General features: G+C 38.5%; 2 protein-coding genes and 1 pseudogene across 7 annotated transcripts; 2 read left to right on the top strand and 1 right to left on the bottom strand.

Annotated features, from left to right (window-relative positions):
• Positions 1 to 69973: 69973 nt before the first annotated feature.
• LOC118728548 lies at positions 69974 to 70633 on the top strand (annotated as a pseudogene).
• Positions 70634 to 78015: 7382 nt separating this feature from the next.
• EEA1 (early endosome antigen 1) lies at positions 78016 to 213073 on the top strand. Of its 4 annotated transcripts, XM_036455146.2 has the most exons (30): positions 78018 to 78301; positions 108358 to 108450; positions 114415 to 114540; positions 120188 to 120315; positions 124694 to 124748; positions 124864 to 124929; positions 130780 to 130819; positions 131682 to 131795; positions 132412 to 132533; positions 133577 to 133732; positions 139924 to 140040; positions 155491 to 155829; positions 165619 to 165768; positions 166232 to 166351; positions 171153 to 171356; positions 174145 to 174345; positions 175317 to 175430; positions 179672 to 179827; positions 182260 to 182399; positions 187833 to 188163; positions 189745 to 189846; positions 192727 to 192921; positions 196287 to 196469; positions 204346 to 204531; positions 205961 to 206092; positions 207307 to 207492; positions 208415 to 208653; positions 209074 to 209194; positions 209813 to 209911; positions 210916 to 213073. In XM_036455146.2, the coding sequence occupies exons 1-30, from the start codon at positions 78278 to 78280 to the stop codon at positions 211036 to 211038; spliced, it is 4362 nt and encodes a 1453-aa protein (XP_036311039.1). In that variant the 5' UTR covers positions 78018 to 78277; the 3' UTR covers positions 211039 to 213073. The 4 variants fall into 4 exon arrangements, with proteins under 4 accessions (XP_045444290.1, XP_036311039.1, XP_045444289.1 ...); XM_045588333.1 differs by lacking the exon at positions 174145 to 174345; XM_036455149.2 differs by lacking the exon at positions 114415 to 114540 and having other exon boundaries at positions 78019 to 78301.
• Positions 213074 to 215427: 2354 nt separating this feature from the next.
• On the bottom strand, positions 215428 to 270936 carry PLEKHG7 (pleckstrin homology and RhoGEF domain containing G7). Of its 3 annotated transcripts, XM_045588332.1 has the most exons (17): positions 270319 to 270936; positions 267041 to 267071; positions 261766 to 261782; positions 254185 to 254342; positions 250577 to 250617; positions 245525 to 245620; positions 244683 to 244826; positions 242607 to 242702; positions 241940 to 242041; positions 238611 to 238724; positions 232122 to 232296; positions 230547 to 230662; positions 230111 to 230204; positions 224504 to 224583; positions 221932 to 222085; positions 218596 to 218693; positions 215428 to 217576 (listed from the first exon to the last, which is right to left on the bottom strand). In XM_045588332.1, the coding sequence occupies exons 1-17, from the start codon at positions 270804 to 270806 to the stop codon at positions 217469 to 217471; spliced, it is 2112 nt and encodes a 703-aa protein (XP_045444288.1). In that variant the 5' UTR covers positions 270807 to 270936; the 3' UTR covers positions 215428 to 217468. The 3 variants fall into 3 exon arrangements, with proteins under 3 accessions (XP_045444288.1, XP_036311043.2, XP_036311044.2); XM_036455150.2 differs by lacking the exons at positions 261766 to 261782; positions 267041 to 267071; positions 270319 to 270936 and adding an exon at positions 261933 to 262138 and having other exon boundaries at positions 245525 to 245623; positions 254185 to 254312; XM_036455151.2 differs by lacking the exons at positions 261766 to 261782; positions 267041 to 267071; positions 270319 to 270936 and adding an exon at positions 261933 to 262137 and having other exon boundaries at positions 254185 to 254312.
• Between the last annotated feature and the right edge of the window lie 17422 nt (positions 270937 to 288358).

Genomic DNA, 288358 nt, shown 5'->3' with positions numbered 1-288358 from the left:
GAAGAAGAAAAAACGGGGGGGGGGCGGAAGCTACCATCAAAAGACAAAAACAAAAAACAAAAACATGGCCATGGTTCAAGGTCAAGCCCAGGCTTTTTTATTTGGTCATCAGACCCTTTTAATCCATTCTCTACCTATCATCTCTTCCATGTTATCTCATCACTCCCCATCTCGCATTTCATAGTTTCACAGCAAGTTATAGGTTCCATTCTTTCTCTCTACATACCAAGTGCATCTTCTAGCCTGTGCTTGTGCTCAGAAGTGTTCTCTGATCACCCTGTCTGTCCATTATGGCTCCATGTGACTCTTCTTCCTACTTCCTCCACCAGGAAGCCTTCTCTGATGCATCTGACTGGCCCCTCCCCTCATAACACATTACACTAGAGTTCTGGTTCTTCCTGTTGACTTTGTTCTTCAGGCCCATTGCATTGCATGCATGGCTTTTAGAAGGCTTTTCTCATGATGAATAAGCCCTTGGCTTCACCCAATCACTCACCTTCTGTCCCGGGGCTCATCATTCTCGTTGCAGTTAAGTTCCCTTCATTTTCAGAATTGCTGAAACTCTTGCTCTGTGTATTAAGTGCCTCTTCATATTGCTGTTTATTTCACTTTTTATAAGTTAGGCCCTTCCCATAAAACTAAGTATTTGGGAGAAAGACAATAGCTTATACATCTTTTTATTCCAATAACTTTAATGCCCAGCACATTGAGGTACTTAACAAATAGTTGTCAGTGATAAAAATGCTGATTTCTGCCTTCACTCTGGTTTCTGTCCTCCACCCACCAAATCCCACTCATCCTCAAGGTCTTCCTTTCCCATGGGTTCCTGCAGTGTTTACTGCTTGTATTTTTCTGTGAAACAGCTATTTAGTCACTGTAGTTTACTTTTATTTGACTGCTCTATTTGTGTCTAAATTGTTGTTGTTTTTTAAACAAAATTGGGGCTCTGCCTCATCTTCTTTTGTGACACTCCCCCTCCCACTTCCTTTGTTACCCTCATCAGATTGAGGGTGAGCAGGAAAGAAAATGATTAAAAAAAAAAAAAAAGCAAGTAAATGTTCTGTGTATACATATGTTTGAAAGAATATGATGTGTGGGTCTGGTTGGTTTGGTAGTGATAATGCAAAGCTGAAAGGGCTTTCTATAGAACTGTAGTTAGTTAAAGATTAGTTGCTTAAATAATTGTTTTACTCATTAATAAAAATACTGAATGCTTTAGAAAAATGGAATTAAATTGATCAAAAGAAAGACAAAATACTAGTTTGGCTAGAGAGGGCAGTGATATATGGTAGGCAGAGCTATGGCTTTGATAGTAAGGGATCTGGAGTCCATGCCTTGCTCCTCATTCACCGTGGGACTCAGACAAGTAGTATAATATTTCAAACCTGTTTCCTCCCTTTTTTGCAGGACTAAGAGTACCTTCTATCACATATGATTTTTATAACAATTAAATGAGCTAATGCACTCAGATAATGCATGTAGAATTCAAGGCCTAGGTCAAATTAGCTACTAATGATGATGATAAGGACTCACGGTAGGATAAGGATGAAAGAGATCAAAGGGATGAATTACTGTTGGTTGGTAATTAAGGAGGCAGGAGGCTTTTCATGGGGCATAAGAAAGGGTATGAATGAGACTGGGGGACAATGGAGGAAAAAGATGAATTAAGTTGTGAAGAGCTGCCTACTTAAGGAACAAGTACATAGAAAGAGAAAAATTAAGGAGAGTGAGATCTAGAAATGTAAAGGTGGGTGTTAAGAGATGGACCACCGGAGCCAATTTGATTAAGCATGCTAGAATTTATTACAGATTCGAATCCGGGCTCAAACCTTGGCTGACGCAGCAGCCGGCAAACACCCAGGTGAGAGCCCCCATGGAGGGGCAGTCCCTCCAGAGCGCTCACACAAAAACAAAGACAAACACACACCTACCGCGGCCAGTCAGGCTCTCCGGACTGGGGTCCCTCATGGTCCTGGCTGGGGATACCAGACGAATTCGTGATCCCCAAGGACCACCAGGGAGCCGAGTCCGATGCAATAAACAAAAGAGCCATCTCCATGCTAGCATGGGCTGTCCCACTCACGCCGGCAGCATGGCGGAAAAGAGCGAATATCGCCCAGTCCAGGGGTTTTACTCAGGTCGGTGGTGATGTCACTGCCTCAGCTAACCCCGATTGGCCCCTCAGGACAAAGAACTGGCCAATCAGCTAGCTGTTCCTAAATCCTAAAGACTAAATTCTAAAGACTTGGGACAGCCCGGAGGGTTCGTTCCCAGTCACACCCTGCCGAACATTGGAATGTGGCCCTATCTTGCCCATAATACAAAAGCAGAACTAAAGGTTATCTATAGTTTCTACCCCTGAAGCTACTGAGTCAGTGGGAGTCAATCTCCTGTAACTACCCTATTGTTTAAGCAAGTAATCAAAGGTCGAAGTCAGATAACAAGGTTAAAATTCAAACAGCAGTTTTTACCCAAGTATGATTGCTACCATATTTCAGTGGGAATTTTTAGAAAGGAGTATAAAGAGAAAGGGAAGAAACAAAAAACTAGTATGAAAAACATCTGAAATACCCTGAACCAAATTGCCACTGGTTCATAAAATATTGAGGATGCTTTGTCCAACAGGTGAAAACCAGCTGATCCACTGTGAGGTAATCCAGCGTGGACAGTGACTCACTTTGCTATGGAGACTATAGTCCAAGAGGCAGAGGAACAGAAGAGATCTCAAGTGATTTAATGTCATTTGACTCTGCCCTCTTACCTTAAAATCTATGTTCTGTGTATAGTTCTAGTCCAGCACCCAAAAAAATACCATGTGGACTACACCCAAATTCTTTATGTCCAAAAACAGTTCATTATCATTCTCCCAAAAATCTTTGTCACTCCCACCTTATTTCCTTGGTTAATGCTGCTAATTCTCCTAAACCTTACATTAGAAAAGTTCTCTCCATCTTCTGTTGCTTCTCTCTCACATTTGACAGTTAATTGTCTTTGCAGTAACTTGTATTCATCTTCCTTTTCCTTCTCACTGCAAATGCTGTAGTCCAGGCCCTCACTTGTCTAGAATTTCAGAGCTGGAAAAGACTTCATTTTACAGAGGCTCAGAGTGGTTAAGTGAGTTGCACAAAACCACATAGGTAGTCAGTGGGCTAGTCAGACAAATAAGATGAGCTCATGGATCAATCCATTTTTCTTTTAATTCTTGATGGTTGAGGTACATAAAGATATCCACACAGCAAAACAGAGCAGGTAGACCCCAGGGCAAGCTCAGAACCTATCTCCAGGGCATGCTTATGACTTTAACTTGTATCTCTCAGCGAATGACTGCCAAATCTACCTTCCATCCCAAATCTGTTCCTAAACTGAGTTTCACATTTCCTGTAGCCTGCTGGACATCTTTAATCAAATGCCCTGCCAACACCTAAAACTCAATTTGTCTTAGTGGAAATCCCTCATTTTTCTCCTCCCCACTCAGAAAGGCAATGAATTCAGAATTGGGATTGAGATTTTAATCTTGTTTCTGCTATTTACTCAATTAAGCCCACGAAACCTGGGTTTCTTCAGCTGTAATTTGGAAATATCTTAATAGGACTTAATAGAATTGTTGGGTAAGAGACATAATAATCATATTAAGCACTTTAGCATAGTCTCCATCATACAGTAATTATATTAGCAAAATCTCCTGATGAGGAAGTGCAACATTATCTTCAACTCTTCTTTCTTCCTCCCAAATCCAATCAGTTGCTGAGCCTGGAAGACTCTATCTACCCTTGTAGTGCCATTGCATTCAGCCACTCCCTCCTCTATTCTTACTGCCAGATGGAAGAGAGCCTTGGCTGACAATTGATGGATCCATAAGTAATCATACCTTGACTGCCACAAAAATAACTTTCTTCTTCTCCACCCAGTTTCTCCCCCTGCCCCCACCTCTCCCTCCCCTAGTCAGCTCGGGAAGGACCTGTGCTGCACAGGTGGAAGTCATATGGATTGTACATCATTTGAATGGCTCACCGTGTAGCACAGTAATGTTCTCTGCGTGTGATTAAATGAGTCAGGCCAACCTTTCCTCTAGTTTTCTCCCATTGCAGCACTAACATTCACATCTAATTTGCTGCCTTATGTAACACAAACTTGTTTCAGCCCAAGATAGATAAAAAGGAACACCACTGGGGAAAACAGTTAGCTAAACCTACGTTGCTTTGCCCAACCTCACATTATATGTCAATGATTTCATGATAGTTCGTGTCTTTGCAGGGAAGCTGCCAGGGTCTGAGACATAAAGAATTAAAAAAACTCTGCAGACAGTGGAGTACAGTTTCTTGAATCCCTGCAACTCAGTTTTCCACAAATGTGCGAATAGGGGAAATTCTCAGGGATCAGCAACTATGCCCGTATGCTGGCAGCACAGACATAGCTGATGTGAACAATTCCAAGCTGCAAGCAGTTTCCCCAGTGAAAACAATGAGAGCTGGATCACAGCGTTAAACAGCTGGCAAGGAATGTTAGAGATAACTTAATCTACCCTTTGTTTTGGACACAACCCTGCTCTAGACTATTTTGAATAGATAAAAGGCTATTTTAATGACTCTTCATCAGTAACTGCCTTCAAAAATCCCTGCCCTCCAAATTAGGGAGTAATTCATTTTGTCTGGAGCAGACAGTATAGTTGCCTAACCAACAGCATTTGCTTATTTTCTCCCTACAGTAAAGAACCCATTGGAGAGGTTGCCATCCATTTCCTGTGGGTCTCAGGATTAAATTCTAATCAATCTGAGCTTGCCAGTGATTGGTTTGGCAGGTGACCCAGTTCTGCACAATAAAATATAATGAGAGGTCAGCTAGAGGGAGCTTCTGGAAAAAGTTGTAAAAGAAGAGTTATAAAACAAGAACAAAACAAAAACAGTCCTGAGTGTTGGCTGGACATGATGCTTGGAGCTCTGGGAGCTCCCTTGCACTCATGAAGGGAGCCATCTGAGGACAAGGCCGTTTAGTTAGTAATGATGGCAGAGCAGAGATATGGAAAGAATATGGGTCTTTGATAATATTATTGAACTATTGAATCAATGAATCTGGAAACAACGTATCATCACAGGATTTCTTGCTGTATGAGGTAGTCAATATTCCTTATTGCTTATAATGGTGGCTTTTTGTCCAGAATTTTGCTGGAGACTGACATTCAAGTTTCCATATACAGATAAAAGTCATTTCAGAGTCTGGAACAACATTCACTTGCCAGCATCTAGAAAAAGAAATACTGATCAGTAAAGTAGGGACTTCTTTGGATTCTGTAACACCAAGTGTGCCAAGCTAAAAGTATTTCTTTTTGTAAAGAACAAGTAGAAATCAGACAAAGGCATGGAAATTAAATATTTGATTTCAGCAAACATCAGATTAAATTGCTTATAATATTTTAGTCAAGATGAGAAAATATTGAGGAGAAGAAACAGATGTTGAAGAAAGATAAGATGCTTAAGAAAGACAAGACTAGTTAGCTGGCAGATTATGGAATTTTAAAGGTACTATGTTAGGTAACAAACAGGTGATGGTACTGGTAAGTACGTAGCATGAAAGATGTTGATAAGTACAAATGGTGGGGCATACTAAAGATGGACAGTGTATTGAGAATCAGGTGCAAATTATAATTGGAAACCCAGGCAGGTAAGAGTTGGCACCACAGAAAAATTGAAATGTTTTAGGCTTTCATTTTTGTATTGGAGTTTAATGGGGGAGGTGGGTGTCCTCATATGGGGATTTAGGAGAAATAGATGAAAAGATAGCAAGTTTAGCTACTTTTTAAAAATGGAAGCACTCTAATAATAGAATAACAGGGATTAGAAAGCAGGTCTTGAGGCAGTAATTTAAGAACGGGCCACATGGCAGAAGCCTAGTTGTTGCACCTTGGATGAGGGCCAGTATTTTACTAGAAGGAAACATGACCCAATGCTGAGTTCTCCAGTTTTGGTCTGGAGATTTCAATTTCTAGGATTGTTCTAGAAATGATGGGGAGGCCAAGCCCATAGATGGAAGTTAAGTAGCCTCAACTATAGAGAGAACAGAGATACAAAGACAGGGAATCAGAAAGTGCCTTACCCAAACATTGTTATTAATCAATAGACATATATCAACTTTGTGGAAAATCTCTTAATTATTTTTCTGAAACCTTTGTCCACGACTCTGACCTATTCAGATATTTTTATTATGAACATAATGAAAACAAAGAAGATCTCAAAATCAAACATGTAGGCCACAGAAAGTTGAAAAAAGTACTAATGTGTCAGACTCAATCATCAAAAAATTGACTGTAATTATACCTACATCTGGTTAGCAGCTCCTAATGTGGCTTTCTCCAACTTTACAATAAAAATACTTATGGAGTCAAAAATATATTGAAAAATTATAATATGGTATCTTGGGACTATATACAAGGACTGGCACATTGTATTTCGGAGAAATTTCTATGAATTACAAGCCAGGAGAAAGTCATTAAAGGAGGGAAGTGGTAAATCTCATGTGCTCATGTGCGGAGCCAACCTGCTGAGAAGGGTTTGTTCCTCCTCTGCTTTTTGGCTCTGGATCAGAAGCCTCAGATCAATTCCAACTGGAAGTAGACCATTGCCCATCTTTTGCTATGCATGTGTGTGTGTGTGTGTTAGAGTTCTAATTTTTATCCTCCATCTGGTGAGCCAATTTTCTCCACATTATTTCCACATAGCTTACCTTCTCCCTACTAAGTTTTGATGATACCTCTTTCTCAGATCAAGATACAGGAGTCTATTTCTGGATTCTAGTTATTCCACTGTTTTATTGTGCGACTACCAAATTACTATTTTTAAATTACATTGGTTTTATAATATGTTTTAATATATGGTAGGGGAATTCCTGTTCCCCTTAGACTCTTTTCTTTTTCTTTTTTTCTAAAATATAAAAACAAACAAATAAAAAAACATTCTTATCATGTAAACTGAGCAAATACTCCTTAACTAGAATTTTGGTAGGAATTATATTAATATAAAATTATAGATTACTTTGGAGAAAATTAGAATCTTTACAATTGTTAGGTTGTTCCACATGAGCATGCCTTATTTTCCATTTATTTCTTATTTATTTTTTTTGGGGGGGGGGGTATTTTAAAACTGCTTTTTTAAAAAAAATATTTATTATTGAGATTATTATAGATGTCTTTCTTTTCCCCCACCCCATTACTCTTCTTCACCTGGTTCTTGCCCCGCCACAGGGCTTTGTCACCCTGTTGTCTGTGTCTATAGGTAATGTATATATGCATGTAAGATCTTTGTTTAATCTCTTCCTGTTCCCCCACCACTCTTGCCTCTGAGAATCATCAGTCTGTCCTATTTCCATGCCTTTAATTCCATTTTATTCACCAGTTTATAATGTTCATTAGGTTTCTTATTTATTTTGATTTTTAAATTCAATTGTTGATAGGTATGCATTTGTTGCCATTTTGTTGTTCATATTTTTTATTTTTCTTCTTCTTCCTCTTTTTAAAGAAAACCCTTCAACATCTATCCTATATAATAAATAGGTAATATGCAAATTGACCCTCACACCTCATGTCACAAGATGAAGATAGCTGCCCCCACATCATCACAAGATGGGCGCCCCCCACATTATCACAAAATGGCCATCCCCACATGTCACAAGATGGCTGTCAGGGGAGGGCAGTTAGGGGTGATCAGGCCTGCAGGGGAAGGCAGTTGGAATGATTGGGCCACTAGGGGAGCAGTTAGGTGTCAATCAGGCCAGCAGGGGAGTAGTTAGGGATAATCAGGTAGCCAGGCAGGTGAGTGGTTAGGAGATAGCAGTCCCAGATTGTGAGAGGGATGTCTGACTGCCGGTTTAGACCTGATTCCACAGGGATTGGGCCTAAACTGGAGGTCGGACATCTCCCAAGGAGTTCCAGATTAGAGAGTGCAGGCTGGGCTGAGGCAACACCCTCCACCTCCCTTCTCCCTCCCCTCCCCACTCCCCCTTTAGTAAAAGGTTATATAAAAGGCTAAGCGACCAACCTTCCATCTGTCCAATTGACTGGCCAGTACATATGACATGTACAAGCAATTTAAAATAAATGTTGACCCCTACAAGAAAAATTTTCCCATCAAATTTTTTAATATTATTATTCATTTGGGAATGTCATATCATAAATTAAAATTGAAAGTAGGTGCAATCATCATGATACTGAGAAATCAAAATAGTAAATGGGGTCTTTGTAATGATACTAGATTTATTATCAAATGATTGTGAGCTCTAGGGAGTGCAGGAGGCAGCCAATCAATGATTCTGTCTCATCATTGATGTTCCTCTCTCTCTCTCTCTCTCTCTCTCTCTCTCTCTCTCTCTCTCTGTCTCTCTCCCCCTTCCTCTCTGAAATCAATAAAAATATATATTTAGAAAAGAAAATCCTGAATTGTCATAGGAGCTACTATAATTTTCAGGGCAGAGTTATTAAAGATGTCTTCATAAATTTACTATGTGAAGTTTTCAAATTTACTCACACACTTTATCAAGTTCTCAAGGACATTTCTAGAGTAATCTCATCACTTACAGAGCATTAATTCTGAAACCTGCTGACTAGAGATAATAGAGCTATTATATAATATTTAATAGTTCAAAATGTGAAGCTAATATTTTTCTGAAAATACCAAAGAAGTTAGTATATAAAAATGTCAACTCTGATCAGAAAAAATGGCTTTGAATTCTGTCTATTTCTTTTATTCTTCTTTTAAGAGTTCTATATTTTGTATCAGGGATGGACTGAATAAATAATATCATTTGTTATGAGGAAAAAAAAAAAAAAAAAGATTGTGAGCTAACATAATCAAAGCTGAAGTATTAATGGGATCTGCAGAAGGAGAGGTTGTTCTGATTCCAAGAATTGATTTCTCCCTATCTAACACTGGCCTCACATTTAAATTAATTTTAAGACAGTTTCCCATGATGTTAGCATTTATGATGACTATTAATAAATCACAAAGACAGACTCTTGACAGAATAGGAATATTCCTACCTGAACCTGTTTTTGGACATGAACAGTTGTATGTTGCTTTCTCTTGAGTTAGAAGAGCGTGTGATGTTAAAGTTATAAATACTTCATCACAAGGGAAATTAGTCAAGTACTCTGAAAGTGTTTTTACTCTTAATGTGGTATACAGGGAGATATTGGAATAAGTTTAATCAATTTATCAGTCATTGTTTTTGTTTTTATATCATGTTGTTATTGTTTATTTATTAATCAATTTATATATTATTTCATATATACTTTACTGATTTTCTTTCATCTGTGACAATTCTATTACAGAGAAAGGGTGAATAGCAATATTAAAATAATTTCTAGTTTAATTTTAGAAATTGGGGTGGGGGGTGTCCCTCAGCCTAGCCTGCACCCTCTCTAATCTGGGATCCCTCAAGGGATTTTAGGCAACTGGGCTGATCAAGGCAAGGTACCAGCCCCATTATATGCTGCAGCCACTGCCAGCCACTCAAGCTGCCAAGGTGTTTTCATCAATATGGACTCTAGTCCCTTCACTGTGAAAAAATGACAACTTTCTTTAGGCATTTTCAAGATGTATCTTTCATAGGATATGACATTTTTCTTTTTCTTTCTTTCTTTTTTTTTTTTTTTTTTTAATACTCGACTGAGGATATGTTTCCATTGATTTTTAGAGAGTGTGGAAGAGAGAGGGAGAGGCAGAGAGAAACATCAATGTGAGAAAGACACTTTGATTGGTTGCCTTCTGCAGGAGCTGGGCCCGGCCAAGGAGGAGCCTGTAACCTAGGTACATGCCCTTAACCAGAATCAAACCCGAACCCAGCAAAGGTAGGATAAGACATTTCTTATCCCCTCCGAGTAGAGGACCTTCATTTTTAACTCCAGGAGTGTGGCGGAAAAACCTTAGATCGCCTTCTTGGATTCTTATAACCCAAGTTACTACAAACACTACAAGTGGTGGCCTACAGGGAGCTTAGCAAATGAGCTGTCAGAAAAGGTATTTACTGACAAACTGGTTTGGCTCAGTGAATAGACTAAGGGCTTGCAGACTGAATGGTCTCAGGTTTGATTCCTGTTAATGGCATGTACCTTGGTTGGAGGCACATCCCCAGTGGGGAGTGTGCAGGAGGCAGCTAGTTGATGTTTCTCATTGATATTTCCAACTTCCTATCCTTCTCCCCTCTTCTCTGTAAAAAAAAAAAAAAATCAATAATAAAAAAAAAATATATATATATATATATTTAAAAAGCTGTTTCCTCTGCAGCTCATGCAACACCTGCATTGTGTCCACTGGGCTGGAGGCGTGTCCCTGCTACCCAGTGGTGGCCCTGGGGTCTCGGCACACCCCAGAGGCCAGCACCCTGTGGAGGGTGCTGGGCTGGGGGTGTGGACTCAAACAGCCACTCGGTACCAGAGCTCCTGCAAGTTGCTGGGGGCGGGGTGGAAACATCCCTGTCGCCCAATGTCCCCGAGGCCAGCAGCCAGCCTCACCATGGGCACCAGGCTGGGGGGCATGCAGGGACCCCTGGGTTGCACACAGCAGTGGCCACTGGAATCTCCACACACCCCAGAGGCTGGTAGCCATCCCCCCATCAAGGGTGCTGGGCTGGGGGCATCGAGGCAAACCACCACTTGGTGCTGCAGTATTCACAAGCAGCCGGGGGCAGGGCAGGAACATCCCCGAGTTGCTATGGTGATGCAGGGATGTTCCCACCCCGCCCCCAGCCACTTGGTGCCTGCACCCATAGGCTTGGAGTGGCCAAGGGGCATTCTGGGACTCCTACCACTCAGGTCCTAAGCGCAGGCCTATAATCTAGGAGCAGCCTGGGTCCAGAGGATGTTCTCAGGACCCAGGCTGCTCAGCGCTGTGGGCATAGCAAAGGTACAGTCAATTAGCATTTTTCTCTTTTATTAGTGTAGATATTATATATATATATATATTATTTTGACATGTAATTTCTGGCAGTAATATAATTACCAAATTAATTAAAATATTTCTTTTAATTAATTCAATGTGCACAAATCCATGCACCAGGCCACTAGTTTCATATAATACTGGTTTGGTGGTGATGAACTCCTTTAGCTTTTTCCAATCTGTGAAACTTTTTATCTGACTTTCAATTCTAAATGACAGCTTTGCTGGATAGAGTAATCTTGGTTGTAAGTTCTTGCTGTTCATCACTTTGAATATTTCTTGCCACTCCCTTCTGGCTTGCATAGTTTCTGTTGAGAAATCAGCTGACAGTCATATGGACATTTCCTTGTAGGTAACTAACTGCTTTTCCTTGCTGCTTTTAAGATTCTCTCTCTCTCTCTCTCTCTCTCTCTCTCTCTCTCTCTCTCTCTCTCTCTCTCTCTCTCTCTCTCTCTCTCTCTCTCTTTCTCTTTTAGCTCCTGAGATTTTAATTTTGATAGTGTGGTCCTCTTTGGGCTCCTCTTATTTGGGACTCTGTGCTTCCTGGACTTGTAAGTCTATTTCTTTCATAGGTAGGGAAAGTTTTCTATCATCATTTCTTCAAATAGGTTTTCAGTATCTTGATCTCTCTTCTTCTTCTGGCACCCCTATAATGTGAATGTTGGTATGCTTGAAGTTGTCCCAGAAGCTTCTTACACTATCTTCATATTTTTGGATTCTTATTTATTTTTGCTCTTCTGGTTGGGTGTTTTTTGCTTCCACATATTTCAAATGGTTGATATGAGTCTCAGAATCTTCTAATCTACTGTTGAATCCCTGTATATTATTCTTTATTTCAGTCCATGTATGCTTAATTTCTGACTTGTCTCTCCCCCCCCCCCCCTTTTTTTTGCATTCTCCCTAAAATTTTTGGATTTTTGGAAGTGTCACTAAGTCCCTTGGAGGTTTCTTAAAGATTCTTGAGTAATCTTATAACAGTGGTTTTGAATTCTATAACCAGTAGTTTGCTTTCTTCCATTACTTTCATTTGTGACATGTTTCTTTGTCTCTGCATTTTGACCACTTCCTTGTGTTTATTTCTATGTACTGGGTAGAGCTTCTATGTCTCCTTGAGTTGGTAGGCTGGCCTTGTGTGGTAGGTGTCCTATAGAGCCAAGTGGCTCAACCATCCAATCACTTGAGCTGGGAACTCTAGGTGCCTATCCTGGTGCTGGAGCTCAGAGGAAGAGAGACCTTGTAAGTTCAGTTCATGGTGCCAGCCTTTTAAGAGGAACAGCTGGGTTTCCAGCAGCCTCTGTGTCACTGAGCCCCAATTTGCTCTGGTTTTTCCAACCCATAGTTATGGGAATTTCTCTTCCCAGCTCTGGGACCCTGAGGTGGGTTTTTGGTATGGGGCTGAACCCCTTGTCCCTCACAAGCGGCCTCTGCAGGGATGATCTCCCTCCTGATTAACAAAGTGGCCATGTGGCTGCCAGACCAGCCCTTTCCTCACCTCTACATCTCCTACCAGTCTCAGTGTGCTTTCTTCTTTATATCTTATATCTATATAGTTATAGGATTTCCATTCAGCTAGCTTTCTGGAAGTTTTGAATGATGGTTGTTCTATATTTTAGTTGTCAATTTTAATATGGTTGTGGGAGGCAGCAAGTATAGGCACTTACCTTCACCATCATCTTGGTTCCTTTGCTCTCTCTCAATTTATTATTTAACTAATTCAGTACTATACTACTCAAAAGTGTGGTCCATGGACCAGCTAGCCCATGAGCTCACTTGGGAGGTTTTGAAATGCCTACTCTTAGTCATCACCCCCAAAGTGCTGAATCTGCTTTTTAAACAAGATCCCCGTATAATCTGCATGTACTTTAAAGTTGGAAAAATACTAGTTTAGTAGAATTTTAAAGATTTGTCTTGAGATTTTATGCATACTTATTAGATTAATTCCTAGCTTAGTAGAGTTGTCCCTCACTATCTGAGTGGTGTTCCAGATCAACACTCCAAGGATGCTAAAGTCCCTTATATAACATCTATAATAATAAAAGCATAATATGCAAATCAACGAAATGGCCAAACAGCAGAACGACTGTCCAGACGACCATACTATGACATGCACTGGCACCAGGCCAACCAAGACAGGTGCTATGCGATTGGTCAGGGGGCCCCACCATCGCCCTACAATTGCCCTGCAGAGGGAGGCCCAGGCAATCAGCTGCAGGGGGGTCAATTGGGAGGGCTCCATGATCACCCAAAGAGGAAGGCCCAGACCACCCTCTGCGGGGCAATGAATCACAGAGCCCTGGCCAGGTGGGCAGGGCCGCCATCTATGGGGTGATCAATCACAGGGAGTGGGCCTAAGCCAGCAGGTGGACATTCCCCAAGAGTGCCCGGATTATGAGAGAGTGCAGGCCGGGTTGAGGGACCGCTCTCCCCCAGTGCAGAATTTTGTGATCGGGCTCTAGTGTAGTAATATTCGCATATAACCTGCACACATCTTCCCTTATAATTTAAATAATCTCTAGATTACTTATAATACCTCATACAATGTAAATGCTATGTAAATACTTGTTTTGTATGGTTTAGGGAACAATGACAAGAAAAAACAAGTCTGTGCATGTTCAGTACAGAAGCAACCATCATAGGCCTACATAGTACACATCAGCCACAATGAATATTTTTGATACAAGATTGATTGTATCCGCTGTTGCAGAACTCACTGACATGGAAGGCTGACTCTACAGTAAGAAAGGTATCCAGATCCTTTGCTGAACTTCATTAACAATTCAAAATAGTTTTCCTATCAAATTTCTTTTGAATTTTCTTTGAATACTTACATCAACTGTAAAAAATGACAGCTGAGCGCCTGGTTCTCTTCCCTTCCCATCTTTATACTTCTTCCTTTCTCTTGATTTATTTTATTGGCTAAGATTTTCAGTATCACCTGAGAAGAAAGGGGGAGAAAAGATAGCCTGGTTTCATTCTCAACTTAAAGAAAATGCTTCTAATATTTCTTTAATAAATATAAAATCTTCTGCTGAGTTTTAGTGGATATACTCATCGGATTATGAAACTTTTTCTCTACTCCTAGTTTTTAAAACACCTTTCCAAAAGTTCACAATTAATTGAAATGTAATTTTCTGCAGTTAGAAGAGAAAAATCATGATTTTTGTCTTTTGGTCCATTAATATGAATAAAACATGTAGCTTTTTATACTAATTAAATTATAGGAGTAAAAGTGCAGCTGAACTTAATTTTTCTGAAAAAGTAATTTGTTCTCATTTTCTGCTTTTTTAATCAAAAGAACATGAGCCTAGGCAGACACATAAACTTCTTTGGGAGATAAATTGCTCTTGTTTGTGACCTTTATAAATATTTGGAATAAAGAAATGAATACAACTGTTGCTTTTCCCCACATTTTGTTTGTTTAATAACCTAGATGAATTTTTAAACTGATTTATAGAAATGAATGCCCTCACCATCCCTCACATTCAGCTATTTCTCATTTTTAAATTATATTTTTACTGAGAAAGGGAGAGGTAGAGATAGAAACATCAATGATGAGAGAAAAATCATTGGTCAGCTGCCTCCTTCATGCCACCTACTGGGTATTGAGCCTGCAGCACAGGTATGTGCCTGGACCAGGAAAACAGTGACCTCCTGGTTCATAGGTCAGCACTCAACCACTGAGCCACATTGGCCAGGCACATTCAGCTATTTCCATGGCATGACAAGGCAGTTACCTGTGGTTGAGGTCAAGTCCTCTTGTTCTTTGAGTCAAAAGAGGATGCTCTTAACTTCAACTACCTTCTCTGGATAGCTGTGGCACAGAAGGCCCAGGCACACACTTTTAATACACTGCTCCTATAAGATCTTTTCTTTACAGCCAAAACTTCTGATTAATAAAGCCCAGTGTGGTTTACAGTTGTGTATGGAGTAGACTAAGGCTTTCACTCCAAAGCCACTCCATTGCTGATGTGTAACAGACCAGGCCAGGATTGTCTATTCTCTTGATGCCGAACAGCTGAGCAAGGCTCTTGGAAGTCAGGCACCTTGGGATTCTTCTCTGTTAACTGATTATAACTCCTCTATTTCTAGCTTATGAATGTCTTTCAAGAATCTATTGAAAGCTCTTTCCAGAAAAGAAAAAAAAGAAAGGAAAAGACAAGACAAGACAAGACAAGACAAGACAAGACAAGACAAGACAAGACAAGACAACACATTGTTTCCAGAAGTTCACAGCCCTGGAAAAGTCATGGTCTGTGTAGGGGTCTGTGGGCTCTAAGTTAAAATCCCTGAGAAAGAGCCAGAATGAAGAAAAGGCTGGAAGCACCACATTAGGATTGACTTTTAATTTTAGCAGAGCGACTCACTCAAAGGATGTGCTGATTTTCTTGACAGTTTCAAGTTTTTAGGCAAACAGTTCAGGTAACAAACAGTTAAACTGAGCACCAGCTTGCCAGGAATTTTGTGTAGAGTTGCACATACCTTATCAGGCCTTCAAGCCATTAGAGACATTGTGCTAACAGCCCCAAACTTCCATAACCTTTTCCAGATTTACTTTTGTACAGCACTAAAAAAAAAAAAAAAAAAAGAGATCATGAAATACTCCTAGAAGACTGAAGAAGGACTGTGGACAACATTCAGAGGCTTCCCAAAACTGGGCATGGATTTTAACTTTGGTATCCTGGGATATGCCCATATTCATTCATCTGCTCACTTATTTAGTTATCCATTTACCAAATACTTAGTTGATATCACCGTAAATCCAACAAGGCCTACTAATGATGAATTTTCATCTTCTTCTTTGCCAAAAGCATATAATAAAAAATATCTTTTGGAGTAAAGAAAAGCTAAAAGGAAATGAATATTATGTTCATTTAATTGCCACAGCATGCATCTTCTTTCAGAAAGTGGGCAAGCACTGCAGCAGAGAGCAGCATGGATGGTCTGCATGTCTGGTGTGATGTGGTGGGGAGAGTAAAATAACAATGATGTAGTGATTTTACAACTTATCCAAATCTTAGATATTGAACACTTGCATAAATTTTAAACTAAGCCAAGAACTATACAAAGGGAAAAAGGCACATTTATATATATTTTAGAGAAAAGATAGGAGTGCCAAAACATACACTCTAAATTAGATTTTAATAAATCAAATCCATTTGTTGTTTCAAATACATGAAATAATTAAAACCATTGAATGGGATATCCTATTATTTATAACATAATGATTTACTATACTTTTAATTAATTTCAGAACATATGATTATTTTCTTTGGGCTCTGAAGAGTTTTTCCACCTGGGATCCAGAAAAAAAAGCATGGCTAGATACCACCATTGATTACTTAATAGAAAATCCCAGCAAGGTACAAATCTGGCCCTTACTTTGATTTAATCTTTTTTTGTTTGGCTGCTTTAAGATTAAAATTATAAACAATTTTTGTTTATTTTTTTCTTTTTATTGAATGTATTCTGGAGACACTGTTAAAAAGATTATACAGGTTTCAGATGCACAATTCTATAGCACATTACCTATACACTATATTGTGTGTTCACTAGCCCAAATTAAGTCTCCCTCTCCTGCTCTCCCAAAACACTAATTTGAAAGAATATATGCACCCCTATGTTCATTGCAACATTATTTACAAGTAGAGACCCAGTGCACAAATTTGTGGTTGGTTGGTGCTCCACCTGAGGCAGGGGTGGGGCCGACTGGGGGAGGGTTCCAAGAGGTTGACCAGCAGGCCCCAACTCCTGGTGGAGAGAACAATTTGCAAATAAGCCTTTTATTATATAGGATATCCAAGATTTGAAAGCAACCCAAGAGTCTGTCAGTAGATGAATGGATAAAAAAGTTGTGGTACATTTACACAATGGAATACTACTTGGCCATAAAACTACATATAGTTTTTGAGTTAAGATTAACTTTTCTTTTTTCTTTTCATTTTGGAAACCTTTTAGTAACAGCTTTTTCAGGGTTAAAGTGTGAAGGAATTTGGGAAACAATGGATCTTTTTCTCATACTCTTTGGAATCTTTAAAAATGTAAATAGATATTATAGTCCACTTATGGTATTCATTGCTACCAGTTACTAAAATGTAATACTGTTTTTTGTTGAATTTATGCAACCATAAAAAGTACCATCAAATATATTTTTATATAAAAGTGTAGATTAGATGTGACATGTAGATCACAACAACACAACATAGTATTTTCTCAGACCTGCTTCGTCCAATACTGTAGCCAATACTGTGTGTGGCTATTGAGTGCTTTGCATACAGTGTTGGGAAGGAAAAAATTGTCCTCTACCCTCTTAGGTTCAGTAACTGGGGTCCTGCAAAATAAACTAACGAAAGACAGATTAACAGGAGAAAGGGCACAAAAATCTTGTTTCTATGTATGTGCACAGAAATTTACAAAAAGGAAGTGAAGCTGAAAGAAGCAGTTCAAGCCCAGGGCTTAAATGCCCTTTTAACAAAGGAAAGGGGTTTGAGCTTCCAAGGAGGCTAAATCATGGGCCCTGACTAGGAAATATCTGGGGAACTGTTGAGGCCTGTTGTGTACATGCCTGGGACTCCAATGATGAGTTGCTCTTGGCTTCCTGGTACAGGGAAAGGGGCACCTTCACAAACGTGTGCCCTTCTTTTAGGCGGTTAAGGGAAAAACAGAGAATTCCCGAATCTGTTGATTCTGCATTTTCTTCAATTTAAAATAATCCAATGCCAAAATGCCGTATTTTGGGGTGGCATATCCTGATCCCCTTCAATAGCAAGCCTGAATTTGAGATGTGCTGCATAAAATACACACCACATTTTGAAGACTTGGTATGAACAAAAGAGAATATAAAATATCTCCTTAATAATTTTTATGTTGATTACCAGCTGCAATTATAATATTTTATATACTAGAATAAATGAACTGTATTATTAGATTAATTTAACCTGTTTATCTACTTCCCTGTCCTCCTCTTCCACCCCTCACCCTGGGCGTGACTATCACAACATTTGAAATGATATGTGGCTCGCATTGTAATTACTATGACATAGTTGCTGTCTAGGACATTAAGTAAATGATGCAAGTTGAGCGTAAATTCAGTTTTAGTAGAGTGGCTTTCATTGCCAGGTGGATGGCAGATGTTAACAAACTGACTAGAATGACAGCAATTTCAACTCAAAAGTGATTTAAACCATGGGAAGACCTCTTGGGATGCTCAGAAAAGTGGAAAGCATTTTTGTTGTTGTGTTTGTTGTTTTATACTTTCAAAGATATATGGGGAGTCTATTTGGGGTGACACTATTCATGTCTACTTCAAAGTCAGCCATCAATTCTTTAGAATGCAATATAAGGACAGCAAATTCTGAGTTGAATAGTAGAGATGAGATCAAGTTAAACAGGAGGAGGATCTGATGAAATGAAAAGTTAACTTAAGATCATTCCCTGGTGGCCAACATTCATCCAAAACATATGACCATTTATGCAAGCATAATGTAGCAAACATCATCTCCGAGGTCACATCAACCTGATACAGAGTGAGGGTGCAAGATGATGGCAATTAAAAGAAAAAATGTTATTTCACACCAGCCCCATCAGCTGATTCCTGGAACTTTTCTGAGTTTTTCTCAAGGCTCAATATGGTCATGAGGATGGCTATGAGACAAAGAGGCCTTTTTTGTTCTCTCTCTCTCTCTCTCCCTCCCTCTCTCTCTCTCTCTCTCTCTCTTTCTCTCTCTCTCTCTCTCTCTCTCTCTCTTTCTCTCTCTCTCGTTAATGCTCACAAGGATACATTTTCTATTGATTTTCAGAGAAAGTGGAGGTGAGGGAGGGAAAGAGAGAGAGAGAAACATTGATATGAGAGAAATGCATTGACTCTCTCATGCACCCCAACGCGGGATGGAGAGTGAAGCCACAAACCAGGAACATGCCCTTGACTGGAAATCAAATCTGCAATCCTTTGATACAAGGGCTGGCACTCTAACTGAGGCATCCATCTTATATAAAAACTGCTGTTTTAAATTTTAACCCTGCTATTTTGGCTTCTGTAAATGCTTGCTTGCTTACTTAAATAATAAGGAAATAAGACCACTCCCTGTCTCAGAGGCCATAAACCTTCCCCAAATGAAGTTATCAGTGTTGGCATCAGGCCAAGCCTTTGGTTGATGTCTCAAAGCCCCAGCACATAGGCCCTTTAAGAACTTGCAAAGGAACCAGAAAAATCCTTATTTGGGAGACAAAGAAGGTAAAAACATATAAATACCAGAAACTTCCTGTGTGACTTCGCCCAGAATTTGAGAGACATTTTCCACTGGGCCCACGTGTAATAATAATGATGATGATGATGATGATGATGATGATACTATCTAATAGAAGTGTAATATGAAAATTGACCATACCTCTGCTACACCCTCAAGCCATGCCCATAGCCAATCAGGAGCAAGTATGCAAATAACCAATATGGCTGTAGCCACAGAGAGCAGGCAGGAGGCTTGGGTTTTCCCAGCAATGGAAGAAGCCAAGCCTTTCACCTGCACTTGCCAGCCCAGGCCTCTACTCAATGCTACAAAGTTTCAATGATAGAAGATAAATAAATTCCAACAAAAAATGGTGGCAGCCATGAAGCTGGAGAGAGTAGGAGGCTCCTGGTGATGGAGAAAAACAAGCTTTCCATCTGCCCTGGCTGGCCTAAGCCTTCGCTTAAGGCTACAAAGTTTCAATTATAGAAGGTAAATAAACCCCAACAGAAATGGCTACCACCATGGAGTGAGCAGAAGGCTTGGCTCCGCTCCAGGCTACAAAGTTTCAATTTATAAATAAACCCCAGATACTAGAGTCTCCACTTGGGTCACCAGAGGGCATGGCTGGCCACAAGTCCCTCGCTTAGACCATCCCATGCCCCAAGGGAACCCCCACCCTGATCCAGGACACCTTCAGGGCAAACCAGCCAGCCCCCACTCATGCAACAGGCTTCTATCCTATCTGATAAAAGAGTAATATGCAGATTTACTATAGCTCCAACCCTCAAGATGGCTGCCCCCATGTGGTCAAAGATCCTGTCTCCATGTGGACACAAGATGGCCAGCAGAGGAGGGCAGTTGGGAGGGACCAGGCCTGCAAGGGAGGGCAGTTTTGGGTGATCAGGCCAGCAGGGGAGGGCAGTTAGAGGTGACCAGGCCTGCAGGGGAGGGTAGTTAAGAGCAAACAGGCTGGTAGGGGAGCAGTTAGACATCAATCAGGCTGGCAGGGGAGTGGTTAGGAGGTGATCAGGCTGGAAAGCAGAAGCGGTTAGGGGCAATCAGGAAGGCAGGCAGGCGGGCAGTTGGGAGCCAGCAGTCCTAGATTGTAAGAGGGATGACCGACTGTTATTTCACACCAGCCCCATCAGCTGATTCCTGGAACTTTTCTGAGTTTTTCTCAAGGCTCAATATGGTCATGAGGATGGCTATGAGACAAAGAGGTCTTTTTTTGTTCTCTTTAGACCTGATTCCAGATTGGAGAGGGTACAGGCTGGGCTGAGGGACACCCCCCCAACACCACCCCATGCATGAATTTTGTGCACTGAGCCTCTAGTAATAATAGTAATAATAATAATAATAATAATAATAATAATAAATGTAACCCCATCTCTCTAAGTGTTGTTTGGTTCTTCTCCAGTTTTCTGTAATATAACCACTGATAAACACCAGCCCAGGCCCATGTTTTCTCTTATGTCCTCCATTTTGAAATAGCTTTCAGTCATTCCCAGGGCCTTTTGGAACCAGAGACCACCACACCTATGACCTGCCAATTCTCCACCTGCTTCCTTGGCATTAGTGGACCTGATGTCACTCCTCACAGTACTGTCTTCAGAAAAGCATGCCAGCCTCTGTGCCCAGAGCCAGCCATTCTGAGTTTTTGCAATGCCTGTCCTTCTCCGCAGGAAGCCAGGACCTTGGAGCTTCTTTGCTTTCCTTTCCTGTGGGGAAGATCGACCTTGGACTTGACCAGCTTGGGCCTGGACAGCAAGCCTGATTCCACTCTCAGCCTTTGTCTTTTGTGATTGTGTTTGGACAATGTTGAATTTTAGATGAAGGTTAAGAAAGACCCTCATCCTTCTGGGTCCTGAAACAGGGCTTACCACCAGAAGCCGCCCCTCCCTCTATGACTTGCACCAGACTCTCAAAGCTTGTTCACCTATGAGAAGGCCAGACCCAGGCTCTTCCAAGTCCCATTCTTTGGCTCATAAATGATTAATTGAACTTCTTGTCCCCACTGATCAATCAGAACAATGTATTTGTCTTTTAAACTTTGGTTAAGCTTTCTCCTTATGCCAGGTGCATGAACTCTGGTGCACTCTCAGCAGGAGCCAGCATGCAGCCCCTCCTTGAAGGTCCCTCCTTACACAGGATAAGCTCAGGGTGAAACATTCTCTGATACGCTCTCGCTCTCCTGGTGTGCCACCCTGACCTCCCACTTCCCACACCCAGTTCTTGTTTACTCTTCTCCCCACAAAAGGAAAACACTCTTTGACTCGGACTCTTGAGGTACTTGCGGACCTTATAGTCAGAGCTTTCTCTCTACTGCACTAGGTCCTTTCTCCTCGCCTTGCAATAATCCTTAGGAATCGCCCCTTCCCTACTAAGCCTGGATTTATTTTTCATGTGACAGTTTTACAGGCAGAGGAAGGGGATCTCAGAGGGGTTCCTTAGTTTTGCCCCCTTCAGAAAACTGTGTTAACTTGACTTTATGTCATACTAAGCTGAGTCACTGTGGTGTGATCTAGAAAAGGATTTTGCTGGGTTGGCATACATTAACAGGGCTTCATCGATGTAACCCATCCACAGCATGTGTCCGTACCTAACAATGGTGTGGCCAGGAAATCCTGGGATCGGGCAGCACGGGTCTGTCTGTCCCCTGCCACAGCTGTGCAGCATTGGTCTTCCAGAGACCTTTATTTCCACCCCTTTCCAAACAGCAGTTTGTGGGCTGCATTTAGCCCCAAATTTCCTTTATTTGGTTCACATAATATTGAAAACAATTATTTTCATTAGTTACCACTATTTTTCCCCCCCCTTTAAATCAGGAGACTTCAAATAAATCTTCTAGTCTTTCTTGACAAATCGGGTCTGGAAACATGGTTTGCACCCTGCATAGGTCAACTAGTCTTCATAACCCTTACCTCCCCTCACTTACTGTCTGGCCAGTGGCCTTTAACTGTTAACTTCGATAAGGCACGAAGCTAACAATTGAGTTGTTTTGTTAATGTAAGATTAGATGTAAAGAGGCTCCCAGAAGACCTCTCCCTCTTCGCTTGCTGACATTAAGGCTTGTGAATTTACATAGACTATTAATCACTTAAATAGGTTTTGTACTTTGAATACATGGCTAATGGTTAAAAATAACAATGAAAGAAAAGTTAGAAGTGCATCTGAGATGAAGCAAGTCCTTAGGAGAAAAGAAACTGACTTTGGAATCTTGAAAATTTGTGTGAAAGATAAAAACTTTTTTAAGATTAACATCCAAGACCATAGGTGTGTCTTCCAACTGAATTATTTAATCAATGAGATAGCTCATTGCAAAATAAATGTTTTCTCCTACACTGTTCTAAAAAGAAACAGTCGATTGATTTTACAATTAAATGGAGGGAGTTGGCCCTTTGATTTTGGATACTCATACCTTGCCCTTTATTAATCTGGTCTAAAGTTTAGCCATTGGACATTGAAGTGACCAATCCGCCTCACAGATTTTTTGAGTCTAACTTTTCCTTGAAAATTGAAAGCACATCTGACCACTGAAATAAGTAGGGTTAGGATTCTCTGCCTTGAGATTGGCTCTGAACCCTTAAAGCTGCCTCAACTGTTGTTCTTCCTGGGGGCTCAGTTTTCACAAGAGCTCTCGCAGGTTGCATTTCCTCTCCTACACATGCCTTTGCAGATCCAAATCAGAAGAGGCTTCTCTCCCCTACAGGCTTGGTTGTGATTCCCACTAAGCCTAATGTGACCAACCAGGTATTTCAAACTTTGCAGGTGGCTTTACTCCCTGCCCCCCTTCCCCCACTCCTCCCAGTCCTTGCTGAACACTGAAAACCAGGGCCAGTTTCAAGAATGCTGAGATCAGCGGATGGTTTGGCTCAGCGGATAGAGCCTCTTGGACTGAAGGGTCCCAGATTCAGTTCTGGTCAAGGGCACATGCCTGGGTTTGGGGCTCGAACCCCAGTAAGGGGTGTGCACAAGGCAGTAGATCAATGATTCTCTCGCATCATGGATGTTTCTATCTCTCTCTCCCTCTCCCTTTCTCTCTGAAATCAACAAAAATATATTTTTTAAAAATAAGAATGCTGAGTTCAGTTAGACAGCAGTGAGAAGAGTTCTCCCTTATTTACAGAATCTGCGGCTTCTCACACCAGGACTCAAAGTCTCCACTGCCTCGCAGGGAGCACAGGGTGGAATGTGGCAGAGGCTTGCCAGCCTCTCCTTCAGGACTTGCAACTTCTCCCACCTTCAAGAATCTTCTTACAGCCTAGAATTTGAAAAATGATGCCACTTCTTTTCCTCAGGGGAGATCTTTGAACGCTTCTGGCATTTTTCCAGGTTGCTTTTATATTTTCTTAATTTTGGAATTGAAACAAAATGTGGCCCATTTAAACATCTCATTAGCTGTTACTAAGCTGTTTCCCTGCTTGTTTTGTAAAAACTCTTTCCTGGTCCCAGAGAAGGTTTAGGGATTTATTTATTTATTTATTTATTTATTTATTTATTTATTTATTGAAGTGAACTAGCACCCTCTATAGGCCAACGTTGTTATGAGTCTGAGAAACTACATTTTATGTGGAGTGTTAAATCTCTAATGCCAGTGCCTTAAGGCAAAAACTGTACCTCAAATTTACTACCGGTACCCGTGAAAATCCCTGAAATTGTCAGGCAGAATAAAAGCCAAGATTAGCTGCTTTTGTTTCTCCGTTGATTTGGCAGTTGTGTCAGTTTATCTGGAGCAGTGGGACTTCAATAAGAGAAGGAAGATTAAGTTAAATAAAGACTAGTCTTTCTCAGCCCCTCTTTTTGTTTCTTCTTCCTGCCCCCTTACTTTGAGAAGGGGGTCTTCTTCTATTTCCATACAATATATTCGTTCAACATTATTACACGTTCCAACCACCAGTATAGGTTCTAACACAGAGATACCCCTGCTTTTATGAAGCATATATTCTAAAGGGGAGATAAAGAAGATTAACATCTAGATTTTGAAGAGCTTCTTTTTACAGAGAGTGGTAAGTACTCTGAGAATTATAAAACAGAAGAGTGGCCTGGAGAATGATCGGGACAGTGTGGCAACCTGTTTTAAATAAAGTAGTCATGGAGGGCCTCCAGGAGAAGGCGACTTTGAACAGAGATTTAGATGAGGAGACAGGTTACCAACTATAGAAAGAGGAGTTAATAAACTGTTCTTCAGACACGTGGCTCGTGTCCAGAAGTTTTAGTTTATTGAATTTCTTCCTCTGGTTTGTTGTATAACTTTCATTTAGCTTAACATATTGTTGGTAACCTTAAACAGATTGTTCTTACTTATTTTTAAATCATAGTATGAAGTTAATAATTCTGAACTGTTCTTATCTGCAGGAAGTAAGGGATGACAAGATGAGCATGCTGTTTCAGGTAAAACTTTGGGGTGACAAAGCAAATCTTCCTTCTACTGTCACTCAGCCCTATCCTGGGAGCACTTTCTACCCTACTATTCTTCTCCGAGGAGGCTCTTCTAGGACAGGGTAAGAGTGCTGTTCTGATCCTGAAAAACCCAGGAAATCAGAGAAGTAGCAAAACTGCAAGTGCGTTCCAAAGTGTATCTTTCCAACAGTGATGAACAGAACTCCCAGAAGAGTGAGAATAAAGACCCAGACCCAGGAAGAAAAGCAGCAAAAAGAAGAGAAAGTATTTGGTAGAGGAGGGGGGAGTGAAACTATCACATTGAGCATCGAACCTAAAAAGAACTAGGATACTATTTCATTCATTCATCCAAATATCTATTGGATGCTTGTAACATGCCACTCACTGTGATCCACATTGGGGAGATCACAATGAGCAACACTTAATTCTGAAGTTAAGATTTAGGGGCAGTTCATGCAAAACACTGTCACGTCCATCAGGATAGTGATGCTACAGTCCTCAATCCTACATCCTCTGCCAGTAAGGCTGCTGGTAGGCTGCCTGGGCTCTCTTAGTTTCAGTTATACCCTAATTTAGACACCAGTTCCCTTCTTCTTCCACCAAGCATTGGCAGACAGAGAAAGCAGTGTAATGCTTGACAGCACAGGCTTTGGAACCCAACGTTCTTTGTTTCAAGTTCTGACTGCCACTTAAAACTTCTCATCTTAACAGTGGTGATTAAAAACAACTTCTTTGAAGGGCTTTCATTCTGATAAATGAAACAATTTTGTACAGCACTGTGCTAACAATCTGGCACAGATTGAGGGTGGTGGGCTCAAAGATATTCATGCCCGAACCCCTGGGACTTGTGAATGTTACAATATATGGCAAAAGCATATTTCACATGCTATTAGATTAAGGACCTTGAGATAAGGAGATTATCTGGGGCTATCTAGGTGTGTCCCAAATGTAATCACAGTGGAGGGAGATCTAACTACAAAAGAGTCAGGCAGAAGGCATTATGATACTGGAAACAGAGAAAGACTGGAAGGTAATCCTACCAAATAAAAGAGTAATATGCAAAATAATCATCACTCCCGCTATACCCACCAGCCACGCCCACCAGCCACACACACCATTCAATCAGAGTGAATATGCAAATAAACCCAACCAAGATGGCTACAGCCATAGAGAGCAGGAAGGAGGCTTGGGTTTCCCAGGCAATGGAGGAAGCCAAGCTTTCTGCTTGCCCTTGCCAGCCTAAGCCTCCATTCAAGGCTACAAAGTTTCAATTAAAGAAGCTAAACAAATCCAAACAGAAATGGTGGCAGCCACTGAGCTGGAAAGAGCAGAGGCTAGGGTTGCCCCTGGCAATGGAAGAAGCAAAGCTTTCTGCACACGCTGACCGGTTCAGGCCTCCACTCCAGGCTACAAAGTTTCAATTATAGAAGATACACAAACCCCAACAGAAATGGCTGCCACCATGGAGCTAGCAGGAGGCTTGGCTCCACTCCAGGCAACAAAGTTTCAATTGTAGAAGGTAAATAAATTCCAGATACCACTTGGGTGGCTGGGAGGGCATGGCTGGCCTGCAAACCACCACAGGCCCCTCGCTCAGGGCATCCCAGCCCCAAGGGAACCCCACTCTGATCTGGGACACCCTTCAGGGCAAACTAGCTGGTCCCCACCCATGCACCAGGCCTCTATCCTATCTAATAAAAGTAATATGTGGATTGACCATCACTCCAACACACAAGATGGCTGCCTCCAAGTGGTCAAAGATCCTGCCCTTATGTGGACACAAGATGGCCAGCAGGGGAGGGCAGTTGGGAGGCACCAGACCTGCAAGGGAGGGCAGTTGGAGGTGATTAAGCCTGCAGGGGAAGGCAGTTAGGGGTGACCAGGCCAGCAGAGTAGGAAAGTTGGGGACAAACAGGCTGGCAGGGGAGCAATTAGACATTAATCAGGCTGGCAGGGGAGTGGTTAGGAGGTGATCAGGCTGGCAGGCAGAAGTAGTTAGGAGCAATCAGGAAGGCAGACATGTGAGTAGTTGGGAGCCAGCAGTCCTGGATTCTGAGAGGGATGTCTGACTGTCCGTTTAGGCCAGATCAGTGGGATTAGGCCAAAACAGGCAGATATCCCTCAAGGTGTCCCAGATTGGAGAGGGTGCAGGCTGGGCTGAGGGACACCCCCCCAACCTGCACCCTCTAGTATGCTAATAACTTTGGCTAATAACTATTATGCTAATACTAGAGGCCCTGTGCACCTCTTTCATGCACAGGGCCTCTAGTATGCTAATAACTTTGAAGATGGAGGAAGGGGCTTTATGCCAAAGAATGCAAGGCATGCAGCTATAGAAGCTGGGCAAGGCTTAGAAAAAAATTTTCCCTTGAAGTTTTCAGAAGAAACCAGCTCTACCAGCATCTTGATTTTAGCACAATAAAATTGATTCAGACTTCTGGCTACAAAATAAATTCCTGTTGATTTAAGTCCCTAAATTTGTGTTATTTGTGCTATAACTTGTTTACTTGTTATAATTTGTTTACATGCTATAATTTGTTATAGCATAAATAAGAAACTAATACAGGAAATAATCAATAAATAGTAGCTATTTGGTAAGTGCCTACATTAGATAAACATGGCACAATGAAAATTTTAGTAACTGCAATTTTTTGAGAACTTACTATGGTCTATGTTATAAGTAACCTATTCTAAATGCTCTACATTACTTAAGCCATTTAATCCTCACAACAACCCTGAATTAGGTATTATTATTGTGCCCATCCCATTTTTTAAGGTCCAGTGTATCCATTTTTTCCTCTCTGAAGCATATTTTAGTGTCATTTGTAAAAACTATTTACCTAACCTAAGGTAACAAACACTTTATTCTATGTTTTCTTCTAGACATCTTATAGTTTTACATTAAAATTTATTAACCATTTTGAGATAATTTTGGCATAAAGTGTGAGATAAGGGTCAAGGTATTTTTTTCATACAGAAGTATGAAACATCATTTGTTTAAAAGACTACTCCTCCACTGAATTGTCTTTTCAGATTTGGAATTAATAATCAATGTACTGTATATCCTAAGAAACCTGAAATACCAATTAGAAAGAATGTATGCACCGCTATGTTCATAGCGGCACAACTTATAATAGCTAAAATCTGAAAACAGTCCAAGTGCTCATCAGTAGATGAGTGGATAAAAAAAGATCTGTGGTACATTTATACCATGGAATACTATACAGCAGTAAAACAGAAGGATCTCTTACCCTTTGAGAAAGCATGGAGGGACCAGGCGAGTATTATGTTAAGCAAAATAAGTCAATCAGGGAAAGACAAGTATCACATGATCTCACTCATATGTGGAATCTAATGAACAAAATAGATCCAGAGACATAGAAGCATGGAACACTCTGTTGAATTTCAGAGGGAAGGTGGGGGGTAGGTGGGAAGAGATCAATCAAAGAATTTGTGTGCTTACTAGTATATGCATAACCCATGAACACAGACAATAGGATGGTGAAGGCCTGGGGCAGAGGGGGGCAGGGGCAGGATAGAAGGGATTACTAAGGGGAAAGGGGGGATATATGTAACACTCTCAACAATAAATGTATTTTTTTTTTAAATCAGTGGACTTTATTTGTGGGGTCTATTTTTGAACCCCTATTGTGTTGCATTGCTCTGTATGTTTTAGCATTTCATTATTACCACACTGTCTTCATTATTGTAGCTATCAGGTTTGAAATCAGATAGTATAAATCCTCCAACTTTTTCCCTCTAACATTTTCCTGAATATTCTGGTTCCTTTGCCTTTGCTTTCTGGATTATACATTTTAATGTAAAACTGTAAAATATCTAGAAGAAAACAGCACAAAATGTTTGTTACTTTGTGTTAGAAATAAGGTGGGCCCCCCAAATCAGGGTCCTGGTAGTACACAAAGCACCCCCAGGAGCCAGGCAGACGCCTTTGCTCCTGTGGGAGGGTGCACACCCACATGGCCTGGGAGCACGCTGAGTGGCAGTCCGATAGGGCTTTTATTTCTGATGCGCATGGTCTCTCCCTCACTCTTGGCTGGAAGAGCTTAGGCTCCCAGTTTTGTGCAATAGGCTAATTTAAAGGAAGGAGTTGACCTTTGCCATTTCAAAATGGTGACTGCCTAAACTCTCTTCTTTGACAGGAAAGATTACTTGTTTATTCTCAGGTAAAGAGTTTTTATATATGACACTAAAATATGCTTCAGAGAAGAAATAATTGATACACTGGACTTCAAAAAATGGGGTGGGGATAATAATAGTACCTAATTCAGGGTTTTTTCTAGTACAGATACTACACACAAAAAAAATGTTCTCCAGAGATTTTCAGAGGGATTCTGTTGTATGTATAGAGCACCCTTTTTAACACATGAAGAAGCTGAGGCATGAGGGGTTAAGTCATCTACCCAAGATTACACTGCTACAACCTTGACGGGGCTGGGGTATGACTACAAGCAGTCCAGCTCCTTAATCTCTGCTCCTAATTCCTCTCCTTACTGCCCCAACTTGTCGCATGTTGAGATACACCACATGGATCCCATAAAAGAAGAAAACTTATCAATTGGGGACCACAATGGTAGTGATGGGGAGAGGGAGTTGGTGGCCTGGGTAAGAATATTTGTAGTTTGAGTGGGTGGTCTTTTCAGATCGTCAGAGCTCACAGATTTCTCTGCCTGTGCAGAGTGGATCCTGTTGCTCACAGCACTGTGTCCAAGCAAGGAAATGGGTTTTGTTTTATGAACGTCGGATGCTGTTTCTCTTTTCCATTTAGTAGTTATACTCAGGGTAATGAACACCGAGGGGAAAAAATCCTGGTTAGATTTATAATTAAAAGAGGTCTTGTGTTTAAGGAATTAGGCAGGAGATTGAAAATGCCATTTCCTCCTGGCTGATTGCACAGAGTGATCTGTGGGCAGCCTGGCACACCTGGTGGGGGAGGGCACACTCTGCTCGCCTCTCCAAACCACCTTCCTCATGGTATAGCTAGTCCTGGGACGGGGGACTGAGGCTGTGTTTCAAAGAGAAGCCAGAGAGAAACACAGGCTAGCCGTGGGGGAGGAATGAGAAACAAAATATTTGGCAGACCAAATCCGTTCTTCAAGGGCTTGCTACCATGTTCAGAGTTGCCTATTACAGTCAAAAGACAAAATGATGCCCAAAGAGAAATGGCTTCTGAAGAGATACAATCACAGCACAAATACTTGACACAAGGCAGGTGATCAGTAAATTGTTAATGAAGAAATATAAAGAGCAATTGTATTCAGAAACAGTAACTGAATTTTGTCATGATAGTGGGTCTCAATTTCTTAATGGTACTGTGAAGTTGCCTTTTGAGTTATGAAGTAAGTGGTTGATGTGTGTGGTGGGAGGCAAAAGCTGCCTGTAAGGCCCCAGTTCTTTAAGGCCTTAGGGTTTTCTTTTCTATGCTGGAAGACACATAGTTTGAGAGATCATTCTTTCTTGAACTCTGGTCTCAGTTCATACAACTCTGAAGAGCTACTTACTCTCCCCCTCTAGGCCTCGCTGTCTAGCCTGCTTCTGACATACTGCATTCCGGTGGCTGTCACCAGCCTTTTCTATGTGGTTGCTTCAGCCTCCCAGCTCTGTTGCTTCCACAGCTAAGAGGCATTTTTCACACCCGGGCGCAGATAGCCTGAAGCTCCCTTAGTGGCTGCCTGAAGGGGCTGTAATATGACTCAGAAATGTAGGAGAGTAGCCACACCTCAAGGGATGAGCTGGACTAGAGATACAAGAGTATCAGAAATTGCTGCCAGGTAAATTGCTCAGCTCGCCTACCAGGGCAGAGCTCTAACTGCTTGTCTGCACTGCCTTCACCTGGTAGCTTGTTAGAAATGTACTCAGCTGTGAAATCAAATCTGTATTTTTAAATATATTTTATTGATTTCAGAGAAGAAGGAAGAGGAAGAGATAGAAACATCAATGATGAAAGAGAATCTATGATCAGCTGCCTTCTGCACGCCCCACAATGGGGATTGATACTGCAACCTGGGCATATGCTCTGACCAGGAATTGAACCATGACCTTCTGGCTCATAGTTCAACGTTCAATCACTGAGCCATGCTGGCCAGACTCAAATCTGTATTTTGACAGGGAGATTCATATGCACATTAACTTGGAAAAGACAGCTGATCAACAAACAAAACAAGCACCTACACATATTATAGTCAAACTACTGAAAACCAAGGCTAAAGAAAAATCTCTAAGGCAGCCAGAGAAAGGACATCTGGAACAGAGAACTACAGCAGTATTCTTATCAGAATAGAGGGACATCGTCCATGTACCAAAAGAACAAAAACTATAAAAAATACCTTTCCAAAATAAACACTTTTACCAACAAACAAAAATTAAGAAAATGAATGATAAGTGTCTTGGAAAAGTTAAAGGAATGTCTTCAGACAGAAGCAATGTTATATCAGATAGGAACTTGTATCTGCACAGAGAATGGTAGAAGTGAAAGTAAATACAAAATTCTTTTTTTTTTTTTTAATTCTGTGTTCTCTAAAAAGACAGGTGATTTACTAAAGCAGAAACAGTGTGAGTGTAGTATGTATAGGTAGCACATGTGAGGTAAAATGTGGCCCAGCAGCACCAAAGATGGCAGGCAGCACTGGCTGTACACCTCTCACCTTACAGTGAACAACATGCTGAGACATCATTTGTTCCTCACTTGGTGCAAAAACATTTATGTTTTACATCCACATTTTATCCTATTAGTGTGGGTGCCAAGTAGCGTTACTTGACACTATAAGAAACTATTTGGATCATAAAATAAACAGCATCTCTTATTTATAAAGCGACCACTAAAATGATCCAGAATATGTTCATATTAATGTTTTTTACATTATTATTGAGATGAAAGCACCTCACTAGAAAAAACATTAAAAAGTCTGTTGTGGGGACCTGACTTTATGATGTGTTATACAGACTTCATCATTCTTCGTGATAGCTCATTGGGGATCAGATTCAGCCTCAACAAATGTGTAATAAATGCCATGAGCTTCAAACACTTACATGCAAGGACACGAATGGAACATTCACACAAAAGGAAGTGCAAATGGTCAGTAAGCATGGGGAAATGTGTTCAATGCCAGTAAGATCAAAGATGTCTAAATGTATCAGTCGTGATGGTCTGGGTAATGTTATAGTAACACTCAACTCCAAGTCTCAGTGGCTTAAAACCACAAAGGTTTATTTTTTGGTCATCTCTGTCATAGCTTAGTGGAAGGCTTTGTTCCATGGAATTGTTAACGTGGCATATTCATGTTAACCAATTATGTGACCCAGGCCACTTTCTGGAATAGTGCTGGTAACCAATATCCAAACTGAATGAGAGCTCTGTAGAGTCTTCCACTGGAGATGACTCAGCCCAGAGTGGTACCTATCATTTCTATTCACGTCAAAGGCCATGAATTTCAATCCTATTTATTATTTTCTTGGGAGGTGGAAAGTAAAAAATATTATAAAAATATACTTTATTGATTTTTTTTACAGAGAGGAAGAGACAGAGAGAAAGAATTAGAAACACTGATGAGAGAGAAATATCCATCAGCTGCCTCCTGCACACCCACTACTGGGGATGTGCCCGCAATTAAGGTACATGCCTTTGAGCGGAATTGAACCTTGGACCCTTGAATCCACAGGCCGACACTCTATCCACTGAGCCAAACCAGTTAGGGCAGAAAAAAATATTTAGTGGGCAGCGGTAAAGACTAGAACATATAATAAAAACAATAATAAGGTATTAATTTTCAGCTATTAGATTGGCAACTTTATAAAGAGAAATTAAATCTTTCTCAGCAAGTGTGTAGAAACAAGTTTTCTTATGCACCAGAAATAAAAGTTTGTAGATAATTTCTTGGGGCAGCTTGGTTTGTACAAAATGGGCCACATGCTGACCTGACAAGCTCAGGGGAGGCCTGTGTGGCGATCTTGCAAACTCAGAGACTGAATGTAACCACAAAGGATGGTCTGAAATTAAACTCTAACTAGTTGTGATGGGCAGTTGCATCCTAGGCTGGTATCTTCACTGACAAGGTCAACCTTTACCTTAACTGAGCCTATCTGTCTTTTTGCCATCTATGATAACATACCCTTGAAATGTCTGCGTAACTTGTAACTTCCCTTTTTCTGGAGCCCCTGGGGTACAACCAAATGTGCTGGGTGCCAGGACAGATATCACAAATTCCTTCATTATCATATTAATTGTTCCTGCACCCACCTAAGTATGTGTCCATCATTTTACATTTTATCCAGTCTCAGGAGTTTCCCACTGCTTTGCTTTATCCTACCTCTTCAATCCATCACCAATGAATTTCATGTAACCCACCTACATCCCTCCTTTGACTGCAATGTATAAATACAAATGTAACCTGCCATTCTCCGGAGCATTATCTCAATTCGTTGAGGTTCTACTTCCTAGCATATATCGACAGTTTGGCTCAAATAAACTCACAAAACTTCCTTACAGGTTTTAATGTTGTTTTTGTTTGTTTGTTTGTTTGTTTGTTTTTTGTTTGCATCAACATTGGCAATACACAAACTCATGTGCATGTACACACACACACACACACACACACACACACACACACACACAGTGCATATACTTTGCCAGACAATTTCACCTCTAGGAATTTGACCTAAAGAGAGATTGTCACAACTGTGAAAAGATACGATTACACAAACATTCACTGCAACATAATGCATAACAGTGGAAAAGGGGAACAATACATAAATGCAACAGCAGAGTAATGGCTGAATAGTTTATGTTACAGCTACTTGATCAAATACATGGATCCATTACAATTATGCTCACAAAGAATTCATAGCTGAGTAATATCTTCATTTTGAATGGTATGCAACAAAGCAGCCTCTACACATTCCTTTCTCAAAGCAGTACAGCATGACTGGTGATGCAGCAATCTTTTTTTCCCTAAGATATATTATGAAAACACTTTGAGTTTGTAAATGATTTGTTCCAAGTGACAACAAAGAATAACATTTCCTGCAGGAACAGTGCTCCTTGCTGCACTCTGCAAGTTCTCCCTCATCTCCCTTCAGTGATCACAGCTCCTTCAGCAGAGGCTGAATATCTATCTACTACTAGGGACCCCAGTCGGGGCTGGCCTCCCCTGGGTGACCCCTGTGCTATTTTATAGCTTAACTGTTCAGAATCTCCATAAACTATGCTAGAAACAGGATTGTGGGTGTTGTCAGAGCGGCTTCCGTTTTCCTGGAGATTCACTTATGCTCAGGACTGGGAGAGAGATGGAAGTACTGATGCCATTCCCAGAGCCTCATGGGTTCTGCTCTCTAGTGATTAGCAGAGCACCCTATTCTTTTCACTTGGGTTCTTCCTTTCCTCCCTTCCTCCCTTCCTCCCTCCTTCTTTTCTTTCTTTCCTTCCATCTTTTCTTGTTTCCTTGAAAGAAACATTTATTAAGCAGTTTTAAAGTTCAGTGTGCTGTGCCCAGTACTGAGAACACCACAATGAACAAGATACTCTCCCTGTCCCTATGGAGCATTCTATCCATTGGGAAAAAGAGGCAATTACAATGTATCCCTGTAGTGGACACCTCAGAGATGTTCCAAAGGGCCCCTACCTCCTTGTATTCACACCTTTGTGCAATTCTCTATCCTGAGCATTGGCTAGACTTAGTGACTTGTTCTAACAAATAGAATATGGCAGAACAATCTCTCTATATAAAAGACTAAGCAACCATTCAACCATTCAACTGTTTGACCATTCAACCAATAGCTATGATGCACACTGACCACCAGGGGGCAGAGGCTCCTAGTGATAGGTTACCTTGCTGCTGGGGTTTGGCCGATTGGGACAAGGTGAGATGGGCCAGACACATCCTAGAGCCCTCCTACTGTCCCTCCCCAGTCCTGATCATGCACCGGTGGGGGATCCTCAGCCTGGCCTGCACCTTCTCACAATCTGAGACCCCTCAGGGGGATGTTGGAGAGCTGCAGGCCAGGCCAAAGGACCCTACTCATGCACGAATCCATGCACTGAGCCTCTAGAATTAGATAATGAGACTCTGGCTTTAGTCATGGGTCCCTGCCACCACCTCTCTCTCCCTTCTGCTCTGGCGGAAATAAGCTACCATGTGCTTCATCCTATGCTGCACTATTAGTGTCATTTGGCAGAAATAGAAGGTAATTGTAAAAATAATAACAAGAAAAGCAGAACAGTGCTATTAGAGCCTTACAGAACAAGATTGTCCATTGAAAATTCTGAATCTAGGACCTCTTTATCCCTTCTCTCTGTGTCACTCTTAAGAAGTGAGGTGATAACTTATTATCAAACTGAATTTTCCTCTTTGATGTGATCAAAATATGATTTAAAGGAATTTTAAAAATAATTGTATGATTCTATTTTAGTTACTGCTGTTGTCCAAGTACTACTAACATTCATCTCTTATTCATGAAGCATTTTGAAAACACTGCTATTTACTAATACCCTAAGACCCTCAGCCACAAATATGGGTTAATACTTCTTAGCCAGGCAAAGCTGTTTTTTAAAGCCAGACTTAAGGCAGTGGTTCTACACCTGGGTGTATGGCACAGTGGTGGTTCATGAATTCTCAGGAAGTGTTACCAGACTTTGATGAATCTATAAAATTGATTTTCCCCTCCAGCTGAGGACACATATGTGTGTGTGAGTGATAGAAGGCTCTGCAGAGTGAGTTGGCAATGTCTCTCCCACTCTCCACACCTAAGAAACATCACCTCTCCATGAGAACAGCAAACTGGGACACTTGTCAGGGCTATAACCACTCAAATGTTACACAGCAATAAAGAGGGCCCAGTGAATGGCACAATAACTCTAGAATTTCCAAATTTGCTTTTTCAAGACCATCATTCACCTTTTAATAGAGCTTTTGAACATGTTGTCCAAACTTCCAGAATTAAAAAATGTGCCTAATCTTTCCACTTTAGAGTGAAGACCACAAACCCTAAAGTGTGAAAAATGTCATAGTCCTGGAGGCAGAATCCTTCCACTAGCAACCAAGTCAGATTTCAGCATTCTTCAATAAGGGTTTTTTTTTTGTGCTTTTATGGGAACACATATTTCTTACTCATTTCCTCTCTCAAAGCAATACAGCATGACTAGTGACTTGTGGAGATAAAATTCTCTCTGAAATTCTTCATCCTGACATGCAATGACCTTTTTTTCCTCTCTCAGATATATTATGAAAACACTTCGATTTTGTCAATGATGTATTCCAAATGACAACAAAGAATAACATTTCCTGTTCATTTTTCTTAGAATTTTGGGATCTGCCTGATATATTTCCAGACAAATGGGATCAAACAGTATAGTCAAGCCATGGAAATGCAGAGGTGGGGAAAGAGGAGTACATGGCAGCCTTTGGGGGTATAGTTTTGTGCATAAAACCAGAAGAAGGTATGGGATGAGGGAATTGTTATTATTTCTCCTCCAGTGCAGAACTGGGCCATGTAGTGAGCTTGGCAGAAAATCACTTGCTTCTTCATTCTGTTATGTTTCACAGGACTTTCTGTCCACATCGCCGCCTTAGTGAATGCCCTATTTTGTAATCAAAATGCCACAGTAGTTACACATATCCAAATGAGAAGAAATCTGCTGACCTAAAAATATGAAAATCCACTCAGAGGTCGAAGTTGATTCTTTTCTCATTTAAATTGCAAAATGCCAAGCACCCTCCAAATGATTTTAAATAAGTACCTAACTTGAATTGAAATGTTTGAGTTTAGGACAGGAAAAAAATAAAAAGAAGTAATGAGAAGAGAGGGGCTAGGCAGGAATCAAATAGCACTTCCTCTCTTAAGATTTGTAACCTATCCATCACCATTTTCTTGTCTCTGAGAAGGAGCTTTTACAGAAACAAACATTTTATTTGCTTAAAAGTTCAAATCAATATCAATTATATTTAATTGGAACATGAATAATTGAGGAAAAAGGATAGATTGTCATAGAAGGTCAGTCTCAGGCCATGCAGGACCTCGGTGATTGGCTATCTGGGAGGAGGTGGAGGCTGAATCTAGGCTTGGCAACATGATATGGCTCTGACCCCCCAGAACACTGGCTGATGGTCCAAGTCAATGTTCAGAGGGAGGAATAAATGATGCAATTGCACCCAATGCTGATATCTAAGCGGGCCTATTTTACAAGTGGTGCATATTAGCAAAAGTCTCTGTAGACAGGTGATGCTTCAAATTAGCAGGGAACTAATGTTACTACTTATTTAAAATACTTATTTAAAATCATTTGGATGATGCTTGGCATTTTGCAATTTAAATGAGAAAATAATCAACTTCGACCTCTGAATGGATTTTCATATTTCAGGTCAGCAGATTTCTTCTCATTTGGATATGTGCAACCATTATGCTTTCAAATGGTTCACATTTTATAGTGTAACCCTAGCCAGCAACCTGAAGGTCCTCAGGAAGAGAAATGCTAAGACTTGCCTGTGCTCCAGCAGAGCAGAACTGGGCTCTATTTCTTAGAGAAATTGAGGCAGAAGTTCAATCACATAACTAGACCCCACAGAGAGATTTAGGAAAGCGTTATAACTCAGTGATCCCACCAGATATTATAGACAAAAACAACAACTTCCAGAACTCACCCTCTTGCAAAAAGTGGGCCTCAGTGTTGCCAAATTAAAAGGTAGGTGCTGACATGTTAGCAAACTGAGCAACTTTGCCATGCCAAGTAGGATCAGCAATCCTCATTGAGGGTGTGCTCTGGTGGTGGCCTTACAACATTTTATGAAAAGGAAGTATAAAAGAATTTATAGAATCCCAGATGCCAAAAAATGAAAGATGGCCAACCTCATGGCAACCGGGGAAATGCACATTAAAATCACAGTTGGCACCATTTCACACTCATTAGGTGAATACAAGAATGTTACCGCAGCACATAAAGTCAGAATTACCTAAACATTCATCAATAGGATAGGTATTTGATTTAGTCACAAAGATTTATGGTAATTTAACTTCTATATTATATTATGCAATGGAATGCTATAAAAATACTATGGAAAATGAACATGGGCTAATAGAGAAAATTGAAGGCACATTCATGAAATACTTAAGTAACGTATTTCTAGAACAACACAAGCTTAAGTTGCAGAGTATATCTAAATATTTAAGTTAATTTGGTAAAGCATTTTGTTTCTTCTTCTAACATAACCCTCTCCAGCTTATACTGCACGTTTTTATTTAGATGTCTGATATAACAGTAAGTTCTTTGAAGGCAGGAACCACCAAGCAGATGCCTTAACAGAATTGGTGCTGAGTAATTTTAATTGAATGAATTATTAAGTGAATAAAGAATTAGAGACATAATTGAGTCAGTTGTTTAACTGTCACCATTTGGACCAAAGTCAAGGCCCTCATTGTTAAACCTGCTTTTCCTCTGTCCATCCTTGCTTTTTTCTGGAACTCCTTCCTTCCCTTCTTACAGACTTAGTGGATGAGTCAGGGCAAGTTGGAAGAAAGATGATCTGACCCCATAGCTCACTCTCCATCTGTACTTTTTATCTCAGCTTGGACTGTTTGGAACTACCTTGAGAACAATCAGGTATCTTTGAGGTGACTTTGGGAATACATGGTATTTTTCTATGATATGTACTCGTGTGTGTGAATATATTTCATATGCATAGGCATAAATACCAGCATGGACTGAATGTTGAGTTTTCCCTTACCATATCTCCCTTAGTCTTAGGGATACTCTGAGGGCTCACACACAGAAAAGTAAATGAAACAAACACTGTGGTTGCTCTCAGAGCACTTTGATGGGCCTTCAACTATGAGAGGCATTTCAGGATGAACCTAGAATAGTCCCAAAGACTAGCATGTGCCAGGAGGGACTGAGACCTTTAAAAATTCTAAAGTAGATAATAACGAAAATAATGTTCAAAGTGTTTTTGAAGTAGAAGAAACAAGAAAAAGTCAGACCCATTGCCAAAAGAACATGATGCAATGTTAACAGATGGCGCAGACAAAATGGGAAAACCTCACTATCATTTTGCTTTGATTTTCAAAAACAACATTTCCCAAAGTGGGTTCCACAAAATGTTGTTCTAGAATAGGTTTTGTAAGAAGAGTTGCATGACCAGTTACTTTTGGAAAATATTGGGAAAATACACAGAGTTCTTTATTACAGGATTTTTCCTTTGCTTTAAGATGCTACATTGTTCTTTAAAACCCACTCAGACTTATGTTCTAATTGACACTTAAATTTTTTTATTTTATTGTTGACATTACTATAGATATCTCCCATTTTATCACTTTTTGCTTAACTCTACCCAACCACTGCCCCTCTCCATGCTATTTTGTGTCAATGGGTTATGCATATATGCATTTATGTTCTTTGGTTAATCTCTTCCTGTCCCTTGTCCCACCCCCCAACCCCCCTAGTTCTGTTATTCTATTCCATTCATTCATACCTCTGGACCTCTTTGGTTCTTTAGATTCTACTTACAAGTGAGATGACATTTTTTTTATCTCATGGAAGCATCTCATGGGACTGGTGTTCTTTGAAACACAGTTTGGAAAACATTCTTTAAAAGCAAAAATGATCTAAAGAATATGTAGAATAAATAGGGCAAAGATGAAACTTCTTAAGTCTCTTCTGGCATGGTTCAGTGTCATTGAGGTCCAATCAACAGTCATGTACATGCCCAGGTTGAAGGCTGGATCCCCAGTGTGGGGCGTGCAGGAGAAAGCTGACCAATGATTCTCTCACCATTGATGTTTTTCTCTTTCTCCCTCTCCCTTTCCCCCTGAAAAAAAAAATTAAAAAAATTAAAAAAAAATATATATATATATTAATTATATATACATAAAACTTCATTAAGAAACTAGTTTGTCTTTGAGGGAAAGAAACTATTTTTAAGGATATCAACTGTTTTAGCCCAGAAAGTACATTTCAACTACTATAATCCATTTTTTTATGTTTCTTTTTTTTTAAATAAATCTTTATTGTTCATATTATTACAAAAGTTCCTCATTTTTCCCCCTTTACCAGGTTCCCACCCCACCCTCTGCCCTTTCTCCACCCCCCATTGTCCTCATCCATAGGTGCACAGTTTATGTTCAGTCTCTTCCCACACTCCCCTCTCCTCTTTTCCCTGAGAATCATCAGCCACTCCCCTTCCATACCTCTGATTCTATTATAATCCATTTTTATAATTTATTATAATCTACTATAATCCATTTTGAGAAGTAAAAGAAAATGTTTAAAATCCCATTAGATTGGAAATAAGCAAGTAACATATCCAGAGAAAGGTTTTAAAAACTTGACACCTTAATGTAATAACATTTAGAGCTAAAATAGATTTCTTTTCCATTGTGATTCTTTTATTGCAAGTGAGAGAAACCAACATTGACAATTTTAAGGAAAAAGTGGATATATAACTGGATAACCAATGGGTCCAGGCAGCCTGTCACTACTTGAGCCAATTAAGCAGAGAGAGGGTTGAATCATATATGAGTGTTTATTCCCATAATGCTAGAGAGCAGCAGGTCATCCACAAAAAAAAAAATAAAAAAATCTGTTCTGCAAACCCCCATAAGCCAGCTGCCTATATTGGGTAGGACAGAGTACATGGGGACAAGTAGGAATTACAGGCATGGGGAAGTAGGCTGTGGTGGGACTCCATTGTTTGGGCAACAATTTTGTTAATATTTCCATGTTATTAGGCAGTTCTTGAATGAGAATGGACCACATTCCAAGGTTGACTCCCAGGTCCTGGAGGCTACAACTCCCAGCCAGGCTGGAATGTTCTTTCTTTAATTAAAACAGGGCAATCAAATTTAACAGAGAATGATTAATATTTCTTATAACTATAGCTAGTCCCCAATATTCTATTTCTCCCCCCCCCCCCCCCCCCACACACACACAACAGATACACTGGTGGGACTTTTAGTGAAAAGAAAAACGAGAGACTAGGGACTCAGGCTTGAAATGAGGGCAAAAACCAGGGAACCTGAGACCACTAGTCTCCAATACACGCTATCTTTCTTAATTGCCAAGGCTGAAGTGAAATCCTTTAAACATTCATCTCCTCTATCAATTACTTTTTTGCGAGTTTAAGTCCCAGGAGAGAAAGTCCAGTTGTAAGGCAAAAGAGGGGAACGTGGAGCTTGGGAATGAGGAAGGTATTAATAACTTGCCAGTGGGGGGAAGAGATGGGGAGGTAATAAAGGGAAGCAGAAAGGGAAAGGCTTTGGCCCAGGAGGGAGAGCATATTGGGCCTTCTAAGGGGTTAAGGGTAGAGAGTTTAAGAGAGGGGAAGATCTCAATAGCTACTCAGCAACTTCTCAGGTGTGTCCTTTTGGGCCTAGGTCTCCACTGATCAATCTGTCAATGCCAGGGCTGGGGGTGGGGGTGGGGGGGAGGATCATTATCCAATGCAGCTGGTCCTGAGGGCAGCCTTGGTGTTGCTTGTGTGGTTTCTCTGCTTTTCTGAGCATGGGGCTGAAATACAACTGAGGTCTAAATGTTATCTCTAGGCAGCAAAGGTCTGGGGATGCAAACCACCATGACCAATCAATATGCTAGGAGAAGAAAGGTCACTCTGGGGACAATTGTCCTTTGCTAGGCACCCAGGGCTTTCCTCCCTGGTGACCTTCTGTGCCTAGCCCATCATTTTTGCTCTGCTCATGAATGTGTAACTGACTACCATAGGGGAAGATGATGGAAAGGGAAAATGAATGCAGAATGCCTGAATATCAATCAACTCCCACCATGTGTTTCCTAAGAACAAGCTATATCAAATTAATTTAAATGTGTGAGTTCAGTAAAACTTTGAAATGACATAAAAGAACTGTGTCATTGATTCATTGTTTAATTCATCCATTTATTTGTAAATCTTCAATGGGTAGCAAAGTAACATAAGATACCATGGTACACAAATCACATTAGTCTCTTGCTTAAACCCTTCAGAGGATGAAATATAAAAAATCTTAGGATGAAATAGAAAATCTCTAATGTGGCCTCCAAGGTTCCATAGTACCTAGACCCCTTGACCCTTCTCCTCCATCATCCCTTGCCCCACCCATTCCAGCCCCAGTGGCCCCAGGCATCCCATACATTATGCTTCTGATGGCATTCTGCTGATCAAGCCTGAATAACCTGAATAACTCTTAGTCATCGAGGGTGGGTCACAAGTTAAATGGTTTCTCAGAGAACTCTTGCTAAACCCCCAGTCTCATTATTTCTCTCCTGTTTTCTGGCCCCTGGGTTTCTCTCTTCATAGAAAATGTTTGCAATTTTTTGCTGAGACTGGTTTGGCTCAGTGGATAGAGCCTCAGTCTGTGGACTGAAAGGTCCTGGGTTCAATTCCGGTTAAGGGCATGTACCTTGGTTGCAGCGCACATCCCCAGTAGGGGGTGTGCAGGAGGCAGCTGATCGATGATTCTCTCTCATCGATGTTTCTAACTCTCTATCCCTTCTCTCACTCTCTGTAAAAAATCAATAATATATATATATATATATATATATTTTTTTTTTTTTAAATGTTTGCAATTTTCTGTTTTTCCTATTGGTTTGTGTATTGACTCTTCCTCAGAAGATAGCATACCTCCCAATCCAATGACAACACCTAATTTTCCCAATTCTAAGTGTAATGACTAACATAGACCTTGACCAGTGTTGGAAAACAAGAAATACTGTTAAATGAGGAGTCAGAAATGAATTAAGCACTCTATTATATGGAGTCTGTTTTCTAGGGACAAGAAATTATGATGGTCATTAGAAGGTTAGGGGAGGTACCAAAGAAACATCCTGAAGGAAAGGGCAAGTTCACGACATCTCCCTTCATGTCCCTCTGGTTTTTCTCGAAGAGGGTGGAATGAGGGGTGGATGACGTCACCAGGTAGCAAATACACAAAAGAGGGAGAAGGGGGGGAAGTGTGAAGAATGGGCCTCCTCAGGTGAGCACCACAGGATGAGGCCTGTGACTCCTTCTGCAGCATCTGCGTCCCAGATGTGGATGAATACACAATAATTATGAAGTTGGCATATGACAAGATTTGGGAATAATGACTAATGTACTGTCTAAGATTCTATTTTACCAAGTTTGCTTTAAACGTACAAACTACATTATATTCTTTAATGGAACATTTGTTTTCCATTAATTAGTAGCTTCTTTGTGTTTAAATATATTTGTAACTTAATTCAAATGACTTGGAAAATGAGGTTTTTAAGAGAACAAATCAATGACTTTATATTCTAAAACGTTAAATATGTCACAAAATTAATTCATGATGCCAGAGTTAGAAACAAAAACATAAAAACCAAACATTAACTTTTCTTTTTCAAACTCATGTGCTTTGAGCTGTTTAGTTATTACCATAACATGATTTTTAAAATTAAACTCTCACTTTTCTTTTATTTGCACAATTAGGCTTAAATTCAATGTTTTACAACACCATGAAAAAACCCATTAGCCAATTTACGCTTATTTAGTTGTTTAAAATGAGGTAATAAAACCAATTTTCTTTTCCTCTCTCCTCCCTCCCTTCTTTCTTCCTTCCCTTCCCATAGACATTTTCTGAGATTCTAGCACTAGCCTATGGCTCTGCTAGGTGCATACATTTTTAATATATATAATTTTTAGATTCAGGTTTTATTTAGTAAGCTACATCCAGAGTAAGCTTAACCTGACTCAATTGACCCCATTTGAGAACACATTCAGAATCATCTCAGACATTTTTAAATTCCTTATTTCAGCCCAATATGATGTAACAGAGTTAGCCTCCACACCTCCGCCCCTGCCATTTATCCATAGATAATGATTCACTATTATTCAGTTCTTGGTTACTTTATTGTTAGCTCCTACTTTGAGAGCAAAATAAAAATGTACTCAGCTGACCCTTTAGTGTAGGGGTGTCGAACTCAATCAGAGAAGGGGCCAAAATCTAAAATCCAGCCTAAATCGCGGGCCGAATGGTTTACTGAACAGTCATAAACTGTCATTGTGATGGAAACGCAGCGGAGTGCAGTGATGACAGCGCGGTGCAGGCCACATTGCAAGGCCTGGCGGGACGGATTTGGCCCGCAGGCCTTGTGTTTGACACATGTGCTTTAGTGAGTCAGGAAGCCTTCTTTTTATTTTCTGATTCTAGTTCTAGTTAAGGCTGGAATAAGCAGTTCTCCACCCAGAAGTTATAATTATATCTATTAATTTACAAAACAGACATAGACCATAACCCATCAATTAAAATAGTTATAGGTTGTATCTAATATAACATGAGGGTCAAACAAGTACATAGTTCTACATATGACACATTAAACAAAACTGGATGCATTTAACATACCTGACCTATCACTGTGGACCTCTTTGACTTTTACTATACTTAGAAATGTTTTCCTTTTCTTGCTTTGTTCTTATTGGTATTTAGTAGACTGCCCAGGTCTGTGTGAGTAAGGAAAGAGGCAAGAATTTGTTAGCACTGTGCATATTTACCAACATTCCACTGATACATGAAAAAGTGTCCTGGAAAGTACTATTTTTTACAAAATATATTTTTATTGATTTCATAGAGATAATGACAGGGAGAGAGATAGTAACATCAATGATGAGAGAGAATCATTGACCAACTGCCTTTTGCTCTCCTCCTTTTGTGGATTGAACCCACAACCCAGGCCTGTGCCCTGACTGGGAATCCAACTGTGACCTCTTGGTTCATAGGTCAAAGATCAACCACTGAGCCACACTGGCTAGACCTGGAGAGTTCTATTTAAATGGAAGTTCCTTTAATTCATTTATTTTAAAATTAACTAGGAAATTCTGTATGTTTAGCAGAATTACTTTATAAAGTGAAGTCGAAAGCAAATCTAAGAGACTATTGTGGGTGTCGATTGGGATTTTCCTGTTGGTAAGAATTGAAGATACAGCCTCGGAGGTATAGACAAGGAGGGAGAAGCAGCCCCATATTTTAAAGAAGGGCCCTCAGCAAGTGCACAGACTCTACTATTAAATAACATCCAGGCCCACCAGCCATCACTGCCAACAGTCTAGCAGAGAGGGTCAGAGATTCATTTGGGCAAGATGCTTTTTAGAGGCATTTCGCAAGAGGATAGAGCATAGTGGCATTTTCCCCTGTTCTGCGTGAGCCACTGCTCCTCACATGGAGCTATGGGAAGAGGGGCAATGAAAGAATCCCTTTGAATTGGGAGTGTTAGCCATAGGGGATGCGGGATTTTCATTCCCTGGCCAGATGCTTGCTGGGCTGAAGGAATGTGTACACCTACTCTGTGCTACTACAGACGTGGAAGACAATCCAGTTTTGGGGAGAACGTAACAAGGGTCCCTGGAGTTTGAGGGGTATAATAAAATCTGCAGAATAGAGGCTGGCTGGAGCTATCCCTCATTGCTGGGCAAGATCAGAGGGTTGCAAGTTACACTTCCACCACTTGTCTGAATGAGAGTGTACAACACTTTCCATTGACCCAGAAGGACATCGTGGAGACTGTCTGCCAAATGGAATTAAAATAAGAGAGAGGGGGGAGAAGGGAGATTTGAAATAGATGAGAAATTAAAATTTAATTTAGACTATACAGAAATTTTCCATAGTTAAAAATGAGATTCTTTTCTCATCTGAGAGTAACCCCAAAGGTTTGAAATGTCTTTGGAAGCAGAGAAGGGATACCTGCTTGCTTGAAGGCAGTGGTGAAAATGAAGTTGTTGTTTTTTTTTAATTTAATAAATCTTTATTGTTCAAATTATCACAGTTGTTCCCCTTTCCCCCCCACCCCCATAGCTCCCTTCCACCTGGTTCCCTTACCAACCCCCACCCTCCACCCCACTGTCCTCATCCATAGGTGTAGGATTTTTAAAAAAATATATTTTATTGATTTTTTTACAGAGAGGAAGGGAGAGGGATAGAGAGTTAGAAACATTGATGAGAGAGAATCATTGATCAGCTGCCTCTTGCACACCCCCCACCGGGGATGTGCCTGCAACCAAGGTACATGCCCTTGACTGGAATCGAACCCGGGACCTTTCAGTTTGCACTGAGCCAAACCGGTTTTGGCAGGTGTAGGATTTTTGTCCAGTTTCTTCCTGCACCCCCAACAGCCTTTTCTCCCTGAGAGTTGTCAGTCCACTCTCTTTCTATGCCCTGAATTCTATTATATTAACCAGTCTATTCTGTTCATCAGATTTTTAATTCACTTGATTTTTAGATTCACTTGTTGATAGATATGTATTTGTTGTTCATAATTTTTATCTTTACTTTTTTTTGTGTGTGTGTTTTTTTAAAATATATTTTAATGATTTTTTACAGAGAGGAAGAGAGAGGGATAGAGAGTTAGAAACATCGATGAGAGAGAATCATCCATCAGCTGCCTCTTGCACACCCCCTCCTGGGGATGTGCCTGCAACCAAGGTACATGCCCTTGACCGGAATCGAACCCGGGACCTTTCAGTCTGCAGTCAGACGCTCTATCCATTGAGCCAAACCTGTTTCAGCTATCTTTACGTTTTTCATCTTCTTCCTCTTCTTAGAGAATACCTTTCAGCTTTTCATATAATACTGGTTTGGTGTTGATGAACTCCTTTAGCTTTTTCTTATCTGTGAAGCTCTTTAGCTGACCTTTAATTCTGAATGTCAGCTTGGCTGGGTAGAATACTCTTGGTTGTAGGTTCATGCCATTTATCACTTTGACTATTTCTTGCAGCTCCCGTCTGGTCTGCATAGTTTCTGTTGAGAAATCAGCTGACAATCATATGGGTGCTTGCTTATAGGTAATTAACTGTTTTTCTCTTGCTGCTTTTAATATTCTCTCTGTCTTTTGCCCTTGGCATTTTAATTATGATGTGTCTTGGTGTGGTCCTCTTTGGATTCCTTTTGTTTGTGGTTCTGTGCACTTTCTGGACATGTAAGTCTAATTCTTTCACCAGATGGGGGAAGTTTTCTGTCATTATTTCTTCAAATAGGTTTTCAGTATCTTACTCTCTCTCTTTTTCTGGCACTCCCATAATTCTGATGTTGGTATGCTTGAAGTTGTCCCAGAGACTTCTTATACTGTCTTCACATTTTGGGATTCTTTTTTCTTTTAGCTTTTCCAGTTGAGTGATTTTTGCTTCTTTGTATTTCAAATCTTTGACTTGATTCTTGTGTTCCTCTAGTTTGCTGTTGGGTGTCTGTATAATATTTCTTATCTCAGTCAGTGTATGTTTAATTTCTAGTTAGTCCTTCTCCATATCATCTAGGGTCTCTCTCATATCCTTGAGGATCTCGCTAAATTTATTGGCCTTTTCTAGGAAATTCTTGAAAAACCTTATAACTGTAATTTTGAACTCTATCTCCAGTAATTTGTTTTCCTCATTTATTTCATTTGTGATCTGTTTCCTTGTCTCCACATTTTCACTGTTTCCTTGAGTTGGTAGGGTAGCTTTGTGTGCTAGGTGTCCTATATGGGCCAGTGGCTCAGCCTCCCCAGTTATCTGAGGTGGACACTCTTGGTGCATTCTGTTGTGGACTGTGTGTACAGCCTTGTTATAGTTAAGTCTTGATTGTTGTTGGTATCAGTGGGAGGAGTTGACCTCCAGACCAATTGTATGTGAGGATCAGCTGTATCTATGCTGGGAGACAGACTTATTTCATTAGACTTGGAAAATTGCAAAAGCCTCTGTGCTCAGCTTGGATGGGGTAGAGTTTCAGGGTTGAGCCTACAGCCTTGGCTTCCCATCAGCCCTGCCCTATGAGATTCCTGGGTCTCAGTGTCACTCAGTGTCCCTCAGTACTCTCTGCAAGCACCTTTGAGAGAAAGGTGCCCTTACATGCTGCCAGATAGTATAGTCCTTCCCCCAATGAATCTGGATTCCCAGATTCTCGGCTGGAACTGGGGTTCAGTGCAGTCAGAACTGGGGTTCAGTGCAGTTCAGAGCTTTTGTCTTCTTCCCACTAGGGTAATCCAGTGGCACAGTCAACAGTCCTCTGATTTTCCTTGTGGTTTTCTCTTTCCTTCTAGTTGTAGAATTTCCTGTGGTTCTAGAGGATGTTCATTTTGTCTTTTAGTTGTAGTCTTGAAATTGTTGTGAGAGGCTGCAGTTCAGGCATTTACCTATGCTGCCATCTTGGTTTCTCTCTTCAAAATGCAGGGGGTTTTTTTGTTTGTTTGTTTTTTAGTTATAATCACCAATTCAGCACATTGAATAAACCAATTATACAATTTATTTAAAAAGTAAAGTATTTTACCACCTATGGAGTATTTCTGCCAAAACATTATTTTTTCAAACCTGAATTTAATCAAGTCTCTTTCTCTCTTTTTAAATGTTTTTTTTTTTTAATTGATTTCAGAGAGGAAGGGAGATAGAGAGATAGAAACATCAATGATGAGAAAGAATCATTGATAGGCTGCCTCCTGCATGGCCTCTACTGGAGGTCAAGGCCACAACCCAGTATGTGCCCTTGACTGGAATCAAATCTGGTACCCTTCATTCTGCAAGCTGGCACTCTATCCACTGAGCCAAACCAGCTAGGGCTAATCAAGTCTCTTGAACTAACCACTAGCTCACAGGAAAGATAGGAGATGGAAAACCTATTAATGCCACCAGGAGGATGCTGTCAGCCAAACAGAATGTTAGAAATTCCCCAGGACAAAGGACTCTTTTTTTCTTCAACAAACATATGCCATAGAGTAGGGGTGTCGAACTCAATCAGAGAAGGGGCCAAAATCTAAAATCCAGCCTAAATCGCAGGCCGAATGGTTTACTGAACAGTCATAAACTGTCATTGTGATGGAAACGCAGCGGAGTGCAGTGATGACAGCGCGGTGCGGGCCACATTGCAAGGCCTGGCGGGACGGATTTGGCCCACGGGCCTTGTGTTTGACACATGTGCCATAGAGGAAAAACTGGGGATAACTGTCATAACTTCAAAGAAACTAAGAAAATATCTGATATATGTAATGTTTGCATTATGTTTTAATTTTTATTTGAACAAAAAGTAGAAGATTTTTTGAGACAACCAGGGAAAGCTGAACTTAGAATATCAAACATATTAAGGAATTATTAACTTGGGAAGTTTGATGTTATCTTTTTTCTTTTAAGTTCTCATGCACTAGAGAAATACACTGAGGAATTTATAGGTAAGGAGATATGATTTCTGGGGTTTGTTTTTAAATACTCTTGGCCAAAATAATAAAAAATAAATATAAGTTTTTTAAAATAAGATCTCCATGATAAAAAAAAAGAAGTGTAAATTTAGAGAAAGAATTTATGAAGAAAGAGTGATAAAATGAGAATAATTGTTGAATCTAGGTGATGGATACATGAGGCTTTATTATACTATTTTTTCTATTTTTACATGTGTAAAATTTTCATAATACATTGTTAACAATTAAAAACGTAATTAAAATCTATTTAAATAGCAAATATTTTAATTTTTGTTATGAAAGGTGGGATAACATAATGGTGATGAGTTCAAATGCTGAAATTAAACTTGGTTTTGAATGCCGGCTACAATTATTATAAGTTATGTAACCTTAGGCAAGACACTTAGCTTTATAAGTTCCATTTTCCCATATGAAAATGAGAATAATAAAAATGCCTATTAGTGTTGCCACAAGGACTTACTGCGATAATATGTGTAGACTATTAACAAAGCACACAGTTGCTTCAAACATTAGAGTAATAAGTATTGTCTTTAAGTAGGCACAAGCAAGTGCAAGTATTAGCCTAGACTGATTTAATTTTCACTTCTCTCTCTGTTTCTGTTTTAAGCTGCTATCTTTGATGCTATAGTTGTTACCTTAACTCTGAGAGCTGTAATGCAAAAGTGAAGATGTGCTTAGGCAGCAATGCTCAGAGGTGGAGAACCAGTTTTATATTTTCTCACCTTAAAATGTATCCAGACTCTACCTTTGATCAATTAGAGTTCTATGATAGCAAGTCACTCAAACCAATTATGAACAACTTAAAAAAAAAAGAATATATTACAAAGTCCAAGGAAAATCTGGATCTGGAGCGGTAGATGAAGGGCAAAATGAAGAATTAGAAAAACTCTAGACATCTAAGTAGCAGGATGAATGAACTTAAACTATTTGAAGTCTCTGTATCACTTCTCTCAACATTTCAGTTTCAGAAAGAGAGTCTGAGTGGCCCAGTTTGGGTCACATGCCCATCCTTTGGTTGGGTGGAGATGTGAATTGGTTTCTTCTAATGATAGTTTTGATGAGACTAACTCCAAAGATGAAGAGATTGTTATCTCTGTCAGAATACTAGTTTTCCTTCTTCTCTAATAATAGGGTTTTAGGTTGTCAAATATCTGCCCAGATAAAGAATGTATTTCCCAGCCTCCCTAGAAGCTCTATATGGCCATAAGCTATAAGGAGAATTAGTATGTGACATGTCTATGTTCTGTACTTAATAGAATTGTATGTATACTCATCTAGACTCCTTATCCTCTTCTTATGGCTGGGAGAAGGCTAAATTTCTCTCTCTCTCTCTCTCTCTCTCTCTCTCTCTCTCTCTCTCTCTCTCTCTCTTTCTCTCCCCCCCCCCCCCATATACACTATTCTTTTTATACTACAAGTCTTAGAAATATTAAGTAACTTGCTAGCTTTTCTGTATTTATATAGGTGGCATATCTGATATTTAAGTGATTCAGAAACTCCTCATTCTTAACCATTGTGCATTCCTAATGCATACATACAATATTAATTCAACATAAAATATTAGGCACTAAGTTAGAAAAGATAAGTACAATAGTGAACAGTCCCTTGCCTTTGGATAGCTGATAGGCCAGAGGGAAATAGAAATAGTAGGCAATGATAACATAAGGCCATGCATTGTCTAAAAGAGACACACCTAAAACCAGCAGGGTAATGAAGCTGCCTTGTATTGGTTCTTACCAGCTTGTAGAAGTTTACTGTTATAGCAGCATTATTCATTGCTAGAGGCCTGGTGCATGAATTCACACACAGGTGGGGTCCAGCAGGGTGGCCTGCAGGGATCTGGTCCCAGCTCATGCCCCCTGGCTCACAGCCCCAGCTCCTATCCCCAGCCTTGCAGCCCCACAGCCTTGCAGCACCACAGCCCTGCAGCCCTGCCTGGCACCCCACTATGGCCTGGTGCCGCCCCTCACCTGCTCCACCATCCCACCTGCAGGATGACTGATCAGAGCTGGGATCCCCACCAGCTCCCTCAGCACCTGGCAGCCTTGCAGCGGCTTAGCCTTCCACCGCTGCCAATGGGCGCCACCTGTGGGGCTATCAGCAGGGCGATAGGGCCCCCCCCCCCCCTTGCACCCACTTTAGCCTGGTGCTGTCCACTCACCATCCCATCATAGTCCTACTCTTAGAGGAGCCAATCTGGGCCAGCAGAGCCTCCGCTGCTGCCCTGATGCCACAGTCATCTTGCCAACACCTGCCATTTTCTGGGCCATCCCCAGTGGTCTTTGCACATCATAGCGAGCAGTCAAACTCCTAGTCCAACAACTTCCCGAGGGGACAATTTGAATATTAGGCTTTTATTATATAGGAGAGCCACAAAGTGGAAACAACCTAATGCCCATCAACTGATAAATGAATTAATAAATGTGATCTATCCATACAATGGATTATTATTCAATAATAAAGAAAAATGAAATATTGATAAACACTACAATATATATATATGTATGGACCTTAGAAAAGATGTTCTAAGTAAAAGAAAACAGTCATAAAAAAACATAAATTGTATGCCATATATAGGACATGTCTAGAAGAAGTAAACCTATAAAGATAGAAAATAAATTGGTGGTAGCCTATAAGGACTGAGGCAGGCCATGGTTGGAGTTAGTGGCTATTAATGAGTCTTTTTAGAGGGTGACAATATTTTAAAATTGGTCATGATGATGATTGTTGCATAAATATTGACTATGTTAAAACTATTGAATGGTACATTTAAGTGAGTGAATTATATGGTAAATGAATTATATCTCAATAAAGTTATTTAATAAATAAATGGCATGAACATCTTGCAACTTTGCATTCAATGACATATGTTGGTGGGAGTAGGGTTGCCAGATTTAGCAAGTAAAAATACAAGAAAACCAGTTATATTTGACTTTCATATAAACAGCAAATACCTTTAAATGTGTGCATTCTATGAAATATTTGGGACATATTTATACTAAAAATTTCCCCGTTTATCTGCAATTTAGATTTAACTGTGCATCCTGTATTTTATTGGGCAATACTAGGTAGAAGTATTCACACAACAGAAATCAGTAAGTTTTATAAATCAGATCTGCCTCTCAGGAGCTCCCCAGAGAGCTTGTTATTAAACATTTTCCAGCACACCAATGTATAAAGCATTAAACAAAAGAGAAAGACTAAAAGTCAAAGGGTATAAAAAGATATACTACTTATCAAACACTAACCAAAATAAAGGTGGTAGAACTATATCCATATCAGACAAAATAGACTTTAAAAAATTACTGTAATAAGGATAAAAACATTAAGAGAAGATTCACTTCATCAGGATTTAAAATTTTGAAGTTATATGGGCTTTATGGTACAATTTAAAAAAATATAAACTAAACTTGCCAGAACTATAAAGACAATCCATAAATCTACCACCAATAATGATTTCTCAGAAAGAGAAATAAACACACAATCCCACTTACTATTGCAACAAAAAGATTAAAATACTTAGGAATAAACTTAACCAAGGAAGCAAAAGACCTGTACTTGGAAAACTTCAGGACATTGAAAAAAGTGATAGAAGATATAAACAAGTGGAAGAACATACTATGTTCATGGACTGGTAGAATCAACATCATTAAAATGTCCATACTACCTAAGACAATCTACAGATTCAATTCAATCTCTATTAAAATACCAATGGCATATTTCACAGAACTAGAAAAAATACTCCAAAAATTTATATGGATTAAAAAATGGCCCCGAATGACTGCAGCAATTTTGAGAAATAAAAACATTGGAGGAATCATAATACCAGATTTCAAGTTATACTACAAAGCCACCATAATCAAAACAGCCTGGTACTGGCACAAGTACGGGCATGTAGATCAATGGAACAAAACAAAGAACATAGAAATCTACCAAAGCCATTATGCTTAATTAATATTTGATAAAGGAAGCAAGAGCATACAAATGGAATCAAGAAAGTCTCTTCAATAAGTGGGGTTGGGCCGAAACCGGTTTGGCTCAGTGGTAGAGCGTCGGTCTGCGGACTGAAAGGTCCCACCCAGGTTCAATTCTGGTCAGGGGCATGTACGTTTGTTGTGGACACATCTAAGGTAGGGGGTGTGCAAGAGGCAGCTGGTCAACTGGTCAGTGTTTCTCTCAACGATGTTTCTATTGTAGTTCTCTATCTCTCCCTTCCTCTCTGTAAAAAATCAATTAAAAAAAAAAGTGTTGTTGGAAAAATTGGACAAATACATGCGAAAAAATGAAACTAGACCACCAACTAACATCATATACAAGAATAAACTCAAAATGGATAAAAGACTTAAATGTAAGTCATGAAACCATAAAAATCCTAGAAGAAACCATAGGCAGCAAAATCTCAGACATCTCTTGTAGAAATAGGATATATATATATATATAAAGTTTCCTTTCCTAGGGCAAAGGAAACTAAGGAGAAAATAAACAAATGGACTACATCAAAATAAAAAGCTTCCGCACAGCAAGAGAAACCATCAACAAGATAAAAAGAGAGCCCACTCTATGGGAGAACATATTTTGCAATGATGCATCTGATAAAGGGTTAATATAAAAAATATATAAGGAACTCATACAACTTAACAAAAGGAAGACAAACAATCAAATTTAAAAAAATGGACAAAGGACCTAAATAGACACTTCTCTAAAGAGGACATTCAGATGTCCAAGAGTCATATGAATAAATACTCAATATCACTAATCATCCAAGAGATGTAAATCAAAATAAGTTAGTATGTTAAAATGGTCTCATGCATACAAGGAAACTCACCAGGACCAAATAATTTTATAGGGAGTTATACACATTTTCAAGGATTAGAAAATGGGGAGAATCACTCCCTGACTCATTTTCTTAAGTTGGATATAATGATGATAACAAAACCAGACAGATTCAGTATAAGAAATGCAATTCATAAGCCCTCTCTCTTATGAACATAGATGCCAAAATATTGGCAAACAGAATACCATCTATCCTATATAATAAAAATATAATATACAAATTGACCAAACAGTGGAATGACTGGTCGCTATGATACGCACTGAACACCAGGGGGCAGATGCTCAACATAGGAGTGAGGGGCCCCAGACTACAAGAGCCCTGGATTGCAAGAGGGATGTCTGACTGCCAGCTATAAGCCAGAAGGCGGACATCCTATGAGAGGTCCTGGCCAGTGAGAGGGCACAGTCTGGGCTGAGGGATCCTCCCTCCCCCAGATTCGTGCACTGGGCCTCTACTATATACAGTATATAAAAGCCTAAGTGGCTATCCAAACATTCAACGGTTCAACTGGTAGCTAAGATATGCACTAACCACCATGGGGCAGACCCTGAATGCACAGGCATAGAAACATGGAACAGACTGGTGAATCTCAGAGGGAAAGGGGAGAGGGGGGAGGGTGGGAAGAGATTAACCAAAGGTGTTATATATTTACTAGAGGCCCAGTGCATGGATTTGTGCACTAGTGGAATCCCTCAGCCTGGCCTGCGGGGATTGGGCTGATACTGGCAATCTGACATCCCCTCAGAGGTCCCGGATTGCAAGAGGGCACAGGTCAGGCTGAGGGATCCTAGTAATACATAGAAGAGAACATTTATCTTTGCAAAATTGAGTTGATTATAAGGATTCAGGATTGGTTCAGCATTAGAAAATCAATAGTGTGATTCACTACATCAAGATATTAAAGGCAATATGATCACCTCAACAGATAATAATAATAATAAAAAAATCAATACATTCAGCAGCAATTCATGGTTTAAAAAGCAATCTTAGCCAAAACTGGTTTGGCTCAATGAATAGAGCGTTGGCTTGGGGACTGAAAGGTCCCGGGTTCGATTCCGGTCAAGGGCATGTACCTTGGTTGCGGGCATATCCCCAGTAGGGGATGTGCAAGAGGCAGCTGATCAATGACTCTCTCTCATCGATGTTTCTAACTATCTATCTCCCTCCCTTCTTCTCTGTACAAAATCAATAAAATATATTAAAAAAAATAAAAAGCTATCTTAACCTGATAACAAGAACCTGGAAAAAATTCATAGAACAAAACAACATATTTTAATAGTGACATGTTAAAGTCGTACTTTTAAAATCAGGAATAAATCAAAATACTTGATATCGCTGCTTCTACATAACATTCCAAAGGAAGTATCAGAAAACACAATTCTATATATTAATTTATAATTATAAATAAAATAGAGTTTAACAGGATCATTATATTTATTTAAATAAATCTTTATTGTTCATATTATTACAAATGTTCCTCTTTTTTTTCCCCTCCATTGCTCCCCTCCACTAGGTTCCCACTCCCCCCTCTGTCCTTTCCCTACTCCCCATTGTCCTCATCCATAGGTGCACAGTTTTTGTTCAGGCTCTTCCCGCACCCTCCACTCCCCATTTCCCCTAGAATAGTCAGTCCACTCCCCGTTCATACCTCTGATTCTATTATATTCAACAGTTAATATTGTTCATCAGGTTTTTTAATTCCCTTGGCTTTTAGTTTCACTTGTTGATAGTTACGTATTTGTTGATCATAATTTTTATCTTTATCTTCTTCCTTTTCCTAAAGAACCCCTTTCAGCAATTCATATAATTCTGGTTTGTCGGTGATGAACTCTTTTAGTTTTTTTTTTTATTTGTGAAGCTCTTTATCTGGCCTTTGATTCTGAGTGATAGCTTTGCTGGGTAGAGTATTTTTGGCTGTAGGTTCTTGCTATTCATCACCTTGAATATTTCTTGCCTCCCATCTGGCCTGCATGGTTTCTGTTGAGAAATCAGCTGACAATCATATGGGTGCTCCTTTATAGGTAACTACCTGCTTTGCTCTTGCTGCTTTTAATATTCTCTCTTTGTGTTTTGCTCTTGGAATTTTAATTATGATGTGTCTTGTTGTGGTCCTCTTTGGATTCCTTTTGTTTGGGGTTCTGTGCACTTCCTGGACTTGTAAGTCTATTTCTTTCCCCAGGTGGGGGAAGTTTTCTGTCACTATTTCTTCCAATATTCTTTCGATATCTTGCTCTTTCTCATCTTCTGAGACCCCCATAATTCTGATGTTGGTTCGTTTGAAGTTGTCCCAGAGGATTCTTACATTATCTTCAACTTTCTAGATTCTCTTATCTTCTTGCTTCTGTGGAGGAGAGTCCTCTGGCTCTTTGTGTTCCAAATCTTTGACTTGATTTTTGCGATCTTCCATTCTGTTTTTAGGACTCTGTATAATATTTTTTATTTCACACAATGTATTCTTTATTTCTATTGTAGTTGATCCCTTTTCATATCCTCATAGGTCTCGTTTATTTCATTGGCCTTTTCTAAGAAATTCTTGAAAAACCTTATAAGTGTGGTTTTGAACTCTATATCCAGTCACTTCTTGTCCTCCATTTCTTTTGTTTGTGATCTGTTTCCTTGTCTTGGCATTTTCACAGCTTCCCTGAGTTGGTAGGGTGGTTTTGTGTGCTAAAGTGTCCTATATGGTTCAGTGAGTCAGCCTCTCAGTTACCAGAGGTGGACAGTCTTGGTGTAGCCCTTTGTGGGCTGTGTGTGCAGTCTTGTTAAGCCTTGCTTGTGTTGGTATCAATGGGAAGCGTTGATCTCCAAACCAATTGGCTATGCGGATCAGAAGTGTCTCAGCTCGGAGGGTTTCTGTACTCTGCTTGAATGGGGCGGAGTCTCGGGGTGGCACAGCGAAGCTTTGGTGAAACCCGCACAATTGGTTGCAGGTGCGTGCACCTCTTTGGTATAGGTGCAGACAAGCTTTGGATTCCCGCCTGTCACTCCTTAGGAGAGTCCTATTCGCTGCGAATGAGAAAGCTAGCCACTGGAAGGGTTTCTGTGCTCCGCTTGATTGGGGCAGAGTCTCGGGTGGTGCAGACAAGCTTTATTCAGCCCCTCCCTACGAGGGTCTGGTTTCTGAGTCCTGCAGTAATGGACGCTGGCTTCACCCACCTCGGAGAGATCTCTGCCCACTGCCTGACAGTCTGGCCTCTCCCTGTCTGGGGCCATCTATCAGAGCAATAGGGTGGTTCTGTTTTCCTCCTGAACAAGCAAGCCAGCCGCGCGTTAGCTGTCTGCCCTCTCAGCAAGCAGGGAGTAAGCCAGTAGCGAACTCAGCCCGCCCTCTACGTGCTCTGCAAGCAAGCCAGCAGCAAAGTCTGGTGGCTGCCTTTTTGCGCGCACAGTTCTCTGTACCTTCACAGTTCCTGAGGTTCAGCTTGCCTTCTCTCTTCTTCCCAGATGGTAGAGCCTCCTCTCAGCCAGTTGTCTGGCACTGCAGGGCAATGTTTCCCCTGTTTTTCAGTTCTAAATTCAAATTTGCTGTGGTAGGCTGCATTGGGGTGTCCACCCTATGCCGCCATCTTGGTTTCTCCTCTCAGGATCATTATATTTAAGACCAAATATAAAAGAGTAATTAAATTTTGATACAGCAGTTATAATCAGAAAACACAACCAAATGTATCTAGGAATAAGTTTAACCAAAGATGTGTAAGACCTTTTTGTAGTAAAGTGTAAGACTTTACTGAATGGGATTAAGGAGGCTTGAAATAAATGAAGAGAGAAATAATGTTTATGAATTGGAGGATTCAATAATTTGAAGATTTAGTTCTTACCAATTTCTATTAAAATCTCAACAGGATTTACTTTTAAGGAATTAGTTAAAATATTTCTAACATTTATATTAAGAGCAAAGGGCCAAACAAAGCTGGACTAAATAACAATCTGATATTAAGACTTACTACAAAGCTATAGTGATTAAGATAATGTGTAACTGTCAAGAGACAGAAAAATAGGCCAATATAATAGAATGGAAAACCACCTACTCAAATGATATATATGTTTATGTAAAACCTATCTGATAGTGCTGGAAATGCATAGCAGTGGGAGAAAGTAGGAACTATTTAATAAATGGTACAGGTACAACTGGTTATCACTATAGAAAACAAAATTAAAATTGGATTTCTAGTTTATACCACACAGAAAATCAATTTCAGATGGATTAAAGTATAAAGTTTAAAAGACAAAGGCTTACAACTTTATAATATCTTCATGACATCAGCATTGAAAAGGATTTCTCAAACACATTAAGGAAAATATTAACATACTTAAATGCAGTAAAATTAAGATATTTATTTAAAAATAGAGTGAAATGACAGCCACAATCTGGGAGAAGATATCAGTAAAACTGAGCCAAACCGGTTTTGGCCAGGTGTGTATATCTTAAACTCCAGCAATCCAAGTAGAAGTGGAAATTATGAAGACCATGCAGTTATAGAGAGTGAAAGGTTATGACAGTGTTTTTATTTAAAAAAACAAACAAACAAAAAAACAGTGTTGAAAGATAGTCTGAGGCATATTAAAAATTGTATGCAAAAATCCATTTGAATCTGACAATGTCAAACCAGGAGTGGTTAGGCAGAACTCCACCCACAGAAGCCAGGAGAAAGAATTTTGCAGAGACAGGGCAGAAGAAGGAGAGAAAGGTAATTATTTGATTGGCTTAAGCATTTCCCTTACTTGGAAAAGTGTTGTTGACTGTTTGTGATTGATTGTCCTTAAGTTTTGATTTCTTAAACCTTGAGACATTTCAGGCTTAAATTACCTTTAGCTTAGGGAGGCTGCAAAGTCTATGGCTACTTCATCGATGGCCTCCTTGTTTAATTAAACTAACAATAGATAAATCAAACATTTCAACTCCTAGAATAATATTGCCTGCTTTACTGCTGTTTTATAACATTCCACTAGTCACTCAAATATTTGGAATCATTAACTGTACAGGCTTCAAATTTTGGCTCAACTACTTTTTGGTTTGGGCAAGTTATTTAATCTCTAAACCTCAGTGCTCTCTATCTCAGGATTATTATGAGGAATAAATGAAATATTGTGGGTAAAAAGTTCCAAATAGTGTTAGCAAGTGCAAAATACATATTAACTACAAGGTTTCTATTTAATTATTTTGTCTTTGCAATGAAAGTTATAAAAGACAAGGTAATTTAGAGCAATTTCATATATTGTAAATTACTTTAAAAACAATATGCAATGTTTAATAAAATAATATTTCTCAATATTGAAAAAATTTACTTAGTGGAGCTCCTTTCAAATCAGATGGATTCTTATCCACCAAGACAGTCCTGTATCTTATTTTAATTTAATTTTTATTTATAACCACAAGTGAATTTTGTTTTCTAATCAAACCTAAGTCTCAATAAATACTACTTCTTCTGCATGGAGAAGAAACTTCCTAAGCTAACTGTTGCTTGAGTAAATGATTAACAATACAAAAAAAAATCTGGTAAATATTGATCGAGTTGGCTTCAATTGGAACTATCAGATTTATCAGATTACTTGTGGTTTTTTTGTGTGTGTTTTTTTGTGTGGCAGAAATCATTTGCTTTATTTCTTTTTATCTTTTGTATTAATACAGAAACATTTCACATTCATTGGATAGTGCCTTATATAGGAAGAACGCTCTACAGACTTGCTGCTGCCCTAAGAGCTTAACTTTTTAAGAAAGAATAAATGCTCTTCCTCTCAGAAGATAAAGTGAAATGTGAATTGTGAAAAACTGTGCACAGTTAATAAATTGATGTTTTACTTTAAATTTTGTTTAAAGAGAAAGGTAAGAAAAAGAAATATTTCCTATGCATAAGACTCAGTGTTATATTATTCATTAGGTACTGTTGTGGTAGGCCTTGGACCTTTTCTGTTAACTAGTAGAATTAAAGATCATATGATGTTGGGGTAAGCGGATTTTATCTTGTGATTTAGGATGCTGGTTCCATTGTGGGTGTAATTATACAAAGCTAAGAATCCAGGAAATAATTGCCAGAGGAGTTAGAAATAAGATTTTATATGAAAGTGCCCACATCAGTCCTGAAAAAACACACACAAGAGCAACAGAGTCCAGAACATAGAAATCCAAACACAACTCACTGAAATCAGAGAGGACAAAGATGATATCAACTGTGTAGAACATTGTATGTACCATAAGGAGGCTTTCAAATCAAATAAATGAGTTATGCGTAAGTTGTTTATATATCTTACCTAATAATAGATAAACATATAAATTGACCATACCTCTGCTATACCCACAGCCAATCAGAATGAGTATGCAAATTAACCCAACAAAGATGGTGGTTAATTTGCATTCTCAGGCGCCTAGTGGCCTGGGTCCCGGGAACTTTCTCAGTACCCAGGTCACTCCGAGGTAGGCATGTGGGCCCTGACCAACCTGGGAAGGGACTGAGCTAGGGGATCCTGGGCAGGGCCCAGCCTGTGATCAGAGCCGAGGGAGCCCCTGTCCAGGCCCCAAACTTTGGCCAGAGGCTTTACACCTTGGCAGGGGCAGAGCTGGCAATCAGAGGTGATAAGCGATTGGTGTGAACTACAGAGGAAACACCTTTTCTGACCGCTCATTGGCTAAGCCCCCTGTATGCCACTGGTAATATTCTTAGTAACTTAGGTAATAAGAATCCAAAAAGGTGATCTAGGATTTTTCCACCACACTCCTGGAGAAAAAACTGAAGGTCCACTGAAAGAGGGCTAAGAAATGTCATATCCTTCCCTAGCCAGTTTGGCTCAGTGGATAGAGCCTTGGCCTGCCGACAGCAGGGTCCGGGTTTGATTCTGATCAAGGGCATGTACCCAGGTTGCAGTTTCCCCCCTGGCTGGGGCCCAGGTCAGGGCTCATGCAGGAGGCAAATTATCAAAGTGTCCCTCTCACATTGATGTTTCTGCCTCTCCCCTTCTTTTCCACATTCTAAAAATCAATGGAAACAACCTCAGGTGAGGAAAGAAAGAAAGAAAGAAAGAAAAAGAGAGAGAGAGAGAGAGAGAGAGAGAGAGAGAGAGAGAGAGAGAGAGAGAGAGAGGAAGAAGAAGAAGAAGAAGAAGAAGAAGAAGAAGAAGAAGAAGAAGAAGAAGAAAGAAAGAAAGAAAGAAAGAAAGAAAGAAAGAAAGAAAGAAAGAAAGAAAGAAAGAAGAGAAAGAAAAAAAAGAAAAGAAAGGTCATATTCTATGAAAGACACATCTTGAAAATGCCTAAAGAAAGTTGTCATTTTTTCATGGTGAAGGGACTGGAGTCTGTGTTGATGACACTTTGGTGGCCGCAGTGACTGGCAGTGGTTGCAGCAGTGGGGTGATGAGGCTGGTGCCTTCCCCTGATCAGCCCAGTTGCCTCCCACAGAGAGAGGCCAGACTCTAGCCTCAGCCATCAGAAGGACATCCCCTTAGGGCTCCCAGTATGTGAGAGGGGGCAGGCTGGGCTGAGGGACACCCCTCTAGTGCACAGATTTCATGCACTGGGCCCCTAGTGTGTGTGTGTGTGTGTGTGTGTGTGTGTATATATATATATATATATATATATATATATATATATATAAAACTAAATTTCTGACAAATAAAGTTGTCTAGTTTAGAATCTTGATAGAAACAGAAACAAAAGTCTTCCACTAAAAATTACCAAAGCCTTGTCATAAAAAAGTTTAGGATATAAATTTTTATTTTTTTTTATACATATTCCTATAGGTGCCTGACAGAGCAAGTATATTCAATTGAGGTTTCATAGCAGAATTCCCTGATAAAGCATAAGCATAATATACAAATATATTTTTAATGAAAATATAAATGTAATGGTCTTTTTTAGTACTTTTTAACATTTTTTGATATCTCATCTCATATAGGGTGCTAATCTTCCTGACACTGTTATTAAAATTATAATATATAGATATTCATTAAAAATTTGACCTCAAGGGAAATTTAATCTGTACTTTGCAGGCCTTATTTTGACCCTTAGTACAGTCAAATCTTATCAAGAAAGTTCTAATGTAATGTACAAAATGATACCCAAATTTTCAATCCCTTCCTTTTTACAGGAAAAGGAGACTTTGTTGACATAATTAAGTTACAGACCTTAAGAAAGGGCAATTACCCAAGATGGTCCATGTTTAGCCAATATAATCATATGAGCCCTTAAAACTGTATTCATATGGAGTCTGAGAGATGCCGCAGAAAGAGAAGTCAGAGAGATTCAAACTGTGAGAAGGACATTTCTGCTGTTACTGAGATTACTTGTTTTTATAAGTAAATCCACTTTTCCCAAACGTTAGCAGTTAATAATTTTCAAAAAAAGAGAAATAAGCCAAAATATTTTAAATACAATAAAATGAAACAAAACACAAAAAGATATGGTTTTCTTTAAACTCTTGGTACAGTTATTCAAACTAACTTACTAATCAGGGGCAGCAAATAATACATATGCTTTAAAGAGAGAGAGGGGGGAAGAGAGAGAGCGAGAAAGAGAAAGAGAGAATTTTTAGAAAGAAAAGTATTTCTACACAGTGTTGAGGAGAAAGAAAATTTCCCCTACTCTCCTAGGTAAGGTTCTTCTCACTGGTTAAATAATCAATTGACATGAGACAGATTTATAAGAAATAATAGCCAAGTTGAATTACGTATGAATATATGGGAAGACCACATACATGAGGGACAGAAAGTTAAAATAAGGAGAGTGGCATTTTGAAGTAAGGATGAGGTAAGACACATCAGTGTTTCAGAAGAGAGGAAGGTCACTTGTAGGATAAGAAGAGCAGATGTTCAGCGATTAGATGTTTGCCCTGTGCTATAGACAGGTTATAAAAAGTTATCTCTCCTACTATGGGCAAAGCCGAAAATTTTAATTAAGGGAGAAGTCAAAGTTTCCTATGAGCCTGCAGGGTCTCAATTGCTTTCAGCTCAAAATAATTCATATGCCAAAGTGGCACATCTTGAGGAGGCTTGTTCTGAACCCATTCAATGTCTTGATCTTTCTAAGTGTCTTCAACTATACAAGTCAGAACAGACATATTCCTTCATTCTATTCTGCCTCATGGTATTTAAATTCACCAAGATTATCAAAATTGACAGAAATATTAATTTACCTAACAATTCTGTTAACTTACCAACTTTACTTCACTAAGTTGATTATATGCTATATTATAACTTTTTTAGTATATAAAATGATTTAAAGATGATTTTTATAATTTATTTTTTATTACAAGCCTAAATTATTTATTATTAGCTTTAAATGTCATCCCACAATCATGTAATTCAATGTTAACATATATAGAATATTTTATACTGTATTATTTAGGGAATGAGAACAATTAAAAAGTCTGTACATATTCAGTACAGATGCACCCCACCACAGGCCTAACTACATAATATATGTCAGCAACAACATAACATTTTTTTGAATATTTTTTCAGTTCAAATTTGTTTGTTTTTTCCTTTTCATTCATCCTCCAACCCACTCCCTTTTAGAAACCATCAGCTTGCTCTTGGTATTTATGGTTCTATTTTTGTTTGTTCACTTGAAGTTTTTTGTTGTCGTTTTGTTTTTAGATTCCACATGTAAGTGAAATCACATGGTATTTATCTTCCTCTGCCTGACTTATTTCACTTAGCAGAGTACTCATAAGTTCATCCATGTTGTCGCTAATGATAAGATTTCACTCTTAAAAAAATGTTTTTAGTGATTTTTAGAGGGAGAGGAAGGGAGAGGGAGATAGAGATAAAAATATCAACAATGAGAGAATCATTGATTGGCTGCTTCCTCCATGTCCCTACTGGGGATCAATCCTGAAACCGGGGTCATGTGTCCTGACAGAATTGAACCAGTGACCTCTTAGCTCATGGATCGACCACTGAGCAAGACTAACCAGACAAGACTTTATTCTTTTTTATAAAATTTTTAAAAATTAATTTGAGAGAGAGGATGGGGGTGCAGAGAGAGCAAAACACCAATATAAGAGAGAAACATGGATTGTTTGCCTTCCATACGGGCCCTGGGGATCAAATCTTCAACTTGGCTATGCCCTGATCAGGAATTGAACCCATGACTTTTTAGAGCACATGTGTCAAACACAAGGCCCACGGGCCAAATCCGTCCCGCCAGGCCTTGCAATGTGGCCCGCACCGCGCTTTCATCACTGCACTCCGCTGCGTTTCCATCACAATGACAGTTTATGACTGTTCAGTAAACCATTCGGCCCGCAATTTAGGCTGGATTTTAGATTTTGGCCCCTTCTCTGATTGAGTTCGACACCCCTATTTTAGAGCATGGGACGATGCTCCAACCAACTGAACCACACCGGCCAGGGCTTCATTCTTTTTTATTGCTGAGTAATATTCTATTGTACTTCCATGTACATGTGTGTGTGTGTTTATGTATCACATTTTCTTTATCCATCTATTGGTGGAACACCTATGTTGCTTCCATATCTTGACCATCTATAATAATAAAAACATAACATGCTAGTTAAACTGGAGGTCCTTCCAGATGTTCTTCCAGACTATCTTCCAGACGAAACTGGCGGCGGGGACCGAGCCCCTTGCACGAATTTTGTGCATTGGGCCTCTAGTTATAAATAACGAGGCAAAGAACATAGGAGTGCAAATATCTCTTTGAATTAGTGTTTTTATTTTCTTCTGGTAAATACCCAGCAGTAGTATTTCCAGGTTTTATGGCAGATCTGTTTTTTAATTTTTCTAGGAATTTACATGCTGTTTTCCATTGTGGCTGCATCAATTTATCATCTCTCCAACAGTGCATGAGGGTTCCCTTTTCTTTACATTCTCACCAAATTTATTAGTTTTTTGATGACAGCTATTCTTAAAGGTGTGAAGTGGTATCTCATTGTGGTTTTGATTTGCATATCTTTGATGATTAATGATTTTGAGTATCTTTTTATATGTCTGTTGACCATCTGTATGTCCTCTGGAGAAATGTCTTTTCAGGTCCTCTGCTCATTTTTATATCAGAGTGTTTGTTTTTTATATGTTAAGCTGTATGTGTTCCTTATATTAATTCCTTTAAAGATGTATCATTGACGAATATCTTCTCTGATTCAAATAGGTTGCCTTTTCCTTTTTCTGATAGTTTCTTTTGGTGTTGAGAAACTTTTTAGTTTGATGTAGTCCCAATTGTTAATTTTTTCTTGTTTCCCTTGTTCAAGGAGACATATCCAAAAAAAAAAAAAATACTGCTAAGATAAATGTCAAATAATTTACTGCCTATGTTTTCTTCTAGAGGTTTTATTGTTTCAGGTCTTACATTTTAAGTCTTTAATCCATTTGAATTTATTTTTGCAAGTACTATAAGAAAGGGGTCCAACTTAATTTTTTTAACATGTATCCAGTTTTCCCTATACCACTTATTGAAGAGACTGTTTTTACCTCATTATTATAGATTAGTTGAGTATAAAAGCAAGGGTTTATTTCTGGGCTCTCTATTCTATTCCATTGATAAATATATATATATATCAATGGAATAGAATATTATATATATTAGAGGTCCAGTGCACAAAATTTGTGCATATGGGGGGGGGCGGGTGTTCCTCTGCCAAACCTGCAACCTCTCTAATCTGGGACCCCTTGAGGGATCTCTGAAAGCCTGCTTAGTGTTTAAACAGACAGTTGGATACCCATCTCACAATCCAGAATTGCTAGCTTCCAACCATTCGCCTACCTACCTGCCTGCCTGATTGCCCCTAACCACTCCCCTGCCAGCCTGATCGACTCCTAACTGCTCTCCTCTCGGTCTGATTGCCCCCAACTGCCCTCCCCTGCAGGCCTGGTCCCTCCCAACTGCCCTCCCCTGCAGGCCTAATCACTCCCAACTGCCCTCTCTTGTAGGCCTGGTCCCTCTCAACTGCCCTCCACCTGCTGTCCATCTTGTGGCAGCTATCTTGTGTTCACATGGGGGCAGCCATCTTTAACCACGTGGGGGTGGCCATCTTTTGTGTGTTGGAGTGATGGACAATTTGCATATTACCTCTTTATTATATAAGATATATATATATATATATATATATATATATATATATATATATCTGTTTTAATTATGGTAGTTTTGTAGTTTAGTTTGAAATCAGGGAGCATGATACAACCCACTTTGTTCTTTCTCAAGGTTTTTTTGTTTGTTTTTTTTTTTTTGGCTTTGTGGGGTCCTTTATAGTTCCATATAAATTTTAGGATTAATTGTTTTAGTTTGCCGAAGAATGTCATTGGTACTTTAATAGGGGTTGCATCAAATCTGTATATTGTTTTAGGTAGTAAAGAAATTTTTTTCTTAATTTCTTGTTCTGATGGTTCATTATTGGTGTACAGAAATACAACATATTTCTGTATATTGATTTTACATCCAACTACTTTACTGAATTCATTATTTCTAATTGTTTTTCTTGGTAAAGTCTTTTGGGTTTTCTATATACTATAGCAGTGGTCAGCAAACTGTGGCTCGCGAGCCACATGTGGCTCTTTGGCCCTTTGAGTGTGGCTCTTCCACAAAATATCACGTGTGGGCTCATACATACAGTGCAATTGAAACTACATGGCCCATGCATAGAAGTCAGTTTTCGGCTCTCAAAAGAAATTTCAATCGTTGTACTGTTGATATTTGGCTTTGTTGACTAGTGAGTTTGCCGACCACTGTACTATAGCATCATGTCATCTTCAAAAAGTGCCAATTTTACTTATTTTTTATTTGGATGCCTTTTATGTCTTTTCTTTTCTTTTTTTAAATACATTTTATTGATTTTTTACAGAGAGGAAGAGAGAGGGGAGAGAGTTAGGAACATCGATGAGAGAAAAACATCGATCAGCTGCCTCCTGCACACCCCCTACTGGGAATATGCCCACAACCAAGGTACATGCCCTTGACCAGAATCGAACCTGGGACCTTTCCGTCCACAGGCTGACGCTCTATCCACTGAGCCAAACCAATTTTGGCTTATATCTTTTCTTATATGATTACTGGTTCCTATACCTTCCAATACTATGTTAAATAGAAGTGATAGTGGACATCCTTATAATAGCTTGTTGCGTAATCTACCCTTCTAAACTAGTGGCTAAGACACCTTGTAAGGCAGATTAACAAAAGAAGAACTAATAGAAGTATACTAACTAACACATGTAACTCACATATACATAGGAGATGCACAGAGAAAAATGAGTAACTCCTCCATGTGGCTTAAGTCACCAGTTTACCTTAGACTAAAGACAAGTGAAAGAAAGGTGTGTGTGGGTGTGGTGTTGTGGAGAGGGAAGGTTACCAGAAAAAATACCATAATCAAGAATGAACTTTATTATTCTGATTTAAGTTGGTACCTCCTCCATTGATAATGTCCTGTGATTTAGTCATGTTCCTCTTCCATAGAGAAAATGAAATACCCTTATAGATGCAAGTTTCCTTTATATAAACAAATGTTCCTTACAACAGGATAACTTCTATTCTTGTTTTCAGAACTTTCCTTGTATTTGCTGTTTCTCAGTATAATTAGCTCAAAGGAATTTGTGCCAAAGAGACATATTTTGGGGTGACATATTCTGCTACCTGTCATAACAAAATTGCCAATCTGAATTTCAAATGAATCAGGCAAGTTAATTATTTTTTTGAAGGTTACACTATTACCAGAAAGGGACTGGGCTCTGAGTGAGTGTGCTTCAGCTGGCCTGTAGTGTGTGGTTAGTGATTACATGCAGGAAAGATTCCACAACACAAGTGCAAGTGATTTTGAGACACTTATTAAAGATGAGGACAGTGAAACAAGGACATGGGATAGAAAAAGCAACAAGAGAGAGACAGTAGGTGTGACTGCTTTGGCTCTCTAAAAACATTATGGGAAAGAAGTGAGCTGAGGTGGGGCTGCTGTCAGTACTGGAGAGTTAGAGATAAGAGGGCCTTGGGAACAGGTTCAAGGGATTAGCCTGGGATGAGCTGCCACTACCCACTGCTCCCCTAGTTGTAAGTCTCGTGGGGTCCCATAGAGTTTAGGAGGAGCATGCCTGGGGTGGGGGGAGAGGAGGATGGAAAAGGCACTGGCATGTTCCCAGGAAGGAGAGCATGTGCTGGGTCCTTCATCTTGAGGGGTTTTAAAGATTGGGAATTTAGAGGTCGTCCCAGGGAAGGATCTCAATAGAATATTCGTCAGATTTTCCAGGTCTATCCTTTCTCAGTCATGGTTTCCTCTGATGGGTCAGCACCAGGGTAGGGGGTCATTAATTATCTCAGCTGGTCCTGGCATTGCTAGACTGGTTTTGCTGCTTTCCTGGGCCTGGAGCTGAAATACAACTGAGGCCTAGATGTTATCTGTAGGAAGGACAGGTCAGGGTATAATTTAAACCACATGACCGGCAATATGCCAGGGGAGGAAAAGCCATCCTGGGGGTGAGGTCTGGTGCCAGTTTTTCCCATTGCTAGGCACAGGGGCCTTTCCACCCTGGTGACCTTCTGTATTTGGCTGTAAATTACTCAGCCAGTTGTTCATCTATATATCAGTTCCTCTGTTCCTCTGTTTTCCCAGCTTCTTACTATCCTGTCTCAACACCATGTTTTACAACCATGTAAATGATTGAATGGGATCAGGATATGCCACCCTAAAATATGCCACTTGGACACATCAATTATTTAGAGCTGAGAGCAATTGAGAAACAGCTAGAATTAGAACTGTTGAAATAAATTTCTAGGCCCCAAATGCAGTTTTTCTTGCCCAGGGTACCATGTCAGTAAACAAACTTACATTACTGTCATGTCCCTGTAATTGCTTGACCAGAAACCCAGTATATTTAGTCAACCAATCCCCAAATGCCAAGCCTACTCTGAGCATTCTCACCCCAAACAAGTTCACCAGGTGGCCCCAGCCAAGCATATATTTTCTATTTGTTTCTCCTTTGTTCTTTTTTTTTTTTTTTAAATATATTTTATTGATTTTGTACAGAGAGAAAGGGAGAGAGATAGAGAATTAGAAACATCGATGAGAGAGAGTCATCGATCTGCTGCCTCTTGCACACCCCCTACTGGGGATGTGCCCGCAACCAAGGTACATGCCCTTGACCGGAATCGAACCCGGGACCTTTCAGTCCCCAAGCTGATGCTCTATCCATTGAGCCAAACTGGTTTCGGCTCTCCTTTGTTCTTTATTCTTTATCCTATAAAAGCTTATTGTCTTCTGCCCCATTTTGCAGTTCTTATGTCTACTTTACATAAGCATTACATAAAGTTTGTTTGCTTGACCTTTTTTTTAAAACAGTTCTCTGCCTTTACTTCTGCTTAAAAGCAGGGCATAAATTTCTCCCTTTTTCTGTAACAGGAGGAGGAAAGCTATTCTTATCACCTGTCATAAACTGAGGCATATTAAAAATCCTAAGAGCTGATTTAAGCAAAAATTGATTTGACTGGAACAGCCCCAAACCAGAAGTGGTTAGAAGTATTCCACCAATGGTAGCTGGGGGCAAGACTTTTATAGAGAAGAAGTAGAAGTAAGAAAATCATTTGCTTGGCTATAGCTTAAGTGGCTGTATTATTTGAAAAAGCCTAGTTGGTTATTTGTAATTGGTTGTCCTTGGGTTTTGGTTTCTAATCCTGAGGCATTTCAGGCTTGGGTTTTGGTTTCCTTATGAAGGCTGCTAAGGCATCAGAACCACATCAGTCTAATGGCCTCCTTGTTAATTAATTTATCACACGGGAGGTGGAGAGCTGGCATAGAAATGAGTCTGCATAAGCAAATCTTACTCAAGTAACTTTTATCCTCTATTAGATCCCTCCATATATTTCCTAGTCACTTTTTCTTCCCTGGAAGCACCAAACCTCTCTCTTTTGTCTAGTCATTTCTCCAGAATGTATCAATACCCTTTGTTAAAACTATATAGCCTTGAGAGCTACCTGGGTAAGGCCCAAGATGACTGCTTTCATCTAATATCGTGTTTCCCTGAAAATAAGACATCCTCCGAAAATAAGACCTATTTACAGGTTTCCTTCTGAGTGAAATATAAGGCATCCCCTCAAAAATAAGGCCCCCCCCCAGGCTAAACATGAGAGATTTGGTCCACTGATTCTGAAAGAAATGGAGTCACAAGAAATTCACCAGGAAATTCAGGAATTGGATTGTTATGATGATGTTCCAGAAGATGATGACCTGACTATCATTGAATAAATGAGTAAATTCTTGATAATGTAGGATTCACAGTTTGTCTGGTTTGTGTTGAAACTACCGTACTTCCATACTGTATACAGGTCATAAATTTCCTTTATTTTCATTTAACAATAAATGTGTACCATATTCTTCTTCATGGAAAAATAAGACATCCCCTGAAAATAAGACCTAGCACATCTTTGGGAGCAAAAATTAATATAAGACACTGTCTTATTTTTGGGAAAACAGGGTACCTATATGAGGGAGGCATGAGTGGTTTCTATCATCTCCTTGAAGGTCAAGTCTAGCCAGCATGCTGCTATAGCTGTATGCTGTTGTAGGGGAGAGATGAGAACCATGGCAGGGTGCCTTGCCGAGGATCAGGAAGGCACCTATGGGGCTGGGTGCCCCAGGCCCACAGAAGTTTCTCTCTGAGTGTTTCTGATTTGTATTTTGTAAGGCACACCATCCCATCCCCCAAAGTGGTTGATTGTTGGAACGAGAAGAGGGCCATGTTTGGGGTGTATGATAACATGGGATCCTGAGAAATTTTGAAAAGCACCCCAAAGAACTAATCAAGGGCCCCAAATGGCTTTGAGGCTGGAAGGGGAATAAATAGCAGCGTTGTATCCAAAAGAAGAGAATGGCTGGAAATCAGATGTTCAGTGATGACCTATACAACCTTAACAAATGCATCAGCTATCTCTACAAATATTTTAACTGACGTGGAAAGTACAGGTAGGAGAGTAAGCTGGGGACTGTGGAAGAGACATATCTCACATCCAGGGTGTTTCAGTATAACTGTTAGCCAAATGAGTGGCTGAGGCTTGGAAGAAAATTCAGAGACAAAAGAGGAACATTTTAAAGAAATGCTGTCCCACCAAAGTTCTTGATGACTAACTACATTGTGTGGAAAATTATGAACATCTAAGACTGAATCATAAGAGTCTCTGAATATGATGTTTTAGGAATACTGTTACCATATTATTCTTTTATATTTTCTTTTTTTTACTAATACATATGTACCAGAGTGAAATATGATAAAAAAAAAAATCTCTATATAAATCTATGCTTTCAATAAACATAAAAACAGTTCTAATCACTTCAAGTTTTTCACTTCTTTTTTGGTGGAATTCTAATGAACATATATGTAATAACATTAATAAAAATGGTACATCTGCCAAAATCGGTTTGGCTCAGTGGATAGATCGTCGGCCTGCAGACTGAAGGGTCCCAGGTTCGATTCTGGTCAAGGGCATGTACCTTGGTTGTGGGCACATCCCCGGTGGGGGTTGTGCAAGAGGCAGCTGATCTAACTCTCTATCCCTCTCTCTTCCCCTCTATAAAAAAATCAATGAAATATATATTTTTAAAAATAAATAAAAATGGTACATCTTTTTTCCTGTTAATCTGTTTTTTGTTGATTTGAGTTGCACTTCCTCAGGCTAAGAAGGGAGAGGCACTTAAGCTACAAGGTAAAAGGAAAAACTGTATTGTCCAATGTTATTCTTTAATTATCTTTCCAGATTAATCTTTTGTTTGCTTGTTTCTGTTAACTAAGTGTTGATTTTATATGTTAATCAAAATCTGTTAAATAAGATACATTTTTTGATCCAATTAAGCCAATTAATACCAAAACAAACATTGTCCTTACATATTTTTTTAAGTATACTGTCATTTTTTTATGTAGTCTTTCAAATGCTGATATAAAACATATTTTAATATCATTTAGAAGTGATAACATGAATGAGGTGATAGCCCAGAGGTGTCAGGTAGACTTTGTCTCTCTTAACAAAGAAAATACTTTTCTTAATACAATGATACAGAGGAGGGAGTGCAGGAAGGAGGGGGATTGGAAGAGAAAGAATATTTTTTACAGAACAATAATTTAAGCATTAATAACTATTATGTTAAGTACTTTATCATTTCTCATTGATTGCTCCCACTACCATCTCTGTGGTGAGAAGACATTTTCAAATTTGTATTTCACAAAGGACTATTTACTTCAGCTCTGACTAAAATACTCTAGATTTTCAGACTATCTTAAGCAATCTATGAATTTAAGCAATGAACTGTTTGAATTTGATCTCCTCTGGAATCTTGTACCACTAAATTTCTATCAAATCAGAAGGGGGAGATGGAAGTGTGCTAGGTGTAGATTCAATACAACTCATCATTCTAATTATACTGTCTATGGAGGCCAGAGGACCAGCTGTCAAGACCTCAGGAAGTTCACTTTCATTGGTGAATGAACCTTTGCTTTGCAGGCTCTGAACCTTTGCTTTGCAGGCTCAAAACTTGAATTTTTGTCAGCACATTAAAAGCAGTCTTCTCTTGGCATACTCATATAATCTAAGCTTATAGAGACTCAAATGTCATTTTATTAATTTACAATGGGCAATGAAATATTCATATGGATTGTATGCTTACATCAACAGAACCAGTGCATTTACTCTATAAAGGAAAATCTACCCAGGAAGCCAATTATAATTGAAAATAGGGGTGGTGATGGTATCTGCTTTCAGAACAAGAGGTAATGAATGATGCACCTTAAGGACAAACTTGTCATATAGCTTAGAGTGTTTTGAGTCTGTGAAGTTCTCTCCTTTCCAACAACAACAGAGTTGAGTACAAATTGGAGGAACACATAGGCCATACAGCTTTAGTTTTGGGGGAGGGTGTGAGAGTTGAGGATGAGAAGGAATTAGACAAAGGAAAGATGAATGGAGGGAACATTTCAGGCATATGGAATAGCGTAGTTAATGGTCCAAAAGTAAGGGAGGGATTTGTGATGAGCCAGAAAGCTTGAAAGATTGTTCAGCATGCCCGAAGTGACAGTGTAAATAAAATAATGGAAGGAGATTAAGGGTGGAGGGATTAGCTGAGAGGACTGGGCACTACGATCTTGTGGCTATGGGTGCCACCATCTACTTGACGGAGTGATGGTTAATTTACACATTATCCTTTTATTAGATAGGAAGAGTTGCTTTACAGGGTTCCTTAAACTATTATCTTCCTATTTATGAAGATATAGTCCAAATATAACAATTTTGAGAGCAATCAAACAGTCTTTTCATCTGGTTTGATATTCTTTTTTCTTTTGATATGTATGTATGTATGTTTTTTGACTCTTCAATTTTTTTCAATATTTATGGAAAACAACCTATTCTCAAGCCCTGATGGGGTCCCTCAGCATGGCCTCATCCTCTTATAATACAGGACCCCTTAGGGAATGTCAAAGAGCCAATTTTGGCCAGATCCCGCAGCCCAGGCTGAAGGACCCCCCTGGTGCACGAATTCAGCCTCTAGTATAAAATATAAAACTGAAAGCAACAAATGAACAAACAAATAAAAACTTGTAGACACAGACAACAATAGGGAAAGGAGAGTGAGGGGAGTCAAATATATGGTAATGGAAAGAGATTTAACTTTGGGTGGTAAACACACAATTCAATATACAGAGGATATGCCATAGAATTTTACACTTGAAAACTATATAATTTTATTAACCAATGTCACACCAATAAATTTAAGAAATAAAAAGATAGACAGTAAAGAAGTTATCAAATGAGTCTGAGAAGGAATTGAGGAGAAAAAACAAAGTATATTGTCAAGGAAGCCAAGAGAATAAAATAATTCAAGGAGAGAGTGGTCTACTATTTTGAATGTAAATAAGAGTCAAAGTAAAAAACAATAAAGTTGCCATTGGATTAGGCAACATGGAGGTCATTGTGATCCTACATGAGCAGTCTTATTGGAGTAGGTGAGAAGGTGACTGGAGAAGGTTAAAAAAATAAAATGTAAGGTAAAAGTGAAACAACTATAACTGTGAAAGCCATTTTGGCGATCTAGAGAAAGAAGGCAGGAGGAGAGTGAAACAGGACTGCTGCTAGACTGTGCTGAGTTCCTTCCTGAGGTCTGTGGCTATACAAGTAATGTAAAACGAGCCCAACTGCTCCATTTGTACATGTGCATCTCTAGTGATATAGTTGGGTTTGGCTTCTGCTAGATGAAAACAACAGAGGAAGAGAGAGGTGAAGAAGTTATATATATTTACAAAAGTGGATGGATCATAAAGTTGGATCATACAAAACTAGATTTTGATGGAAATGAGGACCCTAGGAAAATGTGTGATAGTAAGAAAGTAAGAGGAGCCCAAGGACTGAAGGTCTTGGTGAAGTCAAAGAACTGATGGAATCCTAATATCTAAAAAGGCAAGGGCTGTCACGACAGAAACGACCGGATAGATGACTGAACAGCAGACTGCATGAGGCAACCAGGCCAGCAGAGGAGGGCAGTTGGGGGCAACCAAGACCGTGTGTGGGGGAGTAAGAGGCAACTAGGCTGGCGGCGGGGGGGGGGGGGGCAGTTAGGGGCGACCAGGCCAGCAGAGGGGGGCAGTTGGGGTGACCAGGCCAGCAGGAGGGCAGTTAGGGGTGATCAGGCTGGTGTATGTGTGTAAGTTGGGGCCGACCATTCCAGCAGGGGGGCCAGTTGGGGGCAACCAGACTGGTGGGGGTCAGTAAGGGGCAATCAGGCCGGGGGGAGCAGTTAGGGGTGACCAAGCTGACATGTGGGGGGAGGGCAGTTGGGAGCCGCCAAGCTGGCAGGGGGAGGCAGTTAGGGTGAACAGGCTGGCAGACAGGTGAGTGGTTTGGAACCAGTAGACCTGGATTGCGAGAAGGATGTCCAACTGCTGGTTTAGGCCCAATCCCACCACAGGGGATGGGGCCTAAACCGGCAGTCAGAAATCCCTCTAGGGTTCTTGGATTGGAGAGGGTGCAGGCTGGGCTGAGGGGATCCCCTTCCTGCCCTTTCTTCCACCCCCCTCCCCCCAGCCATCACCCCTATGCATGAATTTTGTGCACCAGGCCTCTAGTATCGGTATAAGAGAGCTGAATAAATAGGATTTAATGGCCAGATAGGGTAAAATACCTGCTATATGTGGGAAGCTGCTAGATTAGTGAAGGGTATTTTTATATCCCCTGCTTATTTTCTTTTGCCATAATCAAGATCTCTAGCCTATTATTCCAGGGACGGAGTTATCATAAATTGCAGGTGTGGACTGAAAGGGGCCACAAGCTAACCTAACTCAGGGAAGACCTGTGTGGCAGCCTTGCAAACTAAGAGACCTAAAGTAACCATGAAGGATGTGGTTTGAAATTAAAACCTTTTAACTGAAAAGCAGTTTACTAGTATAGTGGGTAGCCATGTCCTAGGCCAGTATTTTTCCTGAAAAAGATCAACTTCATCTTTACTGAACTTATTTCTTTTTGCATTTAAGATAACATACCTGTAGGATTTTAGGGTAACTTGTAACTTCTCTTTCCCCAGACACCAAGGGCACAGCCAATGCGCAGGGTGCCAGGGCAGAGACCACAAATTCCCTCATTATTATTGTTATCTCATTGATTGTTGACTGTTAACTATCCTATATCCACCTATGTAAAAGATGTACCTATCATTTTACTTTTTATTCAATCCCAGAAGTTTTCCCACATTGCTTTCTTCTACCTCCCTAATCTATCAGCAATGAAATTCATGTAGTCCATTTACAATACATCTCCTCTTTTAATTGTAATGTATAAATCAAGGTGAAAAAAATCATCATTCTCCAGAGCTTTATCTCAATATATTGAGATTCTGCTTTCCGGCAATTTTCGACAGTTAGACTCAAACTCACAAAAATTCTCTACAGGTTTTGGTGTTTCTTACATTAACACAGGAGATCCCACAGATTTTTTAATAACCCAGTTGTTAAGATGAGAGTCTATTTATTAGAAGATTCCATAGGAGAATTCCAGTAAAATTCCAGTAAAGATGGTCTTAGCTTGTGACATTATAAGTAGATTTAAACAAAATTAATTTTGGAGGAAAAAAAAAAAAGAGAAACAATATTTTCAATGAAAAAAAGTGTTTTCTTTCTCTATTTACAATACTTTTGACACCAAATGTATGGGGTTTTACTCCACACCAAGCAATTCTCCAATTTTCTGGACACTAACTGGGTGTCCTACAATTCAGTTCAATCCTGACACCATCTATGCAGAGTTAGCACAGACTCCACAGACTAAGGGCTCAGTCCCACAAGAACACCCTCCACTTCAGACACCAGTCAAAAGTCCTAAGTTGTCACCTTTTCTCTTACCAACTGGCTCTAATTCGGGGGTTTCCATAACAACATCCTTGGGTTCAATAACTTTTTATAACAGCTCAAAAGAACTCAGAGAAATACTTCACTTACTATTACTAGTTTATTATAAAGGATACAACTCAGGGACAGCTTAAATAGAAGAAATGCATAGGGCAAGTTATGAATCAAGGGTCTCAGAGCTTCTCTTTTCTCTCCAGGCACATCATTCTCTCAGGAGCTTGATGTGTTCACCAACCTGGAAGTTCTCCAAACCTCATTGTTCAGCTTTTTTTTTTTTTTTTTTTTTTTTAATGGAAGTTCTATTACATAGGAATAATTTATTGCCTGTTGGTAATGAATTCTTCCAGACCCTCTTTCCTTCTGTAAGTGGAGGGGGTGGGTCTGAAAATTTAACCTTTTAAAAAATATATATTTTTATTGATTTCAGAGAGGAAGGGAGACAGATATAAACATCAATGATGAGAGAGAATAATTGATAGGCTGCCTTCTGTCACTCCACACTGGGGAGCAAGCCGGTAACCTGGGTATGTGCCCTGGCTGGGAATCAAACCCTGACCTCCTGGTTCATAGGTCGATGTTCAACCACTGAGCCATGCCAACAAGGCTGAAAGTTTATACCTTCTAATCATGCCTAGGTCTTTCTGGCGATCAACCCCAATCCCAAAGCTATCTATGGAGCCCAGACCAATAACTCATTAGCATAAAAAAAGATACTTATTACTCTGAGGATTTCAAGGATCCTAGAAGCTCTGGTGTCAGGAACCAGGGTCAAAGGTCAAATATTAGAATGAAAGATGCTCCTGGCACCCTAATAATGAGGACATTACAAAGGTTTTAGAAGCTCTGTATCATGAACTTGGGGGCAGACACCAAATTTATATTTATCATATCACACAGTTTTATCATCTTAGTCGGTGAAAATATTTCCCATATTGTATGAAAACAACGCACCTGTGTCTGGAAAGATGGAAAAGTGTGCATTTTGCTCTGTTCATCTGGAAGTATTTAAGTGTTCTATTATCAATAGTGATTAATAATATATTAGTTGGAGTGACTAATGACTCTTTTGCTACACTATAAGCACACAAAATAGAACATTTGAAATAGAAACGACATGTTACATCATATAATATTTTACACTTTACATGTTACATTAACTCATTTGAGAGTAATATTTGTTGCATCTTTTCAAAAGTCTATACTTTCCAATAAGCACTCTATTCATTGCTTTGTAGATTTCAACCAGCCCACTTCCTCTCCCAGGTATATTACATTATTCCCTCCAGTTCCCTATAAAAATCAAACCTCTTAGGTTGTGAATACTAGCAGAATGGTAGGACTCTGAAGCTGTGATTTAAATTTTTTTTTTACTTTAAATAATGACATCATCCCAGTCTGAAGTCCAAGTCCTCGTTTTGACACGTTGTTTATCTGTAACCTCATTATTTTTTCTTAATCTATAAAACAGGCACATTAATGTCGATTCCCTTCATTATATCTATAATCAAAATAGGGTTTATTCTTTCTCAGAATGGGCTAAACATGGGCTTTAGAAAGACATGCTAGCGACATCAGTCCATTAAATAATGTTGCTATAGTCCTCCCTCCCCCTCAAGAAAGAAAACACTCAAACGTCACTCTGCTAACTACAATTCCAGTGTCTTCCTACCCTTTCCCTGATTCTTAGAAGGGATAAGGCACCAGGAGTCTGTCCAGGGCACCCAAGTCCCACAGCGATTCTTTCCAGATCCTCTCCATTGCTCCCAGCCAGGCGCTTCCAGCAGAAATAAGAATCCAGCCCCTTCTCCTCTAGGCCAGGGTCACATGACACATTTTACAGAACGGGCTGAGGTGCCATAACAGGGTACCCATCCCGGAACCTCCTTCTCTGGTCAAGGCCAGCGACCCCACACCGGGCCCTAGGGCTCCCCATCCACCCCCCGCCCCTCCGCGGGCAGTGGTGGGAGCGCGGGCGCGGCCTCCGACGGAGCGCTCAGCCACCTCCGTTTTTCCCGACCACCGGAAGGAGCGGCAGCCCGGATCCTGCCACCTGTCCGTCACACAGCTGCTCACACCACACCGCTTCCGATTGGTTCGAGGCCTGGCCAGGCCGCCTCCAGCCCCGCCCCCCGCGGATGGCCAGGCCGGGAGGGCGGGGCGTCGCCGGGAGGACCCGCCCAGCTGTCAGTTTACGGGGGCGGCCCGGCTGGCGGGCGGACGCTCGCCGGCTCCCTCGTCGCTCGCTCGCGCGCGCTCCCTCTCGCCGCCGGTGGGGAAGTCCGGGCCGCCCCAGGGGCCGCCGCCACCGCCGCGTCCCGACCTCCACCTCGGGCTCCTCCCGGCTGAGCTCCTTCCTCGCGCGTGTCCTCGAGCAGTCAGGGGCCGGGCGTGGGTCCGGAGAGCCACCCCGGCGCGCCGGGGGGCCTGAACCATGTTAAGGAGGATCTTGCAGAGGGTAAGAGAGGGAAGCCGTCTTCCCGGAGCACGTGAGCGGGAGGCGCCGAGCCCGGGACTGCGGGTGCCGCCGCCGCCGCGCCGAGCAGCCGAGCGGGCGGCGGGCTCCCGCCTTCTCTAGGCCCTGCCGCCCGGGAGGCGATTAGGCCGCGGCCGTCCGCCCGGGGTCAGGCCTTGCGGGCAGGGAGGGCGTCCGGGGCGGCGGCGGGGCGGCAGGCCGGAGCCCGGGGCCTGGAGCCCGGTCCTCCGCCGCCCCACGCGCCCAGGCCCGGGCGCCCCGCTCCGGCGCGGGGCTGTCAGTGCGCGGGGCTGCGGGCGGCGGGCGGCGGGCGGCGGGCGGCGGGCGGCGGGCGGGCGGACGGAGGGTGTGGTGCCGCGGTCCTCCCGCTCCCGGACTGGCTGCCGCGCCGACAGAGTTCGTGCCTGCGGCCGCCCGCCCGCCCGGCCGGAGGTCGCCCCCGGCGCGCGAGGTCGCGGAGGCTCGCTTAGCGCTGACCCCACTCTCCGCGCCCACGGGGTCCCCCAACTTTACACCCCACCCACCTGCCACACCGGGCTTCGGTTTCGCATCTGGACCCTGTAGGAGGGTCATGTGGCGAAACCGGCCTAGCAATGGGCCCAATCCTGGTACCCACATTGACTGGCAGAGTCAGCTGAGAAAGAAGACATTACTCACTGTTGGAAACTTTTTTTTTTCTTCCCAATTAAAAATGCATTTTCCTCTCCCAGCCAGTCCTTTTTTTTTGGAGCTATCCAGGAATAAATCGGCAGTAAGCTTGATCCAGTGGTATACATTTACCCCTTCACTTTCTACCAGTGCTATCTGTATTTAAAATCTGGAGGAAAAAAACTTAAGATGTAAAGATTAGAGCATAGGAAAGCTGTAGGTGTATTGTTTAGCAATCAATTCCTATAATAACATAAACTCTGTTTTCCTAATCTATTTAGTTTATTAAATTTTTGTTTGTTTTGGATGGCTTTTGGAGACTAATAGGTTGCAGCAAAATGTAAATGACTATAGTTGGCGCTAAACCCATTTGTCGGTTATTATGTGAGTAGGATAACTAATTCAAAAGACAGAAGAAATTAGTGAATTTGTAATAGTCATCCAATATGTCAAAGACAGTTGAGTCAACCGCTATATACAAAAGGAGTGCTCTTGTTTTGGCATAGCTTTTGTGACATGTTCAAGTCATGTGAACCTTGGTCATATATTAGGGGTAGAAATAGTTAGCTTCTTATCTGCCACCCTTTATTGACATTTGATGATTTTTTTTGCATTGGCTTTGTCAGAGATTTTTTTTTTTTTTTTTTAAATCTTAGTAAACTGGTGGTTTAGGCAATAGCAAGGGTATGCCATTTGCTCTTGCCATAGGTTTTTGTGTTTAACAGTAAAGACATCTGTGCATGATTTACTTGTAGTACTTAATGATTTTCCTTTTATCAAATCCAGAGGAATGAATTACCTCATGCCTCAGATTTTTTTGTCATAGTTCCAGAACCGAAAATTAGTTTTCCTGTGGTTTCTTTTAAAGTTTAGTTTTCTGCCCTAGCCTGTTTGGCCCAATGGATAGAGCATTGGCCTATGGACTGAAGGGTCCCAGGTTTGAAGGGTCCCAGGTTTAATTCAGGGTAAGGAGGAAGCCGACCAATGGTTCTTTCTCATCATTGATGTTTCTATCTCTCCCTTTCCCTTCCTCTCTGAAATCAATAAAAATATATTAAAAAATAAAGTTTAGTTTTCAGAAAGATGGGATGCTTTCCAGCACTCTTAATGTTGTTAAGCATTACAGTTATATCAAAACAATTTTTAGGGTTGGTGCATACACATCAACTGTTGCATACATTTCAGTTGAAACTACAAAATTGGAATTTATTCTGGTTATTGCTGAGATGTGGTATGGAATTATCACATATGAATAAGTCAGTTGACAATTGAGTTTCTTGACCATGGCACTATTGATATTTGTGTCTAGAAAATTTTTTGTTTTGGGGGGCTGTCCTTTACATTGTAAGATGTTTAGCAGCATCCCTGTCCCTAGCTTCTACCCACTAAATGCCAGTAGCATTCCCCAAATCCTCTTCCCCTTATGTGACAACTAAAAATACCTCTAAGATAGGGGTGTCGAACTCAATCAGAGAAGGGGCCAAAATCTAAAATCCAGCCTAAATCACGGGCCGAATGGTTTACTGAACAGTCATAAACTGTCATTGTGATGGAAACGCAGCGGAGTGCAGTGATGACAGCGCGGTGCGGGCCACATTGCAAGGCCTGGCGGGACGGATTTGGCCCGCGGGCCTTGTGTTTGACACATGTGCTCTAAGACTTTACCAAATATCCTTTAGGGGCTACATTGCCCCTGTTGAGAAATACTGTGTTAAATGTACATACTCTTTTACAGAAAAGTTTGAATAGTTTCTAACATTAATTAAACTGCCCCCCCTCCCTCACCCCAGAGTATTTATATTGAGTATCAGTAAATACCAGTGATAAGCTAGGGGCGGGGAACCAGTTAAATAAGATATGGGCCCTCCAGTTAGAACTCACAGCCTGTTTGTGGAAGTGGACATTTAAAAGTAGTGATTAATGTGCTATGCAGTAGAAGAATGAAGAGTGCCCTGGGAGCTGCTTTGTAGGAGCATGTTGGGCAGTCATGAAAAACTTCGGGAAGGAAGGCATATTCGAAGCTCAAAAGAGAAGGGCATATGGAGCATAGTGTTCAACATATGCCAAGACATGGAGTCATAAAAGGGTGGGTAATATTAGGGGGAACATGAACAATTAAGTTTAGGAAGTGAAATGTTGCCCAGGGATTGGTGGAAGATGAGACTACAGAGGTAGCTACAGACCAGGTTAGGAGAGTCCTTGAGTGCCCGCTGAAGTTCAGGTATTATTAATGCCCAGCATTTAATAGGGGCATTTTGATAAAAGTCTTAAAGAAATCTTATGATTTTATTAATAGTTTAGAATCTAGACTATATATATTTTAGTAACTCCACAGATATTTATTAACAAGTATAACTGAAATCTTTATATTTGTTTATTTGTTTTATTGATTTCAGAAAGGAAAAGAGAGAGAGAGATGGAAATATCAATGATGAGAGAGAATCACTGATTGGCTGTCTCTTGCATGCCCCCACTGGGGAGAGAGCCATAAGCCAGGCATGTGCCCTGATGGGGAATCAAACAGTGACCTCTTGGCTCAACCACTGAGCCATGCCAGTTGGGCTGAAATCTTTAAATTACATAATTTAGTAACTTTTATTTTATCCCAATCTGATAACCTTATTTCTCAACAGAGATATTAAGATATAAGATTTAAAAGTAAAGTTGCTGACTTAGAGATTGTTTGAAATAGTATCTATACTTGGAAATTAGATTGCATTTCTTTAACATTATGTTTTTAGATGACTTTTTTAAAAAAAATTGTTGCATAGTGCCTTTTAAATAAATTTTTTGAAAGAAGAAACAATGTATTTATAGTTAATTAAAACTCAGAGTCTTTGAACATCACCAATAAGTTTTCAGGGTACTTTATAGAAAACTTAGTGTCTGATTCCTTTCCTCCTCCTCTTTCTAAAGGGTGTCTCTCTGAGGCTTGAAAAGGTCTGGAAAAAAAAATTGAGGTGGCTCCAATAAGTGTGTATTGATTATTTTGCTTAACAGTCCTCTGAAGAGAAATGTGAATTAAAAGTACTTGATGGCCAGAAAGATGATCAGCATTTACTACAGTAGTACTTTAGGCAGTTTATAAACTTTGTTGCTTTTCTTTCTTAACTTACTGTGATTTAACATTTGTGTATTCTATGTAGTTTTACTAGTCTATATTAGTAATATTGCAAAAGAAAAATGGTTTTAATTCTAGAATTGTAGAAGTAGGAGACTTTTATGGCCAAATAGGTCTGTCTCTCTCATTTAAAAAAATGAGAAAGTAGAAACAGATTCAGTGATTTATCTAAGCAACACAGTTTGATGTGAAAACAGGTAACAGCCAAATTTTTCCAACTGCCAATTTATTTCTTTTTTCTTGACATCTTGTCTCTCTCCTTCCTCCACTTCAAACTGGTAATGGTTAGCACTCTGCTAGTTACTGTAGAAGGCAGGTACTTGTATAGGAAAAAATTTGAGACATAACTTCTCACTCAATGGACTTATATGATTAAGTGCCAAAGTAAATGACATAGCGAAAAAAGGCTATAGTAGTACAGGGGAGGAAAGATCAGAAATGAACCTGCTTTAGTGGGAAGTCTCCTTGGAGAAAATGGGCATGAGAAAATGGGTTTTGAAGGTGTGTGATTAGGAAAGGAAGAGAAAAATTTCCTTCTAGGAAGGAGTTACGGTATAAGCAATGACTCAGATGAGAATGAGTGTACATTCTTCCTGCCCACCCTCCTTCTTTTGAACATTGCCTTTCTATAAACAAATATTTATGACACTTGCTATGTGCTAGATACTGGGACACAACAGTGAATGAGACACAATCCCTATCTTTAGGTAGCTTAAAACCAAGTGATTGTAGACAGAGAAATATTTTTAGAGAAGAAAGAAAAGAGAGAAGTTTACAAAAATAGTGTTATACCTCATTTTGGAGATTTTTGTTTAGCTCAGCCCTGTCCAATGCAGATGAGTCACATATATAGTTTAAAGTTTCAAGTAGCCACATTTAAAAAAAGTAAAAATAAAGAAGTGAAATTAATTTTAAAAATATATTTCCTTTGACCTGGTATATCTAAAATATCTTAACATGAAATCAATATAAAAATTAGTAATTAGATACTTTACATTCTTTTTTGCACTAGCAGCACATCTCAGTTTGGACTAATATTTCAGCTGTTCAACAGCCTTATTTAGCTAGCAGCTACTGTATTATTGGATAGTGCAAGTCTAGTTGAATACATATATGATTCTTAACTTTTTATTTAGAACTGATTATAAACTTATAAAGAATTTCAAGAAGACAGTAATATAGTACAAGGAACACTTGTATACACTTTATCCAGATTCACCTATTACTTAACATTTTATCATATTTGTTTTATTATTTGCTCAGTTTTTTCTCTTCTTTTTTCTCCAACTCTGTATTTTTTTTTTTTTCTTAATCATTTCAAGATTAGTTATGGTCCTTTACTCCTGAATACTTACGTGAATATTAGGTGTTTTTTTCCTTAAAATAACCATAGTATAGTTATGAACTACATAAATTTACATTTATTCCATTTGTTATTCATCATTTCAATATTGTCAGTTAATCTGATAAAGTTCTTTGTAGCATTTTCCCTCTTCAGTATAGTGTCCAGTTAGGGTTAGATACTATATTTAATTGTCATGCTTAATATAAAACATTTCCAGAACATTTCTTTGTAATTTATGACATTTGTGAAGAATACAGATTCCCCACTTGCTTTTTTTTTTCTTTTTTCTCCCTAGAATGTTCTTCATGTTGTATTTGTCTTATGTTTTCTTCTTCTTCTTTTTTAAATATGTTTTTATTAGTTTCAGAGAGGAAGGAAGGAAGGAGAGAGAGAAACATCAGTGATGATAGAGAATCATTGACTGGCTGCCTCCTGCATGCCCCACACTGGGGATTGAGCCCGAAACCCCAGGCATGTGCCCTGACTGGGAATCTAATCATGACCTCATAGATTGATGCTCAACCACTGAGCCACACTGACCAGGCTTGTCTGATGCTTTCTTGTGATAAGATTAGAATTATGCATTCTTGGTCAGAATGTTTCCTAGAAGATATATCCTTCTCAGGTTATCACATCAGGAGACCCATGATGTTTTTCTGTCTTTCATAGTTAATGCTAATTTTAATTACCTTATCAAAGATCAAGGTGTAGCCCAATTTTTCAACTGGATAATTATTCTTTTTTCCTTTGCATCTAATAGGCAGATACATATGAGATGATGCAAATATCATGATCCTTACCAAGTTTTCCCTAGACTTAACATCCATTATTGATTAACACCACAGTGATGGGCAAAATGATGATTTTCCCACTTCAGCATTTCCTCTGCATTTACTAATTTGGTTCTTGGCATTCCTTCCTTGCTCCTTTCTATCCTAGTCCTAGCTTCTTTCCCTAGAAGTTCTCTTCCCTCTCAACTCCATATCTCCCATCTTCCTTCCTTTTCTATTGATATGAACTCATAATTTAATTTTTTTATGGTTTATATTCATCACTGTACTTAATCATTTTGATGCTCAAATTCAGATTTGAACAGTAGCAGCCCTTTTAAGATGGCCTTATCATTTTTTAAAATTAAATCTTTATTATTGAAAGTATTATATGTCCCTTTTTTTCGTCTATTGACCCCTTCTAGCCCGCCCCTTCCTCCTTCACCACCCTATTGTGTGTATCCATGGGTAATGCATATAGCCATATAAGTTCTTTGGTTGTTATCTTCCCACCCACATATCCTCCCCTGCCTTTCCTCTATAATTTTTTTTTTTTTTAAGCTCTTCCTTACTTTCTGCGTTAAAAAGGTATTTCAGGCTCATCCTTCATCTACCCTTTCCCAGTCCTGAAATGAACCATTTTTCTGAGGAGTCCTTTTCCTTTTAGTGGGGAATGGTATTAGGGACCAAGATTTGGGGTGATTTTCCTTCTTGTTTCTTTTAACAGACAAATCTCCCTGAAATTTTGAACTTTATTCTGTAGACATTTGGAAATCAGTAAGATTTTATTAAACAGTGAAATATATTTAGCACGGAGGGGAGGAAAAGTTCTTTTCCACTTTCTTTGGGCCTTTGGCTTGGCCTGAGAATTAAACTGAAATAAGACAGATTAGCAGGAGAAAAGCATACACATTTTTACATGTATACGAGCACCTTCACAAGAGAATGAAGACCCAAATAAATGAACGGAACAGAAAGTGTATAGACCTTTTAGACAAAAAAATAAAACATTTGTGAAGAATTGACAAGACCAGTGGCTCTGGGGAAGGGGTGGTAAATGGTGAAGAAATAACTAGGATGATAACAGTGAATTTAACAATGTATGTTTATATCGGTTTCTCAGCTCCAAATTCTGTCTCTGGTGATAAGGATGGCTTCTACCCTATTGGTACAGGGAGGATAACTTTCACATGGGACTTTTACTTTCTTTCAAGAAGACAAAAAAGGGTCAGAATTACCTTTTTGCATATGATGTTTTTTAAGTGCTTTTAATTAAAAATAAGCAGTATATCCAAGTAGCATATTTTGGGATGTTATATTCTGGTTTTCTTCAGGCACATAGTAGGAGTTAATATTTGTTGAAATGAGTATTAAAAAGAATATTTTGGGAAGACTGATTTGCCAGTGTTACAGATTAATTTACCAGTGTTACGTGTGATGTATTAAAACCATAGGGAGTATAGAGATCAGATAGAAGTGATTTTAATATTTTAGGCATAATATTTTAATTATTATTTATCATAGAATGATGGCTATGTTAGCTGCAAAAAAGGCGATGAATAGGGCAGACCTTTTGAACATATTCCCCAAATATCTATTATATTATGGGTCTACTATGTGCTGTGGACATATTGTTGAGTAAAACAGTCATGCACTCTGAGGAGCTTAGTGTCCAGAGGAGAAGAGAAGAACTGTTGAAAGAATCACATAATTATATGGTCAAATCCTTGGCTGACTGTTAGAAAGGAAAAGGACAGGGAACCCCAAGAGAACACAGCAAGAAGGCCTTGATCTAACCTGAGATGCTAATGAAGGCATCCCAGATTAGTTTCATTAAATTATTACTTATTTATTGATATGAATTTTTAAAAGTAGGGTTAATTTTCTCTGTATAGATTTATTTTCAGTATGTTAAGGATAAGGAAGAGTTATCATGGCTAGAACTAAGTTTTCTCTTCTAATCACAGTTATCTTTGCGTGAGGTAAAGATAATATAACTTAGTGGTTAAGAATGAACTGTGGAGCCATACTACCTGTGTGGCATCCACACCACATTTACTAGCTGAGTAGCTTTTTGGCAAGTTACTTGACCTCTTTGTGTCTCATTAAAATGGTCAGAATACTAGTACCCTTCTCATAGGATTGTTGTGAGGACTAAATGAATCAATACATATAAAGATCTTAACAGTATCTAGCACACAGTAAGCTCTCTATAAAAGTTAGCTGCTGCTAAGATTGGTGTTGTTATTATTATACACACTAAATTTCTTCAAGGAACACTTATCATCACTCCCTTGTTTTAACTTTTTTTGTTATTTTTTTTTAATAAATCTCCATTTGTGTGTGTGTGTAGACATTTATTCATCATATTGAACATTTATTCTGTGCTAATTGCTTTGCTGGGCTTAGGGATAAAAAATTCTTGAGTTTTAATGGGAGGAAACAGATTCTTAAATAATCACAAAGCAATCTGATAAATGTTAATAGATCCCCAGGAAATATTTGAGTACAAAGAAAAAGTAATTATGTGTCGGAGGGTGAGGGAGAATTGGAGCAGAGATAGGAAATGAAGATTGTTGAAGGCCTTGCAGAAGCTAGAAGAGTGACAAAGGCAAGGAAGAGCAATGGAGAGAAGGCATTTTAGAGACAGGGACCAGGTAATTGCAAGAGTATTTCTGCATGGGGATAGGAATAGTTATAAGAGATGAGACTGGAAAGAGTATTGGACTTTATACTATCCTACCTAATAAAAGATTAATATGCAAATTAACCATCACTCCGCTACACCCACCATCCACGCCCACCAACCAAGCCCACCAGCCAATCAGAGCGAGTATGCAAATAAACCAGCCAAGATGGCTATGGCCACAGAGAGCAGGAGGGAGGCTTGGGTTTCCCAGGCAATGGAAGACAAGCTTTCTGCCTGCCCTAGCTGGCCTAAGCCTCTGCTCAAGGCTACAAAGTTTCAATTGTAGAAGGTAAATAAATTCCAGATACCATGGCCTCCTCTTGGGTTGCCCGGGGTCGTGGCTGGCCTGCAAACCACCACAGGCCCCTCGCTCAGGCTGCCCCACGCCCCAAGGGAATCCCACTGGCCCCCACCTGTGCATCAGGCCTCTATCCTATCTAATAAAAGTAATATGCGGATTGACCATCACTCCAACACACAAGATGGCTGCCCTCATGTGGTCAAAGATCCTGCTCCCATGTGGACATAAGATGGCCACCACAGGATGGCTAGCAGGGGAGGGCATTTGGGAGGCACCAGGCCTGCAAGGGAGCGCTGTTGTGGGTGATCAGGCAAGCAAGGGAGGGCAGTTGGGAGGCACCAAACCTACAAGGGAGGACAGTTGGGGGTGATCAACCCTGCAGGGGAGGGCAGTTAGGGTGACCAGGCTGGCAAAGGAGGGAAGTTGGGGGCAAACAGCTGGCAGGGGAGCAGTTAGGCATCAATCAGGCTGGCATGGGAGTGGTTAGGGGCTGATTAGGAGCTGGTGATCCCAGATTATGAGAGGGTTGTCTGACTGCCCGTTTAGGCCCGATCCCTGTGTGGACTTACTTGGCTCCCCTTGTGTTCACACAGATGTTCTTGAGAGCATACCTCAGTAAACCTCCTGCTTGCAGATTTCAGTCTCAAGGTTTGTTTTCTTGGGAACCTGAATTACAAGTCATCTGCTTTGGATAGTTTTTGTAAAAAATTCAGGATGAATATTGTGTTTTACTTCTTTGAAACTGGTATTCTACATATCTTTTATAACAGGAATCCATGGGGAGTAGATAAGAATTTCTGTTAGATTCTAAAATGCTAAGTAAAATGTCTTCAAGTATATTTGCTAGGATTTTGAACATGGCCCATAGATGCTTTGCTTAGGAAATTTTATTATCAGCACCTTTCCCAGTTCCCTCAAGTGATTTTCAGACTAAAAAATGAAAAGTGGCCTCTCAAAACTAGATTCTGAATCCTTATTTTGGTATATTTTTGTGTCTGTCTATTCATATTTGTTGAATCAAAATATCCAGTACTCTAAAATTGTTTAAAATATATAAATCAATATTAATTATATGTTAGATAGTTTAAAATGTTAGGTATTTAAAAACTTTTCTTTTACTTAATATTGAGTTACGTAGTTGTATGATGTCTATAAACTCAACTTAGTTACTACCCTGTTTTCCCGAAAATAAGACAGTGTCTTATATTAATTTTTGCTCCCAAAGATGCGCTAGGTCTTATTTTCAGGGGATGTCTTATTTTTCCATGAAGAAGAATATGGTACACATTTATTGTTAAATGAAAATAAAGGAAATTTATTACCTGCATGGTAGTTGTCAACACAAACCAGACAAACTGTGAATCCTACAATATTAAGAATTCACTCATTTATTCAATGACAATCATGTCATCATCTTCTGGAACATCATCTTAACAATCCAATTCCTGAATTTCCTGGTGAATTTCTTGTGACTCCATTTCTTTCAGAATCAGTGGACCAAATCTCTCATGTTTAGCCTGGGGGGGGGGCCTTATTTTTGGGGGGATGCCTTATATTTCATTCAGAAGGAAACCTGTAAGTATGTCTTATTTTTGGAGGATGTCTTATTTTCGGGGAAACATGGTAATAATTTATAATTAGTTTAATAGACTTGGTCTCTTATTGACTTAGCTTTTTTTTTCTTTTTTTCTTTTTTTAAACTGGGCTGCTTTTGAGAGGTAAATTACTTTTGTGTAACTATTAATAACCAAATAAATTTTAGAACTTTGAAAGTATCCATAAGAAAGCTAAGCAAATACAGAGATTGGAAATATATTTAGGGCCCATATGAATCACGGAATGAGAATTTTAGAGCTTTAAGGACCATGATCTTGTCCTGTCCCTATAATTTATCAATGAAGAAGCTGAGATTAGAGAAATTGTGTCTTTATGAGTATCAGAGGGATGATTTAGAAACATTTTAGACAGTAGTTTTCTCTCTAGAATATTGAGTTGGGACCTGGGAAACCTAAGTTTTAATTGCAACTCTACCATTAGATAGTGATGTTAAGTAAGCCAATTATACTTTATGGGGGTTAGTTTCTTCATCTTTGAAGTTATATAGTTATAACATTATTTCTGAGATGCTTGATTTTTTATTTGCTTTCTGAGATGCTTTCCAGCTTTTAAAATTTGATTCTAGGTCTTTTTGGGGAGAGATTCACTCAATCAGTATCTACTATTGATAGTATATCTACAAAATTCCAGGCACCGATTCAAACATTTTATTTTATTTAAAAAATATTTTTTTTTATTGATTTCAGAGAGTAAGGGAGAGGGAGAGAGCAAGAAACATCAGTGAATGAAAGAGAATCATTAATTGGCTGCCTTCTGCATGCCCTTACTGGAGATCGAGCTCATAACCCCAGCATGTGCCCTTCTTGACTGGAACTGAACCCGAGATCCTTCATTCCACTGGCCGAAGCTCTATCCACTGAGCCAAACCGGTTAGGGCTGATTCAAACATTTTACATATTCTATTTCATTTCATCCTCACAACAATTCTGTGGACATTATTAGTTCCACTTTACAAATGGGATTAGGAGCTTAGAGTGGTTAAGTAAACTTATAAAGCTTCTAAGTGGGTAACTGGAAGTTGAATTCAGGTCTTTTTTTTTTTTTTAATATATTTTTGATTTCAGACAGAAAAGGAGAGGGAGAGAGCGAGAGAGAAATATCAATGATGAGAAAGAATCATTGATTTACTGCTTCCTGCATGCCCTCCACTAGGGATTGAGCCTGCAACCCAGGCATGTGCCTTGACTGGGAATTGAACCATGACCTCCTGGTTCATAGGTCGACTCTCAACCAATGAGCCATGCCGACCAGGTGAATTCAGGTCTTTGTGACTCTACTTTCTAAATTCTGAATCACTGTTCCTATATTTAGGTGGGTCTGCTGAAAGCAAGAACAATTGCATTTAGATAGGCATATGCATCTAAACCCCTTCTCTGGCATAGTGTAGTATGGTGTGTCAGTAAGTTAGGTAGGAAAGACTTAGGATGCAGAATTATATTGTGTACTTATGGTGAGAAATTTTGGACAGAGCTGGAATCAGATGCAACAGGTGGAATAGCTTTTTAGCAGCCATTTTGAAAGACAAATTGAATAAGTATCATTCTCAATTTAGTATTAATAATTTAACAATATAGGTCACTATATTTGCTTGATCATTAAAGCTGTAGATGATTAAATTATGTGGAATTTCTCACATTTCAGAAAATAGGAATTGTTCTTAGCTGAAAGCTGATATAAATGAATTAGAGTTAAATGTATATTTGTAATGAAGCTTACTATTGTACACGGTTTTATAATGGATAGAAAAGCATCTGTGGAATTATATGGTTCTATAAGTTTTCTAGGTCAAGGTCATAATATTGTAAAAGTCTTTAAGGAGAAAGTGGAGAAATGAGAAGGAACTCTTGAGGACACAAAGGTAGTTAGCAAAAATAAATTATGAGACAAAATTAAAGGTGTTAGAGTTACAATGGAGATTGGGATAAAAAGAACTAGTGACTGTTTTCAAGGTTGAAGATTTAGAACAAGCAGGAAAGGGCTTAAATTTTATATGAAGTTTGAGGCTGATAGCTAGTTGTTCAGATTAGAAGAAAAGAAAGTGTAAAAAAAGTGGAAGGTTCTTTCTCCAATAATTATTTCTAACTAGAGGCCAGTTGCAGGAAGATTCCTGCAAGAACAGGGCTTCTGGCAGGCTTCCCTCCCGCCACCACCACTTCTCTTGCCGCCGCTCCCCCACCCCCCCCCACGCTTTTTCTGCTGCCTCTGCCTCCCATCCCCTACTTCATGCTTTTTCTTCCACTGCCACCCCGCACTTTCCCTCCCACCATCACCCGGTGCTTTCCCTTCCCTCCTGCCGTCACTGCCCCCCATGCCACACTTTCCCTCCCACAGCCGCTGCTGCGCTTGTCAGGCATGAGCACAGCTTCCAGCTGATCACTGATCCCTGTGGGACCACACTGACCTTCAGGGGGCAGCTCCTGCATTGAGTATCTGCCCCCTGGTGGTCAGTGTGCATCACAGTGATCAGTAGTTCTGCCGTTTGTTCTATTTGCATATTAGCCTTTTATTACATAGGATAACATTATATTCAATTGTGTGGATTATAAAAATTTAATCTATTGAAGGACATTTAGTTTGTTGCCAGTTTTGCTGTTATAAACAAGACTGCAGTGAACATGCTTGTGCATATATAGATGATATTAGGTCTAGTAATAATTAATGTCGTTTTCTAATACTTTCTTAAATCGAATTTATTTAAACAATACAACAAAATTTAATCAACAGTATAGTTGCTGTTGTTTTCTACTACTTGTGCCCAACGCTCAGGAAGCATTTTAATCCCTCTGTTGTAAAATTCTTGTGATTTTGATGCAAAAAATTCGGTCAATGCATTTTTGAGGCATTCTTCATTATTAAATTTTTTTCCAAGAAGAAAGTTTTGCAAAGAACGAAACAAATGGTAATCGGAAGGGGCAATATCAGGAGAATATGCAGGTTGAGGGAGAACTTCCCATTCCAACTGGCGCAGTTTTTCAGCAGTGATTCTTGCAGTATGCGGTAGTGCGTTATCGTGGTGAGGAATTACGCCCTTCCGATTAATCAGCGCGGGTTCTTTTTCTCTTAAAGCTTGGGCTAACCTTTCCAATTGGGCACTATACACTGCACTTGTAATGGTTTGGTTAGATGGTAAAAGTTCATAATGAAGAATTCCTTTAAAATTCCACCAAACACACAACATCACTTTTTTCGCATGCAAGTCAGGTTTTGGCATGGGCTGCGGAGCCTCAATTTTGTCCAACCATTGAGGCCGCCTTTTCAAATTAACATACAGCACCCATTTTTTATCTCCGGTAACAATTTGCTCTAAAAACGGCAAACGGTTTTGACGAGAGAGGAGCGAACTGCAAATTGTGACTCTTTGATTACAGTTGTTGTCAGTCAACTCATGAGGAACCCATTTTCCAAACTTTCGGACTTTGCCAAGTGCACGCAATTGATTGGAAATTGTTTTTTGTGAACAATTTAAAGTTGTCGCAAGCTCTTGTTGGGTAATTTGAGGATTTTGCACCAAAAGAGCTTGAAGAGCTTCTTGATCAAAATTGGACACACGGCCTCAACCACTCTTGTCATCTAACGAAAAATTTCCTTCGCGAAATTTCTCAAACCAACGCTGGCATTTTCTGGCGCTAACTGCATCTTGACCAAGAGCACTACAGATGTTTTTTGCAGCCTCACTTGCTTTTCTTCCTAATTGGAACTCGTAAAGCATGCAGTGCCGAATATGCTCTTCATCCGCCATCTTCTTAGCCCTAGTTTTGCAACAGAAACCAAACCAAACACAAACTTTTTCAAGCAAAACTTGTTAATTGCACTTCACACGTTCTGTAGATACCACGTGTTTGAAGGTTATGTCAATACAAGTCAACGCCAAGCAAGATTTTAAACGAATGTTTAAAAACGACATTAATTATTACTAGACCCGATACTTTTGTGAATTTAGCCACTCAGCAATCACTTAACAATGAGCCAGAGAGTTTGTGCATATTTTGCATTTAGTTATACTAACAATGCAAACCTTTTTTAAAGAATGAAAGCTACTATGTGTTGGTTAAATTCAGTTGGATACTTTAAATTGTGTCCTTACTAGAAATTGTGGTAAATATCTCAATAGGATTCCCATTCTCAAAAAAGGTTTGAAGATATGACATTACATCTACTGTATGTAATTATATATATTGCATTATAACAAACCACCCTCTAAACTTTGGTTTGGTTTAAAACAGCAGTTGCCAACTGGTGGTCTGCAGATCACTGGTGGTCCATGAGGTCTGAAGGTTGGCTATCGCTGGCTTAAAACAACCACCTTTTATTTGCTGTAGATTCTATAGATCAACAGTTTGTGCTAAGCTTATCTGAGTAGTTCTTTTGCTGCTCTCTCTTGGAGTTCTCATACCGCTGGATTTACCTTTTGGTTTGATTGAGATGGATAGTCTAAGTGGCCTCACTCAGATTGCTAATTATATTTATTGGGCCACACATGTCTAAGGCTAGGCTAACCTTGGCTTATATTAAAAGAAGAATTTCTAGCAATAAGAGGGCAAATCCCATTGTGAAAGCACTTTGTGAAGTCTCTCTTTGTATCTCATTTGCTACTCCACCATCAACTAGGGCAAGGAAGTATGGCCAGTCCAGGGTCCATGTGTGAGAAGACTAAACAAGAGCATTCATCCAGGGTTATCACTGTAACAATCTACAGTAGACACTGCTTTCTTTTTCATTATATTATAAGTACATGTTACAAGAGAAGTATAAATAAGAGATAATATTGTAGAACTTAAAGGGCAGAAAGATTTATCCGAAGGGGGGAGATTCAGGGATGGCTTTATGTCATTTAAGTTGGAAACTAATATTATCCAAAGTTACAAAATGGTGATTTTCGAAACTTTTTATACCTTCTTTTACATATTGACATCTTTTCAACATCAACCATTATTGTTTGGTTACCATGAATTTCAGTGCATACTGGAAAGTCAGATTGAATGCTTAATTCTTTTTATTTAATTACTAATTTTTAGAATAAGAGTTGTTACACTACTCTAGTAGTCATCAACAGGGTTTATTTGTTTTTTGACCTTTTCCTTGAGAAAAGAGAACTTATGGATTTTTTAATATACTATATTTATGAACTCATGGATTTATATATAGTTAGTGGCTTTCAGTCATTGGAGGTCAATGTGAATTTTGATTTGCAAATTGTCCCAGCTTTAGCTAGTGGAATTGCCTCCAAAGTGACTTGTCATTTTGACAGGACCCTATTAATTTTTGATAGCTTTTTTGCTTTTTGGCACACCGTATCCTTCGTTTATCTTGTAAAAATTCTCCTCTCACCCTGGAAATCAGCCATTTCTTCAAAAAGTCTGCTTCCTTTTAGTGGGGAATGCTATTTAGATATTACTGGCCGGGTATTTGAGGTGCTCATTACTTCTGAGATGTTATTGCTTTTAAGCTTTTAAAGGATAAGAACTAAGATCTATATTCATATATCTATATCTATTTTTAATATCATTTTAAACTTTTAAGTGACAAGAATTAAGTAAATACAATTTAAAATACATATTTAAAGATATATAAAAGCAAGCAAAATGAATTCAAATATAAGATTATAAAATGGTTTTTCTTTAATTTTGTATTTTTTTTATAATGGATTTCTTGGTTTGTGACATTAACATAGTTAATTTTTCTAACTATATGTATGAAAAAGTGACAATATTAATATTACTAATAATAAGATTACTGAACATTTTTTACTTTTTTTTTTTTTTAGCCTCTTTTTCTCCTTATACTATATCTCATTAAGGCTATGTAGTCAAAATGCTATGTTCTTAAATCACTTGAGATATTTATTTTTTGTGTGGCTATACCATCAACTTGAGATTCAGTTAGGCTTTTAAAATTTAAAGCCATTTTAAAATTGTGATATAAAATTTATAATTTTACCTCTTTAAAGAATATAATTCAGTGGTATTAAGCACATTTATATTGTGCCACTGTGACAACTATCTGCCCCTAAGCTGTTCCCTTCTCCATCCCTCTTTTCTCCTCCTGTTTCCTCACCTGAAAATATTTTTCTTTCTTTTTTTAAAATATATTTTTATTGGTTTCAGAAAGGAAGGGAGAGGGAAAGAGAGATAGAAACACCAATGATGAGAGAGAATCACTGATCGGCTGCCTCCTGCAAGCTAAGTCCTGGGGATCCAGACCGCAACCCTGGCAGGTGCCCTTGACCAGAATCAAACCTGGGACCCTTCAGTTTGCATGCCGATGTTCTATCCACTGAGCCAAACTAGCTAGGGTATCTTTTTTATTTATTTTTTAATCCTTACCCAAGGATATTTTCCCACTGATTTTTAGAGATGTAAGAAAGAAAGACAGAGAAACATTGATGTGAGAGAGACATATCAACTGATTGCTTGCTGCACAAGCCCTAACCAGGGCCTGGGCCGGGGAGGTGCCTGCAACTGAGGTATATGTCCTTGACCAGAATTGAACCCAGGACCTTTTGGTCCACAGGCTGATGCTCTCTCCACTGAGCCAAACCAGCTAGGACGGTTTTCTTTTTGGAAAATATTTATTTATTGATTTGAGAGACTGAGAGGAAGAGAGAGAAACATCTACTTGTTGTTCTAGTTATTCATGCATTCATTAGTTGATTCTTGCATGTGCCCTGACCAGAGATGGAACCCACAACTTTATCCAGAAGATGGTCTAACCAACTGAGCACCTGACCAGGGTCTCCAGAGTATTTTCATCATCCCAAATTGAAACTCTATATATATCATTAAACCATAACTCACAATTCCTCCTACCCCCTATCTTCTGGTAACCACTATTCTATTTTCTATTTTTATGAATTTGATTATTCTAGGTACCTTATATAGGTGGAGTTTTATACATATTGGTCCTTTTGTGTCTGGCTTATTTCACATAGCATAATGCTTCTTGGTTCATCTATGTTGTAGCATGTCTTAGAATTTCATTTCTTTTAAAGGCTGAATAATATCCCATTATATGTATATACCACATTTTGTTTATTCACCCATCAGTGGACATTTGGATGTTGTCATTTTTAGCTATGGTGAATAATGCTGCTATGAAAATTGTGTACAAATATTTATTTCTGTTAGATTTTAACTGACATTTTAAATAAATGAGGATTATTATTATTAACTAAGTTAGAGAACATAGAAAATAAAAGCTTTTCCCTTGGACAGTAAAAGTTTCTAATAAATGAAGGGTTTGATTTTGGATGTGATTCATTTCAGGTGCTTTGGGAAACCAATTAGGAAGCAATTGGAAATGTGGGTGTAGAGGTGTAGGATGCTAAAGTAGGTTAGGTGAGAGATGGTGGTACCTTGAACTAAGATAGTGGCAAAGGAGATGGAGAAAGATAGATTCAGAATTTATGCAGGTGATTGAATTGTGATCTTTGGATATGAATGTTAAGGAAGAGAGGTGATACATTTTGGATTTAGGCATGATGGGTGTGAGGTGTTTCTATAATTTGAGATAGAGATTGCAGATGGGTAAAAGGTTTCTGAGAAAAGATAATGAATTTGATTTTGAGTAACTTTGGGGTGCTTTCAAGGCAATTCAGGTGGAGATATTTAGCAGGACAGGAAAGTAGGCATTTGAAGTTCAGCAGGGATCTGGATTAGACTTAGAATTTCATTATTGTCAGCATTGGGGGATAATTAAAATTAAGGGAGTAAATGTGATCACCTAGAAAGAGTAGATGATAAGCTAAGAGATCAAGCATGAAAACTTGCAGGGGAAGCCTGGGATTCTTTCCATGAAATTAACCCCCGCCCCCATGAAATAGTTCTTGTCATTTGCAAATATACATTCTTGCTGTGGTCTTTCCGCAGTTGCAAGGGTTCAGGAATCTGGAGAAGGGCTGTGTGTAAATTGAATAAAAAGACTAGACATGAAATACAAATTTGGGGTGCATGGGGAACCAGGGGAGGCTCCACTTTCTAGTGAAATGGGTTCTCTGAATCTCTGGACCCACGGCTTTTTATTTGCTGGGAAACATTGACCCTTTAGGAACGCAAATAGGTAAAATTTGATAAACAGGAAAAGATATCAAGTTAGGGGAAATTCCTTCAGCTATTCTGCCAGCATCAGGTAAATAGGAAAAGATTATCAGGTTAAGGGAATGCCTATAGCTGTTCCAGCAGCAGGTAATAATATATGCAGATTTTCACCCATGCTGAAGCCCCCAAATCCACCAGACTTCTGATGAACTTTTTTCATAATTATGACTTGCTGGAATTAGCCTCCAGCATATCATTCTTTTTGATTTAATAAATTTAACAAGAATGTATGCCATTTGCAGAGCTGGGTCCTTTTAAGATTTTTAAATTCAATGGAAAAGATTGAGTTCTTTCATGTCTCTTTAAATTGCTGCCAGGCATCAAAGGAATCAGTTTGCTGTAAGCTTCTTTCTGGGCCAACAGTTCTTTGAGTCCTTTTCCTAATTACTGTCCCCTGTGCCCTGACAGCAATGATATTCTATTTCTGGATGGTGGAAAAACAGTGGTCAATGGCAATGCAGGTCTGACCTTCTTTGGCTTTGTCCCAGGCAACCTGCAGTGACACACAGCTGCTGACTACTAGCGTGGCAAGGCGTCTTTACTATCCTCCATCTCTGGTCTGTTTTTTCTCTGACTCCTCAGCATGTTGCTTGGGGCCACCACCATCTATGGCTGGAGTAGTCTGGTTAGTTCTTCTTTCGGATCCATTGCTGCAGGAATCCACATGGGCTTGGAGGAGTTTTCTGGAAATATATAAACATATTCTCGGAGGAGATCCAAGATGGCGGCATAGGTAAACATCTAAACTGATGCTGTGCACAACAGTTTCAAAACTACAACTAAAAGACCAAACGTCTATCACCCAGAACCACGGGAAAGCTGGCTGAGTGGAAGTTCTACAACTAGACGGAAAGAGAAAAGAGCATTCAGGGCACAAGTGCTGAAAAACAGGTATGGGGGTGTGCGTGCGATACGGGCGGATGGCGGCGGATGTTGTTTTCTTCAACCCCTAAGAGAGACAAGCTTCTGATCTCTCTGAAATCCAGTTTCTGGGGAGAAGCTGGACTGTCTACCATTGGGTCAGAAAGTGAGGGTAGCTTGGTTGCAGAGCTCCGTGCAAGAATAATTGTTTGCTGTTGCTGGGGTGTGAAACACGGGGACCTGGTTGGACAGGCAGAGACACTCACTGCCAGCCATTGCTATTTGCCATGCCCTAGCCTCGTGATGCCCTGAGACCCCGCCCCACACAATCTACAAACACACCCAAGCTCCAAGCAGCTGCCTTTGCATATGAATGGCCTTCTTTATTGCAGTTTAAACTATCAAACTTGCAACCTGGTGCAGACAGCTCTAAAGCCTCCAAGCTCCAAGCAGGGAGGAGAGGACTGGTTCTCGCTGTAACTCCTTTAGGGTGGCCTCAGACAGTAGCTGAACTGCACCTCATTGGAGATCCAGAAGCCAGTGTACCTAGTGGTCAGTGTGAGACACCAGATTTCAACTCCTCACATCCATAAGTGACACATTCGGGAGGCAGACTCATTGAGCACCAAAACCCCACTGAAACTAGGCCTGCACCATAAGTGTGTCTCCAGTGCAGCAGTTCTTCCATTATAGATACAGCGGGTCCTCACAGCCAGTTGGCCTGGAGGTCAATTCCTCCCAGTGTACCGACAGCAATCAAGGCTTAACTACACCAACACTTTGCACTCAGCTTACAAAGGGGTGTACCAAGAGCGACCACCTCAGGTGATTGGAGAAGCTGAGTTACTACTGGCCCCTATAGGTTACCTACTATACAAAACCATTCCTTCAACACAGGGAGGCAGCCAAAATGCAGAGTCACAGAAGCATGTTACGAATGGGAGAGATGGAGGAAAATAAACTAAAAAAAAAAAAAAAAAAAAAAAAAGAGTGGAAAAGGACCAGTCTGAAATTAAGCATACACTGTCTGAAATAAAGAATATACAGAAACTCAACTGTAGATCAATGTACCCCAAGAGTCAAACCAAAGATCTGGAATATGAGGAAGCAAAAAATACGCAACCAGAGAAACAGAAAGAAAAAAGAATCCAAAAGTGTGAGATAGTGTAAGGAGTCTCTGGGATGGCTTTAAGTGTACCAACATCTGGATTTTTGGGGTGCCAGAAGAAGAGAGAGAGAGCAAGATATTGAAGAACTATTGGAAGAAATAATGACAGAAAACTTTCCCTACCTGGTGAAAGAAATAGACTTACAAGTCCAGGAAGCGCACAGAACCTCAAACAAGAGGAATCCAAAGAGGACCACACCAAGACACATCATAATTAAAATGCGAAGGGGAAAAGACAGAGAATCTAGAAAGCAGCAAGAGAAAAAAAACAGTTATTTACCTACAAGGGAGTAAGTACCCATACAACTGTCAGCTGATTTCTCAACAGAAACTATGCTGGCCAGAAAGGAGTGGCAAGAAATATTCAAAGTGGTGAACAGCAAGAACCTACAACCAGGATTACTCTACCCAACAAAGCTATCATTCAGAATAGAAGGTCAGATAAAGAGCTTCACAGACAAGAAAAAGCTAAATGAGTTCACCACCACCAAACTAGGATTACATGAAATGCTGAAGGGTATTACTTAAGAAGAGGAAGAAGAAAAAGGTAAAGGTAAATATTATGAACAACAAAAGACATCAAATACATACCTACCAACAAGTGAATCTAAAACTCAAGTGAATAAAAAATCTGAAGAACAGAATGAACTGGTGAATATAATAAGATCAGGGACATAGAAAGGGTGTGGACTGACAATTCTCAGGGGGAATGGGGTCTGAGAGGTGCCAGAAGAGATTGGACAAAAATCTTACACCTATGGATGAAGACTGGTGGGGGTAAAGGCATGGATTGGGGTGGGAAATCAGGTGGAGGGGAGCTATGAGGGGAAAGAAAAGAGGAACACCTGTAATAATCTGAACAACAAAGATTTATTATTAAAAAAATAAACAGAAAAAAAAGTGAAAAAACAACAACATATTCTTGATCAAAGGTTAATAAAGGAATCTTTTCTATAAATTAGACTTAGGATCTTTTCATTTTGCCCAAACCATTTTTCTTTGGCTTATTCTGATACCATGTGTGTCTTGCCGTTAGCATTATTAAGTGAAAAAATTTTTTAAAGTAAAAATATAAGTAATTTAAGGCTTGATGTAATTTACTTACAGGAGATTACTCCACTATAAACCCCCCCCCCTTTTTTTTTGTTTTAATAATATTAAAAGGCTTTTGGAAATCCTGCAATGCAGTCTTGATAGCTTTTTAATTCAATTCTTTGCATAGAAATATGACTTGTTTGGAATCATTGCATGTTAAACAGCTTTACTATGAGATGAACCATCAGTAAAAAAATTGTTAATGCTTTAGGAATAGTTTCCTGCCTAGTGCAACTAAGTTCTCCTGAACATTCACTTATTTTAATTTGCCAATTTAAATTATTCTGAAATAAGGCTTATTTTCTAGCTTTATGATACTAACTGAACTTATGCTATTAGTCTCTGAGTATATCTACATAAGCTTTGCTAGAGAGACAAAATGCAAATCATATACTTTTCTTATTGAGGCCCAATACATTAACTTTTTAATTACAGTTTTCCAGATATTTGAAGGAAACCTCCCTTTATTTCCTCCCAGAGTAATTTCTAGGCCACACTTAGGAAGTTTCTTTTAAAAACCTTTTTTCTTTCTCTTAAATGGAGCAGCATACTTGGATGTTTTTCAAATGCTGGCTGATACTGCTGCCTACATTTTAAGTGACTCTCTAGTTATGGTGACTTTATTAATGATCAGATTTAATGCTTGAATAATAACCTTCAGTTTACCCTATAAGTTTGAGCTGAAGAGATTTAAAATCTGTTTCCATTTTATTAAGCTTAAATTTTACTTTTAAACAGCATTCTTTTTGAGTAGTGCTTATTTGCATACACAGAGGGATTAAGGGAGGTCTAAGTAACTATTTTTACTAGAATCAATTGGTTAACATTTTGGCTTCTCATTTAACGGAAATTATATGAGACCTTGACTATATTTTAAAAAGCTAATTTATTAAATAATTAAAGTAGGCATCTTTATTGAAAAGGAAAGTAAGCAAATTTATTTGTTTGATCTATGAGGTATAGATGCTGTCCCATCCCCCCAATTTATCTGAAAGCAGGCTGTCTGGGGCTTCTATCTTTAAAATTCCATTGCTGAATCTTAAATATTTAGCTACTTTGTCTTGCCCTCCCTTAGAGGCCAAAACCCCCATAACATTTAAAATATATGTATATGAATAAAATATAGTCACTAATTTTTATTTGATAAAGCTTTCCACGTGATTTCAAGTATATTAAATCAGCCTAATTAAAAATTATTTATTTTAAGAAGAGAGAATAAATTCTTGAACCACTTCAGGGCTCTTGGAATGCTTCAAAAGCCATCCAAAGTCTTGAAATTTAATTTGGAAAGACAATAAAATACACACACACACACACACACACACACATATATAAAATTTAAATATATACTTTTTATAATTATTCTAAAATATACCAATTAAATTTAAACTATTAAAATTAAATTTAATATAAAATTTAAATATTAAATTTTATTAAATTAAATTATTAAATATTTAAATCAAATTATTAATATGGTTTAAATTATTAAATTAAATTTAAACTATATTAAAATTAAATTCAATATAAAATTTAAATATTATATACTTTTTATAATTATTCTAAAATATATCAATTAAGTTTAAAACCAATTAAAAATTTGGTTCAGACCATAGACCATAGAATTAATCCTTGTTTTAAATTATACTATATAAATTATTATACTTCAGAAAATATTATACCATAGGTTGAAATTTTACCACACAGATTATATTTTGAACTAATAATTTCTTCAGAAAAAATACAAGAATTATTTTCTCAAAAATAAATTTCTATACTTTATGCATTTTGTTATCACAGCTATATAATTTCTCCCAACTCAATTTGAACTTTGAACTTTTAAAAGCCTTAAATTTTATTTATTTATTTATTTATTTATTTATTTATTTGAGATTTAAGTAGTTTATTACACAACCATAGCTAACCGAGCAGATGGACCCCAGTTAGAATATTGCACTTGTGCAGGTGTACCTTGTGCAGGTTAGGGTGAATTAACACCTCTATCCTTTATTTCCACAATTATAAAGTAGGGCCAAAGTAATTTTTACTCCTTGTGAATGCTGTAAAGATCACAAAAGCCTTAAATTTTAGCTGGTAAATTAAATAATGATCATTTCTTAGATTAGTAACACCTTTATATTTTTAAGGATATACTTCAAAAGTACAAGACATGTTTAATTAATAGATTTAATTATTTCCTCTAGATTTTTGTATACGAGGCAAACTCAGATTAACATTTCAGTATTTTGTCATTTCAAAATATCTAGATAATTATTAAATTTTATTATTTAATTCAGTAACCTTCAAAGTTCTGAGTTGCCAGCTACTCTTGGAAAGCCACGTTTCTGGCTGGCGAAGGAAGTTTTGCCCAGCTGCTTGGTGTACAACTACCACATTTTTTCCTGCTGGGAGGAGGATAGCCAGCTCCCCCCTCCATCAGAGAGCAGAGCCAGTTTCCCTGGGCCACTGGACCTTCATCCCTTGTAATTATCACTGAAAAAAGCCCCACCACAAATCCTTTATTTTAGATGCATCTATTCTATCCATGTTTCAATAGTTTTGAGATTTTAAAGCCAATTATTATTATCCAAGGTATTTTCTTTGACAAATTCTGTAACAGAGATAACATTGACTTTTAGTGGCCTTAAGGTTAACTTTGGAAAGCGGTTTATTATTATTTACAAATTACCCTTCATTATGGAAATACCAATCTTGTTGCTTAGAACCTGCCTGTATCTTTTCCTTGGGTCATCTCTACCATCATGTTGAGGAAAGAACAGCTTTGGGTTCATTCTGTAGCATCCTTAAAGAGATTTAAACTCAGCCCCAAACTATCTAAAATCCAAAATCCGACTGTGTGCGCTTTTTGCCTTAAGTTAGGTTTCTGTTTTTGAGTACAGAAATCCCAGATGCATCCCTTAAATTCAGCAAAAATTTTTAAGTGATGGATTGGGAAACAAAAATCATGGTGAAGATGAGACTTTTCTTAGCACTCTGGGGAGTGGGCATCCATTTTACAGGATCTCCACATGTCTGCCCACCCGCACATCCTAGTTCCTCTGGGGAAATTCAGTAAATGATCTGGTTGTGTTTCTTTACCCAGTTAAACTAAAGATATGCCTAATAAGTTAATGATAAAAACATTAAACACAAATTACAGATAAAACAGACAAGCAATCACTTATAACACAAGACTTAATAAATCATAGTTCTTTTCCTGAATCTTTTCCTATTCCGCTCTCCATAGCATTGACTGGCCATTAAAGTTATTTTAGCTAAAATCTGCCTGTCCCAAGGAGTCCTATGGTAATAAAAATTACAAAGCATCAGAAAGTTCCTCAGCAAGAGGATTAACAGCTCCATCCTCTCTAGCTGCTAAGTCTTTCCACACAGACTTTTGCTCCTCAATACAAATTAGATATTTTGCAATTTGAACAAGAACCCACATAGTTAAAAAATGACAGTAGTACTCTTTTTCCTTGAGCCTGATTTAATAAAGTGCCTTTTCACATTTCAACTTCTTTATCCTTGAGCATGGAAGCTAAAAATTTACAATGGTATTTTTGCCTTTGAACCAAATTCTTCCCCCTTATAGCCTGGTTTGAAACAAAAGACTTTCCCGCCCTCTCTGGTTCGCAAAATCCAAAGCTTGGCATGGGCTTTATGTGCAGTGAATCTCCCCACTGAATTTTCAGTGACCTCACCTTTACCAGTGATCCATCCGCGCCTTTACTGGTGATCCTTCACCTCTCCTGGGTAAATTTCCTTTTTTCACGCAGGTGAAATCTTCTCCAAATGTCCTTGTCTCGGGTGCTATAAATTCTGAGGTCTTTCTGCAGCTGCAAGGGTTCAGGAATCTGGAGAAGGGCTGTGCATAAATTGAATAAAGAGACTAGACATGAAATATAAATTTCTAGTGAAGTGGGCTCTCTGAATCTCAAACCCATAGCTTTTTATTTTCTAGGAAATGCATTGGTCCTTTAGGAATGCAAATAGGTAAAGTTTGATAAATAGGAAAATATTTTCAGGTTAGGGGAAATGCCTACAGCTGTTTCAGCAGCAGGTAATAATATATGCAGATTTTCACCCCTGCTGAAACCCCAAGATCCATCAGCCTCCTCTTCCTCCTCCTCCTTTCCTTCCTTCCTTCCTCCCTCCCTCCTTCCCTCCCAACCTCCCTCCCTCCCTCCCTCCCTCCCTCCCTCCCTCCCTCCCTCCCTTCCTTTTTTTAAGTATTTTTATTGATTTTTTACAGAGAGGAAAGGACAGGGATAGAGTGTTAGAAACATCCATGAGAGAGAAACATTAATCAGCTGCCTCGTACACACCCCGCTGAGGATGTGCCTGCAACCAAAGTACATGCCCCTTGACCGGAATCGAACCCCGGACCCTTCAGTCTGCAGGCCAACACACTATCCACTGAGTCAAACTGGTTAGGGCCCATCAGCCTTCTGATGAACTTCTTGCATAATTATGATCTGCTGGAATTAGCCTCCAGCACATTCTCACTTTATTTGTTATGTGGTAATTTCTTAGTTTTCAATAGTGGAAACAGGATAGTGAGGGCCTTAAATATTTTTTGGTTATCCATTTGTAGTACAAGGTTTGTATATATGGCTTTTCAGACTTTTTTGACTCTGTGAAAATCTTTCTAATTGGTTTTTAGAGTGGGCTGAGGATGAAATACAATAGATGAACAAAATCAGTGCTAAAAGTTACTTTTTATAAGAAACTAGGGGTCCAGTGCACAAATTCATACACCTTGAAAGGAATTGTGGGCCTCAAGGTTATGGTAGGCACAGGGGCGGGTCTTGGCCCATCCCCCGCTCCTCAGCCTAGCCCCTCTTGCCAAGGGTCCGGGTCCCCTGTCTGCTGGTAGCCCCACTTCTGCTACCGCTGCTCCCATGAGCTGAAGGCGCTGGCCGTGCTCCAACCTGCAGATGGTGTGGAGCAATTGGGGCTGGCACCAGCAGTTTGTGTGAACAGCTGCTGCTGCCCTGATCACTCCTCAGGAGCAGAGGGAGGTGGAGTGACAGTGACCAGTGCCTGCCTTGGTCTGGTGCCCCACTCACCTGCTCCACTATCCCGCCTCAGCCAATGCCCTTATGTTCCACACACGCCACTTGGTGGTCAGTGCACATCATAATAACCAGTTGTTTGGTTGTTCCAGTTGCTCCACCATTTGGTCTATTTGCATATTAGCCTTTTATTATATAGGATCATTATAAATGTCTGTGAATCTCTGAATTTCGAGGTAGTATGTCATTTAATGTCTAATACTTGTATTCTTTCTGGCTTCAGAAATAATTTTGCTAAGTTTGAAGTGTGTACTATTCAACAACAATGGTTTTTTCAAAGAATTTTGCAAAGCAAAAATTTATTTTTAGTTAACTTAAAATTTTCTGGAAATTAATTCATTATTAACTCTGGCTGGTGTTCCTTGTTTGCTATCTAGTTTTAGCTAGAGTGGTATGGGCTGTGCATTTTATTATTGAGCATTTATTATGGCTCTTCTGTGTGCAAAGACTATTCTAGTTATCATTTTAGTGAGCTTTAGTGCTTTGAAGGTAGATGAAAGTTAGAGATGAGGTTCTTTATCTTTAGTAGCAATTAGGTTGTGAACATGATGTAATTTTCCCAATGAAATTTTGCTCTTTTCTTTCTTGATCTTTTCTAGAATGAAGTCATATGTAGAGCTGGGGATGAGGAGAGATGTTGAGAATTTGGAAGCTCAGACTCAGCATATCACCAAATATTAGAAAAAAATCGATGCTCCTCTCTATATTTGTTCTTTATATGATATTATAATAGATATTTGTTTTGGTTTCTGTTTTTTTTCTCTATTATTAGATATAGTGATTGAATTGTAAGACACAGATATTGGTTACTTTGGATTACAAAAGTGCAATTGTAGATTACTTAATTTTATTCATTATACAACTAACCTGAATAGATAAATATCTATTTCAAAGAAACTTCATATTGTTAAAACTTCTGTGATAGATATAGTAAAAAAAAATGATGTTTTTGTTTGCTATTTTTTTTCCACAGTAAAGTGCTGTTCTTTCTTCAAAAGTTTGTATTTAAAATTTTTTTAAAGTCCTCACACAAGGATACGTTTTCCATTTTTAGAGAGAATGAAAGGGAGGAAAGAAGAGAAGATAGGAAGGAGGAGAAGAGGGAGGAAGAGAGAAAGAGAGGGAGAGAGGAAGGGAGAGAGAGAGGGAGAGGGAGAGGGAGAGGGAGAGGGAGAGGGAGAGGGAGAGGGAGAGGGAGAGAGAGAGAGAGAGAGAGAGAGAGAGAGAGAGAGAGAGAGACACACATTGGATTGGAGAGAGTCTCATTGATTGGTTTCCTCCCTCACACTCTAATCAGGGTGGGGATCAATGCAACACAGGTATATACATTTACCTTGTGTGTGGGCTGATACTCTAACCACTGAAAACTGACCAGGGAAATTTGATTTTTTGATAGCAGTGTTTGCAGAGATTAATGCTGCTTTATATCAATCATATAGTTGTTGATAGTATGTTTATATATTACCAGCAATCTAGGGTAGCTTATATGTTGTAGATTTCTCCTTATTTGGTTGAAGTAAATACCTCAAATAATTCTCGGGCTTATTTAGGTCTGTTTAATAGGATTATTTTAGGCAAATTGCAACAGGGTCTTTTTCCAGTGATGCTAATAGGATTATTATTACAGATGATAATAGGATTATTACAGTGTGTTGAGGAAAATGTGTAGTGAATTGTTCTAGATCTTGGATGCTTGAATTACATCTCAGTGAAGATGTCCAGTAGAGAAGTACTGCAAGTTATTGATTAAAAGTCAGAAAGCCTGAGCTAAACTTTTTTCTTCGTTTATTAGTCATGTGAATTTGGGCAAGTTTCTTAGACTCTACCTTGGTTCCCTCTTGTGTAAACTGGGAATGATAGTATATATTAAATACCATACATTTTAAAAAATAAGGATTATTGAGTCAGTCCTTGTGCTCTGACTGTATTTTTTTGCTCAGTGTTTTAATAGATCTACATTTCCTTTATGGTAACTCCTGGGTATTACTGAATGATAAAGTTAGATGATAAAGGTTGAAGTGGAGAAAAAAACTCTAGTCTTACAAACTATATCTTTGATGTTATGGAATATCAAGTATTGAGACAGACTGGTAATGGTTGGTATGGATGGTAAATTGCTGGGTGACTAAATAATGTGACCAGCTAATGTGTAGATCTTTTTAGCACCCCTCAAATCATTGTAGTTTAGTTGGTGTTGGTAGAGAGAGCAATGCAAGAGGAATCAGATCAGCATTTTAGTTCTGCTTCTTTCTAATTTTTGTTCAATACAATCTTAAGAAATTCTTTAGCTCAAGCATGTCAAACTTAAAGGCTAACATAAGGCCAAATAAACAAGGTTAAAGTTTATGTGGGCTGCAAAAAACCATTTTTTTCATAGAAATTTTCATAGAAATGTAGATTTATTTCGATAGAGACATGCTGAATACAAAGGGCTAAAATAAATGAGTAATAGTTAACATAAAATAATAGGACATTTTAATAAAAATTAATATTTTTTCTTGAACATTAACTTACCAGACATTGAATAACTGCACAAATTAATAAGCGAAACACAAACCTATTTTTCTTGTTCTTCGAAAGCGAGATATTTCCTCTTGTGCACACCAAACAAGTCGGTACAAGACTAATAACATGTAAATCAACTGCTAAAATATTCACTGCTAGTGTTAGTGGAGAGAAATGGTGTGCCTGCTCGTAAGGCACGTAAGGGAAATGAATGCAACACGATTATAGTGATCAGTCATTAGTGAACGTTGTAGTTTGTTATTAATACTATGTATAACAGGATATTGTAAAAATTAAGTTATGAAATTTTTATTAAAATGTTTCTTACATACTGTTATATTGGCTGGGACACAAAACTATTTGTTGTGGGCTGTGAGTTTGACATGCTTGCTTTAGCTGCTTTGAATCTGTTTTACCTATAGAGATAATATTTGTCCTACCTCTTATAGAGATGTCATTGTAATTAAATAAGATGTTCTGAAAGTGAGTTGAAACTATAGAGCACTGTATCCAAAAGTAAAATTTTTAGTTAAAAAGACTAAACATGAGATAATACCTATAGAGATCTTAATGCAGTATTAGGTACAGTCAATTTTCAATAAAGAATAGCTGATAATACTGTTCATTATTATTGAGGACACATCTATTTATGTGTTAGCCTTGACCTGATTACTAATTAGGTTGTTAAATAGTTTGTGAATATATTGTTAATATCTGCTTTGATCCCACCCACTTCTGTTTATGTTTCAGACTCCTGGGAGAGTTGGCTCTCAAGGCTCTGATTTAGATTCATCAGCAACTCCTATTAACACAGGGGATGTCAATAATGAAAACTCTTCAGAGGTATGAAAATAATTTGTCAATATTATTTAAGGGAAAATAGCAAATATTTGGAGTAATGAGTAGTAATTTAAAGTTTCTTGGGAAAAATTATTATAGGTCTTTCCTACAAAGGAATGCAACTTTTGAATCATACTTATAGACATATACTGCTACTTAGTTGTGAGAATGAAAAATAATATTGCGAATATCTCTTCATTGCTAATGACATCTCATCTTAATAACATAAAACTAATAAGTATAACACAATTTATAAAGAATTCTTGATTGATAACTATCTAGTTATGTGTTTGTACTGTCATGAACTGCTGAGCTAATGAAAAATTATCTTTAAAATTTATAGACTGTCTTTGTAAGAACTTTTGTTTTATCTTCTGTCTTTGTAAGAACTTTTATTTTATCTTTGATAGCTTATTAAAATTAACAGAAAGAAAATGTCTAAAAAAGAAATAACTTACATTTTTGAGAAACCAACCTTAGTAGCTGCTTTATTACAATTATCTTTTAAAACAAACAATATTTGCACATTATGGAGAAAGAATAAAGGAAAGAGAAGAACACAAAACCACCTGTAATGCTGTCCCTAAGAGATCTATACATATTCTGCTCTGATAGTTTTTGTTAGTTGACCCTTTCTGGGTGCAATGGTACCACCCACCTAGTCCCCTTTTCTCTGTTTTCCCCTTCTCCTCTTGGTTAAAGAGTCTCTCGTGTGTGTGTGTGTTTTCATGTGTATTTTTGGATGTATTTCTCTTTCTAACCATTCATCTCTTTTTTTTTTCTCTCTCTGACCATCTGTCTCTTCATTTGTCTTCATGTACTGTATATATATCTATAATGATAAAAGCATAATATGCTAATTAGACTGCATAACTGGACGACCTTCCGGATGTCCTTCTGGGCCAGGGCCAAGCCTCTTGCATGAATTTTGTACATTGGGGCTGTAGTATTTACTATAATATAAGATTGTGAGAATAAGAAGTAAAATATCAAATAAACTCATTAAGAACAAGTTTAGCCAAAACGGGTTTGGCTCAGTGGATAGAGCGTTGGACTGCAGACTGAAGGGTCCCAGGTTCAATTCCGGTCAAGGGCATGTACCTTGGTTGCAGGCACATCCCCAGTGGGGGATGTCCAGGAGGCAGCTGATCGATGATTCTGTCTCATCGACGTTTCTAACTATCTATCCCTCTCCCTTTCTCTCTGTAAAAAAAATCAATAAAATATATTTAAAAAAAAAAAAAAAAAGAACAAGTTTCAGGAAATGTCTTTAAAAAAACACTCCGAACTTAAAGTGCCCAGCTATAACCCTGGAAAGAAATCTATTAATAATTGTTGCCCAGCCAGTGTGACTCAATGGTTGAGCTTCAACCTATGACATGAGCGGTGGGGAACTGAAACTCCATACTTAGGTATAATAAGCCAGCCATGCCCTGTTTCTTGTGGAAAAGAGGGTTGATTGGCTAGAGGACCTTATCTGCAAGAGCAGAGTGGGGAGGGGAACTTGCAGTTAAGCCATTTGAAGCCCCTCCATTTCATCATTTGTCAAGGCAGCACTTAATATTGGGCCTTAATTTTAGGCCTTACACCTCTATCAGATATATGTGATGTTGATATTTTTTCTCATTCCATGGCTTGCTTTTAATTTTGTTAGTGGTGTTTTCAAGGAGAAATTTTTAATTTGGGAGAAGTCTAGTTTGTTAGCATTTCTTTTATGATTAATACTTTTTGGGTCCTTCTATGATTTTTTTTTTTTTAAACTATCACAAGATTGCAAAGACTCTCCTATGCTTTCCTCTGACTTAAAAAAAATCATTTTAGGCTGTACATCTAAATCTTATGATTTCTTTAAAATTATTGTGTATGGTGTAAGATAGTGGTTGAGATTTATTTATTTATTTTTATTAAAAAAATATTTTATTGAGTTTTTACAGAGAGGAAGAGAGAGGGATAGAGAGAAACATCAATGAGAGAGAAACATCCATCAGCTGCCTCTTGCACACCCCCTACTGGGGATGTGCCCCCAACCAAGGTACATGCCCTTGACTGGAATCGAACTGGGACCCTTCAGTCCACAGGCCAAACTGATTTCGGCTGAACTTTCTCTTACATTTCTTTAGTTTTTTTTTTTCTTTTTTTTTTCTGGGAAGCTCTAGGTGGCAACTTAACCTAAATTATTCTTTTTGTTTTGTTTTCCTTCCCATTTTTTTTTATTTTTATTGATTATGGTATCACATAATTGTCCTCATCCCCCCAATCCCATCCCAAACCCCTCCCTACATATGCCCTCACACCCCCTCCCCACCCCCCCGTTGTCCATGGCCACTGGCCAGGCCCATATGCATGCACAGAAGTCCTTTGGTTGATCTCTTCCCCTTTACCCCCACCCTCCCCTACTTTCCCTCTGAGGTTTGAAAGTCTGTTCGATGCTTCTCTTTCTCTGAGTCTGTTTTTGTTCATCAGTCTATGTTGTTCATCATTTCCTCTAGATGTGTGAGATCTTGTGATCTAAGAAATACCCTTGTAAGAACCTAAACTGAGAAAAGCCATAATGGTTATGCTGAGAGGCAAATGAATCAGTCTGTAGTGAGTTCCTTTCTGGACCAACAGTTCTTTTGAGTCCCAATTTCAATGTCAAATAGTTCCTTATGTATTCATGTCAGCCATGCTATTTCACATCTGGTTGGTGGCCAAACGGTGGTGATGCAAGTCTCTGGATTGGTCCTGGGCATCCTTCAGCAACACGCAGCTGCTGTCTGCTGGTATGGCGAGGTGTCGTCAGCATCTTCCATCTCTGAATTGTTTCTTTTCTGTCTTCATGGCTGGAGCACTTCTGTCTATTCCTCTCTGTTACAGGATTCCAGATGGTCTCGGAGTTGTGGATATATAAACCACATTTTCCCATATGGTTATTTTAGTATTATTTGTTGAAACTTTTACCTTTTCCCACTGAATTAAATTTTTACTTTTTGAGAAATCAATTGACCTTATATATGTGGCTGTATTTTTATGTTCTTAATTCTGTTTCATTGATATTTATGTATATTTGTATATTTAAGTCAATACTGTCTTGATTACTGTAGTTTTATAGTTAGTCTTCAAATTTAGATAGTTTAAGTCTCCCAATTTTGTCCCTTTCAAGTTTGTTTTCACTCTTATGTAATAGATTCTTTACATTTCTTTAGAAATTTGAGAAAACTTCTATTAGGATTTTTATTAGAATTATATATAACCTACAAATTAATATGGGAGAGAGAAATTCATCTTAATATTGAATTTTCTAATTGTTGCACATGATTTAATTCAATTTCTTTAATTTTACCGAGCCATATTTTATAGTTTTTCAATGTAAAAGTGTTAAATATTTTATTAAATTTATTAATTGGTAATTTTCATTTTTTTATATTAGTGTAAATAGTATTGCTTTTAATTTTATTTTTCTCTTGTGTGTTTCTATAATATAGAAGTACAATTGACTTTTGTATGTCTATCATTTATTTTATAATCTGGCTAAATTAATTTATTCATTCCAACAGGGGTTTTTTTGGGAGTTATATTAGGTTTCTCTAAAGAAAAGCAGAACCAATATGTTTATATATATATATGCTCTCAGCACCTTGGGGTAATGGATGGAGCACAGTAATCATTTTCAGTAAATATTTTTTTAAAAGGAATTTTGATTTCAACTGCATTTTTTTTTCTTTTTTAAAATATATTTTTACTGATTTCAGAGAGGAAAGGAGAGGAAGAGAGAGAGAGAAACATCAGTGATGAGAAGGGATCATTGATTGGCTGTCTCATGAACGTCTGACGGAGCCCACAACCAAATCATGTTCTCTTGACCAGACTCAAACCTGAGACCCTTCAGTCCATAAGCTGATATTCTATCCACTGAGCCAAATCGGCTAAGGCAGTAAATATTTTTTGAATGAAGAGTTGAGTAATTTTATGTGAAAATTTACAGTGAAGAAACCAGAAAGGCATAAAGCTGTGATAGCAAAAAAATGCAATGATGCCTTCTTTTAAAGAACTATTATTTTGTAGTTCTAGCACTTGGGACTGTAGTTGTCTGAAAGACACACCTTTCATTATTTAAAACAAGAACAACAACAAAAACCCTGAAAACCCCCAAAATTGAATTCATGTTCCTCACTTTCATCTCCTAGCTAATCTCCTTTAAGGGTTGTTAACAAGAGGAACAATGACATTAATGATAGCCAACATTTATTAATGTTTTCTTTGTTACAGGTGCTATGATAAGCATTTTTTATGTATTATGTCATTTAATTCTCAGGAAACACATATGAAATGGTTTATTATTATCACATTTAACAGATGAGGAAATTGAAGGTCATAAAATCTAAGAGTAGTGTGAATCCATGATTCAAACCCAAGCTTAGCTGTTAATTGCTACCCTGTCTTGCCTTCCACTTTGGAACCTTGCTTGCAGTTTTCCTTTACTTTCGTCCTAAGTGGCATTAGTGATTTAAGGAACATCCTCATCTCGGTTCTTAATGTTGTCAATGCCAATGCTCGTTATTATCTCTTTCCTAGATACTCAAGCCATGACAATACCTTCTCTAGCTTATTTTCAAGTAGAATAATTTTACCTGAAATGTTAAAATCTTATGCATCATTTCTTTTAAAAAATATTTTTACTGACTTAAGAGAGGAAACGAGAGGGAGAGAGAGATGAAAATATCAATGATGAAAGAGAATCATTGATTGGCTGCCTCCTGTATGCCCCCAACTAGGAATGGAGCCTGCAACCCTTGACCCTAATCGAACTCGAGACCCTTCAGTCTGCAGGCCAGCACACTATATCCACTGAGCCAAATTGGCTAGGGCTTGTTCTTCATTTCTTACCAGAAGTGCCTATCTTCTCAAAATCTTCATTATATTTTCACTACTTAACTTTGGCCTTGCTGAGTATTTCAGATTTTAATTTCCTATCTTTTCTTCTAGTCTTTAACCTTTCCAGGCTTTATTTTCTTTCCGTTCTCACCATACATTTAATGACGATTGGTATTAGGGAACACTTACAATGTCTTAGGCACTTTACTAAGCATTTTATGTACTACTCAATAACTGTAGAGAATGGCTACTAATATCTGCCCCCTTTTATAGATGAGAAAACTGGCAGCAAGTAAAGTAAACTGAGCTCATATAGTCAGCATAGGTTGAGGCTCAAATCCACATCTATTTTTGATAACCAAACTCATGACATTATAACTTTTATAACCTTTGTTCTTCACCACTGTCTTCATTTTGTTTACTTTTCCCAATACTGTTAATTTCTTGATTTTCTTGTTCTTCTTCTCTTCCTATCTGACAGAACCTTAAACTATAGCTCAGTGTACCAGTACACATTTTAAAATACAGATATTGTGAGGTATAAGAAATTTGGAAGATTGTTTTAAAATGATATTATTTGGCTCAGAAAAGCAGAATAAAGGGTCACCTACTGGGAATTATGGATGTAGGCAATAAAGGGATCTTAGGCTGGAGGAATATGATGAAGACTAAAAATTGCTTTCATTATAAGAAATTTTGTTTAATGTATTGTATCATTTAAAGGTATTTGTAATACCTAGTAGATATCTCTTGATCTAAAATAAAAGGTAATTGCTAATAATAGCTCTCAGATAAGTAAGGATAAAGTGTTATTAAAAAAACACTAATTCAACTAATAAGCAACTTTATGTGTTTATTTATTTTTAAGAAACTTTATTATAATAAAAAATGAATAAATGAAAATTTAAAACATAAAATAACTAATTTTAGAAGGCCTACTTTTAAAGAAAAATAGATCTTCCACCTTTTGTGTCATTAGTACCTAAAATTTTTATTTACATATTCTAAAAGAGATAATACTAATTATTTTCCTGTTATGTGTATCTTTTATTGTTTGTATTTTGTTTTATAAAACTTTTTATGTATATCCTCCTAAAAGTTGTTATTTCACAGGGTTTCATCTGCCCGTTATGTATGAAAAGATGTATAACTGCTATTGATTTGTCGGAGCATTACCAGAAAGTGCATGCAGAAACTGAAACAAGAGGACAGGAACTTCTTAATGACTCCAGTGTTACTGTGGGTCCTGTATATTTTGTTTTAGCAGCTTGGTTATGGGTTGCTCAGAATAGCTTTGTTTTTCCTTGTCTTGGTGTTGCTTAACTTTTTATGCTACATGGGAATATGGATTGCTTTAATTATGCATGCCTTAAAGAAAGTTCAATAATAAAAAGAGTCTCCTGGGAAGTTGGCTTGGTTTCTCTTACTGGGTGCAACTGTCTTTTTTGTGAATCTAAAACAAATACATAAGTTTAAGTTAATTTCTTTGTATAAATTTTGTCATGAAATTTGAAATGTGTGGATAGCATTGCAAGCTTTATCTTTATTACATAGTTAATGCTCTACTAATGAATGCATTATAATTTTTTTAGGTTAAAACACTTTAATCTTAAATAGAAAAAGGACTTTACATGCGAGCTGTCACTGTCTTTTTTTTCCAAATAAATTTTTTGGATTTTTCTTTTCTTTTCTTTTTTAGATTGGGAAGGGGGACAGAAGAAGGGTGGGAGGGAGAAACATCCATGTGAGAGAAAAACATCCATTGGTTGCTTTCGGCATGTGCTCTGAAGACTGGGGATTGAAACCACAACTTGGGGATGTGCCCTGATTGGGAATCAAACCCACTACCTTTTGGTGTAGAGGAGGATGCTCCAACCAAGCTACACTGGCCAGGGGGAGCTGTGACTCTCTTTATTTGGAAAATATATAGCAGAACCTGAATTTTCCCTGACCTGAGGGAGATGCCAGATTCCACACTCATTAATAGTGGACGGTTGAAATGTTTATCGGTAGTGTGTGGGCTAGTGCATATCTAAGGCTGGGAGTAGAATCCAGTGAGGGGAAGGAAATGTCCTTGAAAAGTTTCTCAGATGATCCTGATATCTTCTATAATAAAAGCCCAATATGCTAAGTGTCCAGTCGGCTATTCAATCAATCAAAGTAATATGCTAATGATACACTAAGGCTGCTCAACTGCTCGTTATGACATGCACTGACCACCAGGGGAAGATGCTCAGACTGCAAGATTAGCTTGCTGCTGGGGTCCAGCCGATTGGAACTAAGCCAGATGGGCTGGACAAGCCCTGGAGCTCTCTGATGGTTCCTCCCTGGCTGACCAACCTCCTGCATCTCTCCCTGGCCCCGATCATGCACTTGTGGGTTCCCTTGGCCTGGCCTGTACCCTCTTGCAATTTGTACCCATCAGAGGATGTCAGAGAGCCGGTTTTGGCCTGATCCCGCAGGCCAGGCTGAGGGACCCCATTGGTGCACGAATTTGTGCACTAGGCCTCTAGTATATTATATATTTCTTTTGAAAATTACTGTGTTCTAAAAAAAGAGAAACATAACTTTTTTTTACTTGCTTTATTTACAAATCTCACAAAAGAATGAAATATTTTTATCCTATGAAAGACAAAAAATATTCAGACTTTTTTTTTTCTGTGAGGCAGTTTTGTATAAATGGAAATGATCTCACCAAACATTCACTTATTTAACATATTAATAGAGTACCTCTTAGTTGCCAGATATTTTGGTAGGTAAAGAAGACAAAATGGTAAATAAGATATGATTTCCACCCCAGGAAGTTTCTAAATAGATTTTATTTGCAAAAAGAGTGCAATGGCTATTTCAACTTGAGTGGACCTAGAAAAACTTCCACCTGGGGACGATTAAATCAGACATTCTCTGTGATGGGAAAAATATAGGAGGACATATAGGAGGACATCATTTAATTAGTTGAAGCATTGTGAACAAAGATAGAAGCCTAACCCATTCTTGGGACTCTGCTTAGCATTTCACCAGTTGTCTTCCTTCCAGAATGAATGGGTTAACTGTTCTTCTTTATGGGTTGTCGAAATTACAAGTGACAGTTTCACTTACCTGTCACTTAGATAAGAACTTTTCTTTTAATTCAAAGGACATTTGGTATGTCAGAGGTACCATAAGTATTAAGTTAAGTTCTTAGCTGTAATGAATCTGAAAAAGGATTACAGATAACTGAAATATGAGAGTGAAAATATTATTAATAACTTCATTGTTTTTAATCGAGTAAACTGTGTGTAAGGATTGGTTAGTTTTTTTGTTTTTGTTTTTTAAGTTAGTGAGAATTTGGAATGCTTAAGATAAATAAATCTAGCTGGCCATTTTTAGTGTTTTATTGTTTGGTAACAGTACTTTTGTGGAAGTACCTCAATCCCCTTGAAAATAGTTTAGAAAAAATAAGTAAAGGTAGAGTCTCTTAATGTCCAGAATTAGTATCACAAAGTCCTTGAACTAAAGATCATGCACTCTGTTCATGGGCTATCACTCAGACATTCATTCTGAGCTTATTTTACTTTTATTTTAAATGAGTGATGTGGTTTTAATAAACTTTTTCTTAATCTTAGCCCTTCCTAACCATGGCAGGCTAGAAATAGCATACAAACTATTTTTATAAAGATCATTGAAAGACAAGACAGGGTGTAGGAAAAACTGTAAAATGTGGGTAAAGGAATTCAAATAGTCTTGCTAGAATTAAGAGTGGATAACACCCAAATCAGTGATTAATAAGTTATGACTTTGAAGACACCAAGGAAAGATATAATATTATCTATTTAAGAAGGTGAGGAAGTATATGTAGTTTAGAAAGATGTATTTTTATCGGTAATGTTTAAAAATTGGAGTTTTATTTAGTTATTTTAAAATATATGTTTTTATTGATTTCAGAGAGGAAGGGGGAGGAAGGGGGAGAGAGAGTGAGAGAGAGATGTATCAATGTTGAGAGAGAATTATTGATTGGCTACCTATATCCTGCATGCCCTCTACTGGAGATTGAGCCCATAATCTGAGCATGTGCCCTGTCCAGGAATTGGACTATTACCTCTTGGTTCGTAGGTTGATGCTCAACTACTGAGCCATACTGGCTAGGCTGGAGTTTTATTTAAATACTAGGGGCCCGGTGCACAAAATTTGTGCGTGGGGACCGAGTTGGGAGGGGTTGTTGCTCAGCCCAGCCTGCACCTTCTCAATCTGGGACATCCCTCTTACAATCCAGGACTGCTGGCTCCCAACTGCTCACCTGCCTGCCTTCCCGATTGCCACTAACCACTTCTGCCTGCCAGCCTGATCACCCCCTAACCACTCCCCTGCCAGCCTGATTGTCCCTAACTGCCCTTCTCTGTCCACCTGCCCTTCTAGCCTGATCACCCCATAACCACTCCCCTGCCAGCCTGATTGATGTCTAACTGCTCCCCTGCCATCCTGTTTGCCCCCAATTTCCCTCTTCTGCTGGCCTGGTCAGCTCTAACTGTCCTCCCCTGCAGGGTTGATTGCCTCCAACTGCCCTCTTTTGCAGACCTGGTCTCTCTCAACTGCCCTCCCTTGTAGGCCTGGTCTCTCTCAACTGCCCTCCCTTGCAGGCCTGGTGCCTCCCAACTGTCCTCCCCCACTGGCCATCTTGTATTCAAATAGGGGCAGGATCTTTGACCACATCGAGGCAGCCATCTTGTGTTGGAATGATGGTTAATCTGCATATTACTCTTTTATTAAATAGGATAGAGGCCTGGTGCATGGGTGGGGGTCGGCTGGTTTGCCCTGAAGGGTGTTCCAGATCAGGGTGGGGGTTCCCTTGGGGTGTGGGGTGGCCTGAGCTAGGGGCGTGTGATGGTTGCAGGTCCCCCCCCCCCTGTCCCCGCCCCCCCTCCCCCCCCCAACTGGAATTTATTTACCTTCTACAATTGAAACTTTGTAGCCTGGAGCAGAGCCAAGCCCCCTGTTCACTCCTTGGCTGACACCATTTCTGTTTGATTTTATGTATCTTCTATAATTGCAACTTTGTATCCTTGAGTGGAGGACTAGGCTATCCAGGGTGTGTGGAAAGCTTGGCTTCCTCTATTGTCTGGGAAACCTAAGCCTCTCAACTGTTCTCTGTGGTTGCAGCCATCTTGGTTGGGGTTAATTTGCATACTTGCTCAGATTGGCTGGTGGGCATGGCTTGAACAGAGTGATGGTTAATTTGCAAATTACTCTTTTATTAGATAGGATGCAAGCTCTAATCACATGGAAAATTAACATGGGTGGAATATTTTTAAAAGTAAATATATATTACTGAATTTCTAAAATTTATCTTCAAGGATTAATTAGTTCTTTCTGAACTATTCACCTGGTAATATTTTGAAACTCTAAGAATGTATGGCATACTTCAATGTGACCTTCCCTTTACCTGCTTTCTGCCATACTTAGAGCCAAAAGTTAGTAGAGACAAGTCAAAAAGCCAAAATTCTGAAGATTAAAGTTGGGATGTGAGTTCTCTGAGGGACACTCTAATTCTACATATTGGCAGAAGTTGAGACAAAAAAGACATGACAACTGAATATTATAGGGGTTCATGTCCTGTTACACTAATGGCATTCCAGCTAATAGGTATAGCAGAAGGTATAAGAATGCCAAGTTAAACATAATGCAGAGCCATTAGAAACATGGTGATAAATAAGAGATGGTTTTGAAGAAAGAGCATCACACAAGCTAGATAAGCGCAAAAACAGAATGTTCAGTCATTAAAAAGGTAGTGCTGAGTATCAAATATCTCTGGTTATTCTGATGTCCAAGGACACATACATCCTCAGTACAATTGTCTTTGCTCATTTTAGGAGTTTTTTAGGGGGTCACTGCATGCATTCACCTGTTGTGTACCTGTCATTCACTCTGGCTCTGTGACCAGAACACATCCGTTTCCCAAACACAGCATGACTGTTTATTTTATACCTCTTTATGCAACTTTGTTCCTGCTCCTCCACTTGCTTAGAATGCCTTTCTTTTCTCACAAGTAAATATTATTCATTCTTTAGTACCTAATTTTAATGTCTCATATATACATATATGTGTGTGTGTATATTTATATGTGAGTATATATATATTTTATAAAGCAAGAACTGCTGCCACAGGCAGAGTTGAATATTTCTTTCCATTTGTTTGTGTAGTTCTTCATATATACTTGTGTTATAGCATTGTCTGGTAATGTATGTCTATGTTTACATATCAGCCTCCTCAATACTGAGTGAGCCTTGATTCTGCCACATAATGCACATAAATGATGTGAAGATATGCTGTTTGCATAATATCCAACAAAGGAACAGCATTTTTATTTATTTATTTTTAGTTTTTACATGTTCAGAGTACTTATTGCTTAGCTCAGTCTTTCCCTTGGAAGGTTTGGTAATCTCTGCAGAGCCATTAACTTATTCAACCTAAAAGATGGTTGTAAGGGCTTTCTTCTTTTTTTTTTTTTTTTTTTAATATATTTTATTGATTTTTTACAGAGAGGAAGAGATAGAGAGCTAGAAACATCGATGAGACAGAATCATCGATCAGCTGCCTCTTGCACACCCCCTAGTGGGAATGTGCCCGCAGTCAAGGTACATGCCCTTGACCAGAATCAAACCTGGGACCTTTCAGTCCACAGGTCAACGCTCTATCCACTGAGCCAAACCGGCTTTGGCAGGGCTTTCTTTATATCTTGTAAACTCCAACCAGAATAGATAGTGATATACCTTTGTATAAAACCAGAATTTGGGATCAATATCATAAATTATAATTTATTTAATGGCACCATTATGTGATTAAGACACTGGACTATATTTTTTGTAATATTAAATACTATTTTGAAATCTTTTTCTGCCCTTTTCTATAGGGTTTCATATGTCCCCAGTGTATGAAATCTCTTGGATCTGCTGAGGAACTTTTCAAACACTATCAGGCAGTTCATGATGCTGGTAATGATTCCAGTCATGGAGGAGAGGCTAACCTTGCTCTGAAGAGGTAGGTATAGTTTAATAGTTTTGAAATGCAGTATCATTGTTTAATATAATAATTTAACAATGAACATAATTTAATAATTTAATCTTGAATAATTAGTTTGTGAAAATAGTACTTTTATATTATTTAATTTAAATCTGACCTCCTTTATCATGGCCTCCTTCCTTTACTGTTATAATCTACTGGAGGCCCAGTGCGCAAAATTTATGCACAGGGGTGTGTGTGTCCCTCAGTCCAGCCTGCCCCCTCTCCAATCTGGGACTCTTCAAGGGATGTCCGACTTCCCGTTTAGGCCCGATCCTAGCCTAAACGGGAAGTCGGACATCCCTCTCACAATCCAGGACTGCTGGCTCCCAACTGCTCACCTGCCTGCCTTCCTGATTGCTCCTAACCGCTTCTGCCTTCTAGCCTGATCACCCCCTAACCACTCCCCTGCCAGCCTGATTGTCCCTAACTGCCCTTCTCTGTCCACCTGGTCATCCCTAACTGCCCTCCCCTGCAGGCCTGGTCACCCCTAACTGCCCTTCTCTGCAGGCCTGGTCCCCCCCAACTGCTCTCACCTGCAGGCCTGGGCCCCCCCAACTTCCCTGTAGGCCCTGTCATCCCCAACTTTTCTACTCTGCTGGCCTGGTCACCCCTAACTGCCCCTTCCCTGCAAGCTTGATCATCCCCAACTGCCTGGTCCCTTCCAACTGCCCTTCCATACTGGTTTGATCACTCATACCTGCCCTCCCTTGCAGGCCTGGTCCCTCCCAATTGCCCTTCCCTGCTGGCCATCTTGTGGTGGCCATCTTGTATCCATATGGGGCAGCCATCTTGTATGTTGGAGTGATGGTCAATTTGAATATTACTCTTTTATTATTGATAGATAGGATAGAGGCCTGGTGCATGGGTGCGCATCAGCTGGTTTACCCTGAAGGGTGTCCAAATCAGGGTAGGGGTTCCTTTAGGGCATGGGGCGGCCTGGGTGAGGGGCCTGTGGTGGTTTACAGGCTGGCCACGCCCCCCGGTGACCCAAGTGGAGGCCCTGGTATCTGGGATTTACTTACATAATTGAAACTTTGTAGCCTTCAGTGGAGGCCAGGGCTGGCCAGGGTGGGCAGGAAGCTTGGCTTCCTCCATCGCCAGGGGCAATGCAAGCCTCCTGCTTGCTTGAGCTACATGGCCGCCACCATATTTATTGGGTTAATTTGCATACTCGCTCCTGATTGGCTGGTGAGCATGGCTTATGGGTGTAGCGGAAATACCGTCAATTTGCATGTTTCTCTTTTATTAGATAGGATTCTGTCCTTGACTAGCAATTATACCAGCATCTACAGCATGGTATATAAATTATGTATTAATGAAGATTGTATTATCAAAAGAAGGTTCAATTATATTTCATATATTCTATTTAATTCGCTTTGTTTAGAAGATTTTATAGCAAGTTGTTAAAATAATGAATTTAGTTAATTATTAAAAAATTTTTTTATAATTACCAATACAACAGTAAGCACACACATATACATTCTGCGTCTTGGCAATTTTGCCTGACCATTTTAAGAAATAATTAAACTAAAATAGAATTACTTAACACAGTATTCAACAATATAACTGCTTTTCTTTTGCTATTGGTAAGAACTCTTGTCTTATACCCTTATAAGGAAGATAGCTTGATTTCATTCTACTTGTAAAATAATTTTTCTTCATGCTTTTATTAAAAGAAAAAAAAAAGATGCCTCTTTAATTTGCTATAACACAAAGAATACCACATAAAGGAAAAACATTATGATCACTTAACTGTGGTTGATAGATATTGTAGAACTATAAAATATGACTGTTTTAACATATTAAAATATTTGGAAAACCAGTGCTTTTGGGAAGTATGAATCTTCCCCTTTACCTGCTGGAAATGTTGTTCAGTATTTTTATGTATGAGCTAATAATTTTGGGTACATTTCTTTGGTCATTTGTTAGGAAATAGATATAAAATATGTACTTAAAGCACATTATAAATTTTTAAAGCCTTTTATTGATTTTTAGAGAGAGATGAGAAGGGGGGAGAGAGAGAGAGAGAGAGAGAGAGAGAGAGAGAGAGAGAGAGAGAGAGAATTGATGCGAGAGAGAAACATTGATTGGTTGCCTCCTGCCCTTATGCAGGAGAGATTACACAACTTAGGTATGTGCCCTGACTAGGAATCAAACTCACAACCTTTTGGTTTATGGGAAGAAGCTTCCAACCAACTGAGCCACCCAGCTAGGCCCATATTATAAATATTTTTATATTTGATATAATTTATCAGAGCTGCTTTTTCAGCTATGACTTAGATAGTGCTCAGTATATGAACTTTCAGCATAAAAGTATCCACAGTTTATCCTCATTTTTGCTTTTTAACTTCCATTCAACTTTTAACTCATCAAGACCTGGATTTTGCCCTACCATTCTCCTGAAACTGCTTCTTCAAAGTCCAAGAGTAATCTGAATTATTTTCAGTTCTTATTGTGTGAGCAGAATACATTTTTCTTTACCTTCCTAGGTTCTTTTGGCTGTCCTAATAATTATTAAATCGACTTGAGACAGATTAACAAGGGAAAAAATAACCAAATTTAATTCCAAATATACACAAGAGAGTTAGATATCCCACATACATAAGATATTCATAGATGGAAAGTAAAATTAGTTATATATGACATTCTGAGCTACAAATGAGATAAGGTGCCTTAAGGTTTCAGAGGGGAGGAAGGTCATTCCCAGGATAAAAAGAGCAGATGTTGAATAATTAGAAGTTGCCCTGCCCTAGGTTCTAAAATGTTATTTTTGGTGATAACTCTTTACTCTTATTGTGGGCAAGGCCCCAACTTAAATTTTTTAAAGGAAAACTAAAGATTTTCTTAAGCCTGTAAGACCTCTATTGCCTTCAGCTCAAAGTAATCCCCATGCAAAAGTAGCACATTGTGGGGAGGCCGGTTCTGAACCCCTCCAGTATGTTGACTTCTGTTTTGGTTCTCTATAACTTTGTAAAATTCACCCAAAATTTAGTGGTTTAAAATTATAAAGTTTATTACTATGATTCTATGGTTTGACTGGATGGTTCTTCTGCTTTACGTGATGTAGATTGAGATGCTGGGCAGCCCAAAAGATCCAAAATGGCCAAAAATTCATTGTTGGGAGTTGGTGTGGGATGCTGGCTGAAAGCTGAGCTGGAGCTATCTGTCAGGGGCCTTACTTCTTCTTATGGATTTCTTCATGTGACTGCTTGGACTTACAGACCAGCATTTGCGTTCTGAGAACGAGCATTCCAAGAGGCAATAACCAGAAGTTGTCAATTTTCTTCAGGCCCGGATTCAGAAATGTCAGAGCCTCAATTATCCCACATTCTATTTATTGGTCAAAGTAGTCACAGGATTACTCTAAAATCTGAGGGTTAGATTTAAGAGGCTAAGAAGTAAACTCTGTGACTGGAGAAACAGCTTCTGCAAATATGAAGGGAAGAACTTGATGACAGCCATCTTTGTAGACCACTACCATAATCTCTGCAAAATTTAGCTTTGCCGACATATTATTTTTTTTGCTCTTTTTTGTGTGCTCATTTTGCTCTATATCCACATTGTGACTTCCTCCTAAACTACCGAACTTTTCCATATATAAGGCGCTCCTATTTATAAGATGTCCCCTCACTTTTCCAACCCAATTCTTGCGTCTTCTACCATGGCAAATTAATAATGGCAAGGAATAAGGAGAATTTCTTTTTTGCTATTTACAATCCAACAATGGAAGATATGTCCAAACATCCAGAGGGGTAATACCAAAAGTATTTTATCATGGAATCTCTCCTGCATAAGGGCCAAGAATTGTCTTTGGCTTACCATTCTTTGTCATACTGACTCTTAGATGAGGAAAACAATGTGAGAAGTTTCCACAGGAAAGAGCATATCAGGCTCAAGGAACAGAAATAAGTCAGTGTTGCTAGAGCTAGTGAATAGGGGTAGACTGATAAGGCAAGGACGAGATGGTGCCTATTTTATAGTCCTTGTTAATGAATTTAGATTTTATGCTAATTCCAATAGGAAAATATTCTTATTTTTGGTAAATTAATGGGAGATTTGTTTCTGGCTTAACCATTTGGTCTTCAGTTATATCATTCTTTCTGTGATAAATTATTTTTCCATTTACAAACAATGAACTTGAGGAATAAAATTATTTTCCTTAGAGATATATATATATATATATATATATATATATATATATGCCACTGTACATAAAATCTATAAGAGTTTTTATTTTTTAATTGAGAAAACTAGAATATTAGTATACTCCCACTAGCCATGATTTGTTAAGAGAGTAGGTTGTTCACTGAAGAATATTATTAATTATCCATCCCTCCCCTGCTTATATGTTTAGAGATGATGTAACACTACTTAGACAAGAGGTCCAAGACCTACAGGCTTCACTTAAGGTAAGAAAAATATTATTATATTAGTTTATTTTCAGTGTTTCAGATAGTAAATCTTTTAAAATGTGCTAAATAAATTTTTTTTTTCTTTTTTTTTTCTTTTTTTTCCCCCTTTTAGGAAGAAAAATGGTACTCAGAAGAATTAAAGAAAGAATTAGAAAAATTTCAAGGGCTGCAGCAGCAAGTAATTGTTTTTAAATGCTTGAAGTGTGTTTATTGTATTTATTGGTTGATTATTGTCATTGTTGAAAATTAAGCACAGCACTTTGTTTATAAGCAGATGGTTTGATATAAACAATTTACTAATTTGTTTCCTGGGTTTAATTGCCTACAGTGTATATCTTTTGTAATTCTAATGAATGCAAACGAGTATCTAAGAGATAACTTCTTAATGGTGCTCTATTAAAAACCAGTTACCTGTGGATTTTTTAAATATATATGTGTGTGTATACACACACACACACACACACACACACACACACACACACATATATATATATATATATATATATGTATGTATGTATAAAATTAGGCTACATTATTGTATTTTAACAATGTACCAAAATGGTTAAAAAATATAGGTTCAAACAGTAGTGAAACTCTTCAAAGCATTTGTAATTTGTGACAAGTTGGAAATGACTAAAATGTCTTTTCATAGGGAAAGAACTATTATTAACTGTTGTTTGAAAACGTGGGAAAACTTTTATTGCTGTTAGGTTTCAAAAAACAGAATAAAATATTTATATGTGTACGTATACATAAACACATGTAAATATTATATGACTTTACATAAAAATATAGAAAAAACAGGAAAATCACTGTCATCAAAAGTAGATATCTCTGAGTGAGATTTTTTTTGTTATCTAGATTTTTCATAGTTTTCTAAGTAAATATCTTAACCACTTATGATTTTATACTAACATTATATTGGCTTTTAAACTAAAATTACATAAATTGCATAAAGAATTGTGGAATAATGAATTTTGTCAAATCCATATATAGTTTTCATTTTTTTTTAAAATTCTCACAGGATATTTTTCCATTGATTTTTAAAAGTTTTTTAATTTTTAATTTTTAAAAATATTTATATTGATTTCAGAGAGGAAGGGAGAGATGGAGATAGAAACATCAGTGATTAGAGAGACTCATTGATTGGTTGCCTCCTGCATGCCCCTATTGGGGATCGAGCTTGCAACCTAGGCATGTGACCTGACTGGGGATTGAACCCAGGACCTCTTGGTCCATGAAACGACACTCAGTCCACTGAGCCACCAAGGCTGGGCTCCATTGATTTTTAGAGAGAGTAGAAAAGAGAGGGAAAGATAGTGAGAAATATTGATGTGTGAGATTGATACATCAATTGATTGCCTTCTGCATGCACCCTGACCAAGACAAGACCCGGGCTGGGGAGGAGCCTGTAGCCAAGGTACATGCCCTTAACCGGAATTGAACCTAGGACGCTTCCTTCAGTCTGCAGGCTGACGCTCTAACCACTGAGCAATTACTTTTTACTGTGCTAGGACTATAATTTTCATTTGTAAGAATAAAATGAATGCCCTTCAACAGTAGTTCTAATATTTTATAAAGTAACTAGGGGCCTAGTGCATGAATTCGTGCACTTTGAAAAGGAACTGTGGGTCGCAAGGCTGCAGTGGGCACAGGGGCGGGTCTCAGCCCATCCTCCGTGCCCTCGCCTGGCCCCTCCCACAGCGGTCCTGGGTCCCCTGTCTGCCTGAAGCCCCACTCCTGCTACCACTGTTCCCACATGCTGACGGCACAGGCCCTGCCCTTACCCACTGACTATGCAGAGTGATTGAGGCCAGTGCCAGCAATGAGTGTGAGCACACTCTCAATGGGTGAGAGCAGCTGCCCTGGTCACCCTTTGGGAGGAGTGGGATGTGGCGAAAACCTCAGGGGTGATCAGCACCTGCAGCTGTCGCTCACACCAGCTGACTATGCCAAGCAGTTGGGGGCGGCACTGGGCCCCAGCAGCCGGTGTGAGCGGCGGCTCTGGCACCAGCCATGGGTGTAAGCAGGGCCGGCACTAGCAGCAAGTGCAAGCACTGGGTGCAAGTAATTTTCAGTAACCACCAGAGGCTCAACCCAATGACAATGACCGGAGCCCCGGCTTGGTTTGGCACCCTCACTCAACTGCTCCACTATCCTGCCGTGGCCCAGGCCTACCATATTCCGCACTCTGCCACCTGCTGCACACACTTATAATGTTCTGCATCTACCCTCTGGTGGTCATTGCATATTATAATGACCGCTTGTTAAGTTGATTTGCATAGTAGCCTTTTATTATATAGAATTGGTGATCCCTTTGAACATTATCTTAGCATCTTATGACTCTCAATCAGTCTTTTTGCCTTTTAGTTTCTTTCACCAAAAATTGTCATTTGGACTAGAAAAGACAAAAACAAATAAGTGGGCAACACAATATCAGTCTTTTTACTATTCAGGCTCTGTAACTGAGATGGTGTTTTCTAATCTAAAATATTTATAGATTACTCATCTTTTACATGGATGTTATTAAGAACTAATCAAATATGGGCTGAATTATCTTAGGAAGTTGTTAATTATATTTGAGATGACTGTTTTACATTTAACAAATTCTCTACAGTACAAGGTGTAAATTGACCTGTTAGGGGATTTACCTTTAGGGGGAAATGTATTTGGAATATTGCTGATTCTTAGCAATCATAATGTCCAAATCAATGGATGGAAAAAGAATCAGATATACTATGAAATGCTTTATTAAACGAACTGTATCATATGTGTATAACTCTTTAGACTATAACAATAATGACAAGGCAGTATATTATTTTGTTCCTAATCCATGTGATAAATTAAACCTTATGGAATATGTTTTTTATTTCTGCTTCTTTTAAAAATGATTTGTGACTCTGAATTAAAAGTTTATGCTTTTAAAGCCAAATTTTTTAGTAGTGATAGTTCCATGGCATATTTATCTTATGTAAATTTTCAAATATAGTATTAGTGTCCCAGTGCATGAAATTCATGCATGGGGGAGGGGGTGTTCCTCAGCCTGGCCAGCATCTTCTCCAATATGGGACCCCTCGAAGGATGTCCTGGTTTACAGGGAACAGGCCTAACCGGCAGCTGGACATCCCTCTTGCAATCCGGGACTGTTAGCTCCTATCCACTCACCTGCTCGCCTGATTGCTCCTAACTACTCTGCTTGCCTGCTCACCCCAACTGCCCCCTGCCACTGGCCTGTTCACTCCCAAATGCCTCCCGCCAGTCTGGTCACCACCAACTGCCCCCTGTGTCAGTGTGGTCACTCCCAACTGCCCCCTGCTGGCCTGCTCACTCCAAACTGCCCCCCTCCATCCTGATAATCTCCAACTGACCCACACTGATGGCCTTCTCACCCTCAACTGGTCCCCCTGCTGGTCTGCTCACCCCCAACTGACCCCCCCCCCCTACTGGCCTGATCACCCACAACTACCCTCCCCTCTTGGCTTTTAACCACCTCTTCTTCGTCCCTGCCATCATGGTTTTGTCCAGAAGAACATCCAGAAGGTGTCCCAGTCTAATTAGCATATTAGCCTTTTATTAGTATAGATAGAGGCCTGGTGCATGGGTGGCCGACTGGTTTGCCCTGAAGGGTGTCATGGATCAAGGTGGGGGTTCCTTTGGGGTGTGGGGTGGCCTAGGTGAGGGGCCAGTGGTGGTTTGCAGGCTGGCCACACCCCCATGGGGGGAGGGTCCCTGCTGGGGGTGTGTGTGGCCAGCTTGGGTAAGGCACTGAGGTCTATTTTCAAGCTGGCCACACCTGCTTCAGGGTGCGGATTCCTGCTGGGGTGCCTGGCCAGCCTGGGTGAGGGGCTGATGGCTGTTTGCAGGCTGGCCAGGACCCCAGTGGGGACTCTTACTACATGGTGGCATGGCCAGCCTGGGTAAGGGGTGAGGGTCATTTTCAGGTTGGCCACACAGAGGTCAGGGCTGGCTGGAAGCTTGGCTTTCTTCATCACCAGGGGCAACGCAAGCCTCCTGCTCACTCTAGCTGCCATATTTGTTGGGTTAATTTGCATACTCACTCCTGATTGTCAGGTGGGCATAGCAGAGGGATGGTCAATTTGCATGTTTCTCTTTAATTAGTGTAGATCGAATTTTGCTGGCTGAATTATTTGATTTACAATTGTAATATTAGGTCTAGTAATAATTAATGTCGTTTTCTAATACTTTTTTAAATCGAATTTATTTAAACAATACAACAAAATTTAATCAACAATATAGTTGCTGTTGTTTTCTACTACTTGTGCCCAATGCTCAGGAAGCATTTTAATCCCTCTGTTGTAAAATTCTTGTGATTTTGATGCAAAAAATTCGGTCAATGCATTTTTGAGGCATTCTTCATTATTAAATTTTTTTCCAAGAAGAAAGTTTTGCAAAGAACGAAACAAATGGTAATCGGAAGGGGCAATATCAGGAGAATATGCAGGTTGAGGGAGAACTTCCCATTCCAACTGGCGCAGTTTTTCAGCAGTGATTCTTGCAGTATGCGGTAGTGCGTTATCGTGGTGAAGAATTACGCCCTTCCGATTAATCAGCGCGGGTTCTTTTTCTCTTAAAGCTTGGGCTAACCTTTCCAATTGGGCACTATACACTGCACTTGTAATGGTTTGGTTAGATGGTAAAAGTTCATAATGAAGAATTCCTTAAAAATTCCACCAAACACACAACATCACTTTTTTCGCATGCAAGTCAGGTTTTGGCGTGGGCTGCGGAGACTCATTTTTGTCCAACCATTGAGGCCGCCTTTTCAAATTAACACACAGCACCCATTGTTCATCTCCGGTAACAATTTGCTCTAAAAACGTCAAACGGTTTTGACGAGAGAGGAGCGAACTGCAAATTGTGACTCTTTGATTACAGTTGTTGTCAGTCAACTCATGAGGAACCCATTTTCCAAACTTTTGGACTTTGCCAAGTGCACGCAATTGATTGGAAATTGTTTTTTGTGAACAATTTAAAGTTGTCGCAAGCTCTTGTTGGGTAATTTGAGGATTTTGCACCAAAAGAGCTTGAAGAGCTTCTTGATCAAAATCGGACACACGGCCTCGACCACTCTTGTCATCTAATGAAAAATTTCCCTCGCGAAATTTCTCAAACCAACGCTGGCATTTTCTGGGTCTCACTGCATCTTGACCAAGAGCACTACAGATGTTTTTTGCAGCCTCACTTGCTTTTCTTCCTAATTGGAACTCGTAAAGCATGCAGTGCCGAATATGCTGTTCATCCGCCATCTTCTTAGCCCTAGTTTTGCAACAGAAACCAAACCAAACACAAACTTTTTCAAGCAAAACTTGTTAATTGCACTTCACACGTTCTGTAGATACTACGTGTTTGAAGGTTATGTCAATACAAGTCAACGCCAAGCAAGATTTTAAACGAATGTTTAAAAACGACATTAATTATTACTAGACCCGATATATTTACTTATTAATTGGGATAATTTATATTTATTACTAAATTTATGGAATTTAAGATGTAATCTATTGCAAGACACATATGGTATTTTCTTACAGGTCAACATAAAAACATTCTTAGAACCAGTGAGATATAGTTAATTATTATGCCAGTGTGCCTAGTATTACCTTAGAGCAGTGGTTGGCAAACTACGGCTTGCGAGCCACATGTGGCTCTCTGGCCCCTTGAGTGTTCTAACACCACTTCTTTAAAATAGACTCGCCCAGGCCAAAAACTGACTTCTGCACATGGGCCACAAAGTTTCAATCGCACTGTACCTGTGCACCCGCACCTGGTATTTTATGGAAGAGCTACACTCAAGGGGCCAAAGAGCCTCATATGGCTTGCAAACTGCTGTTTGCTGATCACTGCCGTAGAGATCAGAAAGAATGTGAGCCGGTCAAAATTAATTTTCATCAATACATTATTACTTTCCTGATTGATTGTGGCTTTTAGATATTTTTTTTAAGCATTGGCAATTGTAAGAGTATTACTTTCTTTTTTAATGAATTTGTTTATGTCTTTTGTTTAAATTGAGGTGTCTAAACCTGATGGAATGGTGGCTGATTCATCAGCAGGTAACTTTATTTAAAGCAGATATTTTATTTTTTCTCATCCTTTTTTATTTTTTTATTTTTCTTTTATGTCTGCTGTATGAATTTTGTTTTGTGGTTTTATTTTAATTGTTCTAAAATAGTGAAGATAATAGTAATAGACCCGTGAACTTTATAGTTAAACAATTTAGTAAAAACGACTAGTATTTTCTTAGTTCATTATATTCTGAAGTTACAAACTTTTGGAATATTACATCAATCAACATGGTTACTTAATGAAAAGTTAAATCTATTAATCAAAGCGATGTACTCTTTTTCTCTTAAAATGACGAAACTAGCATCTTTGTAACTGACTATAACTGGAGGAGTGCTCAATGAATAATCAAAATTATTTTTGAGTTTAATTTTCTCCTATATTTAATTTCCCTCTGAAATTTCTTTTTTTTTAATGAGAATTAAATATTAGTAATTGCCTACATATTTTTAATTGATTATTTTACTGAAGACCTTGATTGTTTTCCTTAAACCATTTCTCATTTCATTTCACATTATTACAAATTTTATCAGAGAAGCAGAATATATTCCTTTTTGAGTCAGTTGACAGATATAGAAAAATAACTATGAAATACGAAATCAAAATAATTTTTAAGCAAGTATTTGTAGATTGTTTAATGTGATGCTAAATAGTTCTTTCATTTATTTTACATATTTATAAACTATGACTTGTGTCTTAAATGAGACAGATATGCTTAATTCTTAAAATACGAAGATACTGGTAATTGGCAATAGACATGTTAATTGTTTTTACAGCAATGATTATGAGTAATTACAATTTAGAAACTTGTAATTAACATTATATGTAAGTAAATATTATACTTTTTTGTAGAACTTCACTCTTTGGAACAACAATTAGAAGAAGCTCAAACAGAAAATTTTAATATTAAACAAATGAAGGACTTATTTGAACAGAAAGCAGCACAACTTGCCACTGAAATTGCAGGTAAATTGATTAAGAATTTTTTAGCTAACATGTCAGTTTCATTTCCTTTTGTCATTATACATCCTAGAAATAAACATTGTATTTTAGTGATAAAGTATTTATTATGACTTTGGTGGTGATTATTGGAACTTAATAACAGAATTACTATATAAATTATTTTGTTTGTCCCACCTACTTTCTTCAAAGGACTGATTTTCTCTATAAAATTCTTCTTGAATTTTAGAGAAGATAAATTTTCTTTTGGGGTATCTTAAAGGTTAACAACATTTTGAAGATGTTAAATAACATAGTATAAATGTAACCTTTGGTTACATATGTTATTATTTTTTTAACTACATGCTTTAATGTTAACTATTATATGTGATTAAATATACACTAAAATTTTATTTAGTAGAATACTTATATATACAAAAGCTTTTTATTAAGTTTGTTACTTCCTGTAATCAGCAGTATACTTTTATTACATATTTATGGTTATCTAAGGACAGTGGATCTGAATTAAGTAATATATAGATATGCAATGCAATGTATAGGAATTTATAAGACGTTCTTTCTTAAAGTTAATGTCATGAAACTAATATATATATTTAATATATATTTAATTGCCTTTAATTAGATATAAAGTCAAAATATGATGAAGAAAAGAGTCTTCGAGAAGCTGCTGAACAAAAAGCGTCACATCTGTCAGAAGAATTAAACAAAGAGGAAACTATAATTCAAGATCTGAAGACTGAACTGGTAATTTACAAACCATTTATTAGAGTGTACCTCTATAATCTTCTAAATTCAAATATCTGTTCTGATGAAAAATATTTAAAAGTATAGCTTGAGTACGGTAAAATGTAGGAAATAAAAAAATTTCCTACAGTTCTTCTGTCTATTTCCTGTATTCTAGATATGATTTTTAAATCAAAACGGAATTTTATGATACATAATTTATAATCTTAACGTTTTTGTTGTTTTTTATCGTAATATCATCTGTCTTTTTTTGTACAATATTTTCCATATCTGTATATCTCTGATCCTGACCTTCCCTTGCTCTTTAGTTTTATAAATCCACCTACTTCTAGGATATTTCTAGTTGTATTTCTAGCTTTCATTTCAAATTTAATAAGTATATAACCCATGAACACAGATAGTGTGGTGAAGGCCTGGGTGGGTGGGGCAGGAACAGGGTGGAGGGAGCCAATGGGGGAAAATGGAGAATATCTGTAATACTCTCAACAATAAAGATAAATAAAAAATTCAGTAAGTATAATATCATGTCATCATATTCCTCCTAACTATAATATATTTCTGTCATTGGTATTGTATATCTTCACCACTCTTCCTTTAGGTTTAACAACCTTGGATCTGTTCTTGATTCCTTTCTGTTCTTTATTTAACAATCAATAACTATGTGAATGAATAAATCAACTACATTCAGTCTGCAACAAATCCTAATTATGCTTACATCTCCTTCATTTTTATAGAATAGAAAATGAAGGAATGTAAACATTTATCAAGTGATTGTTACCAATGGGTGTAGTTTGTAAAGGAAAAGAAAACAAATGAAGAAATGTAGATAATTGTGAATTTGCTATTTTGCACCTTGAGTGGTAATGGTATTAAAGAAGAGAAGAGGCTTGTTGTGGGGAAGAAATCAGTGTTTGATGTTTGGAGTTCAGTAATTGATATTAAAGATTGTTTTCATTTTGATTTCTTTGTAGAAGAACCATTGAAAATATTTAAAATTTTAGTTTTTCATTGTAATTTTTAATTAACGTGTTGTTGCTTCACAGCTTCAAAGACCTGGTATAGAAGATGTTGCTGTGCTAAAGAAAGAACTGGTCCAAGTTCAAACACTAATGGATAACATGACTTTGGAACGTGAGAGAGAATCTGAAAAACTCAAAGATGAGTGCAAAAAATTACAAGCAGATTATGCTAACTCAGAGGTAATGAAGTTCAGTGTATTTAAATGTGATTGACATTAACTTGTTTATACGGTAGAAAGAAGCCAGGATTTGAGATTTTTCTGAGTGACCTTTCAAAACAGTATTTCACTTCTTTCATTTTCTCTACGAGTAATATTAGTATATAGACAATATGGTCTGAGAGTCACCTTTTTGTCTCTGCTTTATGTAGCTAGGCATTTAGAGAAGAATGTTTGCATAAATGTTTAACGTGCAATTTAATAAATGATGTATATTGTGTAGAGATGATATTTAAAGTTAAATTTGCTCCTGGCTAGTAAGTGGTAATTGAGTTTATTTCAATTAGGTAGGGGTAAAGGAAGCATTTCTGAGAAGTGATATACAACTCTTGCTAGATGATGTAGAGATTCATATTTCTTAATAAGTCAGCCATTCCATTGAGTTAACATTCATTTCCCTGTAGTAATTTACATTCACTAGATCCAGTTCTCCTCAAGAATTAAATTCTCTTTTCCTCATGAGATATTTGAAGGCTGTTCATATTTACTCTGAGTTTTTTCTCTTTGGGCTAAACATTCTCAATTCCTTCTATCATTCCTCAAACATGACATGACCTTGGCCTGTAAATCCCTTATATAATTATGTCAGCATGTGATAAGCTCTAGGATATCTAACAAATATATTTGTGTAAAAATACCAGCCTTTATCCCTTTTACTATATGATAAGAGATATTGTTATGAATACTATTATTTGTAGTTCCTAAGCTCTCTTTTGTGATGTGGACCTCAGTTTTTTTATATTTTCAGTTTAGAAGTAAAGTTATAGTGATCTTTCAATTTGTATCTTTGTCTTAGAGTTTTAAAGCTGGTGGTCTGAAAGCTATTCTATTCATATTTAGTAATATTTTTTTTTAAAATATATTTTATTGATTTTTCACAGAGAGGAAGAGAGAGGGATAGAGAGTTAGAAACATCGATGAGAGAGAATCATCAATCAGCTGCCTCTTGCACACCCCCTACTGGGGATGTGCCCACAACCAAGGTACATGCCCTCAACCAGAATCGAACCCGGGACCTTTCAGTCCGCAGGCCGACGCTCTATCCACTGAGCCAAACTGGTCCCGGCCATATTTAGTAATATTTTGAGCTCTGGATTTTAAATATTGATAATTCATGCCATTTTTTACTTCTTGTATCTTATCAATGGGGGAATGGTGAAGGTCTATGGGTACAACACACATAGGCATATGAGGCTTTATGAGCCTTAACACTTCAAAATTTAAAGTTTAAGAATTTTAGGTCCAGAATACCCAAAAGTGATCTTCGTAGCCCAATAATACATAATCTCACAGTTTTACCAGCAGTTTCAGGGACTTCATGAACTAATTGAAGACAGTTAAAAGCTCCTAATGTGAATTAAGGAGAGGCTGAATCAAAGACATATCATGAGGGAAATCCCATTTAGCTAATGCCAAAGTAGAAATACTTGAACCTGAGTGAATCTAATCATTTACTTCTGTGCTACAAGAATTACGTTTTATTAAATCTTCCTGTCTACAAATAAAATCATTCTGTTTTAATGAAAAGTTCCCTTAATGTTATTTGAAATTTCAAAACAAATGCAATGGAGTGACTAAAATTGAATCACATTAATGGCAGTTTCAGAATATGTCTATTTAAAGTGCAATCCTCCTTGATCTTTTCCAGCTGAGAATTATGGTATTATAGTTGTTATACCAGTAGAATTTGAACAAAGAATAAATATCTATATATTTATTTGCATTTTGGGAAGATACACATGGAAAAATACTTTTGAGTAATATTTTATTTAAGAATTACTCTAAGTTTAACCCTGACTGTTGTGGCTCAGTTAGTTGAGTGTCATCCCATGTACCAAAGACCTTCTGGTCAAGACAAATTCCTAGGTTGTGGATTCAATCCCGTCAGAGCACATGCAGGAAGCAACCAAAAGATATTTCTCTCTCACATTGGTGTTTCTTTCTTTCTAAAGTAAAAACATTAAAAAAGAAGGGGGAAAAATTAATTTCTTTAAGTTTGATATGAAGATTTTTTAAAATTTATATTTTTATTCATGTAGATTAAAAGATCTTTATATGTAATGAGAAGAGGTTCTTTCAAGTTTTCATAAAAAACGCTTGTGTTTTGAAGTAAATTTTAAAATAAAGGGATTTATTCTTGCTGAATAATTGGTGATTTAATATATTATATTATTACTAAATCATAGATAATACTCCCTTCTTAGTTAGTTAATAGATATATAGTGATTGAGACCTCATTATTTTTTAAATATTTTGAACAACTTGAGGAAAAGGTAGCATAATAAAGTAATATTATTAGAAACAAACTTATTTTTTGAGTACCACTAGTTTTGGATACTATGCTAGGCATTTTAAATATATAGTCCCATTTGTTTCTTTTAAGCCTGTGAGTTAAGTAATGTTTTAAATTTGTTTTATATATGTAAGGAATCTGAGATTCAGTGCCATGCACCTAATATTAAGAAGTGGGCATTAGAACTCAAGTCTTACCCAAAGTATGAGTTCTTTCTATGTCAGTCTACCTTCAATTTTAGGTGATCTGATGATTTGCCTTAAAATTAAATTTGTGCTGTTAAACTTAACCCTAATACTTGTTGTTATGACTTTTTGTATTTTACCATATTGTATATTATAATATTTATATTAAGTATAGCTTAAAATTTATTTTGAGTTGTGTCTCACACCATTTACATGAAAAAAATTCTGTCTATATATTCCATCTCATTTAATTATTTATAACTGCATTTGTTTTTAGCTTCTGCTTGCTCTCTAAATATATGGCATGTATTTTATTAATTTATTAACATTTAATTCTATTCTCAGCCAAGTGTGTTGGTAAATTATAGCACTTAAGGAACTTAATTGAAAACATTTCATTTTATGTATTAACTATTTTACTGAACCTAAAAATTAGCATGAAAAACAAAACACATTAAAAGAAAACAAAGAAGCTAAAAAATGCAATGATTTATTTGGTCTTCCTAGTGGAGACTGAAGATATATAACATGGTGTGCATTGTTACATAGGTCCTTATGTTTCATTACTTTTATTATACATATACCTTACGAATTTATTGACAGTTTTAGGTCTAGATATTTTAAGTGGCATATAAATCGCTCATTCTAAAAAACTTGAAAGTACTTTATAAATACTAAGTAGCTATTTTATAGATCAGAAATTAAGGATTTAAAACTTTAAAAAGTTATTTGTAAGGACCTACATTATTGAAAATATTAAAGTTTATAATTGACTTATATTCAGTGTGGTCTTCAATTTTTTAAGAATTTTATTTCTATTCTAAATAAACTCATTTGAATTTTAGTTTTAAAAGCTAAAATGTTGATAACGATATGGAATAAGTATGATTATATTCAGCATAGTTATTAAAAAGTATTTATCTTTTAAAAGTATGCTAATATAAGACATCAGATTTAGCAGTAACTTTTGACATTTTTATTGTGTGTTCAGTGTGTACTTTTGTCAGTCCTGTTTTCCACCTTTCATCCATCATTTTATTATTATTTTTTCTGCTTTCTAATGGAGATGCTTAAACTTGAGGTAATGTGTTTTTGGAAGACTTTTAATATTAGTAATACTTCTATCATCATTTGGCATTTTTGTGTTTTAAAGCAATCTCAGAACTTCAAAGATATGCTCATTTTTGTTTTTTTAATCATACACATATTTAGCCATCTTTAAGTAATTATTTTACTAAGTAAGAGTAGTAGACTATTAGGACAATAATAATAATTCTAAACTACCAGCAGGATGTTTGCTTGAAATATCTTTTCTTAATTATTTCATAATTTAAAGTTTTTGAATGAAAGTTTAATGTTGAATTCAATGATATGGCTCCAAGAAATATGAATTATTTATACATCTAATATATGGTTTCCATGGAACAATATCTGTTAATCCCTTGGAGATAGAATCACTCATTCTTTTAGAGAGTATTTTTTTGAATGCCTAAGTATCAGCAGTTAGGAGTGGGGGATATAACAGTGAATAAGACAGTGCCTGCCTCTCATAAAGCTTATTGTATTCTTTTGTGGAAGCTGAATAATCCTATCTAATAGAATTAATATGCAAATTGACTGTCACTCCAAAATACAAGATGGCTTCCCCCATGTGGACAAAGATGGTTGCTCCCATGTGGACACAAGATGGTCACCACAAAATGGCCAGCTGGGGAAGTTGTGGGCATTTGGGGGTGACCAGATTGGCAGAGAAGGGCAGTTGGAAGAGACCAGCCTAGCAAGAGAGGATAGTGGGTGAGGGGCGGGGGTGGGACTAGGCCTTCAGTGGAGGGCAGTTGTGAGGAGACCAGGCCTACAGGGGAGGGCAGTTGGGGGGACCAGGTCTGCAGGGGAGGGCAGTTAGGGGTGATCAGTTAAGGGCAATCGGGCTGGCCGGGGACCAGTTAGGTGCCCATCAGGCTGGCAGTAGAGTGGTTAGGGGGTGATCAGACTGGCAGGCAGAAGCAGTTAGGGGCAGTCAGGCAGGCAGGCAGGTGAGTGGTGGGAGCCAGCAGTCCTGGATTGTGAGAGGGATGTCCGACTGCCCGTTTAGGCCCAGTCCCAATGGTTAGACATTCCTCAGGGAGTCCCAGATTGGAGAAGGTGCAGGCTGGGCTGAGGGACATACACCCCTGTACATGAATTTTGTGCACTGGGCCTCTGTATCTAAGTAAACAAATTATAGTAGAGAGTCAGTTAATGCCAAGTGCTGTAAGACAAAGGAGTGTGGAGCTGACAATAATCTGGGACTATTTTAGATATGATCAGGAAGATTTCCTCAAGGAGCTTATGTGCGAGAAGAACTAAGTAAGCGGGATTCAGGAAACAGAGTCAGTGAAAGTGCTAAAGCCTTCAAGGCACTGATGAGCTTGGCCTGTTAAATAGAGAGGAAAGGGCCCTAGTTGGGTGGCTTGGTTGGAACACTGTCTGTATACCAAAAAAATTTGGGTTTGATTCTCAGTTGCAGCAACTTACCTAGGTTTCTATTTCTCTCTCTTCCTCTCTTTCTAAAAATCAATAAATATATCATTGGGTGAGGATAAAAAATGAAATAGGGAAGAAAGGCAGTATGGCTAGAACAAAGAGCCTTTTTTGGTTGAATTTCATCATAGTGATACCACACATTCTGGAAGGGTTTCCAAAGAAGTAGAATAAAAGACCTTTTGGCATTTTTATCACAATAAATTAGTAGTCTTCTTAATTTTCTTCCTTGAAGTTGAAAGACTTATTTATAATCTATGATGTAGGTAACTGCTGATGTGTTTAGAAAGAAAACATTTTAAAGTTTGTCTTATTCATATTATAAAGTTTACATGTGAATAAAGAATATAGATGATAAAAATTATAATTTTAGGAATGTAAAAAATAAAGTAAATCCAAAAAGCAATATTAGAAACATAAAGTTCTTTTGTTAATGTCACAGGAAACCATACTTAAAAGCAGTTCTTAGACTTTCTAAAGAGGAAGTTTTAATGCTTAAAACTTTCATGTATAGGAAGTTTATATTATTTTTTAATGACCCATTGCTTTAAAAAAAGAAATTACTTTTCTTGAAAAAAGTTAAATGTATTAAAGCATATTCATATTCAGCTCTTATACCTGATCATAGAGTGACCCAGCTTAATGAAACTGTATATAACTTCCATTTGAAAACTTCTTTATTCAAATACTCACCATTATAGTAAAAAAGATGACCCACCATATTTCAAAGTGATTTTTTGTTGTATATGTGCATTTAACATGCTTTTAAAAGAAAAAGAAAAAGTTATGCTATAGTAATTGGGAGAAAATTTAGGCATGATTTGCATATTTTCTTCAAATTCAGGAAAGTTAATGTACAGTTTCAAAGCCAGTAAATTCAAGTTTGCAGTTTCATATGTACTTCAGATGCATAAAGTAGGATATAATTTTTTATTTTATGTATTATTAAGTAAATGTGCATTTTGGATAAATTTTAAAAATCATTTTTAGGTAAATTAAATGTAGGCAGGCAATAGGGTGGTAGGGTGAAGAACCAAATTGAAACTTCTAAGGATTATTTCAGTTTTACAGCAGCGACAAAAATATATATAATCTTAAGGCCTTTGGATGCTTCCATTTATTTTTTAATTAACTGTTTGCTCTATTTTTTTTTAGGCCACAATAAGCCAGCTAAGGAGTGAACTTGCCAAAGGGCCCCAGGAAGTTGCTGTGTATGTGCAAGAATTACAAAAACTTAAAAGTTTTGTTAATGACTTAACACAAAAAAATCAGGTGAGAATTTTAAAACTACATATAGTTGGGAATTGATTTTATGTATCTTAAATTTTGATCCTGTGTATTTTATATTGGACACAGTACAATGTGATATGTTCTATATATTTTTTTAGTGTCATGTAGCCAACTACCAGAACTCATCATCTTTTTGTTGTATTTTTAAATCTTTATTGTTGAGAGTATATATTACAGATGTCTCCCTTTTATTCCCCCATTGCTCCCCTCTACTTGGTTGCTACCCAACCCCAGGCCTTCACCACCCTACTGTCTGTGTCCATAGGTAAGAAATGATTAATCTCTTCCTGCCTCCCCAACCCTCTTCCCTCTGAGATTTTTCAGTCTCTTCCATGCTTTCATGTCTCTGATTCTATTTTATTCACCAGTTTATTTTGTTCATTAGATTTTTTGTTCATTTTTTAATTTTTAGGTTCAATTATTGATAGATATATATTTGTTGCTATTTTACTGTTCATATTTTTAGTATCTTCTTCTCTTCTTAAAGAATACCTTTCAACATTTCCTGTCATATTGGTTTGGTGATGATGAACTCCTTTAACTTTTTTTATTTGTGAAGCTTTTTATCTGACCCTAAATTATAACAGAGCTTTTGCTGGGTAGAATAATCTTAGTTATAGGTCCTTGCTATTCATTATTTTGACTGCTTCTTGCATTTTCTTCGGGCCTGCAAAGTTTCTGTTGAGAAATCAGCTGACAGTCATGTAGGTGCTCCCTTGTAGGTAACTACCTGCTTTTCTCTTGCTGCTTTTAAGGTTCTCTCTTTGTCCTTAACCCTTGGCATTTTAATTATGATGTGTCTTGGTGTGGGCCTCTTTGGGTTCCTTCTTTTTTATTATATGTTTCTTCACTTCCTGAACTTGTAAGTCTATTTCTTTCACCAAGTAGGGCAAGTTTTTTATTATAATTTCTTCAAGTAGGTTTTCAATATCTTGCTCTCTCTTTTCTCCTTCTGGTATCCCCAAGATGCTAATATTGGTATGCTTGAAGTTGCCCCAAAGGCTTCTTACACTATTTTCATATTTTTGGATTCTTATTTCTTTTTGCTCTTCTGATTGGGTGCGTTTGCTTCCTCATATTCCAAATTGCTGATTTGATTCTCAGAATCCTCCCACTCTACTGTTGAATCCTTGTAAATTATTCTTTGTTTCAGTTAGTGTATGCTTAATTTCTTTTTTTTTTTAATATGTTTTTTTAATTGATGATTTTACAGAGAGGAAGGGAGAAGGATAGAGAGCTAGAAACATCAATGAGAGAGAAACATCGACCAGCTGCCTCTTGCACACCCCCCACTGGGGATGTGCCCGCAACCAAGGTACATGCCCTTTAACCAGAATTGAACCTGGGACCTTTCAGTTCACAGGCCGACACTCTATCCACTGAGCCAAGCCATTTTCAGCTGTATGCTTAATTTCTAAGTGGTCCTTTTTTATGTCTTTAACATTCTCACTAAAATCCTTGAAAATCTCATGAAGATCCCAAGTAACCTTATAACTATAGTTTTGAACTCTGTGTCCAGTCATTTGCTTGCTTCCATTTCTTTCATGTGTGACATGTTCCTTTGTCTCTACATTTTGGCTGCTTCCCTGTGTTTGTTTCCATGTATTAGGTAGAGCTGCTATGTCTTTTGGAATTGGTAGAGTGGCCTTGTGTAGTATGTTTGCAATAGGGCCCAATGGCTTAGCTCTCTAGTCACCTGATCTGAACACTCTAGGTGCACTCCTATGTGGGCTGTATGCACAGTCTTGTAGTTGAGCCTTTACTGCCATTGGCATCACTTGGTAGGAATTGAACTCAAGGCCAGTTGGCTGTGAGGACCAGCTGAGTCTATAGTGGGAGAGTTACTGTGCAGGAAATACCCCTAAGGAGCAGGACTTGCTTCAGTGTGGCTTTGATGCTCATTGAGTCTGCACCTTGTATGTGTCACTTGTGGATGTGAAGAGTTGTAATCTGCTGTGGTCTGAAGCTTTCCACCAGGAGCACTGGCTCTCGGGCCTCCAGGGAGATACAAAGTCAGCCACTGCTTGGGACTACTTGGCAGGAACAACAGAGGGATCTGCAGATGGCTGCTTACAGGTGCCCAGACAAAGCAGGTTGGTGCTAGTACTAGGCCTTGGGCCTTTTATTGATAGGTTTGGGGCATGCTGTAACCATCTGCAGCTTGTTTGAGAGATTTTAGCAAAATATGAAGCCTGAGCCAGGACATGCTATTTCTATAGAAAGCTTGGGTGTGACTGAAAATTGGATGGAGTGGAGTCTCAGGGAACCCCCTGGGTGGAGCCAAAAGTGTACTTCAGACTGATGGAGACTCAGATATGTCTACCAGTCAGCCCTGTGATAGGGGAGGTCCCAGCATAGGGTCAGTGACCATCTGGGAGAAAATCACCCCCAAGTCTCTGCCCTGATGCCAGACGATCCAATTCCTCCCCAGAGGTGTCTGAGTCTCCCAAAGCTGCTGGGTGCTGGGAGTCTGAGTAAGTTCCTTTGCCAGCCCTTTAAATGGAACACCTGGGTCTCCAGCAGCCTCTGTGTCCAACCACAACCCCTGCTGGTTTTTATAGCCTGTTGTTACAGGAACTTCTCTTTCCAGTTCTGGAACCCTGGGCTGGGGTCTGGTGTGGGGATGGACCCCTAGCTCTTCAGGTATAGCCTCTGAAGAGAGATTTCCCTCCCGATTAAAATAATGGCACAAGTGGGTGTCAGAACAGCCCATTCTGGGCCTCCGCCCCTCCTACCAGTCTCCTTGTGCTTTCTTCTTTACTTCTCTAGTTGTAGGACTTGCATTCAGCCAGTTTTCAGGTGGTTCTGAATGATGGTTGTTCTATATTTTAGTTATAAATTTGATGCCAGCATGCCCCAAACCTACTGCGAATACATGCCTTTACTAGCACCACCATTTTGTTCTCTCTACAGAATTCACCATATTGCAAAGCTGAAACACTATACTAATTAAACAATTTCCCATTCACTGCACTCCTTGCATCACCATTTTTTCTATATCTATGAATTTACTTTTTTAAGTAAATGATAAGTCTAGTCATACAGTATTTGTCCTTTTGTGCCTGGCTTATTTTACATAAGCATAATGTTCTTCAGATTTATCTATGTTGTAACATGTGTCAGAATTTCCTTGTTTTTCAATGCTGAACAATATTCCATTATATGTCTATATCATATCTCTTCATCTGTTGATAGATTGTTATAGTCTTTCGGTATTGTGAGTAGTATCAAAAGAACATGGGTATGTAAAGACTCAATTCTTAATTATTTTGGGTATGTGAACAGAAGCAAAATTTCTGGATCATATAATAATTCTGTTTTCAATATTTTGAGGCAATCACCATCAATAGTACATATCAATTCTCATAAATGCACAAGGATTCTCATCAGTGACACATTTTTGTCAACATTTCTCTCTCTCTGTCTCTCTCTCTCTCTCTCTTTCTCTCTCTGTTTATATAATAGTTACCATACTAATGGGTATAAGGTGGAATATCAATATAGTTGATTTGCATATCCCTGATGGTTAGGATGTTGAGCATCTTTTCATGTGCTTTTTGGCCATATAATGTTAATTGGGTTGTTTATTTCGTTGTTGTTGAGTTGTATGAGTTTTTTTTTTATGTTTTTGGTATTAACCTCTTATCAGATATATGATTTACAAATATTTACCCTCATATATATATATATTTTTTTTTTAAATATGTTTTTATTTATTTCAGAGAGAGGAAAGGAGAGTTAGAGAGAGATAGAAACATCAGTGATGAGAGAGAATCATTGATCAGCTGCCTTCTGCACACCCTCTATTGGGGATTGAGCCTGCAACTTGGCACATGCCCTTCCTGGGAATCGAACTGTGACCTTCTGGCTTCTCATTTCTTAGGTTGCCTTTTCATTCTGTTGTATCTTTTGTTAAAGAAAAAACTTCTGTATATTTTCTCTACTCTTAATACCCCGACATCAAATGTGTGGTTGTTCCACAGATTAGCAGTTCTATGGCATAAATGGGTGTCCTACAATTACCTCAATTCTGAAACTCCTTATGCGGAGAAATCATCATACGCTATACATTAAGACTGTGACACCCCTCCTTCAGATGTCAATTGGAAGTTTAGCTTGTTATCTATAATTTTGACCAGTTGACTATAAATCCCCCTTGTAGGATTCAACGAATTTTCTAGAGTGACTCACAGAAGTCAGGAAAAACATTTTACTTACTAGATTTCTGGTTTATCATAAAGGAGTACAACTCAAGAACAGCCAGATGGAAGGGCAAGTTTTGTGGGAAAGGGTGCAAAGCTCTCATGTCTCCCTGTTTTCTCTTCACCTGTTCACCAACCCAGAATCTCTCCAAACCCTGTACTTTTGGATTTGTAGGATGGCTTCATTATCTAGGTAAGACTGATTAAATCTTTGGGTTTTGGAGATTAATTCAGCCTCCAGCCCCTGTCTTTGAGGTGGGGAATGTCCAGACCGAGGATCACTTTAGGACCTCGAAATCATTTGGTCTGGCCCTACCATGGCATTAGGGACAAAGTAATTAAATGTTTGACCAACTATAGCAAGCTAATTTTTAAGTGGATAGTTTTGTATGGCCTGAAAATGATGTTTATTATCCAAATGGCTCTTCACAGAAAAAAGGTTCCCCACCCCTGCCTTAGGGGTTTTCTAAAAAAATTACTTCATTAACATAAACTCATAGGATGTTGAAAGGGGTTTATTATGAAAAACAAAATACAAATTTATTGTTTTATTGTTCTTATCTTAACATAGAAGATTCCAAGGGTTTTAGGAGTCTGTTCCAGAAATGGGGATGAAGACCAAATGTATATTTCTTATTGATACGGAATTTTTGGACTGGAACCCGGATTCTTTGTCTGCCAGAATCGAAGAATGAATTCATGGACAGAAAGTGGTATAGCAAAGGTAGAGATTTATTGAAGAACAAGTACAGATCCCACGTGGGGAGAGGGAAGAGTCCCACAGAATGGACCCCCAAGTAGGGAGGGGGAAAAGGTTTCACTGAGTTTTTGTTTTTCATGTTTTATAAAGGCTGAAGTTCCTGTGTCCTCATATCTCCTCTGATTGGTGAATATTCCCCTTCAAATTGGTAACTATAGTGATTCCTGAGGCCTTCATCTCTCATAGTCCTTCCATTCCTGTGGCTTTCTTTTCCATCTGAATGAAGGGATTCCTTCTCTTTATTTTGTAAATATAGACCTTTCTTGGCTACTTCCAGTTCCTTTGTCTTATGGAAATATACCTGTTGCTGCTCTCTTGTCTTATGGAAATTTAACTGCACCTAACTTCCTTGTGTTATGGAAATGTACCCTCTCCCAGTCTGTAGCCCTGTGTTTTTCCATGGACCCCAATTCTAAAAAATCCCTAAGCCTGCCTGTATTCCCCTAAAATTTCTGCTTCATAATTATAAACTAGAGGCCCGGTGCACGAAATTTGTGCACAGGGGTGTGTGTCCCTCAGTCCAACCTGCACCCTCTACAATCTTGGATCCCTTGGGGGATGTCCAACTGCCAGACCTAAACAGGCAGCCCAACATCCCTCTCACAATTCTGGACTGCTGGCTCCCATCTGTTTGCCTGCCTGCCTGATTGCCTCTAACCACTTCTGCCTGCCAGTTTGATCACCCCCTAACTACTCCCCTGCTAGCCTGATTGACGCCTAACTGCTCCCCTGCGGGCCTGATCCTCTCCAACTACCCTCCCCTACATATTCTCTCTTTATTAGATAGGGTTTTTTCTTTAACATATTGGACAGCCCTTACTGGTTTGGCTCAGTGGATGGAGCAATGGCCTGCAGACTCAAGGGTTCCATGTACCTTGGTTGGGGGCACATACCCAGTGGGGACTGTGCAGAAGGTAGCTGATCGATATTTCTCTCTCATAGATGTTTCTCTATTCCTTTCCCTTCCTCTCTGTAAAACATCAATAAAATATATATATAAAAAGAAACATTTAAGATTCCTTTATATCTGCCTGACTGGTGTGACTCAGTGGCTGAGAACCAGGCTGGCTTGGGAGGGGATCTCTGTGTGGGTCCATGCGCCACTGCTAGCCCAAGACCCCAGGCTAGGGCATGGGTCTGTGTGCTCTTGCCAGTCTGAGACCCCAGGTTGTGGGCCTCGCAAGTGGCTACAGGTTCCCATCCCACCCTCAGTCGCTTGGCACCTGCACTCATAGGCTCCTAAACAAGGGCCTACAGGCTAGGAGAGGCCTGGGTCTGGAGGATGTTTCCAGGACCCAGGCCACTCAGCACCTGCTTATGCAAATTAACTGTCATCTTTTTTGGGTTAATTTGCATACTAACTCTGGTTAGCTTTGGGAATAGCAAAGGTACTGTCAATTAGCATTTTCTCTTTTATCTCTTTTATTAGTGTAGATCACAGTATCACACCTTTGATGCAAAAAAGTTAGTTTGATATAATTCATCTATTTTTATTGTTGCAGAAGACCAAAGGAATACTAAGCACGCTTCCTAGAGAAAGGGAGAAACCCCGAGATTGTTAACACTTGTGGACTCTGGGAATAATTTCCAATCAGAGTGAAGAAACACTGGAGGGCTTCACTTTTTATAACCTTCTGGAGTCTTTGTCTTACAGATATGGTTCTTCCCCCTTTCATGGGTTTAAAGGAAGGCCCCCAGGTGTTGAGTGTCCCCAGGCCATATCCTCCTACACCCCCCCCCCCAAGGCTGTGCATTGTTCACAGTTTTTATGACTTGACATGCCTTGCAAGACCAATTTTCTCCTCATTACTTTTGTTGTCTGGGCTTTTGGTTTTATCCAATATATCCAAGAGATCATTGCCAAATCTCATGTTACCAAGTTTTGTAACTACTATAGCTTTTAATAAGTTTTGAAATCAGGAAGTGTGAGACCTTCAGTTCTTTATTTTGTATGTTGTACTTTCCTCCCATTTCTTTACTTTTTTGGTGGTGGTGGAACAAAAGGTTATTAATCACTTATCTTCAAATTTAAGATAAGTTTGTTGACTTAATATTTTTGTGAAATATAACAAGGGAGAAATCAAGAAAGAAAAGAACGTGGTAGAAGGGAAAAAATAATTGGCTTCATTAAAGAAGCAAGAGGCCTGAGTCTACAGGACCTAGGGAGGGCTGTTGAGGCTAGAACACTGTGGACATCACTCATTTATAGGGTCTCTAGGAATAGGAGCTGACTCAGTTGCATGTAACACATAATTGGCTGTACATATTAAGTCTCTTGCCAACAGCTGGGTGAATTAGCTTGGGAGCAGATCCTCCAATTGCAACAGGACAACAAATGGGTTGGAGTTGCCTATCACTACTTGAACCAACTAAGCAGAGACAGGGTTGAATCAAGTATGAGTGTTTATTTCAATAATGTAGGCAGTATGGGAGAGCAGATCATCCATGAAAGTCTGCTCTACATACGCACCCTCCTACCCCGCCCTATAAGCCAGCTGTTTATGTGGGGTAGAAGGACAAAGATTACATGGGGAAGTAGGGAAAAGGAAAAGGAATGGGTATAATTGTTACAGATTACAGGCAATGTGGGCTGGGGTTTGGCGCTGGGGTTTGCAAAGGACCGAGCTAGGTTGTTAATCTTTCCATGAAAATGAAACGAAAATGGCCGAAGCCGGTTTGGCTCAGTGGTAAAGCGTTGGTCTGCGGACTGAAAGGTCCCAGGTTGGATTCCGGTCAAGGGCATGTACATTGGTTGTGGGCACATCCCCGGTAGGGGGTGTGCAAGAGACAACTGGTCGATGTTTCTCTCTCATCGACGTTTCTAGCTCTCTATCTCTCTCCCTTCCTCTCTGTAGAAAATCAATAAAATATATGAAAAAAAAACCAAAACAAAAATGGGATGGTAGGTTGAGTTCTTTGTCTTGCAAAATCAAAGAATGGAGTCAAGGACAAAAATGGTTGGCGGAAACAAAGTTTATTGGGGGATAGATAGACTTTCTGCCATATGAGGAAAGCAGAAAAGGGGCCTACAGTGGGTTACAGCTTGAGCTCTCTGTCTAGGGGGATATCCATAAACCCTGCTAGCTCCTGGTTGTTTCCCTTCAAAGAAATCTGGCAATATCCAATTATTTCAAAGCTCTAGTTCAAGTCTATAAGGGTGGGGTGGTGGGGACTGATTGAAGACTGCCACTTCAGGTCCAAGGTGACATCACTGCCTACTTTTCCTCACCCAGCCAGGTTCCTACCCAACTGGGTCTAGTTCTAGGTTCTTTGTTTGTCTCCATGCTTCATGTCTGCCAAGCTCTACTCCCATTTCCCTCTCCCTCTCCCCTCCCTCTCTCCTCTCCTCAACCTACCTCCCACCCCCCTTACCTGCCACCATGGTCCAGTCCCTGACTGACAGCCTAGTCCTTTTTATCTATCTCCTCAGTAATAGGCTATTCTCAATAAGGAGCATGGAGTCCATTTTCAGGTTAACTCCTAGGTCCCTGGGCATACAACTCCCAACCAGGTTAGAATGTGCTTTCTTTAATCAGTACAAAAAAAAAAAAAAAAAAAAAAATCAGGGTTAACAGAGCACGATTAATATTTTTTTGTAACTATAGCTAGTCTCCACTATTCTATTTCTTCCTTCTGCCCCTAACAACTTTTTCTAGCTGTCAGAGACTGCAGCTTTGACCCACAGTTTATTACAACCTCATGAGAGACCCTGAAGTGGAACCAACTCAGCTAAGCTTTTGCTGGATTCCTGACTCTCAGAAGCAGAGCGAAATAATAGATATCATTTTAAGTTGTTAAGTTTTGTGGTAATTTGTTACTTGTGCCTTGGCCAATAGTTCTCAGACATTTTTATTACAATAGACTTTAAAAAATTTTTTAATTTATCTTCATAGTAGTTGAAAGTATTATAGATGTCCCCTTTGTCAGTAGACTTCTTGATATCAGTGTTATCAGTGGAAGTGGAGTTCTTGGGGTACCTCAAATAAAAGGTCTTCTAAACTTCCCCTCCACACTGCCCCCCCCCCCCCCAGGAGGATGGCATTTTGTCGAAAGCTTTATTGATGATGTAAAATTAAGGGGGTTCCCCTCCGAGATTCCATCTGTGTCTATCTTGCCATGGAAGAAGTCCAGTTTTGTCTTCAGCAGGGCCATAATTAAGGCCATTGCCCAGAATTTCTGTTCCATTTTGAAGTCTAGCATCCTGCATGTGTAGTCTACATGGCCACATGGCTATGGAGAGAGAACAGTTGAGCACACTGGGTCACAGAGCAAGGGTACAAATGCAAGAGCAAGAGTGTGGGAACTGTGTCTGGGGCTTTTAACCAGGAGCTTCTTTAAACTAACCAATCAACCTTTCAGGATTTTACCTGCTTCTGATGGGGTCCATCAACCAGCCAATCCATTGTACCACAGGCTAGACTGACAAGCAGGAACCTTTCCTACATTACCCAGACTTCACCATGTGCCTCTCTCCCCTTTTGTTTGATCCCTTCTCCCAGTGACCTGCAAGAATGACTCTGGGGTTTCCTGGGGAGCATGAAGCTGTAGCTTCCTGGTGAAACTGCCCAGATGATCATGCTTATACTTTTTGGCCTGCCCTTTGCTCTCTTCCTATTATAAGTATTAATAAACTAGCTAATTATGATGATAACATCAGGACTGCTTTACATTCTCAAAGTTATGAACCCCAAAGAGCTTTTACTGGTATTTTTCCAAGATACATCTATGGATACTTACAACATTAGAAATTAAAGTGTAAATTTAAAAATATCTATTAATTTATTTTAAAAACTATTAGCAATTAAATATAAACATTTATTTAAAAAGTTACTGTTTTTTTTCCCCAAAACAAAGATAGTGGCGATGGTTTATATTTTTGCAAACCTCTTGAATATTTAGCTTACTACAGGAGAGATGGATTCTCAGTCGGCTTATAAATTTAATCTGTTACAACATGGTTAAATTATTTGAAGAAAATTCAGTTTCATACAGATATGTAGTTGGAAAAGGTAGGGATATCTTAATAGCCTTTTTTAGATAATTGTAGCTATTTTAATTTGATACTAGATAAAATATAGTTTCTTAAAAGTTAGTTACACTGTAGACTCTGAAACCATATCAATGTAGTTTTTGTACTTAGTAGCATTACAATTCATTCGTCTATTTTGCCTTTTGAGTCTATCTTTCCTACGCATGAATTTATAACATTGTATTACAAATGTGGAAAATATTGATTTACTGACATGAAAACCTCCCAAATACTGGTGAAACTGCCCAGATGATCACATTTGTCAGTATCACTATCAATTTCAAAATAGGCTTCAAGTATGAGGAAGTGTTATGCTCATGGTGGTTGATCAAGTTTTCCAAAATTATTTTTTTAATATATATATGTATTTATTGATTTCAGAGAGGAAGGAAGAGGGAGAGAGAAAGAAATATCAGTGATGAGAGAGAATCATTGATTGGCTGCACAATCCCTTTTGGCGATCGAGCCTGCAACTTGGGCACATGCCCTTGACTGGAATCAAACCCAGGGTCCTTCAAACTGCAGGCCGATGCTCTATCCACTGAGCCAAACCAGCTAGGTCAGTTTTCCAAAATTCTAAGCTTCATTTGAAAGCTTTAATTTTATCATTGACAGCAAGTACTAACAGTTCTATTATTTGAAGTGACAGGGTATCTATCTTCTGAGCTTTGTACCCTGAGTCCCCAGTCCTGACTTCTGCTCTCACAGCTCCAGTCCACTCCACCCTTCTTCTGCTGGAGCACAAGGTGGATGGCTCCACAGGGAATTTTATGCATTGGACCTTTAAGAGGGTGCTTGAATTTTCAGCTGTTATTCCCTGCAGACAGTACCCTCTTGCTTTGCACAGCTAGATGTTATGTGGATACTTTTCTCAGTTTTGATACTCTCTGCAGGAGTCCCAGCTTGGGGATTAAATCCCAGAGTTCTCAGTGACAACCCACCACAGCTGAGATATCTCTGTGGACTTCAGTTGCTGTCTTTGGGCACACTGGCAGCCCTTTCACCCTCTGCCCTCCTACAAGTCTATGCAGTCTCCACTTCAGTCTTCAGTTATCAGGGTTCTCTCCTGTGTTTTCCTTTGATTATTCAGGAAGTTTTTCTGTATTTTAGTTGTAATACCAGTTTATTCCTGGGAGCATGTCCATGCAGCACCCATTTACTCCGTTGCCTTTTTTAATCCTGCTCTCATCCCCTTTTCATCTTTCATTGATTTCCTCTTTCCATCAGTCCCAATATTAAGGGGCTCATAAGCCAAGTGGGGGCCAGGTGTGCTGAGTAGTTATATTGCTTGTATAACACTGTGTTGCAGAATGGTATATTGATATGAACAGTGTAGTACGATGATCAAAGGCATGTTCAAATCTCAGTTTTGGGCACCAACTGGCTGTGACACTCAACTTCTCAAAGTCTTTCCTCTTCTGTTAAATGATGTATATCCATTTGTCTCTTAGGATTGATATGAGTATTAAAAAATTAATAGTGCTGACTAGTTTCTGGTGTTTACTAAGCTCCTCACTGAATGTTCACTTTAGTTTTTTATTTGGTAAATGTTGTGATACAGGATTGGGTCAGGACCAAAGTGGGAGTTTTGCCAAACTTACTGCCTAGTAACTCAGAAAGTGATTTATAAAAGACATAATGGTTTAGATTAGTCTTAAAGGATTCTAAAGAACATTTTACACAGCAGAGGGGTTAAGTATATTTTATTTTGAGAGCTAGTTAAATATACAGGAGGCATGAGAACATGCAATATCACAAAATGCGAGATGTTGGAGAGCTACGAATAGGTCAGTTTGTTCTTTCTCATCAAGCTGTTTTGAGGAACAAATAAGATGAGATGCCTGAAACCACTTTTTAAGCGCTCAAGCATTAAAAAAAGTGCTTTTTTTTTTTTTTTTTTTGCATTCATTCTCATTACCTGGGCAAGTAACAATTGAACAATGGAGCCTGAGATAGGGAAATTAATTCTGTAAAAAAAAAAAATATGTTGAGAGAACAATTGGTGAAAAAAATCAAAAGAGGACTAGACATTTGGAAGGAAAGAATTTTGCTTACCCAAATGATAATTATGTTATGAGTTAGGCATAACATAACTCATAACATAATTAACATTCATTCTATAATTTAAACTTGAATAGGATATATTTTGGGGAGCACAGTTTGACTCATTGAGTGTCTAAATTGTATTATGAAAAAGTTATTGGACTTAGAATCGTAATATGTGACTCTGCTACTGGCCAAGTCATATTGGGTTCTTTCAATTGTAGCTTCTTTGATTTTAGAATGGGGATGATAATGTCTATCTCATATTTTGTTGTAAGAACTTATATTGATAAGTGCAAGTGCAAGTACAATTATTATTTTCTTTAATGAATTCTGCTGTACTTTCAAAAGCACTATACTTATTTATTTCTGATTCTATGGGAAGACCATAATAAAAATGAAATGCTTGTAGTGTTAAATATAGTTAGACTTTTGTATGAAAAAAATTATAGTGTGAGTGGATTAGGTTCTTACAAAACAAAGTGGTTTAGGTTCTTTTAAAGAAGATTTAATCATCTCCCACCTCTGCAATAAAGCAGGTAGATTTTGATTAATTTTTTAGAACAAGTGGATTTTAAATAATCAATGGTTGTTATGTATTTTCACTTTTTAAAGAATGAAGCTGTCTGAGGAGTCATTTACTTATGGAATTGTTGGGACTACTTGGTCACTTTATAAGTAAGCCTGTGGGGAAGAAGACTAACCTATTACCAGCCTTAATTTTTGTAGCATGTTTTAAAATTATATCCTGTTCAAGTTCTCAGTATTTGTGACCATGGTTGTATTCATGAAATTCAATAACTTAGAATTTTCTTTAAAGATACAGCCAAAACCGGTTTGACTCAGTGGATAGAGCATCAGTCTATGGACTGAAAGGTCTCGAGTTCGATTCCCGTCAAGAGCATGTGCCTTGGTTGCGGGCACATCCCCCGTAGGGGATGTGCAAGAGGCAGCTGATGGATGATTCTCTCTCATCGATGTTTCTAACTCTCTATCCCTCTCTCTTTCTCTCTGTAAAAAATCACTAAAATATATATTAAAAAATAAAAAAATAAAAAGATCCAGTACATTTATAGATCAACAAATAGATTTGACTTAGCCTACAAATTCTAAAATAAACGTTGTTTTCTTAAAAGAGAAAATGTAAAATTATGTCAAGAAAGATTTGCATTTACTAATTAGTAATATAAAAATGTTTATAAAAAGATAATTTTTCTAACATAGTTTGACTTAAAAGTATTCATTTTTTTCTCTACGTCCTATTTCTATTCTGTTGGTTGGTCAAGGTACACATCTCTTGGCTAATTTTGCTACGAACTTCTGCTCTTCTTATCTCTAAGGTTTCTCCCATTTTGTCTTATATTTGCTTCTGTTATCTTTCTGCTTTTTTTTGATATTATATTTCTACTTGATAATTTACATTAATGTACTTTTTCTCAGGTAAATTACTGCTATCTTTCTCCCTTTGGAACCTGGATTTATTACTGTTCCGAGGTTATAGTGTTTACTGTTTCCCCACATGCAACTTGTTTGTCTGTTTCCATTCTGTCTTTTTGTAGAGCAGATGGCATGAGTCAAGTATACCTATTACTTAACTCCTCTGACCACTTTACCAACTCAAACTTTATTTCTAGATGATTGGAATTTACTATTTAGCTTCACCTGACTTTGCCCATTTTATTTTTATTTATTTATTTATTTATTTATTTATTTTTATAATTTTTTATTGTTTTTTTTTTTTTTTTTACAGAGAGGAAGAGAGAGGGATAAAGAGTTAGAAACATCGATGAGAGAGAATCATTGATTAGCTGCCTCTTGCACCCCCCCCTACTGGGGATATGCCTGCAACCAAGGTACATGCCCTTGTCAGGAATTGAACCCGGGACCTTTCAGTCCGCAGGCCGACGCTCTATCCATTGAGCCAAACCGGTTTCGGCACCTGACTTTGCCCATTTTATTTTGTAAAAATTTATGCACTTAAATTTGACACAGTTTTTGTATTAATCTACTTTTGCTTGCACATCATGCTTTAACTTACTTAGAAAAGTATTTTTTAGTGTGTGTGTTTCATTTAGATTGTAATCTGTTTAAAGGCCAGAGGCTTTGATTGTTCCCTAGCATTTTTATATTATTCCCTTCTAACACATTGACTATAAAAACCGAGTAAAATAAATGTCCATGGATTGACTCTTCTGGTGCTTTTAGTGGCTTCTTATCCCAATTGAGTCAAAATTCCGCTACATATTTTGTGTGTAAATATGTTGATTTAAAGTGTTCAATATTAATTGTAACAACTCCACTGAGACCAGACTTTGACATCTGATTAGTCTTGTTGATTCATATATTTGATTGGTGGTATCATTTTTACATTTTGTACTTGATAATATTAAGTAAACTAACAAAATATAAAGCAGGTAAGTGATATTTTTAAATCACTATTTATATACTTAGAGAGACATTTCAATTAGTCTTTAACTTATGACTCTTAAAAATGATCCTTATCAAGAACAAAAATAAGGCCCTAGCTGGTTTGGCTCAGTGAATAGAGTGTTGGCCTTCAGACTGGAGAGTCCCAGGTTCGATTCTAGTCAAGAGCACATGCTCGAGTTTCGGGCTCGATCCCCAGTGGGAGGCATGTAGGAGGCAGCCGATCAATGATTCTCTCTCATCATTGATTTTTCTTTCTCTCCCTCTACCTTTGTCTCTGAAATCAATAAAAATATATTTTTAAAAAAAGAACAAAAATAAGGAATGAGTAGGATCAGGCATACTAGAGCAGTGAAGGATATTTATTATGCTAAAATACTTATTAGAAAAGCCAGAAATGATAGTTGCCACAATGCATTGTTACCCAAGATAATTTTTGATGCTTGAAGGGTAATTTTAATTTTTAACTCAAATGGGAGAATATAAATATTTTTATCCTAAAGAATATAGTAGATTTTAGGGTTTTTATTTATGTCAAAATTGCATTAGTAATTCTTAAATTGTATTAAGTTAGTATGTAATAATTGAATTCTTGGTTAAAATATTGTCATTGTTTTTATATTGTAATATTGACTAAAACATTTATTTTATTTTATAATATATTTTATTGATTTTTTTTTACAGAGAAGAAGAGAGAGGGATAGAGAGTTAGAAACATCGATGAGAGAGAATCATCCATCAGCTGCCTCCTGCACACCCCCTACTGGGGATATGCCCGCAACCAAGGTACATGCCCTTGACCGGAACCAAACTCGGGACCTTTTAGTCCATAGGCCGATGCTCTATCCACTGAGCCAAACCGGTTTCAGCTGACTAAAACATTTAGTAGATGATATTGCTGTATACATTCTTTGAATAATTAGAATAATTAAAATACTAGAAAAGGAAAAATTGTTAAATTGATATTTCAGAACTTGACTGAAAAGTTGCTGAAGAAAGAACTGGACTATACGCAGTTAGAAGAGAAGCATAATGATGAATGTGTGAGTAAAAAGAATATACAAGCAAGCCTTCATCAAAAAGACCTAGATTGTCAACAACTCCAGTCAAGATTATCTGCTTCTGAAACCACACTGCAGAGAATACAGGCAGAATTAGGTGAAAAGGGAGAAGCTACTCAAAAACTCAAAGAAGAATTATTAGAAGTAGAGACCAAGTACCAGCATCTTAAGGCAGAGTTTAAGCAACTACAACAACAGAGAGAAGAAAAGGAGCAGCATGGATTACAGCTCCAAAGTGAAGTTAATCAGGTAAGAGATGTTACTTTTATATATTTAATTTCTCCTATGGTTTCTTCTTAGTGTGCCTGATGGTTATTTGATCATAATGTAGTTCATTAAAAAATTTAACTTTTAATTTTCACAACTGTAGTATTGAGTCAGACCTAATTTCCTTTCATTTCTATTTCCCTTAATAGGAGAAAATAGTGATATTATCTGTCATTTAAGAATGTTGTAAAGTGTTTATGACTTAATACTTATAATTGCTTACGACAGTACTTGGCTCAGGGTAGGTACTCTCAGCACATCTTAGCTTTTATAACTGATTCAAATTATTGAGCATTCTTTAATTTTTTCTTTTTTTCTTACTAAATTTTAAAATATAATTATTTTTAAACCAAGAATATAAAAATTAGATATTTTAAAAGAAGAAAACCTATTAGTCTTAACAGCTATTTATTAAAGATAAACGTGTATCAGATGAAGTTTAAGGCAAGTATTGACTTTGCTACTAACTTAATTTTAAAATTATATATTCTAGTTATTTCTTATAGATAACATTAAAAGTTGATTGAAAAATGGAAATTTGGGGGAGAACAAAGTCCTCAGCAGTTTTTTGGTAATGTTCAGTTATTTTCACTTAAGTGATACTTGCTTTTGTGGCATCAATTTTTCTGTCTTCTTGGCCTGAGATATTCTTCCTATTCCTATTCTACTTGATAAATAATACTTATTTTACTTGTTACTTTTCTAGAAATCTGTTCTGAACAATGCCACTTCTAACCTTCCCCAAAAGATGGCTTAAGCATGTATATACTTGATTGTTTTACTTACTACAGCATAGTGATATCACCCTATGTCTTTCTTCACTAGACTCTGAACTCTTTGGATATAAAAACCATGTCTTATTACTTTTTTTATCCTCACTATCTGGCACATTGCTTATTTATGAGAAAATGTTTTAGTGAGCGAGTAAGTGAAAAAATAAATACAGGCATTCATAATGAGAGGAAACAAGCTTGGAGACATCAGTGAATAACTTAAAAATAACATAGATATTTGACTTTAAATTCAGATAAACAAATTGGGCATTTAAGGTTTCTAAAAGACACCATGCCTTAGTTTTAGGAGATACAGAAATGAAAAGGATACAGTGCCTACCTTAAATGATTATGTAAATGTCATTGAGGATAAGAACAGTACTATCCTCTGCCAAAGAATGTGAGAATTATAATAAAAGGATCCCATTATTATGAGAATTTGGGAGAGTTCCTCTCCTTCCCGTCCCCCAGCCATAGAACTTCATCTTATGTAATTATTTTGTCCAGTTATGTAAGAGAGAAGTGGTGCTTGAAATTGTAAACATTAAATAGGTTTAGGCAAGTAGCATTTTGAAGGCAGGAGGCGCTTTCAGACAGAAGGATTGCTAGAATAAACTAGTGGCAGGAAAATATTATAAGAACCAGGAAGGGCAGTGATTTGCTCTTAGAATAAGACATGTGTAATAGGAGTAGATTGTGGAAGAGCATTTGGGACTTTTATGTAGGGTCTTGAATATAGGCTGAGAAACATGGGCTTTATTTGGTTATCAGTGGATGTAGGGGCATTGAGAATTTTTGAGACCATATTCAAACATATTTTTGTGTGTGTGTGTGTGTGTGTGTGTGTGTGTGTGTGTGTGTGAGAGAGAGAGAGAGAGAGAGAGAGAGAGAGAGAGAGAGAGAGAGAGAGAGAAAATCCTCACCTGAGGATATTTTTCCATTGATTCAGAGAGACTGGAAGGGGGGAGGGGCAGGAGAGACAGAGAGAGAAAGAAACATAAATGTGAGAGAGACACATCTATTGGTTGTCTCCCACATGCGCCCTGATTAGGGATGGGGTTGAACTTGCAACCCAGGTACATGCTCTTGACTGTGAATCAAACCTGTGACCCTTCATTCTGTGGGCTGACACTCTATCAACTGAGCCTCACTGGCCAGGACTCAAACATATTTTTATACAAAGATTTGAATATATGATTATTGGGCTTAGTCACAATTCTGAACAAAATAAAAAGGTCATACTGAAGACCTTGAAGTGATACCATTTATCTTCTTTCTTTCAGCATGCTGTCGGGATTCTACCATCAAAGTATGTTTCAGATCTGTCCTCTTCTTTTCACCTACACTGCTACCACCCTTAACCTAAGCCTCCATCATTGCTGACCTGGGCTACTGTATTAGCCTTCTTACAAGTTTCCCTTCTAGTGACTTCCTTGAACTATTCTCGATACAGAAGTCAGAGACATCTTTTCAAAAACATGAAGTAATATCACTTTATTCCTCGGCTTAACACTGCTTAAAATGGCTTTGCATTAGAAACCAAGTGCTTTAGTTTGGTAAGCCTCTATGTAATATGGCCCAAACTATTCAAATGCATCTCCCGTCACTGTAAAGCCATGTTGTTCTTCTTTCAGTTCCTCAAACACACCAACATGTCAAATGCTTTTCTGCCTTAGGTCCTCTGTCTGTGTTTTCTTCTTAGTGTATTCTTGACTGCAGTTCTTCAAGGCTAGCTCAAGTGACATTTTTGCAATAAAACTTTCTGGGACCAACCTATTTAAATAGCTTGTTTTCCATATAGTCTGACCTTCTTCTTTATTTCAGCAAGCTTCTTCTTTCTTGTTCTCTATAACACTTTATATTGTATATTAATTTGTTTACTTCCATATTGTCTATAATTCCCATTGGACTGTGAGCTTTTTAATGTGAGGAATTAATTTAATTTGTACTCTATCTGCCTCTATACATAAGGCTTTCAGTAAATATTTGTTGGAAGAATGGACGTAAACCTCACCTTAAACATTTTTTTCAGTATCCTTTAAGTATATAGGCATGAACTGGGTTTGTTTTGCTCTCCATTTTATCATAATCAGCATTCTTTTCAGTGCTGAAAAAATTAGATAGTTGGCAATTTTCAACAAAGTAACAAAATAACATATATCCTTTGTATATGTGTACTTCTAAAATAGCCACTGATGTGTAGATAATGATTTGTTACTTAATGAAAAGATTAGATTTCATCAGTTTTACTTTAAAAATTTATCTAATATGCCATCTTGAAAAGCATGGTGGTTTATCTGTGGATTTAGGAAGCTAAGTTCTAGTTCTGTGGCCTATGAACTGTGTGATCTCAGGTAAGTTATTTAATTTGTGCCTCAGTTTGCTCATTTATAATACGAGGATAATAATGGAACTGTCTTTAGGGCTATAAAGATTTAAAGTAGTTATTATTTATGACACGTAGAATAGGGCCTGGCACATAGTAAGCATTATAAGGAATATAATGAATAATGTATTGCTATAATATTTATCCCCTAACATATATTTTAAAATTAAAATGGCACTTACTAAGTCCCAGGCACTGTGAAAATTGTGGAAATTCCAAAGTGAATAATACATAGTCCCTGTCCTGAAGGGCTTATCAGCCAATGGGAGAGATAGACCTATATAAGAAGGAAAATGAAAATGATGGAAATCTGTAAAGATCACATTGGGAGCGTCAAGGAGGGAAGATTAAGTTCTACCTCTGGGTGGATGGTGGGGAAAAGGAAAGGCATCGAAGGGGTGGTGACTCTTGAGCTGAGCCTTCAAAGATGAGCGCTGTTAAGTTTACTAAGCTGGGAGGCCATCACTGAGCTGGCTCTAATGCTGTGGCTGCTGAAATAAGTACACCCAAATCTAAGCCTGTAAATGCCTCTAGATTATGAAATCAAAACTTAAGGACAACCAATCTCAAATAGCCAACTTGGTTTCAAGCTGTAGTCAGTCAACCATTTCCTCTCTTTGCTTCCACATATTCTCTATAAAAGTCTATCCCCAGTTCCTGCTGGTGGAGCATTCCAAACCACCTCTAGATTCAAATCAATATGTGCTCAAATAACTTCTTAATACTGTATTATGGCCCTAGTTGGATTGGCTCAGTGCATAGGGCATAGGCCTGTGAACTGAAGGGTCCTGGGTTTAATTCCCCATTAGGGTACTGCCTAGGTTGCAGGTTCAATCCCCAGTAGGGGACATGTAGAAGTCAGCCAATCAATGATTCTCTCTCATCATTAATGTTCCTCTTTCTCTCTTTTCTTCTCCCTTCCTCTCTGAAATCAATAAATATATATTATTAAGTAAATAAAGCTGTAATATGCATTTAGAAAAATAATTATGTTTATATATATGTATGTTTATAAAACTGAATCTACTAAAGTCCATATACATTTATTTGTATAACTTAAAAATGGGGCTTTAAAGTGGGCCATTCTATTAATAATTCCAGTGTGTATTTCTTTAAAAAAGTATATTTTTGTTTTCCAATTACAGTTGATCTTCAATATTATATTAGTTTTAGGTGTACAACCAAATGATTAAGCATTTATATAACTTATGATCTGACACCATATAAATTTACTTTCTAATTCCTAAACAATTATGGGAAATGCTTTAACAAAAATCTAAGAATATGGACAAAGTGAGATCCCACAGGGCCTGGCATGTAATGAGTTGGTGAAGGAAGCCCACTTTGAGCAATGGAGAATGACATCTAGAGGAGATGGCTGCCGCTCAAATCCAAACAACTGTCCGTGTGAGAGTATAGGCTCAGGCTGCCAGATGTCCTGATGCTTCAAAAGATCAAGTGACAGATTTTTATGTAGAATTTCTCAAATTTTACATGTTGGTAACTTTAAAAATAAAACAAAACAAAAATAACAAATTCCAACGTGGGTCAAAAATATTGAGTCTATGGCTACCCCCTATGCCCCATTGAGACTTGTGGGAAATGTCTGTCTTTACAGGCACACCTCATTTTATTGCACTTCACAGACATCAACATTGAGACAAGGCCCTCCATCAGTAAAAACATGACAACTCTCTGGAGCCTCAGATGATGGTTGGCATTTTTTTAAGCAATGAAATATTTTTTAATTAAAGTATATACTTTGTTTTTTAAGACATGATGCTATTGCACACTAAATAGATTTAAACCTAACTTTTTTATGTGCTGGGAAATAAATTAATGTGACTCACTTTATTTCAATAGTCTAGAACCAAACCAGAAGTAACTCTGAGGTACCTGTATATGGATGGTGCAGAGCATTGCTTAAGAGCAATGACTGTGTAGTTATTTGGACCTACATTTTCATAGCTCCCACACTTTGTGACATTAGGTTAAGTTCCTAACTTCTCTAAGCCTCACTTCAACTATAAAGTAGGGTCCAGAATGTAAAGCCTACTTTAGAGTTGTTGCACTTAAGAGGTGGTAATTGCCATGGTGTGAGCTACTGACCAGTGCAATGTTTTTTAAAGGGGGCAATAAGATCAGCTTTAGTGAGCTTCTGAGGTAGACTCATCTTCCTTCCCATCGTCTCCACAGTGCTGGCCTGAAAGCAAGAGCCTCTCTCATAGGGATAGTTTACAGAGAGCAGCAGAAGGATCAGACAAACAATTCTGCCATGGCATTCCAGACCAAAGACAATTTCCAGTTCGAAGAACGTCTGGTCCACGCAGTTGCTCTAGGGTTGGGAACATGGCTATCTTCCTCTTCTCCCTAAAGCCTATTTGGTGAGATACTAGATTCTGGCCTCTGACTTCAACTATGATTTATCACCTTGTCACTCCAGTGATAATATGGGTACAGAGCCAGATAATTTTGGGCCAGAATAACAAAACCATAGACCACAAATTGTTCCTGACAGATGTCAGTCTATCTGGTAGTCTCCTGCCCCTGAACATTCTAAGAACAGCAAACTAGGAAATGGCAAACGACAAACTCATTCAGTTTCTGTTCATCTTCCATGGGGGTCTTTCACAGATTCAGGCAGTAGATTGTGAAGTAGGAGAATTTTGACATTGACATCTCTTTACTGCAAGCTTGGTGGGGTGGATGGGAGGGTGAGCTTGGTCAGACTTGTTCCCAATGCCTGGGGTGGGGCCACCCCACTCTTGAATGCAAAAGATCCACCTGTGTGGATCCCATGTCTGCTGTTCCACCAATGCTGTCAGTTTTAAGTCTCTGGGGAAAATGTTTCAGTCCTGGGATAATTTAATTACCCTTGATTGTAGAGCTTTATGGCAATTCTCATGGTTTCCATAGTGTCCAAAGCTTGAGTCCTCCGCTTGCTCTTTGCCGAAGAACTGACTTCCACCACAGTTACCCTGGGGTTCTCCAGGCACAGCTGATAGAGGACAAGACATACCTAGTTTCTTGTTCCAGAGTTTTCTTGATGCGTACAAAATTCTCTTGGCAATACTTTTCATTTTCTGCTTCAAAGAGTTCAAGGAGATTGCAGCTCTGCCATTTACAATTTCATGTGGAAACCATAAGCCAGCACATGTTCAGAAACCCAAGTCATTATTATGGTAACATGTGATCATGCAGGTGATAATTAAATTAATAGATCTTGTTGAATTTAGAAAGTTCTTCTCTCAACTTCATGAAACCCTTGGATAGCAGGTCAGTGATCCTTTGGCTGTGTCATTTTTCTTCACCACCCAGAGGACTTTCCGCATGTCTCAGAAGGTCTCCTGCATGGTGGATGTGGAAAAGATACAGCCTCTGGGCTGAGCCAGACACCAGAGTGTGCAGTGGGTGTCAGGTTAATATCATCCCAGGTGCCTATGCATGCTGGGGACTCAGAGGTCAGGGCCACTCCACACCTACCCTAAGGGAACTAGAGCCTCAGTGCCCACAAACCCAATGAACTTCAGAACTCTGTCATGTTACCTTCTATTTTTACTTTGAAAAATATATGTTTTTAAAAAATACATTTTTATTGATTTTAGAGAGGAGAGAGAGAGAGAGAGAGAGAGAGAGAGATCAGAGAGAAGAGACCAGTGATGAGAGAGGATCATTGATTGGCTGCCTCCTGCACACCTTCTACTGGGGATCGAGCTGGCAATCTGGGCATGTACCCTGACTGGGAATGGAACTGTCACCTTCTGGTTCATAGGTCGAGGCTTAACCACTGAACAACACTAATGGGCTATTTTTACTTTTAACTTAATCCTCTTTTTCTATAACATATTTACTCTAAAATGGTATACCATCACTGTGTAAGTTATTTGGTCCTTCTGTGACTCTTGGCCAGCTTCAATTTGTGATTCATTAACTTATTAAAGTTCAAGGATTTATCAGGATCATACAGTAATGAATGACAAAATTATTAAAAATACATATATTTTTTTTTCTCTTTCCTTCAGTTAATAGAGCAATAGTTATCTTTAATTCAGTGGTTCTCAACTCTTTCTGCACATTGGAATCACCTGGAAAAGTACTTATGCCTCACCCTTGAGTCAATTAAATCACTATCTCTGGTGTACGCCTAGACATTAGTATATTTAAGCATTTTCTCTGTGGTTGTACTGGGCAGTTGAAATTGAAAGCTATTGCTTTTTAACGTGTTGTTTTTTGGCAAATGATTTCTGAACTCTCCTGAATCTAAACTTTTAGGGAAGAGGCTGATTTTCTGTGTGTTAACAATGATAGCAGGAGATTCTTATCCAGCAAGTTTAGGAACAAGATATGGGTGGTGCCTATTTGTAAGTGGTTGAACACTTAGATGCTTGCAATATGAGCTTACTTTGAAAGCCTTCTTTGTTTCACATATCAAGATTAGACCTAGTTCTTTTAGTGAGAAGGAAAAAGTTTGGATAGTTATCTGTAGTAATAAAAGCATAGTATGCTAATTAGACTGGATGTACTTCCAGATGCAGGCAGGGCTGCCGGGGTCCTGCATGCCTGCCGACAGCTGGAGTGAAGCCCGGGTGCCACAGGGAAGCTGGTGCCGTAAATTGGGGGATGGAAGGCCTAATCTTACACGAGTTTTGTGCATCAGGCCTCTAGTTATATAATAAACCCTTGATTTTGTGGACCTCTATTTAATAGATTTAGGATTTAACAGTTAAAATTTTCACTCCATATGTAATTTTAAAATGCTTTTAACCAAGATTTGCTTATAACTAAATTAAATGGTTATTTTTTGTTATTAATTCAGTTATTTTAAAAAATTATTTAAAAAATATATTTTATTGATTTTTTACAGAGAGGAGGAGAGAGGGAGAGAGAATTAGAAACATCGATGAGAGAGAATCATTGATTAGCTGCCTTTTCCACACCCCATACTGTGGATGTGCCCACAACCACAATACATGCCCTTGACCGGAATCGAACCTGGGACCTTTCAGTCCGCAGGCCGATACTCTATCCATTGAGCCAAACCGGTTTCGGCTTAAAAATGATTTTTAATTGATTTTTATTTTTTTATTAATCCTCACCCAAGGATATTTTTTCCATTGATTTTTAGAGAGAGTGGAAGGGAGGGAGGCATGGGGGGAGAGAGAGAAAGAAAGAAAAAGAGAAATATTGATGTGAGAGAGACACATCAATTGGTTGTCTCCCAAATTCTACTTGACTGGAGTAGGATCTAACCTGCAACCCAAATATGTTCCCTTAATCAGGATTTGAACATGTGGCTCTTCAGTGCAGGGGGCCAGAAAAAACTATTTAGCAACACTGGCCAGGACTGCACTGTTATTTTTAACAAATTTTAATGAATAGGCCATATGTTGGAAAAAACACTGTAGTAATTTCACTGACATCAGTAAACATTACATATCTGTAACTATAGTCTACATACTTTAATCCAAGAGTTACTGCTAGTAAACAATGTTTAGCCAGTGATTAGCCACATGATCACACCACATCTTCTTCGGTAATTGCTCCTATTGTTGGTTCTGTTGATGCATGGGGTGACTTTCTGCAGCAGACTTAACGTGTCCTTGGCTGGAATCGAACCTGGGATCCTTCAGTCCGCAGGCTGACACTCTATTCACTGAGCCAAGGTGGAAAGGCCATGTGAGGCAATTCTTTTGAAATTAATACAAATTTTTGTTTTTTTAATGGAACTACTTCCCCTCCCTATCCCAAGAGAAAGTAACTATTATTTCTGGTGGTATTAGAAAGAATAATGAATTTGAGTTCTGATTTAGTTCCATGTCAAATTTCTCTTTTACTTTTAACTGGGTAGTGATTTTAGTGTTAGTGAATGAAGATCCCCTAATATTTATTTTTAAATTATTCGCTCTATTTTATTTAGAAATGTTGTACCATTTTGAGGACTTTAGAATGCTTTGTGTTCTCTTCAATACCCAATGTAATAAGTAAATTGTGGTGGTTCATAAATATGAAAAAACAGTAGTAATGTTTAAAAATACTGTGGATCACAGCCGGTGTGGCTCAGTTGGTTGAGGATGGTCCTGTGTATCTGGAAGTTGCTGGTTTGATTTCCCTTCATGGCACATACAGAGGTTGCAGGCTTGATTCCCATTAGGAGCCATGCAGGAGGCAGCCATTCAGTGTTGTTTTCTCATCATGTATCTATATCTTCATCTCCCTCTCTCTGAAATCAATAAAAACATATTTTGAAAAATATTGAGGAATATGTCTATGCTCTGAGTGTCTTAATTTTTAACTTTCACTTTGTTATTTTAGGTTCTCCAAGAGATTCCAATACTTATGTCCAAACAAGACCTTTTGTTTCACTGTATTTTTTAAAAGAGCAAGAAAATCAGAAAATGTGATATTTAATTACAACTTTATGGGATTCATCATAATTTATGTGGTTAAAATTGAGTTGGATCATGAAAATTATGATGATATACTAATATTGGTGAAAAATAAAATATTGTTTGAAAGCTAGGTGGCGGTAGTGATGGTCCTGCATGTGTTTATACATATATATGTATGTGTATGTATATATATACATATATAATTTTTTTTTATATTTTAAAGTTACATAGCAAGCTCCTGGAGACAGAACGCCAACTAGGGGAAGCTCATGGAAGGCTGAAGGAACAGAGACAGCTTTCAAGTGAGAAGTTGATGGATAAAGAACAGCAAGTAGCTGATTTACAACTCAAACTTTCTCGTTTAGAAGAAGAGGTAAGCTAGCATTTCAGATGAGTTTATGTTAGCAAATTTGTTGATTGAGTTGAGATATCTTGAATATTATTACGATTCATTCTTTTCAATAAGTGATAATTATGGTTGTAGAAAAAAATAAAACAAATATTGATAACATGGCTTAGATTATTGTTAAAAGAAATTTTTATGTAATTCCTTGGTCAAATTAATATGTAAGACACAATAATAAAATAAATGGGATCCTGGAGAAAGAATTAATTACTTCTTAGGTGACAGTCTATTTCTAGGGAATAGTTTCTTAATCATGATATTAAAATTCTATAAGCAATGAGATATTGCATATAAGATTGATTTTATTATATTTTGTCTGAATTTAGTTTTTTCTTCAGACTAGATTTGTGAGATGTGAAATAATACCTGATATTTATGACTGATAACATTATGCCTTTAAGTTGTCATCTGACAGTCTACATTTTTTAAGTTAAAGGAAAATGTAACAAATTCCACAGAACTGCAGCATCAATTAGAGAAAACAAAGCAACAGCATCAAGAACAACAAGCTCTTCAGCAAAGCACTACAGCAAAACTTCGAGAAGCTCAGGTAACTATTATTTGAATTATTAGACTTTTAAATAAAAATAGCCAAAACTTTGTTTTGCTAAAAGTAGATAATGCAAAATACTTGATTATGAAGGATTTTGATAATTTTTAATATCTAGATTAGGAGTGTCGAACTCAATCAGAGAAGGGGCCAAAATCTAAAATCCAGCCTAAATTGTGGGCCAAATGGTTTACTGAACAGTCATAAACTGTCATTGTGATGGAAACGCAGCGGAGTGCAGTGATGACAGCGCGGTGTGGGCCACATTGCAAGGCCTGGCGGGACAGATTTGGCCCTCGGGCCTTGTGTTTGACACATGTGATCTAGATAATCAGAAAAATCTTTCTTTTTATTGATAAGTTGAAAATTTTCTTTAAATATTTAAAAATTTTAAAAATTATTTATTATAAGTAAATTTATTTTGTTAAAAATCTTTAGTTATTTAATTTATTAACTAAATGCATATTAAATTTATTTAAATAAAGTGTATATTACTTATTTAAATTATTTTTATATCTAATATATTATTTAGTATTGCTATTATTATTTATTTATTTTTCAATTACTTTTGACATGCGGTATTATATTAGTTTCAGGTGTATTGTTTAAATAACTTATTTGAAAAATAAAAAAATATGAATAAAATTTATTGATTAAGTTAACCCAGTAAAAAGTAACATTTTGTGTTTTCTACAGAACATAGTATTTGTAGGTCATGTCTTTTCCTGCTTCAGAACTATCATATGAACATTGGCATTTTTGATATAGAAAATATAAATGGTTAAATTTATACAGATTCTACAGAACAGCTTAGAAAATTAAAGGAAGTTAAATTTTTGTTTTGTTATGGTGAAGGGAAGAGGGTGCCCAGATATTTGAAATGAATTCAACTTTAACACTCACTTATTCCTTCAATCTTTCATTAATTCATAGAATATTATTGAATCCTGTATGTTAGGTTCTGTGGTACTCACTGAGAATAAAGAGATGAGTAAGACACAGTGCTGTCTCCTGGGAAATGGGAATCTAATGCTATGCACACATAATATATATATTTTAAATACATTTTTATTGATTTCAAAGAGGGAGAGAGAGAAAGAGAGAGAAACACCAATGAAGAAAGAATATCATTGATTGGCTGTCTCCAGTATGCCCCTTACTGGGGATTGAGCCCACAACCTGATCAGGAGTGTACCCTGATCAGGAATCAAACAGTGACCTCTTGGTCCACAGCTCAGTGCTTAAACACTGAGCATGCTGGCAGGGCACAAAATATTTTTTAAAATAATATTAGGGGACCCTCATTCACTAACTCTAAAATTGCCACCCACGTTAAAGAAGGAAGTAAGTAATGCGCCTGTCTTTCCCTTCTGAATTTGGAGAGTGGCATGGGAGTTACAGGGACAGGAGTCAAAATACTGTATTCATTTATTTGTTCTTTCATTCACTCAGTCAACAAATATATGTTAGTGTCTGCTCTTAGCCAAGGAATTGATTTTGTAGATATGACAGTGAAGAAAACAGATAAAACTGTCGGCTCCCAGGGACCAAATAATAGCCAAAGTAAATAGGCAAAATATAAGTGTATTAAATGATGATGAAAAAAGGGATGGGGAGCTAGAAGTCAATGACTGCAATGTCAGCATGCCAAGGAAGGCCCCTCTGAGAAGATGAAAATTCTGAAGGAAGGAGGTTGTGAACCATGTGGGTATTAGAAGAGAAGAATATCAGTATATTAAAAGCCCTGAGGCAGGAGCATATCTAAGGACCTTTAGGAAGCCAGTGGTTGGAGTGGTGAGAAGTATTAAAATGGACACAGAAATCATAGAGGATCAGAACATGTCGAGCCCTTATTCAAGCTTACGTCTTCACTTTATAAGTCCACTTAAAATAACCTTTAGGTTATTTTAAGAATTTTACTCTTGAGTGAGATGAGAAATCACTGCAAGGTTCTGAGCAAAGGAGTAACATGATCTGACTTATAATTTCACAGGATTACTCTGGCTGCTGTTTTGAGAGTAGATAGTAGGGACACACTAGTAGAATTAAAGAAATTAGCTAAGCAACTACTACAGTGATCCAGGTAAAAAATGATATAGGTTGTACATAATGATATTAACCAGGAATAAAAATTAAAAAAATAAATGAGTAGAGGAAGAACAGCCCAAAGAGAATGATCAGAGGGCCTACAAAATGGAAGCTAAAGGACTTCAAAGCTGGGTGTGTTGTAGGGATGCCCAGTATGATGAATGAAAAATGTCCACTGGATTAAGTAATTAAGAAGTAAATTTGTGACCTTATCAAATGTAATTTAGCTAAAGTGAAGTAGTTGAAAGTCTGATTTTTGATTGATGAGTAAATGAGAAATTTAGGAGTTAAGAAAGTAAATATGTATTACATTTGAAATTTAAATGTGAATTGTATGAAGACTGAGCCAGAGGCTTGGTTCAGAAAGTGTTTGGGAGAATGAGAGATATCTGAACATGTTTATAATCTAGGACAAACAAACTGATGGAAAGAGAGTAACTGAGGATGTTGGAGGAGAGGTGACTGAAGAAATAAGTTATTGAGAATAGCTATGATGTCACTGATACAATAAATTTGAATTTGATGTCACTGATACAGTAAATTGAATTTATCCTTAACCTTTATGGGTTAGGAGATGGAAAATCAAGATAGATATTCCTGAATATCCAACCTCCCCCCACCCTTTGGATATAGTTAGGATAATAGCTGAGTGTCAAGCAGGCAGAATTTGAGAAAATATTGAAGCTTTTTCATAGTTATTGAGGGAAATGTTTGAGGGTGAGAATCTCATTAAGTGAAATGATAGGATGATTCTGAGTATGTGATGGAGATTCAAGTCTAGAAATTTGTGGTGTCACCAATCTGGAATTTTGTGATTTTTCTCTAAAATGTTTAGAGAGGTAAGGATGAAGGAAACAGATTGCAATATTAATCTAGGCTTTCTTGGGGGTGGCTGTATTGGAAATTTGGGGGTGAAGAAACAGAGAATGTGGTTGAAAGAAGAGTAAAGGTTAGTTCACATCCATATGCGAGGTTCTGGAAGAGAAGTTAAACTTATGCTAAAAAAGCTAAAAAAAATAGAGATGAATGTCTTTTTGACACTGAAGAGCAGAAATGACGTATGAAATTGGAAGGTGGTCAGGAAGTTGTGGTCACAGAGTAGGAGAGATGAACTTTTTCATCTGGAACATTTCAGGTGATTACAAGATTCTACATGTGAATGATTTAATAGAATGAGTAAAGGTATAGGAATTAAGGTGATATGAATGTTGAAGCTATGCTTTTAATTCTCTATGTATTTTGTATTTCCCAGGAAATTGGCAGAAATTGGGATTGAGAGAAAGACTAAATCAGGTCTCAAGTCTTCAGTGAATGAGGTAGGGATTTATAGATGATAGCAACACAGAATAGAGAGTAGAATAAATGAATTATTTACTTACTCTCCAAAGCAGCATGAAACTTTTATATAAGGGAGAGAGCAGTGGTGGTGAAAAAACAGGAAAGGGTCAACTTCTCTGCTTTCCCACAGGAATGGGCCTTAGTATAAGGACTAAGGGGGAATCAGAGTCTGTAAAGAGAAAACCACATATCAATTACTCCTTGGAAACAGAGTGACTGGAAAAAAGCTTCAGTCTGTGGTTCTAGACTAGGGGAATGTGGAGAGTGGGGATCATTAGTGGCAGAAAAGAGGATGAGAGCAGAGAGATCAGGTTGTCTTTCCTCATTAAGTGATTGAAGTTTAGAGAAGCATGTTTAAAAGTGACTGAGCTCCAATATTTTAATATTAGTATAAATTATTGAGGATACCAGGTGGTTGCTGGCTCTGTCTCACACAGTGGTAGGGGCTATGACAGGACTGGCAGAGGAACTTGTTAGGGCCTTGTTTTGGGTAGAGGCTCTCTGACTCTTAATTGAGGCTGTGAGTCAGACAGCTTGAAAATGTTAATGGCATTGTTCTAGATGTGGGCTTTTGCACTGTGCTCTGTGTAACATTACTTTGGTAGAATGGAAAAGGGATCCCTTGTTGTATTGATAGAAGAGTCCTTTTGAGGTATTAAAGTGAGTCTTGAGTGTTTGCGTGTTAGAATGTGGTCATTTATTTTTCAACAAGTATCTTAGAGCATATGTGCCTTAGATAATTAATGTATAAAACAGACCAAAATTCTCATCTTTGTGGAGCATATATTTTAGTGAGGAGGTGGAGGGAGGCAGGTAAACATGAAAAATAAATAAATCATTTAGTGTCAGAAAAGTGCTTTGGGAAGAAAATATTCAGGAGAGAGGATATTGGGAAAGGCTGTGGTTTTGTATATTGGTTAAGATAGGCCTACTGAGAACCTGATATTTAAATAAACATTTAAAGAAGAGAAAATGAGCCAGGACTCTGAGCACTGTATATTCTAGGTAGAAGAAAAAATTAATGCAAAGGCTCTGAGATAGGAGTATGCTTGGTGTGATTAAGGAATAATGAGGAGTCCCATGTGTCTCAAATGATTGAAAAAGAGTAGTAGGTGGTGAGGACAGAGTGTTACAGTAAGGATGTGGTTCATTGAAGGTTTTTTTGTTGTTGTTAAATTCTAGTTTATTATCAATAATATAGATTTATATTAAATATATAGTATTAATTATTTAAATACATTTGCAAGGTTAAAATGATTAGAAAAAAAAATCAGAATAAGTGTTTGAATTACTAAGTATATTATAAATTATTTTATGTTTAAGGAATAACTTTTTAAGCTCTCTGTCCTTAAGGTCAGTTTTCAATTCTTTACAGAATGATTTGGAACAAGTACTACGTCAAATTGGTGATAAGGACCAAAAGATCCAGAACCTTGAAGCCTTATTACAGAAGAGTAAAGAAAATACTTCCTTACTAGAAAAGGAAAGAGAAGACCTTTATGCAAAAATTCAGGCTGGTGAAGGGGAGACTGCTGTTCTTAACCAGTTACAAGAAAAAAACCATACATTGCAGGAACAAGTAAGCTTATCAGATCCATTCTTTATCTAAAATTCACTATTATCTCTCTAAATCTTATGAAATTCTTTCCTTAAATGATTCTTCATTATGGTTATTTTTAGTACTTTTTATATTATATATTTTGACAAATGCCATCTCATTTACCTTGGAGGTAGGATGCCATTGTAGTGAAATTAAGTTAACATGATTTGAGATAGGAAATCTCAGTTCATGTCCCAGGATATAACTTATTTCCTATATGAACATAAGCAAATCATTTCACCTTGTTAGCTCATTTGGAAAGTAGAGTTGTTATTAATAATTATACTTGCCTTATGGAATTTTGTTTTGAAAAAACAATGACTAATAAAATCTATATATTATAATAAAAGCCTAAGCGACCATTACGGTGGAACAACCAGAATGACCAGTGGTTATGATGCACACTGACCACTAGGAGGCAGACGTTGTCTCCTGATGGTCAGTGCACTTCAACAAAGGGTGCACCATTCAGCCAGAAGCTGGGCTCATGGCTGGCAAGCGCAGTGGCAGTGGCTGGAGCCTCTGCTCCATGGCAGCGCTAAGGAGCAGCAAGCTGAGCAGTAAGGAGCAGCGAGCAGGTGGACAGTAAGGAGCGAGGGACTGAGAAAGGGCAGAGGCTGGGCTGAGGAACCCCTCCCCCACCTCTAGTATTTTGATAATATCTTTGGAATATACAACTAATAATTTGATGTTACCTTAGCCTAACATTTATATATAGTAGTTTAAGAGAAACTAGTCAGAGAAGAAAGACGTAGGTAAATGCTCAGTTAGAGTGGTAGATGCAGGAGTCAGACAGATGATATTTAAAATACATTTAAAATATGTTTTTATTGATTTCAGAGAAAGGAAGGAAAAGGGAGAGAGAAATAGAAACATCCAGAGATGTCACACCTCTAATGTTACTAGAGTAAAAAGCTAGTGTGTATCCAACCTAACAAGGCATAAAAACAAACCTAGAAAGGATCCAGCTGAACCACAAGTACAATAAATGCTGGAACAAAAGTCAACATTGTTTGAAAGAATTCAGTAAAATCCAGAGCTGTCACAATAAATATAAAAAAATTGTTGAGCTGAAACCGGTTTGGCTCAGTGGATAGAGCGTTGGCCTGTGGACTGAAGCGTCCCGGGTTCGATTCCGGTCAAGGGCATGTACCTTGATTGCGGGCACATCCCCATTAGGGGTGTGCAAGAGGCAGCTGATCGATGATCTCTCTCGTCGATGTTTCTAACTCTCTATCCCTCTCTCTTCCTCTCTGTAAAAAGTCAATAAAATATATTTTAAAAAAATTGTTGGACATATGAAGAAGCAGAAAACATGTTAGTTCTAAGCAGGAGAACAATCATTCAGTGGAAATGAGACTCTGAAATGAAAGATGATGGCATCACCAGACAACTTCTTTAAAAAGTTCTTATATATGTATGGATATAAAAGAAAAACTATAATAATAGAAACAGTGGAGCCAATAAAACAGAACCAAATAGAACTTATAGAACAGCAATTTTCAACCATTGTATCCTCCAAAATTTTAAAACATGCAATACCGACTATTTTAATTAGGAGCACTGATCTCTTTCCCTTATATTGTCAAATAAAAGAGTGACAACAGCAAACACAACAATAGCTGTCCAGTGTAAATGAATCAAAATTATACCTACTTTTTGGTCAGATCAGCAAAAACTATACAGTGTGTCCCCCAAAATATATGTACACTTTAACATCCGATTTTATTACATCTTGAAATGAAATGTATTTTAATAAACACTACTTTTCTAATTATTCAAAGTGTGTATACATTTTTGGGGGACACCCTATATTTTTTTGGTGTGTTGTAGAATTTTAGTAATTAGTTTATAGGTGCTATGAGATGAAAAAGGTTGAAAATTGGTGTTGTAGAGATTTAAAAGAAGGTCTGAAATGAAAATTTCATTAAATGGGCTTCATGGATTAAGCAAGTAGAAAACAGTATCAGTGAACATAAAGAGAAGGTAATTAAAACTATTTAAAATAAAGCACACAGAAGAAAAGGCTAGAAAAAAATGAGTATGCCTGATTAATGACTTGTGGCACAGTATCACATATAATCTAATAGAAGGATGGGGAGGAGGAAAATATTAGTAGAAATAATGGCTGAAAAAGTTTTTAGTTTGATTAAAATTATGTATCCACATTTATGAAACTCAATGAACCCCCCCTCCCCCCCCAAAAAAAATCAGGTGAATTAGATTTTATCTAAGTAAAAACAATGTATACTATCCATTTTGAAAATAAAAGCCAAGATGTAGACTAGGAGAAAGTACTTATAATGCATATGTCTAACAATTTAGAACTATTCAGAATATATGGGGCACTTTTATTGTTCAGATCAATGATTGGAAATAGAGAGGAGAGGAAATAGATCATGACTTCACAGGGACATGAGGAAATTTTTTGGAGTAATCAAATGTTCTTTATCTTGATTGTGGTGATGATTAAATGAGTGCATATATTTATCAAATGTCTAACTATATAACTCAATTCGGTTTTGATTCATGTAAATTTAAGCTTAATTGAGATGGATTTAAAATAGGAGTCTCTGAATTTCATGTTATTTCTTATGCTTTTGAGATATTATATTTACTTATTTTTGGAGAGATGTGAACAATTCTTCTTGAAAAAAAATTAAGATAACCTATCATAGAGCATTTTATTTTCATGGTACTTGAATTTGGGTTTCTTTGCTCTTGTTATACATTTGTGCCCTTCATAATTAGTTTGCTATTGTGGTAGGTAACTCAACTGACAGAGAAGCTGAAGAATCAGTCAGAAAGCCATAAACAAGCCCAGGAGAATTTGCATGACCAAGTGCAAGAGCAGAAGGCACATCTTAGAGCTGCACAAGATCAGGTCCTTTCCCTAGAAACCAGTATCAATGAATTAAATAGTCAGCTAAATGAAAGCAAGGAGAAGGTCTCTCAGCTTGACATACAGGTAATATTGAATTATGCAAATGAATAAAACACTAATTTTAGGCCATCAAATGTTTTAAAAATATTGTTTCCCTCTCTCTTTATATCCCTTGAACCTCTCCATCGCTACCCCACTCTTCCTGGCCTGATCTCCATCTCTCATTAATGGAAAAAGATTGGGAGTAAGAATTATATAAAGGCTGTATTTAGACAATTTGTTGTGCTTTCTTGTTTGCCTTTTTTTCCTCTTTCTTCTGGCAAACCGTATTTCCTGAAACTACCTATCTTTTTGCCTTGCTTTCATGAAGTTCTTATTTCTGTTTTTCAAGTTTAAAATAGTTTGATATTACACCTTTAGATTTATAGGTTAAATATATTTTTTTACTTTGTTTTTTCTTTTTATTTTACTTTAAATGTATGATTTTAAAAATACCTTTATATGGTACCATTATGTTTAAAAATATATTCTTTCATAAGCCAATATAGAAATTTTATTCATTGGCTCAATTGTGGGGTCAGAAGTAAGACATACTTCTTTCTCCATCCTCATAATTGGTTTCTTATTGTATACTATAGTAGAGAAAGTTATAGAAACATTTCTTTATTTTAGGAGCTTAATTATACTAAAAATAGGAAATAATATAACAACTTGGAATATAAGGATATTTATTTCTTTCTTTTCAAAATATAATTGTTTATCAGATGAGTTATATGATAATCCAATTAATGGATGTCCAATTTAAGAAAGAGAGAAGTGTTTCCATGACAGATAGGAACATCTTTTCAACATTTATCCAAACATTATTAGGAATCTTTCCTACTTTTTTCTGTTTTAGAGATATCACATACTAATTTTTCAATATTTAAATCTTTATTGTTTTTGCCAAATGACTTAAAATTTTACATAATTTAGTGACAAAAGCAATGTATAGTCGATGCAAGAAGAAATCAATAACTAAATATGGATTAAATGACTTGTAAATTTTGTTACAGGTTAAAGCCAAAACTGAATTGTTGCTGTCAGCAGAAGCAGCAAAAACTGCTCAAAAAGCAGATCTTCAAAATCATTTGGACACAGTCCAAAATGCATTACAAGATAAACAACAGGTAGGGGTACCTTATGTGGTTCACACCATAACCTAATGTTCTGATAGATAATTAATTGTAAACATATATAATGGTAACACCCAGTTTTATGTTGTTGTGGTTGACTTGCTTATTTCCCTTAATTTCTTCCTGAGTTCAGAACCAGTTGGAGTGGTAGATGCAGGAGTCAGACAAATGAAGATAAAAATATCATTTAAAAAATAATGTTTTTATTGATTTCAGAGAGGGGGATGAAAAGAGAAACAGCAATGATTGATCGGCTGCCTTCTGCATGCTCCCTATTGAGGATCAAGCCTGCAACCTGGGCATGTGCCCTGACTGGAAATAATGTACTTGAACTGTAGCCTCCTGGTTCATAGGTTGATGCTCAACCACTGAGCAACACTGGCTGGGCTCATTTTTAGTTTTTGATAAGCTCACCTATAGTGCATCTATGATTGGGCCTTCTGAATAATGTATTTCTCACCTAGGCTGAAAAATTCAGTCTTAATTGTTGAATTGTTGTTCTACCCCATGAAGTGCCAATCACTGGGAAAGAGAGATTTGCACACATGTTTTTAGTAGACATTCTGGGCTGTAAACCAGATTTATTTATCACTTGGAAGCAGCAAAGAGCAACATGCATTCCATCGCAATAATAAAAGTTGCTCTCTCTTTTTGGGAGTCATTGGAGTGGGAGGGGGGGGTAAGATATACAGAAGTTACCTTTTTCAAGCTTCCTTCTTAGGGAAAAGGACCAAATTTTGGTAGGTTATCCTTACTTTTTACCAGGTAGGCAGTTTTAAAATTTATATTTTATTTGAGAAGTAATAGTAGTTGTTGGTCCATATTTTAAAAACAATATACTAAGTATATCAAGCTATCAAAACAAAACTGATTTTTATATTTACCCTAAACTCCAATCCTTAGAAGGAATATTTGCTATTAAATTTGGTATGTATCCTTCTGACTTCTATAAGTATTGCATAAACCACACACACATATACACACAGTTATAGTTTTATTTTATAAACAGAATCACTATATAGGTTATTTTGCAACCTACTTTTTACTTACACATCTGGAAAGTATTTTATAAACATAAGATCAGTGCCAGAAACTATAATGGAAAAATATTTATAAGAATAACCACATAAAAGTTTTAAATTTATCTGCCAAAAACATTAGTAACAAAATTCTAAAACTAATAGGAAAAGAATAAAAGATTTTCTGAAGTATGTCTGATGAAAGGTTAATAGCTTTTATATTTAAAACACGTTTACATAAGAAATAAGTGAACCTACAAAAAAGTGATCAAAACTGTATTAGCAAATATTCATGTTCATTAAGAACCAGTTGCAAATGAAGACAACAATGGAATATACTCTTAAAGAAGTAAAATGTGTGTATATGTTTAACACTTAAAGGATTGGAGATAATTTAAAGAACAAGACACTTACATACATTCTAGTGGGTTGTATATAATAGTTCAATCTTTTGATCATGGTAGGGGAAGCTATTTATAAATCTATTTCAAGAACTTCAGGATTTTTCATATATGCTAGCTCACTTTTAGTCCTTTATTTCAAGGGAATAATCATAGCTTTACAGATGTTGTTTGTATCTCTGTTAATAAATGCAGAAAGTTTAGTAGTAATATAAGAATCAAAAATAGGATATTTGGGGCTACATATAACAAACTTATAGTTAACATCATACTCAATGAGCAAAAACTAAAGGCATTTCTCTTAAGAACAGGAACATGACAGGAATGTCTGTTTTCACCACTCTCAATCAACACAGTACCAGGAGACTTAGCCATAACCGTCAGACAAAAATAAAAAATAAAAGGCATCCAATTTGGAAAGGCAGAAATAAAATTGTGATTATTTGCAGATGAAATGATATTGTACCTAGAAAACCCTAAAGACTCCACCAAAAATTTACTTGATATAACAAATGAACTTGGCAAAATAGTAGAATATAAAATTAATATTCAGACATTGATAGTATTTTTATATACCAATAATGAACTCTAAGAGAAACTAAAGGAACAATCCCATTTACCATTGAAACAATAAAAAATAAGATACCTTGGAATAAACTTAACCATGGAGGTAAAAGATCTGTATTCAGAAAACTGAATTTCTTGAAAAAAGGAATAGAGGAAGATACAAAACAAATGAAAGAATATATCATGCTCATGAATAGGAATAATGAACATAATCAAAATGTCCACACTATCCAAAGCAAGTTATTGTTTCAACACAATCCTTATTAAAATACCAATAGCATATTTCACAGATCTAGAACAAATAGTCCAAAAATATATATGGAACCAAAAGAGACCCCATGTAGCAGCAGCAATCTTGAGAAAGAAGAATAAAGTAGGAGGATCACAATACCCAGATATCAAATTATATTACAAAGTCACTAATAAAAACAGACTGGTACTGGCACAAGAACAGACATATAGATCAATGAAACAGAACAAAGAACCCAGAAATTGACCCAAGCCATTATGCTCAATTAATATTTGACAGGGATGCAAGAGCATAAATGGAGTTAAGACAGTCTCTTCAATGAATGGTTTGGGGAAAATTAGACAAGTACATGCACAAAAATGAAACTAGACCACCAATTTATACCATACACAAGAATAAACTCAAAATGAATAAAAGACTTAACTATAAGTCATGAAACTATGAAAGTCCTAGAAAAAACCCACAGGCAGCAAAATCTCAGACATCTCTTGTAGCAATATGTTTGCCGATAACATCTGCTAGGGCAAGGGAAACAAAGGAGAAAATAAACAAATGGGACTATATCAAACCAGAAAGCTTCTGCACAGCCAAAGAAAGCATTAACAAAATGAAAAGGGAGCCCACTGTATGGGAGATTGATACATATAATGATACATCTGATAAGGGGTTAATTTCTAAAATATATAAAGAACTCATATAATTTAACAAAAGGAAGATAAACAACCCAGTTTAAAAATGGGCAAAGGACCTAAATAGATACTTCTACAAAGTGGACATATTGATGGCTAAGAGACATATGAAAAAGTGCTCAAAGTCACTAATCATCAGAGATGCAAATTAAAATGACATTGAGATATCACCTCAGACCTGTCAGAATGGCTACCATCAACAAATCAACAAATGATAAGTACTGATGAGAATATGGAGAAAAGGGAACCCTAATACACTACTGTTTGGAATACAGACTGGTGCAGCTGCTATGGAAAACAGTATGGAGTTTCCTCAAAAAAATTAAGCATGGCCGAAACGGGTTTGGCTCAGTGGATAGAGCGTCAGCCTGCGGACCAAATGATCCCCGGTTCGATTCCGGGCAAGGGCATGTACCTTGGTTGTGGGCACATCTCCAGTAGGGGGTGTGTAAGAGGCAGCTGGTCAATGATTCTCTCTTATCGATGTTTCTATAATAACTATCCTGTCACTGCCACTGTGCTTGCCAGCCATGAGCCCAGCTTCTGGCACACTGACCACTAGGGGGCAGCTCCTATGTTGAGTGACTGTCTCCTGGTGGTGAATGCACATTACCGGTCATTCTGTTGTTCAGTCAATTTGCATGTTAGCCTTTATATATATATATATATATATATATATATATGTGTGTGTGTGTGTGTGTGTGTGTGTGTGTGTGTGTGTGTGTGTATGTGTGTGTGTAGGATAAAGGAGGTTTCAGTGAAATAGTATGTGAAGTTAGTACCTGTTTTTATTTTAAAAATTGAAATAAACAAACTAATATACAGAACAGACTAGAAGAAAAGTTATTGAATATTAATTGTGTTTATCTGTGGGTGATGGATTTATTAGTAATTTTTATTTTGCTCTTTCTGTGTAATTAGATATTTCTAATGAATTGAACAAGTATCATAGATGTAATCATTTTTTTAATGTTATTTTTGAAAATAGTGTCTTGAACATTGACAACATTTAGTTATAAATTATTTCAGCTTGTTTATTATTCTTTTGTATTTTTTTGGTTTTCTAGAAAAAGTTATTGAACTGTTTATATGTATAAACTTAGTATCTCAGACTATGCACAAGTTCAGTACAGAACCTTTAGATTGGTGGGTAAATTTAACCACTGAATATTCATTAGGCTTACCTATGATCTTACTCCAGATAGTTTCATAAATAAAATTAGAGTTTTAATTTTAGTTTGACCAAACATTTAGGCACTATATTAAAGTAAGCTTTACCAAAGTTTTCTTCACTTGTATTTCTCTGTAGGAATTAAATAAGATCACTACACAGTTCGATCAGATCACTACGAAATTGCAGGAGAAGCAAGAACATTGCAATCAATTAGAAAGTCATCTTAAAGAATATAAAGAGAAACATCTGTCTTTAGAACAGAAAACTGAAGAATTAGAAGGTCATATTAAGGTTTGTACAAATTAAATTGAATTTAGCAATATTTTTCACAGCTGTAGCAATGGAAACTGATGACTTGGATGGAATAAAATATTTTACATTTGTGAACAAGGGGGAAGTTGTGATATAAATTTTTTTTAATTACTTAGATTTTTTTATATGTTAATTTTAAATTCTACATTTACTTTGATTTCTTCATTAGTGGATGGCTTTTAAAACTGACAATTAACATTTATACTGGTTCCATTGCAGTGTATAACTAGTATTTGAAAGAGACAGTCAATCAGGGATCTACTTTATAATTACAAGGAACTTGTTTTTTTGTGTGAAGTCTCTTTTGTTCTGTCATTTTCTTACCTCCTTATTCCAATATAATATTAAAGGTATTATAGACTTTTTCCTTTTTTAAACTTTACATTTATATTCTTTGGATTTATTTCTAATTTAATAATAAATTTATTCTATGATATCCTGCTTCTTACTTTAACACAACTCCAAAGGGAAGTGCTGATTTAATAAAGAGATTATTAAAAGATATATCCAAGAAGGCATTGACCTGAGTCCTTTGTTTTTTAAATTAGAACTTTCAGTTAAACTAAAATTTCTCAAGTTTATATATATTTGGATGTTTTTTAAAAATAGGTTTTTAGAAACAATAATGTCTATTGTATTTATCATATATTTAACATTTTGTAATTATTATTTTATAGAGTATTCCATATGTTTTATATCAATATATTATAAAATTAATGTTAGTTATATCAGGTATCCAATAAAAGTGTCAAGTAAGAGCCACAGATACCTAGGTTAGTTTATAAAATAGTGCAAAATTATTACACCTATATAAGAAAATATTAATACATTGCTTATAGATATTCAACCTATATTCTTAACAGCTTGATCTTTTAAATTTGTAAATACAATATATACACAGTTATATGTATATGCATGGACAGAAACTACATTATGAAGAACAGTTTCTAGACCAAGATATTAAAGAAGCAAAATCAGGAATTTAATTGACTTTATATTTAGGGTTAATAGGTGTTAATGAGAAGGATGATGTGACAGCTTTATTTTAGTTGTGAATATCTGTAAATACATGAGTGTTAACTGTAAATACAGAAAATGTTATATATATAATTATATTAAATACTAGAGACCCGGAGATGTGTCCCTCAGTCCAGCCTGTACCCTTTCCAATCTGGGACCCCTTGCAGGATATTTGACTGCCCATTTAGGCCTGATTTTGACATCTATATCACAATCCAGGACTGCTGGCTCCCAACCACTCACCTGCCTGCCTGCCTGATTGCCCCTAACTGCTTCTGCCTGCCAGCCTGGTTACCCCTAACCACTCCCTGCCAGCCTGATCAAAGACACTTAATACTCCCCTGCCAGCCCAATGCCCCAACTGTCCTCCCCTGCATTCCTGATCACCTCCAACTACCTTTCTCTGCAGGCCTGGTCCCCCCAACTACCCTCCCCTGTAGGCCTGCTTCCACCCCCAACTACCCTTCCCTTCAGGCCTGGACCCCCAGCTACCCTCCCTTGCAGTCCTGATCACCCACAACTGTCCTTCCTTGCAGGCCTGGTCCCTCCCAACTGCCCTCCTCTGCTGTCCTGATCACCCGCAACTGCTCTCCCCTGCAGGCCATCTTGTGGTGGCCATCTTGTGTCCACATGGGAGCAGCCATCTTTGACCACATGGGAGGGGCCTTGTGTGTTGGAATGATGGTCAATTTGCATGTTACTCTTTTATTAGGATATATATTGTATGTTTATATTTAATATATATGTATACTTATATTAAATATAAATACATATATTTAAATGTATTGATTTTAGAGATAAGCGGGGGGGGGGAGAGAGAGAGAGAGAGAGAGAGAGAGAGAGAGAGAGAGAGAGAGATGGTGAGAAACACCCATCGGCTGTCTCCAGCACACCCCCTACTGGGGGATCAAGCCTGCCACCCAGGCATGTGCCCTGACTGGGAATTGAACCGGTGACATTTGGTGTATGGGATGATGTTCAACCAGCTGAGCCACGTTGACTTGGACAAGAATAATACATATATTTTTAAGTAGGCCCATATATGAACTTTTTATTTGTTCATACTTGAATTAACAATTTACACTCACTGTAAGTATAATGATTTTAAGTTTATTCTTTTATTCAGATAATTTTAAATAGTAAAAACTTAGTGACTATCATGTGTAAAGCCTGCTGCTAGCTCTTTTGGAGGATTTCAAGATAAATGGCTCCTTTTCTCAGTAATGGCTTCAGAATGTACTTTTTACTTAAATACATTCTGAAGCCATTACATTTTCTGGCTATTTTTGTGTGTTATATCAATACCAATTTTAGTATAAAACAAAAACGTTATAAATATTTACAATAATTTTTGACATTAAAATGGTTACTATGTTATATTTTTTCCATAGAAACTAGAAGCTGATACTCTTGAAGTGAAAGTAAGCAAGGAGCAAGCTTTGCAGGATCTACAACAGCAAAGACAGCTGAACACAGATTTAGAGTTTAGAGTCACAGAATTGACTAAACAACTAGAAGTGGAGAAAGAAATGTAAGCTTAACTATTTAAGGAGGAATATTATAATCTAAGTATTATAATTTATAATCTAAATTTAATTTTAAATTCTTAAAATTTAATTTTGCTATTATGGTGCTTAAAGACTTAGTAAATGTTTCTTTGTGTTGATTCTATAAACAACTAATATTAATGTAAATGAAAAAATAAGGCCATCATAATATGGTTAAATTTATCTTCACTAGTAAGGACTGAAAAGTTGAGTTATCTAGTCTTTTTTCAGCAGTAACGTGGTACTAATTTTTCTGGGTTAAAGCAGTTATTTTGAGTTGTTCATCGATTTGCAAAACTTAATGTAAAATAACAAATAGAGTGGTGTTTAGATATAACCACCAAAGAGCAGTCAGGCTTTTGCTTTGAGGGGAATATATCTACTTTATTTGTAAGAAATAATCTATTTTAGCTTTAAGATGCATTTTCACAAATTGTCTATATTTATGAGCACATTTTAAAACCTTCCCCCTCCCCACCCCCCCAAGTAGCTTTGCTTTAGATCTTTTGGTTTTATCTTTCAGTGAATAGAAGTTCTAATTTTTGTTTAAATTCAATTTGTAATTTTTTTCTTTTATGTTTAGTGTTTTGCATTTTTTTCTAAGAAATCTTTGCTGTTCCCAGGGTTTATGAAGAATTGTCTTATATTTTCTTCTAGAAGTATTTATAGTTTTGTTTTTTACACATACGTCCAGGATTTACCTTGAACCTAATTTTGTGTGAGGTCTCAGGTAGAGGTCCAAGACCACCTTTTCCTACTTACATTAAGTTGTTATATTAATATTTCTTGAGAAAACATTTTCTCTCCTCTTGAGTGGCCTTTATCAAAAGTGAGTTACCGAATATATGTAGGTCTGTTTCTGGACTTCATTCTGTGCCCATTGGTCTGTAGTCTATATCATATCCTGACACCAGAATGCTATGTTTTTTTGCACCTTTGTGGTAGATCTTAATATTAGGTTATGTCAGTCCTCCAACTTAGTTTTTTTCAGGATTGCCTTAACTCTTTTAAATCCATGCAGTAGTATATAAAAAGAATGACAACTCTTCCATATAAATTTTAGTATTATATTGTTTATTTCTACAAATAAATTATTGGGTTTTGATTAGAATTCTAGTGAATCTATAGTTCAGTTTGCAAGAATTTAACATTTGAACTTTATTGAGTCTTCTAATCCCTGAACCAGGTATATCTCTATTTAGATCTTCTTTAATTTCTCTGAGCAACATTTTATTATTTTTAAAATAAGGATTTTGCATATTTTGTTAAATTTATTTCTAAATATTTTACATTTTCAATGCTATATTAAATGTAATTACTGTTTTAAATCAAATTATCTGATTGTGAATAGTGCAAAATAAAATTGAATTTTATAGATTGACTTTCTATCCTTTAGCTTTGTTAAATCCAGTTTCATGTTTTAGTAATTATTTTATATAAAATTTTCTAAGTAGACTATCTTGTTATCTGTGAATACAATGGTTTTACTTTATTTATTCTTCAACCTGCAGGCCTTTTAAGTCTTTTACGTGATTTATTGCTGGCTGACACCTACAGTAAAATTATAAATATAAATAGTAATAGTGGACATATTTGCAATATTCCCAATCTTAGGTGTGAAAATTAAATAAACTACCTTCAATTTAGAGGATAGCTGTAGGTTTTTCCTACATTCCTATATCAAATTGAGATAATTTTCTTCTATAAAGAAGGATTTTTAAAGATTTTTTTAATCAACTTCTCAGCATTTTTTATATGATCATATGTTTTTTCTCCTTTATTCTGTTATATGGTGAATTACATTAATTGATTTAAAAATTTTAAACCAACCTTGCTTTCCTGGGATAAATCCCACTTGACCATCTTGTTATTTTTTTATATATTGCTGTATTTAACTTGATATTATTTTATTTAGAATTTCACATGCATTCATGTAATGTTCTTTTAATGTCATTGTCAAAGTTTTGAAATAATGGTTACATTGTTCTTAAAAAAGGGAATTCTGCTTTCTGAAAGAATTTGTATGAAGTGGATATTATTTGTTTCTTAATAGATATATAAATATTTTTATTTTCTAATGTATTTCTTGGATCTGTTTTGGTAAGTAATTCTTTTGAGGAGTTTGTGCATTTTATCTGAACTTTATAATGCAGGGTGGGGCAAAAGTAGGTGCACCATTATATGTGAAACACAAGAGTTTATTCTTTTATTATTTTTAAATTATTATAGTATTTTCCATACAAACAAATGTAAACCTACTTTTACTCCACCCTCTATTATTATTTTAAAATCTTGTAGGATCTGTAATAATGTCTCATTATTCTTAATGTAATTTGTGTTCTCTTTTTTCTTGATCAACCTAAATAGAGATTTAGAAATTCTATTAAAAAATCTTTTATTTTTTATTTATTTTATTTTAAAAAATATATATTTTATTGATTTTTTACAGAGAGGAAGGGAGAGAGACAGAGAGTTAGAAACATCAATGAGAGAGAGTCATTGATCAGCTGCCTCTTGCACACCCCTACTGGGGATATGCCCGCAACCAAGGTAAATGCCCTTGACCGGAATCGAACCCGGGTCCCTTCAGTCCCCAAGCCGATGCTCTATCCATTGAGCCAAACCAGTCCCTAAAAAATCTTTTAATTTAGCCAAAACCAGTTTGGCTCAGTGGATAGAGCGTCAGCCTTCGGACTGAAAGGTCCCGGGTTCGATTCCGGTCAAGGGCATGTACCTTGGTTGCGGGCACATTCCCATTCGGGGGTGTGCAAGAGGCAGCTATTCGATGATTCTCTCTCATCGATGTTTCTAACTCTCTCTATCCCTCTCTCTTTCTCTCTGTAAAAAAAAATCAATAAAATATATTTTAAAAATCTTTTAATTTGGTTTTCTTTGTCAGTTTGCTATTTCATTTATTTCTCGTCCTATTTTTTCCCTTAGACTGGGTTTAGTGGTCTTCTCTTTATAGTTTCTTAATGTGAAAACTTCCTTGTGGCTGTATACCTTTTGTAGTGTTTTTTCAGCTCTTCACTCCCTTTGCTTTTTGTCAATGATACGTGTCAGATGACTATAGATGGTAGTTATATGTCTAATTCTAATAAAATCAGTATAGTATGAGTTTTTCAATAGGTGGAATAAATTCTCTTGATAGAGTTTATTCTTTTTCTCATTTGCACTAAGTGCTCAATGGGTTCATGACAGAGTATAAAGGTGGTTACTATTTTTTTAACTGTCTTTAATTTAAAAGATATTGAAATCCAAAATGTTAATTGATAAATGAAATTTCAAATGTCTTTGGTGGCAGAGAGGGTATGTGTCTCTGGCTGGACACATGCCATAGTCATAAAAACACTGAACTGAGGCATCTTTCTTTAGTCCCAAGGTAGAGTTAGTCTCTTGTCTAGCTTGTCTTTGATGTTAATGGTTGGATTAGATTTTTCTATGAGATCTTCAGTGGACACATAACTCACCAGACTTTTGATGGATAAAAACAGTTTCACCCCATTCATCTGAATCTCTTCATAAGAAGACTGTGAGCAGTCACACTTCAGTAGTCTTGGTCTTTAAATGCCAAGTAGGCTACTGTGACTGAGTTGACAGACTTCATCTGTGTCAAAGGGATTAGGTTCCTTGACCTCAGTAGTAAAATTAAAGGCTGAGAGCCTGGGAAAAAGACCTTCTGAGAAATTAAATAAAACACATCAGAGTTAATATGTTGTTTCCTGAGTTCATGGTTTCATTCTTGTTTTGGAAGTGATAATGAAAATTTCTTGTTCTCATATCTAGTAAATTGGGTCCTGATAATTTAAATTTGAGGATATAGAGCTGCATTTTGTGCCTCAAATGACATTTTTTCTCACTCTTAGCATCATAGTTTCCAATGCCTATGTATTTGGGGAGCACATCTGATCCTTTATATCACCAGCTGAATGGTTGGTTTATTACTTCTGAAACTCAGTTATCGATTCATGAAGATCACTTTTGGTTGGTTCTTGTTCTCTTTCCCAAGGCCCCTATAGACCTATGGTTCTTTTCATTTCTACTTGGCTTAATGGAAATAGGCCCATTTCCATTCTGTGTTTTATGCTCATGGTTAAGAACTCACTCAAAGGCTTCCACATCATATTGAGGTAGGAAAACATTTTAGTACTAAGGTTTTCCTTATATCTAGAGTGCTAGAAATGGAGGGCTGCATAAACATGTTTGGGATTTACCTAAACCTCCCCCTGATTGAGGGAGTACAGGGCTCTCCTTATCAAGGCCCAACAGTATCTAGGCATTAAACTCTTTCTCTTCAACTTACAGTGGACAATGTATTTTCATTATTGTAGAGTTTAATGTATTTGTGATTTCTTCTTTGATGCATGGGTGATTTAGAAATATATGTTGTTTATTTTACAGTTGTTTGGGGCCTTTATTGATATGTTATTGATTTCTAATATTCTGTAAAATTGAGACTTTTCAAACTGTCTTATGTATGACCCAGTTTATGATTTGTCTTGTTTAATTTTTTTTTATGTGTACATATGTGTACATATTCTATAAATATCAGTTAGGTCAAGGTGGTTAATAATGTTCTAATCTTCTATGATATTACCAGTTTTTTCCTCTGGTTATTCTATCAGTTTCTGAGAAATATGTGGCTGCTATATCTTTTAACCTTTCTTCTCCATGTTATTGAATTTATGTTTACAAAGTACATTGAAAATGCATTCAAGAAATATTAGTACTTTGCATCTGGTTTTATTTTCACTTTAAAAAATGCTTGATATTTAATATGTATTTTTGTTGCCATATATATATATATATATATATATATATATATATATATATATATATATTAAGCCTTTAGTTTAATTTTCTAAAGCTATATTTGTATTTCCTCATTATTGTACTTTGTTAAGGAACAAATGATAATAAATCTCTTGTATAATCTGCTAAACTTTAGGATGAAAGTAAATCATTTGTCTTTCCTCTTTGAAATGAAATATTTCTTTTTTTTAGTTTATTTTTTTCTGGGTTAATGTGTTTTATGTTTTCAAGGAAAGGCAAAGTTCTCTATGTGCTTGGGAGATAACTCAATAAATAGGAAAGTTTCTGGCTATTATAGACTAGAAAGTCTGTTATATGCAGTTTTAATTTTATTTTTGATCCATTGTTGTGGATAAGACTGAATTAAGTCAGGAGGCTTGGATGGTATTGAGTTATTTGACAAAAAAAAATCATCATCTGTTAAATGATCATGATATATGTTTTAAAGCATTTTTTAGTTACTATGTGATTTTATGACATTTAATTTTTTAAATTCTTAACTGTACAATAAAATTTTAAAACTCAATAATATTTTATTAATTTGAATGTTACCTTAGGGATGGTAAATTATGAATCATTTAAAAAATTGTTTCTTATCTATTTAGAGTATCCAGTACAAAGTTGGACCTAAAGAAAAAATCTGAAGCCTTTGAATATGTTAATCAAATGCTTACCAAACAAGAGGAAGAAAAAACAATTCTTAAAAAAGAAATAGAAAATTTAAGTCAACATGCAAAGATGCAGCACAAGGAATTGAATAACAAAGTTCAAACCGCAGTAGCAGAACTACAAAAAGTAAAGATGGAGAAAGAAGCTCTAGAGGCAGAACTTTCTGCAGCAAAAGAGAAATTATCAAAAGTTTCTGATTCTTTGAAGAACTCCAAAAGTGAATTTGAAAAAGAAAATCAGAAAGGAAAAGCTGCTATATTAGATTTGGTTAGTATTTACATTTGCTTTCTTAGGTAGAAGTGATTTTTTTTCCCAACTGAAATATATTGATTTTTCTACTTAACTCACTGTTGACATTTTATCTTATGTTTAAATGATTTAAATAATTCTTATCAGGAAAGGAATTGGGATTGCTTAACCTAAAGAAAAGATATTGGTATGTGCATATGTAATTTTTCAAAGACTCGGGGTTTCAATTGAACACACAATCTTATTTTATTGCTAGTATGATACGAGTTTTGGGAGAGACTGAAGCAGGTTTGTCCTCAGAGACATTTCCACAGAAAATATAGCTACTAGTTGAAACATTATTCACATATCTTTGAAAGAAAAAAGACAAAAGACAAAGAGCTTGACTCTTAATTCTGGTACTATAAACATTCTAATGTTTATTGAGTACTAGAGGCCTGGTGCACAGATACATGCATCAGTAGGGTTCCTTGGGCTGGACTGCACCCTTTCGCAATCCGGGACTCCTTTGGGGATATCGGATAGCTGGTTTGGGCCTGCTCTCTGCAGGCCCAATCCAGATAGGAGGGAGCCCAATCCCTGCAGGCCTGATCCAGACAGGAGGAAGCCTGAGCCTGTGTGTTAATTGTCTGTCCTCTGGTGATCAGTGAACATTATAGCGACTGGTCATTTGGTCAGCTGCTCAGGCTTTTACAATATATATATAGATTCTAAAATTCTGGATAATACCATTTCTTAAAGATACCATAAAACCTACTTAAAATACAGAGAAAAAAAGTCTCACAGTCTTAGGAAATGCTTAAAGGGGAATGTATTCTCAGAAATATTTTAACCCAAAATAACACAGAATAACAGTGTAAGTAATATCCTTTTGTTCTTTCAAAAAAATTTTTTTTATTAAATAATCTGTGTACGTATCTTACCATTGCTTCCCCCTCCCCCCATACATGCCCTTCCTCCCCAGAGTTTTGTGTCCATTGGTTGTACTTATATGCATGTATACAAGTCCTTCAGTTGATCTCTTATCTCCCCCAGATCTCCCTATCCCTCCCCGCTGTAATTTGACAGTCTGCTTGTTGCTTTACTGTCTCTATATCTATCCTTTTGTTCTTAAGAGTGAAAGTGTTTAGTAGTATAAAAATCATATGATACTGGTATGTTACTTTTATGTTTCTTTTTGTACTTTTTCCCTCTTAAATGTGATTATTTTTTATTTGTTGTTTTAATAATTACTGTTAATTTTTTTTGCTTTCATTTTTTGAAGTCCATTATTCTACTTTAAAAATTATATGACAAGTTAATTAATTATAATTAATTTTGTGTTATAAAAACATTCCAAAATATTGTCTATATGTTATTTAAAACATTTATTGAAACTGTTGATTGATGATAGAAATTTTTAGCCTTTTCCTGTCTTTCTACATTTATTGCTATATTTGCTTGTTTTTATAATTAAAATGGAAAATTCTATCCCATTTTAAACCACCAGTGATTCTAGTTTATTTCCTTGTGTGGATCTTAACTAAGTTTATAAAGCAAACTTCCTATATTTACTACAAATATTTTCTGCATAATGTAGTTTCTTTTTTTTTTTTTTAGGAAAAAACTTGCAAAGAATTGAAGCATCAATTTCAAGTACAGATGGAAAGCACACTTAAGGATCAGAATGAACTGAAAAAGTCACTTGAAAAAGAGAAGGAGGTAAGATTTTCTTTTTTTCTTATTTTTGAAATAAATTTTATTGATTTTTTCAGAGAGGAAGGAAGAGGGATAGAGAGCTAGAAACATCAATGAGAGAGAAACATTGATCAGCTGCCTCCTGCACAACCTCCATTGGGGATGTGCCCACAACCAACGTACATGCCCTTGACCAGAATCAAAGCTGGGACCCTTCAATCTGCAGGCTGATTCTCTCTCCACTGAGCCAAGCCTGTTTCGGCAAGATTTTCTTTTTATATAACATAAAATATGTAAAGCATAAAAGGCCTTTATGTTTAAAAATATTTTCACACTGATGCATAAATCAAAGGAAAGTTTATCTGAAATATATAAATCATATATACATAGTTTAAAACTATAATTTATGTTCTACCTCTTACTAAAAAGATTTAAGCTACTTTGTAATAAAAGACCCAGAATTTAAAATTAGAATTAAAGATGGAAAATTGAGTCAACTAACTATTGAGTTATTAGATTATCTAAATTAGGAATTAGTGTTGGAAAAAATCTTGACAGGCTTTCCATAGAGATGACTTTTTTAAGGGCTATTTATTTCATAGACATTTATGTTGGTACATATGATATTGGTTGAATAACTATAGAGATTTTTTCTGTTGCTCTATCAAAAACAAACAAGCAAATGAGTAAATAAATGGTTATAATAGTTGTAATTCTCTGAGGACATACCTCTAGTAACTAGAATTCATGTATGTAGTTTTCTAGTGATCAAAAAAACAGCAAAACCTACTCCTGACAAGTCTTAAATATGAAATTATGGTGGTTTAGTGCTCAAGGTCTGAATCCAGATTGTCCAGAAATACTTACTGGCTATGCCACTAATTAGTTATTCTGTCCTGCCTTGTTTTAGGCAGGTTATTTAATTTTTCTGTGCTCCAGTTTCCACAGCAGTACAACAGGACTAGTAATAAGAATCTATGACATAGACCAAAACTGGTTTGGTTCAGCGGTAGAGCGTCAGTCTGCAGACTGAAGGGTCCCCAGTTCGATTCTGGTCAAGGGCATGTACATTGGTTGCGGGCACATCCCCGGTGGGGGGGTGTGCAGAAGGCGGCTGGTCGATGTTTCTCTCTCATCAACGTTTCTGGCTCTCTGTCTCTCTCCCTTCCTCTCTGTAAAAAATCAATAAAATATATTTTTAAAAAAAGAATTTATGACATAGGAATATTGTGAGAAAGATATGGGTTAATATATTTTGAAGTGTTAAGAACACCGATTAGAATAAAATAAATACTTTAAGTTTTTTTTAATTACTTTTATCACAACATAATCATCATTATTGTTATATTATCTGACCCCTATTTTACACAAAAATATTCCCTTTGCATTGGAAATAGCTAAAGCACCCATATGTAGTACTGAAACTTTTTAAAAAGTAACTTTGAATATGATCAAATGCTCAAGTTAGCTTCTTAATGAAGTATACATAAAACATTAAAACATGACTTTGGCCGGAAATGTAGGAGATAGTGTTCATTCACTTTGGCCACAGAGGAACGAACCTCAATGTGACTTCTATAAACGGTATCTAAATTTTGTATAGAAATATAGGCTAGTAGATTGTAAAAACGAAGTAGTAGCAAAATATGTCCCATTTCTCTAAATGAGGAAACTATTGTGAGGTATATTTTAGTGTCATCAGATACTAAATGTATTTCCCAAAGCAATTTTAATTTTTGTCATAGTTAATATGAAGTTATTTTTTCTGACTAACCCTGGGCAGCAGGCTCAGTTAGAATTTTGAGAATACAGTAAACCCTTAATTTTGCAGACCTCCATTTAACAGACTTTGGATTTAATGAACAAAATTTCAGGTCCATATGTCATATGTGAAAATTAACACCCTGTTAACTTTAAAATTCTTTTAATCAAAATTTGCTTTTAATTAAATTAATAGGTTATGTTTTGTTATGAATTCACTGTTAATTTTAACAAATTTTTGTGAATGGGCCATAGGTTGAAAAAAAGCACTGTAGTAATTTCACTACCATAAATAAATATTACATATCTACAATTATAGTTTACATATTTAAATCTAAGAGTCACAGTCTGTAAACACTGTTTGGTGAATGATTAGCACATGATCACATTGCATTGTGCATGGTAATTGGTTCTGTTGTCATTTGGCGTGAATTTTTGCAGCACTTTTAATGCATGCCTGCCAATGTTTCAAGGTGTGCTAAGCCACATCTCAGCCACTCGTGGTGACTAGTGATTGCATAGTATAAATTTAGTATATTCAGTATCAGTATAAATTTAAAATTACAGTAATACATATAGAAAACTTTTCTGTGAAATTAAACTTTTCATACATATTTAATTTTAATCATACTAACGTGTCTACCTAAGTAAAAACAGATTAATTTGTCAATTTTTTAACATACACATTAGGAAAAACCACTTTATTATATAATAGATTTTTCAGCTTTAATGGACACCCCTTTGCCCAAATTAGCCCGTTATATCAAAGTTTTTTTGTGTTCTAGAAAAACAATAGACATTCTAGCAATCTAGATTGATGTTGATATTCTTATTTTCTGTGACACAAGGGAATACTTGTATGTTCATTTACAAGCTCTATCCAAATACATAAATTATAAATTTAAAAGGAAGTTAGGGTTAAACAAATATTGAAGATTAATCCAGTGTATCATCTAATAGTGAATAGTTCGGTTATGAAAGCTCCATGAAGATAAGGATTTTTGTTTTGTTTTTTGGTTCACTACTGATTACCTGTGGCCAATAGGCTCAGTACTTTCTCTCTAGAATAGTGGTTGGCAAGTAGTAGTCAGTAAATGTGTTTTGATGAATAAATGAATGCAAATGGATTTTCTATTCTTATAGACTTCTCATCAGTTGAAGTTGGAACTCAATTCAATGCAGGGACAAGTCATACAGGCCCAGGATAATTTAAAACAAAAGGAAAAAGAAGAACAGCAACTCCAGGGGAACATAAATGAGCTAAAGCTATTGACTGAACAGAGGAAAAAGCAAATTGAAGCACTCCAAGGAGAAGTTAAAATTGCTATCTCACAGAAGGTAATGATATATTTGTTTACTTTTTCTGGAAGAAAAACTATAATTAAGATAATATGATAACTAACACATGAATTGCAAAGAAGAATATGTATATACTAGAGGCCCGGTGCATGAAATTCATGCATGGGGGTGGAGGTGGGGGTGGCTGTCCCTCACCCTGCCTACACCCTCTCCAATCTGGAACACCTTGAGGGATGTCTGACTGCCCGTTTAGGCCCAATCGAACATTCCTCTCACAATCTAGGAATGCTGGCTCCCAACCACTCATCTGCCTCCGCCTGCCAGCCTGATCACCCCCTAACCACTCCCCTGCCACCCTGATCAATACCTAACCGCTCCCCAGCCAGCCTGATTGCCACTAATTGCCCTCCCCTGTCAGCTTGGTCAACCCTAATTACCTTTGCCTGACAGTCTGGTCTCCCCCAACTGCCCTCCCCTGCAGGCCTGGTCTCCCCCGCAACTTCTCTCATTTACAGGCCTGATCCCCCCTAACTTCTCCCAGCTGCAGGCCTAGCCCCCCTAACTTCCCTCTCCTGCAATCCTGATCCCCCTCCCAATTGCCCTACCCTATTGACCTGGTCTCTCCCAACTGCCCTCCTCTGCTGGCCCAGTCACCCCTAACTGCTTTCCCTGCTTGCCTAAAGGCCCCTCAACTGCCTCCCCTGCAGGCCTGGTCACCCCAAATGCCCTCCCCTGTAGGCCTTATCACCCCTAACTGCCATAACTGCCCTCCCTTGCAGGCCATCTTGTAGTGGCCATCTTGTGTCCACATGGGGGCAGCCATCTTTGACCACATGGGGGCATCCCTAACCTCTGCTCAAGGCTACAAAGTTTCAATTATAGAAGATAAAATAAATTCCAGATACCAGGGCCTCTGCTTGGGTTGCTGGGGGGCGTGTTCGGTCTTCAAACCACCATGGGCCCCTCGTCCAGGCCACTCCACGTCCCAAAGGAACCCCCACCTTGGTCCAGGACATCCTTCTGGTCAAACCAGCTGGCCCCCACCCATGCACCAGGCCTCTATCCTAACTAATAAAAGAGTAATATATAAATTAATCACCACTGCACTCAAGCCATGCCCCCAGCCACACCCTTGCCATGCCCACCAGCCAATCAGAGTGAGTATGCAAATTAACCCAAACCAAGATGACTGCAGCCACAGAGAGCAGTTGAGAGGCTTGGGTTTCAATAAAGGAAGCCAAGCTTTCCACCTGCCCTGGCCGGCCTAGGCCTCCACTCAAGGATACAAAGTTTCAATTATAGATGTTGAATAAACCCCAACACAAATAGCTGCCACCACAGAGTGAGCAGGGGGCTTGGCTCCACTCCATGAAACAAAGTTTCAGTTGTAGAAGGTAAATAATTCCCAGATACCAGGGCCTCAGCTTGGGTTGCCAGGGGGCTTGGCTTGCCTGCAAACCTCCACAGGCCCCTCACTCAGGCTGCCCCTCGCCCCAAGGGAACCCCCACCCTGATCTGGGACACCTTTCAGGGCAAACCAGCTGGCCCCCACCTGTGCACCAGGCCTCTATCCTATCTAATAAAAGAGTAATATGCAGATTGACCATTACTCCAGCACACAAGATGGCTGCCCCCATGTGGTCAAAGATCCTGCTCCTATGTGGACACAAGATGGCCAGCAGGGGAGGGAAGTTGGGAGGCACCAGGCCTGAAAGGGAGGACAGTTGGAGGTGAGCAACCCTTTATGGGAGGGCAGTTAGGGATGGCCAGGCTGGCAGAGGAGGGAAGTTGGGGGCGACCTGGCCTGCAGGGAAGGGCAGTTGCTGGGGACCCAAGCCTGCAGGGGCGAACAGTTGGGTGGGGGGCACTTCTGGAGGGAAGGGCAGTTGGGGCGGATCAGGTTGGCAGGGGAGGGCAATCAGGCTGTCAGGGGAGCAGTTAGGCATCAATCAGGCTGGTAGGGGAGTGGTTAGGGGTGATCAAACTGGCAGGTGAAGCAGTTAGGGGCAATCAGGAAGACAGGCAGGCAAGCAGTTGGGAGCCAACAGTCCTGGATTGTGAGAGGAATGTCTGACTGCCCCCGAGGGTTCCCAGGTTGGAGAAGGGGTAGTCTAGGCTGAAGAATTTCATGCACTGGGCCTCTACTACTATATAATAAAAGACTGAGATGGAAATTGACTGAATGGCCGATTGCTATGACATGCACTGACCACCAGGGGGAAGATGCTCATCTCAGGAGCTGCCCCTTGGTGGTCAGTGCACTCCCACAGGGGGGGCACGCCGCTCAGCCATAAGCCAGGCTGACGACTAGAGAGTGCAGTGCCCCACCTCTGTAGCAGTGCTAAGGGTGTCCTACTGTGGCATAGGCCTGCTCCCGCCATCAGTTAGACATCCCCTGAGGGCTCCCAGACTGTGAGATCCCCCCCCTCCTCGAGTGCACGAATGTTGTGCACCAGGCCTCTAGTATAGAACAGAAGAAGGTCATGGACAGAAACTTGGGCTCTATAATGTTGAGAAGTCAAACAGAAGAAGAGGAGCTAGTAAAAGATTTTAAGGAGCAATGACCAGTGAGGTAGGAGAACCTGATAACATAGGTGCCCAGAAACCAGGTTGAAGAATGTTTCTAGGAGGGGACATTATCAAGTGTTTCAAGTACTTTGGGGAGGTCAAGTAAGATGTGGACAAAGACATAGCTATTGGATTTTGGAACAAGATGGTTGCTGGTGACCTCAATAGCAGTTTATTTGAAGTGGTATAGTTAAAAGCCAAGTTCTTATTTTAATACTATACACACACGCATTTTAATTATGCCATAATTTGTGCAAAGCTACTGAGTCTTCTTAGAAACTAAAGACAACTTTGGAGTTTGGAGGAGTTGGATCTTTGGAAGATTTTTTTTTCTATCTTGATGTTAATAAAGATGACCTGGAGAAATTTCCTAATTTATTTTTTAATTTCAAGGAGAAACTCAATAACTTCAACACAGTACTGGCTTTTTAATTTGTTTCATGGAGTAATTTCCATTAGTTTAACTTTGAGCTATATCATTTTCTGCTAGTACATTCGGCCTTTAGCACTGCATCTTACATCACAATGTGGTCATTACCTTTAGTTTCCTGAGATCTTGATACTTAGGACTTCCCAATGACATGCTTTTTTTCTTTATTTAAATTGCTTTTTAACTTTTTGTTTTTGAAATTTGAAATTGTTGGATTTTTTTAACTCTTTAACTTTTTAACTATAAGGTGAGTATTTTACTCCTTTCTAAAGTAGAATAATTATACTTTATATAATTGTGCAGTTTAGTCTGACCACAGGAATCTTCTTAATTGTGTGGACTTAATTTTATATTGTAACTGATTTTTGGTATGCATACCACTTTAAATATCTATTTTATGTTTCAGACAGAGCTTGAGAATAAACTACAGCAGCAGTTAACCCAAGCAGCGCAGGAACTTGCAAAAGAGAAGGAGAAAATGTTAATTTTACAAAACACATATGAAAAAAGTCAGGAAAACCTAAAACAGCTTCAGTCTGATTTCTATGGGAAAGAATCTGAACTTCTTGCAACAAGGCAAGATCTTAAGGTATAGTAAACTATATTTTTTCATAAAAATCACTAAGTTGTATAGACATTTATTAAATGGTTGGTTTCAACCGAAATCGGCAAGGGAATATTAATATTTGTGGAATTTTTCACTTGTTTTCTATTAAATTATTATTTTTGGAGTAGCACGCATTTTATTTTATTTATTTTATTATTTTTAAAATATATTTTATTAATTTTTTACAGAGAGGAAGGGAAAGGGATGAGAGTTAGAAATATCGGTCAGCTGCCTCCTGCATGCCCTTTACTTGGGATGCGCCCACAACCAAGGTACATGCCCTTGACTGGAATTGAACCCGGGACTCTTCAGTCCGCAGGCTGACGCTCTATCCACTGAGCCAAACCAGTTTCAGCAGTAGCATGCATTTTAAAAATGAAATTGTCTTATAACAAAATACCTGTATAAGTATATGCATTTTTAAATAACACCTATAATAGTAAAAGTGTGGCAGTTTATTAATTTCTAACATATTAGGTTATCTAGGGACATTGCTATCTTTACATAAAATAAAATCTTTAAAATATCCTGCAGTTAAAAAATGTAATGAGTTTTAAATGTAAACCACTTGTGAAAATGAAAGCAGTTTTATTGTTACCTGACTTTAGTTTTTATATATTTGTTACCTTCTTAAGACAACTGGAATGCCTGATGATTAAAATTAGGAGGTGATAGCTCAAAGTAAATTTAGCATTAATTATCTAAGCATGAGGGGCTGGGTGCATGAAATTCATGCATGGGAGAGTCTCCTTAACCCAACCTGCACCCCTTGGGGGATGTCTGACTGCTGCTTTAGGCCTGGGATTGGGCCTAAACCGGCAATTGGACATCCCTCTCACAATCTGGGACTGCTGGCTTCTAACTGTTCACCTGCCTGCCTGATCATCCCTAACTGACTCCCCCTGCCAGCCTGATCACCCCTGTTCACCTATGCCTGCCAGCCTAATTACCCCTAACTGCCCCCCTGCCAGCCTGGTTGATCCCAACTGCCACCCCCACTACTGGCCTACTGGTCACCTCCTCTCTACACTCCTCTGCTGTCCTGGTCGCCCCACGCAGCCTGCTGTTCGGTCATTTGGTCACCCCTCACTGCCCCCACTACCAGCCTGGTCACCCCATGAAGCCTGCTGTTTGGTCCTTACAGTGAGGGCATCCTGACCAATTTGCATAGTACCCTTTTATTAGTATACATATGGAATACTATTTGATTAGATAAAGTATGTTTATTAAAATGAAGGATATGGAAAAAGAATAAATAATTTTTATGTAACGTTAAGGTATCAGTTTTCTAAGGAAAATGGAACATTTATATTCTCCCATAGAATAAGCCAGTTCTGACTTTCCCTTTTTTTCTTTTTTCTGAAATGTAATATTTGTGTTCTGTGTTTGAGTTTTTGTTTGTAATTTAAAGTGTATTATTTAAAATTCTAAAAGTCATGGAGTATTTATATATGTAATGTAGGTAAATATACTAGGTCTTTATTTTATTCATAGGCTGTTACTATAGGGGAGGCTTTATGAAGGAGGCAGGACTGGACCAGGTCCTGAAGGATACATGCAATTTGAATACAGAGACTGTCAATCATTTCACTCAGGGGCATGTTTGAGAAAAGGTGCTACAGTGGGAATGAGCAAAGCCAGGAGACAGTTAACATAATTGTCTTGCTAGAGTGCTGGTTTGTGTTTAGAAGCTAAGGTTAAAAAGGTTTGGATCAAACTATGAAGTATCTTAGATGCCTAGCAAGGATGATTGGACTTTATATTAGGGGGGGAAATGAAGAGGAGTAAAATGAAGAGAACAGTTATTTAGGCAACTTGACCTGGAAGTGGTTTATAGACAGTTGGGATTGTACCTGGGGTAAACTAGTGTTAAAGAAATTAGTTAACAGGCTATCTTCCCTTCTTTCCACCACACATTCCAGTAATCAAGGTGGGAGTTGAGTAGAATTAGGATTGCGGTTAAAGAGGATGGATAGAGAGGGTTCCTGAGATAGATAAGATGAAACAGAAGGGCTCAATATGTACCATCTGCAAGGAATCAATGGTGACTAATGGTTTGACACAAAAATAGGAAATTGAGCCCTAACTGGTTTGGCTCAGTGGATAGAGCATTGGCCTGTAGACTGGAAGGTCCCAGATTTGATTCCAGTCAAGGGCATGTACCTTGGTTGTGGGCACATCTCCAGTAGGGGGTGTGCGGGCGGCAGCTGATGAGTGTTTCTCATTGCTGTTTCTAACTCTCTATCCCTCTCCCTTCTTCTCTGTAAAATCAATAAAATAAAATAATATGAAACATCCTCTCTACATAACTTTAAACTATTATTATTACTAGAGGGCTGGTGCATGAAATTCGTGCAGGGGAAAGGCGGGGGATGTTCCACAGCTCAGCCTGCAACCTCTCCAATCTGGGACCCCTCAAGGGATGTCTGATTGCAGTCAGACATCCAGGACTGCTGGCTCCTAACTGCTCGCCTGCCTGCCAGCCTAATCACCCGCTAACCACTCCCATACCAGCCTGATTGATGTCTAACTGCTCCTCTGCCAGCCCGTTTGCTTCCAACTTCCCTCCTCTGATGGTCTGGTCAACCCTAACTGCCCTCCCTTTCAGGCCTGGTGCTTCCCAAATGCCCTCCCCTGCTGTCCTCATTGCCCACAGCTGCCCTCCCTTGCAGGCCTGGTGCCTCCCAACTTCCCTCCCCTGCTGGCCATCTTGTGGTGGCCATCTTGTGTCCACATGGGGGCAGGATCTTTGACCACATGGGGGCAGCCATTTTGTGTGTTGGAGTGATGGTCAATCTGCATATTACTCTTTTATTAGATAGGACAGAGGCCTGGTGCATGGGCGGGGGCTGGCTGGTTTGCTCTGAAGAATGTCCAGGATCAGGATGGAGGTTCCCTTGGGGCATAGGGCGGCCTGGGTGAGGGGTCTGTAACAGTTTGAAGGCCAGCCACACTCCCCAGCAACCCAAGAGTATCTGGTATCTGGGATTTATTTATCTTCTACAATTGAAACTTTGTAGCCTGGTGTGGAGCCAAGCCTCCTGCTCGCTCTGTGGCAGCAGCCATTTCTCTTGGGATTTGTTTACCTTCTATAATAGAAACTTTGTAGCCTGAAGTGGAGGCCTAGGCCAGCCAGGGCTGCAGAAGCTTAGCTTCCTTCATCGCTGGGGGAAACGCTAGCCTCCTACTCCATGGATGCTGCCATTTCTGTTGGGGTTTATTTACCTTCTTTTTAAAAAGGGTGTGAAACTTTTTAGCATTGAGTGGAGGCCTAATCTGGCAAGGGCAGGCAGAAAGCTTGGCTTCCTCCATTTCTGGGAAAACCCAAGCCTCCCTGCTCTTTGCGGATGCAGCCATCTTGGTTGGGTTTATTTGCATATCTTCTCCTGATTGACTGGTGGGCGTGGCTTGTTGGTGCAGTGGAAGTACAGTCAATTTGCATATTATTCTTTTATTAGATAGGATTATTATTATTACTTAAAATGTATTTTTATTGATTTCAGAGAGGAAGGGAGAGGGGGGGAGAGAGATAGAAACATCAGTGATGAGAGAGAATCATTGATTGGCTATTTCCTGCACTCCCCCACTGGGGATTGAGCTGGCAACTCGGGCATGTGCCCTTGACTAGAATCAAACCCAGGATCCTTCAGTCCACAGGCCAACGTTCTATCCATAGAGCCTAAATGGCAAGGGCTTTGTAGCCTGAAGCCTATTATTTTTTTACTTTATTGATTGATTTTATAAAGAAAGGAAGGGAGAAAGAGAGAGGAAGAGACAAAAAGATTTGTTGGTCTACATATGTATGCATTTACTGGCTGTTTCTTGTATGTGTCCTGACTAGAGATCAATCTTGACTATTGGGATGATGCTCTAACGAACTGATCTACCCAGCCAAGGCCTATTTATGTTTTTCTTTATAACACTATTGAAAATCAGGGAAGGTTTTTGGAAGAGTTTGGACTTTATTTTAAAGGTAGTAGGGAACCACTGAAAGGATTTGTCCAAATTTATATTTTAGGCCAATGACTGGCAATAGGATAAGGGATGTATTGATTGTAGGGGAACATGGTGGAATGTAGAGACTAGAGAAGAGACTCTACAGTAGTCCAGTTGCAAATGATGGTGACTTGGGCTGGTAATAGTAAGGATGGAGAATGTGGATGATTTTAAAGGGTATTTAATTGATAGAGGAAATGAAACTTTACTGCTCATAGAAGTCCCATAGAAATCACACCTTTTTAAAAATATTTTACCCACGAATATAGCATAGTAACAGGACTTAGATCTCTTTAATCAATATTCTTTCATTAAGCCAACAACTATTTTTATCATGCCTGAAAGCTACATCATGTACTAATATATATCTCTATACATATACACACACACACATGTATATTTAAATATATTTTTATTGATTTCAGACAGGAAAAAAGAGAGAGAGAGGTAGAAACATCAATGACAGAGAATCATTGATAGGCTGCCGCCTGAATGCCCCCTACTGGGGATTGAGCCTGCAATCCCTGACATATGCCCTGACCAGAATCAAACTGTGACTTTTTTGCCCTAGCTGGTTTAGCTCAGTGGATAGAGCATTGGCCTATGAACTAAAGGGTCCCAGGTTCGATTCCAGCCAAAGGCGCATGCCCAGGTTTCGGGCTTGATCCTCCCAGTAGGGGACGTGCAGGAAACAGCCAATCAATGATTCTCTCTCATCATTGATGCTTCTATTTCTCTATCTCTTTCCCTTCCTCTCTGGAATCAATAAAGAAATATATATTAAAAACAAACAAACACAAAACTGTGACCTTCTGCTTCATAGGTCAATGCTCAACCACTGACCCATGCTGGCTGGGCAGTACTAATATTTTTATACATAAAAGAATCATTCAAATATAAATATGGGTAAAAAGTGAAAGGCAGAGGGCTAAGTCTGCTGTAGAGTTTTACAATATTAAGAGACCATGCAGTAGTCCCCTATGCTAGAGCTTCCTTGTATAGATAAGACATTTCTTGTGTAGACTGAGGCCTGGCTTGGTTTGTGACAAGACTAGTATTGCACAATTACAGAACCATGATTAGATTTCAGTTATTCTGATTCCTAGCCCTTTTTTATTTTATCATAAGTTCACTATAATTGTTTAATAAAATAGAGTAGTGATGAATTCTATATTAATGCTTCCAAAATGAGAATTATCTGAATTACTTAGGAAGTTAATTTTTTTTTAAAAGAAGTAAATTCCTATGGAAATTCAAATGATATAGGCCAGAATAAGAGATAGTCAACAGCCATTATTTTTCTGTTGCTTCAGTGGTTTTATATGGTCTTGTTGTGTATAAGAAAGAAGAGGAGAGGATCAGAACCTTGTAACATGACATCTGTCTAAGGCAAGGCTGCCATCTGTGGGCTGAGTGTACACCAAGACACCAGTAGAATGGATGCTGGTGGGTTGGCCTAATTTATGCCTTTAGCCCCATCTGCTGGGTTATTTATGAAATACTTAAGTTTGTCTGGATTTCAAATTGGCTATGCTCTGTGATATTTGTTGTTGAGGAAAGGTTGAAGTGAAACTGTAAATCTCTCACCTTGAGTGAAGTGAAATTCTAGGGTAAGTTCAGAATTAATATAAATCTTCTTAGCCTAGTACTCTTCCTTACAGCATTTCACCCACTATCAAGAAAAAATAAAAAAAAAATTAAAGAAAGAAAATTGTTGAATGGACAAAATAGAAATAGCTATTACAGAACACTGCAGAAATTATTCATTAGCTATCCTATATGATAAAGAGATAATATGCTAATTAGACCGAACAGCAGAACGACCATCCAGAGGGCTGAGATAACTGGGGCAACTGTGAGGGCCAAGCCCCTTGTACGAATTTTGTGCTTCAGGCCTCTAGTAGCAGTATAATGTGATTGGGGTCTTCATTCAGGGTCAAGGTTGGTAGTTGATGTATTCAGGGGTTTGCCTATTCCAGTGGGAATGGATGGGTTAAAGATAGCCCAACTAAACCATTGAATGGGAGAAGAGAGTTCCCTAAGGGAAGAGATTCTAGCAGGTGAAAATAACATGGTCTGCAATATGAATGAAAGGAATATTTAAAATATATGGCGACATGCCACTGAATGACATAGATGAATATTCAGGGACAAGGTAGAGCAGTGTCTCAGTATCTTCAGAAAAAGTATAGTTTAGATTTTGAACTTGACTTTAAAGATTTATAACTGTTGTTTTTTTGTGAGTTTAAAATTTTAAGGCTTATATAAGTCATGAGCATTTTTGGAATTCTTATGGTCAAAGATTGGGGGTACTGTTACTTTTAGGCTCTAGCAAGCCTTGGTATTCTTTAGCTTCTGTCACCTAATTACAATTGGTATGGACTAGGCGTTGTTAAATTTTGTTCCTTTTATCTGAAATCACTCTCACTTCTTGTGATACTTAGGTCAGTTTTCACGTTAACCTGGACCCTTGTGTAATCACATTCTACAGAAGGCTCTCACACTCAACATTTTTCTGTGTGTTTGACATATAGCAAATGCTTTAATAACCTTGTTCAACTTCTGTTTTACATTCTGTTTCTGTTTTTCAGTCTACATAATCATCTTCTTCAGTCAAGGATCATCTTATACCCCCCAGTGTACTTCAGTAGTGTACTTAATTAATGGTTAGCTGCTTGAGTAATAAAGGACTAGGTGACGTTAGGTCTTTCCTGAAAAAGTAGCCTTTGGGTTAGTTTTATGTGTTCTATTGGAAGCTATTGAAAATGGAAATTTAACTTACATCAGAAAGACTTCTGAACTAAATTAAGGAGTAAATTTTCTCTTTCAGGAAGCTTAAGAAGTCTCTCAAATAATGTCTTTATTTTCATATATATTTTTTTAATTTAATGCTTTCTATAGCCATGTCTAATCAGCAGGGATGCTACCTAAATTATATCTTCTGCTTCCTTCAAGGCCACTACATCTCTAGAGTAAGACAAACCTCTTCTAGATGGTGGAAAAGATCTTCGAGTTAGTTCCCTTCCCTGTGGATTCTTTTCTTAGCAATAGCAAATGAGAGTGTCAAGGTTCCTGCCATTTCTGTTACCCACTTATTACCATATCTGCCCCCTAATGAAGCCTAATGGGTCAAAAAGCTTTCCCTTTCCCCTATCAGCTTCTCAGAACAGAACAGTCAGTAGCTATGAGCTGTGTAAGCTGACAACTCTATTGGTGCTGCACAAGTGGAAAGTTAGGAGGGGGGATGGCCTTCTCAGAAATAGAGCCTCAGGTGTCTGGTTGACTTTCCTCTTAGTTCACTTGATCAGTTTGGTAGATGTGAAATAACAGTTTTGTTTTTACTTACAAAAGGTTTTATTATTATATGTCAGACATCACAGATTGCAGTTGTTTGTATAGAAAATATACAATAACTAATAATACAAGAATAAACTGTTTTGCATACTCAAAACTGTATACCTACTTTTGCCCCACCCTGTAGGTACACATAACTTAGCATTTAACTATACAATCTCTCTCTCTTTTTTTTTTTTTTTTCATATCCTCCATGTCTTCTCTCTAACTACATATGTATTCTCTGTATGTTTGATATAGTCCCTACTTACTTGATATTCCTTCATACACTTAGCCAGTAACAACTTATAGATTATTTCTAAAGGTTTTGGAATTCTTTAGTATTTTATGCTGTAAATGTTTTCCATAGGCAAGATAATTAATTATATGACATCTTTTTCTCTTGTATGTGATCTTACTGAAGGGTATACATACTATCTTTTATAGTTTATTGCTTATGTTAATTACTATTGAAATTTGAAAAAAATAGGCATATAATAATTTGGGGATTTTTTTTTTTTTTAATAAGTCTGTAGAAGAGAAGCTTTCTCTAGCACAGGAGGACTTAATTTCAAACAGAAATCAAATTGGAAACCAAAATAAACTGATTCAAGAACTAAAAACTGCCAAGGCTACTTTGGAACAAGATGCAACAAAGAAAGAACAGCAGTTAAAGGAGCAGAGTGCAGCACTACAAGATATTCAGAAAGAAAAGGTATTTCATTTTCTGACTAAATCCAGAATCTTAGTGTTGTCATGGCCATTGAGCCATTCAGTCAAACCTCTTCTCTCACTAGGGCACATGTGTCAAACACAAGGCCCACGGGCCAAATCCGTCCCGCCAGGCCTTGCAATGTGGCCCGCACCGCGCTGTCATCACTGCACTCCGCTGCGTTTCCATCACAATGACAGTTTATGACTGTTCAGTAAACCATTCGGCCCGCGATTTAGGCTGGATTTTAGATTTTGGCCCCTTCTCTGATTGAGTTCGACACCCCTACACTAGGGCATCACCTCTGTTTTCAACAGCTCTCTCAAATGGCCTTATAGCTTCTGATAAAAACAGTTTTGGTAATTTGGATTTTAATTCTAGGATGTACTTTTATTTTTATCCATTTTTATTTCTGCTGTTTTTAGTTTTATAAACTAATCGATTTTTCTAACCTAGATCCTTGGTTACTAAAAAACATGTATTACAGCCCCTCATCAATTTCTGTCTTCTGGGTGTAGGAGTGAGATAATAAAAGGTTTGAAAAGAATTCTAAAGCTTAAGAATTCCTAAAATTAATAACTAAAATTTTCTAAGGGAAAGTATGAGTATATTTTATATAAAGGATGCTATATTATAAAGTTTAAAATATTGTATTAAATAATCAGTGTGTTTTAAAATCAGTTAAAGTTCTTTATGAAAGAGAAATTCAGATTCTAGGGTACATTTTTTATGTTGTTTCATAATTGAAATCATATTTCCATCAGCTGATAGGATATTATTCTGAAGTGTATAATTCCTGAAGTGCTTGGTATGTGTAAATTGTATAATTCTCGAAATTCTCTTTAATTTAAAAATCAAGGTAGTTTTTTGTGGGGGTGAGGCTGGTAAAGCTGGAATGAATTCATGATTTGTGCTTCAAGTTTAGAAAATTCTGACAGAACTATAAGGCCTTTAATTGCTAGGGCTGTACATTAGTCAGACCTTGTTTTAGTTTACCTTTAACTCTAATAGATTATTTAACTTCTCTAAAACTTTATTTACCTATAAAATGATAGTTAAAAAGAGAAATCTAGTATAGAGATTAAATTAGGTAATATACAATACTCCTAACATAGGTGTGCCTTATATAAAGATAGTGATAGTAATAATATTAATAAGATTATTAATAACAGTTAATGGTAGTTTTGGCTACATTTTATACTTAATTGGCGAGTCACTATTCACTTTAGAGTATTAACTTTAACTATTTACTCCTTATTAATAATCTTATTGTTCACATTGTATAAATAAGAACAGAGGGGCAAAAGAAGATTATGTTAACTTAGGTAGAAAGGGGCAGAGATAGTGTTATAAATGATAGCAGTCATTTATATTATGTTACTTATCAGTTAAATATTTACTTTAAAATTGTTTTTAAATCATTTTTCTACAGTCACTGAAAGAAAAAGAACTAGCAAGTGAAAAATCTAAATTGGCAGAGATAGAAGAAATTAAGTGTAGACAAGAAAAAGAAATTGCTAAACTGAGTGAAGAACTCAAATCCCACAAGCAAGAAAGCATAAAGGTATGTTAAGACAATCATTGTTATTTCTTCAACACTGTATTATTGGCATTTAAATTTATCCTCCTATCTAATAAGAGAGAAACATGCAGATTAACCTTCATTCTGCTACACCAACCAGCCAATACATATTTTGAAGTTCACGATCTACAATTATAATTTTCTAAATCGATAGCTCTCTTATTATCATCTCAACAAAATCTAAGATTTTAGGGTTGCTTACTTTATTCCAAAACCTAAAACAAAACTGACATGGTTTCAGTATATATATAGATATTATGCAACACAAGAGTACACTTGAGAGCAGGAGAATTTGTCAAAAACAACAAAACACTGGTACATAGTAGAGAAGTTCTCTCTCTCTCTCTCTCTCTCTCTCTCTCTCTCTCTCTCTCACACACACACACACACACACACACACACACACACACGGGGAGAGAGAGAGAGAGAGAGAGAACAAAACCATGTCAGTTTTGTTTTAGGTTTTGGAATAAAGTAAGCAACCCTAAAATCTTAGATTTTGTTGAGATGCTAATATTAAAATTGTAGATCGTGAACTTTAAAATATGTAAGGGTTTTGAATTAAGATTTTTAAAGAATTCTGTTTTTGTTTGTTTGTTTGCTTTTTAAAATGCTTTAACAATCTCTTGAATATTTTTCCTGGCATAAGCAAAGCTAGGATGCTATTTAAAGAAACTAATTTTTTGTAATTTGCTCAGGAAAATGTTAGTCATTTGATTCTCTTTTGCATGTTCTCACAATACCTGTTATGTCTATCAATATACTTACAATTTTGCTTTATAATTATCTCTATTATGTCATTAGGTTCTTCCAGACTGTGACTTCTTTAAAGCAGTGGATGTATTGTATATAGTTAATCATTGTGTAAATATCAACATAGTGTGTGATGCCTAAGTGGTGACCAATAAACACGTGCTTAGTGAATAAAGAGAAATAGAGGGTAGAAAGTTTTATATAATTCTATTAAAACATATATATGCAAAGTATCACTTAAATTTAAATGAGTATTCAGCAGAAAGTAAATAATTTTGCATATTTTTAAACAATTGTTTGAAATAATGAATTTGAAAAATATCATTAGGGAAAAGATTAAAACTCATGTTTGTATATATTATTGTAATATGTTGCATAAATTTCAGCTATATATTTTGAAATATTTTTTATATAGAATGATTTAATTTTGGCCTTTTAAATAGGAGCTAACAAGTCTCAGGGAGGCCAAGCAGCTTTTGATTCAGCAGAAACTAGAGCTTCAAGGGAAAATAGATTCCCTGAAGGTAATCCTTGAACAGGAGAAGAATAATCAGCAAATGCTAAAAGAGCAGGTGAAAAAGGAAGAAGATGAGTTGAAGAAGGACTTTATTGAGAAGGAAGCTAAACTGGTCAGTAAGTTAATGGTGGGAAGTGTGTTTTATAATTTATTTATAAACCAATCCAATAAGAGAGGATTTTCCTACCTAGAAGTTATAATTGAAATGTTCACCTAACATTTTAATTTTTGTTTAGGAAAAGAGATCTGATTTGTTTAAATGGCTGAAGTATGATTAGAAATATTTTGTAATTGTATTTTGGTTTATATAGGTGAAAAGCCAATAAAATATGATTAAAAAAACAAAACACTTTTAGTGCCAGAAAAACCCTACAGTTATGTAAGTTAAGGTAAATGGCATGAATGCTAATCATGTTCAACTCATTTGGTCAAAATGAATGTTGATAAAGGGGAATGTAAACTTCCCTTTAAAATGATGATGACCAAAGCCTACTTTTCCTAAGTTGTGCATGCCAAACGGGAAGCATCTGGCTTTCCTTTGTTGAGTTAAGTCCAAATATCCTCAGATAACTTGACCACTGAATGTTTTAGTTGAAGAATTGCATTTTCAAATTCACAGTGAATTAAAGTGTTGGCATTGGTTCTTGGCAGATTGATAGAGGTAAAATAATTTATGTGGAATTTGATACATAATAAAATGCTAGCCTTGTTTCCAAGGTACTTTGCCATCCCTGACTATGTGTTCTTTCCCTGCTCTAGTGGAAAAAAGGAAACTCTCAAATGATTCTACTTTGATTTGATCTTATAAGAGGCTTGCTAACTATCATTTCAGCATTATGGCCTTTGAGCCAATTCAAAATAAATGTTTGTGGAATCAATTTTATTGTGTATACTGAAATATATTCTCTTTGCTTTCCTGAAGAATTAGTATTATTTATGTTCCCAATAATTTAAATTCAAATAACTAACTTAAATTTATTTGCACTATTTTTATAATAGGCTTTTTCCTCATTGTTTTTTTTTTTTTTTGTCAGCATTCTGAAATAAAAGAAAAAGAAGTAGGAATGAAAAAGCATGAAGAAAATGAAGCGAAACTTACCATGCAGATTACAGCATTAAATGAAAATTTGGGCACTGTGAAGAAGGAGTGGCAGTCCAGCCAACGGAGAGTTAGTGAGCTCGAGAAGCAAACGGATGACTTACGGGGTGAAATTGCAGTATTAGAAGCAACGGTTCAGAATAATCAAGATGAAAGGAGAGCACTGCTAGAAAGGTACACACTTGATGTCTAATAAGAATTTCTTTTTAATCCTCACCCGAGGTTATATTTTTCATTGATTTTAGAGGGAGGGATGGAAGCATCCATGTGAGAGAGAAACATCAATCGGTTGTCTCCCATATATGCCCTGACAGGAAATTGAATCTGAAACTTTTCAGTGTATGGTATGATGCTCCAACCAACTGAACCACACCAGCCAGAGTACAATCCACATTTTTCAAAATAGAAGAGGATTCTTGAGAAAAGTGCATAGTTTGTACAGGAATTTAAGTAGTCATTTAAAACTAATTCTTAAATCAGATTGTTGAAATTAATGTATTCTATTTAAAACTACTAAAGTAATATATTATCTGTGTTCTAAAAGGAACTTTAATGACTTTAAAAAAATAATTACCTCTTTGCAATCTATTCTAGATGTCTTAAAGGAGAAGGTGAAATAGAAAAGCTTCAAAACAAAGTACTGGAAGTGCAAAGAAAGCTGGATAATACAACTGCAGCAGTGCAAGAGCTGGGCAGAGAGAATCAGTCCCTTCAAGTAAGTCACATGGCCGTGGGAGGCATTTTTTAGTCTAGCTTTTACCTCTTAGCACAAAGTGTATTTTCAACCTTTTAAAAACAGTGTCATATATTTAATAAATACTTTTGAGTGGCTACTGTCTATGCAACAGTGTTAAAGAATGTGTTATGGGTGAATAAGAGGAAAAGAACTTATCTGAAAGACCCTAGGGATAAAGGGCCATGTCATTCATGAATTGTCAGTAGTGGGAAAATTCAAGAACACCAAGTAATAGATGAGTTGCTGTGCCTTAAAGAAGTGACCTGAATGTGTACTTAGAATCTCTAGGAAGTATTGGTCATTAGGGTTAGAATGGATGGGAAATCAGCAAAGGATAGAGAATAAAATGTTATTTATTCCGTCTATCATCTATCTATCTATCTAGCTAGCTATCTGTCATCTATCTTCAGACTTAAGAATGTGGCAACTATTGACAATGGAAGTTGACCAATGTATTTCTGGTTTTTAAAATTTTATCCTTTGGTTGTATATAGTCAACATTTTATAAAACTCAGGCACCAAATTAGGAAGTATTCATCATTCTTCATTCTTCAAGAATTTGAATATAATAATGTATTGAAACTTTGTTTTTAATAGATCAAGCATACACAAGCATTGAATAGGAAGTGGGCTGAAGATAATGAAGTACAAAACTGTATGGCCTGTGGGAAAAACTTTTCAGTAACAGTGAGACGGGTAAATGATTTTGTTCATATTGCTATGGTTCTGGATTTTATTCCTAACTGACAATTAATGTTTTAACCATTAAAATGAATTTTGACATATAGAAACAAATTTCCATTTTTTAGTTAATTTTCAACTACATGGAGTAATTAAACGTCATGCAATTTAGTTTCTGGTTAGCATATGTGTTTCAGTTTTAGTTTTAAGTTCAATTGTTGCCTTCTTACTGAGTTACTCTCCTGAGGAAGCATTTTCTGAATCACTGCACCAATATTAATCTCATATGTTTTAGCCATCATTGTGTTCTTCTAATCTAAAGGAAGAGAAAGCAGAGATTTAAAAAATTATTCTGAATAACATCATGGGATGTTGCAAGTTATATTCCTGTTAAATACCTGAAACATTTGGCAAATACATTAGTAATAGTTTTTCACCTGTTAGAAATGATTTATTAACACGTTGAAAGGTTTCCTGTTGCTTTTGAGAATTCCAAGATCAAGTCCATATAAAATGTTTAGCATTCTATCTGAAAAATAGGAGCCATTCAATTTAACTAAGGCATTAATTCTCAACCTTTCTAATGCCATGACCCTTTAATACAGATTCTCATATGGTGTCCCCAACCATAAAATTATTTTTGTTGCTACTTCATAACTCTAATTTTGCTCCAACTCACAAATTGAGAATCGCTAGCAGTATTGCCTAAGATCATCAGAAAACACAGATATTTACATTATGATTTATAACAGTAGCAAAATTACAGTTGGGAAGTAGCAATGAAAATAATTTTATGGTTGGGGGTCACCACAACATGAAGATCTGTATTAAAGGGTTGTGGCATTAGAAAGGTTGAGAACCACTGAACTAAGGGATTAAATTGACATATTAAAATATTATATTTTTAAATACACTAATTACTCAGTATCTTCATAGTGCAGTTTGCAGTGTTCTTGTAATCTCATAATGCTTATGGTGTATTTGTATGCTTAAAATTGTTTAATTTTTGTCATCTACAGCATCACTGCAGACACTGTGGAAATATCTTCTGTGCCGAGTGTTCAGCCAAAAATGCCTTAACTCCTTCTTCTAAGAAGCCTGTTCGTGTCTGTGATACATGTTTCAATGATTTGCAAGGATAATGAATGGTTTATTGCAACTTCAGAATAATATTACACTAACATTAGATTTTTAATAAATGTTCTTAATAGAGGTCCTGGACTACTATTTGATTTGGACAGTGGTTGCAATACTAAACCAAATTAGAATTCGTATATTTTGGAATGCTGTCAATATTAAGTAAAACTCTTCTATTTTTGTGAGACTTGGGCTCATCTTTCATTATTTTTTCCATTTAACTCCTGGAACAGCTTACATGCCAAGTTTAGAATTGCCAATGAAATGTAAATAAACTTTGGACAGAAAATAGCAATGTATTTTTTTAAATATAATTTCATTGTTCACAAATGACATGAATATACTTCCATAACTTCTTTCTCCCAAATTGAGTGTACAGAAATGTACATGGATGTTATCACGTTATATATGTTATACAATAACACATTAAATATATTAAATATATTAAATATATTCTTTCTAAAGTCAGGCACAGAATTATAAAACTTTATGACTCTGTTTCATTTTATATATAGGTCCAAACCTTAATTACATCGTTATAAATTTATGCTCAAGAGATCAAAACACATTTTATGTTGAAGTATATAGTAACCATGAATTCAAAATTGGTTTTGCTTTAACAATACTGATTATATTATCTTGGTTAGGTTTTAGGAAAACCTCTGTAAAATCATTTCGCTTACTTTCTGATTATCTTAGGGTTGTATTTTAAAGATTAGGGTTAACTTTTCTTTTTCATTCTCAAATTTAAACTCGAAATTATTCTCTGTTAAGGATCCTACAAAGTTTCCCACCCTCACCCTACGGTGGAAGATGAATAGAATTGTCTAATGGTCCTATTCTCAGTTTCTTGTAAAGGGGAGGTCTTCTGAGATTAGCCTTCATATTATCCCTCATTTTGTCTCTCTAGCATCTTCAGGAATAGGTTTGCTTTTTCAGTGGATCTGCTATTTACTTTAATTTGGTTTAACCTTCCCAAGTATAGCTCAGATTCATGGTAATTGTTTTATAATTTTTGTGTCTTAAAGCCAATAACTGATGTAGCTATATTCTTATTTGTGAAAACCAAATGCATAATGGTAAGGAGACATTAAATATTTTACTTTATACTTTAATTTTACCTAATATTAGGGAAGCATTTTAAAAGTTGTGAACTTAAATTTTAAATGGTTCCAAATTTGGGTTTCATATCAACTGGTAAATCATTTACTTTGCAAAAATAATGCTGTGAAATTACCCTGAAGTGATAGGTGGAGAATAGAGCTTCATTAGAAACAAATGTATTTAGGAATCCCAAAGTTGCCATCAGAATTAAAACAGAATGGCTAATTAAGGATAATTAAAAATTAGCTTATTTATATGCTGAACAATGTAATTGAACTTTAAATTATTATAGTCTTATTAATTTGAAAAATTGGAAAACATCTGAAGAGGAAAGTCAGTAATAATGGTTTATTACTCTTTCTAGAGAAGAAATGTAAAAATAATTTCAGTGCAATTATTTGGTAGTAATAGGAAAGATGGGAGTTAATATTTTATTTACAATAAGTAGTTTATAATATATATTTGCTTTCAAATATCATACTGAAATGAAATGAACTTACGTTTATACTATACCAACAATATATATAAACTAAGAGATTGCCACATACTCAATCATTAAAAAACCCTGTTGTAAGTAGCTATTAAAGATTCTGATTGAAGCTCTGAACTTGGATAAACATATAACCTTTAGCATATATAATGAAGAAATATGATGACTCATTATTAAAAATAATACTTGGATAATATAAATTGAGCTGAAATTATGTATTTTTACATACTTATAAATCCTTTCAAATAGTATTAATTCTATACTTTTACATATAAGGGAGTTAATAAATGTGTTGGAAAAAAATAGATGTTCACAGCACTACTGTTTATTTTTTTAAGATAATAAAACTTCATGAGAATTCTTCTGGGTTAGAATATTTGTTTACTTCATCTAATTAAGTGCATTAAAGATCTTTTCCCTTATTGTCCTACCCACATATTCACACAAAAATAAATAAAAAATGTTGTGGGGACAACAAATAAAATTGTATGTGTTTGAATGATTTTCTAGTTTTCATCTAGCAAATCTCATTTCATATTTCCTGAATAATTAACATTGGTTATTGTACTAATAATATTAGAAATTAAAATATTTTTGTTGTTAACTGTCACCCATTTAAGATGTTTGAAAACAAAAATTAAAAGGTTTTCTTTTTTTTTTAATTAAAAAATCATCTAAATCTTTATTGGCTCTACATTTTTTAAAAATATATATTTTATTGATTTTTTACAGAGAGGAAGGGGGAGAGATAGAGAGCTAAAAATGTCGATGAGAGAGAAACCTCGGCCAGCTGCCTCTCGCACACCCCCTACCGGGAATGTGCCCGCAACCAATGTACATGCCCTTGACCGGAATCAAACCTGGGACCTTTCAGTCCGCAGACGGACGCTCTACCACTGAGCCAAACCGGCTTTGGCTGGTTCTACATTTTTTATGTCTGCTGGTACTATTCATCAGTGAGTTAGAGTGTATGTGGAGGCCCAGCTCTCAGCTCTAATGCAAAGCATATTAGCATCATGTGTTAGTAAATTTCAAACTGCAGCACAGAAAACTGAGCTAAAATCAAGTCTTGCTGGGCTAGTGGATAGTAAACTATATGGAATTTTTTTAAATAGAAGACGAAGCTGCTCATATGAGATTTGTTCATTTTGAGAAAATAAAGAGGGAAACAAACACAAAAACCTCAAAGCAGTGTACAAATAACATTTTGTTCAACTACCTCTTAATGTGGAATTAGCTAGTTTAATAGTTTCCTCACAGTAATGTTAAATAGTAACTGCCAAATTTGTTTCCCATCTCTCTTTAAAAGGCTTTATGGTTATTTTATAGTTTGGAAAACTTTAAATTCACTTTTTTTAAACCTTTATTTGCATAAAAGTGTTTAGCTTTTAAGTGGAGAGCAAATTATGATCATATATTTTGATATTCATGATCTATTGACTATAGAAGTTTTTTTAATGCACTTTGGCTATAAAACCATGGATGACTTGTTCTCTAAGATTTAAATGTGCCGTCAATTTAGTATTCCTAGACATGAGTGTGATGAATGGTATTCTGTAATTATAATACGCCACACATTAGCGTGTCTTAATTTCCCTTTGCCTGAGTTTTAACAATTTGTTATTGTTGCAGATGTGAATATTGTGCATAAACTTACTAAATTTATGTAAAATTGTGTAAAATAGAATTGGAAATAGTGAAGTTCTTCCAGTGTAGGAATAATGAATTATTGTAACATGATATAGTTATGTATATGACATTCTGTAGTTCTTTGAACTGGATCATATATTCATATCCTCTGTAGATACTTTTGCATGAGCATTTTCTTGTTAAGTTTTTGGATTCATTATTTGTATTGTGTTTACTACTTGTGATCATGTTGTTGTGCCTTATTTGTGAGAGAGTTTAGCAAAAAATACTGTAATTTCTAAACTCAGTGATTGAAGGTTATTGATTATAAATGTAAGTAATAAATTACATGACAGCATTTAAATCTGTATAAAGATCAATGGAAGGATCCTTATTGAATTGTTGCTTTTGTTTTTTTAATATGTTAAAGAAGATATTAAAACATTTCTTTCTAGTAAATGTATTCTGTGACTACAAATAATTTTGTCAATTTTAAAAAAAGAACAAGATATCCATTTGTGGAATGTTAGAACTTAATTTATTTACAGAATATTAGAACTTTGCACTTGGATATAATAATATATATATATTAGTGCAAAGTTCTAATATTCTGTAAATATTAGAACTTAGAATATTCAACTTTAATATTCAACTTAGAATAATAATTAAGTTAATAATTTCAAGAAAAATTACTGATGTCATTTTGCTTGAGACATTCCCTTTTCATTCCATTCATTGTGAAACTTAGCAAGACTAAAGAAAAATACTAAAGAATATTAATCTTTCTTTTGTTGTATATCTAATTTAATACCCATGTGTCCTTTTAAAGATATTCTTGTGAAGGCTCAAAATAGCATTGTTTTTTACTGCCCACCTTTCCCTGGAACCAAAGTTCCAGAGATGTTTTTTCTCCCTCCATTTTATTCTAATATGCTTCCTTCTGAAGAGTACACTGTGTATACTCTCAAGCACTTACTATATTACATATTAGACGTTCTTTTTTAAAAAATATTTTATTGATTTTTTTACAGAGAGGAATAGAGAGGGGTAGAGAGTTAGAAACATCAATGAGAAACACTGATCAGCTGCCTCTTGCACACCCCCTATTGGGGATGTGCCCGCAACCAAGGTACATGCCCTGACCAGAATTGAACCCGGGACCTTCCAGTCTGCAGGCAGACGCTCTATCCACTGATCCAAACCGGTTTCGGCTAGACATGTTGTTTTGTGAGCTTTATAGAATTCCAATTTACATATATAGCATTTTCTTTTTTTAAATTTTAACATGAGATCTACTCTTATGACCTCTTTTTAAGTGTATAGTAGATCTCTAGAGCTTACTCATCTTGCTTAACTGAAATTTTAAGCCCATTGATTAGTAACTGCCCATTTCCCTCTCTGTTTCACTGGCAACCACTATTTCATGCTTTGATTATAGGAAGTTGACTATTATTAGATACCTCATACAAGTAGAATCATACAGTATTTGTCTTTCTGTGACTGGCTTATTTCACTTAGCATGATGTCTTTAAGATTCATCCATGTTGCATATTGCTGAATTTCCTTCTTTTTGAAAGCTGAATAGTATTCCATTCTATACATATACACCACATTTTCTTTATCCATTAGTCTGTCAGTGGCCATTAAAGTTTTGGATTTTTTCCCCACATGTTGGCTCTTATATATAGCATATTCTTTAGCTATTTTACATTCTTGATGTTAATTTAGTCAGTCTCCTTTAATGATATTTTAAGAAGAAACTAGTTCTTTATACATGGTTACTGGAATCATGGGACTAAAGGAATCTTGAGAGTGCCTAATTCTAGTCCATTGTCCTCCAAAGTCAGCTTATTCTGAAAATCTCTGTAAGATGATTGTTAATTTTTTCTAATACACATATATTCTTTTTTTAAGTCTTTTCTTGCATAAGTCAGTATTGTCCTGAATATAATTTGCTTTCAATGTCATCTAGGTCCCATCTCCAGGAATTCGCTTGAAGTCTATTCTTCCTCTCATTTATTTTTAGCCTTTAATTATTGCTTTTCATATTTTCCTTTTATTTTCACTTACTCCTCCGAATTTCTGACATTATTACACAAAGATGATGACCCTCCATTGCAATATGCTTGGTCTGTGCACAAGAACCTTTGTGCTACACTTGTCTATACAAACAGGAAGCTGTTTGGTGAAATTTGCCTTTTCTTCAAAGCATTAACTGTACGCATGACTTCCCTTCACATCATCCTCTTTGTCCCATTCTCCAACTTGAAGAGGTCAGTTAAGGTATCCTGCCTTGCATCCCAGGTTGATAAATTTACTACTTCCGTTTTGGAAATTGCACAAGATACCATGGTTGAAGTTGAAATTTGTGGATTTCCATTTGATATAATCAAACCATATAATAATAAAATAATTCAAGATGCCTTTTTAAATAAAAATTTAATGAAACTTCAAGTCTTGCTAAGTAAAATTAGGTGGCTGTACTATGGTAAAACACATAATCCCATCCTCAAAACCAGAAAATAATTTTATGACAAACCATTCTTTAAAAAATGAGGTTTAGAGAAAGATACTTTTACTATTCCTAAGACAATTTCCCATGTAAAAGTGTTCACATGTAAAACTGGAACAGATATTTTATTTTTTAATAATGGAGTTTAGTCTTTGGGATTTTCTAATTCCAAGTTAGAGTATTATGAAATATACCTGAGATAAGTGAACTGTTGGAGAATTGGAATTTAAAAACTTAAAATGAGGACCTTATTTATCAATATATTAAAAGAACAAACTTTATGTCAAAAGAATGATCTGAATGTGAGGCAGTATTATAAAGCAGTAAGTGAGGTTGGTTTCATTATAGATATACACAAAGTAAGATGCTAGAATTCGTATTGGACTCAAACATTTTCCTCCTGCCACTTTGTTCATCTAATCATTCACCCTTTACAAATTATAACAGCATCACACTTCACTCACACCTCTTATAAGTTTGACTGAAGCGTTTTAAGGTAGTCTGGATATCAGCATATACTTAACAAGAAATTCCCCAGATTTCAAATTTGTTGCAGTCATCATTCCTTTGTACTGAGGATTTTCTTCACTCAAATCCTGGAACTCCTTTAAATGGCATATTTTCTTCTAGCTCATCACTGTTACAAAAGTCTGAAAGAATACCTTTATCTCTCATTTCTAAAAAGATTAGTTTTAGGTCCCTAAATTTCAGAGGATTCTGTGGATGGTGTGAAGAAAGATATTTTCTTCGTTTCCTGACTCTTGGTGAAGCAAGAGATTGCTGCTGTTATTTGTGCCATCCATGTTTTCTATAAAACAAAAACAACACACACACAAACACACATACACACACACATGGGGTGCGGGGTAAAGGGAGAAAAGGGGGAGAGAGAAGAATATTAACCTGACAATTTTTTCACAGATTAATCTTTTGCTTTGTATTTATTGACTTGCTCTTTAAAATCGAGGACTAATGAAACACTTGCATGTTTCCCATTTTCTTTCTTACATCTAATATATCATCAATATCTTTAATTATGTATGAACATGAAAATGGATTAAATGAGTATGTTATGCAAGTGGGGTAGTCATGAGTAATCAAAGAACCATAAGAATCAATTATGACTATAATATAAATAGTTTGAACATTAAATTTCTGTTTCGTCTGGAAATAGAAGTTCTTTAATGATATAATTTGAAAAACAGATTGAGGGAGATGACTCAGGAAACTGAGTCCTTAAGGAGAATGCAATATTGCATTCATTGTCTGGCCCCCCTTTTAGGGTGATGAAAGCCTACTAGAAGAAAAATAAAAAAATGGAAACTTCTAAAATAGAGGAACCATAGTTAGGCAGCCTGTCTTCAACTGCATTGCTGCAAAAATGAGGCATTATTTTCAAAGGTCGAAGAGTATACTTCTAGTCATGGTTCATTGTTGCAGCAGCCCCTCACTTAATTTGACATCACATTATTTGCGAGACTTGGGAAACTGATGAGAGCATCTTAAAAGCTAGTCATACAATCCAAAGCAGCCCTCCTCCATTTCATATGGAAACTGAAATCAGAAGTCGTTCTGGAACTTTTTGCCACAGGAGAAATGAGAGGGACTGTGTCAACTCTGTGAGTGGGTGGGGATTGTCACCTTGAGATTTCTGAATATGATGTGGACTAGATGTCCCTATTCCTCCCCACCTCCCAACGTCTGTCCTTTCCAAAGCAGGTGAGGGAAATACACAGAACTTCCCATTCACCTTTACTTAGACTAGGAGTGAGATTGTTCCTTCCATCAAGTTTAAAGAATCAAAGCCAACAAAATTAAAATACATACTTTGATGATCTCTGTTTGGGCTTGTAATAAGAATGCTGCTATACACTGTTGATATCGGCTCTCATGTTGAATAAGGAAGGCATTTCTCAATCCAAAGACTAGAAAAAGATCCAAAGACAAAAAGCCAAATCATTTAATATGAAATCCAAATAGTGTCTTAGTTCTCCAAAAACTTAGAGGGTTGTTTTTTTGTTTGTTTTAATGAAGGTGGGAAATATTTGTAAGTTACCCCAAAAAAAGTCTGATTTCAAAACCAAGACTTTACTACTATGTCGAAATGGAGCTCACTTGAATAAGGAAACCCTTTCTTCCTTAACTAACAACTTCCAGGGCTTGATGAAATGCAATTATGGCATGTGATGGAAAGTGGGCTCCTACTCAAGGAAGAAGCTTAGCATGTTAGGTGGATTTTGTATATATAAAATATAGATAATAAAAATATGGAAAACAATGGGATTGTTTCTTTTTAAACCCCTTACTAAAATGTTTTATTTACTTTTGTATTTAAAAGGAAGCCACATCAAAACAATGTTATAAACAAATTGAGAAGTAGCAGAAATATAAAACCACTTAAATGCTTCACAACAGGGTAAGAAAATACAAAAATAAAAAAAGACTCAAAATCCAACATCCACCAAAGTATATGAAATTCCTGCATGGTGGCAGGGGGAGTCCCCTCAGCCCCAGCCTGCACCCTCTCCAAACTAGGACCCCTCAGGGGATGTCATTATATAAACCCAGCAGGTTTAGGCCCAATCCACAGGATTGGGGGGGGGGGGGGAACCTGGCAGTCGGACATCCCTCTCACAATCTGAGACCACTGGCTCTTAACTGCTTACCTGCCTGCCTGCCTGATCACCGCTAACTGCTCCCCCTGCTGGCCTGGTCACCCCCTACAGGCGTAGTCACCCCCAACTGCACACCCCCCCCCCCAACCTGGTCACTCTCACTGCCCCCTCTGCCAGTCTGGTCGTCGTCCCCCCCCCCCCCCCCCCCCGCCCCCGCTCCGCCGCCCTGGGCCTGGTAACTCCGCGCAGCCGGCTTCTCAGTCATTTGGTCGCCCCTCACTAACCTCCCTGCCGGCTTGGTCTCCCCATGAAATCTGCTGCTCAGTCGTTTGGTCGTCCCTCACTGATCCCCCTGCCAGCCTGGTTGCCCCACACAGCCTGTTGGTCATCTGTTTGGTTGTTTCAGATGCGATTGTGCTCAGCCTTTATACACACACACACACACACACACACACACACACACACACACACACACACCAGGAGTTCTTAAAAGCTTCTTTGTTGCATTATTAATACAACACAATAAAATTCTGCTCCTATACATCCTTTCTACAGTTGATTAATGCTTAGAAACAAACAAATCAAAGCAGGGTGCTTCTGGTTGTATCAAGTATGTGGAAAGGTCTAGAAGAGTGCGTTATTCCTGTCTCATCATTGAGCTGCTGCTTGTCCACCCTCATCTCTGTTGGAGGCTGTGGGTCTAACTCAGGCTCATTGAGGCTGATTGGGCCTCACTCAGAGTCAAAGCGAATGCAAAACTTTTATTTTCTTACTTGCAAGAACTATTCCAGTACCACAAATTATACTCACAACTGTCTAAACAAACCTCATATTTCTGAAATTCTAGCACAATATCTGCTGATGTCATGGAATTCTGTCCAGTTTATTTGAGAAGAGAGGGCTTAAACTTTTTAAAATGACTTTCTGGGGGAAGGGAGGGATTTGGCTGTGTTTGTCTTACTCCCTTATAAATTCCCTGTAGCAAGTGAGGCTTTGAAGAGCAGGTGGCTTTTCTTAGCTAGCTCCTGGAATCTGTTTTCCCTCAAAACTTGTAACTGTAGTTCTCAGTTACAAAAAAGGGGTTCCTCATTTGTTTGGTTTGCAACCTGGGTACAAGGGACTTTAGAAACAAAGGGACCTGGTATGGGTGGGCTTGTAAAAGAAAATGAGAAGTCAGAATGTGGTTGGGAGTAACTTTCTTTTCCCCTAAATGCTATTATAATGCTATGTAATAAAAGGCTGATATACAAATAGAACGAACAGCAGAACAACAGGAACATCTGAACAACTGGACAACGGGTTACTGCGATGTGTGCTGACCACCAGGGTGTGTGTGTGGAGCATGGTGGGCCCTGGCTGTGGTGAAATGGTGGAGCAGGTGAGTGGGGGTGCCAGACCAAGGCAGGGCACCGTTGCTGTCATTGGAGGGAGCCTCTGGTGCTTACTCAAATTCTTTGCTCCTGCACACCATGGTCCTGCCTGGAGCTTACACTCTCACTGCCAGTGCCAGCCCCACTTGCACCCATAGCCGGCACCAGAACCACTGCTTGCACCCAACAGACAGGGAACCTGGGACTCTGGTGGGAGGGGCCAGGTGGGGTCATGGAGGATGGGCTGAGATCCACCCCTGTGCCCATTGCAGCCTTGCATGCCCCCCTTCCTTTCAAGGTGCATGAATTTGTGCACTGGGCCTCTAGTAATACATAATGAATATAATAATTGATACCATTTATTAGCACTTATTTTGCATTGGGCACTGTGCTGTTCCATCTCTCTCTCTCTCTCTGTCTCTCTCTGTCTCTCTCTCTCTCTCTCTGTCTCTCTCTCTCTCTTTCTCTCTTTCTCTCTCTCTCTCTCTGAAGAATCTGAAATGTCCTGTGAGTCCCTTGATTGTCAGGGCCTTCCTGATGGGATTTACTGATCTCTCATTGTTCTGAGAGCTGCCCCAAGAGTGGGCTGTTTATAACTCTAGGGCACTCACACAGTGCCTGGTCTCAGTAGACCCTGAGGAAATGCTTGAAAAGTAAAGATTATATACCTACACACATGACATGTATGTATATATGTATACCTGCAAATGTATACATATTATTTCTTGAATATTTCTTTCTATATAGTTATTGTAGTAGAATATCTTAGGCTTGCATAGTGTGTTGTGGTGTGCCAGTGAGTACTAATAATGATAATATAACAAAACTAAAAATAGCCATCAGTCATTGAGTGCTTTTTATGCATTGTTTCATGAAATTCTCATAACAACCCACTGACATATTAATAGATATTATTATCCCTGTTTACCAAGATGAATCTGTGGCATAGAAGATTTAAGTTCCTTGCCTACAATCATACAGTTAGCAGTGGCAGAGCTGGGACATGAAAGCATTGGAGACCAAGTCCAATACTCTTTCCATAACTAATTTGTACAGCCACATAGGAAGTCAGTATTTTCTTTTATGAAGACTTAAATTGGTTTATGTACTGTTTCCAATAAAGTCCAATATAAAATTTTTGGATGGCAAGCAGATTAATGATGAAAAAGGATACTTACCTGACACATGGAGTGCATCAATACTTTTGACTACCAATCTATCAAGTGGAATGGGCTGATCGAGTACCTTACATGAACCACCCTCTTTTATTACTGTTTGCAGTTCAGGAGTAAGTGAAGGACACATTACACCTGTGTCCAAGCCTCCAACTTTCTGAAATTGAATTGGAAAATAATGTAGTAAAGAGAAAATGAGTATTGGTATACATCTCTAAATTGATTTTAAGAAACAACTGCTTGAAATCCAGCTTATCATTCTTTCTGGATCTTGAAAAACATTTCTTCAAAGTACATAGTGATTGATAGCATAGCGTTTCTGATACTCAAATTTAACTTCCTGAGTAGATTATGTGTGACATCTACAACTGGGAAACATTTTCATCACCATTACATCAATGGGGAAGCGCTTCATTTCCAGTGTCTCTCTCAAGCATTGAGTGACGTGGATGAGAAAGGGGAGCCTCATTTTGGCCAAATATGTCTCTGGGATCTAATACTAATTCTAAGTAGAGTCCACCTTCTTTAATTTGTAAATAATTGAAATTGTTTTGAATATATAAGGTGTTGAATTTTTAAAAGGGTGTCAAAGATTGTGATTTGCATGACATATATTGTTCATTTAATTGCAAAGAGGAATTTAAAAAATGACATTTTTTTTTTAAAGTGAAACCCAGTGTCTTTTCTGGGTGATTATCTTTGCACCTATGAAGTCAATAAAACTCTCCAGATTTATTAAGCAGAGGAATTTAAAGCACATAACATTCCTTATTTGGGGATCAAGTTATAAAGCATGAAACCAGAGTATTACCGTATAGTAAATCAATATAGGCTGCCATGAGCTCATGTGCTCAGATTTGAGTCATTATTTGACATGAAGGTAGGCTGTGCTTGGTGTCGAGATTTTTAAAGGCCATAGAGATTTTTCAGAGCTTGACTTGTTCAGACATGGCTGCTTGGGAAGCTTACAAGAGAAGGCCACCTAAGTTTCAAAACTGTGATTTTTAATATTCTCAAATATCCATTTCATCCTCAATGACCATTCACCTATTTATAGATTGATCAATGGGTGTCTATTTTAGTGCTTAAAGATCCTTAAATTATTGAGCTGAACTAACCAACATATCATCTAGATTCTAGAAGCTTAGATTCTTAAAAGATTTGAGATATCTAGTCTCATGATCTTATATGTGTGTAAGGCTAGTACTCTGGTAAAGAAGTGGGTGGGCCCAACCAGTGTGGCTCAGTGGTTGAGTATAAATTCATGAACCAGAGTTTATGGTTCGATTCCTGGTCAGGGCACATGCCTGGGTTATGGGTTCAATCCCCAGTGTGAGGTGTGCAGGAGGCAGTCATCAGTGATCTTCTCTCATCATTGATGTTTCTATCTCTCTCTCCCTTTACCTTCCTTTCTGAAATCAATATATACACTGAGTGGCCAGATTATTATGACCTCTGAATGCATAATAATCTGGCCACTCAGAGTGTGTGTGTGTGTGTGTGTGTGTGTGTGTATACACACACACACACACACACACACACACATACATATACATATTAGAGGCCCAGTGCATGAATTTGTGCATGGGTGGGGTCCAGCCAGCCTGGCTTGGACATTGGTGGTTGGCCAGCCAGTCTGCTGGTTGAACTCCTGGTCGAGGGGACAATTTGCATATTAGCCTTTTATTATATAAGATATACACTGACTGGCCAGATTATTATGCATTCAAATATCATAATAATTTGGTCACTCAGTATATATATGAAGTGGGTGAATTAGATGTCTCTGATGGCTTACAACTAAGAGCAAGTGTTTGAGTGCCTCAGAGGAGGTCCCCTTCATAATATCACTCACGCCATTTAGAGGACAGACTGGGAAATGGGAGCCTTTAGTAGACCATGACACTCATGCCTTAATTAGTAACAACAATAATAGGGGCCATAATACTTAAGTAATGGGGAAAATCCCTGTTTTCAGAAGAGATTTAATGGCTTTAACCTTGAGTTGGCTCATTTTGTCTGTGATGCCAACTATACATTTGTCTGGCTTCTGCAAGTGTCAATTTTATATCCAGGTAGTTACTGAGAAAGCAGGATTCCCTCCTACTCATAGCCCCCAAATCACTATTTTCCAGGAAGGATTTGAGCTTTCGCATCAGAAGGAGTGATGGGTAACACCTCAGCACATGGCAGTTTAGAGAGTACTCCCCTCCCCCACCCCAGCAGCATTCACTGGAAACAATTTGGGTAATTTGGGTGAGGGGAAAGGACCAATGTGGACAAAAGCATTGGGTTGTATTTGATCAGGCAGGCCAGGAATAGTCCTGTGGCCTTTGGGACTTACCCTAAAAAAAATATAGACCAAGTTATGCTAAAAATGTACACATCCTTTGACATCCTTAAGAAATGTAACTCGCTTTTGTTATTGACAAAATGCCAATATTTTGTAATATTTCCATTTTTAGAGGGTGAATCCCAATTTGATGTATGAAAACATTTTGTATTTTTAACACAACTTATTTAGAAATATTTCTGAACATATTTAGCAGACTTATTAAGAAAAAGCAGAATTTACCTTTTTGTTGCGCTTAGTTTTCGTAACTAAGAGGAAATCATTAAAGAGAAACAGATAAACATCTAGGAATCTGGTACTTTCTGTGGAGAGAAAGAAAGTGAAACTGGGTTTGGAAATTGTAAGTAGAAGGATTTCTGTTATTTAAACCAAAGAATTCCTTAGGAGACAAATCGAGCAGGGCTTCCTGGCACATCAGGCCAGCAGTTCGGGGCATCAGCTCACCTGGATCAGAAACCTGCAAGGGCACTGAACGATTTCTTCCTTAAAGCAGAGACGTGGCATGAGCTCAAGCTCACAGCTCTAAAGACATTGTATTTGTGATGTGTGTCACATGGACCTAAGATAACTTGGATGATGATTGTAATGGTTTCAAAGAAAGCTAAAAAAAAAATCTCTCAGTTCATTAAACTTACAGCATTTTTGCCTCTTGACTCATCTGGGAGGCCATTGGCAAAGGTAAGCATTACCCCAAAAAGGGCATTTTGTCCTTGCTGTGGACCAAATTGTGCTCTCTCCCCCAATTCATATGATTAAGTCCTAAGTCCCCAGTGTGGCTGTTTGGGGAATGGGGAAATGAAAATAAATGAGGGCTTGAGGTGGAGCCCTAATGCAGATGGATTAGTGTCATAAGAGGAGAGACTAGAGAGAGCCATTGTGTGGACTGGAGCAGGAGGGGTCCTGGCAGAGCCTCACCAGAAAGCCAATGAGGCTGGCAACTTGCCCTTGGACCTTCAGCCTCTAGAACTGTGAGCAATGAATTTCTGTTGCTTAAACCCCCAGGGTATGGTGCTTTGTTATGGCGGTCAAAGCTGACTAAGGCAATCATTACAACTACTTTTTTTGCAAAACTTACAGGTTCAAATATCCTTCACATAGCTTTATATTTACAAATGTTTTTTTAATATAATTTTTGATAGTAACTTAAGGCAATTAGGCTTTTCTACTTTTCTCTAGGCAAGGGCCAGTGGTAGAAGAGAAATCAAATGTTAGAATAGGGTTTCCCCTTCTCTAACGTTATAACATAGAAGTTAGCAGGAGAAATAGTTAAATTTAAGTGATTGCAGAGGAAAAGACAGTCTGTCCAGAGGGGAATGTGACAGATACGTAAAGTAAATATTTTTAAAATCAGTAAAGTAAATATTTTTAAAATCAGTAAATATTTTTCATTGTTCTATTTACTTTGTTCATTTATATTATTTTAGAAGTTCTTTTTCATATAGTTTTATCCCTGAAAACTAGGGGACTAAGATTAAATTAGTAGATAAAATGGTTAGGTTTCATTTCTATTTCCTCCACTTCTTTAAGTTTGAAGTAAAGATTCTTTCCATATTTGCATAAAAAAGAAATTAGACCTTTTATTCAACCTTAAATATTTTAATAAATATTTTATTCAATCCTTAAATATTTTAAAAACATTGTTTTCCATCACTGCTAGAGACTTCCCCCCCCCCCCCCCCCCCCCCCCCCAAATCAGCCTATGGCAAAAACTGCTGATTGTCCCTAAAAAAAAAACCAAAACAAAACATTTCCCTTCTTTTGTAGTAATGAAATTTCTGAGTTTTAATGGGAACATATTCCCTGCAAATAAATACCACATCTCCCAGCTTCCCTTGAAGCTAAATATGGCCAAGTGACTAAATTCCACCAACCAATGGAATAGAGCAAAAGTATGCAACTTGTGATTCATTTCCTTAAACAGCTGGGCTTTGCTCTCCTGTCTTTTTCCCCTTCCCACCGGCTAGATACCGGCTAGACACCGGCTAGACACCCTGAGACTCCTCTGGGACCACACGGAAGAAAGCAGCACCTGGGATGGCAGAGCAAAAAGGCAGAGGAAACCTGGGTCCCTAATGGCGCCGTGGAGGAGAGCTGTCATACAGCTCCCAGTGTTACATGCCAGAGAAGTAGACTTGTCTTTTGAAGCGATGGTTATCTCTCTGTCCAACGGCTGAACCAACATCTTAATTAATACAGACATGGCACTAGGAATGAGGTATTGGATGACATTAGACCTTTGGGAGGGTTAAATGCTGTTTTCCCCATTCTGTGCCATTCAGATATAGATTAGGTTGATGATGATTGTCAAAATGAAATAGTTTTATTTTCTTGCTAATTTTAAGTATTTTATTTTAACAAACAAGCTGCAAGCATCTGCTATGTCCTACAAAATAGTCCAGGAACTGCTGATTTTTTTTTTTTTTTTTTAGCTATTTATTGAATCCCTCGTGGTCCCACCAAGTAGTCAACAGATGCTGACTCCCCACCTTGTGCCAATGATTAAGAAGACTCTGCCTCCAAGGAGCTTTAATCCTATGGAAAGCAGACACATTACGAACATGTAAACAAGATTTAAGATAAGATACATTAAGAAATGGGTAGTGCTAACCAGTAGACATGGTCAGGCAAAAGGAGATGGTTAAGGAGGAAGACTGTAAGCATAAAATCAGGCTGTTCACATTTGTCACCAGGCAGCTGGAAGCTATTACAGCCAGTGAAACACCTTGACCAAGTGGTTTCATGAGATGTAACGCATGAGCACTGCGAGTCTGAGATTCTGTTTAGCTAAGTGCTGCACAGCCAGGTCTGAAACGTCTTTATTTTTCCTCATGGAGTCCGGGCGGGGGCTTCATCACACTGCTCAGAAGGGAGCTGGTTTCTGCCTCACTCCGAGCTGCAGCAGCTTGAACAGCATGTGTTCTCTCAGTGTCACAGCTGTCAGGCCATCCTGTCTGTCTGCACCTTACTCACTTTCCTATTTAGAAATGCCAATCTGTGTGGAGCAACACAGTTGCCAAGGGTATTCTGGCATGGCTTCCAATGAGAAATTGGTGATGCTTGAAGTTATAAAAATTTGTACTTTCTGGGAATGAGAAAATACACTTATTTGGTTAGACTAGTACAGTTTTTAAAGCTGAAATAAATTTGGAAACAAAATGTATGGGTTAGGTATCATCATTCTTGGTCTAATGCTTTATTCATTCAAAATGATGTCCCATTTCTTCTAACATTAGCACCCCCACCCCCACCATATCTCCACGCCAACTCCGGGTCCACGTTCCCGTGACTTTAAACTTGATGCTGCCTCCTCTCCGGTGCCATCTGAGCCACACAGCACATGGCATTAAGCAAGTGTCTGGAGGTAGTGATGTTGATGAGGTTCATATTCATTTCCCACATTTGACTCTACAAGAAACTTTTTCTGAAAAGTTGGGTCTTTTTGTAAAGACTCCTTTGTAGGTCAGTCTCCCACCCACAAGCACCCCAAAGCCACGTGACCTGTGGATGTGCGTCTAACATAGCTTTTTACCAGAGTTGGTCATTGCCTTGTTCACCCAACTTCCATGTGGCTTCTCATCCTGCCCACACCTGACCCCTAAGACTGCCTCCCTGACCCCCTCCCTCTGCCTCCCTCAGTGTGGTCAACCGGACTTTCAGGTACAACACTGGAAAGCACTGACTCATTTTCTCTTTGGCCATTTTGCCAGTCTTAAAGTCCTCCTATTTTTGCCTCTGAAATATCTCTCACGTTTATCCTTTTCTATCCAGGCTCACGTCTAACATTTTAGGATGTGCTAGCACATATCCCAGTGTTGGGAAGTTGGTAGATAGAGGGGATTAAAACTTCTAATAATTCCAGGTGGAGGCCAATTTTGGAGTGCAAGGCATATATTTGAACAGAGAGCTGTGCTTTGCTTCATTATTTTGATTTGATTTTGTCATGATATATACATTTTAAAATTGTAAATAACATCAAGGACAATGTAAAATCATTATCTTTCCAAATGAAAGTGGAAGGGTGGTGATCTAGCAGGATAGGGGACCTTTTTTTTCTGCCGAAGGCCATTTCCATATTTATAATTATCTGTGGCCATATAAAATATAAAATTATCAACTTAAAAATTAGCCTGCTATGTTTGGTCAACCATTTAATTAACTCACCCCCCTAATGCCTGGGCAGAGCCTGACCAAACGATTTCGCAGGCCTTATGTGGCCCGGAGGCCGGACGTTCCCCACCCCCTGGTAGAGGTGAAGAGTGGGTGGGAAACACAGGCTCTGGGTCATCTCGCCTCACCCTGCTTCACTGCGGAGCTTCTGGGCTGGTCTCTCTGCTTTGGTCTCCTTCTCTACGCCATTCTGTGCATTGTTTCTGATGACTCTTCCTTCACAGGCACCTTTCTAAGCTTATCACCTGTCACTGGTGACTTCCTTCCTGGATCCTTCTGTTCATCTTCCAGCCAGGTGTTGTGATTCTGGAAGCCCACTAATTGAGGCAGCCTGGACTCTGTTGTTAACCTCCGGGTGACTTTGAACATGATACAGAATCTCCCTGAGCCTCATACTTCTCACCTATAATTTGGGATTAAGTGTAACTTTTCTGATAACTCACTGGAAGGAGAAAATGAGGGCAAAAGTCCTTTGATGTAAAATGCCGGGCATGTCTACCATCCCTAGCTAGGTAGGGGTCACATTTTAGCTCTGACGTGCAGAGCTAAAATATAGCAGACTCTCAACAACTGTGTATTGAATACAGAGTTATTGCCTGACTCTCCCCGCCAGATCTCATGCTACCATAAATAGGCAACCTCACATCCCATAGGGCTTCTCACACAGTAGGTGCTCAATCAAGATTTTGTGCAGAAACAAAGGAATGAATGAATACAAATCCTAGTTTGGTCAGGCAGCCTTTTCTGATGAGAATATTTATTGAGCACTGATTTTGTGTCTACCTTTCTCAGTGGTTGTACATCCATTAGCTCATTTATGACAATGCGGGGAGATTCCTGTATATGGGCCAAGGTTACACAGGCAGAAAAGGCTGAGCTGGGAAGTGGCCTGGCAGCCAGCCTCCAGGGCTCCCTCTCCTAACCACTCCGCCAGAGCCTCTTCTCCCAGGTGGCTTCTGCCTCCGAGCCCTTTCTCCTGCCCTGCTGTTCATCTGGGAGGTCCTTCCACTGACCTCCACCATTCTGTCCCCCTCAAGCCCACCTCTATTCCCATGGAGCACATAAAGCCCTTCCTGGGTACTCTGGCTCCACAGTCTCTCCCTCTCTCTCTCTCTCTCTCTCTCTCTCTCTCTCTCTCTCTCTCTCTCTCTCTCTCTCTCTCTCCTGAACTTATCCTGCAGATCTGCTCGTTACAGCAGAGCTTCCCAACTGGAGGACGAGGATTATACAGAATAGTGACCTTATATCCTCCAGTGATACCTGCCTAGCACAACACGTTACATAGCAGGTTCTCAATGAACACCGAGGGGATGATTGCCCAGCTCATTGGAGGTGTAAAATGATGATAGCAGCTGATGTGGAGTGTTTATTTATTATATTCCCAACCTTGAGTTAAGCTCTTCATGTGTTCCAATTTAACAACCACCTTATGAAATAGTTATCCCATTTTATAGATAGAAAATGAAGGGCACACAGCTAGTTATGCTGTGAAGTCTTTGATCAAACTGACACGTGTGTGAGTCCAGAGCGTATTCTCTGACTCACATCTTCCATGGCCTTGGCCACAGGCAAACACAATTCTTGACACTCTTCAATTAGCAACAATTGGACAAGTTACATGGTAGCAAAGATGTTGGGTCTTTCAAGAAAGAAGCTACTTACCGGCAAGAGTTAATTTTCCCTCATAGAGAAGGTGTCTGCTGGTTGGTGACAGGATGTTTTCTGCCATGTGCTCTTTAAAAACATGTTTCAGGCACTTGCAAAACAAGAGAGGAAACCAAAGAGAGGTTGTTAGTGGTTGGAAGAGGACAGGTTCCAGGAGCTGGGGCAGTGCACTCTGTCTATAAAGTTCAAGACATTTAGAAATGTTGGGAGATGGACACGGGGATGGGAAGGAATGAGCACACCTCTCAGAAGGACACCCCAAGAATGGCGTGATGATGTCAGCCTCCCCACATACAAGGCCACGTGGTAAAAAGCTGTAGTTCTTGCTCATAAAACTAGATTTAATATCCAAGTGGACAGCTGGGAACTTAGTAAAGATTAGTGTATTCCTAGTGGAATGCCAAACATAAGTTCCAATGGATCCTTTTTGTACCTCAGGAATGAAAAACCTTTTATCTCTATCCCAAAGTGGAGGCCACACTATAATCTCCTGTAGATGTCTACATTTTTGAAAATTGTCAAGCCACTTCACTTTTCCTTCAAGATCCCCTGAAAGACAAGGCACATTCAATATATTTTTAAATTCACATGACATAACAGCATCAATTTTAACCAAGATGTGCAGTAATAATTTAGACACTGCCCCCAGAACCAAACCATATCTTAGTTTCATTTAACATAGTGCTTGCAGTTTAAATGTCTTAGAAAAACTCACTAATTTGAAATCAGCATCCTGCAAAGAGAAATACAATTTAAATAATTTAATAAAGTAAGATGTATTATGCATTTTTATTTAAATAATACAAGTAAAGTCCCTGGTAGCTTTCTCTTATTCCCTACACCACATAGCCTATAATTAGAGGAAGAGAAAAAGGGCCAACATATATTTTTGTCCTAATTATAAAACATACTTTTGCTTCGTGATAAAGATAATTATTTTGTTTTGGCAAAAACTTTTTTTGTGTGAAGGGTTGTATTAATTTTCCTACATTTATAATAACATTGTTATTGAGGTTTTGAAGTTATTGGGGGACCATGGAGGGAAAATCATAGACCCATAGTAGAATCACATGGTTGGGGGAATTCTTGAGAATTCATTCTCTTTAAGCTCATAGACTTAAAGGAAGGCCACAGCAATCTCTTTCCCAAACAATAAAAATCCATGTATTATTGAGAAATCTGCAGAAAAAAATGCTATTATCTTCTTCACAAAGCTATTAAAATGAGTAATAATCTTCAAATTACTTTAAAAGTTTTAAAGTCTATTTTTAATTGAATTTTTGTCTTATTCAGTTGATAAGTTTAATTCCAGTTCCTCGAGTCATTTTAGAATTTGAGCAAAAAATTAAAAACTCCCATTGCATGGTCATTTTACTTTTAAACTTGCAGAAGAAAAAATAAATATCTCATTTCTGTACAGCTGATAATCATAAACTTGAATTGCTCCCTTTTGACATTCCCAAGAAATCTTGGTCTGTGGGCATATATCATAACCTTCTTTATTTGAATTTAATTATACAGAGCTACCCAAATAAACTTAACTCACCAAACGGTTGTTCTGTCCCCAACCCCAAATTTCAGTTCTAAAGACTGCAGTTGGCATTATTTTTAGATTGGCCCAGGCTTTCGGTGACCTAAAAATAATGAATGGTAATTTCCCTCCGGAAAGAGCCCCCGTGGTGTTTATTCCTATTTGCTTTGTGTTTGGGTTCAGCATGGATACGAAAAACAAAGCCTTCAACTATGGGAAGCAGGACTTTTCCTGCCTGAACTCACACATGAGAAAGCCTTGGAGACGGCCACGTCCTGCGTAAACTTCTGCCGAGTTCTCGCAGGGATCGCCAGGATGTGCCTGGAACCCATTGTTGTGTGTGTGTTTGATTTCCCAGAGCCTTAACCTCAAGTCAATGGAACTGCCTTCTAGGATGAAGCTCAGATCATTCCCAAGATCATCCCCAACCCTTCCATTCAGCTTCCACTGAGCTGGGTCTTTGTCTCAGGGACTTACGGATGGACTTTTCCACCTTCTCCTTGATGGAGTAGATCATGATTTTCTCAGTGGAGTCTGTACTCCTTCTCCAGATATTCTTCAGCAGCAAGGGGTACCGGGTCAGCCGGTGCAGTGGGGCCACCAGCAGCTCAGGCAGGCGAAGCCGTCTGCACTGTTCATTTTGCTCGCACCACTGGGGAAGGGAACGCAGACAGAATCACAAGGTCACTTCTCCTGTCAAAGCCCCGAGAAGCCTGGGCATGAAACACTCTCAGCTCTTTCACTTGGTGACAACATGATGCAACCGAGAGCTTGCTGGGGAAGCTTCTAAGCCACAGACCAGGCGTTGCCTTTGAAAATCCTTATTAAAGTGTCTCTAGCAAATTCAGGGTCTGAAATGAGGTTCTTAGATGTGGTTGAGAGGGACTGTTGAATATTACTAACACTGTTACTTTCCAATCAAAGAAGAGAGAATCCTTCTCCGGCTGTCTTGCCTTCCCAGTGATGGTGAAGAAGGCACACTCAGCATCAATGTAACATCACATCTCTATCCTCCTAAGTGGGGAACTTATCAAGATGAAGAGGCACAGTTTAACATTTCTTATGTTCCCTCCCTGGCAGTGATAAGAGGTATTACTGTCCGTGTGCCAGTCTCCTAGACCCTTCTCACCTAAGAGTTTGGCTTCCCCACCAGCGTCTCCTTCTCACTGGCCCTCCAGGAGATTTCTGTTTTTGCTCCCCCACCCCACACACACACTCTATTTCTCATTGTGAGGCACAATTAGGAGAATTAAGCATCAACAGATGGAGGGAAAAGGAAGGATTTTTGCTTGTTGAATCAGTTCCTTGACTCTCCTTTCTTGAAGGGAATCAGGATAATATGAAAAAATGAATACAAGTTGAGGAGGCTAAATTGAGCTACACGCTACAGAGGAGAGAGGGAGAGGGAAGGGGTAAAGACACAGTTTTCAATAGAGAGAGTTTGACTACGAGGCAGCTGCAGGGTGTGCAAAGCACCGGGGAGACAGGGAAAGGAGCTCTAGTAAGCACTGCTGTGGGTTACACAGTTGATTTCTATAAATGGTATTTGACAGATGCAACTAATCATGAGAATGGCTCATAACTGTGTTTCATCTGTTGGCTGTTTATTTGAGTGTGATGCTGATTTGAACCTGAGGGGCCTGGCTTTTGTGCAGAGGACACATGACTCATGGAGTCTGGTCTCTGGCTGCTGTGCCCCTCTCGGTACACCAAAAGGTATTGCTACGGGGTGTGTGTTCTTCCTCTTCTCTTGTTCCCCCTACACCCTCACACCTGAGTTCAGCTCTGAGGGAGTCCTGCCCTCGCACTAGGCTCTCAGCTCTTTCTGCAGGTCAGGCTCCAGCCAGGCCCAGGGTATCTCCTCTGCCTGTGACTCAGACCCTGAGGGCCAGCGTTAGGCACACACTGCGGGAGGCTCCCTCTAACATAGCGTCGCACATCTTTGTGCCCAGGTGTCTTCCCTTGTGTTTTAGAGATCTAGGTGCAGCTGGCTCAACTCCCCACCAAGTCCAAAGCTCTCTCGAGGTATTTACAGATTTATGGAATGATTGATATTAGAATGGCTTCCTCTGGTCCCTGCTGGCACACACACTCTCTCTCTCCCATGAACAGCATGTGCCCACTGATGCCAAACGTAGCCCCCTGGTTGGTGTCCTATGCTGTTTTCCATTGTAATCCCACTCGTGCCAAATGTTTGATGAGTGAACATGTTTATTGAATTCTTTGGGTTGTGGGGAGGGGTCAAATACATAGCCCACGGCATCATCCCCACCCATGTTGATGGTGCCATTTTCTTCTTTGAAAAGAGAGAGCTGCTCTTCCTCTCTCTTCCCCTCTCCAGCTACCCTTCTCCCCTACCCTCACATTTAGCAATTTGCACCTGTCTTTCACAGCTTGAACATGTCCTTGGGGGGTTCACCCTCTCCCACCAGGAACTTCATCAAAGTATTTCTTTTGAAAACACCCAGGATTCTTCCTCACGGGGATTCTGCTGGGCGTGACCTTCTCCATTCCCTGCATGCAGAAGGCAGGCCAGGAAAGTGAGCACAGGCCGGAGGCTGGAGGGTGGATGGCGCTCGAGAAGCCAGGCTTCAAGGCTTTCTGAGGGACCCTTCTCTGTGCTTCAGATTCCTCTTGGCGGGAGGCACTAGGTCACCCCCACATTCTCACCTGGCTCACAGTGGCTGGGATTCTCACTGATGTTGGGAGAGACGGAGAAGGAAGCAGGAACGGCAGATGTGGGAAAGCCAGGCGTGGTAACAGGTGGAAAGAAGGGGTGTGGAGAGGCCGTAGCCTGTGGTCTCAGTGGCTGGTTTCCATCCTGTCTCACTGGCAGCAGCATTCCAGCTCTGGTGTCTGGGAGCTCCCGTAACTGATTTCTGAGAAGCAGTTAGGTATTTCCTCAAAACACAGCCCAGGGCCACTGCCCCAAATTTCCACGCCGTTGAAAACAGCTCTGGCTGCCATAATCCTGAGCACATGTGAAAACACCCGATTTACCCCAGACACCAGCCTGGCATGAAGCACCAGTGGTAAATAATTGAGACAAAGATCCAGGCAGGAATATTGGAAGCTTTTAGTGTTTCAGAAGCCTTAGAAGAGAGAAAAAATACATTTGATGATTCTAAAAGTAGGTATAAATTTTTCTTTCATCCAATGGCTTTAATTTTCAGACCCATTAGAGGGAAAAAAGAACATCTCTGTCAAGAGAGATTGGACATAAAAGGCTTTTTATGGATAGGCCTAGATCAATGAAGGATGCTTTTGCTTTATAATAAATGTCCAGTATGTTTAGGGTAACAGGGAAAGGAATTCAGGGGCCCATTGAGGTGAACCATATCATCTCTCTGAGCCCCAGGGGCACATGGGAACACATATAAAAACATTCTCCTCATAAATCTGTCTTGGTGGAATGCAACACTGTGCTGGGGCAGCCATTCTTAGAATTTTGGAAAATTTACCTAAACTCTACAAATCACATCTGTGAAATGTGGGTAACAGGAATGATGACCTCAGCAGCTTAGTGAGAGGTTTTATTGAGAATCCATGCAAAGTGCCTCAAACAGTGGCTGGCACCTTTCGGACATTCAGTCCAAAGAGTTCTTAGTGATTGCTAACAGGATCCCCCGAAGAGCCCTGGTACAAAGTACTCTCTGCATGCTTTTGATTGTCTCTGACAGAGAAGGGAGAACTCTACTCCCATCACTGTGCACCAGCATACTGCACAGGCCTTCAAAGAGCCAGCCCCGCCTGATAGGGAGGGTACATTCATCCCAGAGATGCATAGCCCCACTCTGACGGCCCATGACACAACAACAGGTTTACATTTTCCACTGACGTTGTTTATGCCAGTGCACAGTAGGAGAATGAAGGTCAGCTTCAGACATGTCTGAATCAAATCCTGTCTCTTCCCTGAACAACCCTTTGTTTCAGCTGGTTGCCCAATTCACCTAAATCCTTGAATAATGGAGATGCTATTGCATTCCAGAGGGCTGCTGTGTAGACCAGGAGTGGGGAGCATCTGGCCCACGGGCTGTGTCATTGGGTCTGGCTCTGCCAAAGCAACCGCAGACAGGACTCCAAGTTCAACAAATCTAGGAGCTTTTTTCATAGCAACATAATTTTTAAGTTGTTAATTTTGGATGTCATCAATATCCAAATGGCCCTTGGCAGAGAAAGGTTCTCTGCCCCTGGTGAAGACAAAGAGATCATAGATGACCAGCAGTGGCTGGTTAAAGCAAGAGCTTGAAAACCAGCCCCCTTTATTATTACTTACTGTACGTTGCAATTATCCTACATAATAAAAGAATAATATGCATATTAACCACCAGTCTGCTACACCCACAAGCCACGCCCACCAGCCAATCAGAGCGACTATGCAAATAAACCCAACCAAGATGGCTACAGCCACAGAGAGCAGGAGTGAGGCTTGGGTTTCCCAGGCAATGCCTGCCCTTGCCAGCCTAGGCCTCCACTAAAGGTTACAAAGTTTCAATTATAGAAGGTAAACAAATCCAAACAGAAATGGCAGCAGCCATGGAGCAAGCAGAAGGCTTGGCTCTGCTCCAAGCTACAGTTTCAATTGTAGAAGATAAATAAATTCCAGATACCAGGGCCTCTGCTTGGATCACCAGGGGGCATGGCCGGCTTGCAAACCACCACAGGCCCCTCATTAAGGCCACCCCACACCCCAAGAAAACCCCCACCCTGATCTTGGACACCCTTCAGGGCAAACCAGCTAGCACCAGGCCTCTATCCTATCTAATTAAAGAGTAATATGCAGATTGACTATCATTCCAACACACAATATGGCTGCCCCCATGTGGTCAAAGATCCTACCCTCATGTGGACACAAGATGGCCACCATAAGATGGCCAGCAGGGGAGGGCAGTTAGGAGGAACCAGTCTTGCAAGGGAGGGCAGTTAGGGGTGACCAGGCCGGCAGAGGAGGGAAGTTGGGGGCAAACAGGCTAGCAGGGGAGCAGTTAGGCATCAATCAGGCTGGCAGGGGAGTGGTTAGGGGGTGATCAGGCTGGCAGGCAGAAATAGTTAGGGGCAATCAGGATTGTGAGAGGGATGTCCGACTGCCCAGTGGGATTGGGCCTAAATGGGCAGTTGGGCATTTCTCGAGGGGTCCCAGATTGGAGAGGGTGCAAGCTGGGCTGAGGGGCATCTTACCCCTTCCCCCCGACCCATGCACGAATTTCATACCCTGGGCCTCTAGTTATATAATAAGCATTATATTTACTAGGTTATGGTTAGATTATTATTAACTTCCTGTGACAATGCTTTTGTTCTGTACTATGTGGCTGTGGAAGGCAGGCTCACCTTCAATTCCTCTGTAGCCCCTTCCTGACCCCTCACTTGTTTCATGATGCTCACAGTTTCCAAGTGATGGGAAATAGCCCTGAGGAGCTGTAAATAATTTTGGTGGAAAGAGAACTTGTGTTTTTTGTTTGTTTGTTGTTTTTTTGTTTTTGTTTTTTTTGTGTGTATGTGTGTTCATTTTTTTCACCTGTTGGCCACATGACCTTGCAAAAAACCATATAACCTCTCTGAGCCTCAGGAACACATGGGGACAATGTAATCAATGTCAAAGTTCTGTGCCAAGGATTAAAAGAGATGTTTGAGACAGTGCCTGGTAAAGGATTATGCGTTATAATTATATGTTATCTTTGGATGCCTTGTATATTTCATATAAAATTATAAACCACCTTACTATGTCACAACTGGTATGGTATTTTCCACAGCCCGTTGAAAATGGTGGCTGTGCCTTGTTCCATTAACCTCTGCCCTGTCTTGGAAGACAGAGACAGGGAACTGGCTTCTCCAATTTAGGGGCCAGGCTGGGAGTCTAATCATCAGCTTCCGGGGAAAACTTGTGTGACAGGGTTATTCAGACATCTGGAGAGCTAATGAGCTTTCGGTTTTTATTGAGTAGCCAAGAAAACACTGAATGGTTGAAGCTACCAAAAATAAGGCCAGGTTTCCCCCCCTCCTCCCCCCCAGATTATCCTCTTTTCTCAGCCACGCTGCACTCAGGCCTCTCTCTGGGACCCAGGCTGAGGGAGCAGCAGGGGAATGTTACTGGTCTAGGGAGTGTTGGGCAGAGCACTCAGACTAAGGAAGTGGCAGCTATAAAGGCAGAGAGATAACAGTCGGGCCACAGGTAAGTCCTGGAACCCAGTCAGCCTTTCCTCCCCGGCCTCTGAGCTTGTGCTCCGAGGGGGCTTTGTAACTGCCAGGAGAGCTAGTTTTCTGAAAAGGCTCGGACAATTCTCTCTGGATCATAAAAAAGAGCTCTGGCATAATACTGGAAAGGTACGGTCCATACTAATGCAATGTCCAAAGAGGGATCAAAGGAACTGGTGAAGTCGAGGACAATTCTTTCCGTGTCAGCTTATTAGCAAATGCTGACTCTCCTTAGCAGAAATATGTGGCTCTGGTGCTTTGGAATCCATAGCCACCATGTTGTACAATTTCAGGGGCAGCCTCTGCATTGTACCCTCTGAAGCACTCCAGGGGGCGCCCTTCGCACAGAATACAATGGAAGCGCTCCTCTAAGCTTGTGTGTGGCAGAATCTTGTTGGGACCAAATCCTACAAGAGCCAAAGTTCTAGTCACAAAACCTCATTCTTATCCTAGCTTTCTCCTTACAATGTACCGACTCCGTTCACAAACACACCAATGAACAAATAAGACATTGGTAAGCCTCTCCCGCTCCCCCTGCCAAAAATTCAGGAGAGGCATTAGATGATACGATGTTTCCAGATGTGCACCATTTAACCCTCCTCCTCGGTGTGCAGTGGAAAAATGTGTTGATGAGGAAAGCAGATTTGTAGTTCAAGTGTATTGTTGATCCTTGATTGTTCTTCTTTCTCACTTATTTTGGGTATAACTCCTAGGACCTGTTATATCCCAAAGAGTCTCAGGAAAATTATAAAAGAAAAGAAGATGGTACTTTACTTTTAAGTAAGTTCCAAAGTCCTCTCTCTGCTTCAGGCTCTCGAGGTAAAAGATGGCAGCCGAGTAGTTCAGGCAGTAGGTCTGGTGGCTCTGACAGAGGCTCCCTCGGAAATACTGCAAGAGAAGAGCAGGGAGGGTATGGGCAGGGGGCCTCTTTCCCTTCGCGGCCATCACTGACTGGCACAGGGAAGGGGGGCGGGCAGCATTATCTACGGTAGCAGCAGTACGGCCGGCCGTGTGACTAGGAGCATGTTATCTTCACAATGAACACTCTTTAAAAAAAATAGTATTCCCATAAGACACAGTTAATGCCTCAATTAATCACCCTCCGCCCCATCCTACTTAAAACTCTATTTAGGGTGTCTTGATTTAATTTACCTTTTGCTTCTGTTTATGCTTTGTTGACGTCCGGGCTTATGTTGGCTGATGTTAGGTTTGTGTTGGTAGTAAGTAACAACATTTAATTTTCATCAACTTTTCCTAAAAAATGTCCATAAATGTAATTCTCCTGCTGGCTTCTGAAACTGTAGAGTCTAATTCGAAGACCTCTCCTAAGTGTATGTACAGATTTATGCAATGGTCAAACGGAGCAGCCCACATAAGGTGCCCTGTCTCAGGTAAGTGTCTTTCTCGGGAGTGAGTGAGTTATTCTTTTCTCTTCACCAAAGCTTAACTGGCAGACACTCTCCTCAAGGTCTCACAGTGCCTGCCGTGTTGCTAAGCCCATGTACTCCTTGATTTATTATATGATTGATGTAATGAGTAATGGGTCCCACTGATAAATGTCTAATAGTGTCATCATGTGGTAGAATAAGATAAGGAAGACACACTGTTGGCAATGTTATAACTACATTTAGTAGAGAAAACAGACCCAGCCTAAAAAGTCACTAAAGGAAGTGGCAGCAATAAAGGCAGAGATAACGAAAACCTAGACAAGTATTTTGTTGTAAGACAGAGGAGAAAACACGATGATGTAAATTTATTTTTGGAGGTGGAGGGGTTGGTAGCTTAGAGAGAAAGGACATGGAGATGCTTGAGAAACGTCATTTCCAGGAGGCAATGGTTACAATCATGTGTGGTCAGGCTTAGAGACTCGGTTCTACAATGTATCAGCTCTGTGGCCTTGGCCAAATGATCTGACCTCTCAAGCCTCCGTTTCCTTTTCAGTGACTTGCTCACATGAGTCATGTGTGAACAACAAAATGCTCCAGTCTCCCATCTGTGCGGCTTCTTGTGCGGCTGCCGTACTGTTCGCCTGCTTTCCCTTCCTGGGGAGGATTCTAGGTACCCCTCTGCTGAAGGTGAGTGTGGCCATGTGCCTTAACTTGGCTGATGAAATGTGAACAGACCTGCCATGTGTTGCTTCTGGCAGAACCTGGAGAGTCTGAGTGCTCTGCCCAGTCTCCCCAGACGGGTAACATCTCCCTGCTGCTCCCTCAGCCTGGGTCCCAGAGAGAGGGCAGTGACAAGGAAGGGGTAGGCACAGGGGAGAGAGGAACCAAGCTACTGAGATTTGGGGATGGTTACTCTGATACAACCAGATCTAACCTGACTGATAAAGGACCTTTTCCATAAGGAAACACTTGTGTAACCCAACCTTTGCAGGCCTGTAACATGAAGCATATATATGTGGGCTGAATTATGGACCTTTAATAAAGAATATATTAACATCCCATGCTTAGGAGGCTATAAGAGCTTACATTATGGTGGGATGCTTGTGTCCCTCTCAAATTAATATGTTGAATCCTAATCCCCAAAGTGATGGTATTAGGAATGGGGCCTTCAGGAGGTGATTCATTCACAAAGTAGCCCTCATGGATCAGATTAATGTCCTTATAAAGAGCCTCCAGAGGCCTCCCTAGCCTCTTCCGCAGGTAGGATGCAATGAGAAGTCGTGACTGGAAGGGAATCCTCATCTAACCTCAGACTGCCCCCCTCCAAACTCTGTAAAAAAAAAATTTGTTGTTTATAAACCACCCAGCCTGTAATACTTTGTTTTCGCCTGAGCAGACTAAGACAGCTTACATGTTTTCATGAAAAGTTGGCATTTCTCCGGACTATTTACTTAAAATTAAATTCAAAAAATGTCTGACTCTAAATAAATCGAAGGAACCTAAGACTTTAGCTACTTCCCAACACTTTACATTCTTCCTCTTATTTTTCTTTTTTTTTTCTTTTTATTTTTTATTATTTTTTATTTTTTTATTTTTTTATTTTTTTTATTGATTTTACACAGAGAGGAATTGAGAGGGATAGAGAGTTAGAAACGTCGATGAGAGAGAAACACCGACCAGCTGCCTCCTGCACACCCCCCACTGGGGATGTGCCCGCAACCAACGTACATGCCCTTGACCGGAATCGAACCCAGGACCTTTCAGTCCGCAGGCCGACGCTCTATCCACTGAGCCAAACCGATCCCGGCCTTCCTCTTATTTTTCAAAGTTTTTCTTATTCAAATCTGTTTTCAAAGTTCACATGAGGATCTCCCTAGTTTGTACCTAGTTTTCTATGTGTTTTTGCCTTGTTAATATACTCCTCCACCGGCATCTCTGCCCCAGGAAGAATTTCCTGTCTGTAACTGCCCCACCCACTGCCGTAGGATAGGTGTTATGAAGACAGCTCCTGTGCTCCTGTTTTCCTCAGCATTACTGAGGAAATTACTGTAACTCTTAAATTAATCTCTCCCCCACTAGATTGAAAACAAGCAGGAGGACGTCTGGTTTTGCAGATTGTTGTGCACAGGGTGTTGGCCCCACACATAGCTTTTCGTAAGTGCTCAATAAATCTCAGTCCAGAGTGGATTGTATGAAGTCAAATCTTGCTAAATGTGAATAGATAGAAACTGGACTAAAAAGCTCAAAGTAAAAAAAAAAAAAGTAAATAACATTAACAAACCAGGGCCACAGACTTTTCTTCTTTCAGACTAGAGGTTCTATTAAGGGTGATGATATGTTTAAAGGGCTATTTATTTATTTATTTATTTGTGTTTGTCTGAAAGACTGACACTTTTGTTAGAAGAACAACTGAACCATGTAATTGGCCTACACAAATTATTGCCATGAAAACTGCTATAAATTGGAGTCATTTAAGAGACAGGCTTGGGAATGGCTTTTCCATGTGTGTGCATTTCTGTGTTAATAAAACCCATATGGCAGAGGTGACAATGGGAAAAGAGAGTTTGCAAGTTATTTTGGAAAATGTCTGCTGGCAAAGAAAAGGATGGTTCCTTTGTAGAAACAACAAACACAAAAAAGCAATAGATGTGAACAGCTGTCCTGAGAAAGGGTGAAGTTATAGCTTGAGTCTGAGATCTATTGAAAGGATTTTACCTTCGAGAGCACGGAAATGAAATCCATGGGTGGTGAAGTCTCAGGGGCATCGAAGTAGTCCTTGATGATGGCAAAGAGACTGCTCACAAAACCAAAGCTTGTCTAGGGCCAGAGAGAAAGGAAACAAGAGTAGGCACACACCCAAGGGAAGGAATAAATATTTGATGAACTTCAAATATCATTCTACAGCTGTTTCTCATTACAATTTACCTCTTGGCAGCAAGATTCAGATTTATTTTCCTTTTCAATATACGTTTTCTTATAAGTTTCTTAATATAAATAAATTCTTTTTTTGAAATCTCTCTTCTCTTCCTTTTGGAGGAAAGATATTATTTATTTATAATATATGAGAAAAGGACATTCATTTGAGAACATTTACGAAGGTTAAGGAGATCTTGAGAATATGTTTACTTTCTTAAACAGCCAAGTTAAAATGAAAAATGCTACTGAAGGCTGTTATATGTGACTTCTTGGCAAGATATCAATGAATGTTTAGATTTCCTTCTTATTAACCTGACTTCCTGATCATAATACTATACGGGGAATGACCCACATTCTGTATTGCAGCGTGACATACAAGCCACAAGAGTAGAACAAACATGCATTTTCATGGCCCCTTTGGTGAATTTCTAAACATGTCTCCCGGTGTCTTTCTACTTTGGCTCACCTGACTTAACTCCTCCAGGTTTGCAAAAAGTCGCCATGAGTCCACATCCAGGAGACATTCGCAGGTTTGTAGATATTTTAGTGTATTCATGAAGATCTTAAAAAAAAAAAGAAAAAAAAGAAATGCAGATTACCTTCTGTTTTTCAGTTTTGAAACTTGCCCTCTTCAAGAGCATCAAACATAAACCTCCTGACCACAACTTTACAAACCAGTTTAGAAATCAGTATTTTTGAGGTTTCAGAATTTTCCTAAATATCAATGGTGACATTTAAGCTGCATAGAACATATGGGAAATGTGCTCTTCTGCATGACGGTGTTGTTGCTAATATTCATGGGCCCTAACAACATTCCTGTTGAACACAATCTGTTCTGATGGGCTTTGTCTGCCTCCTGGAGTCAAGAAATCTCACAGGCTTTCTTATCAATAGCACTAATGTGAGACCAAAACAACTTCCAAGCTGAATTCTCATTTATACCTTTCTCTGCAAAAGATCCAAATGTCTCTTAAGTGCAGGAAAGTACAAAAAGAGAACTAATGAGTTAATATCTGTAACTGGTAAGATGCTTGAATTTGGAGAAAGCATTAACTATGAATGAAAGCATTCAGGGAGCTTCTGTGCTATTGTTTCTTGATTTGATGCTTTCATACAGTAGGAGCCTACTTTACAGCAAGTCAAGAAAGAATTGCAATCCTCACAGATAATCTTCCCTGGGTCTATAAACTAAACAACGATCAACTTATCGACAGAAGAATGCTTTGCAGAAAATAATGAGTGTCATTTGTATGTCACTTGATAGATTTCAAAGAAAACTAATCTGATGATCACAATGCTGAGATGCCAATGAGACAGACAGAAATGGTATTGTCATCCTTCTTTTAGAGCTTAGGAAAGGGATTGTCAAATGACAGCCTGCAGGATAGATCAGGCCTGCTACCTGTTTTCATAAATAATGTCGATTAAAGCACAGCTATCACATTCCTTTATAAATTACCCATGGCTTCCTGGACCCTGCAATGGAAGAGCTAAGGAGTTGTAATAAAGACCACAGAGTCTTCAAAGCCCAACATACAGGGAGAGGCAACAGTAGGTTTCCAGTTGTGAGTATGTGAAACACAGGGTTTATTCTTGTATTATTATTATTATTATTATTATTAATTACTATATTATTTTCCATACGAATAACAACTGTAAACCTACTATTGCCCCATCTTGTATTTAGAATCAGGACCTTTACAGGAAATGTTTGCTGACCTCTGGTTTAGGAAATGGAGGACTAGGCTTTTCTAGGGTCACATGACAAGTCAGAAACAGAGCCAGGACTTGCAGTTAGTTCTCCCTAGGTGCTTTTTTACACAGTGTTTTTTTTTTTTTTTTTTTTTTTTTTTTCCTGTGCAAGATAGTAGGCAGGATTCATAAGTATTTATGGGCAGAGTCAAGCTTGGGAGCAATATGGCTCTTCCTCCCCTGTGCTTTTGGAAGGCAATGTCTCCCTTGCCATCCTTGCCCTGTGGTTCTCCTATAAGGATTATTTGCTCAGAACCTCATCAGATCCGGCTGCAGCCCTGCACTACCTCGGGGACACCATTTACCTGGTAGACATTACGAATATACCATGTTGTGCAACCCCACTGCGTTACATGTGGATGGGAATCTGTGACGGTGGCCCTGCAGCTGATCAAACACATGCTCCCAGCACTGCTCAGGGGAACAAGAGCTTGGAAAGTGGAAGCTGACCAGGGCTGGGGTGGGTGCCTGCAGGATGGCTCTGCGCTCCCTGACTAGTGAGGTGTGTAAGCACATGGTGAGAATAGGTAGAGGCGATTCAGATATCAGATGGGGAGCTGGACTAACTTAGAAGACCTCCTCCAATCCTGGCAGACTATGTTTAAGAAAAGAAAGAAGAGACAACCAAGTATAATAGTAAACAGCAGATACAATTTTTTAAGATCTCCTAAAAGAGGGGACCTCCACCCCCAACTTTCTGTTTTCCATGTGAAAGAGGAAAACAAATTCCCTCCCCACCCAAATCAAAATAATATTTACCATCTATTACAAAAAGTAAGCCCCGCATTACCATCTTAAGAACTAATAAATGGTCCAAGAAATAAGTGCATTCGCTTGTGAAAAGTTCCCACATGGCCTCTTGCTGCTTTCTCAAGTCTAATTGATCAGGAGGAAGTTTCTGATGTGTTGCCATGACTTCATTCCAGGTCTTACCCTGCACATGGGAGGAAAGAAGGAACAAAACATTTCCACCTTGACCTGTTCTCCATTAGCTCTGACCTGCGCTAAGTATGGCAAGAACACGCAAGCATCCCCCAAAGCCTGGTTTCCTTCCCAGGCTCCAGCATGCCTCTCGGCAGTGGCTCCTCCAGCTGCCCAAACCACAGTTCTCTCTGTGTGGCTTTGGGATGCAAGACATGCATTATTTTTAGCTTAAATAAGAAGGGATTCACATTGATGTTATTTTGCATTATGCTTGAGAATTTCATGAGCCTTTTTCAGTTTATTGCAAAAAAACCCTCAAAGAACCCCAAACTTAGAATTGGGAGGTCTGATCCAGGCCTCCCTGCTAAAATTTATTGAAATTAATGACATGAAATGAGAATTTTAAAGTTTTTAGCAACGTTTAGAAGTGGTCGGCTCAACAGCAAGCTATTTCTTGACGCGGAAATTGAGGCCTTGAGGCGAACGAGTAACCACTGCTAACATGTGGACAGGCCTCTGGCACCCATTGTTTTTGTTAAGATGAAATGACCTTCCTGAGGTTTCCCTGGCCATTAGAGAAAGCCGACCCAACCCAGCCCAGCTCTGGGCTTCCCTCCTGCACTTTGCTGTGATACGAACAAAGACAACAAAATAGTGACTAAACCGAGGGAAGAAGCCATGTCACTCAGGAAGCAGTTGGTGAGATACCTTAAGGCTGTGGAATTCATAGGCCCCGAAGTCTGTAATCTTCACCGAGGAGAGGCGCTGCTCCAGGTCAGATATGTGCTTGTGTTTGTCTCTGCCCTGCTTAAGGATGGTGAGAAACAAAATTTTCAAACAGTATTCTTCAATGACATGACTTCAGTAGCCATCTCCCATATGTTCATTCTCTAACATATGTGAGAAGAGACTATACCTTTTGTCGATAAGTCACTATCAGTTGCAAAGCTATTTCCTTGCCACAATCTGACTCATAGGACCACATAATGTTTGATGTGGAGAACAGAGGCTGGTGAGGATGTCTGATCCAAGCCTTTCATTTTACTAATGAAAAAAAAAATAATCCAAGGCTTGGAAGAGTTGTATAGTAAATAGATGGACTCCAGGTCTCACACCCACCCTGTGGGGTGGTGTAATGTCTTTCATAGATCTAGCTTTTCCAAACCCAGGATTATAGGACTTGAGCATCAGAAGGTCCCTCGAAGGCTTTAGTTCACCCCTCAGTTAGCAGATGACTGGGAAAAGCCCAGAGTGTTGAAGGAATTGCCCAACCCAATTATTCACTGCTAAACAATACTAGGATATGCTAGAAACTAGTCTCTTTAGGGTGAAACCACCCACTTATTTGTTATTGTTTTTATCTAGAGGCCTGGTGCATGAAATTTATGCACTCAAGGGTGACCCTCAGCCCAGCTTGCACCCTCTCCAATCTGGGATCCTTCAGAGGATGTCTAACTACCAGCAGTCAGACTGCTGGTTCTCAACTGTTTGCCTGCTGGCCAGCCTGATCAACCCCTAACCACTCCCCTGTCAGTTGATGCTCAACTGCTCCCCTGCTGCCCCAGTCACTCATGACTGCTCCTCCCCTACTGTCCCGGTCACCCCTAACTGCCCTTTCCTGCAGGCTAGGTCACTCCCAACTGCCCTCCCCTGCTGGCCTGGTTACTCCTAATTGCCCTCCCCTGCTAGCCTTATCACCCACAACTACCTTTCCCTGCCAGCCATCTTGTGGTGGCCATTTTGACCACATGGGGGTGGCCATATTTGATTATATGGGGTTGGCCATCTTGTGCAAGGGTGCTAGGGTCAATTTGCATATTACCTCTTTATTATATAGTATAATATTAATTTTTAAGAATCTGATTAGATACAAAGGTAATAATTTGAGAAACAAAGAAAAAAACCCTAAGAAAATCTAAGCTACCTATAATCTTCACCTCTAGATAAACACAGAAAATCTTTTTCTGATTGTAATTATAATTAATTTTTAATGGTGTCATATTTGGACATCCTTTCATAACTTGCTTTCTAAACTTACTATATTGTGACTTGTTTTTGACTCGTTCACTACTCTGTTGCAAGATCATAAATTATCCACTTAAAAGAATTCATTTTACCACCCTTAACAGGGAGCAGCTATCAAAAGAAATGCAAGGCTTCCTAAAGGAAACTTGGCTGCATTTGACATGAATGTTTATCACAAATAATTTTTAAACTTGTTCTATTGTTTCCAGGTCATGATGCTGTATGTTAATGAGCAGGAGAACTCAGGGGTTATCTGTTAGGCAACTCCCTGTGTGTGAGAGGAGACCCTATCATTTCAGAATGTGCCGAAGGGTTGTGGCTGGTTTCTCTGGTAGGGTTATGGCACTGAGAGAGAAAATCTATTAGAGCCTGGTTAACTTCCACAGTAGCTAAGAAATCTTGGAGAGGGTTGGGCACCGCCTACAGAAACTGGGACATATGCCATGTGGTGATGTCTGAAACCATAGCGACTGCTTGTTGTGGAAATAACAAGTCAGCAGCCTGTTGGAAAAGAAAGAGGCTGGGACAATGGGAGCAGCATCAGAGCTGTGGAAAGGTGGGCACCAGCCTCTTGTGAAGGGCACTCGCTGTGGCTTCCTTGGTTCCGACCAGCCTCCTGACCAAATGCTTAGTGGGTGCCAGTGAGAAGGGAGGGGACAGTCCTCCCAGAGACCACATTAACTCTTTAGAGTAACAAACACTGGTGGTGTTGGCAAGGAGAGGTCATGAGAAGAGTTTGTAGTGCATTTAAGAGGATACAGAACATGAAAAGAAAGAACCAAGGGTAATTCCAGAGTCCCAAAGCTAACTAAGGGCTGGCTGGAACAAAAATTTACAGTAGGAACCGAGGATAAGTACCTGGAGCAAAACAAATATATGGGATATGTGAGCATGAATACACATTTTAGTGGTTAACAAAGAGATTGCATTGAATCTGTGAGAACAGGCAAGATCCATGAGAACTCTGTTGAGCGAGAGGAGGCTGGAGTGTCCAGGTTTGGTTATGGAGCCACACATTTGCAGACAATTCAATGTCGGGGCTGAAACAGACTCAGAGCCAGAGGGCCTGGGACTCCTGGGGACCAATCCCCACTCTACTGCTAATAAGCTGTGTGACCTCAGGCAAGCTATTCAACCTCTCTGAACCTGTTTCTCCATTTGCAAAATGGGGATAATAATGCTACCTGCCTTGTTGGTCTGTTGTGATAATTAATGAGTTAACATATATAAGCTTTGACATACATAAATAGGAGCATACATAAACGGAAACAGTGCCTGGTAATGTAAACATTATATCTGTGTTTGTTTTTATTACTAATATTCATTAGAAAAGAAGGAGAGAAGAAAGGAAGGTAAGAAAAGAGAAAATGTGTAATATATTAGGAAAATACATTATAATGTAGCAGTGTGTTTATTATATTTATGTGAATTAGCATTTATATTGCTATGAATTATGTGGTAAATAAGACTAAAAGGATGAAGGACCAAATAGAAATATTAACTTAAAGGAGACCAGATACTAGGTCTTTATGACAGTGAGCCTTAAGATATGAATTTCCCTTCTTTAGTGAGGACGTTTGCTGAAACATTTTATCTTCCCACTAATGATTCTGTCTATGTATCTCCACCACTGCCCACCTACCTCCAACATTGCGCAAGCCATTTATCACACTTTCCCTCTCAATCTACATGGAAGTCTGACCTTAGTTAGCAGCTGATAATGGGCCCCTCGGCATCTTAGAAACCTAGCCCAGTGTTTGACACATATAGCCACCCCACAAATCACTTCTTTATGGAGGAAAAGACATTGGTTACAACTTGTAAGAGCATCCCTTCCTTAGGTACGCCCTCCCTTGTGGGAGCACATTCTACCTCCCTGACAGCCCTTAGAGCGTTCTTCCCACGGAGGAAGGTAGCACCTTCCTTATTAGCTTCAGGAGAACTTGTGGGAGATTCTCCTTCTCCTGAGACCGCAGACCTGACTGGTAACTGGCCTTGCCTCCATTTAAATGAGAAGAAGGCCAGGAAAGCTTATAACATAGGCCCTGCATCAGACCTGCCAGGAAAATAGTCAAACCAGGTCCCTAAAGAGGGGCAAAATGGGCATGAACAGGAGAAACCGCTTTAGTGACAATGGTCACTAGCTCCTAATGTTTAAACTGTCCCTATGGCTGGATGTTTCTGTTCCTCCCAAGTCACCTCTTAAAACCCTAACCCCCCAATGTGATGGTATTTGGAGAAAGGACCTTTGGGAAGTAACTCGGTTTGGATGAGGTCATGCAGGTTTATCATGACCTAACCCCATTCATGAAATTATTGAGGAGGCACTGGAGCTCTATCTCTGTTATGTGAGGACACAGTGAGAAGACAACTGCCTATAAGCTACCAAGAGAGTTCTCTGACCATGCTGGCCCATTGATCTTCGGCTTCCCAGTCTCCGCAACTGTGATAAGTACTCATGTTTGCTTCCAGGGGTCCTCAAACTTTTTAAAGTGGGGGCCAGATCACAGTCCCTCAGAGAGCTGGAGGGCCGGACTGTATGAACTACTAATTCCTACTGTAACACCTCGGCTGCGCTCACTGCCCAAAAAACCTGGCGGGCCGGATCAGACTCCTCTGCGGGCCGCATGTGGCCCGCGGGCCGTAGTTTGAAGATGCCTGGTACTAAGCCATCCAGCCTGTGGCATTTTGTTATAGCAGCCAGAGTTGACTGAGACATTCATACAAATGTTTGGTGCCTGGAAAAATAATGTGGTACTTGCTTATGAGAACAAGTAGTTTTCCAAACAAATAAAACTACCAGTATTATGGCCAATATTGATTGAGTGTTTAAGACCTGCCCAGCTTTGGGATAAGCCCACATGCACTATTCGATTTACTCATCACATGATCACTATCCAGCTTTCACAGGGAAGCACCTGAAGCTGAAGGGGATTGATTCATTTGGACAAAGTCATAGAATAGTAAGTGGAGCAGCTGGGATTGGAACCTCAGACAGCTTTTAATTTAGCTATGATTCTTTAAGACGGTATTGCAACTGGTACTGCTGTTAGAACACAATCAGTCCTTCCCCTCCCTACAAAAGCAGGAGTGAGGAATGAGGCTGTAGTCAGGAACACCCCTTCCCTCTACCCCGAGCTTGCCTGGAGGAAAGGCTGCACTCTGGCCAACCCTCGTTGTAGGCTGCAAAGAGTCAGGGACCACTGATACATCATACAAGATTTATGATTCTTTCATAATTGATGGTACCAAGAATGAATTAAAAAACACATACACCAGGACTAATCCAACCGGCTTTCCCAGAAGTAGAAGTGTTTCTGTGGAATCTGTTTCTGTAATAGCTCATTCATTTTTCAATGTTCCCGATAAGCACAGCACTGACTGCAAACGGGGGGTTGTACCCTGTGCAAGTTGACTTTATCCAGTGAGTTTTTCCGAAGCCACATCGAGTTATACATTTAGAGTTGTAAAGCATCACAGTATTAGGATGGCTTTGGTTTTTTTTGGTTGTTTGTTTACTTTTTGCAGAGCTCGTTAACCACTGGCAATTAGCACTGTTTTGCTGTGCAAAATGGCCTTTTTTGGCTTGTTCTCTACTATAGATGTGATGATATAATTTAAACTTCATATGTCATGTGCCATCTGCCGTCATGCAAAGTTAGAGGGGCTCTTCAGCCCCTTCTTACTTTCTTAGCTACAGGAAGCTTAATTAAAACGACAACGCACAGCACTCACCGCTCCTCTCCTGGAGAAAGGCCATCGTGGTTTTTTGGATTCTGGGGGGTGAAATGAAAGAACACTCATTAGAACTTGGAGTAACTCGTGACAGAGCATTGCAGTGCTTGACAAAACCTGCTTTCCAAAGAGCCAGAAGGAATCCATCCTGCTCTAACTCTCCTTCTCTCGAGAAAGCACAGGATGAATGCAGATAGTGAAGGAAGCCGTGCTGCAACCTAAAAACTGGTGTTCCATTGCTGCCTGAAAGTGATATTGTCCTATTTCTTTACTGGAGTATTTTTCAGCCTTCTTTTCTTGATAGCTCAGGGGGCAAAAATTTATGAAATGTAATAAAGATGTTGAATAATATATTTAAGATGGAGAGTCATAGAACTTTGGGGCTGAAAGAACTTTTTTTTTTACACTGTTCTACAGAAACTCTCTCGGACCAAACTTGAGTCTTGATGACTACATAACCTTACAATCCCAGGTGTGGTTAAACACAGACTTCAAACTAGGGGAACACCAGCACATCATCAGTCTCTATGTTGGGATTTATTGTTGCTATTAGCCACCATCCAAGTAGTCCTGAGGAGCTGCTTTGAGCTGGGAAGGCCATCATTGTTCAATAATGAACTATTTTTGTGATCAGGATTTAAAGTGATGAGATTTGGTCTCCTGATTTTCATGTCATTTGCATCAATTTGTAATGTTACCAAGAAAAAGCTGGAAATCATCTCTTAGGATTAGGTGAGGTGTTCTGATGACTCAGTACAAAAAAATAGATGTCTTATACATCTGTCTCTCTCTGTGTTTCATTCGTCAGGGGGCTCCGCATAGTACTTCAATCAGATGGAGGCAATTACCGAATGGCATTTACTGCAAGGGGTGTGCTCAAGGGGCTTTTCCTATTGGAACCCTGGAAGCCACCTGTCCAATGAATTATTTTGCTCACTCTGACCACCTTATTAATCTTTTAAAAGGAGAGCTTGGGTGGAATCTCCTTTAGGGACAAATAGGCTTTACCACTCTTATCCCTCAAATGCCTGGTGGAAAATTAGGTCCCATGTGAAATGCAATTGGGGTATCTGTTTTCCACAAATGTCTCTCTGTTTTTCTAGCTTTGGAGGTAATTTTAGGGCCTTGGAAAAGCATCTCAAATATTCAGAAGATGTAAATGGGTCTCTGCTGCCTCCTCAATCTTTTATTATCTGTAGTAAACGTTAAGTTTTGGTGACTCAGTTTTTTCACCAGTGACTCACATGCACTTGGAAGCTCGAGCAGCACTGCATTAGACCATGATTTGGGGACACAAGAGCTCTATTCTGCACTCCTTGGGAAGCGGGTGTGGAGGCAGAAGGTGAAGAAGGTTGCATAACTTTTACTACGTGGTCTTTGCTGTGATGCTAGGCACACAACAAAGGAACAACTAGTTTGTTTAGGAACATCACGTGCTAGTTATGTCCTGTTTCTTAGCAGGGGGTTTTCAAACTTTAAGTGGCATCAGAATCATCTGGAGGGCTTGTTAAAAAATGAATGATGCCCGGCAAGCATGGCTTAGTGTTTGATCATCGACCTGTGAACCAGGAGGTCACGGTTCAATTCCTGGTCGGAGCACATACTTAGGTTGCAGACTCAACCCTTAGTAGGGGGAGTGCAGGAGGCAGCTGACCAACGATTCTCTCTCATCATTGATGTTTCTCTCCCTCTCATTTTCTCTCTGAAATCAATTTAAAAAATATAAAACAAACAAACAAACAAACCCACAAATAACTATTTGTCTTTGGGAAGTAAGTAAATGGTGCAATATACAGACCCTGTAACATAGAACCCACACCTGAAACCTATACGTTTGTGTCGACCAATGTCATCTTAATAAATTTAATTATTGTATTTTCCAGCGTATGAGACTACCCCCTAATTTTACAGTTAAAACATAGGTTTAGGCATATATTCACTGTATAAGACTACCCCCCACTTCCAAGGCAACACCTGTTCTTTTTTTTTAATAGACCGCCTCTCTGACTCTGGCCAATCTGAGCAGGCATTTTTTCGTTTCAAAAGTCGTCTTATATGCCGGAAAATACGGTCAAAACTAAAACAACAGATACCTGGGCTGGCTCTGCCCCCAGAATTTCTTATTCAGAAGGTCTGGAGCAAGCCCTGACCCACATGTCTAACAATTTCCCAGGTAATGTTGAAGCTGCTGGTCTGAGACCAGCCTTCTGGAAACACTGCTTTCATTGATCACCAGCTTAGGGAATGGGCAAAGTCTCACGGAACAAGTACTAACCCCGGTTAAGGTAATGCTGAGTTTAGCTCTAGTTTCTAGGGGCCTGTCCTTGAGTAGATCACTTAATCCCTCTCTGTTTGTTCATTCTGGTGGTTGCATCACAGGAGACAGTAGATGTTTATTTGGATGGCTGTGTCTTATAAGATGGTAGATGTGAAAGGGAGCTATAAAGAGTGAAGAATTATACAAATGTCAGGCATGATTTATTTACTGGTGGCTTCTGGGTTCCATCTAATAGGTGACTGATGCAGGTTGGCGGGGAGCATGCAGGACTCGCAGCCAGGAGCCCGGACTCCATTCTTCTGACACAAACCAGCTGGTACCACGGCTGGGTCAGGCCAGGGCTCCTTTCTGGGTCTTACTCGGCACATCTGTGAATGAGGAATGAGCTGTTCCCGGGTTGCAGGATGTCCTGGGCTCCTGGGGGTGCCTTGGAGGTGAGGCTTTGGGACCCACCCTGTTTTCAAATATTGCAACTCTGCCTGGATTTGCTTTATAGGCTTTATTTCCAAGTGAGGGTTCTTATGTAAAAAAGGGCTCTGGTTAAGAACAAAACCAGTTTAACAGCCACCAAGATGGGTAATCCCTAAGTCTCCTTTCAGCTTTCAAAGGCCTTCTCAGGGTCATGAGAAGCTGTTCTTTTCTTTCCCAACTGAGTTCAAAATGCAGATTTACCCTTAAACTGCCTCTCTCTAATCTCCTCCAGTGGTAATCCGCTGTTAACAGGACCCCTGTCTCCACAGGGGGCCGCCCTGGTTGGAAGGGTGGGGGTGTGGTATTTGTTGTGTGCCTAGCATCACAGCGATGATATGGAAACTACCCACCAGCCCAGAGAGAGCATTCAGCTAAGGTGGTGATCATCCCTGGACCTGGGCAAATTTCTTTCTTTCTTTCTTTTTTTTTTTTTTTTTAATATATATTTCTTTATTGATTTCAGAGAGGAAGGAAGAGGGAGAGAAAGATAGAAACATCAGTGATGGGAGAGAATCATTGACCAGCTGCCTTCCACAACCCAGGCATGTACCCTGGCCAGAATCGAACCTGGGACCTTTCAGTCCGCAGGCCAATGCTCTATCCACGGAACCAAACTGGCTAGGGCTGGGCAAATTTCTTGACAAGAGGACCTCATACATCTCTGTAAGTGGAGTGGCCAATAGCAGAGTGTATTCAGCTGGTTCCGGTAATTCATGGCTGATGCCTAAGTCAGTGAGAGATCTGTTGAAGTTGTCAGTGCACATGTGGTACTAGTCATTAAGCATTTTGAAAATCCCCCTGTTCATTACAATATCCTCCCATAGCAGGCTTGTGGTGTAAGTATGCTGAATAACGAGACCTGGATTCAGCAGCAGAAGTGGGTGGCACAGGTAATCGGCAGCTCCATCTGACACCAGAAGGTCCCCGGGGAACACCTCAAGGCCAGGCAAGTTGAGCACCACAGAGCTCCGTCTGCGCTCGCGGAACCTGCACTCAAGAGACAGAGGAGATATATTCCTAGGAGTGGGATTACTGGATCAAATGGGAGTTCCATTTTCAGTTTTTTGAGGAAATTCCACACTGTTCTACTATGCTGCCATAAAAAAGAAGGAATTCTCATCATTTGCAGCAACCTGGATGGAATTGGAGAACATCATGCTGAGTGAAATAAGCCAATCAATGAAAGAGAAACACCACATGACCTCACTCATTTGTGGATAATAAAGATCATTATAAACTGATGAACCAAAAGGTAGATACAGAGACAGTAAAGCAACAAGCAGATTGTCAAATTTCAGTGGGGAGGGGAGGGGGATCTGGGGGAGATAATAGATCAACTGAAGGACTTGTATACATGCATATAAGTACAACCAATGGACATAAAGCTCTGGGGAGGGAGGGGATGGGTGGGAGGGAGGGAGGGGGGAAATAAAATAAAATTAAAAAAATAAATAAATAAATATGTTTTTATAATTAAAAAAAAAAAAAAAAAAAAAAAAAGAGAGACAGAGGAGAGAGCTTACAGCCGCGTGCAGGCCGCCATCCTTCAAACCACTCGGGGCATCCAGGAGTGACTGCTCCACGCCTGAGGAATGCCTGCTTTCTTAAGGAAAGATTTGGAGGCTATCCCAGGCTCCAGGCACAGGACGGCTATGATAACACATACTCTCCACACCTTTTTGAGTTTTATTGACCATTTATAATATGATTCTGACTAGTCCAAAGCAGAATGACTCTCTCAAAGTTGTCAGCACAGCCATGACTGGTGTGGTTTACTTGGTTGGAGTGACATCCTGTGCAACAGCAGGGGGAAGTTTGATTGCCAGTCAGGGCTCATACATAGGTTGTGGGTTGATCCTGTGTTGGGACACATGCAGAAGGCAACTGATTGATATTTCTCTCTCTCTCTCTCTCTCTCTCTCTCTCTCTCTCTCTCTCTCTCTCTCATCTCTCCCTGTCTCTAAAATTAGTAAAATATATCCTCGGGTGATGATTTAAGAAAAGTGCCAGCACAAACATACCCAGCACATTCTGAATCAGAAGAACACTAGGAGAAAGCCCTCACACATAATCTTTGCAAATTATTCACAGGGCCTCAGAGGGAGCAGGATGCCATCAGCACCCTAGAGATCAGTCTGGTTATTTCAGCGCTTTTATTTTTCCAAGAGAAAATGAGAACTATGATTGGTAAAGCTTCATACAAGAGAGGCCTATGCACCTGCTCTTTTTCTCTCTCCCATTTCATGAAACCTCCTGTCTGCTGGACATTCACAAAATAAATGGTTGCCATATCAGACAGTGAGGGGCAGCTCCATAGCCATATACCCAGTGATCTCTAAGGAGCAAAAGGGGTGAGGGGTCTGCTCCTCTGGGAATCTGCCTGATAGCATTGGATTGTAGGGGTTGTCAGCTTCCTCATCAAAGTTGTTCAGATAATCCTTTGCTCTATTTTGAGGGATGAGAGATGCAATTCTTTCTATGAATTGACCAATGTAATAGTTAAATTCTCTTTTTTAAATCGAAAAATAGCTTAATATAGATTACTTTATATACAGAGGAAATTTGTCTCAATTTATCAACAAAAGCATAGGTATGGATTTGCCTTGGAAGTTGAGAATCTGATATACTTTGGATATTGTGATTTGGTCCATTACCCATCCCCATGCTTGCTACCCCATTAGTCTCCCCAGCCCAGCCCCTCCTCTGCTGCTTCCACTTTCCCACCCGCCTGCTGCTTGAGTTCTCCAAGCCTTATAGCCAAGCTCCATTCTTCTGACCTTCCACATGAGTGATGGCCTTTCTTCCTATGCTTCCATCTTTTGCCTTGCAATTGTATATTCTTGGATCTCATGCCTCCTTTCTCATCAATATGTCTGATGTTGGAGTACTGGTTATGCCCTGTCAGGCCTAGTATGCTATTGAGCAAAATCTGGTGTATATTAGAATACCTTATGGAATCTTTCCTAATAATAGAGAAACATGTAAATTGACTGTATCTCTGCTATACCCACAGCCAATCAGAGTGAGTATGCAAATTACCACAATAAAGATGGCAGTTAATTTGCATACATACCTGGGTCCTGGGAACCTCCTCAGCACTCGGGTCACTCCTAGCTGGCCCTCCCATGGAGGTTTTAGGCTTGGGGGATGGGGGTACCTGCTTCCAAGCCTACAGCTGGGGGCAGAGGCTGTAGGCTTGGGAAGGGGCGGAGCAGGGGGAAAAATCAATGGAAACATATCCTCAGGTGAGGATAAAAAGAAAAATAAAGAAAGAAATGTCATATCTTATGAAAGGCATATCTTGAAAATGCCTAAAGAAAGTTGTCATTTTTTCATGGTGAAGGGACTGGAGTCCATGTTGATGAAAATACCTTAATCCAGTGGCTGCAATAGCACAGTGATGGGGCTGGTGCCTTCCCCTGATAAGCCCCGTCACCTCTCTTTGCAGGAGGCCAGACTGCTCCAACAGGGAACGGGCCTAAGTCATCAGTAGGATATCCTCTGAGGGCTCCCAGTATGTAAAAGGGTGCAGGCTGGGCTAAGGGACCCCTCTCCAGTGCATGAATTTCATGCACCAGGCCTCTAGTTTATTATAAAACCCATCAATAGTCCCATCCTTAGGATTCTGACCCAGGAGGTCTGAAGGTGGGCCTCTGAATCTGAAGTTTTCCCAGCTCCTTAGATACCAGAGTTGGAGAACAACTGACTTTGAAGTTACAAGTAACTTAATGTAGTTTTTTCCTACCTTTAGATTATAAGAGTTATTTTAAAATCTCAGTCTTTTGCTAAAAGCGTTTCCAGAGATAATTTTATAATTTTACTTATAAATAAGTTGTTTAGGAATTTCTATTAATGAATAGCCTATGTCTCAAAAACTCCTAAAAAGTATTTGAAGTAGGGCTGCCTCAGACTATTCAGATTAATGCTGTAGGCATAAAAAGTTAATTTTTAGCCATAAAAGGCTGCTTTCTCTAAGAAATCTCCTTTGATACTCAAAGAAGTAATTTTTCAAATTTGTGCTCTGCTCTACATTTTCACTAGATCAGGGCTCTGCATCTTCCATCTGTATTTTTTATTTTTTTATTTTTATTGATTTCAGAAAGAAAGAGAGAGGGCAAGAGATAGAAACATGAACGATGAGAGGGAATCATTAATTAGCTGCCTCCTGCATGACCCATACTGGGGATTGAGCCCTCAACCTAGACATGTGCCCTGATCAGAAATTGAACTGTGACATTCTGGTTCACAGGTTGACGGGTCAACCACTGGGTCATGTCGGCTGGGCCTTCATCTGTATTAATACAGTTGCCTCTTAACTTACTTCTTCACCTTTAGCTTTATCTTCTTGATTCCATCCTAATGCCAGCCACTAACATAAGTTATCCAAAATGCAAATCTGACTTAGTCCCTCCTGGCCTCAGACACTTCAATAGCTCTTCATTCTATACCAGATAAATGCCTTCTTAAAACCTATACACAAGCCTTCTATAATATAGTCCCTGATATTCATTACTTTGCAATTTATTCTCTGGAAACAGGGAATGGATTGTAATCTCCATACAAAATGTTTCACACTTCAGTGCCTTAGCTGGGAAGGCATTGCCCTCTCCAAATCTTCCTAACCCCTATTTTTTCCATAAGATTTAGAGCCATCGACTAAGTAACTTAAAAGGGAAATACTTAAATAAAATTGGCTTGGCTTAATTTAATTGGCTGTATTCCCTGGGGTTTTAAAATCTCTTTTAACTGCCCTTTCTTTGCTTGTCTCTCTCCTCTATTTTATTAACTGGAAAACTTTAGGTTAATTTTGCAGACACTGTTAGCTGCCAAACCAATGTGTGTGCTCTTCATTTTTCTTACTAACAAAACCCTGCTTTGCTTGGGGTGGCATGTACTGAGATAATACAGTAATTTGCTCTAACTCCCTTGCAGCTAGAAGAGGCTATGTTACCCAAATCTGACCAATGAGATTTATTTATTTATTTATTTATTTATTTATTTATTTATTCATCCTCTCCCAAGGATATTTTCCCATTGATTTTAAAGAGAGTGAAAGAGAGAAGGAAAGACATAGAGAAACATTGATGTGAGAGAAACACATTGATTGCTTGCTTCCTGCATGTGTCCTGACCAGGGCCCAGGCTGAGGAGTTTCCTGCAACTGAGGTACATGCCCTTGACTCGAGTCAAACCCAGGATCCTTCTGTCTGCAGGCCAATGCTCTATCCACTGAGCAAAACTGACTAGGGCTGGTCAATGAGATTTAAATAGAAATTGCAGGGTACAGATTCTGGGAAACTTTTTCAAAGTGGTCAGAGCTCTCTACTTCTTTTTACCTTCTACCCTTTGCCCTTCTTCTTATTGTTTTTAATATTGTTTGATATTTGAAAGTATGCCAGCAATCTTGCAAAGATAAGAGCAGAAGAGAAAAACAGAAAGATCCTGAAAGGTTGCTGACATCTGCCCTAGCCTGTGCTTTGGTTATATTACAAGAGAAATGCCTTTCATTTGCAGACAAAGGCTATCCTAACTGATACAAAGCTCCTTATCCTGGACTTCCTTCTCCAAGAATAGGGTCACCTTTTGACATTCTGCACTCCTGAGGCTTTTTCACTACCTATTTATGATGATGTTTCATAAGACCATTAGAGTTACAACTCAACTTTTTACAACTCTCTCCTTTTTGTTATTTGCCAACCCAATGTCCACGGTGGTTATGAAGATGAAGAGGGCTGAATTTGGTGGGAGTAGGAAAATTTACAGTAATTTAGGTGAGAAATATCATTCTAGTTTCATCTTCCTGGGTTAAGGACATTGGAACTGATACATTATGAATTAGCAGTATATAACCAAGAATTTTCACAGAGCTAGTCATAAGGTATTATATAACTTAAAATGCTGGGAACCCATGAGAAAAATCCCCTGAAAAGAACTATTAGAAGCTTTCCTGCATACTTCATACTTTCCTTGATAAAGACCCTAGAAAATACAATGAAATTTAGTATTTATGGGGATTCAGGGGATTGGAAAAATTATAGTAATCTGAAGGAGAAATGTAATCTAGGTGAACATTGAGGGGAAATGTTTACTCTTTTGATATTTAATTCTAGAAGTTACAGAATCTGATAATGAGTTTGGTATCTTTCTATGACTCTATAAGTGGTCTCTATATTTCCTGGAGACTGCAGGGAGAACATAACTACCAGCAGAGTGGAAGGATTAGTCTTCCCCTGCTGGCTCTAGGCTCTTTTATGTGTTTCTCTTTCATATTTCTATAGTTCTCTGAGTGATGGTGAAGAATGAGAAGTCAGCCCTAGCTGGTTTGGCTCAGTGGATAAAGCATCAGCCTGCGGACTGAAGGGTCCTGAGTTTGATTCCAATCAAGGGCACAGGACTGGGTTGCAGGCTCCATCCCCAGTGTGGGGTATGCAGGAGGTAGCCAATCAATGATTCTCTCTCAACAATGATGTTTCTGTCTCTTTCCCTTTCTCTTCTTATCTAAAATCAATGGAAATATATTTTTAAAAAATTGAAGAGTCAATTGCCTAGATTTTAATCTTAACTGAGTGACCTGATTGAGCAAGTTAATAATCTCTCTGGCTCTGACTTTTCCATTTGTGAAATGTAGATAATAATCATACCTACTTATTGTGTGAGGATGGATAAAGTTAATTATTATAAAGCACTTCTATCAGTGTTAATAAATGCTATGTTGAACATTAAATATATTATGATATAATGTTCTATTTACATGTCTACTCCACTAGACTCTCAGTTCCTTCAGTGCAACAAAAATGTCTTGTTATCATTAATATTAGGTGCTCATCTAATATTCAATCCATTTTTTTTATAATAAATACCAGTGAATGAAATAGTCCTCTATAGTCATCCTCCCTCATAGAAAGTATCTTACTTTATAAGGTAGCTTTGCAGAATCATTTCTTATCTCCTCTTTTATGCTAAGCTCCTCACTTCTGAACTAAATCTCTATGTTTACTAAGAGCTCAATAAACATTTGTTGTGTAAATTGAACCATAACAAACCTGCACACACCCATCGTCATCACTGTCATTTCCTGACACAAATGTATACTAACTGCTCACTATTCTTTAAACTTACCCTGTACTTCACGCCTCCATGCCTTGGCACAGGTAGTTCCCATCTGCCTGCCTATCTCTGCTTTGACTGCCTGGCAAACTCATACTCATCTCTAAATTCCAGCTTAGACTCTCTTCCTCCAGGAATTTTTCTGATCTGCTCAGAGAGAGCCAACTCCCTTTCCCTCACTCCCCTCCCCCAGCTTCATGTTTCTATGATTTTATTGCAGGTTCATGCTGGGTCTTAAATATGATAGAATCCAAGCACTAACATAGAGTTTGAAAGAGAACAGGTATCTAAATAATCTTGTGGAATAAATAGGTATATTGACCTAAAGAATGATATACACACAAATGAATTTTCCTCTCCATTTTGGAATATGAAGGATTATGCATATAGAATAGAAAAATGCAATTTGAGTTTCCTCTCCCCCATTAAAGGTAGTTAAACTACCCCTATCCATTTCTCCTGTCTAGCGTACCTTTTGACATGAGGCATCTATCTAGGAGCACATAGATTAGGTTTTGGAGTTCAATTTACACATAAGGAGCAGGGCTAAGACAATTGGCTCACGCAGGACTGGGCTGGGGCCTCGGCTTTGTTGTGCTAGTTGTGGGAAGGTGGACATGATTCATGTCCACAAAGTCTCTGTGGACTTGACATTTTCATGTTTATCAAAAGAGGGTGTGGGTAAATAAAAATATCAGAATTACAGTTGCAACCATATGAAGATCTAGGTAACCAGTAAGAGAACATCTACATGGGAACATAAACAGACATGGATTGATGCAGAAAACCGGCCCTTGCCTCCCCCAGGCCTGGCAGTGGACTAGATTTCTGGGACTCTGAAAAAGGACCGCATGTCTGTGTCAGCTGGGTTGCTCAGATGCTGGATTAATGCTGTTAATGCAAATAGTTGCAATGAATTCAGAATGATTTTGAATTTGGGTTTCACGGAGAGAGAGGGGTTGGTGATTCCAAATTGGCATCTTATTTTTGTGATTCCAAATATTAAAACTGCTTCTTATAAAAAATGGCATGCAGGCAGAATCATCGTGTCTACTTCTAGACGGAATATCCACTGGAAGCAATCATTGCAATAAGTTCAGAATTTTTATCTACCTCTCCCAAGCCAAATGGTGTGTGCATGGAGTAGGGCAGGAAAAGAATTTTTTGATACCTAATTTCCCCCAAGAGATATCAAGCTAGGAAATGAACTAATAATAAATGTAAAATGTTTGGGGTGTGGCTGGCACCCCCATTGTGCCTGTGGAAGTACAATATAACCTCACACTGTCCCTTATTTGGGGAAGCACAACTAAACAAACATTCTTGAGGAATACTTTCTTTGGGGGGAGGGCTATCCTGGTTCTTCGCTTCAGTAGAAAACTCTTGACACAGGAGGCTGTATAACTGGCTGCCTGACCCAGACTTCATAGCCTTTCGGCTTGTCTGCCACCCCCTCAAGCCCAGCACTCAGAAACCCCAATGGGGCCACATTTTCACTAACCCTGAGGTGTGCTGTCCCAGGCTGGTCAGATCCGAAGGGACTAGTCCCATGGTTGCTGGAGTAATCTTGTCTCCTTCCTGGCACGTCTCCTCATCCTGTCCTCTGCTGAAGATCTGATGCTCCATGATGTGGGCTGGGATGGCAGCAATTTAGAGAATCTGGAGAATTCTCTCCCACTGCTGAGCAGGCTGCACACCCATGAGTCAACACTCAACAATGAGCCTGGGCTTGTGTGCCAGAAAAGTTTCTTGCTGATGGAAATGTGTCCCCAGTGGACCTCACATGCATACACTTTGAATAGATTGGTGTTGTTGAATAATATTCTAATTTAAAATCAACTAGTACTTACTGAAGACCACTTTTACTAGATAGACACACTGATTGGTGCTTTACATGCATTATAATGTTCATAAGCACCATATCAAGTGGAAATTACTTGTCCTTATTGTAGAGGGGAGGAAACAAGGCTTAAAGAGGTAATTTAAAAAAATCTACCTAAGGTCACATTGTTAATGAAAGAGCCAGAATTCAAAATTCAAATACACAAGTCTGACTGCTAAAAGACTTAAAAAGAGAAAAAGATACTATAAACCATTTTAAAGCACAAAGTGTTTTCAGAAATTGATATAATACTGATTACTACTTTAGGTAAAAGAGGGTATAGTATATTGGATAGGGATCCCCCAAAAGATAAGTTTACATCCTGTCCAATGAAATTTGTGAATGCGATCTTTATAAAAAGGGTTTTTGTATCGTAGATGGAATTAAATGAAAGATCTTGAGATGAGATTATTCTGGATCATTTGAGCGGGCTCTAAATCCAATGCCATGTGTGCCCTTAGCTTGTTGCTTTCCTGGAACTTAGTTTCCTCATGTGAAAAACAGCTGTGAGTGAGACACTTTTCATTCCTCACAACCTATGAATCAGGGATTTAAAAGCATTGCTCTCATTTAAAAAAAAAAATATTACATTGATTGTTTACAAAGAGGAAGGGAAAGGGATAGAGAGTTAGAAACATTGATGAGAGAGAAACATTGATCAGCTGCCTACTGCACAACCCCCACTGGGGATGTGCCCATAACCAAGGTACATGCCTTTGACTGGAATCGAACCTAGGACCCTTCAGTCCGCAGGCCTATGCACTATCCACTAAGCCAAATCGGTGAGGGCATTGCTCTAATTTAAAAACACACACATATTGTTATTAATTTGAGAGAGGAAGAAAGAAGAGAAAGATAGAAACATGGATGAAAAAGAATCACTGATCAGTTGCCTCCTGCATGCCCTCCACTGAGGATCAAGCCCGCAACCCAGTTACGTGACCGGGATTCAAACAGTGAGCCACATCAGCCTGGCAGCATTGTTCTAATTTTCCCATCAGTGGCCAGAGAGTGAAAATAATAGTTATGTGATGAGCTTTATCTTGGCAGAAATGTTCAGAAACAAATAACTAAAGCTTCTCTTTTAGAAACATGACCAATGCATTAATTGCATTAAAAAAAAAAAAAGATTCCTTCTGTACAGTGGGCTTTAATTCCCAGATACAAATTAAAAAAAAAAAAAAAAAAAGCTGGAGAATATATAGGGGTTAGCAACTGCCCTCTAGTGCTAAGTGTATATTAATGGAATAAAATCTTATTGATTTTTTAGTGCTACAATTTGGATATGGCTTTTTATTCTTTCCCCTGTTATGAATGTTGCCCAATGTTTTTATTCTTTTTTAACCTTTTTTTTCCTCTCTTTCTGTAAGGGAAGGCTTGTCAGGTCTCATTCTTCAGATGCTATAATCCCTGTCAGATAGTAAAATTAATGGCAAGTATACCTTTTCAGCAGGTAGCATTCCAGCAATTGTGTGGCTAGAAAAGATAGGCGTTCATTCATCATTTTAAGAATCATAGTGTTTTGCCATATGCAAGAAATACATATAGGCATAACTCGAAATGCTTGTTTTTAATGATGGATTGATTACACAGGAAGAACACATTAAGAATCAGAGACAATCTTTTAAAATAACCAACAGAGAAATGACAACTAGTTGCCAATTTTGAAACTAGGTCTCATGCTTAAATCTGGGATATATTTTTTCCATAAGAGACTAAGAAGATTGTTAGAAACTTTCCTTTGCATCTTTGACCATAATTTCCAGTTCAACTTTCTACCATTTTCTGGAAATCCAACAGGGAGATGAAATAGTACTTATACAAATACCTACCAGCCACATCAGCCTATCTCTTGAATGTACCTACAAAAAGGTACATTCAAGAGATAAACACAAGACAGATTAGGAAGGTGGGGGAGGTTGGAAGGAGCTGAATGGAGACAAAAAAGCAGCTGGAAGAGAGAGTATGCAAAACAAAAATGAACATAAAACTTTCTACCAGGGTTGTTCGATACCCTAACTAACCAGTTAACTTCCTTTCTTCTTCCTTAAACATTTATCGAATACCTACTGTGTGCCAGGGACTATTCTAGGCCCTGGGGTTACAACAATAAATGAAACAGACTTGACCTTGACTTCATGGAGCTTGCATCTAGAGAAGCTGATGCCAGTGGAGGAACAACACGTGGCTCCTGATGTGAAAGGAGCTGCCAGTCCACCCTCTACTCTCCAGCCATGTCCAGATCAGGAGAGTTCCCTGGCTCCTTCAGGCTGCCGTCTCCCCTCCTGACTAATAGACAATCTTCCCATTTATCTGATCACAAGGGGGAAAAGGTACAACTATGTGAGGTGATGATATTAACTAAACTTATTGTGGTGACCATTTTTATATCCTGTATAATAAAACCTTAATATGCAAATCAACTGAACTGCAGAATAACTGGTGGGACAACCGGTTGCTATGACGCACACTGACCACCAGGCAGCAGATGCTCAATGCAGGAGCTTCCCCCAGCCCACAGGCACCAGGCCAGCCAAGGTGGGTTGCCAGTGGGGGTCCCCTGATCGCCCTGCCATTCACCCCGCAGATTGGTCCTGATCGCCGGCCAGGCCTAGGGAGCTTACCTATGAATGAATTTCATGCATTGGGCCTCTAGTATCAAATCATATATGTTATATATGTTATATATGTTATATTAACATATATAAGTACAATGTTAGATGTCAATGATATCTCAATAAAAGTGTGTGAGGGAAGAAGGTAATACAACAAAGTATGATTTTACAGAGTGCAGAAGTTAAATAAATGAAATGACAGTATACCATCTATTAGTCTCTAGTTAACAACACCTTTATAACAGGTTACATGAGAGCTGGAATAGAGTCTTCTCTCTCTGATATTTCCCAGATTTTACAGACAGTGCTGGGCATGTAACAGGTTTTAAAGAAGTCTGCAGAAGGTAACATTGTATTGTATTGAAACTAAAATTCAGGCACAATGAATTAGTTTTCTGTGATCAATCTGTAGTCATATTTTAGAAAGTATAAATCAATGACTTCATAGAGGGAGGGCTTAACGAATAAATGAATAAATAAGTGAATGGTTTTAAAAAATAACAACACCTAATATGTAATAATGCTATTTAATAATACCAAAAGCCATATTAGATGGATATTATTTGTATCTCCACTCCATGGATGAAGAATTTGAGATTTCAAGTTGTTAAAGAACTTGACCAAGGTCACATTGCCAGAGAGAAGTTAGGTCAGGATTCAAACCCAGAATTTGATTCCAGTAGCTCTTAATATCAGTTATTCTGCCCACTGAGGGTAATGGCTTTGGGGATGCATTACTTGTATTCAATGTTTTTGTCTGGTTTCTTCCTGGTGATAGACTTCCAAATACCTTGTCATTTGGTTTGCATGCTAATGTTGCCCCAGTTGCTAATTTGAATACATTTAGCATTTTTTTCTTGTTTCCTTTTGAACACTGGAAGGTTAGTCTTTATTCTCATGAACATAATTCATAGGTTTCCTTTCTCAGCTTCAGGGCTGGCCAGAAAATTAGGTGTGACAGACAACTTTCTGAGAATATAGATTTAAAGGGGTGTCAACTCATGTGCTCTCAAAATGCAAATACATTTTGGAGAGACAAGTAACACTGTAAACAAAGAAGTCTGTGGCTGGCCTGTCTTCCTTTCTTCATCTGTCCCCTCCCTTAATAAATATTTGTAGAGATAGTTGGGTCCTAGAGTTTTAAGGATAAATAACTGTTCTCTGCTCTCAGGAAGGTCTTGATTCTAAAAGCACATTAATATTAAAGAAATGCAGTACAGTGACACTATGATGAGGCATTTATAAGGAAACCCCAAGAAAGAAATACAATGCTCTACCTGGAAAGGTAAGTGTAATATTTCTTAAAGTTCTTCACATTTTATAAGGATGAATTATAAATATTATTTTCCAGGAGGTATATTTTGGTGATAGGAGAAGGTTTACAATAAATATGAGTTCATTGAAATATTATGGAGGAAAAGAGGGGATGACAGTGAGGACAAAATTCACAATAAAAGCCTGAAATTAAAACAATTATACTGAACAGATTTCAGAACTGAGCATAGATCGGGCCCTTCTAATGTACACGAGTCTGCCCAATTGTCAGGCCACATGTTAAAACATTATAGCAAATAAATAAATAAATAAATAAATAAATAAATAGCTGTATTTTTGTAAAAAAAAAAAAAAAAATTATATCTAAAATCCAACAAGGCAAAATAATTGTTTTGATTAACTGACAGCCACAGAGGCAAGTATTTTTTAATAAACCAGGAGTCAGCAAACTTTTCTTATAAAGGACAAGATAGTAAACTTTTTAGTCTTTTGGGGACATGCAGTCTGTTTCATTATATGGCCAGAAAAATAGCCATAGAGGGATTGAAATAATGGGTGTGGCTGTATTTGATTAAAACTTTATTTGTAAAAGCAGGTGGTGAGCAGTATTTGGGCCATAGGCCACAGTTTGCTAGTCCTAGGTTTATACTACTTAATAGGCACATCAAAGTCCTAAGTTAGCTAAATTTAGATGAGGGTTTTGAAGTGAGGCCCCTGGCTCTGGATGGCCAGCGGGACCTCACACGGAGCTCTTTCCTGACAATATGACTGAGTCTGGGAAGCTATCTGAAGGAAGCAGCCCTATAACCAATGGCAGCTGTGGAAAAGATTAGAGACATGACGAAGAAGAGGGGGAGGGAGGAAATGACTGACAGGGGATCTTTGTGCTATAAATGATCAGCTCTTTACCAAAGATTTGTGCTTAAGGTGAACTTTTTGATTACAAATATATTTGAGTGGTGTATGGATAATGAAAAAATTACTGCTTTATTAATATATGAATATTTAACATATTAATTTATAGATTATAGTTATTTAGCTTCTTGCTTATTCATTCAACAAACCTTGCCTTCTATATGCCAAGTATTGTATTAACTCCTAGAGAAACAATATTTAGTAATTCAGGGTCATCACTAGATACCAAGATGTCCAAATTATCTGCCTTCTAATTTCCTGTTTTTATTTTCTGTGAATTTCCACTATTTCATCTTATATGATTGTTGTGTATTGAACTTCACAGAACTTTTAAAGTCCTCAAGCTCTTTGACCAAGTTGTTCCTTTGAATTTACTAAGACTGTTTCTGTTATTGCCTCACAAAAATTCTGCATGTCAATAAATACAGTCTGCACATAATCTTTTTCAAGTGGCTTAATGGGTTCTATCACTTAGTCTTTAGGTCTGCTAACTCCATCTTATAATCAAAGCTGGATACAGACTTCACCTTCAGATATATACCTCCATCCATGATACCTTCTCTAATCAAGCATGTATTCAAAATCTCCACTCAGATGCTTCCTGGGTCTTCAAACTTAACATGTTCAGACCTGTAGTCAAGACCTATATCCCATCTACCCTTGTCCTCCTCCTTTGCTCCCATCAATGTTACTTAGATCGTAAAATGGAACCATTTGCCACCCAGTGGTACAAGCCAGAAGCTTGGAGGTCATTCTTCACAACTTTTCCCCCCTCACTCCTCATGGTCTACAATTCACAAAGTTTAGGTGATTGCGGTTCTTAAACAGCTCAGCATGACCTCTTTCTAACTCCACTGCCTCTTATTGAAGCCTAACCTACCAGCTTCTCCTACCCAAACCTTCTAATTGTTCTGCTGGAGCCCACTCTCATCTAAATCTTATGACTACTCTGTGTCCAGCCGATCACATCAATCCATGCAACGGTTTCATACTGCTCTTTAGGGAAGGAACAAATCCCTAAACATTCTACTAGACTCTGTGTAATCAACTCTGATCAACACCTTCATCTTTCTCTCAGACTACTCCCTTTTTCTCTTTCTATGACACATCTAAATTAGGTGTCATTTTAGAGTTTTATTTTTGTTTGCACCTGTGGAAGATTTGCATGAATGGTCCTAATCTTCCCCAACTCTTGTTTCCATGCTATTTTCCATGTAACATTTCAATGTTCTCCCACTGTTGCTCACACATAATTTCCTTCCCCTGAGCTCAGCCATGGGATTTGTTTGGGCCAGAAAATTAGGCAAGATAAAGAGCCCAGGCTCCAAGAGGCCTTGCACGTTTCTGCATGTCCTCTTGAAAGTCTCCCTTCACCATAAGAAGATCAAACATACCTGGGGTGGACCTTTGGTCCCATGAAAAGGATGAGGGACATATGGAGGGGAACTACCCATCTGAGTATGGCCTAGATCAGTGGTTGGCAAACTGTGGCTCGCGAGCCACATTGGCTCTTTGGCCCCTTGAGTGTGGCTCTCCAAAAAAATACCATGTGTGGGCGTGCAGGTACAGTGCGATTGAAACTTCAAGGCCCATGTGCAGAAGTTGGTTTTCGGCTCTCAAAAGAAATTTCAATTGTTGTACTGTTGATATTTGGCTCTGTTGACTAATGAGTTTGCCAGTCACTGGTCTAGATCAATTAACTCTCAGAAGACGATAGATTTCTAAGAAACAATAACTGGTTGTTGTTTTAAGCCACTGAGATTTAGGATGGTTTGTTAGGTAGCAATAGCTAACTGGTACACTAACACAGTTATAGGCATTTTCCTGTGGCTTTGTAAATATCCCCTACATGTGTTCATATATTTATATCATTTGGGATTGAAATCAACAAAGATTGCAGAAATTGACCTCATCTGTCCTATTTTGAACACAGACTCTTGCCTGGGCCAGGAACAATACAATGCTAATTCCTTGAAAATTCCTTCATGACTTTCCAAATGAAACGAGGGCTTTCCCCCCAATCCCACAAATTGGGTGGATGACATTAAGCATGGAGCTTTCCCTTGCAGCCTGGAAGGGATGGCAAATCCACCGCCACAACCTGAGGACCATGCTGGAAGTCAGAGCTGGTTTCCGTGGTGACGCAATTCACCTATGTTCTAGATAAAAGCACAGCTGTCACAGACATTTTAAAGGCTGTCCTAGATTTAAACAGCACATCTTGTTCTTTTATGTTTGTCCTCTGAATTTCTCTTTGAAAAACTGTTGAATGTTTCATGTCCTTCCCATTTCTCTACCTGACAAAACCTATTATTAAGTGAATGCTAATTAAGCCACAGGGCCAGTTCATTGACAATTCAAAATGAATACCATGACCACATGTGGCTGTCACACCCTACCCCAAAGCCAAGTAAAATGCTGGGCTCTAAATGAGACTCTTAAAATTAAGATTCTTTATGTGTAAGTGTGAAGAGTGACATGGGAGCTATAAAACAAAGTGTCCTGATTAATAAGCCAGCGGGTTTGCTTTGTCAGAACAGAAAAGTAGATGCAAAGTGAACAATCAAAAGGTTTTCATAGCATGGGAGAAAATACATAAATACATACACACCTGGACTGATGCGATTCTTCTCCCTGAAATAGAAGTTAAAAATATACATTTTAGTTTTGCTTAAATCCACCCAAATTTCCAAAGCAGGCATCTTGAAAAAAGAGAAAAATAACTTTTCCAGCGAACATGTTTTAGATTTCTCTCTCTCTCTTTGGTGGGAGTGAGAGAAGATTCAAAATTTGAATAATCTGCTCTTTCTTTCCTTTTAAATTGGTCATTCAATGTCATCTGCGAATTATGTGTACCTGCAAGAGGGCCACCTTCACTACCCCCGCTCCGGACAGACATCTCTCCTAGCCTGACCTCGGAGGGCCCTTTCTTTAAGTGCCCTCGGGATATAGAAGATGAAAGTGAGCGAGACTTCCATCTCCTTCTTCCCCAGCCTGCTGCACTCCTTTTACTTGAGAGGCAGAGCATACAAAAGAGTGCGTGTCCCTGCAGCGGTGATTGCTGTGCTGCCTCCCACCCAGGGCCCCCGCCTTTGGGCAAATGTTGAAACGCCCAGGTCTGTGCTGCTCTGCACCTACTGGAGACAGGCAGGGGGCTTAGAGCTGTTACCTGAGGCCTGGGGCGCCGTGCAGCCAGAGGCTTCCTCTCCCTGGAAGAGAAGTGGGGGGGAAGGGACCCCTCGTGGACAGGCCGAAGCACAGGAAGGGCAGCCTCATCGGTGGGCCTTGTTTGGGACTCCGAGGACTCAGCTGTGTTGAGGGCCCTTTTGGGATCCGGAGGCAATCTTGAGCCGAGTCTCAAGGGTGATAAGGAGTGGGAAGAATTTGGGGGGCTTCCAGGTAGACCCTGGGGAAGGTAACATGGGGAGCCTGCAGGCTCCTTCCAGCCGCCCCAAGCGGGCTCTTCCAAGGTCTCCTGCTGATGCAGGGAGTGCCTAGTCCCACAGCCATTGCCCCTCAATCTCCTCAAGGTGGGCGAGGTGGAGATCCGGCCTGGGGCCTGCCTGTCGAAGTGGAGAAGGCTCCCCTGGCTCTCACAGTGCTTCCTGGACAGACTGCCCGGGGCGTGCAGAGGAGAGGCCCCCAGGCTGTGGGGCTGTTCTGGCCAGGAAGGCTCTGTCTTCCCCATGCAGCTAAGAGGCCCTGTGGCTGGAAGCTGCCAGGGGACGCTGTCAGAGCTGCCGTTCTCTGGATCACACTGGGGCTGTTCAGTTTCCGCATCCCAGCGCCACTCTCCCTCTATGATGTCTTTGTCCTTTTCCAGAAGATAATTGCAGGCAGGTTGCTGCATCTTCAGTGAGGAAGAGCAGAGCGTGGAATCTATTGCAAATGAGGGACACTCGGGCGAGAAAAAAGGTGTCTGACATTTCACATGAAAATTCTAATTCAACATGAGAGACAGGTATGGCCCAGTTTACATGATCTGCCTTTACGGTTAGAAGATAATTAATGTGAGTAAGTCCAGTCTTCTCATCTGCATAGCCTGCATGTAAAAATTGGTTTGCTATTTATTTGATATTCCTTCCAGGTTAAAACAAACAAACAAACAAACAAACAAAACTTTAGTGAGCTAAGAGACTTTTTGGAAGCCAGATAGGTCGGAAGCCAGATAACATCGGCATTGACCACATATTCTGAGATCTTCAATAATAAAATTTTAGCAAGTCTATAATTCACCGTGAAACTCAGCAAGCCGGAACCCTTTAAGAATGAACACATTTGGATAACCAAATTTTAAGGAGAATTAATAATTTCTTTTTTTAGTGCTAAAATTTTTTAATTGCACCAACATTTTTTTAGTAGAACTTTTTTCTGTGGTGTATTATTTACCTCCTCAACCTTATACCTCACAGTACTATCTGAAATACAATGATGATAATCCACATTTAATGTAGTTCTATGAGGAATGCAATACTTGTCACAGGTTTTTTATAGCATGTGAGTACTTACTCCAAACAAAATGACCTCACACTGATATACTCCTTAATTTTTATTCATTGCTTCTCATTATATCTTGTGTACCTGACCATAGCATCTGCTCTCCCCTTTAATTTGTTTTTTTTCTAATAGGTTCTAAGCATAGAAGTTAAAAAAAAAATACAAACATGTGTTGAGGGAATTGATAGGCTCTTAGATTTACTCTTATCAGCAAAGAGGAGGAGCCAACTGTTTTTTATTGTCATGACATTGACCCTGCAGACTTTGAGTTCTCTTATACTTAGCCCTAATTCTCATCTGGGTTAAGGCAAATGAAACCAACAGGAACAGAATTTTAGACTGAGAGTTGTTTGAGGGACTACCTAGATGCCAACTAAAGTAAATACAACTCTTATCTGCAAAAAAATAAAATAAAATAAAAAATCTTCAATTCTTAATGTTGAGTGTGCTTTAATATTTTGAGCTGAGGACTCAAGTGTATAGAACTCTCCATGTAGAATAAAAATGCATGAGGTCCTTATCTGGGGCATCTGGGAGAGGGGAATACTAGTTAAGAGACGCACATTTTCGTGAACTGGTTTTGTTTTCAGATTGATTATCTTGGCTGCTGCTTTAAAGGGTGATCCCAGCTTCACTGAAGAAGAATGAAAAAGCCCATCTTGACCACTGATGAAAACAGATACCTTAGGTCTCTTTCCAGTTTCTGGAGAGGCCAGTTTCTTATCCTCCCAACAAACAGGTGGCTGAGCTGAAGACTGGAGTTATAGGTACTTTCACACATGGACACACCCGGGGATTTTTAAATTTTCCTCTTTATAGCACTGTCCACATCCTAGGCAGCCACACCCTAACTGGAGTTCAGTGCATTCACAAAGGCACTTGCAGAGCAGCTCCATCAGAACTCTTAGTCCCTGGGGCTCCCCTCCGGCCTTTGAGGGTTAGGACGCTGCTTCAGATTTCCTTACCAGTGTCCCGACACAAGGGTATGGTGGTGAGTAAGAGGTTATTTTGTTGCCTAGAACTTAAGGGTCATAAAGTATTTTTTAGTGGCCAGGGTCTGAAATATTGGAACCAAGGCACTAGTAACTGCTGACATAACTCACCGCAAAACCAGAGAATCTTTAAATAACAGGACTTTGGGAGGCAGTTTGCAGAGAGAAGAGCCCCCAGGCTCTGGACCATCTGCTTGCTCTCCCACCTCACCTCACTATCAGCTAGCCTGGGACCCGCCCCCCCCCCCTCCCCGACAAGCCACACCCCCTTTGTTAGCCCCTGGGCACCATTTATGAAGAAGCAACAAAGTATCTCCCTCACGGACTTATTGCAGAGGTTCAAAGAGATAATGGCTGAGGGTCCTGGGAGGCTCTCCCTAAATGATGGCCTCTATGAATATGAGGAGGAGTCAAAAGTTACCAGAAGAATTCAGGTTCATGCTTCTCCTTTCTGTCCTCTAAAAGACTAAACCAATAAATATCATAAAGAAACTTCACCAGCCTTTTACCTGCCAAACTTTAAGAACCCAGAAAACACTACCTACATGGTTGGGAGGAAATTAAAGCTTGAAGATTAATGATTCACCCATTCTTTTAGGCCTGGAGAAACCAGCAAGACGGACCAGGAGAAGCTGGTAGCAACAGGCTCTGAACAAACAAAAGTGCAAGAGAGAAACCCAGACAGAGTGAAGGTTGCCCCTAATACCTGTGTGTGGTCTGTCTCTGAAGGCGACATTGTCCAGGTGAGTCCTGGCGAGGGAGTCAGCAGAACCACAAAGCCAGCTGCCAGGCGAGGGCTGGGGAGAGCAGGTTCCACACCTGTGACAATGGACCTTTTTAGCCAAGTGTGGGCAACAAACTTGAACACCTTGAAATGAGGAACTGGTCTCTCCCCTCCTTAGAGGCCTTTCTAGTTATTTGTTTATGAAAAAGCCTACAGGGAAGCAAGTTCAGAACCTAAGGTCACCTCGGAAAGAGTAGGGTGATTTGTTTTTGCTGAACAATAACTGATGCAGCACAGAAATGATGCAAATGAGGCTTCTTTGCCTCCCCTTCAGGTGCTCCATGATGGGTGTTGATAGTTCAATAAGGTTTCTTTTTTTTCTTTCTTTTTTTTTCTTTCTTTTTTTTTTCTTTCTTTTTAAAAATGTTTTATTGCTTCCGGAGAGAGGAATGAGGGAGAGAGAAGTAGAAACAGCGACTAGAGAGAAACATCATCTGCCTCCTGCACGGCCCTTACTGGAGAGCGAGCCTGTAACCCAGGCATGTCTCCTGACCTGGTAACCTCAGTGGACCATTGCTTAACAAACTGAGCCACACTGGCTGGGCTCTCTATTTTCTTAAAATAGAGAATCATTCCTTTTGACCTTATTTTGCTCACATCTTAAAACATTTTGTATAGATCTATTTAATTAGTGGTCTGTTTGATCAGAATTGAATGATAGAGGACTAATCGATGTTCTTGAAGACTAATTGGTGCATTCATTTTCACAAAATTAAAATGAAATGGAAGACATTGTATTTACTGGCAGTCTCGTGAGAGCAGGACCCCGAAGAGCCTTTATTTGGTGTCTAGATGGAGACCTTGTATTCATTCCCAAGAATGCATGCAGTATTAAAAGAATATTTCTACAGACTGTTTATATATATAAAAAAATTTAAATGAATTCTAATTAAACCTAATTCACTGAAGTTTTTATTGCTTAGAATCATTACATTCTTGTTGTGACATCCTTTAGGTCAGTGGTTCTCAAAGTGGTGTTCCCGGATCAGCATCAGCAACACTTGGGAACTTATTTGAAGGCCAATTCTGCACCTCCACTATGTCCCAAATCTGAAACTGGGGGTGGGGCCAGAAGTGGTTGTTTTAACAAGCCCTCCAGGTGATGTTTACACATGTTAAACATTTGTGAACTGCTGCTTTAGGTGAAAAAAAAAAAAAAGGTTTAATTCATAGGTCTTGGTCTTGTGATAACTTTTGTATTAGTCTTTACTTTTCTCATATTAGCTTTATTAGAAGCTATTATTATTTGTTTACAATATTGAATAATGACTTTACCTATTCCCTTCACCATATGGCCACCATCATTGCCACCAAGACAAACACAGTATCAAGGGCATTTCTCTACTTGCAAGCATGAAGCCTGCATAAAAATAGTCTGAGCTCTTGCCAAGACTGTCTAGAAATGAAATGTTTCGCTTTAGAAGGAAATAAAAATAAAGTATTTTAGCTTTTGGCTTGTGGAACGAAGGTCATACTTTATCTCCTAGTCTCCTCACGCACTCAGGATTGTAAAACTGTCTCTCCTGGGGGATAACGATAACAAGATATTTGATCTCCATCCAAAAATGTCCAACCTCTGGTTGTTACTTAAATAAGAAAATCAAGAGCCTACAAAAGGGTCATGTAGGACTGTCAGGGGAAAAAATAGTGCAACATGTAAGGAGAAAGGGGACAGAAAGGCATTTTGTAAGGGTAAGGGACACCCTGGAGAAAAGCAGGTTCTCCTTCAACATCCTGGGGCGAGAAGAGATAAACCAAAGAATTTATATACTTAAATGCACAGCCCATGGACACAGGCATTAGGATGGTGAAGACCTGGGCGGGGCAGGGGATGGAGGGGTATGGATAGGGACCAGGGAGAGGGGGGTCAAGGGGGAGGGAAATAGGGGATATCTGTAATACTAACAATAAAAATATATATTAAAAAAAAAAAAAAAACATTTCCCGTAGGACATTTATGTAAAGGTATAGGGGGAGAATTTTTGTTTTAGTAAAGTTGTATATGCATCTCATCCTTTATTTTTTAAAGATTATGGGATTATTGCATGTACCAACTACATGAGGAAAATGTAAACTTAGTACCTTGTTTCCCCGAAAATAAGACAGTGTCTTATATTAATTTTGCTCCCAAAGATGCGCTAGGTCTTATTTTCAGGGGATGTCTTATTTTTCCATGAAGACGAATACGGTACACATTTATTGTTAATGAAAATAAAGGAAATTTATTACCTGTATATGGTACGGTAGTACGGTAGTTGTCAACACAAACCAGACAAACTGAATCCTACAGTATCAAGAATTTACTCATTTATTCAATGACAATCATGTCATCATCTTCTGGAACATCATCATAACAATCCAATTCCTGAATTTCCTGGTGAATTTCTTGTGACTCCATTTCTTTCAGAATCAGTGGACCAAATCTCTCATGTTTAGCCTAGGGGAGTCTTATTTTCGGGGGGATGCCTTATATTTCACTCAGAAGGAAACATGTAAGTAGGTCTTATTTTCAGAAAACACGGTAGAATTGTAAAAAAAAAAAAAAAAAAAAAAAAAGAAAAGAAAAAAAGAAAAAAAAGAAAAAAAGAAAAAAGGAAAGGAAAAAAAAGATCCTGTGGCAAATTCATTGATGGTCATGGCAGTCCCTTCTCTCTCAGTGTGGCACAGTTTCTCTCAGGTACTGCAGAGGGGCAGCTCTCTCATGCCTTCTGCCTCCTGCCTAGAATACTTGAGCTGGAGAAGCTTTGGTTGGGGAGAAAGCATCTGAGATGTGCCCCAGGCAAAGTGGAAAGCTATATCATGAATGTCCAGATCTCTGGCTGCAAACTATGGAGTTTCAATTGGCTTCCCAGCTTAAGAAAAAGTAATCTAACAATGAAAAATTAGGAGATTTTACAGAAATATTTAGATCGTAAGCTTTAAAAAAAAAAAATTAACCAAACTGGCAACACTTTGATATCTATATAGAATGACTAGATCTGAGGACAGGCTTCCTGCTGGAGACGGGTCAAGCATGTCCAGTTCATCACATTCTCTGCCACTCCCTCAGGTGTCCTGATGCAGGCTGATGTGTGCTATTGATCACTGTGCTTATAGAGTTTTATTTTTCTAGGTTCTTTGATTATGTTGAAATACAACTTATTTAGTGTGTTATGAACTGAAATACAGGATAAACTCAACTGTACACTTGTGGTCGAAAACTTAAAGTCAAAGATTCATGAATCAGATAATTTTTTAAATTATTGGCTTCTTGAAATAACTATATCAAAAAAAGAAAGTTCTACTGAGCCATCTTAAATTTTGTACTTTATTCTTATAACCTGTATTTGCAGTTTGCAGCTGGAGATCTGGACATTCATGATACTATTTTACTGGGACCTGCAGTTATTCTATTTGCTATTCCTGTAGAGGGATATATTTACATGCTTGGTGTTGGTTTACAGCCAGGAAAGTGTTGGGCTGAGTTCTGATAGTGTGTAGGTTTATATAAAAAATATCTCAAATAGGATGTGTTTTGAAAGAAGAAATGAGAACAATCCAATTAAATCATCAGATTGCCTGCTCAGTGCTTTGGATGACTAAAGGGCATGGAGAGGGATGTGGAGCCACAGCTGCAGTCACAAGGAGCCCTTGAGCTCTGTGCCATTGAATAAATGCAGGATGGATCAGCTTCCATTGAGCCCAATCCTCTGCTCGCTGAGACTCTTATCAGGAACAAGGTTTGAGGCCTTCCCCTGTAACTATCTTTGAGACCCTAGTGCTATTTTTTGGCTAAAAAGAGAAGGTCCTATGGGCTGGGATTCCAGATGAGTTCCCAATATCCCCTTCCCTTCTAAGTCACAGGACAGAGCTTAAGTAGACATTTGTTAGCAGCCTCCCTGGATCCATGACTCTCCCCATTTCCAAAGAGTTGTGATTTTCATTTAGGTTTTATGTGTTTCCATCATGCCCAGATTGTCGGATGGAACACATGACTGTGGCTAAGCCAAATATGCATTCCAATGTCCTGGCTGCTTATAAGGATTGGCTTAGAAGATGGGCATGTGAGCTGAGCCAATCCAGTCAATGTGACTCTCAGGAATTTTGCTGAGAATACTGGGACAAAACTCTCTTTCCTGATTGACGTGAGGGAGTGGCATGCAGCACTGGGAACTGTTGGCGGGCATCTTGAAACCTTAGGAGCCATGGCAGCGAGAGTGAAGTTACAAACAAAACAAAACTGAGCTGTAGTGACATAATTGAGTAGCTGAATCAGTCCTTGTCAAACTACAGAAAGACTTTTCTCTACATTCATGTTTTCCTATCATTAAGTTTTCTTTACTATTAAGACACTTTGAGTCGTGCTTTCTTTGCTTGCAACCAAATGAATCTTCACTGATATAGTGGAGTTAGAAGGGACCCACTGGCTCCTCTTCCTACCTTCTAGAAACATTGCTCTCAGGAAGCAGGCAGCTCTCACTGTCTTCCTTTGATCTGAACCATGTGGACTATATCAGGAGAATACATTCCTGTCGATTTTCTGGTCTGTAGATGACACCAGTCCTTGATTTCTGGTGACCATGCAGCTGCTTTCTAATATAAATGCATCATTGGTTACTATATTAGTTTTCTATTACTGCATTTAAAATGTACCATAAATTTAGTAGTTCAAAACACTGACTTGTTATCTCCAAGTTACTTTGGGTTGGGAATCTGGGCACAGTTTATCGGAATCTTCTGCTCATGGTCTTACAAAGCTATGCTTGTGGTGTTGGCTGGGCTGCATTTCTTTCTGGAGTTCAAGGTTTTCTTCTGATCTCTTGTGGTTGTTGGAAGAATTCAGTTCCCTGTGGTCATAGATCTGAGGCTCTCAGGTCCTACAGATCCTGTCCACCTGCAAATCCCAGTCACATGTTCCTCTCCCTGGGCAGTTCACACCATACTTGCTTTTTCATGGCCAGCAGGACAGCTCTTACCTGGTAAAATGGAGTCTAATAGATATTTTGTAGCTTAACCCCAGGAGGGGCATGCAGGTCCCACCCACACTTGAATGGAAGGGTTTATATAAGAGTGTGACTTGGGAGTCATATTAGGCTGTGTTCACCACAGTCATTTAAATAGTAATCTAGTTTTCTTAAAATTGGTATATGACTAGGCTAAGATATGTCCCCAACCTCTCGCATCACACATTTTTTTTTTTATGTTTTATCATCAGATTGGCCTGAAGAATTGTTTTAGTGTTTCTGAGGAATAGAAGCCTCTGTGGAAAAATGGAAGTAAACCAAGCATCCTCATACCATGGAAACCCATGAAGGAGGCACCAAGGTTTCACAGCTCCTTAGGCTGCCCCTGGCTCTGTACCAGCCCATCTGTGTTTGCCGACACCCAACAGAGAGATTGTGGGATCCATTTCTTCTGTTTAATATGAGTGTGGGCTGCTTTGAACTTGATGTTCAACAGGGACTCACAGTAACACTTAGACTTATGTGAATGAATGTGTTGTGATATTAACTGAATCATCAATAAATCGCCTACCTTGGAAAATGTAGAGATGAGATTTACTATTTAGGTGTGAAATTTATTTCTGAGTTGTGCTGAAGTCCTAAGCTGCTGCTGATCTGTCCAACACATCTCATCCAGCTCGACTCAACCAATTTTTAGTGATGACGTGTGTGTGTGTGTGTGTGTGTGTGTGTGTGTGTGTGTGTTTAAAATCCTCATCTGAGGACATTTTTCCATTGATTTTTTAAAATATTTTTTTTATTGATTTCAGACAGGAAGAGAGAGAGATAGAAACATCAATGATGAGAGAGAATCATAGATTGGCTGCCTCTTGCATACCCCCTGCTGAGGATTGAGCTTGCAGCCTGGGCATGTGCCCTTGATTGGAATCAAACCTCGGATCCTTCAGTCCACAGGCCAATGCTCTTTCCAGTAAGCCAAACCAGCTAAGGCTTTCTATTGATTTTTTTAGAAAGAGCAGAAGGGAGAGGAAGGGACACAGAGAGAAACTTTGACATAAGAAAGACACATAGATTGGTTGTCTCCTGTACACACCCCAACTAGGGCTAGGGATAGAGTCTGCAACTGAGGTACATGCACTTAACTGGAATCAAATCCGGGACCCTTCAGTGCCCAGTGCGTGGGTGGATGCTGTTTCCGCTGAGCCAAATGGCTAGGGCTAGTGATGACATTTTTGAAGTGACTGAGTTTGCCTCCTTGTCAGAATTCTCACTGTGAAGAAGTTAATGACTGCAATAAGAACCCAGGAAATAAGTTTTTAAAGCCCCACAGGAGGTAGAGCAAGCCTGTGAATTTTATTTTTAAATGTAGCAAAGCTGGAACAGATAATTTGGCTGAAAATTATCCTGTTTCTGGTTCTTCTTTGTGATTTAGGGCCCATTGTTAGATTTCGTTCACTTCCCTCTGATCTCTGTCCTCAAGTAATAATTCTAGCATGATTATGGCAGAATTATCTCCACAGTAGCCAATTGTGGTGTTACAAACAGAGAATTAAGACTTCAGGTGATGAATAAGCAGAAGCAGTGGGAACCTTAGAAACGGAGAGGCACAGACCTGCTCTTCTGAAAATGTTCCCGATGACAGCAAAGGAAGCGGGGAGGAAAGAGAGGAGACGGTTTGTTACATAAGCCCAAATCATTTCTAAATGGAAGAAAGATCCAGTTTTCTCCAGCGATACTCATAAATCTTTCCAAGCAAAAAGACACTGTAAGAAGGGTCAGATTACTGTTGCATTATTTACGGATGTAAAGTTTTTTCAAAATGCAATAAACATTATTTCCTATACAATCTACAGTCATTAAATAAAGATAGAGTCATCTTTAAACTTTTATAAGCAAAAGGCGCTTTACCTGATCTAATTTTCTTTGCATTCAGGGATATTTCTCAGGTCATTGTTTGAGGGATTATATAAAATCAGAAAAGGATTTGTGCCTGAAATAGCCTCATGAGCACATTTACTGGGGAGATGAGAAGTATGCAAGGCTGATTATAGTACATTAGAAAGTTAAATAATGACTTGCTAATTGGTTTTATTTTTATTTTTGGCAGAGATTGCCATAGTTGATGACTATACCTTTTGTTTAACCCCAGGAGTGCCCTCTGTCCATGTTATAGACTCACTCTCTTGCAGGATCAATCAAGTTAATTCAGAAGGGAGTTGGTGGGTTCACATGACCCTGTCTGAAAAAGAATGCTTTATATCTTTTCATAGATAAGGTGAAGTTTTTATGTGTAGAATATATTAATTTTAACACTATATCTAACAAAGATTCACCTGCTAGCCTTCTGGCCAAGACGGAGAAGTGTGGGCTAAAGCTCAGGTAGGTTAATGGGGAACAACTGTAGCCCCAAAAGGTCAGGGTGGTATGTGTGGAGAGCAGGCTCTAGAGAAAAAAACACAAGTTTCTGCCTCGTTTTAATCAGTGTTTGTAGAATGGAATAGAAGTCCTGGTTACCTGGGTATGGATGCTACAGTGGTAGAGCACTTGGCGAATGAAATAGACAATCAAAATTACACAAGACAACCCCTGTCATTGTTTGGAATAATGAGAGAAATACAGGAAGGTGGTATATGATCAGTATATATATTTAAAGAGATTCAAGTTTTTATATATTTTATTAAAATTTTAAATAGTAAAAACATTTAAAAGAAACAAACATTAATAAAAAACAAACAAAAAGAAAATATAAATGTCTCATGTATTTACTTTCTAACTGCTAACATTGTGCCATGTTTTCTTAAAGATTTTTTAAAAACCGTGTGTGTGTATGCTCATACAAATATTTATATTTATATATTTTGGATGCATATAAGTAATATAAACTATGTTGCCCTGGGAAAAAATATTATAGCTATTATTACATCTTGCTGTGATCTGGATATGGCGCCCCTCTCTCCCAATTCACATGTTGAATTCTCACACCCAAAGGTGATGGTATTAAGAGGTGAGCACTTGGGAGGTGATTGGGACATGAGCCTCATGAAGAGGATTAGTGCTCCTATAAAGGAGACTCCAGAGAGATCCCTTGTCCCTTTGCCAGGTGAGGGCACACTGAGAAGGCACCAGCTATGAACTAGGAAGTGGGCCCTCACCAGACACCAGATCTGCCACTGTCTTGACCTTAGATTTCTCAGCCTCTGAGCTATGAGAAATAAAGTCCTATTATTTATGAGCCACCTAGTCTATGGTTTTCTGTTATTGCAGCCCATTGAATTAAGAGAAATCCTCCTTGATTTTCCTCCTGATGCTTCACTTCCCACCCAGTTCCCAGAGTTTACTCTGTACTTTAAGATCTTTTAAAACAATAAGTGGTGGTTGAGCATAATCCCTGGCACTGAAAGGTTGCTAGTTCTATTCCCAGTCAGGGCACATGCCTGTGCTGTGGGTTTGATCCCCAGTCAGGGAGCTCGCTTATTTCCTCTCTCTCTTTCCCTTCCTCTCTCTAAGCATATCTGTAGGTGAGGATTAAAAAAAAAAAAGTGGAATGGTTTTGAATGCTTAAAATTTTTAAAAATTTTCAGGAATTACATCATGCTGTATAATAATTATTTTGCAACTTGTACTTTTCATTCAACCATATTTTAAAAAATATATATTTTTATTGATTTCAGAGAAGGAAGAAGGAGAGAAAGATGAAAATATCAATGATGAGAAAGAAACATTGATTGTCTGCCTCCAGCATGGCCCCACTGGGAATGGAGCCCACAATCCTGGTTCATAGGTTGTTGCTCAACCACTGAGCCTCATTGGCCAGGCACTCAACCATATTTTTGAGATGTAGGCATGTTGATAAATTCCTTCCAACTGGAAGTAAAGGCCAAGTTCTGACATAGCCTATGAGCTCCTCTGTTATATACTTCTAGGTTCTCATCTCCTACTTCATTGTCCCTCCTGCCACTCTGGCCTTCTTACTGCTCCTTGAATACATTAAGTGTGTTTTCACCTCAGGGTCTTTGCACTTGCTGTTTTCTCTGTTTGGGTTGTTCTTCTATTAATGTTCATATACCTGCCAAACCCACACTTTTCAAGCCTTTGCTTCCATGCCACTTCCCATAAGGCCTCCACAACACTCAAACTATACTGTTTAACATCACAATTCTCTTCTACTCTACTGTTTTCCCCATATGGTTATAATTTTTCTAAAATACTAAATAGCATTAATTATACTTGTTTTTTTGTCTCAATTTATTAGGATATAGGCTGTTATAAGAGTAGGAATCTATGTGCATGCAAGGTCCTTTTAAAGTTAAAAATTAATATATTTTACATAATTAACAACATTAACAAAAAACATGAATCATACAATATAGTGCAATTGTTTGTTGCCAGTGTTGTTCCTGTTTCATTATGTGTCTCTCTGATTCTTCTTCTACTCCAGTTATATGTTTTGACTTTATTTCACATATCTGTTATATTTTATTCTGTCATTTCCATCTTTTATCCTTCACTTTTGTCATTACTTTTATTAATTTTTAAAAACCCTCACCTGAAAATATGCTTAGAGAGAGGAAGGGCAAGAGAGAAAGAGAGGAGAAAGAGAGAGTGAGAAAAACATTGATCAGTTGCCTTCCATACACGTCCAATGAGGATCTAACCAAAACCTGGTTATGTGCCCTGATGAGGAATCCAACCTGCAACCTTTCGGTTAATGGGACAACATTCCAACCGAGTGAGCCACTGGTCAGAGTCCCCCCTCACTGCCCCCCCCCCTTTTTTTTTTTTTAGCTTCAGGGCTTAAGTTTGAAAGTTTTCATTGACCTATTTTTTATTTCATTAATTCTGTTTTCAACTTCTGGTCTACTGTCAAATTCTCCCATGAGTTCTTAATTTCAGATATTTTATTTGTTCAGTTCTAGGCCTTCTGTTTTAATTTTAATAGATTATTATTCTGTGTTATCTTCTGTTTTATTTTCCCTATCTCCAATTTTCATGGTAGAAATAATAAATATAGTAATACAAGTTCATTATATTTGTCATAATTAATTGAAAGTTTTTGCCTGCTAACTCTCATGTATTGATCATACACAGTGGGCCTAATTATTTTATCTCTTTTTTTCTCTTGATTATGAGCCACTATTTCATGCCTGGTCTTGGAATATGTTGTAGTGTTTGATTGGGTGTCATATACATATTATATATAAAAGAAGCAATATTATTGCCAGGGATTTTTCCCCCCCAATTCTCTGGAATAGTTTATTTAAAACTGATGGTACTTATTTTTTAAAATTTTTTCCCCTTTATTGATTACTTTATTACATAGGTGTCCTTATCCCCCTATTGTCCGCCAATTTTCCCCCCACCCCACCCCCCACTCATGCCCTCACCCCTCTGGTGTCTGTGCCCATTGGTTAGGCTTATATGCATGTATACAAGTCCTTTGGTTGATCTCCCCCCCAATCCTCATCCTCCCCTACCTTCCCTCTGAGGTTTGACGGTCTGATTGATACTTCTCTGTCTCTGGATCTGTTTTTGTTTAACAGTTTATGTTGTTCATTATATTCCACAAATGAGTGAGATCATGTGATATTTATCTTTCTCTGACTGGCTTATTGTGCTTAGCATAATACTCTCCAGTTCCATCCACACTGTTGCAAATGGTAAGAATTCCTTCTTTTTTACTGCAGCACATAGTATTCCATTGTGTAGATGTTCCACAATTTTCTAATCAGCTCATCTGCAGATGGGCATTTAGGCTGTTTCCAAATCTTAGCTATTGTAAATTGTGCTGCTATGAACATAGGGATGCATTTTTTTTTTTTCTTATTGGTGTTTCCAGTTTCTTGGGATATATTTCTAGAAGTGGGATCACTGGTTCAAATGGGAGTTCCATTTTTAGTTTTTTGAGGAAACTCCATACTGTTCTCCACAGAGACTGCACCAGTCTGCATTCCCACCAGCAGTGCAGGAGGGTTCCTTTATTCTCTGCATCCTCACCAGCACTTGTCGTTTGTTGATTTGTTGATTATAACCATTCTGACAGTTGTGAGATGGTATCTCAGTGTCATCTTGATTTGCATTTCTTGGATGCTTAGTGACTGAGCATGTTTTCATATGTCTCTTGGCCTTCCTTATTTAGGTCCATTGCCTATTTTTGATTGGGTTGTTTATCTTCCTTTTGTTAAGTTGTATGAGTTTGCCAGGGACTTCTTGCCCTTTCCTTTGTTTGACAGCTGGATTGAAGTGTTGCCTCAACCTAATCATATTTCTGTGTAAGGGCCGAAACCGGTTTGGCTCAGTGGTAGAGCGTCGATCTGCGGACTGAAAGGTCCCAGGTTCGATTCTGGTCAAGGGCATGTACCTTGGTTGTGGGCACATCCCCAGTAGCGGGTGTGCAAGAGGCAGCTGGTCGATGTTTCTGTCTCATCGACGTTTCTAGCTCTCTATCTCTCTCCCTTCCTCTCTGTACAAAATCAATAAAATATATAAAAAAAATATTTCTGTGTAAGGGCTGGTTTAAATTCAGTCCACTTCTAACGGATGTCTTAAGATCAATGGTCTGCTTGTTACAGAAAACTCCCTCCAGTGGAATTTTGCTGCCTAAGCTTTATGAGACTGGGAGATGTTACTCTGTCCTGACCACCCCAGACTCCTGCTGCCTCAGCATTCAGTAAGTGCCCTATAGGAAGTGCCCTATGGGGAAAATGTCATGCATTTGGGGGTCCTCCGCATTTCACCTGTCTTGGCAATGCATGTGTAACTATGAAAAGGTTCCTGGCTGTTCTTGGCCCCTGTCTGTGTTCCTCTATGTGAAGCCAGTCTTCAGCTCATACAAGATTTACATATGTCTCCAGGGAAGAAAATAACTAACCATCTCAGTTTACATGGAAAGGTCTTTTTTAAAAAAATATTTACTGTTGAAAATATTACATAGTTCCCTCTCCCTTCCCCCCACCAACTCTCTCTTCTGGAGAGTTTGTGTCCAAGGGTTATGCATATATGCATACAAGTTTATTGGTTGATCTCTTCCCACCCACACTCCCCTGCTGCGAAGGTATTTTTATTTTTTCTTCTATTGCAACTGAAGTGATGGCTTCCTGATATTCCTATTTCCTACCTGGATGAAAGCGATGTCTTGACTTCAGTAATGAATAGCAGCTTTGCCCAGATGTTTAAGCTTTTTGAAGTTACTTAGCTTAGAACTCACAATTCCAAGTGGATATTCAAACAACTTTTTGACATGTACTTTTTAAATATCCCAGGACCATGTACATATAGGTTATAAAAACAATAACCATCACCACAACAAGGTAAAAGTAATTTATTGAGCAGGTATTATATTTTTAGTGCTGTTTTCTCAAAAACTCCACCAGAAGGACTTTATTATAGCCTGTTTAACAAACACAGAAATTGAAGTTCCACAAGTAAAAGTACATTGTCCAATGTCACTCAGTTCTCAGCTGGTAAGTGGCAGAGCTATAACTCACACCAGGTCTGTCTGACTTCTGTCACTCTTTGTCAGGATTATAGCAACATTTGTCAATAGAAGAACACTAGAGGCATAAGACAGATGACTTAGTCATAACACTTTTGTTATACATAACAAACCTGTTCATACCAAAAAGTAGATGTACTACAGTGATCATTCACTACCCTGTATAACTCTTATATAAAGCCACACTGTGAGGAAAATAAGAATAATGGCTTGATATTTATCAGGATAGATCTTCATATTATTTATTTACATTTATTAATTTATTTATTTTAAAAGGACTCTTGCTATTCCCCTCAATGATAACATTTCAAAATGTTTAAGGGTCAATATTTAAGTACTGATTTAATTTGTATTACAATTTATCATCTGCATTTTGGAATTTGTGAAAAGACATAAAAACAATTTAACTCGCAGTATCCATGGAGTAAAACTAGCTTTGCTAAGTTTTGCTAAGTTTTATTTCTAACTATTCTTTCCTGATACTAATTAACTAGGGATTAGGGAAATAGATGAATCCTCCTCTCATTGTTCCTACATGGTTTCCTCGATTCTAAATGCAGTTTTACTCCATTGTTTTTCACACACAATTATCTCATTAGAAGATCCTGGGCTGTGTTATCCTGGGCTCATTATACATATACATATACATATACATATACATATACATATACATATACATATACATATACACTTGTTTTGTTTCTCACCTTTTTATTGTGAAGCTTTTAGATGTCTTTGTTTAACACTCCCATGAGTGCTTCCTTCCTTTCTCATGGTTCCTACAGTAGCAAAATTAATCTCAGAAATTTCCAAGTAGCAAGAACAAAGAGAAAGTATCAGAGAATATGGATGCTTACAATATCTGCTCCTCCTGGCACAGGCTTCTCAGGGGAACTATCTTCCTACCCTTCACAGACTGGAGAGAATAAAAAAACTGGGAGGAAGGTACAGAGCCTCCAACCCAATTCCCTTCATTTTTCAGTCACAGAGACAAAGCCCAGAGAGATGAAACAATTTGCCCAAGACAATGTAGTGAGACGCTGGAGCCCTGACTTCTGGCCCAGTGGCCTCTCTGCAGTCTTTCATGGGCCAAGCCCTTGCTCTTCAGCCACTTACAATGATGCTGAGGAGGATGATGCACCATTTGCACTTTGTGACTTAATCCTTCAGAGATGAACATTTTAGGAATTCTCATTCTTACTGGTTTCAGGTTAAGGCCAGACACTTATGAACCTTTTCACCATTTGTTCTGGAAGCTTGGTCTTGATCATTCTTAAAGAATTTTATATCTTGTGGAGCTCTGAGCAGCAAAGATGGATCATTCTAAACAGAACTAGAGAACCCTCCAGTGACCAGGCTTAACATAGAGGTTGTTGATGTGTGAGAAGCAAAATGAATGTAGTCATACATATCTGTACTTTATGGATTTACTTATTCAATGTTTATGTTTATAATTTATAATTTATTTATTTTATGAGTCTATTTTATAACTTTTAATTTGATCTTACTCCCTCATTTCTTCCATTACTTCTGAGATTTGACTCTAATAAGCTTACTAGAGTTTGTTTTGACTGTAATATTTGGCTCATTATATCATGCCCTTAACATATACCAGTAAAAGCCTATTTAAAAGAATATTTACTTTGTCTGACAGGTGTGGTTCAGTGGTTGAGCATTGACCCATGAGTCAGGAGGTTAGGGTTTAATTCTTAGTCATGGCACATGCCCAGGTTGTGGACTTGATAACATACAGGAGGCAGCTGATCAATGATTCTCTTTCATCATTGATGTTTCTTTCCCTCTTCCTTTCTTTCTCTGAAGTCAATTAAATAAATACATTTTTATAAAAGCACATTTACTATCCTCTTTACCTATCTACCTTACCCTTTTCATTATGATCCAGTGTTACAAAAGAGTTCTGCATTGGAAGTAAAGTTGTACTAAAGTTAACATATTAATTAACTAGTTAAGTTCAACAAACATTGAAATAATATGTAAACAATAACAACAACAATCATGGAGTTCTTACTTTGTGCCAGGCAAAAATATGATGGCACTGTCATTGCTAATTTGCAGACTCCCCTTAGCTTCCCTGGACCCAGTCATCTTCCTCTCAGCAGCTGGCCCGGTTCCTGTTAACAGCAGAATTGGGATTTGGCTAAGGAAAGAGGGGGCAGAAGAGCTTCCCAATGAAAGTAAGAATTGACAGTGAATGAAGGGTGTTGGGGAAGGAGGTGAGCATGAGGGGGTGAGTGGACAAGAGGGGTTATGGTGTCAGGAAAAGTCTTAACAGAAGAGATGGAGTTAAGTATCTCTCTTCATGAACTGGGCCAGGAAGAGGCGGCACCCTGAAGTGATTAATGTAAGGATCCTGATGCCCAGAAAGGACAACAGGAGAGACAGACATGGCATTTCATTGCAACCACAGTATCTTGGAGTAAGAATAAGATGATAAAGGTGATGACGATAATTATAGTTTTTATTTATTGAGCATTTACTATATGCCAGACACTTTTCTTTTAGAGCCTATTT

Source organism: Pipistrellus kuhlii, unplaced genomic scaffold (genome assembly GCF_014108245.1).
Source record: "Pipistrellus kuhlii isolate mPipKuh1 unplaced genomic scaffold, mPipKuh1.p scaffold_m20_p_3, whole genome shotgun sequence".
Lineage (NCBI taxonomy): Eukaryota > Metazoa > Chordata > Mammalia > Chiroptera > Vespertilionidae > Pipistrellus > Pipistrellus kuhlii.
Note: the sequence above shows the minus strand (reverse complement) of the source record. Positions and strands in the feature narration are given on the sequence as shown.

Bases quoted from the DNA above. Each gene is read 5' to 3' on its own strand.
- PLEKHG7 (XM_045588332.1), bottom strand. From the start codon at position 270,806: ATGGGGAAGACAGAGCCTTCCTGGCCAGAACAGCCCCACAGCCTGGGG. The intron at 267,072-270,318 runs GCCTCTGGCTGC...ATCCCCTGTCAG, and splicing joins TTCTCTTCCAGGGAGAGGAA to TCATTTCCTCCCTCCCCCTC. The intron at 217,577-218,595 runs GTATGTATTTTA...TTTGTTTTATAG, and splicing joins CCCAAACAGAGATCATCAAA to AAAACATGGATGGCACAAAT.
- EEA1 (XM_036455146.2), top strand. From the start codon at position 78,278: ATGTTAAGGAGGATCTTGCAGAGG. The intron at 174,346-175,316 runs GTAATATTGAAT...ATTTTGTTACAG, and splicing joins TCTCTCAGCTTGACATACAG to GTTAAAGCCAAAACTGAATT. The intron at 179,828-182,259 runs GTTTGTACAAAT...TTTTTTCCATAG, and splicing joins AATTAGAAGGTCATATTAAG to AAACTAGAAGCTGATACTCT.